The sequence below is a fragment of the Syngnathoides biaculeatus genome, chromosome 16, assembly GCF_019802595.1.
Source record: "Syngnathoides biaculeatus isolate LvHL_M chromosome 16, ASM1980259v1, whole genome shotgun sequence".
Taxonomy (NCBI): domain Eukaryota; kingdom Metazoa; phylum Chordata; class Actinopteri; order Syngnathiformes; family Syngnathidae; genus Syngnathoides; species Syngnathoides biaculeatus.
The window spans coordinates 6,811,789-7,059,844 of record NC_084655.1 but is presented as its reverse complement, the minus strand read 5'-3'; the positions used below and the strand labels follow the sequence as shown (position 1 = coordinate 7,059,844).

Below are 248,056 nucleotides of genomic sequence, written 5' to 3'. Positions count from 1 at the left end.
CACTTTCTGTTCATGGCTCTGTTGATATTTTCTTTCTTGATGGTTGATCTTTTATTTGATGTTCATCATTGTTTTTGTACGTTAATTTAATGTTCCTTATCTGTACGTTGATGTTTTCCCATCTTCGTGATGATGTGCAGGCACAGCTCAATAAATGACATTAGTGTTAAAAGCTTAATTTGGCAAGTTCCATGAGAAAAGTGAAACCATTATAGAGATGCACTACACACAAGTATGAAAGAAAGAAAGAAAGAAAGAAAGAAAGAAAGAAAGAAAGAAAGAAAGAAAGAAAGAAAGAAAGAATGAGAAAGAAAGAAAGAAGAAAGAAAGAACACATTAAGATGGATGCTTGTGTTATCTGTAAGGTTACAAAATTGCAGACGGTCTTTTGTTGTACAGCATTTTTATTTTTTAAACAATACTAAAGTCCCCAGTAGCTCCATTTGGAGGAAAAACTGAAGGTGACAAGGCTGGGGTACTAAGGGACCGTGCCTCTGTCAGCTAGCTGTTGTTTGTTTCTCAGAAGAATCAGAGAATCTTGGAAAAAGTCACTCCCAGATTACGGTTCTGCTCTAAATGTTCACCTTACAGTAGTGTTCAAAATAGTAGCAGTCCAATGTCACTAACCAGATTAATCCATGTTTTTAGTATAGAATTTTTTATTGCTACATGTCAAACAACTGAGCAGTACCGTAATTCCCGGCCTACAGAGCCCACCTGGTTATAAGCCTCGGTACACAGAAAGAGTTTAACGCTAGCACGGGGGTACTGTTAAACGCTTTCTGTGTACCGAGGTTTATAACCAGGTGCGGTAACGCTAGCACCGCATCACCGCATAAACCGCAGGATTGAAAGTGTGTGAAAAAAGAATTAATTAAATTACTTTAAGTCCAGTCAGCAATAAGATTGTCAGAAAACCAACAAGGTCCAGCATTCACGATATACACACTCTTGAGCCTGTGCAATTGGGCAATTTGTTGAAAGGGGTGTGTCCAAAACTAAAAATAGCAGTGTGGTATTCAATTAGTGAAGTCATCAATTTTGTGAAAAACCGGTGTGAATCAGGTGGCCCCTATTTAGGGTTGAAGCCAGCAACCTGTTGAAAATGTATTTCTCCTTGAAAGCCTGAGGAAAATGGGTTGCTCAACACATTGTTCAGAAGAATAGTGTACTTTGATTAAAAATTTGATTGGAGTGCGGAAACCTTATAAAGAAGTGCAAAAATGATAGGGTGTTCAGCTAAAATGATCTCTAATGTCTTAAAATGGAGAGCAAAACCAGAGACACAAGGCAGAAACTCAAAGACAACTATCAAAATAAAATTGAAGAATAACAAGAATGGCAAAGGCTCAGCAAATGACCAGCGCCAGGATGATCAAAGACAGTCTGGAGTTACCTGTAAGTACTGCGACAATGAGAAGACGTCTGTGTGAACCTAGTCCATTTACAACAATCCAAAGTCCCTCTGCTAAAAAAAAAGGGATGTGCAGAAGAGGCTACAATTTGCCAAAGAACACATCAACTGGCCTAAAGAGAAACGGACTGATAAGAGTAATTTTTTTTTTTTTTTGGGTCCGGGGGCCGCAGACAGTTTGTGAGACGACCCCAAACTCTGAAGACAGTGAAGCACGATGGTGCAAACATCATGAATAGGGCATGTTTCTCCGACTATGGTGTTGGGTCAATTTATCACATACCAGGGGTCATGGATCTGTTTGCATATGTCAAAATACTTGAAGAGGTCATGTTACCTTATGCTGAAGAGGACACGCCCTTAAATTTAATTTTTATTTGTACTCATTCACCTGAAGACGCTGAATGCACAAAGGCTCTTTTTCCTTGGCGACAAGACAAATATCTGCTACTTCATATCATTAAATGCTGCGTTATCATATATACGTTCTACTATCATGACCAAATACTGAGCTGCCCGCATTAGTCAGCGTACAACCACTTTTTTTTCCACAAGGGAGGCACTTTCATAGCTTGGCAATATGACACGAGCGTTGACGCATGTTTGAACACAAACAACGTTGGCTCTTGCTCGACATTTTTTTTTCTAGCAATGTCCGCCCCTGCCGCTCAGCAAACAGTCAGTCAGCACGCTCGTGGCCCGGAGGCCCGGCAGTGACACGGCCACGGCGATCACTTTTCACCCTCGTCGTCAGCGGTAAATCAACAAAACAGAAGAATCGCCGCTGACGCCGACACAAACGTCACAATGTGACGTTTTTGTGTCACACGGGGAGTTGGGGAAGGAAAAGGTCAGCACGGAATGGGAAAGGCTCGTTTGAGCATTTTTACTGAATACAGTCAACAACAACATACAAGCTACTTCAAAGACATTATAAGAACACATTAAATCAATCCTACACACATATATATATATATATATATATATATATATATATATATATATAATATATATATATATATATATATATATATATATATGAGTGCAACTGTTGTCTCTCTCCATGTGGCCTGCAATTGGCTGGAAACCAGTTCAGGGTGTACCACAGCTCCAATCGGGGTATTTTCTCTTTATCTTTATCCAAAGCCACTGGCTGGCCTATTCCGCCGCCTTGGAGAGATCTTTGACTGCCTGCCGATGGGCCTTCCCTTGGACTCTCATCCTTCTGAGGAGCCTGGATGTTGAGGAGGCTAGAAACCCTCTGCAGCCAACTTCCACCATACGTTCCTCTGCTCCCCCCTCCCAGGTGAGCTCCATGATGTAGACAAACTTGAGAGAGGCAGACTAAAGTACCAGATCTGGTCACATTGCGGTAGTTACAATCTCAGCTGGGAAGCAGAGCTTCTTGTCCAGGTCCCCCAGCAGCTTCCAGTCTTGTGCACTGCCCAGCTGTCCGCTGTCTGATAGCTTGTTTGTGTGGCTGGTTTGATTGGTTTAGATTTGTGGGAGAAGGCAAGGCATTATATACACCTCTGATGGTAAAGCTTGCCCTGAATGCCTCCATCTCCCACAGCTCTTTCTCGGTGATCTTCCTCTCCTCCACTCCTTCCCAGCCCAACCGCTGCCCGTGCGTGGGCGTACCTTTGTGCTTCCTCTTCCCGATGTACCTCCTGGACCACCAGCTTGCGCCGCTCAGCAGTTGTGGCCTTGCTCCACACTAGTCTAGTGGCCCCGAGCCTAAGGCCACTCCTTCCCTCCTCCTCTCGGCCAACATGTCCTTGTGCCTGAGTGCTTCCTTTGCCTGTTTGGTTGCAGCCAATGGAGTCCACTTCCTCCCCTGGCCAAGATGGGAGCAGTCTGGGATACAAGAGGATCGCTGGAATCCAGTTGCATCAATTCCACTATCACTTTGGCACACTTGTACTCCTCAGCTAGGCTGGAAATGGGCAGGTGTAACATCCCTTTAGTGTTGAGCCCAATGCTGCTGAGGCACATGGGAAGGCCAAACCACTTCTTCACAAACTAGCTGATCAGTCTCTCCAGCTTTTTTACCTTTTAGGGTGGGATCTCATAGAGGGTGAGTGGCCAAAGGAGTCAAGGAAGTAACCCGTACTGCAAACATGAGAGATTCAACTTCCCAGGAAGCAGGGTTCTGTCGATTCCTTCCAGGCCACTGGCCACCTCCTTTCTGAGCTGCTCTACTGTCTCTTTGTCCTTAAGAGAGGCTTCGTACCACCGGCCTAGGCTGTTCACAGGATTTTTGGAGACCGATGTAATTGGTTCCTTACCAATCTGAAAGGGGTGTGTTGTGCAGTTTTTTTTAATGAATACTGGAATAATTAACATAAAAAATGTTTGAAAAAAATCTAAAAGAAATATTTTTCTTAAAATAACCAATGCAGGTGGCATGCTGGGTCAGCTGTAAAGTGTTGGTCTCACAGTTCTGATTTCGAGGGTTTGATCCCCACCACGCCTGTGTGGAGTTTGCATGTTCTCCCCCGTGCCTGCGTGGGTTTCCTCCGGGCACTCCGGTTACTTCCCACAGCCCAAAAACATGCAACATTAATTGGACGGTCTAAATTGCGCCGTGTGTGATTGTGAGGGCGACTTGTTGTCTGTCCCTTTGTGCCCGGTGATTGGGAGGCAACCAGTTCAAGGTGTTCCCTGCCTCTTGCCCGTTGACAGCTGGGATAGGATCCAGCTCTCCCGCGACCCTTGTGAGAATAAGCTGCAAAGAAAATGGATGGAACCAATACATACCTACTATTAAAAAGAAGATATCCAACCATTATTCAGAGAAAAATATAACATGATTTTTAAAAAAACGTGTGCATGTAATGAGTATGATTGTCTACAAGATGGTGCTAGAGTCCTGCTAGACATCGCTGTCCTTTCAGCACCATGCTGCGATTTTCATTTTCTTCATTTCTCTGCCAATGAAGACTTTTTTTTTCAAAAACATATTCGTATCAAACATGTGAACGTTTGTTTATTCATCTTTCCCCTCAGCTTGCTCCCAGGTCCTCTCGCACTTCCAACTACAATCCAAGCAGATTTATGATGCGCAATCTCAACCCTTGGAGGGAAAGCAGAGAGCTCGAGCAAGAGATGGAGTGGCGACCCCCTCCACTCCGGCAAGGCCAGTTCATAATGTTGCTGTAACATCTTCGCATTGCACGCACGCAGGCACGCATGACCACCGGTCGTCCTCTCGAAAGCGGCGGGGGAGCTCAGGCTGCATACTGACGAGCCTCCATGTGTTCTCCATCGTGACATCTTGAAACCAAGAAGAAGAAGAAGAAGAAGAAGAGGAGGACGAGGAGGAGGTGGAGGAAGAAGAGGAGGAGGAAGAGGAGGAAGCATCCAGGCACATCCCCAGCGCTCACCAGGGTGGGGGTTGACGACAACCGACTCGTTCTGCAGGGTGGGCTTTCTGATCATCCAGCCGGAGCAGAAACAAGGAGAAGAAACGCTTGCATCACCGACTCGTCCCCCTCCTCCCGCCCGCCGCATGTCGAGTGATGGTCGGCTTAGCTGGCCGGACGCGCCCCCGCTGCCTCCGGATCCCCGCGTGGGGACCGCAGACCCCCATTCCCGGCGGAAAGAAGCCTGGACCCAACTCTAGGGCTCCATATGGAAACGGAGGACCAGAATTTTAGGAAAAAAGGGAAATTGTGTGATTGAAATTACTTTCATTTTCTCGATTCTTCAAATTATTATTTTTTTGCCTATGCAAAGAATGCATTTTTGCCCGATTGAAGTTTTTTTTTTTTAAACGTGGAAATCGGGCCTGGCAACACATGGAATTTTAGAATTTTAGAAATAGGAAAAGGGATCCAAAATTACCCTCCACGCATTGAATGCATGTCTGCTTTGATTGAGCTGTTGTTGTTTTTTTAGTTTACGCTGCGAGCGCTTGCAAGGTGCAGCATTTCAATGGTGATTTATTAGCGGCTTTGACGTGCGTGTAAGCGGACAAACAGGTTGGCAGCTTCCACAGTTTTTTTTTTAATCAAGAAAAACTTAAAAAAAAAAAAGGTGAGTTAGAGGATTTCCATCCAATTCCCGTCTTTTTTCTCGGCTAACTGGTCCTCATCCAAACGCAACCATAAGGCTCCTGGCGCCTGGTCGTCGTCCTCTTCCTCCTCTTTCTCCTCCTGGCCCCTCGTCCCTCTCCTCCCGTTTTTCCGCCTGGCTGGGGTCCCGCTTGTCGTCAAATATTTACTTCCTGTACATCAAGCGGAAAGGGGGTCCCCCTTTCATGGAATGCGGGAACATGGGCCTGTTCGAGCGCGGAGTGCAAATGCTGCTGACCACGGTGGGCGCCTTCGCGGCCTTCAGCCTGATGACCATCGCAGTGGGGACCGACTACTGGCTCTACTCGCGAGGGGTCTGCAGGAGCAAAAGCGGCAACGACAACGAGACCAGCAAGAAGAACGAGGAGGTCATGACGCACTCGGGGCTCTGGAGGACCTGCTGTCTGGAAGGTAAGAGCCAGGTTAGGTCGGTTTGGAACTTTTGGAGGGCCGCCATGTGTTTGGACTGCAGAGACACTCCAGAGCTCAAGGTTTCAAGTACTAACTGTGGATAACTGACACTCAAGTGGGCGAACTCCGTTTTGCCATTGAGCAGGCTAATTTATGAAAGTTTAATGGCAGCAATTACATCTGGGGGATTCCCATCTTGGTCAATTATATGTCAATGATTACAACCAGGTACCGGGTTTTGCAAAAAAAAAAAAAAAAAAGTGGTTGTCAGATTTTGGCATTTTGGACTTGGATCATATTGCCTGCATTTTTACCCACAGCTGAGGTATAGTCATCACCTTCAGCTTCATACATTGGATCTCTGTCGGTATCTTCTAAGTTGACTGAATGAAAACACAACAACAACAAAAAAGTTTATTGTTAAGTATAGTGCAATAACATCTTACAAATGTGTCAATATTTAATGAAAGGTGATCATGCTCACTGACACTAATATGCAGATCCAAACAAATAAAATAATTACAGTGGAACCTAGCTGACTATTTACGGGGGATTGGGACTGAGCCTTCCTGCAGCGAAAACGCACACAATTGACACTCCCTGATGATTGACGCGCCTCCCCAACCCTAAAAAAATGCAAATAAGTAGGGGATCAGGAATACACACACACACACACACACACCACACACACACACACACACACACACACACACACACACACACAAACAAGTCATGGATTGGGTAAAAAAAAAAGCAAGTTTCTGAAATAAACCGGGTTTACTTTCCTCCCCAAAGCAGCCAAAGTGACAAACTGTAAATATGCAGTCCATTTCTGAAGCTCACTTTCTGCAGGGTTGGCACTGGATCATGAAACCTCTTAGCCAATGTGGCTAAACAACACAGGTGTAACCATTCATTTGAGCAGAAATTTGATTGGTGTGATGATTGATGGTTTCTGATTGGATTTGAGGATGATTCTGTTTAATATAGAGTGAATAGAATCAACTTGATTTTCATGAAGAAATGCACACCAATTTTTATTTCTCCATTCGACCCATCACAGTAAGGGCCACAATGAAGACACTTGGTAGTGGGACACACCAGAGCAGAGGGCGGCTGCCGAAGCGTCCCAGGGAGGAGTTTGGGAATCGGTGTCTTGCTCAAGGACGCCCCACCGTGAGGCAGGGGAATGTTGGGGGTGGGTGGTCCGCAGCTGCATCCACCCTGAAGCTCCGTCAAGCTGACGTATTTTTTTCTTCTTTTATTTGACCACATTTTTTTTTTAACGAATAGTGTTTGGAAACTCCCAAGATGACAGGTGACTATTTTTATGTGGCTTTATGTGAAGTTGTGTATTTTTTATTTCCAAAACAAACGATAGTAATTCTTTTTCACTTGATTTTGAAGTTAGCACACGCAGTTGGAACTGTCAATGCCACTTTCTTCTTCGTTGCCTCTTCTTAATCCAGTCATTCTTTTCCCTAGTGCCCCTAGTGGTGAACATGACACCACAGTATGTGTCTGTGTTTTTTAAGAAAGTTTTTAGATGTCCATATGTCAGGTGGAGGGAAGGTGGCAAAAGAAGGCTCGTGAGTCATTAAGTATGCATGCATATGACATGCAGCAAATCAGCTTCAATTTGAAGCCTTTCAAGCTAGTTGGCTAAACTCGGGAGCCGCTAACAAAACAGCAAAGTACCAGGCGGGCAAACTCAAGTGGAGTACCAGTGATGATGTCAACCACTGGGTGCTAGTTTGGGCTTACATTTGTGCTACAAATAATGATCTTGTTCATTTATTTAGCTCTCCATGTATTCCTCTTCTTTTCCTTTCGGCTTGTTCCGATTAGGGGTTGCCACAGTATGTCATCTTTTCTATTCTTCCTCTCTAACACCCACAGTCTTCATGTCCTCCCTCACTCACAACATCCATCAACCTTTTTCTTTGGTCTTCCTCTCGCCCTTTTGCCTGGCAGCTCCATCCTCAGCACCCTTCTACCAATATACTCACTCTCTCGCCTCGGGACATGTCCAAACCATGAACATCTGCTCTCTCTAACCTTGTCTTCAAAACCTCTAACTTTGGCTGTCCCTCTAATGAGCTCATTTCTAATCCGATCCAACCTGCTCACTCCAAGCGAGAACCTCAACATCTTCATTTCTGCTACCTCCAGTTCTGCTTCCTGTTGGTTCTTCAGAGTCACCGGCTCTAATCTGTTCATCACCATTTTATAAACTTTGCCCTTCATCCTAGCGGAGACTCTTTTGTCACATAGAACACCAGACACCTTCCGCCAACTGGACCCGTTTCTTCACTTTCTTACCACACTCACCATTGCTCTGTATTGTTGACCCCAAGTATTTGAAGTAGTCCACCTTTGCTATCTCTTCTCCCCGAAGCTTCACTCTTCCCTCTCTGCCCCTCTCATTCACGCACATATAGTCTGTTTTACTTCAGCTAATCTTCATTCCTCTCCTTTCCAGTGTTTACCTCCATCTTTCTAATTGCTCCTCCGCCTTCTCCCTGCTTTCACTTCAGATCACAATATCATCTACGAACATCATGTTCCAAGGAGATTCCATTCTAACCTCATCTGTCAGCCTATCCATTACTACCACAAAAAGGAAGGGGCTCAGACCGGATCCCTGATGCAGTCCCACCTCCACCTTAAATTCTTCTTTCACACCTACGGCACATCTCACCGCTGTTCTGCTGCCCTCATACATGTCCAGTAGTTTTCCAACATACTTCTCTGTCACACCAGACTTACGCATGGAGTACCACAGTTCCTCTCTTGGTAACTCTGTCATAGGCTTTCTCTAGATCCACAAAGACATAATGTAGCTCCTTCTGACCATGTACCACTGTACTTTTCCACGGGCATCCTCAAGGCAAACAATGCATCTGTGGTACTCTTTCTACGCATGAAACCATACTGTTGCTCACAGATACTTACATCTGGCCTGAGTCTAGCCTCCACTACTCTTTCCCGTAAGTTAATTGTGTGGCTCATCATCTTTATTCCTCTGTAGTTTCCACAGTTCTGAATGTTAGTTCTTAAAAATGGGGACGAACACACTTTTCCTCCATTTTTCTGGCATCTCTCCCGCTAGTATTCTATTGAATCAGTTGGTCAAAAACTCCACGCCCACCTCTCCAAATTGGTTCCATACCTCCACTGGTATGTCATCAGGACCAGCTGCCTTTCCATTTTTCATCCTGTTCAATGACTTTCTAACTTCCCCCTTACTAATCATTGCCACTTCCTGATCATTTACGCTTGCGTCTTCAACTCTACCTTCTCTCCCATTCTCTTCATTCATTAACTTCTCAAAGTACTCTTTCCATCTACTTAGCACACTAGTGGCACCAGTCAACATATTTCCATCGTTATCCTTAATCACCTTTACATGCTGCACATCCTTCCAATCTCCATCCCTCTGTCTAGCTATCTATGTATTAGTAGTCCTAAAAGATTTTCCTCATGGAAACCTCACAGTGATTTTTTTTTCCCATTAATTCATATTTAGCTGTTTAGAACAGTGTCACGACCCATCGGAACGGGAGTAGGACCCAAATGCAGGACTCGGACGATGCAAGGTAGTTCGAGGAGAAACGTTTATTATTTCGTGGTCGGGGATCGGGCAGGCAGTCAGGTGCAGCAGCGGTAGTTGGGACGTTGGGCAAAGAGAGCAGGTGAGCGGGCAGGCAGGAGAACGATCAAAGCAGGCAGAAGCATCAAAGGAGTCAGGCTTACAAGGTTGGTCGGAGAACAGGCGAAGGTCGGTACACACGGCTTGTCGATCAGGGATACGGGAGTACTCGAACAGGACATGAAGCTCAACGAACTGGCGCGGACCAGTCGTCATCGAGGTCATATAAATACACCGGATAATCAGCCCGCATGAGGCGCAGCTGTGCGCCTCCCAATCAGCGCAACCGCGCAGGCAACCGGGCAGGCACCTGCACAGCCCGGGCTGGAACGGCAGGATCATGACCACAGGGATTCTCGAACTTTGGGTCCCGCTACAACATATTTTTCAAAGGACCCGTTCATAAATTCTAACACCAATTAAACACCTCTTTTCTAGGAGCAAAATGGCCCAGTAATAAAATCCTAGGTGAAATACTACAGTAAGAGGAACAGTAAATTGTCCTTTGTTTATTGCATAGCAATACATTAGCCGTTAAGCAGACTCATACTCCATTAGAAAGCACATGGAGAAAATACTAGTTAAGAGACAAAAAAGAAAAGTACTGTACATCATGAAAATCTTTATATTTAATCACCATAATTAATTTGAACTCATTACCTTACAAGAAACAAAAGGAATCTACGAAATTTCACCTTCACTGTCCAGTATGCAGTTATTCATTTCACAGTCACACTGGGTGAATTTTTGGTTAAAAAAAATTACTGAATTGCTTTCTAGCCACTGAATTGTTTTGGATCGTATAATTTGAAATGAACCAATATAGTCCGTGAATCGAATCATTCACCAAGAATTGTGGTACAAATGGAATTGTTGCCAAAACAAATTGGTACACCAGTATTTATTTATATTATTTCAGCTATGATTTGTCCTTTTCCTTGAAAGGAGAGCTTTAGTTGGTGTTGCAATTATGATGTTGGTCCTTCAAAAACTGTCTTCGCTGTAAGAAGGCCCGTGTCACTGATGGTGCAGTAGGTAGGCAAGTAGTAGGTACACTCGTCTGACTTTGGTGCAAGGAACATGGCTTCAGTTCCCACTCAATAATGGTGTGAATGTGAGTGCCAATGGCTGCCCATTTTTATACTGTATGTGGGCTGCGACTGACACGAGACCCAAAATCACCTGGGATTGGCTATATTGTCCCGCGACTCGGAACAGGAAAAGCGATGTGGAGAATAGATGGATGGGTGGATGGCTAGATGGATGGGTGGGTTGGCGTATGGGTGAATGAATGGAAGAAGGCCCAAGCTGGATCCAAAATGAGAGAATCCCTTTTCTAAATACTCAAATACTAATGGCTATAAATGAAGCACTGTGAGGTTTTCTCAAGCAAATTCCTTGAGCAATAGTATTAATAATACATTGAGAGCTAAATAAATGTACAAACCTGCTCTTTGTAGCATAAAAGGGAGTCTGACATTCCTGCTAGCGTCCTCCTTATCTGCCATCTACCAGACCGATCAACATCTTAAAGTCAAAAAGTGCAAAGAAAAATGGCACACACACATACTGTTGTCTCGTTCAACCAGTAAGGGAACTACGAAAAGGACTAACTAGATTTGGGCCGTAGAAAAGTACACAAAGAAGAAAAGAGACAACGAAGAAGCAATTAGCCTTAACAGAGGTAACTGTAGTGTGCTAACTGAAAAACCAAGCAAGGTAAAAGGAACCATAACCATAACCATGTTTTTTTAGAAAAGCAACATGTAGCCCCCGTCATACTGAATAAAGCCTGCCGTGCTTAAATCCAGTGCGTTATGTGCCACTATCAATAATGTTTAATTTGTTACCTTTTAAAACAATTTAAATCGATATATTTACATCCCAAAGGCTGACTTGTCATGCACAGATTGATCCAGGTGGATCGTAGGAATGTAAATGAATACACTGATTTAATGAATGACTCATAATTAAAACAACATAGGCATCAATCAGGGTTAGGGCTGAATGATATGGGGGGTGGGGGTGGGGGGCGTATAACCTGTGTGGACTGCATAAGTTTATCTCAGAACCAGGAACATTTGGTGGACCATTGCGTGTTTGGACCATAGGGACGATTGTTGAAATGTATTTTAGGGGTCAAAAGATGAACCTGCTTGTGTTGGATTCCAGTCAAAATCAGTAAGGTTCTTGACTGACTTTTTTTCTGAGAGGTGTGAGTGGTGTAGTCCTATGTCCTGAGGCCGTGTGTTTGATTCCCACCAGTTGCGCTGTTTTGTGCAGAGAACAAATCGATACGAACACAATGCTGCTGTGTCATCGCAAAGCAAAATGCTGCCAGCCACAGGCAAACAGTAACTAGCCACTAGTCTGGCAACTAGCATACTGACTAGTGACTGGCCTTATTTTAACAACTAGGATACAGTCTAGCCATGCCGAATAATCTCAAAACTAACCCAGACCAGCCACTAAAACGTAGAGACTTACGTATGTACTATTCTAGCTATCATCTTTGGGTGAGACACCCTGAATTGGTCACCAACCAATCGCAGGGCACAGACAAACAAACAACCATTAGTACTGGCATTCACACCTATGGGCAATTTACAGTTGTTTGTTGTTTTTGGGATGTTGGAGGAAACGGAATACTCAGAGAAAACCCATACAGGAACGGGCCGGAGATGCAAACTACACACAGGCAAAAGTACGGACTTGAACCCAGGACCTCAAAACTGCAAGGCAGATGTGCTAACCAGTCACCCACCGTTCCGCTAGTTTCACCCAGCAACATGAAATTTTGTGTGCGTATCTATCATTATTAGATCCACAAAAAGCCTTGCCCCAAATACATGCATTTGCCATTTTTGGTATGAAATGGCCATTTGGGAGTCAAAGTTGAGAGCAAGAATTGTTGAAAAATTCAGTTCTTGAAGCTAGTTTTCCCGAGCAACTGGAAATTTGGTAGGCATGCCCATCACGAGTAAGTCCACAAGACAGTCTCCAGCCTACGTTTGAAGCAGCCAGTTAGGACGATTCCCACCAATTCATCAGGTCCTTCAAAGACAAACTCTTCGAGAAATATTTCCAATTACTGCCAAATTTAAAATAGTAGTAACCAAATATAAACATCCAATGAGAACGTGTCGAAGGACCTTTCCTTCGGTGCAAAGCATCGCTGATATTTCCACTTGATTATCATTTCTCACCCGGCTGGGTTTCCTCCGCCGAGGAGCAATTGGAGACGAGCTACCCGGTAATTACTCGTCCATTGTAGCGACCGTTCGGTTGTGTGTAATCAGAGAACGGAATCGCGATGGAGAAGAGAGCCTCTAGGACACTTGAACTTGCAGCCTTTTATCAGCACGCCAATGTTTGCTCACAAAGGAAGACTTCACTGCACGAGAAACACACGAAAGTGCTAAATGTGAAAAAAAGAATACACACACAATATTGTGAAATCAGACAATCTCCGTAATGTGGTTATACACTGGTTCCTCGACTTATCGGTTGAATTGATTCCGTGACCATGCTCGTAACTCAAAATATTTGTACGGTACCACAAATAATCTTTTCCCATTGAAATGAATAGAAAAGACATTAACACATTCCAGCGCCCTCCAGAAAAGTCATGTTTGTAATGTTTTTAATGAGAAAATAATTGGCACTCATTTCAGTTACGTAGAAGAAAGAACACCCCCCCCCCAAAAAAAAAACGTGAACAAGTGGGGGATGGGGTAAAACATAAAAAACAGAAATAAGTAGGGGATTGGGGTCATAGGTGCAGCAGTGAATATGCAGGAGTCCACTGGAAAGAAGAAGACGGCCACCACTTCCCTGTCAGCGGGAGTAATATTGATGTTATATTGTTTTTCAACTTGTGTTGTTTGAAGCATTATAATCAGCGCCATATCGATGCTAATTTAGATAGCATTGTGTGTGAGGATGAAGTTAGCGGACTTTTTAAAGACTGTGTTTTCTTGAATATGTCTTATTCTCTTTGATTTGTGTTTAGTTTTATTCTAAACATTACGGGAGCAATAAACAAAAATGAATTTATGCGCCAACTGCCAAACTGCTACTTGTTGTGAAGTTCACTGCCACCTTCCAGTCACTAGAAATCATCTCAAATTTGCATCTCAAATTTTTGCTCGCAACTCATGGCAAGAATTGGCAGAGCGACGGCAATTATCTCCAAGTGCTGATAACATGCGGCACTGTTGCATATTGTTTATTCATCTCCTGAGTGTTGTTTGTTGTCGCTGTGAGAATGTTGAACATGCAGGATGTTGGTTGAACAGCATTCCTACTAGAAGTCATGCAAATCTGGGAAAGACTTGACGGCAAGAGAGGGAATCTGGGCCAATTCCGGAATTCATATGCTGGGCGAGGGGAAAGTGTTGCGAAGAAGATGATGATGTAATTTACAGTCTAGTGTGTGTGTGTGTGTGTGGGCGTGCCATGCCAGCATATTGGAACTGTGTGAGAGGATGAATTTTTAATGAGGAGCAGCGCGGCTTGCTCAGATCGCTTTCCAGGACGATGAGGCGCTCATGATCGCAGCAGCAACAGGGAGCATTTTTCACCTGGAAAAGTCCATGTGTGTGTGGATGTGACTGTGTTGATTTTCCCGCCTGGCGCTTGTGTGGAGTCAGCTTGTGACACCCCCGCACCACCACACACACACACACACACACACACACATGTGTCACAGGGGTTATATCATCATCATCACTCGGATGACACAAGCAGCCACGTACGCCGACAAAAGTATTACAGTATAAATATATACTGTATATTACCTCTGAACCTTTGTCTGCAATCCATTTTCTTCACTTTTCACTTCCAGAAGGTGTCCCAATACGTTTGTCCAACCACTTTACTCAAGTATCCCAATATTTTACTCAAAGTTAGAGGAGGTAGCAAAACTTTAACTTCACAGTCACTCACATTTGACGTGCAAATCTGCACAGTCGAGCACGAAAAATCACACGCGTAAAATTTGTTCCAAGTAGAAAAAAATAGATATTGAAAGACGTCACTTATTTTGTGTAGTCTTGACATTAATTCATGTCTTTATTTCATAAACGTTGTTAACAAAACAAACCTGGTCCTAAACTATCCTTATTCACCCGGAAACAGGAAATGCAAGTTAACCGTGCTGACTATGTTCGGAAGTTAGGCCAAAAGCGCATGTTCAGAGCTGCTTCACGTACTGCAAGCGCATTTACATCGAAAGTCATCAATGTCACGAGCCATCTCAAAGGAAATTCACCACCAGGGGTGCTCAATGCGTCGCTCGTGAGGCAGTTTTGGTTGATCGTGTGACGGCATGCTCCCCGAAAAAAAACATTAAAAAAAGATGTTACATCCATCTCGTCACTTAATTCCGGTGTGGCCAATACGTCAAGCGCACGCACATAAAGGTGCATTCTAGCAAGCCGGTCTCCTATTTATGGCTGTCGCGCCGATGCGCGGGTGCACCGCCCAACCAAATCAAAGCAAATCAGGGACCGCGTCCATGATTCTTGATCAAATCTTTTTTTTGTTTGCTTGTTTACCAAACTCTTTCAAAACGTATATGGCTTAATGGCCCTCTGAGAGAAACGGCAACTAGTGTGTGGCCCTCAATGAAAATGATTTTGACAGCTCTGACGTACATGCATTCAAAACATCCATCCATCTATCCATTATCCAAACCGCTTATCCTCACAAGGGCCGCAGGCGTGGTGGTGCCTATCCCACCTATCTTCAGGCAAGAGGCAGGGTACACCCTGAACTGGTACCCAGCCAATCACAGGACACACTGAGACAATCATTTGAAGTCACAATCACACCTAGGCACAATTTAGAGTCTCCAATTATCCCATTTTTTTTTTCCTGCAGAAAACCCACGCATCCACCGGGAGAACATGCAAACCCCACACAGGCAGAGCTGGGATTTGAACCCCAGTCCTCCTAACTGTGAGGCAGACCCTCTCACCAGTCGTCGTATGATTACCATGGCAGGGGCACAGTCTTCATGCCGCAAAAGCCAACTATTTGTGGCGGACAAAATTAATTTGTGGCGCCCCGGGGGTCCGCTGCAAATAAATGTACATGTGGGAAACACTCTTGTATGTTTCCCAATACCTTTGTCCTAAACTCCCCATTGTGTCCTGACTCCAAATACTTACTGTACATCCAAAACTCAACATTTCACCTTTCATTTCCTGTAGTTGTCTCACTACATTTGTCCACATTCCACAGTTTTTTCACTTTCACTTCTTGTATCTAAATAATTTTGTCAAAAATTGTACCTTTTACCTTCCTGCATGCTTTTGTCCAAACTCTCCATCATGTCCACATACTATATTTTATTCACTTTCACTTTCATTTCACTTCCTCATAATTTTCCCCACTTTTTACGTTGAAAGCTTAAATGTACCATGTGCATGACAAGCTTGTTTACATCTTTCTCCTGCACATTTGTCCGTTTTCCTGTAATTCTCTGCGCCTGTGACGGGATCATCAAGGCTATTTTTATGGCTTTATCCTGCTCAAATGTGGCACTGTGACCGCTTAATTGCTAATTGGTCATTAGCTGTGCAGGACCACAAGTTTTTATGAAGCTGCAACACGCGCCTTAACTCACCTGTCACATGCCGCAAGGTCACACACATACATGCACACACACGCTCCACTTGGCTCATTACTTTTAAGGACCTTGTGTGTGCTTTTATTGTCTTTGCGTAGATTATTTGTATGGACATAAGGCCTGATCCATGTTAGATGGATGTTTTTGTCTTTCTTTTTTTCAAAGTGGGGTACAAGCTTTTACACCCCACATATGTTTTCACCCGTTAAACTGTGTGCATGTGTGTGTGCGTGTGTGCCCATGCATTGTTGTCGTCTCCAAATATGAGGACGCCTTCGTGTGGGGGTACTTTTTGGCTGTTCCCCATTTAGGTGTGGGTGCATGTGCATTTTTTTCCCTAGCTTCCACATCACTCAACATGCCAGGTGTCAACTTTTAAAGCCACGTAGTTACTGCAGTGTAGAATATGGATGGTCAATCTTGGGGGTGGAGGTGATAGGAGGTGGTGGGAGGGGGTGCTTTGACGCAGCTACACTGCAACCATCGGCATTTTCTTCCTACATTAAAGATTAGCAAGAAGAAGAGGGGGGGAGAACCGCAGCGAAGCGCCACACTGAATACTGGATATGTCCCCCTAACACACACACACACACGCCGTTCATCCCTTTGACCCTAATTTCCACCACCTCCTCCTCCTCCTGCTCCAGCAGAGATCAATAACCACAAATGAGTCCGTCCTAGGAAGAATGAGGACCTTGTAAAGTGGAGTCGGGGGCTTAAAAATCAGGGGTGTCACTGGTGCATAAAGGGTAACATTCAGGTTAATGTGGAAAACTCGGCCTCACCCAGAAGTTTACATACACCCTACAAAAACACACACTTTCTTTCCTCAGTGTATGACATAAAATTGGACTTTTCTTGTTTGAAGTCAGTTCGGATTTTCCTTTTTTTTTTTACAATTTGCTAACTGCTTCATTTTTTCCAAGTTTACCACATTTAACTCCTGATCACTTCTTAGCACTCTTTGTCAGGTAGCTACCACGCTTGTTTCCACCAAGTACTTCGGTTTAGTTCACTTTGGTGTTTCCAATTCCAAAACTGATTTTAAAACCCGACTGGACCACTCTTTTCTCTTGTGAAGAGGGGTCGCGGTCAACTTTCCACCCAGATACATTGTGTTTCGTTCCATTTATATCAACAAATACTGTGAAGGGTGACAAAATATAAACTTTTTAGGGTAAATAATTGACATTGATTTGCACAATTGCCCTTTGTAAATCTGTTATAATCAAAATGTACACCAGCGTCTCATTTCCGTCAAGGAGTTCTGGTCTTTTTGGTGTCAGCTATCAGAAACATTGATGGGATTTTAGTAGCATTTCATTGCAGTTCCAAGAGGGGGTGTTGGATTGCTAAATGTTAATGCTAATCAGCCATTTATCTGGTTGATTTCCCTGACCAATTTTACCCTCTTCGGCACATGAAAGTGTTAAAAGAGCACAAGTCAATGTCAGTGAGTCTTAATCCGCAGAGGTGAAGCCGCAGCCTCAACTTTTTGTGCTGCCGTCTTTGGGCTTTGGCTGCAGTTTTTCGTACCTCAGCGAAGGCGCGGTAATTGGCAAAGATGGAGGAAGGTGACTTTGACAGCATGTCTCTTATCTGTGCTTTTTTAAATGGGGAAAGGAAGGGGGGAAAAAACGCGAGATACCCTCTGAGCGAGTCTGCAAAGTCGCTCGCTTGCTCGCCAAGTGACGTCACACGCTTCTGTTGGGTGGCGGCCAATCAGAGGACTGGAAGTGCAGGCCGGGAGTTTTGATGCTAAACCGTCATCGGCAGGACGCGGTTGTCTTTCATGACCGCCGTGTTCGTCTTTGTGCAAAGACTTTTGTTATCTCAGCCATTGAGCTTATCAGCCATGTCTGTGCCCGCGCTGAGCTCAGCACTTTTTTTCAGGAACAAGCGCACATGCTGGCAGAATCTTTTCAAACTTAACTTTGAGGCGTTTTTCAAAGATAAGAAAAAGAGTGAAAAGCAGCGCTGCACAGCTCACATGATGGAAATCTTCATTAGTCGAATAATCAGTTTTCTATTTGAATGGTTTGGAGATTGTTTAAGGCAGGGATGTCCAAAGTTTTTCCACACACAGAAATATAGAACGAAGGTGGTGGGGGTCACTTCACCTTGTGTTGTTTGAGAAGCATGTTCAAACCAATTGAAGAGAATAAGTACTTTCAATATTCAAATAATGCATGTTTTTGGGATGTGGGAGGAAAACGGACTGGCCATAGAAGGCACGAGGGGAACATGCAAACTCCACACAGGTGGGGGCAGGATTTGAACCCCAGTGCGCAGAACTGTGACGCCAACGCACTCACCCGTCACTCCACCTTGTTACATTCATCAAGACTAAATTTGTATTTGATTGGACCAGCTGGTGTACCTAATGAAGTGGCCATTGTGTGTTAAGGGACACCGTTTTGTCCTCTCTGCCTCTTTACTCTTCTTCATTTACATTTACATTGCTTTTTAATTGACTTGTGGCTCAAAGTGACTTATGCTGCTTGTTGTGTGTGTGTCTGTGTGTGAGTGTGTGTGGGGGGGGGGTTGCAGAAATGGTAGGTTAGGCACAGGTAGGCCACTCGTCATTGCTTTGAAAAAGTGGATGACCCAGGCGGCCAATAGGCCTCGGTTCATCATTAGATCTCTAAAATTGAATTCACAACGAAGGCTTAGCCCCCCTTATGAAATGGTGGGGCGAAGGAGACTTTTCTATTCCTGTTTCTGAGGTAGTAACAGGGAATGATTGACATGTGGACTGACCAGTGAAGAGGAAGCGACGGAACAAACTACAGTAGTCATATTTGGTGCGATTTGAAAAGATTTTCGAAACGCGATCGACGTAGGCTGACCAATGGAGGGGGAAGGACACACGTTTGGACGCACCAATGAAGAGAGATAACCGACCAATCAGCGGTGCTTTCCCGGCTGCCTTAATGGGACGTTATCAAGATGAATGTGGTGATTAGAACAATGAATACGTTATGATTATGAAGATGAATACGCCCATTAGGGGTGGTGTCATTGCCGGATCAAAAAGATTTGAAGCACGATGTCGACGTGCAATGGATACAGTGAACATCGTTAGCCTTTGTGTGTGTCTGTTTGCGTTCATCACATGATTGTATAGATGTGTGTGTTGTGCGGTACTATGTTTTTCTTGTGTGTTCGTGTGTGTTCTTCATGGTAATCATTTGTGTTGTTCATGTGTGTACGCATTGCATCCGTGTGCGTTGTTTAACGTGTATGTGTTGTTTGTGTGTTTTGCTTGTTCTTCTGCGTGTTGTGTGAATTTTTGTTGTCTGTATGGGTGTTTTGTTCATATACAGATATGTGTATTGTGTGCCATGTTTTTCATGATTGTTATGAAGTGTATGTATAGTTTGAGTCTGTGTGTTGCTGATGTGCGTGTGTTGTGTGTGTTGTTCTTGTGTGTGTTGTTGTTCATTTCCACTTGGTTTTTTTCGTGTGTATCTTGTCTACATGGTTTGTTCAAGACGGTTTTTTCATGTGTGTCTTGTGCAAGTGTGTGTGTGTGTTGGTTTTCTTTTTCTGTGCGTGATTCCTTTTGTTGTGTTGTGATTCGTCCTGTGTGGCAGACAATTTAAGGTTTGTTTTTTGTGTCTGCGTGCGGTTCCTCTCGTTGTGCTGTTGGGACTTGTTGTCACACTCCTGGGCGCAGATGCGATCTCCACCTCCTCTCCTAGCTGTAACCATGGCAACCGAAGCGATGTCCACATGGCAACAGCTGCTGTAGGGACTTGGTGGGGGGTGGGGGGTGAGACAGTGGACGCTGACGCATTTATTGTCCGCCTGCAAAGTTTGTAAAAATTCCGCCCACCGCCGAGCTAAAGTGAAGAGGCCCTGAATCTCTCCAACTCTTTTTTTCTCCTCCCACTCAGTGACCCCCCCTGGCCCCCACCCCCCATCACCCGCCAGCACCTTTCCCATCATGCATCTGTCGGTGTCTCATCAAGCTTTTTTGTCTGGCAATGTTTGATTGCAGCGGCAGGTTGTGTGGGCCGGGCCGCCCCGGATGTCTCCTTCCTCCATCCACACAGGATTTGCGCTCTTTTTTTTTTTTTTCATCCCACCTGCTCAAATACTGCGTGACAAACAGGAAGTCTGCTTTTGTCTGCCTCCTGTGACTCTGCTCACTTTACTTTTCCAACGCACTCCTTCTGACTTTGTATGACGGTGCGCTGCAGATTCGTCACGTCTCTGGTGGCCCGTGTTGCATAACGGTCAGGTCACAGAGGTTGCTCGGTCTTTGGAGGTAATTGGATGACGGCATAAATTAAGGGAGCCTTTTTTTTTGTATGCAGAAAGAGGATGAGAATGTAAACTCTGCAAATAATGAGTGAGTAGAAAATACATTTTACCAGAAAGGTGAAACACTTTAGGTATGAATGGACAAAAGTGTTGGGATGCAGCTTGTGCGGACATTGTGCCCCAATACTTATGTCCAAGTCCACATTTTTACCCATGACTTTTGTCTAAAATGACAATTTTTCTTCTTTTCACCTTGTGTGGGTATCCTAAAACTTTTTTTCCAAACTTGTCTTTTTTTCTTTTTCTCTTCCTGCAAGCATCCCCAAACTTGTCCCCACTACATTTTTGTCACATTTTACTTCCAGTACTTGATCCAATATTTTAGTCCCAATAACGCTAATACTTACGTCCTGTTTTCTCTGTCTGTCTCTCAACACCACTTTTTCTTCACTTTTTAATTTTCGGACGCATTCCAGTACCTTCGTCCAAACGTCATATTTCCACTTCTTGGAAGTGTCCTAATATATTTTCTTCAGTTATTACTTGTAGGTGTCACAATACTTTGCACCCATCTCTTTCCTCTCCTATAGTACTACTACACTTTCCCTTCTCATGACTGTTTGATCAAAATCTATTCTTTCTTCACTTTTCACTTCATATACTTACTTTGTATATTCATCCATCCATTCTCTACCGCTTCTCCGGGTCAGATCACGGGGGAATTAGCTTCAGCAGAGATACCCAGACTAGCCTTTCCCTGCCCACTTCTTCCAGCTCTTACGGAGGGATCCTGAGGTGTTCCCGGGCCAGCTGAGGGACATAGTCTCTCCAGTGTGTCCTGGGTAATCCCCGGGGTCTCTTTCCGCTGGGACATGCCCGGAACACCTCACCAGGGAGTTGTCCAGGAGGCATCCGGATCAGATGCCCCAGCCACCTCATCTGGCTCCTCTTAATGCGAAGGGGCAGCAGTTCGACATTGCCTTTGCCTTTCGACTTAGCTCCCTCTTTACCACAAGGGACCGATATAAAGTCCGCATCACTGCAGAAGCTGCACCGATCCGTCTGTCGATCTCCCGCTCCATTCTTCCCTCACTCATGAACAACACCCCAAGATACTCAAACTCCTCCACTTGGAGCAGGCTCTCATCCCCGACCCGGAGAGGGCACGGCACCCTTTTTCGACTGAGAACCCTAGTCTCATATTTGTAGCTGCTGATTCTCACCCCAGCCACTTCACACTCAGCTGCGAACCGCTCCATTGAGCGTTGGAGAGCACAGCTTGATGAAGCCAACAGAACCACATCATCTGCAAAGAGCAGAGATGCGATGCTGAGGCCACTAAACCGGACACTCTCTGCGCCTCGGCTGCACCTAGTAATTCTGTCCATAAAAGTTGTGAACAAAATCGGTGACAACGGGTAGCCTTGGTGGAGTCCAACTCTCACCAGAAACAAGTCCGATCTATTGCCGGCATTCCTGCCCAAACTCTGACAGCGGTCGTACAGGGACCGAACAGCCGATATCAGTGGACTCGGTACCCCATACTCCCGAAGAACCCCCACAAGACTCCCCAAGGGACACGGTCGAATGCCTTCTCCATGGCTTCACCAAACTCCTTTCACGCCCGGGTTTTTGCCTTAGTCACCACCGAAGCTGCATTCCGCTTGGCCAGCCGGTGCCTGTCAGCTGCTTCAGGAGTCCCGCAGGCTAAAAATGCCCGATAGGGCCCCTTCTTCAGCTTGACACCATCTCTCACTGTTGGTGTCCACTCCCTCTGAGGACTCCAAAAAGGGTGGGTACTCCGAACTTCCATTTGGTGCATAAGCACAAACAACAGTCAGGATCCATCCCCCCACTTGAAGGCAGAGGGAAGCTACCCTCTCATCCACTGGGGTAATCCCCAACGTACAGGCCCCAAGCAATCAATATACCCAAACCTCCTCGGCGTCTCTCACCGTGGGCGACTCCAGAGTGGAACAGACTCCAACCCCTCTCAAGAGGAGTGGTACCAGAGCCCAAGCGGTGCAAAGAGGTGAGTCTGATTATATCTAGTCGGAACTTCTCGACCTCCCGCACCAACTTGGTTTCCTTCCCTGCCAAAGAGGTGACATTCCATGTCCCTAGAGCTAGTTTCTGTAGCTGGGGATCGGATCGCCAAGGTCCCCACCTTTGTCCACCGCCCAGCTCACATTGCACCCAACCCCTATGTCCCCTCTCACAGGTGGTGAGCCCAATGGAAGGGGGACCCATGTTACCCTTTCGGGCTGTGCCCGGCCGAGCTCCATTGGTGCAGGTGGCCACCAAGTGCCCGCCTTCGAGCCCCACCTCCAGTTACTTTGTATTCCATACCTTTTTTCCATACTCTTTGTTTTTCACTTCCTGTAGGTGTCCCAACATTTTCATGCAAACTGTGGGTTTCCTGATAGAAATCCTTTCAAAGGTTGGCTGTCTTCCACATTCTGAAACTCGCATGGAAACTTTCCAGAATTTTCGGAGTTCCCCTGCTGTGTGAGGTGCAGGCGGACAGACATTCTTCTACATGTAATCCCCTCCATCATCATCATCATCATCAATCCTTTCCTCTCCTCTGTAGCGTGTGTGCGCGGGTATTTTTTTTTTTTTATGGCTGCAGGGATAAGATTGGACGTGGGGGGCAAAGGGTTAGCACATAGTTCATTCCCACTACAGTGGGGCTAGGGTGGGGGGGTGATGGATGAGCTTAGTGTTCAATATTTAATGCACACTTGAGTGGAAGCGAAGGTCCAGCAAGGAGGTCACAGGACCACTCAAATGTCTCAGATAATGTGCGTATCATTTATTTTTTTTATATGGTTGTATCTTTCTTCTTTGATTTATCAGCTGTATTCTTTCGCTATTTTATGTCATACTATTCAAAACAATCTTCAACGTTCAGTTTTTAAAATTTGTTATTCCATTATATTGTTGAAAATAACTCATTGTCTTCCATCCATTCTCTGAGTCACTTATCCTCATGAGGGTCGTGAGAGTGCTGGAGCCAATCCCAGTTGACGTCGGGTAAGAGGCAGGGTACACCCTGAACTGGTCGCCGGCACATGGAGACAGACAACAGTAGCACTCACAATGACACTGAGGGACGATTTCGACTGTCCAATTGATTGTTGGAGCCAATCCCAGCTATCATTGGGTAGGAGGCGGGGTGCACCCTGAATTGGTTGCCAGCCAATCGCAGGGCACATGGAGACAAACAGCCGCACTCACAATCAAACATAGAGGTATTTTAGCGTGTCCAATTAATGTTGCATGTTTTTGGGATGTGGGAGGAAACCTGAGTGCCCAGAGAAAACCCACCCAGGCACGGGGAGAACATGCAAACTCCACACGGGAGGGTCTGGGATTGAATCCGGGACCTCAAAACTGTTAGGTCAACTTTCCAGCTGAGCCACCGTGGCAACCTATTTGACACACATATGTATATGTTTAAATAGTTCAGGGTGTAGTTTGTCATCGCCTGGTGTTCGGCGATAGGATCCGTCACTCCTGCAACCCCTGTGAGGATAAGCAGCTCAGGAAATAGATGGATGGATTTTTATTTACATCATTCTCTCATTTATTCTTTTTTTATTTCTTTCTTCAATGTCTTTGCTCATTTTTGTTTTATGTATTTTGTATTGTATTGTCTTCTTTTTCATTTATTGTTTTATTATTTCTTATTTTTCCTCTTTTATACATTTGATTATGTTCCTATTGTTTTCTTATTTTGTTTTTGTATCTCATTCGTGCAGCAGTGTAGTTTTTGAATTTTTTTTTTCTTTTTATATTCTAAATTTATTTTTATTACTAACATATGTTATATTTTAATTATTCTTTTCTTGTGAATTTGTGAAAGTTTTTTTTCATTTTATTTTTGTAATTTTGTATTTTTATGGTTTAACTTTTTATATGGTTATTTTATTTTTTCATTATGTTACTTTCTTTTTTGTTGTATGTATTCTTTCTTTTTTTCTCATTTGTTCTTTCATGTCCATATTCTTTAATTTTTCTCATTCTTTTAGTCATTTTTATTTTGGATTTCTTCTTTCATTTATTCTCAATTTAATTTCTCTGATGCACAAATTTATTATTTATTTTCTTTCTATTTATATTCTTTATATTCTTATTTTTATTCATCCATCTTTCCATTACTTTTTTGTGCTGTTTCTAATTTTACACTAATTAATAATACTAGTAATTAATTTGAAATAGTTTTATTGTTTACCCACCTTATGTTCTGCTTTTTTTTTTTAATTCGGACAATATGTGATTTCATCGCAAATGAATGCAGAATATTCCAAGATAGTGTCAGTGACTAAAATAGAAGCTGTGTAAAAGTGCAATATTCTGCCTTGCTGTGTTTTTGTGTAAAATGTAAGCCACCATTAATCTCCAAATAGCGCTTTTCGGCAGTGATTCTCTGCTTAAACAATCACGAAATGTTTGAAAGGTGTCCACTTGAAGAGCAGTGAGAATGCAGGATTTTAGAGGACGTGCTTGAAACCTGTATGCCTGTCGAGCTGAGTGTGATTTTTTTTTCCCTTTTTTCCCCTTTCCGGCTCAGCGATTAGCGGGGCCTGAATGTGATACTCGATGTGCGCCACCTCCCACTCCCGCTTTGCTCCACCGTCATCCTGCTCTGCCCTTCAAAAACTCTCGTGATGTTCTCGCGTTCAGGCCTCCCGCCGAGCTCCAATTTGTATTGCAACACAACCTGTAGATGCAACTGTGGGCTACAATACAATCAATTTTCTGTCATTGTTTGTTTGTTTGTGAAGTTGCTTCAGTGGTGCTATTTCAAAATATAGACTAAAAAAGTAATAAAATCATGTACGCCGAACTACAAACGTTGCGTAGCTTGTTGCCAGGTGGTGATCACAGCCTTGGATTCCCCCTGCAATGTCCATGTGCTCGTCACCATGGGGGTCCCTCCTCTGTTTCCTTGCCCCGCAATCCTGTTGCCATGGCAACTAACACCCACCCTCCTCATTAGAGGACGAGTTCACCCTTTCAGACACCTTCAAGGCAAAAACGAATCCACAAAAACAAGCTAGGGGCCCAACTGATGTGAATTTTTTGGGGGCCGATGCCAAGTCTGGTTTAGGCAGAATTCAATTACGAAAAGCGATTAATCAGCCACTCAATTAAAAATAAATTAATTAATTGATAAACTGCTATTGTTTGAATTGTATTGTCTTTGTTTTATGTTGTCATGTGCCAATGTGCAAAAAAATAGAAAAGAAAAACAATGATCCATTTTATGTCTATTTGAACATTATTATCTATCTTGTGTTGTGTTTATGTGCGGGGAAAAATAGCTGGGGATAACATGCAAACCCGGGGGGCGGGATTTGAACGCCAGTCCTCAGAACTGTGAGGCCAAGGATCTCACCACATGCCCCGCTGTGCTGTTTTTCTGTTTCATTTTCATTAATTACCTCAGACCCTGGAAAGATTTGCTTGACTACATGTTTGAAGTTAATTGGTGACAACATGCAAACTATGTTGTACCAAATTGCTGTTTTTCTAAAATTTAGTTTTCTTTATTTTTTGGTGGCAGTTAAATCGGTACCACATCACACACTTTGGAGTCCAGCCCGAGTCTCCACCCACCCACTTTAGCACGTTTATTATCAGCAGCTAGCAGTAAGCTATCTAGCAATGCCAGCACCCCCCAAAAAAATATTGTATTCCCTTAGGAAATTCCACTGTTAGAGTGCCTCGTTGTCAGCCATGAGTGGGCACACCTCTCAGAGAAAGCAAGAAAGGGTGGGGGGTATACTTAAAAAACTCCAAATGACAAACTGTGAACCAGGGGTTCGGCCTATCGTGGCCTCTTTAAAGTGACACGTTGTCAGTCATGACTGGGTGGAAGCCACAGAGGGACAAAAATGGAACAGCAGGACGGGGAGGAGTGACATTTGACAGCCAGTGTGTGGACAGGAGTTGGACTCTGGCTTGTCCGCCTTTGAGCGCCTCGTTGTGGCATAGAAAAGCAATGGGATGGCCCGCTGGGATATACAATATTGTTGTATACATTTTGTGGCCTCAAGCATAAAGTTGGAAATACCCATGGGAAATATGCTAGACGAAGTAGCATCCATTTTTTAGGTTGTGGTACTGGTATTTGATCGACAGTTTCACCACATTCAGCAAACACACCCACAGCCTTTGTGGCTTGGTAGTTAACCATTTTTTTTTCATCATGATATATTTTCCAATTTTCTCAATCCCATTTTGTATTTCCAAATCCTATGAAATTCCTTATTTAAAGAACTTTTCTAATCTTTCTCCCTTTCCAGTATAAAGTCATGCATCGTATAATATCAGTGTATCATTAACAGAAAATGTAGTGATTTGACATTTTTGTGATTTTGGACAGATTCATACATTTTCCCATCATTGTGAAAGTCAATATATGGAGTTCTCGGTTTAAGACGGTCTCGACACTCGAGTCTTGTCCACCATTATGGCCCCAGTACATCGCGTTTCTGCTTAGCTCATGCATTTGGATTATCTGTGTTTGTGCGCTGGGAGTTTATTTAGCCTTTTTGTCCACCTTTTTACACATTATGCCCCGAAAGAAGAAAGATGGAGTTTTTTTGGACCGTGGAACCAAATCTTAACGTCATTAAAAAAATGGAGAAAGGATTAACATCGACGGACATGATGGACATAAAGACCTGGACTTCAGTCGGATGACCGTGGCAGTTATGATTAAGGACAAAGCCCGTATTTTAGCGTACGTGAAGGGTTTCACCCCTATGAGGGATACAGTGATCGTGAAACAACTTTTTTTGTGAAGAAAAAAAAAAAACAAAGCAACATTCTTCGATCGTTGCCGAGATGGAAAGATTACTTACGTTATGGATCAAGGATCCGAATCAACATAGGCTTAATATCAGCCTCATGTTCATAAAGGGAAAAGGCACAACCTATTTTCCTAACTTTGAAAGAGCCGAGGAGGAATTTACCGCTAGCAACGGCTACCGGCACTTGCTTCCTTAGCAATAGCTGAGCGCAGCCTCCCTTCATTCTTCGCCATCCTAGCCTCCCTTCCCTAATAGTAAGTGAAGCGTCTTATATTTTTTACATTAATGTAATTTTGTTTTTTTTAGATGAAGTACCAACACCTGTCCATTTCTGAGCCGCTTCTCCTCATGAGGGTCATGGGAATGCTGAACCCAATCCCAGCAGTCGTAAATTTTGACTTTATTGGTAAAATCCGACTTAAGTCGAAATTCGAGTTAAATCGCTACTGTGGGAACAGATCTCAGTCGTAGACCGAGTGTTCGCTGTATTGCCGTTTTATTAAACAATATTACCGTATGATGATTAATAAAATCAGGTGGCTCCTACCGTGTAGCCTTCATAAATCTTATACAGATACATGGGGAAGAAAGTCAGAGGGTGGAGGTGGGGAGTGTCGGGGGGGGACACAGCATAGGTGGAGGTGTCGGCCAAACAAGATGAGCAGTCGGTTTGGTGGCGCGCCAACTCACTGTTGTTTGAACTTTGCCACTGACTGCCCACGTGTGTGCCGTGTGAAAAGCACTGACGATGTTCATGTTCAACTCGCCATCCACGTGTGTCTTTAAAAAGTCAAACAGTTGCTTTTACAATCACTAGTACCAAGTTACCCACAAAGTAATGTAGGCTCTGGTAAAAGTCGTAAAATGCACACTGCAGAGTCAAGTTGTGGTGTTGGTGATCAGCATGCCATCTGCGTGTGTCTTTAAAAAGTCAAGCCATCGCTTTTTTTAGTTCCTAATTTTTTTTTTTTTGTAGCTTAAAAAAATAATCACTGAGCCGTTCTGTAATATGAAGCATCCAGCGGAGTGTAAACATCGTTAGCTTGGAGTTGCAAATGGGGCTTGTTATGGAAGCTAAATGCAGCTAACTCACAACTGAGCAGCACAGGAAACGACATCACTTTATATAGTCAGGAGGAAACTTGCGCTAGAACATATACGCCTGAGCCCTTTGACATTTTTGCATATGTTTTCAGCATTTATCTTCAAATATCCATCCTTTCATCCATCCATCTATTATATGAGCAGCTTATCCTCACAAGGGTCGCAGGAGTGCGGGAATCTATCTGAGCTATCTTCAGGGTACGCCTTGAACTGGTTGCCAGCCAGTCGTTGGGCACAGACAGACAACAGTCACACCCACAATCACACTTAGGGGCAATTCAGTGTCCAATTAATGTTGCATGTTTTTGGGATGTAGGAGGTAACCAGGGTTCCGGGAGAAAATTTGCGCAGGCACATGGAGAACATGCATACTACACACTAGCAGGGCCGTAATTTGAAACCTGGTCCTCGGAACTATGCTACCCTGCAGCCGTAATGAAACATTAGTCAGGCAAAAGAAATTCCTTCCTCGAATAGAACCTCAAGTATTAATCACATTCATTTTAAAACTATGATCTTAATTCTGAAGTTCGAAGTAACTTCCTGGAAAAGAAGCAACAGTGTTATGTGAGAAAAGCCAAAGAAAAAGCCACTCACAACTTTCAGTGGGCTTTGTTGTTGTTTGTTTACGTTTTTACCATTTTTTATCCCTCTTCCCGTTCCCAGGAAACTTCAAGGGCATGTGCAAACAGATCGACCACTTCCCCGAGGACACGGATTACCAAGCTGACCCGTCAGAGTACTTCCTGCGTGAGTACACGCACACACGCACACTTCCAGAATGTTCGTTTGCCGCTCTTTGGCTAGCTCCCTCACTCGCGTTCGATGCCAGGATGCTGCTCGGCCCCATATCGCTCCGCCGCCCCCGTCTCGCCAGCCGGGGCCTGCCAAGAGACGCGTGTGTGTTACACTTTCGTCAGTCAACATTGTGTCCAATGATAAGTGCACTGTGTGTGCAAACAATACACAAAGCGCTTTCAGGCAACCAATTCCTTGGCGGCGTTCGCCTTGTCTGTGTTCTGTGTGAAAGGTACACACAGCAAGGCATGTGGTTGGACGTCAGATTTTATGTGAATTAAATTTTCTCTCTCACGAGGTAGTACCAGGAGTGAGATGATTGCAGTGTGAAAGGGTATGGTGGCAATCCAAGAAACTCACTTCTCCTGCCATGTTGTGTTGAAAACAATTGTTACTATCTGTTGTTCCTGATGTCTGAAAGCAAAATTCTGTTGATGTTATCGACTTCCAATATGCATTTCCAACTAATAGTGATATCCATTAACGATTCAATTTTTGCCATCGATAGTATCTAAGAATCTGAATACAGAACGTTTCCGCATCAAACTGTGTGAATTTGCACTACAATCATGGCAGAATGTCCTGGTTTGCTGGATTCCGTGTGAAAGGCCCAGGTGGATAAATGCTGGATAAATTCTACCGCATCTCCTGCTGTCTGTCTCAGTATTTTCATCCTACTGCTGATGTCATCTGATTATCTGTATTATTATTATTATCTGTAACTATCTGTAGTATGCGCTCACACAGCCTGATGCACTAGTGTACCTCTATGCTGAGTTCCGCCTGAAAGCTACAGGTAAATAACTGTTACGCCTCTGTCATTTGATTTTACGGAATGTGCGAAATGTGCAGCAGACGCTTGGAAGCTCATCCAGTGCGTATTCACATTAGCGTCATCATCATCATCATCATCATGGAGAGGCTGTTTTGTTTGTTTGTCGTGGTCATTTTGCGCAGCACTGGAACATGTTGCCAAGGTTAGAATCCCTTTGGAGCATCAGCACTTGCCACCATAGCGAAAGTTCTGTTTTGAAACTTGCAGGATTTGTTTCGCAGCCTGTTGCTGTTGAGGTCCTGCATTTACGTCCTTGCGATGTGTTGACACAAGAAAGTCAGGGTTCATGTGGATCATCGATTAAATTCCCTGGAAACGTCTTTTCAAAATTTTGGGGACCAGGAGGCGTTTTCCAGGGAATGCCTCATTTAACTTATCCTAAATAAATGACCAACATACACCCCTAAGTTTGAACATAATTTATTCTTGTGAAGTGTTCAAAGTCTTATTTGGTCAATCACCGTAACATTTTTTTCCATAGGAAATAATGTAATTGAGTTTAATCTGTTCCAAACCTCCAAAGAGTACATTCCCATTTTCATTCCTATTTATGTAAAAACACATCCACTGTGTATTTAAACAATACTAAATGCATAAAACAATTTAAATGTGTATCATTTACCTTGTTAGTAGCTGCGTGATAGCATCAGAGGGGCTCGAGAGGGAAGGAGGACATGTTACACTGAAGTCACCCTCCATGTTTTTTTTCTCTAGTAACTTCGCTATTTCTTCTATTATCTGTGGTCTTTGCTTTGTTATAGCAGTCACTCCTTTGGCAGCACTAGCTGCCTTTTATTACATTTTTATTCTTTAGGATAGTTGAAATAGTCGACTTAGCTGTACGATACTAGTGAGCAAGAGCTGTAACAAACACCCAGCCCATTTTCGTACTTAGCGATTATCTCCTTCCCTAAATCTACTGTGGTTCGCACAACTTTTCTTTTGCTGCTGGTAGCACTGCTGTCTTTCTTTGGGCCCATGGCAAAGAAAGCACTGGAAAAATATAAAATATTGAGAAGCATTCGCGAATGTGCGTGTTCACACTACGAGTGCTGCCTTGACTCAAAGTAGGCAGCGGCTCGTCTCGGCAGCGTGACACATTCATTCGGCATTGTTCAGCTTGAACTCGGAGACGCGACCAACATGGGTTCAGCTTTGCCCGGTGTTCAGACACGAGAATTGGGGCGAACACAGAGGCTTTTTTTGCTCAGATTTTGGGGTCGAAATCCGATTTGTAAGACCGAGTCATTTGAACTCCATGGTTCCAGTTGTACGTGTATATTGAATGATACCTCTACTTACGAAATTAATTTGCCACTGAAGTTGTTTTGTAACGTGATTTTTTTTTCACAAGTAGAAGTGCTTTTTACATGTAAAAGCTTAATCTGTTCCAAGGCTCCCCCAAAATACGCATTCAAAGTACATAATGTAAAGAATAATAAAAACATTGTTCATTTACCTCTGGAGTTGGGTGACTGAGTGACAAGCAAAAGGCATCATGGGGGATGAAGGACGAGGCAAACATTTGACAGCTGAGCGAAAACATACGTACGAACATACGCACGCACACAACTTAATTCCGCTAAAGTTTCTTGTGGCCCATGGTGAAGAAAGATGAATAAACTTGCAAAAAAACATACAAAAAACTCACGAAAAAGTTGTACTTTTCCAATGTGCGCTAGCTTGTGACAAAGCATGTGAAAGCGCTAGTGTGTGATTCAGTCACACTCGAGCGTTGAAGGGAAATGAGCATCGTGGGTAAAGATTGGCGTTCCTCCTAGGCAGTGGGATGCCAGGAAGATGCTACGGCAATAGCCGATGGGAGAGCAGCTCTATCGCGCCACTTTCAAACTGAGGTAGAGGATGTTTACATTCGGTGGAATTTGGGGGCTTCGAATACCAGGTATTATATTATTATACTTATTTTTGCCTTTCGTATCTGGAATTTTCCTTTGTAACAAGAGAATATTTTTGTAAAAAGACGTTTCGTAACCTGAATTTTTATGAGAGATGTTCATAGGTAGAGGTACCACACTACTGGGATAACTGCTTTTGTCATTTTTAACTTACTACTAACTCACTATATTATTAATTTAAAAAAAAAACAGCAACATGCTTGCTAAAAAAAAAACAAAACGTGTTTTTCTAATGTTTTTAAAATGTTCAAAAAATGCTTTGGGCAACTATGCTTTTAAGGTCACAAAATGATTTGGGGATTTGAGAAACATTGTCCTCTGGAACGAATGGGTGGAGAGTGGGGGGCAATTGGAGAGTGTTGCCTGAGCTGTGCGTATGACTACGGTAGCCAAAGCACCGCCAATTAGACAGTTTGACTTTACGCTCAGAGCGATGGCCGCCCATCTGGATCTGCCAGAAGCGTATGCGCTAACGGTGCCGCTAATGATGCTAACAACAACGTCAGCGGCTGGGCTGACACTGGACGTTAACCTCTCTGACTGCGCTCTGATTGGACCAGCAGACTCCCAGTGGCTGGCCAATTAGGACACTGGCGTCCATAAATATTTCAGCCTCCTTCTTTATGTGGGTCAGGCCGCTGTCATTTTCATGACGAGACCACACCGAGTGTCATGTCGCAAGACAGACAGACTGACAGACGGCTGATAGACGGCCAGATGCCGTACTTCACTAAATGAGACGGGACATATTATTAGTGAACATAGATTAAACGTCATACTTTGTATTTCTCAAAACACACGTCATATTAAAAATGTTTTCAGAATACTGTATACTGAACATGATGTCATGCTATATGCAGTTTTATAATAAAAATCACATCATACTCTGTATCATACAGCATTTAAAATTATTTCTTACTGTACGTCATGTCTTATTAAACGTCATAGATGACATGTCGCATTAAAATGATAACCCTAACCCTACTAGTCATAATGTCATATTAAGAATGATACATACATAATTTATTAAAACTCTGTCTTCCAATAAATACATCATGTCATATTACAAATGTCATACTACACATGTCATTTAAAAAAAAACATGACAGAATATTAAAGGTTGACAGATTGTACGTGTCATAAAAAAATTGAACTGCTTCCATACATTATGTCATAATGAAAATTATATCTTATTATACATAGATCATGTCATAATAGACATGATGTTACTTTTATTTCTTTTTGCATGACGGTCAGTGTCACGGCGCCTTTGGATGGCCTACTTTATCTCCTCTCTTCCTCCTCCTCCTCTTCCTCCTCTTCCTCCTCTTCCTCTCCCATTACGTAACACCTAGCGTGTCAATCCAGGTGAAGGCTCACCCGGACGTGACGTCGCACATGCCCAAAAATGGAAGGGGCACGCCAGTGATGTCATCTCATTGCATGGGGAGTCCAAACAACATGCACGCACACAAACACACAGCACTGATATGCCGCCCCCCACTGTACCATCAAGTCAGACTCACCCTCTTTTCATCTAAATTATCCCTTACCATCGTGTTTTAAAATAGGTCATACAGTACTATACATTTCACTTTAAAGCTGACAACTTAACTGACGTCTTGTCTTATTAAGAATAAAGGGATACAATAAATCCTGTCATAAAATATGAAGTCGTGTTAGACATTATGTCATAAAACTCCTGACCAGAGGTAGGAAGGAATGCTTTACATTTATTCCATTAGTTCACTCTTTATGAATTCTACTTGTCAGAATACTTTTAATGAAACATACAGTACTTTTTATGTTTATTTGAGTATTTATGTGATGAAGAAATGTTACTTTTACTCCATTACAATAATTTACATTCTGCTCGGTACTTTTGATCAATTATTGCTTATTTATCTTTGTTTTCATGTGTAATCTGTTTCAACTACAACTTCAGGATTGGACGTTGTCTGCTCCAATAAAGAGCTCGTGCACCTACGTCACCGAAGTCACGTGACTGACCATACTGCCAGGCAAGCTAAGCATTGCTCAATGTTATGTCAGTTGGAGACGACACGGTAATGTCTTATAGCACTACGCCCTGAGTTTTGTCCGATACCGTTAAACATTTAGAAAGTGATAAATGAAGGTACGTGGAAAAATGAGAGACACTTGGCATAGAAAACCCATATTTAATGTTGAAGTCGATGTTTTCGCTGATAAGAAATTCGACTGTTAACCCGGTTCCGCTTGTGTTGGACAACTAGATATACACATGGATCTGGTGAGTTAGTCATCGAGATTTACACGGAAGAGTTTGTAAGCATTGAAAAGTCTGGACAATACAAATACTTCGTTGCTGGATCTGTTCTCAATGGGGAGACGGCTCGTGAATGTGGAAGTGTGTTCGGCTAGACGTTAACCTTTGCTATCGATCTTTTCAACTAGTATTCAATACAAATACCAATATTTAGATAAATGACTGGTTTTACATAAACTTGCATTCATTAAGTATGATTGGAAAAAAAAGAGGACAAGCGAGTCGGCTCCTCCATAGCGTTTCCCAAGAAGTATTTATAATGCTAAGTTGGCTCATTTGGGAACAATGCATTGAGAAAAAATAAGACAGCGTTGGCTCCTCCGTACATGAAGTGTGTTGAGGCCATACGTTAAACTTCAGTAAACCTCTCTGTGACAGATGCTTTTTTTTTTTTAAATATGCATTGTTCTCAAATGACTTCAATGCATATTTAACAAAAGAAAATTAACTGCTGGGATAGGCTTCAGCCCTTTACAATCTGGGTTATTTAAGAACAATGCGTTTAAAAAAAAAAAAACACAGGGAGTCGTCTCCAACGTACACGGAAGCGTGTTGCGGCCACGAGTTAACCTACGTAAACCTCTGTGTGACCTTTTTTTTAAACACACAATGGACTCATTTGAGAACAATGCATATTAAAAAAAAAAAAAAACATCTGTCAGTGAAGTGAAGTGTTTACTGAAGTTTAATGTGTGGCCGCAACATGCTTCCATGTACGCTGGAGACGACTCCCTGTGTTTTTGTTTTTTTTTATGGCATTGTTCTTAAATGAGCCAGATTAGCATTATAAATACTTCTTGGGATTTTGAGATTGAGAAGAATAATTCCTACCGGAAATGAAGTGATCGCTTGGGCACCATCCATCACGTTCAATGTCCCCCAGACTGTCGAGCAGCTCTTTTTGACCGGCAATATGGCGCCGTGAAATTGGTGACGTCACATGCACGAGCTCTGTAACCTAACTGCTCTCTAGTTCACCAATCTGTCGATTCAAGAGAATCACATGCCATCAGACGATGTATTCTCTTGGGGTTTATGAGCAAAGCTATAACCACAAGAGTTGGCGATCAACACGCCTACATCACAGCCATGTTGGGAAGGTTGTCGTTCCAATAGGAGTGCAACAGCGTGCAACTGCGTTTTTGCTGTTGATTTGGCTGCGCATTTTAGCCCAGATTAGCACTATTTTATGGTCATAAATAATTGTAAAACATGCACCTTTTGGGGTACGTGCCAATCTTGCTCATACACAGACACAATTTCTGAGTGTTCTTACCAACCTCTGCTCCTGACACATTAAAAATGATCTTACTTGTCACTCATTCATTCATTCACTCAGTCATTTTCTGAACCGCTTATCCTCACTAGGGTTGCGGGCATCCAGATATCTTTGGGTGAAAGGCGGGGGTATATCCTGAACTGGTCGCCAGCTAATTGCAGGCCACTCAGAAACATCAATTTGCACTCACATTCACACCTATGGACAATTTGAGTCTTCAGTTAACCTACCGTTCATGTTTTGGGGTAGTGGAAGGAAACCAGAGTGCCCGAAGAAAATCCATGCAGGCACGGGGAGAACATGCAAACTGCATACAGGTGAGGTCAGATTTGAACCCGGCTCCTCAGAACTGTGACGGAGGTATGTGAAACAGTTGGTCTCCGTGCTTCCTCTTAACTTGTCACGTCATATTAAAATGTCTTATGATACATCCATCCAAGGTGCATATCCTGGCAAGGTTCACAAGATTGCTTAGCCTATCCCAGGTAACTTCAGGCAAAAAGAGGACGAAATGCTTAGCTGGTCTCCAGTCAGTCGCAGAGCACATATCGACATCACGTCAATAAATATGAAGTCTTGATATGGATCACATTGAAATGATGTATTAGTTTTCATCATGCCATTTAAAAATCATGTCTAAGTATAATTCACATTACACAAATTGTTACTATCATGCCATAGTAAAGTCCTATTAATAATCTCACACTTAACATGGTGTTATACTATTCATCATGTCACAAAAACTTAAACCACACCATAGATATCATGTTACACTTAAAATTTTGTTCCTCACACACACACATGCAAGAACACACAAACAAAGAGCCTTAGCATCTTGCGTGCATGTGCATGCGTGTGTGCATGTGTGTGTGCATGTGCGTGCGTGCGTGTGTGTGTGTGTGTGTGTGTGTGTGTGTGTGTGTGAGAGAGAGAGAGAGTCCCAGTAGCGTGGCACTTTGCACATCCACCCGGGATTATATAAGGCAGCTGAGGCGCACTGAAGCGCCAGTGGGTTTTTAGATCATGCCGTGTCTGAGCTCCCATCATGCACTGCTCCGCTGGGTGCTAAGCAGCTGAGCGAGGAGGAAGAAGAGGAGGAGGAGGAAGACGAGCAAGGCAAAAAAGAAATACCCCGTTATGCAAGAAGGCCGTTTACAAAGAGAGAACGCCAATCATAGAAAGAGGAGAGGACATAGACTCGTATGATGAGCTTCAACGCTGCTGCAGGAAATGCAACTTTTGTTTTTTTATAATCAATTCTTACCCCTGGTAAGTAAACTATATACTGGACAGAAAAAGCATATGAGAACCTTTCACCAAACATGAACAAAAAAGACATCTCACAGCAACAGAGCACCTCTTTTTTGAAGCCACCCACTTTTCAAGTGAGCGAAAGTATTAGAACACATGACAGTTGGGTGTTTCTAGTTGCTCAGGCGCCTTTTCATTTGAATGCTTAAATATCATTGTGATTGGTTTTGTCTTTGGGTTACACCAGTGAAATCTGAATTTGCTGTTAAGCAAACATGAAGACCAGCAGTCTGCCTGTGGGAGAAAAGCAAACCATTTTGAAGCTGAGTGAAGAGAGAAACTCCATCTGAGCTATTGCACAAACATGGGGCATAGCCGGCACAACAATTTGGATGTTGTGAAGCGGAAAGAAAATGCTCATGTAGTGAGCAACATACATTGAACAGTTCGCTCCAGGGTATCAAAAGTTGTTGATGACAGAAGCGTCGTGAGACCTGTAAAGAAAGACTCAAAGACAACAGTCAGTGAAACATCACTGCCGACCTCCACAGGGCAGGGGTGGAGGTATCACAATCCACAGTTTGAAGACGACTTGGGGAAAAGAAATGCACAGGCCATCCCACAAGATGCAAACTTCTCATAAGCAAAAAGAATCAAAGAAAGAAAGAAAAGTATCAAATCGAGAACATGTAAAATCCACAGAGGTGGCCCCGGGATCGATGAACCCTGTCCTCAAAAGTGTGAGGCAGATGTGTTAACCATTTGTCCACTGTCCCGCCATGTCATAATTTAATCATTAAACATTGTCTTTCTATTCATGCCAAATACTGTACTTTATATCATGTTATATTAAGAAACAAAGACTTACCTCTGCTTTTGAGAAAATGATGTCCTATTAACATTTCAACAATAAACATGAAGTCACATTTATGCGTTGTTATTACCCTGCGTTGGCATTTGTTATCTTGCATATTAAAGGCTACAGCTCCTGAATAATATTCATGCTCGTCATCGTAATTAGCGGCTGCTTTTGGATGTTTTTCATTGGTGCCAGCCTCCTGTCGATGCTTGCATGAGTTCATCTGAGACAATCCACCAATATTGATGAGTGGGGCAGCAGTGTAGTGGTTGTGCTGGGGTTTGCATTGCCACCACCCTGCGGCCCCAAAGCAGACTGGCCTGATAAAATCGATGGGACGGGTCTGGGGTGCGACACGCAGGGACTGGCCTGAGGTGTGTGTGTGTGTGGTGTGTGTGTGTGTGTGTGTGTGTGTGTGTGTGTGTGTGTGCGTGTGTGTGTATGTGTGTCTGAGGTATATGATACGCTAACACTGTCCCAGTCTCCTAGGCAACAGATGGCCCGCAGACATGAGGCAGCAAATTAAAAGCCAATCTTTTTTTTTTTGTTTGTTTTTTGCTCCTGATTGACTGAACGAGTCCACACAACGATGACTCCGTGTGTCATTAATGAGGAATTTAGCAATGAACACACCTCATAAAACACGTGTGTCCTCACAGCTCAGGTGAAACAGGAAATCACACGTCCTTTATTTATTTAGCTTGCGGGCTCTCATTTTTGGGTGAAATTAAAATGAGTTTTACTGTGGCGGGCTGGAGTGGAAGTTGATCCACATGCAATTGCAAAGGAAAAGAAGCACCAGCTGGTCCTTGCTGAAGAAGAAATATGTAAACATAATAAATGTGAATGTAAACAGCAGCAAAAATATTCAGCAGTGTTGTATGTTGGAACAAATTATACAGTGTATAATCATCAATCCATTTTCTGAACAGCTTATCCTCACAGGGGTCACGGGAGTGGTTGGGTCAATCCCAGCTGTCATCTGGCAGAAGGCAAAGTACACGATGAACTGCTTGCCAGCTAATCGCAGGGCACATTGAAACCAAACAACCATTTGTACTCACAATCACACCTTGGGGCAATTTAGTGTCCAATTCATGTTGGGTAATATGTGACCCATTATCTAAACCGGAAGTCCATCGATTCACCGCTTATCCTCAAAAGGGTCGCGGGGAGTGCTGGAGCCTATCCCAGCTGTCAACGGGCAGGAGGCGGGGTAATCCCTGAACTGGTTGCCAGTCAATCGCAGGGCACATTGAGACAAACAGCCGTACTCACAATCACACCTAGGGTCAATTTAGAATGTTCAATTAATGTTGCATGTTTTGGGGATGTGGAAAGAAACCGGAGCGCCCGGAGAAAACCCACACGGGCACGGGGAGAACATGCAAACTCGGGATCGAACCCCGTACCTCAGAACTGTGAGGTCAACCCTTTCCAGCTGAACCACCGTGCCGCTTATTTAAAAATTATTTATTATTATTTAAAACCCATCAGCGTTCAACGATGTCAGATTTTGGCGCACAGAAAGTTCTCTCCACACGTAGGCCTGGTCATACTATGTCGAAGTTTTGGCACAGGGAATCTGATGCAATTTTGGTGAGGCTGATCAGTGTACATGCAAGCAGAAAGACACACAAGGTCCTCGGACTTATATGGTGGCCGAAAGATCTATTTCAACAGTGGAAATCCAGACTTCTTAATCAACGTACTAATCAAACCATTCTTATTTTCAGGATCATTATTACGTGGTTTAAAACGACAAACCTGGCTGGCACGTGGTTATAAAAGTTTGGGAATAGTTGGAAATGAACAATCGTTTAAGGGGAGAGGCACTACATCAGTGAGGTCTCTAAAAATATTTAAGTCGCCCCTGGTTATTTATCACGTATCAGTTATTTAATCACTTTGTTTTTTGCCAGACCAGCCAAGTGATAATTCTCCAGTCACATGCTCTCTATGCATGCTAGACCAACATTGCCCTCCCCACACCGCCACCTCACACACACACCAGCCCCTCCATTGATGAGCGACTGGGGGGGCATCCCACAGGCGCCCATTAAAGCCACCACCACCACTATGCAGATGCAGCAAGAATAGTCAGCAGCATTGTATGCAGAATTCATGCTACTTTCCAGCCTTATTTAAAAATTGAATACATTCTCCCCACCCCCTTTTAAAATTCTACTCACGACACCGTTTAATTAAGACATGAAACTGTCGCTTGGGAAATGTTGTTAAAATCTTTAAAAATAATAAGTGGAAAAAAAACATGTCCATTCCTGAAGTATGAAGAGGTCACACAGGTGGTAGCACCTCCCCCCACCCCAGTGTGTCACAATATAAGCCTGCAGGTCGTCACGTTTGCCATCAGCTGTGTCAATCGATACGTGGCTTGCACTATCTGCTGCCCCGCACGCACACATCCCGGCGGGCGGGCTGTGGCGAGCGGTCGCTTACTACAGGATGCGTTAGTTAGTCGAATGTGATTCCCCTCCAAGCTCCCGTAGTTTGTCTTCTGAAATGTGGGTCACCAATTGGACGCACCTCATGCTAGGAGACAAACAAGGACAGGACGCCATATTTGTTTTGTCATAGGCACAGGAAATCCTCCCGTCTGACAAGCTCATTGTCTTAGCCGGAGAAAGAAACATTGATCCAAGCGATACATAGCAAACTGTCAATCATACAAAGGCAAACAGAGACAAACCAAGAATTCTTTTGCAATAACTTCGCTCAACCTGCACTAATTTATGATTTCTGTACATGTATTATACCAGGCTGGTGCGCAGCGAGCATAACATGACCACCAAGAAATCCAGTAAAAACGTCAAGCAGAAGAGAGACTTTGACGAAAATACTTCTTGCTTTTGTACACCCTCTTAATGTAAAACAACAAGTTTGAGAAAGTGCTTTTGATGGCAACAATATCATTTATTTATAGATAGACAAGTATAAAACATGTCGTAAGTGAAGCTGACTCCCCACATGGCTTGAGTTGAACATCAGTCAGTGGCTTATTAGACTGCATTCACTCTTCTTACTATGAACTGCATCATGTTTTCACACAATGGTGACACACACTTTCTACTACCTCTCATGGCAGATACTGTCTATACCATACATATACATACTCTATTTGAGTGTGAGTTGCGTAAACTTGTCGGACTTCTAATATGTCGTCATTTCTCTCCTTCATAAAAGACAAGCCAAGATTCACTCGCAATCATTGTCATTTACTCAAAAGCTGTGCTGATCTGAAAAGCAAAGCAATGCAACAGAAGTATTATAAGGAGTTGTTAGTCATCTTAGAGGTTGACAAAGCTGAATTTCACAGGCAAGCCATTTCCACCCCTACACACTGAAAAATGCACTTGACAAATATATTCGGCAAGGGCTAGATTCCACTTGACATATATAATCGGCCATAGCTGTGAGTGAGTTCATTGGTTTGAAACACAAAATATAAAACTTGATGTCCGTTTTCATCTAGTTGGGCTTTTATCCCTTCTCCTTATGCCTTTTAAAACATATTTTTGAGATTAACGAAAGAATGACCTCTGCTCAGTCCAGCCCCACATTTCAACTTCAAATGTGGAGTCTCGCCCTTTGACCAAACTTGAACCAAACCCACCCAGTCTTAACCTAACCCTAACCCTATCCAAAAACCCAAACCCATGCAAGAAATCTTAGAATAAATTCATTCAGTAGTTATTCTACCCTGTGTGTTAAATTTGTCTATAAAAAAGAAGGAAGTATATCACATTAATTTGCACTTTAATGAGGTTCTACAGTGTCAGACTGGTTCTTGGCTCTGGGATGCAATCAAGAATTGGGCTGGCCAGTATCCTGCATTTTATAACCTTTATTATTGTCCAAATGAAGGCAAAATAACAAAATAATCATGTCATTAACACTGCCATTATATTACTTACTCTGAAAACAGACATCCTGCCTTTTTTCCCAAACATGAACATGATCTGTACATTCATCTTTGTCTAACCCTATCCTAATCCATAATCTAACCCTAACCTGACCAAGACCATAATAACCCTTATCTAGAGGAGGCAGCCATATTTGCCCTCCTTCTCCCTCCTCTTTGGCTGCAAACTGAGCCTTTTTGAGGTTTTACCTAACTTTCATGTCACCTTGATGTTTTTTTTTACAATTTTGAATCAATATTTTGCAGAAAACTAGAGGTCCAACAATAAATCGAATAATCGACTACTAATTGTTGATCAAATCAATCACCAAATTTATATAATCGATCAATCGTTCAGAGATCTTGTTTAACTTAAAATTGTTCAAAACCCCAGAATTTCAGCCTTTTAACAGTATGTATTCTGTAGTTTCTGTAGTCCCCAATGATAGGTGATTGATTGTATTTGTCTAAATTAATTTGCAACTAACTTTTTTTCTTGCATTTGAAAACAGTGATCAACATTTTTGCCCATTTCCCAACATGTAACAAACCAAACCAGCAAGTGAATTACAATCAATTTGTTTTCTGTGCATTTTCTGCACTGTATATTTGCTATAGATTGACATCTCGATATGTGAATCACAATTTTCATCTGCCGAATAAGTTAAAAACAAGGAATTTGTCTCTAGTAATTGGAGCCGTTCCAATACGACAATAGATGGACATCTTGAAAAATTCTTGTGAGATATAAAAACACACTATGGAGAGACCCTTAGCCTCTACCAACTTAATGGCAAGAGGGAAGAAGTGTTTGAAATATCTGCTGGTTTGTAGTTTGCATTGATAGATTGGGAAGGAGCTGGAAGAGATGGTGACCAGGATGTGGTAGGTTAAGAGTATTTTGCATGCTCTTGTCATAGTTCTGGCGATGTTCAAGTCCTTGAGAAAGGGTAGAGCCAGTCTTGATTGTCCTTTTTTTGTGCCAGGACCAAACCAAACTGTGGTGGATGAACACAGGGCTGATTCGATGTCTGCTGTGTGGAACTTCATTAACAGTTGTTGTTGAGTTTTTGCAGCCCATGCTTCCGCAGAAGCTGCAGGAAGGACACCCTGTGCTGGGGCTTTCTGAGGATGGAGTTGATGTTCATCTCCTGCTTTAGGTCCTAAGTGACTGTAATTTCAAGGAACTTGAAGGTTTTAACGGTTGACACTATCCAACTGCCCTGGATAGTGTGAGGGGCAGCTATGGTGAAGTATGCTTCCTGAAGTCCACGATCTTGACAGTCTTGAGTGTGTTCAGCTCCAACTGCTCCAGTTGGTCTCGATATGCGAACTAGATATGCGTCTCTGATTAGATTGTGGTGTCATCTGCAAACATCAGGAGGTTGAGAGCTGGGTGTGTTGAGGTGCAGTTGTTTGTGTAGAGAAAAAAAAACAGTGGAGAAAAGACACATCCTTGGTCCTGGTGCTGGTGGTGCGTGTAGATGAGGTAGCCTTTCCCAGGAAGCTATAAATCCAGATGGCAGGTGAGACGCTGAGCTGGGGAGCTTGGAGGATTTGGGAAAAGATGATGTTGAACGCAGAACTGAAGTCCATGAACAGGATCCTCATGCAGGTCACAGTGTCGTCGGGATGATCTTCCGCAGACTAGTTTGCTTTGTAGGGAAATGGCATGGGGTCCCTCAAGGGGACCTGTGATGCTTTTGACGTGGTCCAGTACAATATGTTCAAGGGATTTCGCTGATGTCAGGACGACAGGGCAGTAGTCATTCAGACCTGACATTGCAGGTTTCTTGTGGACTGGGATGATGGTGGAGCATTTGAAACAGGATCGTACTTCACAGGATTCTAGAGGTCTATTAAAGATCTGTAAGAAGAATGAACCAAGCTGGAAAGATGGGGAACAAGGTCTGGGCCTACCATTTTGTTGATCTTTTGTAATTTGAAGATGTGTTCCATAACCAGTTCATGAATGGCTGTGACGTTGTATTATATATATATATATATATATCGAACAAGTTTGTAACTATCAGCATGTATTGCTACTATCTGATAGGCTGGAATCATATAGTAATTTGATATATATCAATATCCAATGATATTATAATATAATATGATAATATTTAATTATATGATATATAATATATGTAATATAATTTATATATATATATATTGTAATCGTTTTACAGTAAGCAAAATTACTATATGATTCCAGCCTATCAGATAGTAGCAATACATGCTGATAGTAACAAACTCATCCGATATTTGAAGAGTTTGTTTTCAAAACGAGACATAGGCATTTTTTTTTCAGATTTACGAAATTTGCGCCAAAATTATCCATTCGGAGCTGGATAATTTTGGCGCGAGTTTCGTAAATCTGAAAAAAATGCCTATGTCTCGTTTTGAAAACAAACTCTTCATTTGATGTTGTGGTGTTGATACTGTATCAAAACGGAATGGTACGATATATCTCAATATTGATATTTGCTCCCAACCCAGTGGAAAGTAATGATATATAAGATTATAATCCAAATCATGGCCTTTCATCAGACCGTATTGATAGTTGATGCTGTGATATTACTGTATCATAACAGAGAGTGATACAGTTCATCATTTTCTTTATATATTATCCCAAACTTTTGGCAAGCAACAATAGGCTATGATACTGTAGAGTGACACATTTGGTCAATATTTGATCTTGTGCTATCAACAAGGTGTCATGCTCCTGGATTCCAGCCAGGGCTGGGCGTGGCCAGCTGATCTGAAGGTGCACACCTGCGCCTCATGACCTTTGATTAAGACCCAGTACATATAGGACCCGGGGGACGACTATTACTCTGCTAGATCGTTGCCTCTCATGCCTCGTTCCTGCACTACCGTACTCCTGACGTCTACCTCCCGTGTACCGACCAACGCCTGTCTCCCGACCTACCCCGTAAGCCTGCCGTTACTGATCTTGCTGCTTGTTTGGACTGACTCCCTGGTAACCGACATTGGAACGAATAAAGGCTTATTCCGCACTGCTTACCTCTCACCTGAGTCGTGCATTTGGGTCCACCCCCGAGTCTCGTCCGTGACACAAGGTTTCATAACAGAGAATACTGTGGTTTACCAAAATATCCATATTTGGTCCCAAACTTTTGCATCTCAACAATTTGCATTGATAGACTCATACACTTGCCTTGACTGATCAATACTGTATAGTAATAGCAATAGGTACATTGTATTATCATTGTTTTTGGACCAGACTTTTGCACACCAACAATGCACAATGATAGATTCACACACTTGGTCAATATTTGATGCTGTGGCATTGAAACTGTATCATAAATTGACTCTCAGGACAAGTTAATATTTAATCATGCCACCCCATCCGGAACCCAAAACCACACCATGCCCTCTGGGATGGAGGTGACTGACACTTTCTTCAATGTTCTCTGGCTGCAGCAAAGTGAGTAAAAGAAATGAAAGGAAAAGATATTGGAGGATGAAGGATGATGTGATATTGATTGATGGTGTGACGGATGGTGTGATACAGCACGCAAGCTACAACAGCGAGCAGACGTTAAAGCGAGGTCAGAATGGCATCGGTACCGTAACATGCTGTCAGTTCCAGACCATAAAACACACGTGAAAGCTCATACACAATATGTCCACATTAATAATGATAAGTACAATGTCATTTTGTAGTGTGCTGAACTCCTCCAATCCCTCTGACAAATCTTCATGTGGATCAATGCCAGATTGTCCAATTTAAGTGATACATTCAGAGTATCAGTGCCCACTGAAGGAGAAATATATATATATATATATATACACACACATCCATCCATCCATTTTCTGAACCACTTATCCTCACGAGGGTCGCTAGAGTGCTGGAGCCAATCCCAGTTCTCATCAGGCAGAAGGCAGGGTACACCCTGAACTTGTTGCCAGCCAATCACAGGGCACATTGAGACAGACAGCAATTTCACTCACAACCACACTGAGGGGCTGTTAAAGGGCCACTGTCATGAAATGCATGATTTTTAGTATGTTATTAATGAAAAACCGGCAGGCAACACGGACCCATGTGTTTTTTCACAACAAAACATGATTTTGACGTATAGAGCTTTTTGTAACTTTTGCCATGAAAATCCTCTCGAGGGATTTGTTTTCGAGAAGAAGCAGGAAGTGATGTACATGGCAGGATTGCCATCAAGTGGACTCGTTTGTTTCTATTAGTTTTACCTCCGGGAAGGCAGCTCATTGTTCCTTCGTGGTAGCCAAAATGCCGGCTCGTTGCATTGCTGGACATTGCTTGAACACTCGGGAGGATGGATTTACCCTTCATACGTTTGCAAGAGACACGGTTTGTCGTGAAAAATGGATTGCACGGGTGCAAATGACGAGAGCTCCTTGTCAGCCAGGGTGGCTCGTTGACGTCGGCCGCCGGCCTTGTCGGCCCGGGCGGTTTATTTTTGGCACCGAGGTGGCTTATCGTGGCACTGAGCCGGGCCGCTTTACAGCGTTGTTCATAACCGCCGCCGTCCGCGGTGAACAACACTGCCGAGCCAGGGCGATTTACGGTGTTGTTGTCGCACGCAGCTGAGTGCGGCATTGTCGGCAGAATTGTTCAGACCACTATGGCTCATCTCCAACATCGAAGTGGATCGGACGGGGAGGCGGTTTGGCCGTGATTGCATATCATCTGAATATGGCTCGAAACAATAGGGTAATATTGCCCCGGTAACTTCACTCGTTGTGTGATGTTCTCTTCTTCAAAAAGACCTTCCGTGTCAGAAAGGTCGTGTTCGTCTCCCACAGTCGGGGCCACAGGGTGTTTTCAATGGCGAATGTCTGGGGTGACGTCACGGACAGGGGATGCAGCCAATATGGCGACCAGTTGGATGTCGTCGAATGACACTTCTGCAACTTTGCGCATGGATGACCCACTCTGCGCTCATATTTATTTTTTCGTATAGACATTGAAGTGAATAATGTTTATATGTATTTTTCATTACAATATCTATTTCTATTTTAGAATGTTTATAGGGATGACACTTGACCTTTAAGAATCTCCAATAAACGCACAGTGGAGCAGCTGTGGAACATAGGCCTCACAGTTCAAATCCCGGCCCTGCCTGTGTGGAGTTTGAATGGTCTCCCCGTGCCTGCGTGGTTTTCCTCCAGGCACTCTGGTTTCCTCCATCAACCCGAAAACATGCATTCATTGGAGACTCTAATTTGCCCTTAGGTGTGATTGTGAGTGCAAGTGGTTGTTTGTTTCTATGTGCCCTGGGATTGGCTAGCAACCAATTCAGGGTGTACATCGCCTCCTGCCCGATGGTAGCTGGAATAGGCTCTGGCACTCCTGCAACCTTTGTGAGGATAGGAGACGCAAAAAATGGATGGGTGGATGGATTTTCCAAGTTTTTGTTGGCATCCGTCAGTCTCAAAACACTATGGATCAGAACCGCAGGAGTGTCCTCTCCAGGGCCCAGGCCTGGGGAATGTGTATGGAGGATTCAAAGTCACCCACGCAGCATGTCCTCTCCACATAACTGATAGGGTCCAAAGGCGAGTATTCCTTGATATCGGTGTGTAGCAGGAGCTGTTAGATTGAGGTTGAGCACAACATCAAACTGACCTATAGGACTCAGAATCCAGATTTCTTTTGGGGTTTTCTACTTTGGTTCTTCTTGTATTGGGTCTTGCCACAAGGCAGTGGAGGGTTAAGATAAGAGTTTTCCTTCTCCTTGCAGGGTCGATTCACCGGCTAATGAGTCCCATCTTACCGAAACACTGGTTTTGGGGCTCCAGTAACTCACCCTTGTCCCTTTTCCTGTCAGTAGTAAGAGTTCCGGCAGGCATCGTGTCTATGCCATACAAGAAGGCATTTTGTAGTAAGTAGGAGCTTGGCCATACTCTCACCCCTGGCTTAACAGTTTTCGAAACCTATTTTTATTTTCCCTACTATCACAAAAATATAGTTTAATTTTCTTAAAATAATGTCGGGGTGGCACCGTGGATGACCAAGTAGCTCATCTGCCTCACAGTTCTGAGGATCAGGGTCTCCAGTGATGGGGACTTTGTATCAGTCCCTTGTGGTGAAGAAGGAGCTAAGATGAAAGGGGAATCTCTCAATTCACCAGTCGATCAACATTCCTCGATCTTAGGCTACGATGCTTCCTGGACACCTCCCTGGTGAGGCTTTCCAATTCCTGGGGATGACCCAAGACACGCTGGAGAGGTGTCGCCTGTCTGGCCTCGGAACACTTTGGGATCCCCCTGGAAAAGCTAGAAAAAGTGGCTGGGAAAATTTGATGATACCAACTGATACGTTGCCAGGTTTGATTTTTGATGCTGTGGTATCATCACTAATTTAGCGCAGGAGACCTCACTGCCTCCAGGTTTGACTTGTATTAGTAATCAGCTGTTGCATTGACAATGATGATGATGTTAAAGATGATGACGTTTGAAGGACGCAGTGGCTCTTGCGCTACAGCCCGCCGGGTGTACAGTATGTGCCAAAGCCCTGTGGTGCTGTCCGCCGTCGATGCTGCCAGTGAGCCAGGAGTGCCATTACATAATGTCCACACACATAACACACATCACAGTGTTGATGGAGTGTTTCACAAGCCTGACGGGGTGTTGATTGGGGTGCTCGCACACAGTCAGCAGATGCTGAAAAGGATGCTTATGTACTTTTTGGCTACCTCCTTATACCTTTGCTGTATTTACACCTAAAGATCCAGGAACTTCTCCGAAGTTCCTTGTAATCCCTGGAACTACTGTGTCTAGTAACTCACTATACAATTACGACATTGTCACAGTGCTCCTTGGTTTACTAAACCAATGTAAAAAGCATAAAGTAGGCTAAAAAGTTAAATAGCTGTCATTAAGTAAGACACTGTCGACACTCATGAGAGCACCTGTAAATAAGTCCTACCTAGGGGATTGGGATTCTTATTTCATGGGATCTTTAAGCACGTCTTCCCTGGGTTAATGCTAACACATTATAGAAAACACCATAGACGGGCTACATTTTAGCATTAGCATTGATATTCACAGTATTGTAACCCCTGATGTTATGGAATACAAATGGTGGCGCAACACTTGAGGTAGTCAGTGTAACAATACTCGCAGGCATACTTTTAATCCTCTGCAAAACAAAAAATATTATTATTAATGTTAACTGATTATTGTACCTAGTGGCATGGTGGAAAACTGGTTATGACATATGCCTCAGTTTTGAGGACAAGGGCTCAAATCCTGGCCCTGGTTGTGTGAAGTTTGCATGGCATATTTATGCCTGTGTGGGTTTTCTCCGGGTATTATGGTTTTCTCCCACATCCGAAAAACGTGAGGCAGATTGATTGCCCATAGGTGTGAACGTGAGTGTGAATTGTTGTTTGTTTAGATGTGCCCCGTGATTGGCTGGCGACAAGTTTAGAGTCTACCGACCTCTCGCCCAAAGATAGCTGATATTAGCGTATCTTTGCACGTTGCACATCTTATAAGGAATAGCTCCAATAAACAGAAATGTCTCTTGTTCTTTGTTCTCGTTACTATGTTGTTTTTTGTTCTTTGTTCTGAATGTTGTACCAGAGCAGGACCGACTGCCGGAGAAAAATTCCTTGCATGTTTTTACACACTTGGCCATTAAAGCTGATTCTAATTCTGATCTATACTGTACTGTGAGGTATGCAAAATGTCAGATTATCCACTTTTCGGCAAATAAATACACTTTGACAGGCTCCATTCTTGATGCCATTGTTGATACCGTGGGCAATGGTGCAGTCTGTCACGGCTATCCATATGATGTCCCAAATAGCTATAATACTGCCTCAGAAACGAATTGAGACACGACATACCAAACTGTTCCAAGTTCCAGGGGAATGAAATTGTACCTAAAAATGTACCTATCGTACGTATTCGCAGGCGCGGTGCGGGCGTCCAGCATCTTCCCCATCCTCAGTGTCATCCTGCTCTTCATGGGGGGTCTGTGCATCGCCGCCAGTGAGTTCTACAGGTCCAGACACAACATCATCCTCAGCGCCGGGATCTTCTTTGTGTCTGCAGGTCAGTTTGCAATCACAAATTCAACCAAAAGACTCATATTAACCCACAAACACACTGAATGATATAGTATTGTTAGAGCTATTAGACTGAAGCAAGAGGTACCTCTTCTTATTTTGTGTTTATTAATGGCTCAAAAGGGCATTACTGTCACCAGCTGGTCTGATTGCTAGCCACAGTTCATCGCTACAAATGTTAATACCCTGAGCGATAATGATGCCATTAAACAAACCAAGGCAAATTTATTTGTGCTCTATAGCGCATTTCATATACAAGGTAACTTAATGTGCTTTACATGATTAAAAGGAATTGAATACAAAGAAACACAACATTAAAAACAGGGGGAAAAAATAAAAACTACAGCAATATATATATATATATATATATATATATATATATAAAATGAAAAATAAAAGTACAATTAAAAACAGCGTACAGTGCAAGAAATATCATTAAAAGTGGAAATACTCTAGAAAGCATGAGAAAAAAGAACCTGGAATTAAAAACATTCACACTTGGGGCTGACCTCATCTCTGTTGCCAACTTATTCCTTTTGTGTGCAGCGTTATAGCTAAATGCTGCTTCACCATGTTTGCTTTGGACTCTGCGCTCCACTATTTGACCTGAGTCAATCGATCTCAGAGCCCTCCTGGGTTTAAATTCCATTTCTGTCATGTATTCACGACCTAAACCATTTCGTGATTTATAGACCAGTAGCAGAACTTTAAAATCTTTTCTCAAGCTGACTGGAAGCCAGTGTAAGGACTTTAGAATTGGAGTGATATGCTCTGACCTCTGTGTTCTGGTAAGAACCAGAACTCAAGCATTCGGAACTAACTGCAGCTGTTTAATGGTCATTTTGGGGAGTCCGGTCAGAAGACCATTACATTATTCACGTCTACTTGAGATAAAAACATGGATGAGCTTTTCCTGGTCTGCTTGACACATGCAAGCCTTCACTTCAGATATGTTCTTCAGATGATAAAAGGCAGTTTTAGTGATCGTGTTTATATGACTGTTGAAAGCCAGGTCGGAATCTATCAGAACACCGATGTATCGGACTTGGACTTTGCTTTTTAAAGATAGTGAGTCCAGGTATTTACAGTACTCATAGAAATTCTCTTTCATTTATTTCCAAGAACAATTGAAGAGTTCAGACGCAAAAGCAGATATATCCATTTTTGTTGTTTCTATAGATGCTTTGAGTTATCAAATCAGTTCAACTGTCTCAGATTTGTTGTGGTGTAGTTGAAGAAAATTTGGACTCGTGCAGTTATCTGCTTTAGACAATGGCACAACACCTCAATTGAACTGTAATCATCTGGGGACACTGCTTAATAAAATTGTGCGTCATCTAGATAGCTATGATGGTGAAAATTAAATTTGTGGAAAAGTTGATCCAAGGGTAGCATATACAGGCTCAACAGAAGATGTCCAAGAACTGACCTTTGAGGGACTCCATAGGTCATTGCTATGGATTGAGATTGAGCACTTGTACTGGTTACAAAGTAGCTCCTTTCCTGCAGGTAGGACCTGAAGCATTTAAGGACCATTTCATTTGGTCCTACCCACATTTCCAAACCTGTTCAGCAGTATATTATGATCTACCATATCAAAAGCCGCACTGAGATCGAACAAGATCAAAATTGACACCTTTTCTGAGTCAGTATTCAACTTTGACAAGAGCAAATTCTGAACTGTGATGTGTTCAGACACCTGATTGAAAATTGTCAAAAAGTCCTTTTAAATTCAAGAAATTGCTGAGTTGATTAAAAACAACTTTTTCAACGATCTTGCCTATGAAAGGGAGATTTGAGATGAGATTTGAGATGGGTCTATACCTTCGAAGCGTCCATTTCTCTGTTTTTTTTTTTTTTTTAGAAGAGGCTAACAGAAGCCACTTTAAGAGCTTTAGGAAACTCTCCAGACTGAAGTGAGCAGTTTATTATTTGCTGTAACTCATCTAACACTGACTTCACAATAGTTTTGAAATAGTCAGATGGTATTGAGTCAAGACAGCTCGTTGATGGTGTCTTGATCATTATTGTTCTCCTCAACAGTGTTGTAGGCCGCCTCAAGATGGTCTTAGTTTTAACAGGAGCGAGAGCATTCATCGCATTTGAGATTTTCGAAGTGAAATCAACCAAATGTTCTTCAACTGTCTCAGTATTCACAGTCCGTGGCACAGCTATGGCCTCCATAAACTTATTGGCAGTACTCTTATGTATGCAACTTTTCTTAACAGATATTGAGGTTGTCTGAACTTTTGGAAGAAGAAGAAGAATCTAGAGTTTTAAAAAAATTCACAAAAATGGTCCGAAATAGCCATATCCTTAATGTCAACTGATAGAATTTCAACATCCTTAAAGATGACCAGGTCTAAAATACGATCTTGAGTGTGAATAGGACTCTTATTATGTTGAGAGTGATCAAATGTGTCTAATATGGCAAAACGTTCTTTGGATGTTTTTTCCATGTTATTGTCAACATGAATGTTAAAGTCCTCCACTATGAATAGTTGTATTCAGTACAAATAACTGACAGCAGGTCTGAAAAATCCTCCAAAAATGTTCCATTGTATCTTGGGGGTCTATAGATTATTAAAACAATAACCTTTGGGCCACCTTGAACTGAAAAACACAGATATTAAAAAGCTCTAAAATCACCCAGAAAAGTTCTTTACACTGAAATAATTTAAAAATAACAGAAATACCACCACCTTTTTCCCTGTTCAGCACTTGTTCATAAATTGAAAATGTGCTGGTGTTGTCTCATTTAAAATGATACTACAGCTACTTCCTGTTAACCACATTTCATTTAATAACAAAAAGTCCAGATTATAGTATTGTCATGATGTCATTAATCAACACTGATTTGTTACTGAGTGACCTGATATAAAAAAGAACTATTCTCACAGCGAAAAGTGGAGACAATGGTTTGACAGATTGACATTTTATTCTCACTAAGTTTGAAGTTCTACTTTTTTAATGCCATATCTCTTTGACGAACTTTCTGTCACTAGTAATTACAGGGATGAAAAAGGCCAGATCTACGTAGGGGTCTGAGTTATTCTGGAAAAAATGCGGTAAATATCAGTCAGATTTACAGATAAGATTTATCCGGGGTGGAGGAGGGTCCTTTCCCATCTTAGTGGATGGTGGTTTCAGGCGAGGGGGAATGGGAGGCGGAGCTTGGTGTGGTGTGGCCTGGAGTCCAATGTTGACAGTAGTTTTCCTCCTATCCATCAGACCTAACATTGTATTCAGGCTAGGAGAGGGGGAGTCAATATCAACTGCAGATTATTTGGTTGTCTTAGTCGTAGAGAGGAAATTATCTCTTGTTCCACCAATTGTTTGGGAACAACTGCATCCTGTAGGGGTGGAGAGATTCATTTTTGCACCAATTCTATTTGCATCATGATCAGTGGTTGCGGATTTAATTCAGAGATAATATTGGTTTATTCAGATCAGATCGAAACCATTCAGTGGCTAAAAAATTCCTTCAGTAACTTTTTAGCCCAAAATTAATTCAGTGTGACTGTGAAATAAATACCTTTACATTGCAATAGGGATTCATGGAGAAATGTCTCCATGTCTCCTGGAGCAAAAGCTTGAGAATCCCTGTTCTAAACTGTCAAATACTAATAGCGAGATACAAAGCACTGTGAGGTTTTCACAAGGAAAATCATTGAGGAATAGTGTTAATAATACATAGACAGCTACAGTAAATAGATGAATATGCCTTCTCTTTGTAGCACAAACGTGAGCCTCAAACAGCATCCAGTAGTTGACATTGTCACTGTTTCTCCTTGTTCGCCTGAGTTTCCCCTCGAGGGTACACTCCAACCGTTGTTAGCAGCTAGCAAGATAAGCTTCCCAAACCAGTTTAAAAGCCTTCAAATTGCACGGGGATTTGACTCAATTCACACACAAGTGTCCTCAATTTCTCATTTGTTCTCCACCAGATAGAAGGACGTCATAAATGCTAATACAATTGCTTAAAAAAAATAAAAAACAATAGGCACGTATACTGTTGTGCCTTCTCCAATCACTTGGGGCCACTACAAAAAGGAGTGATTTGATGTGAGGTGTAGATTAGGACATGCGGAAGAAAAGACACTAAGAAGTCATTTGGATTGTGCTAACTGGTGTGTGCCAACTTAAAAATCATACAACGTAAAAAGAATTACATGCAGGTATTTTTGAGGAAATACAACAAATGCACACTTCTATATAAACCCGACCATGCTTACATATAAGATATTTACCAGTATTGATACAGTTGAATGATTACCTTTTAAAACTATGAAAAATAATGTATTTACGTTCAGATGGCCAATTTGCTGAGCATTGATTGATCCAGTTAGAATTCAAATTGATACATCGATACAATGAATGAATCGTTGCACCTCTAGACACACATTATTTTGTCTCACCCCCTTGTACAATTGTACCTCGCCATACCAGTGACCCGAATCAGGAGTTTTTCACGTTACAGTACAAGCAGTCGCCTGGCCACTTTTGTTTTGAGTTGCGATCAAAAGTTTGAGCATCAAGTGCCTCATGGTGGTAGCGAACTTCACAACAACAGAGAACAAATAAGTTCAAGCTGTTCATTGCCAGGCGGCACGGTGGCCTCACAATTCTGAGGACCAGGGTTCAATCCTGGCCCCGCCTGTGTAGAGTTTGCATGTTCTCCCCATGCCTTTGTGGGTTCTCCTCGGACACTGTCTCCATGGGCCTCGCGATTGGCTGGCAACCAGTTCAGGACGTACCCTATCTGCTGCCTGAAGATAGCTGGGTTAGGCTCCAGCACTCCCATGACCTTTTGTGAGGGTAAGCGGAAAAGAAAATGATTAATGGATAAATTTAAAGCATTATATAAATCAAGGTACCACTCTATACAGACAGTACTAGAATAACCTTGCCAATAGAAAACTTTGGAGCCACATGCTGCTTCATCAAGTCTAGGTTTTGTACATCCGATGATGCTATTATTTCATTTCCGCAGGCCTGAGCAACATCATCGGAATCATCGTGTACATATCAGCCAACGCAGGCGACCCATCCAAGAGTGACTCCAAGAAGAACTCCTACTCATACGGCTGGTCATTCTACTTCGGGGCGTTGTCCTTCATCATGGCTGAGATGGTGGGCGTCTTGGCCGTCCACATGTTCATCGACCGACACCGGCAGCTTCGGATTGGCACCCGCGCCGCCGACTACCTCCAGGGCTCAGCAGTAGCTCGAGTCCCGAGCTACCGGTACCGCTACCGACGCCGCTCGCGTTCTTCGTCGCACTCCACGGACCCGTCACACTCACGCGACGCCTCCCCACTGGGCCTCAAGGCCTTCGGGGCCCTGCCCTCCACCGAGATCTCCATGTACACGCTGCCCCGAGACACCCTCAAGTCAGGAGCTGGGGCGCCGCCCACCAACACCACCACCTACAACTCAGAGCGGGATCACAACTTCCTGCAGGTGCACAACTGCATCCAGAAGGATGCCAAAGACTCAGCTCACGGTAATGCTGCAGCCAACCGACGCACCACCCCCGTATGAGGGGCCGCTACCCACCCCGCCATGTTCATAGGAAACGAGTTGTTTTCTGCATGACTCTTCCGAACTTCCAGAAGCTCAGAAGAGGTCAGAGCCGTCCAGACAAATGCCTCCTTTATTTTTGAACTCGTTGTTTTGCATTCAAACTGTGAATTGTTGCAGTACAGCCTGTAACATCTAGTAAAACTACTATTATTATAACTATAACTATAACCATAACATAACTATATATCTATATCTATCTATCTATATATATATATAAAACTTTTATAAAGATTCATATTAAGAATAAGCAAGACACGGACTATTTTACTGAAGCAAAAAAAAAAAAAAAACAACGAGTTAAAGTACTGTCAGTGACTTTTTCGAAACCTAAAATAATAATTAATATTTTTTTTTAATAGAACAAAAAACATGAAAATGTGAACAAATACCAGAGAGTCCAAAATTAAGTGCATGCTATTAAAACTACAGGAAAATTAAGTTAGAATCCTTGTAAAAGGGGGAAAAAAGCAATTCCTGAGTTGATGTGTATTTTATTTATTTTATTGTTTTTTTTTTTGCTTTTGTAAGCTAAACCAAACAAAAAAAATGCTTTTTTAAAACAATAGTTTGATGAATATATAAAAAAATATACATACAATGCGTAATGTCATTTATTTTTAAACCTCACACAGCCTTAGCCATTTTTTGTTAGTTTCTTTTTCATTTCTACTGTCCAAATGGAAACTGTTTAAAAAGGTGCCAAAAGCGAGAATGATCCTTCTACTTGGATGCATCAAGTACTGATGAATAAAAAAACCACCCCCAGGGGGAACAAAGCAATGTGTGTGTCTCTCATGCTAATAGGTAAGAAGCTCTTAGTTTCAATGTTAACATGCTCACGTGCTACACCACAATCTTCCTCCAGGGGCACAATGGCCGAATTTTCAGAGATGGATCAAAATAAACATAAACAAACAATTGTTTACCATACTTCTGTCACGTCCTTCTGAGTGGGGAGTGTCTCGTATATGGGGTCCATTCTGCAGGTCAACATGGGTGTGGTACCTTTTCAAGGATGGGGTGCTTTGTGACGGGTGGAGTACCAGTGAGGGTGGGATTGCTGTATGGCTTGTGGTCTCTTGTGAGGGGGTGGGTTCCTTGTGAAAGTGTGGGGGTCCCTTGTTAAGAGCAGAGGTCTTTGCCAAGGGGTGGGCTCTCATAGGCGAGTTGTCTTGTGAGGGTATGTGGTCTCTTCTGCATATGGGATCCCGTGTGTGGTGAGTGGGTTAACCTCTGAGGGATTGGGTAGCTTGTAAGGGGATGGACTCCCTTAGGTGGAATGTCTTGTCAAAAGTACCTTGTGAGGGGGGTAGTATGGGGTCACTTGTGAATGTATGGAATACCTTTTGAAAGGTGAGGTGTCTTGTGAGAATGTGGGATGCTTTGTCAACAAGTGTGTGTGGTGGTGGTGGGAGGACTTGGTAAGGTTTCTTGCGGACTTGGGTCAGTTTCACTGGTAGGGATCACCGGTCAGAAGAACGAGTTCCCATTTCCGTCAGTTTTTTGTACCGTCCGACTGATTAATTGCCGTTTTCAAATTGTCAAAACATTAATGTTTTTTTTTTTTTACACATTAACATATGAGGCAGCACGGTGGTCCAGCTGGTAAAGTTGGCCTCACAGTTCTGACGTCCCGTGTTCAATCCCGGACCCGTCTGTGTGGGGTTTGCATGTTCTTCCCGTGCCTGCGTAGGTTTTCTCCGGGCACTCCAGTTTCCTCCCACATCCCATAAACATGCACCATTAATTGGACACAGTAAATTGACCCTACGTGTGATTGTGAGTGCGGCTATTTGTCTCTATGTGCCATGAATTTGCTGGCAACCAGTTTAGGGTGTACCCCGCATCCTGCCTGTTGACAGCTGGGATTGGCTCCAGCACTGCCCGTGACCCTCGTGAGGATAAGCAGCAAATGAAAATGGATGGATGGATTAACATATGACAAGTCAAGACGAATGACAGTTAAACAATCACTTGAAAAAAATCTGCATTATTTTATCCAGCCAAATATCAATGGGGTTTTTTGCTTCAATGCTAATGTACTACACGCTACAGCATCATGCCAGTAACATTCAGCAGTATAAAATGGTAAATGTATTAGAAAACAGCCAGTTAAAAGAAAAAAACTCATACACCATTCATGAATTATCAGATTTCCCTGTTTTCCTCGCCTCTTTGAGTCCAAGACAAAAAGTAATCTTACACACGTTTACGTGTTGAACAACACGCTTCCTTACAGTGTGTACAACAACAGGTTTGCAGTGTGTAGTTATACATGTTTGGAATGATACAAATAGCAGCAGCGTCCATTCAAAGGGGAGAAAGGAGAAAGAGCAACACCTTTCAGTTTCCACCTGGTTGACCTAAAAGCTTCACAACACTTTTCGGGAGCAAGAAGCCGAGTGAGTGGGCTCGGAACACAAATGCCCGGATGAGAATCAAATCAGGGCCTTGTGGTGGGGTGACCTGGAACGCCTAACCCAAATACTTGGGGGGTTGTTGGTCCCCTGTGAGGAAACCATCGCCCTCTTCTGGCAGTGTTCACAAAGCACATGAAGATATCAAACAGTCTGTGCTTACATAAGCTGACATGAAATTGACTAATGACATTTGTGTGACCTTAGCAGACACGTTGTGCAAAACGGGCAGCATCCGGCATCCATTGGAGCCTGGGTGGGGGTGGGGTCGGGAGCGTGTCATCACCCCCACCGGACCACGTTCACATAAAATGCAAGCGGGTGGCTGCAATGGCATTTTTGTGTGTGTGTGTGTGTGTGTGTGTGTTTGCGCGTGTCATCATCACTGTGCAGCCTCAAACTCTTTTGTGTGTGTGCGTGTCGGTTGTTGTTTATGCTGACCACACAACAGTTGCTGACTGTGCTCTCACCCCGGGTTCTTCTTCTTTTTGGGTCAAGCGGAGTTGAAAGAAGGAAAAGTCAGTGGAGTGCACGCACAAACAAACACTCTGGGCCAAACCCCAAAGATATTTAATGATTAAACCGATAAACACCATAATCAAATATTTGTAAAGGCACAAATATGATATTGTCCAATTTAAAACAGCACTTCTTTACAAAACAAAGAACAATTTATTACCAATTTATCAAAAATGTTTCAAGAAAGGAGGCGTGGTGGATCAGCTGGAAAACGTTGGCCTCACAGTTCAGAGGAGCAGGGTTCAATCCTGGACCCACCTGTGCGGAGTTTGTATCTCCCTGGGCCTGTGTGGACTTTAACCAGGTACTCTGGTTTCCATGAATTAAAAAAAAAAAAAAAAAAAAAAACCACACATGGTAAATTAAGTGAAGATTAAATTGCCTGAAGGTATGAATGTGAGTGTAAATAGTCGCATGTGTCCTGCGATTGGTTGGCAGACAATTTAGGGTGTACCCCACCTCACCCTCAAAATCAGCGGGATAGGTTCCAGCACAGCTGCAACCCTAGTGAGGATAAGCGGGACAGAAATGGAAATGTGTTGTGTGGAGTTTGCATGTGCTCCCCGTGCCTGCGTGGGTTTTCTCCGGGAACTCCAGTTTCCTCCCACATCACAAAAACATGCATGAATTGGAGACTCTAAATTGCTTTTAGCTCTGGCTCCTGCACTCCTGCGACCCTCGTGAGGATAAATGGTTCAGATAATGGATGAATGGATGTGTTAGTGTTTTAAAAAAAAATACAGCCAATTTTTGCAGACTTGAAAAGGGCTAATACCTGTTCACACAGTTATCCATTTTCCTCCACGTATCCTAGGTAGGGTTGAAGGGGCAGTAGCTTAAGCAGGGGACCCCATACTTCCCACTCCCAAGAAACTTCCACCAGCTCTTCAAAGAGGGATCCTGAGGCGTCCCGAAGCAAGCTCTGAGACCAAGTTGCTCCAGCCGGTTGTCAGTCCTCCCCATGGTCTCCTCACTGTAGGACATCCCCGGAACCCCTCATCAAGGAGGTGTGAGGGAGGCCTTCAAATCAGATGCCGGAGCCACCTCATCTGTCTCCTCTCAATATGGAGGAGCATTGGGTCCGCTCTGAGCCCCTCCTGGATGACCGACCCGTGCAATCCATTTTTCACGACAAACCGGGTGTTTTGGAAAAGTGTGAAGAGTGAAACCAACCTCCCGAGTGTTCGAGCAAAATCCAGCAATACAAAAGGCCGGGATTTCGGCTAACACAATGAAAAGAACGAGTAATTTTTCGCCAGTACAATCGGTAGAAATCAATATAAATACTCAGCCCCGCTACTGCAAAAAACTTCCCTTCCTGGTTCTTCTCCAGCACAAAAGCCTCGAGAGGATTTTCATGGCGAAGATCCAAAAATCCATATACGACAACATCCTGACACGTGGTGAAAAGACGGATGGGTCAATTTCAGCTGACTTTCATTAAAAACATACTAAAAATTGTGCTTTACGTGTTAATTGACCTTTAAAGTTCTACTACTGGTCTATAAGTCACTAAAATGGTGTAGGTCCTGAACACACAAAGTCCATTTTATATTTCTTGCACTTTACACTGTTTTTAATAGTATTTATTTTCCCACTGTCATTTGTATCTTTTTTAGTTTTTAAGGTTTTCTCTGTATTCAAACGCTTTTAATCATGCAAAGCACAACTTGTGAATGAAATGCGGTATACTGTATAGATCAATTTGCTTTGCTAACCCTGGAAGGGAAGTCAATGTTGCGCTGTAATGCTTATGGTTAATTGCGCTGCCCTCTGTTGGCCGTGATCGGAGATGAAAAATGTCAGTGTGGGGGGACACCTGGTGTCAGCTCACAGGGAAAGCACGCAGAGGCCCAAAGGCCTGGAAAAATGAGGCACTGTGGAACCACAGCAAACATTTGTTTCTTTTCGTGAGCATTGATTTTTGACTCAACCAACTCACTTGAAGTACTGTAATCAGCTATGATATGGTGCTTCTTTCTCCAAGTATTTTTAATTCCGTTTGAAAATTTGATTGAGTTACATTCAAAAGCTTGATACCAATAAATCAATTTTCAAATCTAAAAATTACATCCTCAAACTACAGTCAAACATTTAGAATTTAAAGGCAGAATATACCTCCCTAAATTATTTTTGGGCACGAGTGTGCAAAAACTTTCTGAAGATAATACTTCTGTTATGGCTGAGTGAATCCATTTTTCTTTGATCAGAAATAAATTAAATCCCATATTTTATGCTGAAACTGGCTGCCAGTCCAGGATGTTTCACCGCCTCCTTCACCGGGGGTGTTATTCAAAGGTGGGTGCACCCCCTTTTGGGCATGAAACTTTTAATAAAACAGTTAAATGGTGAGCTCTGCTTACTTCTAACAATGTAAATACAGGGCAATCAGTCTTTTCCTTTCGGCTTGTCCCGTTAAGGGTCACCACAGCATGGCATCTTAGATGAACACATTTGTTTGGCAGTTTTAACAGTGGCTGGCCTTCCATACGCAACCCCTATTTTGAAAAATTAAAGTATGAATCCAAAAAACCAAAATATTTTTGCCAAACTTCAGACATAAAAATGTAGACAAATTTATATCAAATAGGCTCAAAAATGATATCATGAAATATAAGTGAGCAATAAAATAAGTGATCTACAGGGCCAGTGCTACAGATAGGCCTAATCGTATTAACAGTTGTCCATTAAATAATATTTGAGACATTAACATCCAATTTACCTTTGTCTCCTGGTTTGGATATGCTCCTGGACATTTTTTTTTTTGCTATCAGGACAAAGATTGCACAGCACTTCGCTGGGAACGTCCACTTTTTGTACATGTTCGGTTAGACATGATAGTTTTTGTCCCTATCTGTACAGTTACACTTGTTTCAAGCCAAGCCCATCTGAAACTTTTTTTATCCCAGTGGTTATCATCAACTTCCCTGGCATGATCTTTATCTTTTCACTCCAAGACTCTCTCCATACTGGCAAACAATCGATTGATTGCAGCCTCGCATCAAGCTGTACCCCCCTGCCGCCCAATTTTCACGTTTCACAAAAACGACAATTTCAGATGGGGGGAAAAAAAAATTAAAAAAAAAAAAATTCTGCGACACTATGGAGAACTCTCATCCCTGAATTAATTGGAGTCAATTTCACAAATTGAGCCTTTGGACTTTATTTTAATAATTTTGCAGACAGTGAGAACAGAGCTGACAGACTTCAGGCAGTCTCTTCCTTGATGAGGCGGTCCTTCTTGAGGGGTCCCTGTAGACAAAAGAAATACAATGTTGACAAATGTAAATACTGAACTATGTGAATGAGTGTGTGAGCACTCATGTTTCCAGAGAGTGAACAGGGAGTGAGCACAAAAGGGGCACTACTCCCCTGCCTCACTGGAGCTCAATATAGCACTGGAATGGAACCAGAGTTCACAATGAAAAGTGAACCAGGTTACGAACAGTGCACGTAAGCAAGGGTGGGGGCCACCATCTCACCATGAAGGCCTTCTTCTCCTCCGCCGTCTGGAAACGACCATGACCGAACTTGGAGGTTGTGTCGATGAATTTCAGGTCGATCTTCTCCAAAGCGCGACGATTTGTCTGCACCAGCAGGGACTGCAAAACAAATTTACTTCATTATTTAGCCAAAGATGTGTCCACATCTATTCACCAATTTGGTCAATATTTTTTCCAATTATTAGATGTCAGATTAAATGGAATGACCATTTATGGTAAACAGTTCACATTCTTCAAGACTTTCCATTGCAAAAATGTAGGTTCGTTGTAGTACATTTTAGGCTCAAGCTTAAATTTCACCTCAACACCGAATATCCCAAACTTTATGATTCATATAATTCCTGATTTGTCCTCACCTTGCGGAGGGTAAGAACTCTCTTCTTGGTTCCAACCACACATCCTTTGACCATGACAAAGTCATTAGTGACTTCTCCGTAGTGGACAAAGCCACCCTATTGGAGTTAAGAATACAATTACATGATATTTGTGACATTACTGAGATTGGCGCCAGCGCCATAAATACTGACCAGAGGGTTGATGCTCTTGTTGGAAAGATCATACTCTGTGGACGCATTGTTCTTCACCAGCTTTCCGTCCTTCTGATGGTAACCCTGACCAATCTTGTAGATCTTTAAAAAGAACACCGTTACGTTTGTGTAGCCATTCAAAAACCAGAAAACAGAAGCGGGGGTACCTTCTTGTTAATCTCTGTACGGTGGTGGTACCCTTTCTGACCAGCACGGGCCACAGAGAAGGCCACGCGGGCGGGATGCCAGGCACCGATGCAGGCCACCTTGCGCAGTCCACGATGGGTCTTGCGGGGCAGCTTCTTGGTGTGCCAACGGCTGGTTACACCTATGCATAGATGAACAACCATTTATCAAAACTGCACCACAAAGTCCACCGGGCATAAATCATAGGGTCTGATCAAACAATGGGCTACTTTTTAACCAACTCAAATCACAGGGGAAAAAGACCACATTTCAGTTCATCTGATATAACTAATGCAAAAAAAAAAAAAAAAAAAAAAACCTAGCAATCAGCACTTCTTGTAACTATTCAAAGCATGCCCCCCACCCTCAAGTTACACTTCTGAATAAATCTGCAATTTTCCTCAGTGCTTCAAATCTGATCATTGAGCCCCCCAACCCCTTCTGTTCACAGTGCCAATAAAGTCTGGTATCCCTTTCAAGCTAATCAAAGACAATTTGACCAACTTTTAAAATGACCACCCTTAGGTGCTTAAGTAGAAGTATGGAACAAATCTTGGCACCTTTGTACCCGTGTCCCTTGGTGACCCCGATGACGTCAATCATCTCATCCTGGGTAAAGACATTGGCAACCGGCACAGCCTGCTCCAGCTTCTCACGGGCCCAATCCACCTTGTCGGAGATGGAGCCTCCATTCAGCTGCACCTCCATCAGGTGAGACTTTTTCTGCTTCAGGGGCAACAGACGCATCTGCCAGCAAACAAAAGAATTTCATGAGCAATGAAGATAATTTGAAGGAGTGTGGCAGCTGCTCTGAGGAGGGCAAGTCTCAGAAGGAAGGCAGCTGGAATGTATCCTCACTGGAATAGTCAGGCGCCATGCCTGACGCAGGAGTTCCATGGTCTCGTCAGTGACAGCATTGACACTAGCCTACTTGCAATCTAAAATGGTTCGTCTGGTTTAAATATAGCATTTTTTGTAAGTAGGCCAGTGTCTGTAAAAGCAATGAGGCAAAAGATTCAACATTTTTCTAAACTCACCTGCGTGTGAGCAATGATGCGAATGATCTGGCAGTACTTCTTCATGGCGGCAAAGTCCTTCTCCAGCTGTTTCTTGCCCTCCTCGTCCTGCCACTTTTTGCTGTACTTGGTGAACGCCTTCTTCTTAGACTTGTACCTGTGAGGTAGCGGGCACAACGAGGTTGGCGACAGGCCCTTCATGACCACAGAGGGTCAGCGGAAGAACACAGCACCGGACTGGCCGCCCTGATCGTGGAGGGGCAGCACCAGCCAACAAGATTTCGGCTCATGGCGACGGCTTCTAAGCAGAACTTTCCACCGGCCAGAGGAGCCCGGAGCTCATCAGGGCACCGGGCACCTGAGCGGAGCTGCCACCAGAGGCCACCGTAACTGTTAGACTCGCTCAGTGAAGAAAAATCTCCACTGGGTTCCTAACATCTGCATTGAGCACTCAGGCAGTGGTTCTCAAATCGTGGGTCAGGACAAGTTTGCTGGGCAAATTCAGAATATGCAGTAAGTTAGCACTTAGCTCTTCATCACATTGTATTTAATCCTTGTGTGCCTTTTTACAAGTTTACTGCAATACATAAATATATTGCATGCAGGTAATGTCGGCGCCTTTGATTTTTGTTTAGCCTTCACTGTAACTCCAACAAAATGAAAAGTGTGAGTGAGTTACCAAAATTACAGCCACAAGCTGGCGGAAAAAAAGCAAACTTCGCTGCAACTATCCCTTACCACTATTGCATTGTTACAATGCATACCAGCATCTAAAGTTTAACAGATTACTTTAAGATGAGATTCAGCATCTTAGTTTACTAGACAGCAGAAACGCTCACCGAAAAATTCATAACCATGTGCACGTGTATATTTACGATTCCTTTTACCAAGTAAGTGCTTCATGAGCTGAAGCATCAGCATCGTCCATACAGACAGAGCATTTTCAGACTGGACTACGCTCAAATAAGTTCATTCTCCATTCTTAATGTGCTTTGTACAGACTCCGCTTTATATATTCAAATCTAAAATTGGAATGGGTTGGCAACAACAGAAAAACGTGTCCCGTGGTATCAACAATTGAGAACCACTGATCTAAAACTGCGGCATAGTCTCTCACCAGTTCTTGTAGAACCGCCTTTTGCACTCATCACTAATGTGCTCAGCAAAGACAGTCTTGAATGAGCGAAGGCCACGCGGGGTGCTCACGTAGCCCACCACACCAACCACAATCATGGGAGGAGTCTCCAAGATTGTGACTGCCTCCACCACCTCCTTCTTGTTCACCTCTGCAAAGGAATGCACAAAATTTAAGCTTTCGTGACTGAAACACTTTGAAATGGTCGATTTAAATCGGGGAATGCTCAGAATTCGACGTTCAGCAAGGGACTTCATTCAAGCCCATTCTGTCCGCCCGTCGAGGGTCTCATCATTGGTTTTAAAAACGTATTTTAAAATGGACTAGTTACACAACTCACTTGAACCAGGCCTGTCCACCTCGCGGACGATGTGAGTCATTCCGGCCTTGTAGCCCAGGAAGGCGGTCAAGTGAACGGGCTTGCTCGAGTCGTCCTTGGGGAAGCTCTTGGCCTTACCCCGGTGACGGCGACTCCTCTTGCGGGGCAAAAAGCCCAAGGAGCCGTGGCGCGGAGCCGAAAACTTGCGGTGGGACTACGGGATAAAAAAAAAAAAAAAAAAGTTAGCCATGAGCAGTTGCAGCTAACAAGCCATGAGGGAACCACGACGTTCGTATGGATACGTCACTTCGACTTCTCAAAACTAAATCAGAAAAGTCAATAAATACTTTGATATTCACATTAATAATCTACGTTTTAATCTTATCAAATCGATCTGGTATAAACAGCCATTGTAGGAAACGACGATTTGTTTTTCGCACAAGACTGCAAGTCTTTCTTCTCATTCGGCTGCAAAAATCTAAATTTAACATAAATATTTTAAGTCAAAGCCCCGTGTCGTAAACACTGGAAGAGCCCAAAGTCTAAGATTGCAAAGATAACGGACGGATTGCTATTTTGACAGCATGCATACGAAAACACCAACCATGATGTCTCCTATCCGATTGAAAGAGACCAACTTCCTCACGCGATGATAGTTATATGCTGTCACAACTCTCGCGGGATTCAACGAGACCTCGTTGAAGTATCGCATTTTGACCACGATGCATTTACTACTGATCTAAAAAAAATGCCTGGATAGCTCATTGGCCACCGGCGCTGAAGTCGCCGGAAGCAGATATCCGCCATCTTGATGCTCCCAAAACAACCATGCCGACCTGTGCAGCGATTAACTGTGTTAATCGCCAGTTTCGTGGCTGTGGGAAAACATTCCACAGGTAAATTAGAAAGATTTACTTTATCCTGTGAAAGTTTTTTTAAAGGGTTTTGTATTTTATGATGCGCTTCTTTCACTTGAACAAAGTTTTGTTGTTGTCCACTGTTCAATCTCTGCTTCACCTTTATAGACCGACGGTTTTTCGCAAAAAAGCAATGTAAATATTTTCCCAAACTTCATCAGTGGACATGCTGTCTGAGTGTTCAGCTGGTACAGATGAATTAGTCCACTGTATTTTGTGATTAATATATATATACATTTTCATGATAGATTCCCTCAAAGTAAGCACTTGAAGATTAAATGGATTGCAAACATGAAAAGAAGCAAGTACACACCCTCGGCAACAGCAGTATTGTGCTCGGATCACTTTGAGGAAAGTGCTTTTGACCGCACTGGCCAGACGACGCGCCTACGAAAGAATGTAGTACCCACATTATTTCAGTTTCCAGACCACCTAACAAAAAAGGTAAGACATATAGAGCTGCTACGATTTGATTATTTGATCACGTTTATTTGCTGTCGATAGTTTATTTGGCTCCTATGATGAAGACAGTAGCGTACAAGTGGTAAATCACTCACATTTGTTCATCTACTGACAACTCTTCCACATCAAGACATTAATTTTTCCAGAAACCAGTAAACTGCTTTACATGGTGATTTCCAGCAAATAGACTGATAGCAGACCCATGAGCACCAAGTCCATGAATGACTTACCAAGGCCTGGCTCATTGGGTATCTCTCAGTATCAGTTTCCGAGTTCCATATCCAGTTTATAGCGAGTGAATAAAATTATATAAATTAAGCAGAATATTGAAGTACTGAAACAGTGTGGACATACAATTGGGGGCGGGGGGGTGAATTCCATAAATCTGGTCTACCTTATTCAGTTCCTGGGGCCTCCCTGGCTTAATCAATATATATCTGTCAGAAATTTGGTCCGCACTCTTGGATGGAAAATTTGGTCCGCACTCTTGGATGGAATGCTTTTATTTCACATGGTTCTTCACAGCATATTTTGGGAAAAATTAATATGCCACGGAAATCGGGTCCAGAGTAATATGAAACGTTTCTTGACAGTCATGATGTTATATGTCTTTCCTTTGCACTTAGCCTTTTTTTGGCTTACCAAGTCGAATTAAAAATCCTTCATGTTACCAGAACTGAAAAAATGTCAAGCTCACACGACCAGTTTCAATTCAACATGCCAAATTTGATTGAGAAAAACCTCGCCATTATCCAACCTGTAAATCGTGTCTTCCACACGTTTCAGGAGTATCAATATGGCGGCCAACTGGCTTCAACCAATCGACCGCCAGATATGTATGGGCTATCCAGTCTTTTTTTTTTTTTTTTTTAGGTCGGTGGGACCACGATGTAGTTACACATAGCAGCCACTAAGGGTAGCTGTTTACCTTCACGACGTCAGAGCAGGAGAATGAAAATGTCTGGACACTCGCTGAACTCATCATACTGCTCTGTGATTGGTTAAAACAATGTCACGTGATCCATGGATGCCATGTTGTTAGCCAGTTTCGAGTCCACGTTTAATTTATGACGTTTTTAAGTAGCTTTCTTGTTGGGCAATATGGTTTGCTGTGTGGCTGTAGGCTGTTCAACTCGTTTCAAACAAGGCGTCCGCATGCATCGTTTCCCAAGAAATCCAGAAAGACGACACTTGTGGGAGATCAAAGTGAAACGAGTGGGCTGGAAGCCTCACAACAATTCTTTACTTTGCGATGTAAGTACTCGTTAGTTATGATTATTTACTCAGTTTTGTGGGGTCAAGTTATGAAAAATCCAATTGATTTTTGCATATTACACTATAACCTATCATCAATATAATACTTAAATTCAATTGAAAGGTTACTGCATCCTCTGATAGTTGTTGAAAGGTTCCCGGTGATGAGAGAATCCCGTTAGGGGCTTTTCAACCAATCAGCCCAGGAGCTTTTGAGTTCCTGGTTGCCCACGTGGTATGTGTTTCCATTGCTCTAATTAATCCAGGGTAGCTGAAGCTAATAAGGGCGATATTACTCATTACTGACGTCTATTGGATCTAAAAAGTTATTGTATTTCAAGCTTTCAATGTCTTTTACATCTTAATATAAATTGATTTTGATGGCTTTTGAACCTAACCCTTTATCCGGGAGAGACGATGGAGAACTGATTCACATTTGCAATGCCAACATGGCTGCAGACAAGTCTTTGGGGTATGGGTTTTTTTTTGTTCTTTTTGTTTTTGTTTAAATATACTGTACTGTACAAGTGTATTTCAGTAAACTGGAATGTCCATCCATTCATCCATTTTCTGAGCCGCTTATCCTCACGAGGGTCGCAGGAGTGCTGGAGCCAACCCCACCTGTCATCGGGCAGGAGGCAGGTTACACCCTGAACTGGTTGCCAGCCAGTCGCAAGGCACATGGAGACAGACAACAGTTGCACTCGCAATCACACGTAGGGGCCATTTTGGTTTATTCTGCTGTCTGCAGTCAGATTAGTATCGCAAATACATTCCTTGGATAAGGTTCAATAAAAACATGACATTCATGGTCAGTTTTTGTCTGTTTTCAAATACAACAGTGACGTATTCGGTGTCTGTAAATGTGTTTGCATTAAAATAATGAAAAAATATATATATTTTTTCTTTTGTGATTGGAAGGATGGAAGTTGTTTTTTTTCTCCAACTAAATGACTGGAAGTTTAGGGTACTTCCTGCAAAGTTTCATGCTGTGGGAAAGCCTCTATACTTATATTATTTGTGTAATAGAAATATTCCAAATGTTTTTTGTACTGTATTTCAGAAACATTTTGACCATACCCAAAGAGAGTTGAACCATCCTGAGAAACCTTTGAAATGGAACGCTGTGCCTAACATTTTTGCACACACTAAGAAAGTTGCAGCAAGACGACCCAGAAAGCAAAGAGTAGAGCCTGATCCTCCCAAATTTTGGAACGAGCTGGATCATCCGTATGCTCAAAAATATAATTGTGGGTGTGGCGCAGCTGAACTTTCAGTTTCAGGTTAGTATTGTTGAGAATGCTACAACCTCAGAAATTTTATGTGAACGTCCATTTTTTCATTCACCTATCTCACGGACCATTATTACTGAAATAATTAGCAACCCCAAATATCGTCACTATTAGGTGGAATTGTTGGATTTTCAAAATGAAAAGGTTACAAGAAATACAGAAAATAAAAACACAATTTTGGTTAAGTTACCAAATACCACATTGTTGGCATTGTACCTAGAATTGCTATGACATACATTTATGCACACACATCAACGCAACCCCACCCCAAAATTACATTCAAACTTTTTTTTTTTTTTTTGGTGCAAGTATAACAACCAAAAGAAATGCAACAGAATAAGAAACAACAAGCTGACTAACTAGTGTAAAAGCTGGGATAGCTGAGATTGGCTCCCGCACTCACGTGACCCTTGTGAGGATAAGCGTCTTGGAAAATGGAAGAATAATCTGGTCACAAATTTACATTTATGGTTGATATGCTTCCATCTGAACTTAAGCATTACAATGATCCATTTTTTTTTAAATCAAAGCAAAACTCTCCCATATTTTCAACCATGAATTATGCTGCACTGCTCCTGCACAGTAAGGAGAAAGGTGCTGTTTTACGACAGAAGAGTGTTTGAAAACTTTAAATTTATTAGTAATGCGTAAAAAAAATGTAGGAACACACCAATGCTATCTATCCAGGCATCCATTTTCTGCTTATCCTCATTGGGGTCAGAGGTGTGCTGGCGCCTATCCCAGTTGACTCTGGGCGAGAGGCCAGGTACACCCTGAACTGCTCCCCAGGCAATCGCAGGGCACATGTAGACAACCAACAACTCACATTAATACCTATGGGCAATTTAAAGTCTTCAAGTAACCTATCATGCATGTTTTGGGGATGTGGGAGGAAGCTCGAGTACACAGAGAAAACCCACAGACACGAGTTGAACATGCAAACTCCGGGGAAGGCTGAGTCCTCACAGCTGTGACCCGGATCTGCTAACCAGTAACCAAATGTGCTTCCCAATAGTATTGATTTTGGCTGGCAACCAGTTCAGGGTGCACCCCGCCTCCTGGCTGAAGATACCTGGGGTAGGCCCCAGCATGCCTCTGACACTTGTGAGGATAAGCGCCTCAGAAAAAGGATGGCTAGAAAATTTATTTGGACGGACTGTACGAGGTTTCTACTTGACAGCTATTTTAACAATACAAGCAGAACCAACGTGTTTTAAGATCTGTACATTGCAATATCTTTTTTTAATTAAGGTATTTATATACATATTTTTATCTTATTTTACTTCTTTCAGACAACAATATGGCTGATATCATTAAAGCAGAGGTAGCAGCTCAAGATGTGGTCAATCCTGTCCCTGCTGTACCTGCGCCACCCACTATAACCATTGTTCCTCTAAATCCTGATGACCAGATTCGCAAACTTCAAGCTCAAAACCTCATCTTACAAAGGAAGCTTCGGTATGAACAACGCTTAAGAAGATCAATAGCAAATGAGCGGTCTGTAATGCAGGAGAAAATGATGATGGTGTTTAACAATAACCAGCTCGAGAATATGAGTAAGAAGTCATCGTGTTCCTTCAAGTGGTCAATGGATACGTACAGAAAAGCCCTGAAGCTTAGAAATGCTTGTGGAAAAACGGGTTACGATGAACTTTTGCGTCAAGGTTACCCTCTGCCCTCGCTTCGTTCTCTGCGGCGGAAGGACGTCGTCTCCATGGAGTCTCAAATCCAAGAGGAGACGCTGAAGACCTCTTCAACAAATGACAATGAAAGAGATTGTTCCGTTGCTTTGGATGAGACTGCCATCGTAAGTGACTGTCAAAATGATAAGAGTAGTTGCAGCTTTCGTGAAGATGCTACTCCAGGTTCTAGTGCGACACTAACACAGACCGTTGTCCTTGTTGCCTCTTAAAGGCGAAGGTTTTTTTCACAATTTTTTGTAAGAACCCGCCGTGCCTGAAGTAGACCCATCAGAGACAGAAGATTTGACCACTGAGTTGTTTTCTTTGGTAAAAACTCCAATTGGAGGTACACGATTGGGCCTGAGCCCCGCTCGACAGATTTTTCTTTTATTAATGTATTGCTGTCAGGTCGTCCTGGCAGCATTAACAAAATAAAAAGTGAAACTTCCCCCTTAGGAATATGAATTGATTTAGTATTTATGTTTATAACATGTTATAACACGGCAGCACAGTGGGACGACTGGTTAGCGTCTTACAGTTCTGAGGATTGGGGTTCAAATCCCAGCCCCACTGGTGTGGAGTTTGCATGTTATCCCTGTGCCTGCATGGGTTTCTTCCGGGAACTCCGGTTTCCTCGCACATCCCAAAAAACATTAAAAAATGCTGTAATTGAAGACTCTAAATTGCCCCTAGCTGTGATTGTGAGTGTGAATGGTTGTTTGTTTCCATGTGCCCTGCAACTGGCTGGCAACCAGTTCAGGATGTACCTCGCCTCGTCCGTGAAGATAGTGATGCGGCTCAGATAATGGATGGATATAACAGCCCAACTGGCATGGTGGATGACTAATGAGCACATCTGCCTCATACGAGTTCTGAGAATCACAATCTCAAATCACAGCTCTTGATGTGTGGAGTTTGCATGTTCTCCACGTACTTGCATGGGTTTTCTGCAGATACTCTGGTTTCGTCCCACATAAAAAAAAAAACCTTTATCGTAGGTTGATTGAAGACTCTAAATTACCCTTTGGTACTAATGGTTCTTTCTTTGTGCCCTGCAATTGCCTGGTGACCTCACATCTCCTCCGAAGATAGCTGGGATTGGCTCCAGCATACCTGTGACCCGAGTGAGATTAAGTGGTACAGAAAATGGATGGATAATAGCCTATTTCTTTTTTCATTAACTTGCTATGACAATAGAGTAATTATGTATGTACAGTATTTGTGTAGTCAGGTTTTTGTAGAAAATATTCCTCTCAAGTAGTTTGTCATTCAAATGTATTCTATGTTGAATTTTGATTTAGTTGCAAGTCACCTTGCGTTTAATTTCAGTTTAAAAATGCATGATTTGAATTGTAAAATACTAAATTTTTGTGCTCAGGCAATATCTTATGGGAGTGGTGCTCAAAGTGTGGTACAAGTATCACTAGTTGGATTCTTTTAATTGAGGCTTGTCCCGTCAGGGCTCGTCTTAGCGTGTCATCTTTTTATCTTATGGCATCTTGGGCCTATGAACTGTTAAAGTGAAATGAGGTACTTAACTGAAACAAAAGTACCGCTTTGGTCTTGCGGAAATGTTGAAGTGAGTTGAGGAGCTTCATCTAAACAAAAGTAGTGCTTTGCTGGCATCTTGCGGCAAGTATGCACAATTCTTAACCTTTTTGGGTGTGCCAATTGTGGATTTTTGGTGAAATGACCAGAGCTCAGTCCCTCTCCTTACGCAAATACTGCAAGAATTTGATCCCCGAGATCCGATTTAATTTAGGCAGCAAGATGGATGCCTCACATTTCTGAGGATCCGGGTTCAAATTCGGCCTTGGCTGTGTGGCAATAGCATGTTATCCCCGTGGCTCAATTGTTTTTCTCCAGTATGTCTGGTTTCCAACCATATGAACAAAACATGCATGGTAGCTTAATTGAAGAATCAAAATTGCCCATAGATGTGAGTGTGAATGGTTGTTTATATGTAGCCTGCAATTGGCGACCAATTCTGGGTGTACCCTGCCTCTGGCCCTCAGTTAGCTGGGATAGGCCCCGGCACACAAGTGACCCGAGTGAAGATAAGCGGGAAAAAAATGTATGGATGGAAAGATTCCATCTTAAGGCAACATATTTACACTTTAGGACGCAGAGCTGTCAGATATTCCTTCAACAACTCTCTGAAAGATTTTAAGTATTTGACTCCAACCATCATGACTTAGCATGTTTTAAAATAATTTTATATAAAATGTGAGGCTGTCTCATGCTTGCATTATGATGTACACCAGAGGTTCATTTTCTTTTTTTGGATCATATCATATAATGTGGCTTTGTTGTACATATGAAAACGGAAGAGAAGTAAGCATTTCACCAGCATAATCTGACTTGCAAACAAAATGTTGAGTCCAAAACGTTTTTTCCCGGTTATGTGGAGTACTCTGAATGAATTGAGTGTCCATACATCTTCACGACAGTGCTCATTAATGGTCATGCAGTCTTTCATCATGGATTTGAGGCATTGCGTCACAGCTTCAGCCTTGTGAATGTTACTGAAATGAATCACGGATGTTGTTGATACAGTAGTTTAACCAATAACTTGTCAAGAAACAAGATGTAACCCTAATCACTGTAATACGGCTCAGAAATTTCCCCGAATTCTGGATTTGTAAAACCTGAATTGCACGTAATTAAAAAAAAAAAAAGAAAAAACAGTGGCGCAGTTTGATCATAAACTTGATCCAATTTGACAATGTCAAACATAAAAAAATCCTCCTGGGGACTTCCCAACGTCCCTTCAGGACGCCACAGGTTCACGATCATGGTTGACTTTCTGGAAGAAGGCCTTTCCGAACTCATAAGTGCTTATCATGATTGCACAGGCCGGTGCCACTTTGATCACCCTAGGCATGAAACCTGAAAAATTGAAAACGAATCTCAATTCAATATTTTTTTTTACTCATCATATTAATGCCCACATGACAGCCATTTGAAAAAGTGATGAATGTGAACAAGGCAGCGAAGCGTACCTGCAAAGAGGCCCCGATAGCCCACCTCGTTCCAGATGTCACACATGATGCGCCACGTGGACGCAGTCTTCTTTAACGGTGCTACAAGTACGAACAACAACAATCAATACAACCACAGTGACGAGTTGACGTCAATTACCACAAATTCCCGACACCAGTGAACGCACTTCCTAGCGTGTCCATCTCTCCCAGCTGGATCTGCCTGCGAGTCTTCACCACATCGAAGGGCAGTGTCAAGATGGCGGCGATCTGGTATTTTGTTGACAAGAAAAACATGCACATGTACACATGCACACACACATTTACAGAATATTCAATCACTCACACTCCCCACCCACTGTATTTTCCAGACTACAAGCCACTAATTTTTTCTGGCGCCATGAACCCTATTTTAACAATGCAGCTATATTCTTTCCGCTAGCGGCTATAAGTTTAAATGTACAACAAAAACTTGTTTGAACGTAATGATTAAAATATGGCCATCCCCCATAATGCACTCAGGTTTGGGCATGCGCAGATGCCCCCCACGTGTGGCAAAAGACGCTATCTCCAAAGTGTAGAAGAAGATGCTAACTACAGCGTAGAGGAAGACTGCGCTAGTTACAGTAGGTGTTCGAGAGGATTCTTTTTGCCAATAGAAAAAAAGCATTAAGTTTAAACGTACAACAAAAAGTTGTTAGAATGTAACGGTTAAAACATAACCGTTCCCTATAATTCACTAATTACTAGTGACTAGTGTTTTGGCATGCACAGATCTTCCGCATGTAGAAGACGCTAACTCGAAAGCGTAGATGATGACAACAAAGCGACCTACAATTTAGAAGAAGAGGGCACTAGATACAGTAGGCGTCCGGGAAGATTCTTTTCACTGGAAATAAAGCATTGCTTATTTTGGGCAGTATGAGGGCCCATATCACAGATTCTGTAAAAACAGCCAGCAAAAAATCAAACTCAAGTCAAGCTGTGAGTCCTGGAGGTACAAGAAAGTTTTTGCAGCCACTCAACATCAGTGCGAATCATCCTTTTAAAGTGGCACACCAAGGTGAGTGGGAGGATTGGATGAGCAGCGGTGAGAAATCTTTCACAAAAACTCGGATGTGAAGACCATCCTTTTCTGAGGTCTGCCAGAGGTCTGCTATGTAAGGAGATCAGCATAACTTCAGTGGTCACCCGAGATGAAAATTTCATTTAATGCGACAGAGAGACTGAAATGGTGCGTGACGGAAACATTCTGAGGCTCTTCAACTCCAATACTGAATATGACGACTTTAGTGGTTTCAGTGAACAGGAGGAGAATGAATAAAAAGAATGACTTTTCTGTTACGTTTGAGCCGTTTTACTACAGAAATATGGTCGAGCGTGGCCAATCAATGGGGGGGGGGGGGTCGTCACACAAGAATGGGTATAGTTTATGATAGGACACACGTACACATAGAGAAAATGACTTTACCGGAGTTTTCAGCAGTCCAATTCCTGTATTTTTTGCAGAATATCAGTCTATCCCTGATGTTTTTCTGTCTTGTTTCTGCCCTTCTTGAGAGCAGGCCAGCCACCAAAAGTCTTTTTCTCATTGTGCGTGCAGATACACTCACATTTTCTTGCTGCCACACCCGAGCAAGCTCTGCACTGATGGTGACCTGATCCTGCAGTTGAATGAACTTTATGATCCAATAAATGGTTGATTTAGGTGCAATCGTACTCATAGAAAATATCTTCGCTTCACTTTTTGTACATCGCAATGATGACTGTACATTTTTCCTTGCCGGTAACCATGGTTAAGAGAGGAAGAACAATGATTTCAAGGACCACCCTCCTTTTAAAGCTGTTATCCAATCAGCATTGCAATGTGATCTCACTCAATCCTTGTCCTCATGAACACACTCACTTCACCTATGTTAACAAGAGAATCACTGACATGATGTCACATAGTTCGCACACACGATTTCACTCGGGGTAAATCAGCAGACAGCATTAGCAACTCAAGCTTAGCCAATTGATGCTAAGAAGGGTTGCATAAACACCAAAGCTAGAAGGCAAGGAAGAGAGTGCTCCTTTTGGAATCAAGATGTCACCGTGACATCTTCAGTCATGGAACTGACAAATTTTGCTCCGTGCAGAGCCAATGAATTTGAATGTCAAGTTGAGAGTCCTTACAGCCCGACAGTCATCCTGTAAAATTACTTGTTCACAAGCAAATGTGGATTCAAAGTGAAGGGTGAATGTGTGTGTTGGATTCATACCGCTCCTGAGGCTGCACCTGCAGTGAAGCTTATGGCAAAGTTTGCCTGGGTGATTTGGCTTTGTCGACATAGTTGGGCTTTCACCAGCTCATAGTTGAACCAGTAAATGGCTGCATACCCAGAAAGAAAGAGGAAACATTGACCAGTGCTGTTGAACGATGTAGTATATGATGTCTTCTAAATAACAAGACAACTGTTGTGACATTTTTACTGAAAATCACATTTCTCTTGACAATAAACGTGCCCAAAAAAGACATTACCTGACTAGTTAATGATATCAGACTTGATGAATTACAGAAGCTACTTAAGATAGAAACAATGTGGAGGTTCTCACCAGAGAAGGGCACATCTCTGAGCACAGTGGGCCCCCAGCCGCGCCACAGTGACAGCAGGCCCCCTTGGGCCACGGCACTGCGAATGCAAATGCACAGCTCACCGTACGTGAGCTGGCGAGATTGCATCTTGGTTCGAATCAGCTCCAGAGGACTGATGACCGTCACGGCACCCACTGGAACACACACACACGCAGTGATATTTAAGCTCCGTCTACACATATTCCCCTCCATGCCGTCCATTAAAGGTCGCACATTTGGCTTTTTAGACCACCATAAAGTGACTAACAAGGATTTAGTGTAAAAGTGTAAATTTCATTTAGACAGACAGACAAACCCATCTTTTTTTCACCAACCAAGCAGGTTAGCAATTGACCCTTCCGTACAGGGCACTTAACCACGCCTCCTGAAGTGACGTCACGCCACGTGCGCTGACATAAGACAAACAGTAAAAATGGCAAATACAATACAATACATTCTGAACTGAGACAGACTCCATGCTTCTGATTTCATTCAAATCAATGATATATTATAGATTCTCAATACAATACATTCTTAACTGAGAGAGACGCCATGCTTCTGATTTCATTCAATCGTTCCCACGTCGCGGTGTTATGCTAGCGGAGAACGTCTCATTCATTTATATGAGACGTGTATTAAAAATCAAATTTAGGGCATATCTTCGTGCAAACAGTCTGGTTAAGCTTCGGCCGCGAGCCAGCAAGAAATCGATACGTTTGTGTAGTCCGATCATCGCTAAATATCGCTCAACAAAGAATAAGTGTGTCAATCGTTCACACGTAGCGGTGTTATGCTAGCGGAGAACGTCTCATTCATTTATAGGAGACGTGTATTAAAAATCAATTTTAGGGCATATCTTCGTGCAAACACAGTCTGGTTAAGCTTCGGCCGTGAGCCAGGAAGAAATCAATACGTTTGTGCAGTTCGATCATTGCTAAATATCACTCAACAAAGAATAAGTGTGCCAATCGTTCACACGCAGCAGTGTTATGCTAGCGAAGAACTTCGAATTCATTTATACGAGACATCTATTGAAAATCAAATATAGGGCATACCTTCGTGCAAACATATGTGTTCCGGTTGATATTAGATGGATTTAGTTGATGATGCGGTCTTCCACAAAGTTTGAGCCATCGAAGGCATTTTTCGTACTGGGTCTTCGGTTTTGGAAAGGGTACGAATCGAACTCCACCAACTAGCCTTTCAGGATACCTGTCGTCACTATTACAAAGTCCGTGACTACACCTCTTAACCATATTTTTTGTTAAATAACCCAAATACCCAATAAAACGCTAACTAAACCTATACTGGACCATGCAATGTTGTCTGAGAAAATGGCGGGAGCAAAAACGGGCTTTGGTTTATGCAGATCTCTGGCCTCTGATTGGTCAGTGATGCGGATTGCGCAATATCCACGGAGGGGTTAATTGCCCCGTACCCCTTTCTAGCCTTGTGGAGCTCTACAATTTTGTCTCTAGTGTCTTTCGACAGCTCTTTAGGCATGTTGGTATTTGGCGTTTTACTGATTGTGTGGGGTGGACAGGTTTCTTTATGCAGCTAACGATCTCAAAGTGGTAATTTTAATTTAGAATAATAGGTGGACTGTAGGCGGACTAAATAGTCTTTGAGGGACAGAATTTTTGCTGACTGGCAGGTGTTCAAATACTCACGTGTAGCAGTAACATACAAATAAATAAGTAAAAAAAAATACATATTCCCTTTTTTCCTTTTTTTTTAAGATTATGTCTCCTACAGTGGATATGCACCAAAGACATTTCAGATGCTTACATGATTTCAAAGTGGGAGACCCAAAAAAAAAAAAAAAAAAAACCGTGTCTGGGCTAGTCTTATCCATGTTTAAAAAAAAAAACACTATTGTAATTTTACAACATTTTAAATGAATGTAAAGATTTAGCAGCACTGGTTAGCTGCACCACGTCTCCCTCAGTTCTGAGGACTTAGGTTCAAATCTGGCCTTGCCTGTATGAGGTTTGCCTGTTCTCCCTGTACTTGTATGGGTTTTGTCCAGGTTCTTTGTTTATATGTCCCGTGGAATAGGCTGGCAACCTACCTCTTGCCCAGAGTCACGTGAAATAAGCTCCAGCACGACCCTAGTGAGGATAAGCGGTGTAGGAAACGGATGGATGTAAGTGTGTGTTTTCGTGGGCTTACATCTGGCGATACCCCCAGCCACGAGTGGGATGTGGTTGCCTTGAAAACCCATGGTGAAGCGCAGAAAGTCCCGCAGCTGGTCATAGCAGGTGAAGTAGATGATAGTCGCGGGAACAGCCATAACACTATTCAAATGTTGAGAAACTTTTTACATTACTTTGCAACCTCTTTTAGTCATGCTACATTTCTGTGCGGTGTATTACTTACAGTGTGGGCGGGAGTCCACTCCACAGAGACCTGAGCCCTTCATGGCGATAGATTTTTACAAAAGCATCCTGGGACGCAAATGAACATAGGATGGGTGAATCAAACACTTTATTAAGTAATAATAATAACGTCCTGCACATATGCACAGTTTGAAATTTTCTGTCTGAAATTTTCTAGCCACTTTTATTCACTAAAAATCTCGGGCAATTATTTTTGCTCTCAGGATTAAGCAGTGCAAATGTTACTTTCGGGCAATCAGTTGGAATCTTGGCGTTGCTAGTTTTAACTAGTCAATAATGTTTTATCATCTATGAGTGAGATGTACTGCTTTGCTGGAGGTCCTTAATGCATCTTGCGCAGTATCAAATGTGAAACTGAACTTTTGCTTTTGCTCCTCTCCTGATGTAGCTATGAACAGCTGTAAACGTCTAATTAGTCGCTACAATTTGGTTTTGCTTCTTTGTTACTTATGGAAATATGGTAGCTTATTTTGTTGATGAGTCTCATGTGAACTAATTTGTGTTAAATAATTTAACTAAAGTAATACAGCCGTCGATGTAAGTACTCGTGAGGATAAGCGGCAAAAAAATGGATGGATGGATGGACCCATCCATCCATTTTCTTAGCCGCACGAGGGTCATGGGAGTGCTGGAGCCTATCCCAGCTGTCAACGGGGAAGAGGCACGTTACACACAAGCAGACACGGGAAGAACATACAAACTGCACACACAGAGGTCCAGGATTGAACCCGGGTCCTCATAACTATGAGGCCAACACTTTACACCTGCTCCACCGTGTCACCTCATAAAGTATGTTGTTGCTTATACAGTACCGGCATGAGAGGCTATAGCTAAGCGGCTATTAACCAGTAATGGTTAGACGCGTGCAAATTTCCCTGGCTGATGAACGAGCCTCAACTGCGATAACCATAGCTTTATCCTGTCAGGTTGACCCCACGGGAGGTTAAAGGACAAATTTGGGTGCATTTTCTCAGTTTTGTTGCACAACACGTGGGTATCTTGGCTTAGCTAAAATGAATGGTCTGTAATGCTAAGCACCAGCGACGTCAGAGGTGGGGTCAAGGACGTTTCTTCCGGATCTGGCTGTTAAAACTGGCACATATCCAGATTTTGCTTGGATTTAAAAAATGTGGTTTATTTTCTATTTTTTTTTCAATTGATGTCCAAAGTATATGTAATAATAATATTACTTCACATTGGAGGGTTTACTCTACATGTGAATTTTAGGGACAGTCTTCTTTTAATATGTTGTGTTAACATACCAGGCACGTTCTCAGTTCTGTCATGTAACGTAACCATACCGTTCAGCCTGTTGTTGCCTCTATTCTATTTTTATTTTAAATTGTTCATCATTTAAATTTTAAATGACATGTCTGTTCTTGGTGTTGGATTTTATCAAATAAATTTCCCCAAAAAAATCAGACTCCAGTGCGACTTATTTTTTTTTTCTTGGTTTTTATGGCTGGTGCGACTTGTACCCCGGAACAACGTATCGTCTGGAAAATACGGTACTCCTTTTTGAGGATGACAATTATTTGAGGCTTTTCTTTATTTGCGTTAGGGCTCAGTCACTATCCCAATGAATAGTGGGGTTTCACTGCATTCACATTTCTTAACTCACCAAGGTGCCGCTGAAATGCGTTTGCTGCTTGTACCAGCTGGTGCAGCTGCTTCTATTCTGGCAGATGTAGATGTGATCCATCAACCCATTACAATACAGAAAGCACTTCCCTGGGCGAGAAAGAGGAAAAAGAAAGAGAGCGTTATGAGACAGGATACCTTTGACCTGGACCTTTGCAGGATATCTGACAAAAATAGCCTGAAGGCTGTCAATGACTGGCAAAGTTAACGCTTTACACATTACAGAAATTGGCACAATTGTGATGAGGCAACAACCACACACATCTGAACATGCCAACAAAGAGGAGGATTGTTTGAACATGACACACAAACACACACACACACACGTACATGCATACATACATAAAGACACACAATGCGTAGAGGTCCACAGCCACACTGAGAAGAAAATACTACACGACTAAAGCAATAACTGAGAATAGAGGTGAATTCCATCCATTCATTTTCTTAGCTGCTTATCCTCACAAGGGTTGGGGGAATGCTGGAGCCTAACTCTGAACTGATTGCCAATCAATCGCAAGGCACATGGAGACAGACAACAGTCTTTTTTTTTTTTTTTAAGGGATAAAATTTTAATAGTTAGAGAACAAAGTTGTATAGTTTCAACAAACAATTGAATATTTTTAAAAAATGGATTAAGTAACATTTTTAAGGAAAAACTTTGTGAGGATAATTATTTGAATAAAGTACTTATCCTCAAATGTTTTATTTTTAAGAATTAAGTTCCAATTTTTTAACTATGAATTTTATTTTCTTCTGAATCAATTATATTTTTTGAGCATTAAATGTTATATTTTTTTAAGAATACTTTTTTGGATCAAAGTATTTCTCGAAAATAATGCTCAATGTTTTCCAAAAATATTTTCAAAAAGTTAATAGAGTGCATTATATTTAGGTAAGGATGAAAGATAAAAAAATACTATCATATTATAGTCGAACACAGGTACATAGAGTGGTAAAAAAAGGTATACATATAAATTTCGATATCATATTTGATGTCTCAGGTTACACATTTATTTACTTTATTTACTTATTTATTTTATTTATTACGTTAATGTGCACCACCAACCTGAACTCTCACCTCCTCTGTGGGGCGGGGTGGTGGAAGCTTTGCATTTAACGATTGTTAACGTAGCATATTTGTTGCTACTGTACCAAACATCAGAAACGGCTGTGGGTGAGTTTGTTTTAACTTAAATGCAGACAAAAATTGTCGACTACAAGGGCTAGTTGTGCAGCCGCTTTTTAAAGAAATCTTTCACCACTTCGGCTGATGATGCGAGAAACCGGAAGCAAAACAATGTGAGCTGAAACTATATAGTACGATCATTTCAAGAAAAGGGATACTGCACACACTTGAAATGCTCGCTTTTTAAAAGTGTCCATTACGCTCATTTCTACGTAGTTTGAGCTTTCGCTTTGATCGTGACCTGACACTATGAAGACGAAGATTGGTTGCCAGCCAATTGCAGGACACATGGAGACAGACAACAGTAACACTCACAATTACACCTAGGGGCGATTTAGAGTCTCCAATTAGTCCATGTTTTTGGGATGTGGAAGGAATCTGGAGTGCCCAGAGAAAACCCACACAGGCATATGGATAAAATGCAAACTCCACACAGGCGGGGCTGGTTTTCGAACCCCGGTCCTCAGAACTGTGAGGGCAACGCTCTAACCAGTTCTTCCACCATGGTACGAGTTCTAATCATATGAAGAAACGGTACTTTCGTTGTGATATTCTCACTTAAATTTTTTCTTGTGATATGATGATCTTGTCCTTCCAACTGGACCTTTTCTCCGACCTTTCCCCCCTTTGATTTCATTTTTTTGTTTTGTTTTCAGTGTGGCCCTCAGACTTCCTCAGACACACAGATGTTTGAGAATTTTGTGTGAGCATGCGGCGGGCGAGGGTCTAGTACTCACACTTGGAGGGGCGGGTGACACCAGCCCACGAAGCAGGATTGATAGTTAAAGCTTTGGAAAGAAAAGCAGAGGCAGAGGAGCGTCTTGATGTTAAAATATTAATCCAAAGCCATCCACACAGCAGCTTATGTGACCACATCAACACCACAAGAGAAGAAGAAGAAGAGGAAGATGAAGAGGAAAAAGAAAAAAACTACCTTGATGGAGGGGGCTTTGCTGGGCCTGCAACCTGATCTTCACGACATCCAGAGGTGTAACTGCAAACGGTAAAAAGAATGAGCAACAAAACACCAATCTTCAGTCACACAAATACAGACAGTGGGACCTTGACTTGAGAATTTTAATTTGTTACGTGACCAAGCACGTCACTCAGTTTACAATGTTACCCCCACATAATTGTGACTTACATATTATGCTGTTATTAGCTGTTTTTGTCTAATATTGTAAGATCAATTCTATTTTTATTAAAATTTGTCTTTGCGGTATTATGTTGCACATAAATAGAGTAAGATGACAATAGAAGTGATTTCAGCCCCAACTGTGAATGCTTTTAAATCCAGGTTAAAAACTTTTTTTTCATCCTTTTTAGACTACTTCCATTTTTAAATGACATTTCTTGCTCTGTACGCTGTTTTAATTGTACTTGTATTTTTATTTTTCAATTATCTTTTTCTCAGTTTTAAATGTTTTATTTCTTTTGTCTAAAATATAGGTACTGCTTTTGGCACAATCTGGTGGCATTTTGGTACAAAGGAACACAGTTGAAGTGAGATGAGGGCCTTAGTTTGCATTTAATAACAGAAACATTGTCATAATTGTAACATGGGTTCATGTTGGTACTTTATGATCTTCTCTGTTTTAAGTGCTTGCCCCCCATCCTCTGATAACGTAAGGCAATTATAAACCTTTTTAGTTGGCATCAATTGCCTGCTAAATTTTGCTTTTCGTGGTAGGGCTTGATTCGTAGGGGTACCCTGTACTCCTATACCAGATCAATTTTCCCAATTAAATTGAAAACCAATCTGTACCAGGCCCCCTAAAAGACTTTAAAAACTCGTTTTTCAGTTAGGAAATGAAAGACAAATTAAATCAACTTGATGTGTGCCTTTAAATGGGTGTGGCCGAATGAGTAATGACGGGAGCTGTAGTCTGGTTGGCTGCTCTTTCTGTGTGAGTGTCAGAATGTGAGTTGTGAGTTGTGTCTGACTGTTTGTATCGCAACTGTGGCTCTCCTTGCCCACATGCAACCCCCTCTTACCCTCTCAATTTCAGCTTGCAACAGAAAATGAAAATAGACCAAGAGATAACTCTTAATTGAAATGAAAGGGGGTCTCGTATGTCAGGGTACCACTGTCTTCTTCACTTAAATATCTCACCAAAAACGGACGTGAGGAGGGCTCCAGTGCCAGAAGCCAGCATCTGCTGCACTGGAGAGATGGCGGCCGAGGCGCCATCGGTGGCCCGTTCCGGCATCGTTCCCACCTGTACCCCCAAACACAGAACATTGAACGCCACGGAGGGGTTTACTGACCCCCTAGCGTCAAGTACAAATACAACTATGTTTTTCCACGTCTGCTCGTTCTGTAAGCAAAGTGTTGCAGCGACAACCATATTGGTGTTCTAAATCTGTGGTGATCAAACTGGGGTCCACAAACCATTCAGCATGAACCCAGCTTCATACCTACATTTTGGGACTATCTCAACAATAAAATAAAGATATTAAACCAATTATTCCTCCCTACCTTAGCTTTTGGCTAATTAAAAGCTCTGACTTCATTGTGCTGTATCTCACATAAATTGAATATCCCTGCTTGCATAAATTTTATTTTTCTTACATAAAAAGCATAATTACAGGAATAAAGCTCCATTTTTGTTTTGATAAATAATATTATCCTGACCATAACATTTTTACTTTTTTAAAATCTAAAAATAAAACCCTCTTTTTATTAAACTATGAATTTCTACTCTCAAAAATAGGCAACTTTTTAAATATTTTGGAATTTAGTGGTACATGTTGTTAGCCTAACAACAACTGCTTTAGTCATTTTTAAATTACTGTCAATTTTTTATGAAATTATAACAATTGGCTTGCTAAAATGTTTACTTTTTTTCTTTCTATGTAGAATCTACATTGTTGATTATCCAATTCATGGTTGTCTACAAATGTTGAATCTAGGCAACAGGATTCTTACAGTTGGTCCAATTTTGTTAATGTTTTCAAAAACTGTTCAAAAATGGCCTGTGCAACTCCGCTATTAAGTTAACAACATGCTAGTTCTGTTTAATTGCTGTTAGAATTATGAGACAGTCCTTGCAAAATCTATATTCTTCCCCTGTTAAGAGTTCCTGTTTGAAAACCGTTGCTTTTGAGGCCTAAAAGCTTCCTCTGTAGATTTGTTTAAGCATATTGTTGTGACATAATATATAAGTCAGGGACACGCAAAAGCTCATTAAGCCAAGGTGGAGCCGAATATTGGGAGTATGGCGATAGCTTATCAATGCTGTGCATATGTCCAATGTTGACATGCAGCGTTGCTCACAACTTAACGTATTATCACAATTAAGGCTGATTGATTAATTGTATATATTGATTAATTTGGAGTCATTTTATGTGATAATTTTCAATTATTTTGTGAATTTCCGACTTTAAATCTTTGACAGGGGCATGAGCACAATAGCCATCATATGGCCAGGCATGAATGGGCACATTTTAGGTTTAATTGTAGAAAATATTAGTGGTTTTGTCAACATATACATTTTGCCAAAAAGGACAGAGGGGTAAACACTTTTTCACATTATCTGTAAATTTATGTAGGAGTTGATCTCAATATAAGCAGTTTCAAAACATTTTTGGTGACAGGCAAAATAAACAATATAGAAATAATGCAGGTCGAACAAACATACCCTTTTTTTCCAATAATCTCATTGACATTTGATATTTTTGTTGTGATGGAGAAAAACAGTAAGAAATCGAGTTTTCATTTTAATGCCATATGGCCGAGCATTACTTCACACATTAATCATTACTGTTTGAGTAAGCATCGACTTTAGGGCTAACGAAGTACACAAGTAAATACATCTATTGCAAAACTAGTGAATGCGATTAAATAACAGCATATGTTCCCAGTAGTAAAAGTCAAACGTAGGTCTCAAAAAGGATAAAGACCATTTGTGACAGAAAGCAAAACACGTCAACTTGAACGCTATGTGCAGTCGCGTCATTTAGATCAATTCGACTAAAGGGTGAAAAAAAAACATTTTAGAAAACAGAACATGAGATATTCTAGGTACAAACTCATAGAGGGCAGAAAGGCTTTTTGCGTCCTTTCCTCTCCTCGTGCTGATATGACTAACTCATTGTCATCAATCAAGAACAATATCCTCACATTATACATCATAAAGCGTGGTAACATAACACCGGGATAAACAAGATAAACAATATTGTTCTTAATCGAACCGCATTTACCGCTAGCATTTACAAGCTAGGGTAACACTCGAGCGATTTAAGCTAGCCAGCTAGCAAATTTGCAACTGCACTGTTTTGTACTCACCTTTTCTTTCACTGTAACCTCACCCCCCTTCGCCAAGCAGCTTCACGAAAAGCTACGAAAGCATTTTTTTCCATAGGAGTCCCCTATCGTCAACTGTCCTCGTCCATTGTGTTTGACCTGGTAAGTCTTATTACGCTAGAGGCGTTCATGAAAGGAGTCAACATAAACCTCCCCGATCTGTATAACATGTGTTACTAGCTGTCATTCTGCTTAGTGAAGTGGGCGTGGGTCCATCCATACGAATTATACATCAGGGCTAAAACAGCGCCATCCACAACGTTGTTGTTTCCCTTCTCTCTCGAATGTAGGGAGCGCTGCAAACAGCAGTACATAAACCAATGATATAAACAATTTAATTCAAAAGAGAATGGGGAAGTTTTGAAGCTAGGGCGGGGAAAAAAATTTAAAGGTGAAAGTTTGAAGCTGCATGTATTCAACCAAGGTTTTGGAGGAGTTCCAGAAATTAGAAAACGGGGTTTTTTGAAATTGTTCATCATACGGTATTATAAACAAACATTCGTTATTAGTCCATCAATGTATATAGTTGGCGCATTTTGTAGTAGCATATATTGTCGTGCCTGTCAGTTTGATTTTTAAAGAGGAAACTACAGCACTTGATTTAAATCTTATTTGTGTACAAACCCCATGAAGTTGAAAAACACAATACTGTATCTATTCAATCATTTGCAACTTTGTTTTTATTTATATTCAACTAAATACACTACAGAAATAAGTTTTTTTTTAAATGTTTCAAATTGATGAATGCCATAATTTTTGTTGTTGTTGTTTGCAACAATTCTATCATTGTTTAGTTTGATACCTGCAACACATTCCCAAAAAGCTTGGACGGAGGGGAAAAAAAGACTAGAAAAGAATGCCCCCAAAAGTTTGGACTAGTTGAAATTGAGAATCCCTAGAAAGCTTCTTTTGTAAAATAGGATAGGGTTAGGTTGCCAGTTTGTTAATAATTGCACGATAAACATTCCAGCAGTTAAAGAATAGCCTTTCTCAAGATTTCAAAGAATTAAGGGATTTCGTTATCCACAGTCCATAATATCCTCAAACAAGTCAAAGAACCTGGAGAAAATTTCCTCAGGTGTCTTTCTTTTGGCTTGTCCCTTTCGGGGTCACCACAGCGTGTCATCTCAGATAAACGCTCATATATGTTTGGCACAATTTTTACACCGGATGCCCTTCCTGACGCAACCCTTCTCAGGGAGTGGAGGCCCCAGTGGGACACGAACCCACAACCCCTGGTTTACCAAACCAGTGCTCTAACCACTGAGCTACGGGGCCAAGAAAATTTCCTCAGGTAACGCTCCAAAAATAAGTGCCATCACTGTTTAAAGGATTAAACCATTATTGGCAGTAAATTACTAAATCGTTCGCGGTACTGTTGTTGTCACTTACCAAAGTTTGTCGCGACGTTTACAAATGGAAGTTACAACTCTACCATGCAAGGCAAAAGCCGTACGTATATTGACAACACCCAGAAATGCCAGCACTCATCTGAGATGGACTGACGCAGGGTGGAAAGGTGTGCTGTGGTATGACGAGTCTACACTTCAAATTGTTTTTGAAAATCATAGCCGCCGTGTCCTCCAGGACAAAGAGAAAAAGCTCCATCCAGATTGATATCAGCGCATAGTTCAAAAGCCAGCATCTGTAATGTTCTGGGGGTTTTCTTAGTGCCCACATGGCATGGGTAACTTGTACATCTGTGGAAGTGTACAGTAATGCTAAAAAGTTCCTACAATTATTCGAGCAATTTATGTTGCTCTCTAAGCAACATCTGTTTTCAGAGATGTCCCTCCTTATTTCAGCGAGACAATTCCGAGCCACTTTCTGCACGAGGTGGAACAGTGTGGCTTCGGAGTAAAATAGTACGCTACTGGACTGGCCTGCCAGCAATCCAGACATGTCTCCTATTGAAAATGTGGAGCATATTGTGAAGTGAAAAATATGACAAGGGAGACCCCGGACGGGTGAGCAACTGAAGTTATACATCGAGCAAGAATAGGGGGGGAAAATCCACCTTGAAAGTTTCAACAATCAAGTCTCCATGGTTTCCATGCACTTATTGACTTTTTGTAAAAGGAAAGCGACTGTAAAGTAAGTTTCTTTCGGCTTGTCCCTTTCGGGGTCGCCACAGCGTGTCATCTCAGATGAACGCACATATGTTTGGCACAATTTTTACGCCGGATGCCCTTCCTGACGCAACCCTTCTCAGGGAGTGGAGGCCCCAGTGGGATACGAACCCACAACCCCTGGTTTATCAAACCAGTGCTCTAACCACTGAGCTACGGGGCCAAAAGGAAAGCGACTGTAACGCAGTGGTAAACATGTCATGAGTGAATATTTGCATTTAGCAGTTTCTTGTCTTGTCTTGTAGTGTATTCAATTGACCCCTCCGTAGAATTTGCGTGGGCCGCGTCGCTGACCAATCAGAGGCCAGAGATGTGCCTAAACCACACCCCTTGTTGTCGTCCGCCATAACCTCAGACAAACTAAGGTCAAAGTCGAATGGTTCAGTAGAGCTTTTGTTTCCGTTTTATCACGTCTTAGGGATCCTTAACAATAGATATGGTTAAGAGGTGTAGTCACGGACTTTGTAATAGTGACGACAGGTATCCTGAAAGGCTAGTTGGTGGAGTTCGATTCGTACCCTTTCCAAAACCGAAGACCCAGTACGAAAAATGCCTTTGATGGATCAAACTTTGTGGAAGACCGCATCATCAACTAAATCCATCTAATATCATCCGGAACACATATGTTTGCACGAAGGTATGCCCTATATTTGATTTTCAATACATGTCTCGTATAAATGAATTAGCAGTTCTTCGCTTGCATAACATAGCTATGTGTGAATGATTGACACACTTGATCTGTGTTGAGCGATACTTTGCGAGGACCTGACTGCACAAACGTGTCTCTTTGTTGGCGGCTAGCAAGCTAAGCTAAACCGGAATAGCAAGTCCTAAAAGCCTTCGACGTGCACGAGACACCAAGACTGAAGGAAGGATGTTTGAGGACACTAAAGTAGTGATTGTCGTACTCGGTCGGGACTTACGTAGGTTCGGCACTAATTCAAGAATAATTATTGAGGGGAGCGCGTGACGTTACACAAAGAAAACGAGAGAAACAACTCGTAAATCAAGCCTCGCCTTCTTCTTTTCCTTCATACGGCGGTTCACAAACGGCTATACAGATACACATTATACAGATTCTGCACACAAGTGTGATAGGTAACACAAAAATAGGAAACTGTCAATGACGAATTCGTCTTTGGGTTATATTAAGATATATTAACGTACGGTTAATTGTTTTCCACAAATGTGTAATATGCAAAATATAACAAATGCACTGCAGATGCAATATATATGGCTTCTCGGTCTTCCTCTGACTCCGAAAAAATCTCGTGCTAATATCAATGGTTTCTCCGTCGATATGCATGGAAATACCATTGAAATACCCCACGCTGAAATACTTGAAGCCCTGCTGTCTGCTCTTCAACGATATTTCACTATTCGGTAAGAATGCGAGTGAAAAATCAGCTGGTAAATCGGACAATTTCGCTCTCGACTTTTCTTCATGCGACGCCATTTTGTCTAATGTTTGAGGTTAGCAACAGTGGGGTGACGTGATTTCAGGAGGCGTGGTTAAGTGCCCTGTACGGAGGGGTCAATTGACAATACGTTGAAGAGGATTTCAAATTCTATTTTTATTTACATTTTACACAGCATACCAACTTCAGTTGGATTGGTTTTTGTATTTATTAACTCCCTAATGTGTTGTTGACACGAGATATTGGTGTCATGTGTTTGCATTTTTAGCATATAGAGATAAATTGTACATGTAAATTAAAATCTAGCAGCATTTTTAATAAGGATTTCATTTAAAATATTTTTTTAAATATTTTTTTTACATAATACTGTATGGTTTTTTTTGCTGTCACGCAGTAAAACAAAGGAAGACAAGAAATTGAATTCCATAGTTGATTGAATGTAATAATTGTTTGTACAATTATATATTTTTAAATTTCATTAATGTTGTTAATACAGAGTTCTTATTGATTTATGACTGTAGACATTTATCCAGACGTGTACTTTTAATAGTAAAGAGTTCTGATTTGTTTCATGCCTTGGACAGAAATGTGTTTTTGAAAAGGGAAACGACAGAAGGATGGCTTCACTGGACTATGACTGTAAATGGGCGTGTCCAAAGCAGAACTTTGCAGGAAGCACTTTTGACACTACACTCTTCTCTACTCACAAACGCTTCACAGTCAAGGTGAGAGCTGCACTAATCTGTTTGTATTTGATTTATGACAAGGCTTAATGTGTGCCACATGACTACTGTGAATGTGTTCAAATACTGTGAATATGAAGCATTGTATGACATATGGGTTAGGGTTAGTTAATATACAGTTAATATTACAGATGCAGAGTCTGACTGTGTTCTGGTGTGCCATGCTCCTTCTGGTTGAGGGCCCACTTGGAGGGACATGTGAAGACATAGGACCTGCCAGCAGCTTTGAATGTGGTCCCTCTGACCAGGTGATATCCCGTTAAACCACAAATATGAATTCCAAAACGCGTTCAGAATCAACAGAGGCAATTGTACGGCAAAGCTTTCACTTTCTTTTTTTTTTCGGAATAGCTTGCAAAGGACCTACTGACACATTTAGAAGTACAGTAGAGAGAGAGTAGAAGTCACTCTTAAAAGATTGCCTTTAAAGCGTTACCAATACTTCCGCAGTCTGCGTGTTGGGTTTTGTTTATTTGTAATGTATGAAATATTTTTGGGACGTTTCAAACTTTCAGATCCTTTATGACCATTCACTCTTACAAGAGATTTTTTTTACTTCAATGAGCATTCAGCTCATACTGATATTGTTACAACTTTTAAATGAAGACTATCTTACAAGATTTATTTTTCTTGTAATATACCTTTTTTGTCATGAAGTGACAACGTTTTTTGAACAAGTTAGACTTTTAAATTGAGTTTTTACAATAATGCAATTTTTTTTCTTATAAACATTTTTAGTCAATTGTGACTTTTCTGTTCATAGCAAGGATTCTTTTTGTTTAATAAAATTATAATTTTTCAAATAAGGACTTTTGTTGTAGTAAAAGTTTTTTCAGATAATATTTTTTATCATAAATTATTACATTTTCTCACAAACTGACTTTATGTGAATATTACAAATTCGTAAATTATAAATTCTGGTATATCACATTTTTTTGTGTCTTAAATTCAGATGTTTTAAAATGTATTTTGTTGTGAAATGAATACTTTTTTCAAATGTGTTATTTCAATGCATTTTTGATTGCTATGTTCGAGTCGCACTTCTCATATTTGGATCTAAAAATGTTAATTATTTAGAAACTGCTTGTTCCTGTTTAAAATTGTAAAGTGTCAAACTTGCTGAAATAGAAAGAGAACCCATGACCAATAGTGTGAATGGTCTTGTAAATTTGCTGAGCACTGTACATTCATTATAAACAAGCATAGAAAAATGTATGGTTTATAGAAAGTCATTAAGAATGAAATGTTAAAAAAGGAAATAATACAATTACTTTTATCATAGAACCACGAGAAAGGACTGTTACCATTTTCAAGGACATTTTTTAACATTGTTGTGTATTGCTTCTATTCCTCGTGTATTAGCCATCTGCAAGCTGGGGCACACTGTTTTTTTTTTTTTTACTTATCCTCAATACCAGGAATTTATTATTTGCCTCTGTAAAATGTTATCTCAAAAAGGTCCATTGTTCATTCGCATACTGTGCATGGAAACAAATAAAAAGATACAGTAGATACCTTGATTCATCCTAAGAGGGAAATTAAGGGAACAGTAACAATATTTACACATAAACATTCCAACCAACCAACAAAGTAAAAATAAATAGCATCATGAAGAAGCAATTAAAATACATGTAAATCTAATCTAGATTAAAAAAACAGGATTAAGATACTGTATACTGTGTACATGATGGTATCTTGCGTGTGGTAAATAAAAGAGATACAAGTGATCTAATTAATGAGCTTTACGATATGCGAGCTGTTGTCCGACTGATTTATTTAAAAATATATATATTATTAAATTTGCAAAAGAAGTGCTTTATAGTGGTAGTGAATTCCAGTCGCATTACATCATACAACAGTTTGGGTGACAGTGCACAATTTTTTTAGAGGGTTCAAGTTGTTCGTTCTCACTGCCAGTTAATGCATATGTTCTTCATTCTTTGTGAAAAACTATTACTGCAGCTTACTGAGTCAGTTGGACATTCTTGTAAATTCTACAGTTATTTACCACATACCTTACAGTCAAATACGTTGATGATTTCACAATAATTAACTACAGTTTCCACTGCATCATGGGATTTTTGTGGATGTCACGCAGAAAGTTACTGTATTTTGCATGTAGCACAATTATTAGCCGTGTACGTCCAGCATGCATTGCGCCACAAACTGTTGAATTCTTGCCAAAATAAAGATGTTAATGCTGAATGTCCAAGCATGATAAAGATTAACATAACATTGATCATATGTGTTTACGTGTCCCACAGTTAGTTAATTATGTGTCTTACAGTATGTAACTCTCACGTCACATTTATAGTGCACTATTTTTTTTTTTTCATGAGACTCTGACTGGGGATTGTATGCAGCCGGTCAGTTCTGCTTGATACTAAGTGAGCATTACCTAGCCTAGTTCGTGTGCAAGCCAAAAGAGCTCCTGTTTACTTTGTAATTCATCACTACCACAATGAATTTATTTGGCACTGTTGTCAGCAAGTTACAATAATTTAAGTTTACAATAGCTTACTGGGAACACTGTTGCCAGTAAGTTGCAGTGGGTTAGTAACAAGTAACAGTGCACTTGGAAGAGTTTTGAAACGCTTCTTTTCTTTCTGCCAGACTATATTTTGTGGTGTGGTCAAGTCGTGCACACCAGGAAGAGCCACATTGAAGTAATTATGATGCACAAACCATTTAATTATTTAGTTCAAGATTCTTTGAGATCTGTTTTAAGCCACGAGTATGGCCATGGAACGAATTGAACTTATATCTCGAGGCACCACTGTATTCTAAATACCTGTATGCTGCAGCACATTAAAATACAATTATGAAAAATATAAAGTAAAATTAAAATGTTATCGGGGCTGAGCCCTACTACGAATAGCGAAAATCCACAAGGAATGATATCCCCTCCAGAAAGGTTTATAATTTCTTCTAAATGCCACAAGATGGTAGCAACGCACTACTAGCGAATAAATGACGTGCCTCAACTCACTTCAACAAAAGTTCCTTGGCAACAAGATGCCACAATATGGTGGAAAAGCACTGCCTTTCTACTACCTTTACATTCAGTTCAACGTCATGCCTTGGCACTAAGATTCCACAAAATAACGCCAAATTAACAATTTTATTGCTTTGACTTAAAGCATAAAAGCAGCAAATAGGTGAGTTTTCAGTGACTAACTGTGGTTGGTTCTCCACCCAAAGATTTGCAAATGCTGAACTGCTGTATTCCAAATTACAGAATATAATATTATTGACAGTGATGTCAAGTTTTTGGGAAGAATGGATTATAATAAAACCAATACAGTATTTGCTGTCCATAAAACATGCTTTAAATTTAAAAAATAGAAATAGTGTACTAACAATATAATCAAATCTGTAGTCCTAGTTGAACAATGATGTAATATGAGTGAACTTGGAATTTCCCAACAGGGACTGGCCTGCGCTGACGGGAAGCGTTGCTGTCGGGAAGGTCACCGCTGCAGTGCCGACAGCCTCTGGTGCTTCACGCCAGGTTTCTTTAACTCTTCTTGTACTATGCAAACATTTTTGAAACGTTATCTTCACCTGTATTTTATCCTGAGCAGAGTCGGTGGTGTTGTGCGGCGACAGTGTGTCTGAGTGTCCTGACGACACCACTTGTTGCAAGACCCTGCAGGCCACCTGGGGATGCTGCCCGCTGCCAAAGGTACAATCGGCCCATGTCACGCTGATGATACAAAAATACACATTCTTTTCAGACAGACTGCTTTTGCAGCTTCGATAGCTGATTCATAAGGGGCAAGAGCTGGTGAAAATTCCTTTTGACACAAAAAGCAAACTGTGAGTCTCGGGTGTAAAATTTCGAACTCTTGTTTGCAGCAGCATTCCGGCTCTGGTTCTGCGTCGAAAGCTGGCAAATTTAAACTCATAGACTTAAACACCTCATCCATAAATGAGGGGCCTGGGCCTTTTCTGTCACTGGTCCCATGTGAAGGAATAACCTTTCTCTGCACATTAGAGAAACCCCCTTACCGTCCATTTTTAAAATCCATTCATCTATTTTCTTCACCGCTTATCCTCACGAGGGTTACAGGGAGTGCCAAAGCCTATCCCAGCTATCAACGGGCAGGAGGCGGGGTACACCCTGAACTGGTTGCCAGCCAATCGCAGGGCACATTGAGACAAATAGCCGCACTCACAATCACACCTAGGGGTAATTAGAGTGTCCAATTAATGTTGCATCTTTTTGGGATGTGGGAGGAAACCGGAGTGCCTGGAGGAAACCCATGCAGGCACAGGGACAACTCCACACAGGTGGGTCCAGGATTGAACCCGGGACCTCAGAACTGTGAGGCCAACGCTTTACCAGCTGACCACCGTGCCGCCTAGAACTATATCAGAAATGTTACAATTCCCCCAGTAGACTGCTCGTGGTAGTAACAGCTACTTTTGGCACAAAAAGTAGATGGCTTGTGAGGGCTGGGTTTTACATTTCAAATTACGTATGCAGCTGACAGCATTCAGCTACTGGTACTACACACAAGCCAGCAAGATGGTAAAAAAGTGAAAAAAGCTTCTAAGGTGGCCACTGTGTAAGTGTCTCATGCCAGCAACAGCAGCTTTCGACACAAAAAGGGTCATAGGCAGGGACCAACCTACCAATCTCGACTTCTGTTTTGCTTATGTTCCCTCCTCTGTTGTTCCAATTGGTGATGTTCTGCTTCTGTTGTTATGTCGGAACTCATAAAATTTCCCAGTTGCACATGGGGCAACGATACAGTAAAGTACTATTGCCTTTGAGATAAAGGTACGTGGCTAATGAGTAACAAGTCTTCAACCCCAGATTCTGGTTGTCGTTGAGAGAGTTAACTTACCATGGTCAACTTTAAACCTCGCATCCTGCATCAGTACTTTTCACACAGGACAGTGAGATGGACGGCTTGGATGGCCAAAGCGAAAGGGGCTGGGCCCAGTGACAATTGCTTTTAACACAAACTCTAGTCAAAGCTGGTGTTTTGCCTTCTCTACTACTAAAGTCAAGTTTATTTATACTGAAGAGCACTTTAAAAATAGCCACAATTGAAAAAAATGCTGTAAGCCCGCATTAAGGACAACTGCTTTTGAAACAAAGGGGTTGCCACCATGTCATTCACTCATTATACTGCAACGTGGAAGTCCCATTAACATTCGTGTCATACAATGCCAAATAACAATAAATTGCTGTCCAAACAGGCTGTGTGCTGCGAAGACAAAATCCACTGCTGCCCAGCAGGCAGCCAGTGCGACATTCAACAATCCATGTGCGTCTCCCTAGAGGACGGCAAGGTGACACCGATGTGGGACAAGCTTCCTGCCAGGAGGAGGGCTGACTGGGAGAACCAGCAAGGTCAGTTATTTCCCCCTTATTCAGAAGAGCGGTTTCGTCAGAACGGAGAAACTGCTAACGATGCTTTCTGTTGATTAAAAGCTGTATACTTCCTCCTGTAGAGATGAGAAGTATGTGGGTGGAACTAATAACTTTACCCATCTATGTTATCTTGGGCTCATTATGTAGTATAATAAGCAGTGGAGGCATGGTTTGTGGTTATAACAAATGTGACATAACAGAATGAAAATGTTATGTTGGTCATAAGATCAACATAACATAACGTGCTCACTACCTACAACAGTTCCACTGAGAATGGGGACTGTCAGATAATGTGAGAACAATAATAGATTTTTGTCTTTGGCATGTTTGACACCATGAACCTCGACCCTTTTTATTAAGCCCAAGAAAAAGCTCTAAACCCAAAGAACATCTGTGGTGAATATCAAATGTTTTGGTGTCATATTTGTGTTGATTTTGTGCATATTCTAATGCAGTTGGGGTTTGCATACAGTATTTCTAAACCAAATATCAAAAAGAAGAATACATCCCTTTGAGGTGGGTGTGTCAAAGCATGTAGCCACACGTTACATCTTGTCATTCAGGTCTTTCTAGTCAGATGTTTGTGTTTGTTCTGATGGATTTAGAATGTTTTTTTTTCTTACATATGACACGGGGCCGTATAATCACTTACCACTTATTTTTGTTTTTTAATCATTCTGCTGTTTTTCCAGCTAATATCGCCTGTGATGACAAAGTCCATTGCAAAGCTGGCACCACATGCTGTAAAAACACAAGAGGCAGTTGGTCCTGCTGCCCTCTACCAGAAGTAATCCAATGGCCGAAAATTCACCTTTAAAGGGTTTTCCCTGATGATTATTTTTTGTCTTTCTGGATTCTGTTCCCAGGCGATTTGCTGCAGTGATTTGAAACACTGCTGCCCTAAAGGTCATACATGTAACCTGGCCGCTCAGACTTGCGATTTGGAATGGCACTCTGTGCCCTGGTTGGAGAAAGAGGCTGCGACTCCAAGGCAGCAGGAAGAGGGTGTGAAATGTGACAGCACGCACACTTGTGCTGACAGCTCGACCTGCTGTAGGACCAAAACAGGAGAATGGGGATGCTGTCCGTTGCCTCAGGTGAAGACAGCACTTGTTCTGGACGTCTCCATTTTAGTTAACACTCACATCTTGATTTAACCATGTGTCCAGTCCTGTTTTCATTGTCTTCTCTTCTGATTCACCAGACTGTGTTCACCAATCACTGCTCAGTCCCTTTAGCATTGCTCTTTAGGTACGCTAAACCAGATCAGTATTAACACCAATCAATATGGTGTTCTGTGTCAAAATAATCAACAAACCTAATGTAGACTGTCTTCTTTCACTAGGGAAAAAAATGTTTTCCTCTACTGCTTTCTGTTATTTAGTAATCAAAAGAACATCTGTTGGTTTCACTAAAACACCAGATTCAGGCCAAAAAACGGGGAAAACAAGCTTTTGTTGCAAAAAACATGTTAAACAGAAGAGTGTCCTTGAAGCTAATATTTTTGCTTTTGTGGGACCTCAAACATCAGTCAAAAAAACCTAACAATAACCTACCCAAAAAAGAGAGAAAGGGCTTTTGATGGCAAACACAAATACAAAACTAAAAAATATGCTATGGGTGAAGCCAACTAAAAGAATGACTCGAGTTGAATGGTGTTCACCAATCACTCCATGAACTGTGTCATCTTTTTGACATGCACTTTCAACTACCTATTGCGATACATATTCTGTTTAAATACAGTACATACAAATACAGTCTGCTTGAGTGAGGTGCCTAAACCTGTCGCTGTGACCAAATTAGAGTAACCTTTTAATCTTTATCTTCTCCACAAAAGCTGTGCTAATTTGAAACCCAAAGTGAAGAAACCCCACTATCTACTGGGATCTGTTTATCATTTCAGTGGCTTACAAACCTGAATGTCACAAACAAGCTGGGTGAGACTGTCTTCCACGCCTGCCTGCTGAAAAATGTATTTGACGAATAGATTATTCCACTTTACAAATATAAGCGTCTAAGGGAGTGAGCGAGGTAACAAACCCAGCCAACCAACCAGCTATTCCATTAACTGCCTGAAACATTAAATTACTAGCTAACCAACAAGAAGTAACCATCCTACAGTCAAATAGCCCCACCAACCGAAACAGCTTTTCACTTCGTGCTTGTTGTGCTTTGCAGAAGTAATAAAGTAAATGTGTAAGAACAACATAGTCACAATACATCTTGCGGAGAAATTAAAAAATGTCAGAAATTATGCACACAGATATACAGTACACTGCTTAATATGGTTCTCATTTTTCTTGTCCAGGCAAGTGAAAGTGTTCCCCACTGTTACATTCACATTTTGTTTGCACCAAGCCTACTTAGACCAAATCTGGGTTTTTTTCCACATCATTGCGTGTGAAAGCAGAAGTGAGAACTCCGTCTGTCCTATGTGACGGACTAAAGTATCATTACCTCCCTGACAGGCCGTGTGCTGTGCTGATGGGAACCACTGCTGCCCCACAGACTACATCTGTGATGAACAGGAGTATCGGTGTGTGAAAAAGGACATGCCGGTACCTTGGTATTTCAAATTTCCATCTAGTGCATCTTCCGCGGTCCTGCAGCAGACCCTCATCAACCCCAGGAAGCCAAGGTTCGTGCAGTGTGATGACGAGAGCGAGTGCAAGGACGGAGAGACCTGCTGCAAGATTTCATCCACGGACTGGGGATGCTGTCCTTTTACTGATGTATGAATTTTATCTGTTAATCTATGTAGTTTCAAAACGGAGGTGGGCAAAGTACATATTTGACCCACTCTGTTATTTAGTTTACATTATCAAGAGTGCTGTTGGATTTGATTAGTGCCTGAAATTCAAGTGTCTTTATTAATTTTTAAGAATTTATCACGTGAAATAACTTATGTAAATCAAAAATAATTATGTTAAAAAACAAATAATTTACCTTTTTTGACAATAGTTTTAGTTAAATTATTGAAAATGAAAATATTAGGAAAATAGTTACAAAAACATACACAAGATTCAAAATTGTTCAATTTTAATTTAAAAATGCTTTTGGTTTTAATAAATACATACTAGAAAAGTAAGTTTCTTTCGGCTTGTCCCTTTCGGGGTCGCCACAGCGTGTCATCTCAGATGAACGCACATATGTTTGGCACAATTTTTACGCCGGATGCCCTTCCTGACGCAACCCTTCTCAGGGAGTGGAAGCCCCAGCTAACAAACAAAAAATATCATCATTAAACATTTTAAATGTAACTGATATTTTTTTAACGTTTTTTTCCATTTTTATTAAAATTCAATGTATTTTGTCAGTTAGAAATAAAAATAACAAAATAACATTTTACGTATAAGTTAACATCTTCATTTACATATATATGATTTAATATTAAAAATGACAACTAAACTTAAACAATATTTTAAAAAATACATATATAGGAGTTAAATATTTTAGTAGTATATTTTATTAAATAATTACAAATAATAAAAATATTAGTATGAACTTTTTACACAATTTATGATCCATCCATCCATTTTCCATCTCATTATTCTCACTTTGCGAGGATTGTGGGCGTGCTGTAGCTTATTCCAGGTGACTCTGGGCAAGAGGTGGGGTATACCCTGAACTAGTCACTAGACAAACTCATACTCATGGAATCTATAGACCAACAACGATTCGTATTCACACCTATGGGCAATTTACAGTCTTCAATTAATTGGACTTGGGAAACTGGAGTACCCAGAGAAAACCAGCACAGGCACAGGGAGTAAATCAAACTCCATACACCTGATTAAAATGCTCATAAAACAAAAGATTTCTCAATCATTTCTCATTTTCTCACAGGCGGTCTGCTGCCCTGACATGAAGCACTGCTGTATGGCCGGCTACACGTGCACTGGGAGTGGCCAGTGCATTCTGGTTGAGCTTCCCTAACAACAAGGAACAGCCGCACAACATTGCGTGAAAGACTGATCTTCATTTTTACTACAAGCAACACCTGTTTGTAGTAGTCACCGATGAACTGTGGTTGATGTCCTGATTGTTGTCTGATCCGAAAAGATGGAACATGACTCCACCCTCTAACTTCTCTACTGTGTGTAATCTTCCCTTTACACGTTAACACCAGCAAATGAGACAGAAATGACCAAAACAAATTGATTAAACACAAATCATCCATCTATTCATTTTTTTGTACGACTTATCCTCGCAAGGGTCTCTGGTGTGCTGGAGCCTATTCCAGGTATCTTCATACAGGAGGCACTAAACACAAATCATAGGTATCTATTCAAAATTACTGTACGTACGGTAAAAGAACGCCCCCAAGTGGCTGCAACCAGTATCAAAACAATAATGTGCTGCCCAATGGGCTGCAGATTATCATAAAGAAGCAATCAAATAAAGAAAGTCACCACAAAAGATACACAATTGACATACTACCTACTCGATGTTAAAGTTAAGGTCAAATTAAAGCAATCACAATAAACACAGTCAGCACATTAGGTACACAAATCACATACTACTTGTGTTATAAATATAAAGGATATGGCGATTTAAAGGATAGGTGGATGGAGGGGATTCAAACCTCAATGGACCTCCCTAGTAGTTCAAAGTTAAGTTGATTGATGTTTGGTCCTCTTGTATTCTCTACGTAGGCAAAATGTTAGTGTGCTAGGCTAACTTGGGCCGAGCAGCTTCAACACGAACGATAAGGCACCAATTTGGGTACTAGGATAAGACTTGTTAAATTCCCTATGTCCTCACGGGCCTCGTCGTATAAGTTATGAAGTTACTCACGTTCGATGTTTCTTTAACATCCACGAATTGATCACAAACGAATTGATCACAAACGAATTGATCACAAACGCCTCTCGTTGTTAACAAGCTAAGTTAAGGAGTAAAAGGCCGATAAGCAAGTTTAAGTTGCCATTTCCACTCGCCCAACTTCTTATTGGTACTCACTATCCTCATTGTATACGATATGTAGGTTAGAGAGTAATAAGTAATAATAATGATAAGTAGTAAGATGGGCCTTGGCATGTGCTGGATTAACCAAGGGAACCTTCCATGCTATGCATGATTTCAAACCATGACGTCTTAGTGTATTACCAACAGTCACCTTGAAAACGGTGGTCCCAGCTCTTTTCAGGTCATTGACCAAGTCCTGTCATATAGTCCTGGGCTGATTCCTCACCTTTCTAAGGATCATTGAGACCCCACAAGGTGATATCTTGCATGGGGCTCCACTCCGATTGAGATTGACAGTCATGTTTCGCTTCTTCCATTTTCTAATGATTGGTCCAACAGAGGACCTTTTTTCACCAAACTGCCTGGCAATTTCTCCATCGCCTTTTCCAGCCATGTGGAGTTGTATAATTTTGTCTCTGGTGTCTTTGGACAGCACTTTGCTCTTGGCAATGTTACAAGTTTGAGTCTTACTGATTGTATGGGGTGGATAGGTGTCTTTATGCAGCTAACAACCTCACTGAGGTGCATCTGATTCAGGATAATACATGAAGTGAAGGTGAACTTTTAAAGGCGGACTAACAGGTCTTTGAGGGTCACAATTCTAGCTGATAGACAGGTGTTCAAATACATATTGCAGCTGTATGACACAAATAAATTGTTAAAAAAGTCATACATTGTGATTTCTGGATTTTTCTTTTTAGATTATCTCTCACACTGGACATGCACCTACAATGAAAATTTCAGACCCCCTCCATGATTTCTGAGAACTTACAATATAGCAGGGTGTTCAAATATTTATTTTCTTCACTGTAAGTACTCACCTGTATGTAGGTATTAAGTAGATTAAGCAGTAATCAGAAGAGCCTATGGCATTGTGGGGAATGGCACAGTATGCGTTATTTCCTGTAGTGTATCAGTGGTCCTAAATGTTATTTTCCCTCATAGGACAGTCGATGTGCTACTTGTATTTGGGAGTTCGTGGTTGAGTTTAGCTTTGTTAAAGTCTCGGAGACTAATGAGGGGTGAGTCTGGGAGTTTTTTCTCAATTTCATTTACTTTTTCGCCGAGCATTAGCATTAGCATGCATGTTCATGTTATCTTGTGGCGGAATGTACACGCCTCCGGGAATAAAGGAGGCAAACTCATACGGAGAATAGAACAGTTTATAGTTCAAGAACAGCGACTCTAAAAGCTTGCTGCAGTGTCTGCTGAGTTGTGTGATATCTGTGCAATGTTTTTCATTGATATAGCAGCATATCCAACGACCTTTTGTTTTCCCCGAGAACCATGCAGATGCGCTCCGCTATGTGAAGTTCATAGCCAGGGAGCAGAACGGCTCTGGCGGGTACAGTTGGACAAAATCAAGTCTCCGTGAAGCACATTGCGGAGGAACAACTGAAGTCTTTACTGGTCTTTATCAGAAGATGAACCTCTGTCTTTGTCTCTCTAGACGTGTTTGCACTCTTACGTATAAAGTGACTATTTTAATTAGTTGCTCTACCCTTTTAGGTATAATTCATTGCATCTTAATTAATATAGTTGTTGAGCCTTGGCAGATTGAAATAATCATACACAGAGGTGGGATTGGGTGCTGCTAATTTTTGACTGCCCAATGCAAATGTGTCTGCTTTAGTGGCCTAATCATCCGGCTAACAACCAACAAATGGCCATCAAAACACAATGTTACGTGTTGCTTTGCTTTTATTGTTTGTTCGGTAATAAATCAAAACTATTTAGGACGGGTACAGTGGAGGACTGGTTAGCACATATGAGGACTGGGTTACAAATCCTGGCCCCACCTGTGTGCATGTTCTCTCCGTGCCTGCGTGGGTTTTCTCCGGGCACTCTGGTTTCCTCCCACATCCCAAAAACATGCAACATTAATTGTACACTCTCAATAGGTGTGATTGTGAGTGCAGCTGTTGGTCTCTATGTGCCCTGGGATTGGCTGGCAACCAGTTCAGGGTGTACTCCGTTACCTGTCTGTTGACAGCTGGGATAGGCTCCAGCACTCCCCACGACCCTCGTGAGGATAAGCGGCACAGAAAATAGATGGATGGATGGAAATTTATGTTGCTTGTGAAAATCTAAAAATTGCAAATTGTCTCCACTTTTAATTACATAGAAATTTGGAGATATTTTTTTCTTACCAATTCCCATTTTGAAATCTTATTTTCGGAGGCTTCTTTTTTCAAAAGTAGTCAATTTCTTGTGCGTGGTATTATATGAGTTAATAACGAATTTGTAGTGGTTCCGTTCTTCATGGGAGATCAGGCGAGGCCAAGAATAACAAAAATCTGTGTAGTATTGACACCCACTAGAAGCACACTGAGAGAAAGAGAGAGAAAAACATACAAACAAAAGGAGAAAAAAATTACAACAAAAAACTATTGAATATGTGGGAATGATCCTAAAAAAATCATTATCAAAATTGGTTCCTCAGAAAAACAGGATAATCAATAAGAAAAGCAGAGAAAAAAAGAGAGAAATATATTCTATTTGACAAAAAAAAATAATGAAATGGGGGAAAAATAGAAATAAAATTGGAATCAGTGGATACTGAACCAGGAGTTTCGTCTGGGGTAAATCCGAGTTACAATGTGTCGTGTGACAGAAATGAGTTTGACTATCCTGCAGTGGTTACACATTTCTGCCATTTAATAGGGATGAGCTAAACGTTTTGCTATGGTTGTACGCTTGATAGTGTGCGTCACTCCCAATATATTATCTATTTATTCGATTTAATGCTGTTAATGCTACGGATATCATTTCCGGATATCCTGTGATTGGCTGACGCGTTGTTAGGAATTCACTCTTGTTCTCGGCAGGAAGCGCCCTGCATAAAAATTACTGGCTGCAAGACAGGCACCTGTGCGTTTTGATTGGCTGTTGTATCCACATGAGGACACGCCCTAATGCTTCCACATCGGAAAATATGTGGCCTCAATGTGGTGACGTTCATATGCACTGTATCTCAGGAGCACTTCCTAAACCTAACTCCAACTAGTGATTGTTTTTATTTTGTACAAAAGTGTTACATAATTGAACGTCGTGTCGTTACTTCGCCAAAGCCTGCTCTTCCTGTATTTCAAGATCCAATCATGTTGCAGGAGAGCAAGTTCTGCCTAGAACACAAGTGGCATTCATAAAAACACCGCTGTGACGTATGTTTCATTCTGCATCAAGATGGCGATACACCTGTTTCCATAACGGCGATCAGATCTGTTTCCCAACCGCCAGTTAGCCAATTAAAACTGTTAAACCGAGTGACAGTTGTTATTAGGGGTGACTATGTCCACGGAGGAGCTGTCGGCCTCGGACAGCGAGGCCGCGTTGGCTGGCGCCGGCGAGCGCTGGGCGCCGGTTGGCGCCGTGGCTAGCCCCGAAGAGGAGCGCGCGAGCGACGGCCACTCGAGGCGGAAAGGCTTGGTCGGCGGAGACAATGTCCACGAGGAAACGGCCGGGCGGCTGAGGAAGCTGGAGGAGGAGCAGGAGCTGCTCAATTCTTCCCTGCTGGCCCTCACGTCGCACTTTGCCCAGGTGCAGTTTCGACTCAAGCAGATAGTCCACGCGCAGAGCGACGAGAAGGAGAAGATGCTGACCGAGTTGGAGGAGTTCGCCTTCCGGGGCTGCCCGCATGTGTTGGGTTGCGGGCCCCGGGGCGCCCAACACCTCCACAACACGGTAAGCAGAGTATTAAAGTCTAATACAGTAGTCACGAGAGTCTTAGTTGGTTGTGTTTACTTTCCCACGTATCGGTTTGCCTTACAATAATATCGAAGTACAACTCATTCCACTTTATTCTTGATGTGGCCAAAACTTTATCCAATAACTGCGACGTCGAATTGGAAAAAAGTTGGGAAAACGACGACAATTTATTTTCATCAGCCATCTAACCTCAGATGCCAGGCAACTATGCCCCCCCTGGTGGCTGTTAGCAGCCAAGGTATGACGTAGTAACAAGCAAAGGGATTGGAAAGTGTTTGGAAGCCATTCCAACAATCCAATCACTTAATTAATTTACTGGCATAATTGTTTTTATTCGTCACCTGGAATTCAAACGTTTACCACCAACAAATAAACTTCTCGAACACGTTTTCAACAGGTAAGTGTGGAAGAGGGTCTCGCCAAGCTTGTCAATGAAATTCCCATTTTTAATGATTATCAGATGCTCAAGTGGCGGGCCGGGTCACATCGCTTTGGATATGAGATCAGGACATCTTTTGAGTCGAAGAAACTAATAAAGGAGCGCACGTTTGTCTCGTTGATTATGAGAGAGAGATATGCGAACACGTTGGAAATCGGGAGTGTTTTGGCAACTTACAGGCAGCATGAATATATGTTTTTAAAAAAAAAACGCCGCAGCCAATAGTTACCTTATTTGATGAAAGCTGATGTGTACTCAGTCAGTGTTTACAGTTCTAGTTCTTGTTCTTCATGTCTTAATTTGTCACCTTCATACATGCTTCCCCTGCAGGAGGACCTGGTGAGTAAGACAACACGTTTGTCTACATTTGAACTTGAATTATTCTTTTTTTTTTTTTTGAATGTTCAAACACATCAATCAGCATTAAATACATATGCATATACAAGACTGTATAACTGTTTTTTTTAAAAGTTTTTACAAAGATAATAATGCTTAATTTTGCTTGTTAGAGTTTTGATGTTTAACAAAGTTTATTATTGCATTTTTAATAACTGCCCTGCGTCATACTAAGAGCTGTTTTTAATAATTTGACCCCATGGTGACCAACCGTATCATTATTATCCAATGCAATTGTCTTCTCTTGAAATGTCTTTCTAAAGACAGAAATAATATTTCATCCAATGGTGCTTTGACTTATACATTTTATTAATTCAATACCATATTTGTAATTCAAAACAAGGGCTGAGTATTCTTAAGAACCTCACAATTTTATTCGATTTTGATTCTTTAGGTTGCGATCCGATTCAATATTGATTCTTTATTGTTGCATTTTGATTTGATTGGATACAGATTTAAATGTTCCAATATCGATTCACGTAGAAGTCCATCCATCCATTTTCTGAGCCGCTTATCCTCACAAGAGTCGCAGGAGTGCTGGAGAGTATCCTAGCTATCTTGGGGTAGGAAGCAGGGTACACCCTGAATTTGTTCCCAACCAATTGCAGAGCACATAGAGATGAACAGCAGCACTCACAATCACACCTAGGGGCAATTTGGAGTGTCCAATTTATGTTAAATGTTTTTGGGATGTGGGGGGAAACCGGGGTTCCCAGAGAAAACCCACACAGGCACGGGGAAAACATGCAAACTCCACACAGGGAGGGCTGGGATTGAAGCCAGGTCCTCAGAACTGTGAGGCCAACACTTTCCAGCTGCGTCACCGTGTCGCCCACTTAGAAGTCCAAATACGTAAATAAGATAAGATAATTTGACAGTTTTTAGATATCTATTTTGGATGCTATATGAAACATCCCATTTTTTAAAGTGCATTTTAACTTGAATGTTTCCTTCCTCTTGGGAATTGTAAAGTTTAAACAAAAAACATAACTAATAATAGATTAATCAAACATTTCAAGACAAAAAAATCTCTTGAAATACATACATAAATAAGTTATGTATCCAAAATATTTTACTATGAATATGAGGTTTGTAACAAGTAGTGATTGATTAAACAGGTTATATTTATTATTCTATCTATTGTTGTTCTGATCAGTTAGTGTATACAGGGATGGACATGAGTTGCAGATTGGACACTTATTTCATGTTAGATCTTTGAAAATTCTAACATCATTTGCGTTCAGAGCGAGCGGGAGAAGCGGGAGCGTTTGGAGGCTCAGCGGGAGAAGCAGAAAGATCTCATCTTCCAGCTCAAGACACAACTGGATGATCTGGAGCACTTCGCCTACCAGGAGGGCAGCTACGACTCGCTGCCGCAGTCTGTTGTCATGGAGCGGCAGAAGGTAGGAATGCTGCCGAGTGGCTGAATTTAATTACTCAGTGGTGATTTGAACTGACTCACAAATTGGTTTTGGGAAAAAAAAGAAGATCCTGAAACATAAAATCTGCAGTCCTGCAAAGCAGCATTGACTTCCGGTGTTTTTGGCCACCGCCATTATGAATCACTGCGCCTGTGTTTATGCACAGTTAAAGCAAAGCAAATTCATTTGTATACTACATTTCATACACATGATAACTCAATGTGCTTTACATAGTTAAAAGCATTCAAATACAAAGAAATAAAAACATTTGAAAATAAAAGTACAGTTAAAATAGTTTTGAGTGCAAGAAATATTGAAACTCTGAAGTACAGTGTTACCCTGTAATTCGTGAGGTTGCCTTCCTTACACCCTCATGAATAACGAAAATCTGTGAATTATGCATACAGTATACAGTCTGCATGCACGCCAGGATGTGTTTTGGCATCTATGTAAGACACCATATAATGGCGCTCACGAGGCAGTGAGGAATAACTGCATTTCACATCTGTAAGCAGAAGAAGGTTACATGGCCCCACAAACTGCCTGTGTAGTTAGGTAATTACTGATGACGTACACCCTCACAGTGTCACATTGAAACTAAAATTATCACACCATAGCAAACAGAATAGCATGTCTCGTAAATAATAAAACGGATAAAAGAATGACTCACAAAATAATTGTCAAAACATGCACTTTTAACAGTATTTATATCCTCCAAGATCATTTGTGATGCTCCCAGCATACTCTGCGGCACGAAGGACCTCCGTAGTGCCGCAAAGCATGCTGGGAGCCTGACCCACAGAAAATTTGAAAATTGGTGTTGGAGCACCAGATTTAGACAGGGAATATAATATTACTGACAGGTATTTATTCTTTAACCTGTATGAAGATGACTAATCCTGCAGCTCATTGAAAAGCTGTGACTCTGTCTCTGTATTTTTGTAAGTTTAGATTGTACTCTCCCCAGGTGGCAAAGTCACACGTCAGAAAGAGCGGGACAACCATGATTAACCCCCAAAGAACCCAAGACATCTCAATCCTCTTTTAAAATTTTACGGACTAACTAAATTAATCAATAAGCATCAAAGGAACAGAAAAACATCACATTTGGAAAAATTTACTAAATTACTTGCGGTTTGGGTGGCACGGTGGTCCAGCTGGTAAAAGCGGTGGCCTCACAGTTCTGAGGTCCCGGGTTCAAATCCCAGTTTGCATGTTCTCCACGTGCCTGCGTGGGTTTTCTCCGGGCACTCCGGTTTCCTCCCACATTCCAAAAACATGCAACATTAATTGGACATTCTAAATTGCCCCTCGGTGTGATTGTCAGTACGGCTGTTTGTCTCAATGTGCCCTGCGATTGACTGTCAACCAGTTCAGGGTGTACCCCGCCTCCTGCCCGTTGAGAGTTGGGATAGGCTCCAGCACTCCCCGCGACCCTCGTGAGGGTAAGCGGTGAATCGATGGACTTCCGGTTTAGATAATGGGTCACATATGACCCAGTGGGCCTTATCTACCAAAAAAACAATTCATTTAATGCACATGCATGTGAGACGTGGGGGTTCAAGGGTAAAAAGAGTAACTGTGGTGCATTGTGTTTCTACAGTGGGCCCTTGATTACACTGGGTCATATGTGACCCCATGGGTTCTCTAGGGTTAAATAATGATGCACAATTGGATTGCTATGTTTTTATAACAAACAATGTGATAAGTGCCATTTTCCAAGCCCCTTATCTTCACTAGGGTCACGGCCGCCGTGGAGCTTATCTCCGCTATCTTTGGGTGAGAAGCGGAGGGTACACCCTCAATTGGTTGCCAGTCAATCCCAGGGCACATACTGTATAAACAAACAAGCATTTGCAGTCACATTCACATCTATGGGAATTTGAAGTTCTCAATTTATCTACCATGTATGATTTTGGAGTGTGGGAGAAAAGTGGAGTCCCTGGAGAAAAAACATGCAGGGATGGTGAGAGCATGCAATCTCCACACGGGCAAAGCCGGATTTGAACTCCTCCGACTTGTGAGCCAGATGTGCAGATATGCTACCGCTATCCAGTGTTTCACTGATGCTATTTTCCCAATTTTTAGTTATTTTTTTTTCTTGTTATATTTTTTGAGAGGCTGAAACAGATGAATTGCATTTCCATTCATGTCAGAGGGTAAAAAGGATTTGCAATACAAATGTTTTGATGTACGATGGTGGTCACGGAACAAATTAAACTTGCATCTCAGGCACGGCTCTACGCTACTTTCTTTTTTTAACCTAGCTGCGTTCCTCAGGTGATTATCGACGAACTCATCAAGAAGTTGGACGTAAACCTGAACGAGGACATCGGCAACCTGTCGCCTGAGGAGCTCCGACGGCGAGTGGACGTCGCCATTGCGCAGATCGTTAACCCAGCACGGGTCAAGGAGCAGCTGGTGGAGCAGCTCAAGACGCAGATTAGAGACCTGGAGATGTTCATCAACTTCATCCAGGGTATGCAATGGACTTGCATCTTGGAACATTTTGTCACATTTATGCTCTAAATGTGTTGTTCTCCTGCCAGATGAGGTGGGCAACCCTCTATTGTGTGACGGAACGCACAGTCAGCAGCCCCTAGCTGCTTCTGCCAAGGCCAGAACCCCCAGAGGGAAGAGGACAGGTGAATCGCCTTTGAGAAAACTTTCTTCTGCAAATGGATGCTTGTGAGCATCCACGGTAGAAATAAGAGAGACAACAAATAACCCACAGTCAAAAAAGTCCATGCATGGTCAATCTTTTTTTTATATATTTATTCCGATTGCACCTTGTGTGTTACACTTGATAATTACCACCTTGCACAAGAGAAATAATTAGATTAGATTAGAAATGATCTATACATTAAAAATAAGTCCATAGCTTCAATATAAAGGGCTTCAATATAAATAAATCAACAGCACACTCGGTCATGCAATTTGATGTCATTAAAGCACAATAGCAATAAACAACTCGTGAACCAACAGGGTATGCTGAGAAAGAGAATGTTTGGCAAAATAGTTATTGAATACACATGTATCTGTCCATAAACTGCAGACCATTCTAGCTTAGTTCCTCGATTCCAGATACTCTGATTTCCTTCACCATTCCAAAAACATGCACGTTACCTTCAAAATGGATGCTTCCAGACACAAACGATGGATTATGATTGGCTCATTGCCGTTGTATTTCCTCAGTAGACCCGGAGCAGGCGCAGAGGATGCGTGAGACAGGGCTACAGCTGATCCAGAAGGCGCTGGCCGTGCTTCAGATATTCGCCGCCAGCCAATTCGGCTGCTCGGCCGGCCAGGTGCCATCAGGCGTGTGGCCCCAAGAGTCGGCACAGCGTGACTACGGTCCTTTATTACGCCGTCTGGAGGTGGTCGTAGACAAGGTTCGTGTGCTAGGCTCAGGCCGCCAACCAAGCCAGGAGCACGTGGTCAACTACACCGGGAACTCAGCTGTGGGACTGCGTGATGATCTTACTACGTGCGTACGCAAAGAGCTGGCCCTGGTTCTCAAGGACTTGTTGGCGCACGGTCTGGTGTCACCATCCCAGACCGTGAGCTTGGTTCTGGCGCCAATATCCTGCTTGCTGCCCCACGGGACCACGACAACCCAAACCATGCACCCCTGGGAGCTTTTCGTCAAGTACTACCACTCCAAAAATGGCAAGGCCTTCGCAGAGTCGCCTGCCCGTCAGCTCTCACAGTCCTTTAGCCTGCCAGTAGCGGGCGGCCCTGTTACCATCACCCCCAAACAGTCCCTGCTGTGGGCCATCCACACAGTTTTGAAGGAGCACGGGCGCTACAAGCGAGGCCCTGACACCGAGTTCAAGGCACTGGTGTGCATGGCGCTCAACGAGCAGCGGCTGGTCTCCTGGCTCAACCTGCTGTGCAAGGCAGGCACGGTGGTACACCCACACTACCTGGCGTGGAGCTACATGGCACAGACCGGCTTCGAGGGCGCCCTGCGGATTCTCGGACGCATCAGCCACCTCAAGTTCGAGTTACCCGTCGACCTGGCTGTGCGGCAGCTCAAGAACATCAAAGACGCTTTCTGAGAACACCAAACTGAGACGCAACGAGGGGAATGAGTCAAGGTGTGGACAAAATATTTTGGAGCACAGTCCAGAAGCAGCCATTTAGCAAGAATCCTGTAATATTTTTGCAACCATTTATTTTATTTTCTTGATTGTCATTGTCGCATTTCAATTTTTTTTTTCTAAAAAGGGTTAGTTAAAATGTATTTATTCTAAACATTTTTTAAAATGAATGTGTCTCATAACGTAACTAGTTATTTGTGTGATTGTAAATAAAACGAAAGCACACGTACACATTTAACAGTTTTGTTTCCTTCATCAAATAACTATAAATACAATTAAAGAGAATGAGATATGAATTTCACAAAATATACAACAGTGCAGTTTATGTAATTGGTTCATTGATTTATTGTAAACAAAATATTAGCTTGATTTTAAATAATTGGTTGAGTGTAGTTAAATTATAAATAGCACAATGCTTGTAAGGAAATATTGGTTGTGGCAACTTGCAAGTATCTTCTCCCTGAATGTAAACGCCATAGTTGCTATTAAAGTGCTCTCTAAACGTGGAGTATGGTTAAAAGTGCTGACAATTGTACCAGCAACAGATCAGGCTAGTAATACCACATGTCGTTTTTGTCCTACTATATTATTTATATACAGAAGAATTTATTCATTGGACTGTGTCGGCACACTTGTAAAGTGGCTGTCAGGATGAATTCTACATATGTAGCTATTTGTTTTTCCCCCTCTTTATCCTGAACAATAATATATTATGTATATTACGTTTGTTTTAACTCCTTCCCGTCATGTTTCATGCAGAGAACAGTTATAAACATTAAATGTGATAAAACTACTGAGCTTCTGGTGGGTTTTCTTCTTTTCTGCAGGTATTACACTAAATACATTACATGAAAAGCAAAATCTGCCTTCCAATAATGAGTTATAATTTTGCACATATATAATTGCAATTATAATTAACAACAATTAACGAATTCCTACAGCGAAAATACTGTACAGTATAGTGTAGACGGAATGTGATTGCGGAAGGGATGTCACAAAGTTTGCAAAAGTACGCACGTAAATATATAAATATTCCTATAAATATGCAGAATAAAAATTTGTTGTCTAAGCACAAAAAAGTCAACAAAATGCCTGCGTTCACGAAAAATATTTCCGGATGTGATGTCATAACACATGGGTCAAAGTTCGTAAAAGTCTCCTCCACTTCCTTTCCTAGCAGCGGAGGCCGTAGATACAATACCAGTGAGTTAACATTCTTCGGGAAAATCTTCAAACATCGCGTCCAATTTGACCTGTTTGAATGTTTTATCGCAGCGGACGTGAAGTACACCTTCAATTGCCCTTAACGTGACGATTATGTCCACGAATATACGTTTGATAAATCGTTCAAATGATTGTTTATGGTTGGGTTACGAGTCCGGGGTTGATTCCAACATGGCAGTCGCCAGGTCCTTTACGAACCTACTTGACACTTTTCAACATTACCTGTGGTTTAATTGGACTGTACATAAACCTTTCCCCCTTTTGTATCTTACAAGGCGTTAACGTGGCATGGAAATCAATTTGTTAGCCACTCAGAAGCTAATGCTAACTAAGCCTAATTGACGCTATTGCATGTGGCTATTTCGCATTCCCTATGAGTTTTTCTTTCACTAATGTGTTAATACCTGGTTGATGAGGCCGTCTTGGTTGTGCAGGAATGGGCAAATTTATGAAGCCTGGGAAGGTGGTGATGGTCCTCGCTGGCCGTTACGCTGGCCGCAAAGCTGTCATTGTTAAGGTAAAGATCCATACAAAGATGGAAAATTCTACTTCATACATCAAGACAACTTAAGCAGTGGTATTTTGTGAAGGAGCTTCCTGTTTACTTAAATCATGAAGATGCATTTAATGGGATAAACGGGAAGACTTGTAAAAATTGAAATTGGGAATTGTGTTTATCACTTATTTTGCAAGAGCAAATACTTTTTATATTATCTGTAATTCTGATCTTCTGTGGTGTCTCACACACAAAAAAGGCTTGTGGGAAACACTCATGAAGTTGAGCTTGTAAGAAGGGAATCTCTGTACTGTTTATGGTCTTGGGTACTTTTTAGTGGTGGGGCATGGTAAAATGAAACACTCAATCCTATAGGACTCATAGACCTACGTAAAATCATGTGACATTGCCATATTGCCGGTCAAACAGAGCATTGTTGCAAGTTAATTTCGTTGAGACAAAAGGAAAATGTCTTGTAACACAACATCCAGAGTTTTGTCCGATCCCGTTAAACATTTAGAAGGTGATAATAATCGAAGGCAAATAGAAAAATGAGATACACTTGGCATAGAGGACCCATATTTAATGCCAGAGTCGATGTTTTTGATGATAAGAACATGGACTGTTAATTCGCTTCAGCTTGTCTTGGACAACTGGATAAACACACGTATTTGGTGAGTAAGTTGTCGAGATTTACACAGAAAAGTTCAAAAGCGTATAAAAGTGTGAACACATACAAAAAAAATTTAGGGCAAGGAGTTGTCTCATCCGTACAGGAAAGCATATTGGCCACACGTTAACCTCCGTAAACCTCTTTGCAACAGACTTTTTTTGAATTTTTTATTTTTTCTTAAATACACATTGTTCTCAAACGAGTCAACTTGGCATGATAAATATTTCTTGGTTATTTGAGATTGACAAAAATAATTCCTACCTGAAATGAAATGATTGCTACACAGGCGTGTGTATTTCGTTGGGCACCATCCATCCCGTTTAATTGCCGAAATCCATCGGTCTTTTCAGCTGGTATTCCATAGAATGATCTCTCCGAAGAACTGTCTCTTCTATTGTGACAACCAACAGCACAACAGGTCTTGGGGAATTTGACAAATCTGCTCTGGTTCAACGGCTCCCACAGTGCAGAGCAGCTAGTTTTGACTGGCAATATGGCGCCGTGTAAACTGTGATGTCACATGCAGTAGCGCTACAGATACACCTTGAGGTGAAGTCTCATAAGATTTCTCAGTCATCTTTTGATCTGAAACCCCAATGCAGTCACTCACATTTGAATAATGTACAGGTGTGGTCAGTCATGCCTGCAGATATAAAATTGTGGGTGTGATTAGGGATGGAATCTCAATACCTTAAATTAATTTACTGAGTTGTTATAACTGAGTAGGTAGTTGTTACCTAATACCATAATCATAATTTATTGCCAGTGCACAGAGTGAGACAGACATTTTTAAAGAGGCCAATAGACATCCAATTTCAAAACTAAATATTTATATAATCAAATCATTTTATTTCATCATGATGTATTTATATAATCTTGAGTCATTTACGCTGGTACCTATTGTCAATCCATTGATGAAAGCTAGCAGTAGATGATATATCTTCCTAAAGCATGTAAAGGGGAAAAGTTTTCAACTTCAAGTTAGTGGGGTACCACGGGTGAAAATGACTGTTCGTATTTAGATATATGGACAGACTAGTTTAATGTTATAACTTAGATTAAATCAAAGTAAATCACAATCTAATACTTATCATAGATACTGAAACATTACCTGTGTTATATCCGAGAAATGTTTTCAATGTAACTCAATGGTGCCCGGATTTTTTCCTCCCAAAGATCTACTTTTAAAGCAGCCAGCCTCTCACGACATATCGGCGAGGTGGAGGTGCGGGTGCACGCGCGCATCGCTACAGCTGCCGTAAATAGGAGGCTGGCTTGCTAGAACGCAACTTTATGTGCGTGCGCTCGACGTATTGGCCACACCTGAATCAAGCGACGAGGTGGATGATAGCCTAACTTCTTCTAGGCGGGGGCACACTGTCACGCGATCAACCAAAACTGCCTTGCGATCGATGCATGCACCCCTGATGTAACTGAATTTCCTTTGACGTGGCTCATGATGTTGATGACTTTCGACGTAAATTCGTGACGTGACGTGAAGCAGCTCTGAACGTGTGCTTTTGACATCACTTCCGAACATGCTCAGTACGGTTAAATTGCATTTCCTGTTTCCGGGTGAATACTGATTGTTTAGGAGCATGCTTGTTTTGTGAACAATGTTTATGAAATAAATTGTCAAGACAACACAAAATAAGCACTGTCTTTCAATAGCTATTTTTTGTACTCGTAACAAATTTTACACACGTGATTTTTCGTTCTCGACTGTGCAGATTTGCATGTGCGATAGCTGCTGGCACAAATGTGCTCGTCAAATGTGAGTGACTGCAAATGTCTTGCATATACAACACAAGCAAAACGATTTGACCCTGCTGTTTCGATACTTTGAAGAGACTGTATACCTATTTTTCTTCCCCCTGCTGGCGTACACACCAGTAAAAGCAGGACAATGACAATTTAAGGGAAATTTCCCCCCACAAATGTTTCCGTTTTAATTGTTAATACTGTTTTTTGATTTTTTTTTAATAAGTGCAATATTTTAGTGTTGTTTTTCAAGTTAAGAGACCATTAGAAAGTGTTTCCTTAGAGCTGGGGTGAGAAGCTCGGTCATCCTGGAAGGGCTCAGTGTCGAAGCAGCAAACACGTCGAACAAAAACATTGCAATTTGCTTCACTGGGTAAACTTTTGTTTTATGGTTAGGTCAGGGTTAGGTTATAACGTATGTTAGCTCCCTTTATGTAGAAGGGGAACTATGAGACCGGGAGATTTCCCAGTAAGCATCTACTACGTACCCAGAGTTCCCCCGTTAGTAACGTATGCGCATTCATCGCAAGGAGACTTTTCAGCACGGGGGATCGTCACACCAGTCATCCTAACGAGTCATCAACTGCCGTCATCTAACTATATTTCATGAAAAGGTCTCGCATGAATCCTGTTTTGTTTGCGTTTTGTCTTTCAGAATATCGACGACGGCACAGCCGACCGGCCTTATAGCCACGCACTGGTGGCTGGCATCGACCGCTACCCTCGCAAGGTAACCGCCTCCATGGGCAAAAAGAAGATCGCCAAGAGGTCCAAAATCAAGGCCTTCGTCAAAGTCTACAACTACAACCACCTCATGCCCACAAGGTCTGCTTACGTGTGCTTCCATTCCTCACCGTGGTGTTGGGTGGTTTGGGCAGGAATTCTGAGGTCTAAAATGTGTTTTTATTGTGTAGATACTCTGTAGACATCCCTTTGGACAAAACGGTGGTGAACAAAGATGTCTTCAGGGATCCCGCTCTCAAAAGCAAAGCCAGACGTGAGGCCAAGATGAAGTTTGAAGAGAGGTGAGTTTACATTGTAGAAAGTTCTGAGTTGAGATTACTAATTATATCCATTATGTTTTGTAGGTACAAGACAGGCAAGAACAAGTGGTTCTTCCAGAAGCTCAGATTCTAAATTCACCTGATTTAACTAATAAACACAAAAAAAAGTGTTATGCGGTTTGTGTCGGGCACAGTAATCGTATGTTGTAGTTTTTGTTTTTACATAAATATGGGTAAATATATTGTTGATCTCTTGAAATTTACTTGATTAGTTGTATAGCGATCATGCACCTACGTCAGAAAATCGTGATTTTTTGTTTACGTCACCTTATTGCCAGTCAAACAAAGCATTGTTGAAAATTATTTCCGTTGAGACAAAACGAAAATCTCTTATAAAATCACTGTGATTTGACAGGCCCGTATGAGCGCCATCACGCTCGCAAATCTGCAGTCGAGCATGAAAAACCCACGCACATAAAATTCGTTGCGAGTAGAAATGCATGGATATTGAAAAAACGTCGCTTATTTTAGTCTTGACCTAGGTTGCTTCTAAGGTGCGCCACTGCGCAATTGTCACACACTCAGCGCACATGAAAACTGATCCAGCGCAGTGAACCACAGCTTGACATATTTTTTTTAAATGGAACAACATCATCTCTAACAACAAGCTGCTGCTCAGCCTACCTCTATTTCCTAGTTTACGTGACACCGCCCTCCTCCTCTTAAAGGGGTACACTCGTAATTACAAACACCGCCCACCACCAGCGCTTTATTTAGCAACACAGTCTGGGTAAGGTAGAGTAAAGAGTTAGACATGCTGCTTATGCTTACTCTAGATGATAATGGTAAAAGTAAAAAAAAAATGCTGTTGCTTTAACGGGGTATGTGAATAATAGAAGAAAAAGTGGTGAAACTGGATGAGACTTTCTTGAGTAAAAAAAAAAAAAAAAGTCTGGTCTGAAGCCAAAGTAGAAAGTGCAGGATGAGATGGTGTCAAATGTCAAAATTCCACCTTAGCACAGCCTGATCGAGAATGAAAGCACAGGACATGCAAGTTAACTGTACTGAGCATGTTTAGAAGTGATGCCAAAAGCACATGTTCGAAGCTTCTTCACGCACTGCAAGCGCATTTACGTCGAAAGTCATCAACATCATGGGCCATGTCAAAGGAAATTCAGTTACACAGAAAAAAATTCTGGTATATGACAGGTAATGTTTCATTAACTATAATAAGTATGAGTTTGTGATTTACTTTGACATGATCTAAGTTCTTATGTTATATCCAAATGTGAGCGGTCATTTTCTCCGTGGTACCGTGTTATCTTGAAGTTGAAAACTTTTCCCTTCTACATGCTTTTGGAAGGTACATTGTCTGTACTTTTCCACGAGCATCCTCAAGGCAAATGATGCCTTTGTGGTACTCTTTCTAGGCATAAAACCATGCTGTTGCTCGCAGATACTTGCTTCTGTCCTAAGTCTAGCCTCCACTACTCTTTCCCATAACTTCATACTGTGGCTCACCATCTTTATTCGTCTATAGTTTCCACACTTTTCCACACTTTTCTGCCATTCTTTTGGCATCTACTCTCCTGCTAGTATTCTATTGAATAAGTTGGTCAAAAACTCCACAGCCACCTCTCCAAATTGCTGTCATCAGGACTAAGTCCCTTTCCATTTTTCATTCGGTTCAGTGCCTTTCTAACTTCCCCCTTACTAATCGTTGCCACTTCCTGGTCATTCACGCTTGCCTCTTCAACTCTACCTTCTCTCCCATTCTCTTCATTTATTAACTTCTCAAAGTACTCTTTCCATCTACTTATCACACTACTGGCACCAGTAATCATATTTCCATCGCTATCCTTAATTACCTTTACATGCTGTACATCCTTCCCATCTCTATCCCTCTGTCTGACCAACCTCTATAGATCCTTTTCTCCCTCTTTCGTATCCAACCTGGTGTACATGTCGGTTTGCACACAATGCAGGAGGGATTTTGGCCCACTCCTCCACACAGATCTCTCGATCAGACAGGTTTGTCACTGAGAAACAGTTTCAACTCCCTCCTAAAATTGTCTATTGGGTTTAGGTCTGGAGACTGACTAGGCCACGCCAGAACCTTGATATGATTCTTAAAGAGCCACTCCTTGGTTTTCCTGGCTGTGTGCTTCGGGTCATTGTCATGTTGAAAGACTCAGCCACCACTCATCTTCAATGCTCTGACTGAGGGAAGGAGGTTGTTCCCCAAAATCTTACATGCCCGCGCTCATCCTCTAATACAGTGCAGTCGTTCTGTTCCATGTACAAATAAACACCCCCAACGCATGATGCTACCACACATTGCTTCACAGTAGGGGTGGTGTTATTGGATTGGAACTCTTCATTCATCTTCCTCCAAATACGGTTAGTGGAATTATGACCAAAAAGTAAAATTTTGGTCTCATCTGGCCACAAAACCTTCTCCCATGACTCCTCGGTATCATCCAAATGGTCAATGGCAAACTTAAGACGGGACTTGACATTTGCTGGTTTAAGCAGGGGAACCTTCCGTGCCATGCGTGCTTTCAAACCATGACGTATTAGTGTACTACCAACAGTCACATTGGAAACGGTGGTCCCAGCTCTTTTCAGGTCATTGACCAAGTCCTGTCGTGTAGTCCTGGGCTAATTCCTCATCTTTCTAAGGATCATTGAGACCCCACAAGGTGATATCTTGCATGGGGCTCCACTCCGATTGAAATTGACTGTCATGTTGAGCTTCTTCCATTTTCTAATGATTGCGCCAACAGTGGACCTTTTTTCACCAAGCTGCTTGGCAATTTCTCCGTAGTCCTTTCCAGCCATGTGGAGTTGTACAATTTTGTCTGTGGTGTCTTTGGACAGTTCTTTGGTCTTGACCATGTTACAAGTTTGAGTCTTAAAGATTGTATGGAGTGGAGAGGTGTCTTTATGCAGCTAACGACCTCACGGAGGTGCATCTGATTCAGGATAATACATGGAGTGGGGGTGGACTTTGTTGAAAGGCGGACTAACAGGTCTTTGAGGGTCAGAATTGTTACTGATGGACAGGTGTTCAAATACGTATTTGCAGCTGTATCACACAAATCGGCAAAAAATTATACATTGTGATTTCTGGATTTTTCCTTTTAATCTCTCTCACAGTGGACATGAACCTGCGATGAAAATTTCAGACCCCTTCATGATTTCTAAGTGGGAGAACTTGCAATATAGCACAGTGTTCAAATACTTATTTTCTTCACTGTATAGATCTACTGCTAGCTTTCATCAATGGATTGACAATAGATAACACCGTAAATTACGCTACATCATAACAATACGTCATGATGAACTAAAAGGATTTGATTATATGAATATTTATTTTTGAAATTGAATGTCTATTGACCTCTTTGAAAATGTCTGCGTGGTGTCAATAAATTATGATTATGGTATTAGGTATCAAATACATACTCTGGTGTAGCAACTCAAGTTATTTTAAGGTCTTGAGGTTCCATCCCTTTACACCCTTAACTTTATATCTGTGGGCATGACTGACCACACCTGTACGTTTTTCAAATGTGAGTGACTGCTTATCGCACGACATCCAGAGTTTTGTCCGATACCGTTAAACATTTAGAAGGTGATAATAAACGAAGGTACATGGAAAAATGAGAGACACGTGGCATAATGCCGGATTCGATGTCTTTGCTGATAAGAAAGTGTACTGTTAATTTGCTTCCACTTGTCTTGTACAACTGGATCTACACATGTATCTGGTGAATAAGTTGCCGAGATTTACACAGAAGAGTTTCAAAGCGTATAAAAGTCTGGACGCATACATATACGTTGTTGCTGAATCTGTTCTCAATCAGGATTAAATCCTACATAGTGATGGACACACTCAGATTTTTTTCAATACAAATACCAATATCTAAATTAAAAAAAAAAACTGGTTTTACACAAACTCACATTTAGATTGAAAAAAAAAAAATAGGACAGGGAGTCATCCCCTCCATACACAGAAGTGTATTGGTGCCACATGTTAAACTTTGGAAAACTTCTACGTGAAAAAACGGTTTATACTTTTTTTATTTTTTTTTAAATACTCATTGTTCTCAAATGAGTCAACTTGGCCTTATAAATACTTCTTGGGAATTTGAGATTTTGAAGAATAATTCCTACCTGGAATGAAGTGATCGCTACACAGTGGTGTGTATTCATTGGGCACCATCCATCATGTTTAATTGCTGAAATCCATTTTTTTTCTGGTCTTTTCAGTTGGTATTCCATAGAATGATCTCTGTCTTGTCGATTATGACAACCAACAGCACAACAGGTCTCGGGATTGTGTATATTCTGCTCCGGTTCAATGACCCCCACACTGTCGAGCAGCTCTTTTTGACCGGCAATATGGCACCGTAAAAACGGTGGAGTCACGTGCGCCATCTCTATATCAGTCATTTAAATCGTAAAATCCAAAATTCCAACTGTCAGAATCAACCCATTTGTGGGCAGCATCCCATTTTTTGGGACATCATGATTTGCACGCATTATATCTGTCAGTATATCAAAATATTTAAGTGTTTTAATCTGAAGCCATAATTTGGTATCTAAGAAAACCTAAGTACCCTCTCGTGGGCAGCATCCCATTTTTGGGACGAGATTATAGATTATTAAAATTATCATGACTTAACCATAAACGTAAAAGAAGTGTTATTTCACTGATTGTGGCCTGTTAAGAGACTTATCTCAATAAGGCAAAAAATGGCCACCCTGCCCATGAAATAATTAAAATTTCCTTTGGTCAAATGTGAAATCCTTTTTAGATGTTCCGTTTTTTTCGTGTAATCTTATGAAAGTGAATCTATCTATTTTTAAATTGTTCTTTTTGTGGAAAAAAACTGTCGTGAAAAGTTACATTTTAAAATTTTGTAAATTGTGTATTTTAGTTAGATTGTCAAAAACTGTTCTCTTATATATATATATATATATATATATATATATATATATATATATATATTGTTCTCTATATTGATTGTTCTCTATTTTAAGACTAGATTTGGATTCAATGTTTTTTTTTATTTTAATAAAACAAGTAAGAATTTTACTTTTCAGTGGTTAATACAATTTAATGAAATTTTTTCGCTTTGTGTGTGAACAGTTTGGATAGGATTAGAAACTAACTCATTAGCGGGACAGCCAAAGTTGGATGTTTTGGAGACAAGGTTAGAGAGAGCAGACTTCGGTGGTATGGACATGTCCAGAGGTGAAAGACTGAGTATATTGGTAGAAGGGTGCTGAGGATGGAGCGAAGACCAAAGAGGAGGTTGATGGATGTTGTGAGGGAAGACATGAGGGCAGTTGGTGTTAGAGAGGAAGATGCAGGAGATAGGCATAGATGGGAAAAGATGACACACTGTGGCCACGCCAAATGGGACAAGCCGAAAGGAAAAGAAGTGGTTAATACAATTTAGAAAAAAATGACACCTGTACTGTACATTACATGTACTGTAGATTTTTACATTAGATGTTTGAATAAATTACACAATACCTCATTACTTTAAATTAAAAAAAATAATAAAATAAAGGTACATACACATTTGAACCTGATGTGTCTGTTAGTGTAATAAAAATCAGAGAAGACCACATGGACTCAAATGGGCTTTAATGTAAAAATATTGCGACTAGACGTAAACAGCACATACAAAAAGAGAAAAGGGACATTTCATTTCATGGAGAATAATAGGCAGAAGATGCGCTGACCAACCAGTGGTGGTCAGCAGGCACTTGACCAGGGCACACTGAAGACCGTTTAACTCCCTTCAGACAATCAATCATTTAAAAACATGAAAACGAGATACAAAGCAATGCAGGCGGCCATCATTTGCTCAAACTAATTTCCATTTGGGCCTTTTTCTGTGTAGCCGCTTGTCCGACCAGGCTTTGAGTGCAAAATGGCCCCTTTCATCCACCCATAGAGAAAGTTAAAAAAAAGACCCGCACCCTGCAACGCAGCTCATCAGTGAGCTACAACTACCATGTTTAGAAGGATAAACATTGTGCTATATACTATATTTATATATGACAGTCTATTCATAAAGTTGAGCTGTGTTGTTGGATACAGTTCATATTCCAAGACCACTGGCTACAGTCTCTTTGTGGAGTGGCAGGAGTGCATTAGTGGTTTTAGATATGTACGATGAGAGAGAGGGAAGAGGGGGATTACTGGTGGTCCAAAGTGGAATTATGGGATGTAACTTTATTCTACTGGCTTGTGCAAAAAAATTTTTTAGGCCACCACAGGCGCCCATTCACTGGCCTTGCGTCCATACTGTGAAAAGACAAGACGGGAATTCAATGTTTGGTGATCGCAACTGCACAAATTTAACATCCATCAACTCAAACAATGAAGTAATGCAAATATTTCTTTACAGATATTGTAAAAGTACATCTCACAAAAATGGCATTAGAGTCAGAACATGCAAATACAGTCCTGAATGAATAAATATTTCCAATGACTGGCAATTAAAGCTCCCATATTTTGTCTGATCTCCATTACAGTGACTGTAACATGGACTTGGTATAAGAGCCAATTTCATTTAAAAAAAAAAAAAAAAGACTAAACTACCCTGTGAGTTTGCAAATGTTCAGTAACTTTGACCTTTGTGATGACCTACTACAATTTGGCTCCTTTCTTGTCATGAGCAAAACAAAAAGGTGAATATAATTCCACTTCATTTTCTAAAACAGTAGAGCACTTTGAATATTTGCAAAATTCTGTGACCAAGTTGTCAACACTGACACTGCTTTTGTAAACCAGCTCCTTTGTGCTTGCATCCATGTTGTTAGTGTAAACGGTGCACATTGGCGAAGCCATGGACTTCTGTTCTGTCACTCACCTGAATATCGGTGAGTTCTTTGTAGAATCTCTTGGCCAAGTCGGGTCCATTCTGCATGGTTGGGATGTCGTACATCTGAGAAGGTAGGGAGAGGTCAGTGTTTATTTTTGGGACAAGAGAGCACCCAAAAAAAAAAAAAAGAAAAGAAAAAAAAAAAACACACCTGGCCCTTGTAGAGGAGGCTCCCCACGGGACACACCACGCAGGCAGTGCCGGCACCAAACACCTCCAGAACCCGGCCGGTGTCCAGAGCTCCCAACAGCTCCTTCATGCTCATCGTGCGCTCCGTCACTTGGAACTCGTTCTGTATGCGTGTCACAATTTAGGGCTTGTTTCATTGTCATTTTAACATTACACATTGAATTATAATTCATTCGACAAGTGTTGCAACAAACATGTACTGTATACAGTGTTCTATCATTATTTGCGTGGGTTATGTCGCCCACTGCGAATGCTGAAAATCTGCAAGTAATTGATGCACTTTTAAGACGCTGATACATATATATGTACCATATTTTCGTGACCATAAGGCACCTTTAGAAGTCTTTTCTCCAAAACGGACGGTGCGCCTTATAATATGACACAATTTATGTGTGCACCAAGGTCCATAATGTGTTCAACTTACAACCAAACACGCTGGTTACACAGATGGCATACATGCAAACTAGTTTATTTTAGCATGCATGCTACCACATGGTGGCGCTCACGAGGCAGTGAGGAACATTTGCCATCAGAATCAGATTTAATTACCAAGTAGTTAACAAAATACGAGGAATTTTGTCTTCTGCATTGATCGATTCATCTTTCTTTCGTCATTGTTTTGTTTTATTATTTGCTAGTTATGCTATTCTGTTTGCTGTGATGTGATCATTTTAGTTTCGATATGATGCCATGAGTGTGAACAACATAGTGACTAATGACTTGCCTGCACTGTCACTGTGTGGGGGAATGTATGCTTCTTCTATCAATCAATCATCTACCACTTTTCTGGGTCAGGTCACTGGGGAAGTAGCTTTACCAAGGATACCCAGACTTCCCTTTCCCAACTCACTTCATCCAGCTCTTCGGGGGGGATCCCGAGACGTTCCCAGGCCAGCCGAGAGAAGTAATCTCTCCAGCATGTCCTGGGTTGTCCCCCGGGGTCTCTTTCCGGTTGAACGTGCCCAGAACACCTCACCAGGGAGGCGTCCGGATCAGATGCCCCAGCCACCTCATCTGGCTCCTCTCAATGCGTAGGAGTAGCGGCTCGACACTGAGCCCCTCCCGGATGACCGAGCTTCTCATCCTATCTCTAATGGAGAGCCCGGAGACCCTGTGGAGGAAACTCATTTTGGGCGCTTGTATTCGTGCTCTTGTACTTTCGGTCATGAACCACAGCTCGTACATATAGGTGAGGGTAGAAATGTAGATTAACTGGTAAATTGAAAACTTTGCCTTTCGACTTAGCTCTCTCTTTACCACAACAGGTCGATAGAAAGTCCGCATCCCCGCAGACCCGGCATCGATCCATCTGTCTATCTCTCGCTCCATTCTTCCCTCACTCGTGAACAAGAAAAAGATATTTGAACTCCTCCAGTTGAAGAAGGATCTCATCCCCGACCTGGAAAGGCCACACCACCCTTTTCCGACTGAGGACTACGGTCTCAGATTTGGAGACGTTGATTCTCTTCATACTCAGTTGCAAGACGCTACAGTGAGCATTGGAGATCACAGCTTGATGAAGCCAACAGAACCACATCATCTGCAAAGAACAGAGATGCAATTCTGAGACGAGCGAATCGGCTCACGCTCCGGCAGCACCTAGAGATTCTGTCCTTAAAAGTCATGACCAAAATCAGTGACAACGGGAATGAATCCAGCCAGTCTGCCAGCCGTTCCCAGCAGACCTCCACAAAACGTTTGGGCCTGCCACATCGGACCGGCATCTTCCCCCACCATCGGAGCCAACTCAACACCAGGTCGTGATCAGTTGACAGCTTCGCCCCTCTCTTCACCTGAGTGTCCAAGGCATGCGGCTGCAAGTCATGTGACCTACCCTCAAAGTCGATCATTGAGCTGCGATCTACGGTGTCCTGGTGCCAGGTGTACATGTGGACACCCTTCTGCCTGAACATGGTTTTTGTAAGCTTCTTCTGTTTCCATATGTAAAACTGCAATTGTTTCTCACTGCCTTGTGAGCGCCATCATGCGGTAGCTTGCATGCATGCTAACAATGCAATGTGCCTGTGTTTGGTCAGGGATTCGAACCCTGGTCCTCAGAACTGTGAGCCCAACGCTCTAACCACTCACTCAACTGTTCCTCTGTATACATACGCGAGTAATATTTTATTTAAACTCACCCAGGTTCGGGCCAGATCCAGCAGAGAGTGTCTGGTGACTCCGGGAAGGATGATGCCATCCAGAGGCGGCGTCACCAACTCTCTCTCTACATACAAACATATATGATATTTTTTTTTAAACATAAACACGATATCGGAATTTTTAAAAAGTCCACTAAAAATCCCTACAGGCACTCAGAAACATTTATCATTCCCTAATCACTATCGAGGAACTTTTATATGAAGAGAACCATGCTTGCTAAGAATATTAATGTAATATTTATGAACTACATGTGCAGGCGGTTTGTTTGGGTTGAATAACTGAACTAATGAATACAGTCGTTTATGTAACACGGGTTCTTAATTGTGTACATGCAACATGTATGGTGTTGATGCTTTATGATCCTTTCCGTTCTTGTCTCATCTTGTAATGTTCTTTGGTCTTCACTATTTGCGACAGGGCTCAGTCCCCATCCTCAGCCAATCGCAGACATTGAAAATACCGTAATTTCCGGCCTATAACCCGGTACTTTTTCCCACATGCTTTCAACTCTGCGGCTTATGCAGTGATGCTGCTGTTTTGTGCATTTTTGCTAACGGCCGCAGGGGGGCTCTCAAGCGGAAAAGGTCAGAATGAGACGGTGGAATTAATGTGGCGAGGAAGTGACTTTTACCGGTATGTTGTTTTTTTTTTTAACCGGCCCGGTTAGCGGTGCACTAGTGTTAGCACTGCGCTAGTGTTAGCGTTGTGCTAGCGTGTTGCTGTGTCCCAGATTTTCACCATCTTGTTGCTGTGTTACTGCCGTGTCTCAGTGATTTTTACTGGTATGTTTTTTTTTTTCCAAAATGGCCCTGTTAGCGCCACGTTAGCTTGTTGCTGCCATGTCTCAGTGATTTAGGTACTTTTTTTTTTTTTTTTTTTTTTTTTTTTTTTTTACACACCAGCCCTGCGGTGCTGTGTTGCTACTGTTTTTTTTACCGGTATGTTTTTTTTTTTTTTTAACAGCCCTGTTCGTGCTACCATGTTGTTGCTATGTTAAGCTAAGATAAGGTATTAAAACTTTGAAAACTCTTTCTGTGTACCGTCTTTCTTTGTAAATATCTCGTGTTTCAATGTGGGCACTTGCAGCTTTTACACAGCTGTGGCGCATGCATGTACCACATGGTATTTCCTTTACAAATGTACTGGGTGAGGCTTATAAGCAGGTGTGCTCTGTAGGCCAGAAATTACAGTAGTGGTTGAACTGTCTGCTGTCGTGTCATACCTCCATTTTGGTTGGTCCAGTAGATGAAGAGGTTCATGGTGCCGACCTCGGTGATCTCCTCATCGTCGCCGTAGAGCCACAGAACCTGCTGGCAGCCGCGCTCAACTGCCTCATTCTGAACTGCGATGGTTGGACCGTAGTTTCTGAATGACACACACATGAAAAAAGCAACAAAAAAAAAATTTCAACTCTTGAAAATATTATTTGCCACTCAAACTGAATTGTGCCATGAGAATGTTCCCATTGCTGTGTTGAGATTCATTGTTGGCACCGTGCTCTACAGCAGATTTTTCACCATTCCTTTTGGATGTTTTTTTTTTGCAGAACAAAAGAACATTCACTCTGAGTTTAGAGTTGCATGCCTTCAGTATCGTAACATATTGTGTCCTCGTTTTCTATATTTTGCTGCTCCATGTGTGTTAAAGTAGCTGTGGTCTGAAAGTTTAGAATTACCCTTACATCTATTCTAATTTCCCTTAAATGATGTATGTCTATGTCCATTTTCCAATATACTGTATGTTAGCATTGATCAACCTGACTTTCGTAATTATATCGTTTGGCGGAGCATTTCAGTCTTTAAACAGACATTGTTTTAATTGTATTTTCTTTAACGAGCTAGTTTTACAGTTAACTTCAACTGTAACAAATAAACGGCTTGAAGCAAGCATGCTTTACCCCTATTTATAGCACTTTTTATCAAACCAATGTTATGCAATAATCGCCCATTTCTTGACTCAAATACACTGCATAATTGTAGTTTGGATTTGTGTTCGCAATATTTTTTTTATTTTGCAAAGAAAAGCAAATCTGTACGGTGCATTTCATACGCACCGTAAACTCAATGGACGTTACATGATTAAGAAAGAAATATCACTGAAAAGTGGAAGTACTCTTAAAATCTGGATTTGAAAACACTTGGGGCTGACGTGACCTCTGTTGGCAACTTATTCCATTTTTTTGCAGCATAACAGCAAATTGCTGCTTTTGGGGTGGAACTTTTTTTTTTTAAGAAATCCCCACAATATTATGTTCAAATCAGCTATAATGAGTGTTGATTTCACTCATATGTTTGCAATTCATGATTTGGGCTGGTCCCTGTCCTCTCTGAATAGTGGTTTTCCATAGTACTATGTAAAATGCATTTTATGAAGTTTGAAAGTGTTTTAAGTATGCTGGACGGTAAAACTACCCAAAAATGTTTTAAGATGGTAACACTAACATTTTCATCTCTCGCTGCTGTGGCTGGAACTTCACAACTGCGATAAAGAGGCAGATCACAATATTGACATTTAAAGACAGAGAAGTACGACTAATGTTTTGTTTCTAAATATAATAATAATAATAATAATTTCCGGCCTATAACCCGCGACTTTTTTCACTCGCTTTCAACCCTGCCGTTTATGCGGTGATGCGTCTAATTTGTGCATTTTTTCTAACGGCCGCAAGAGGGCACTCGAGCGAAAAAGGTAAGAGTGAGACCGGTGGAATATAAGTGCTGAAGAAGTGACGTTTATCGGTCCAGCCCTGTTAGGCAGTGCTAGGATTAGCCCGGCGCTAGCATTAGCGCAGCACATGGCACTAGCGTTATCGGGGCGGCGCTAGCATTAAACTCTCTGTGTACGTCTTTCTTTATAAATGTGGGTTTCAATGTGGGGACAATCGGCTTTTACACAGCTGTAGCATATGTATGTACCAAATGGTATTTCCTTTACAAATGAACTGGGTGAGAGTTATCACCAGGTGTGCTCTGTAGGCCTGGAATTACGGTAGATACAGTGAAGAAAATAAGCATATGAACACCCTGCTATATTGCAAGTTCTCCCACTTTGAAATCACGGAGGGGTTTGAAATTTTCATCGTAGGTGCATGTCCACTGTGAGAAAGAAAGAAAAATCCAGAAATCACAACATGTGATTTTTTTAACAATTTATTTGTGTGATACAGCCACAAATAAGTATTTCAACACCTGTCTATCAGCTACAATTCTGACCCTCGAAGAACTGTTAGTCCACCTTTAAATGTCCACCTCCACTCCATGTATTATCCTGAATCAGATGCATCTGTGTGAGGTCGTTAGCTGCATAAAGACACCTGTCCACCCCATACAATCAGTAACACTCAAACTTGGAACATGGCCAAGACCAAAGAGCTGTCCAAAGACACCAGAAACAAAATTGGACAACTCAGCACGCCTGGAAAGAGGTACGGATAAATTGTCAAACAGGTTGGTGAAAAAAATCATTAGAAAATTGAAGAAGCTAAACATGAATGGTCAATCTCAATGGGAGTGGAGCACCATGCAAGATATCAACTCGTGGGGTCTCAATGATCCTTTAAAGTTGAGGAATCAGCCCAGGACTACACGACAGGACTTGGTCAATGACCTGAAAAGACCTGGGACCACTGTTACCAAGGTGACTGTTGGTAATACACTAATACGTCATGGTTTGAAAGCACGCATGGCACGGAAGGTTCCCCTGGTTAAACCAGCACATGTCAAGGCCCATCTTAAGCTTAAGTTTGCCAATGACCATTTGGATGATACAGAGGAGTTATGGGAGAAAGTTTTTTTTGGTCAGATGAGACCAAAATGGAACTTTTTGGTCATAATTCCACTAACTGTGTTTGGAGGCAGACGAATGATGGGTTCCATCCAAGAACACCATCCCTACTGTGAAGCATGGGGGTGGTAGCATCATGTTTTGGGAGGTGTTTTTCTGCACATGGGACAGGACGACTGGACTGTATTAAGGAGAGGATGGCCATCTGTATTGTGAGATTTTGGGGAAACAACCTCTTTCCCTCAGTCAAGAGCATTGAAGATGGGCCGTGGCTTGGTCTTTCAATATGAGAATGACCCAAGGCACACAGCCAGGAAAACCAAGGAGTGGCTTCGTAAGAATCATATCAAGGATCTGGCGTGGCCTAGCCAGTCTCCAGACCTAAACCCAATAGAACAATTTTGGAGGGAGCTAAAACTCTGTGTTTCTCAGCGACAGCCCAGAAACCTGTCTGATCTGTGTGGAGGAGTGAGCTAAAATCGCTCCTGCAGTATGTGCAAACCAAACCTGGTGAACAACTACAGGAAACGTTTGACCTCTGTAAATGCAAACAAAGGCTACTGCACCAATTATTAACATCGGTTTTCTCAGGTGTTCAAATACTTATTTGCAGCTGTATCACACAAAATATTTAAAAAAAATCATACATTGTGATTTCTGGATTTTTCTTTTTAGATTATCTCTCTCACAGTGGACATGCACACACGATGAAAATTTCAGTGGGAGAACTTGCAATATAGCAGGGTGTTCAAATACTTAATTTCTTCAGTGTAACTTTGAAGAAAGGTGTTGCAATGTGCAAAGACTAAAACGTATAGTTGTAAAATGTTGTGTCTTAAAACTTTAATTCTACTTTTCATCATCTCAGTGGTCCAGATTTTTTGGGTTGGCAAAAATGATAAACAGCACGAGTTGCATCTCCCCCTTTATATCAAAACCAAGCGCCCATTTTTACATGCCACGGTCATTAGGCATTGTTGCCACTTCATTACTCAAAAGAACTTAGCCCCGTTCTATCAGTACAGAGTGCAGCTACCCGTTAAACTATTCCCACAACTCGAAAAAGTTTACAAGACATTTTTTGGTGACTTTGAGGGCGAGGGGGACTTTAAGCCAAGTTGTGCCCCAAAACAAAACGGGACTCACCCTCCCATCTTGTAGGCGCCGACTCCTCCCTTCCAGGCACGCACGAACGACGGGTCGGCCAGCAGCGACACTGGGTTGAAGGAGCCCGTGGCGAAGTACGGTCCCACCGGGCCCACGATTACGTACAGCAAAGCTTGGCTGGCCCGAGTCACACCCAATGACGGCTGCAATCAGATTGGCAGTCACGTGATGAATTATATACAGGAATAGGACCCTGAGTGACTTACTTCGGTACCGATGAAGGTGGGGCGGATGTAGAGGCTGGCATCCTGGGAGTATGGAACCCATTCCTTGTCCAACTCCACCAGCTTCTTGATGCACTCCAGCAGTTCACCTTTGTCAAAGGTCTGAGGGGGTGTGGGGGTCCGTCAAACAGACACACTGGTGTGCAGAACGCCACGCCGACGGCAACTGGTTAGAACTCACGGGCAGGCAGCTGCGGGCAGCGCTGCGATGCATGCGTTCCATGTTGAGCATTGGCCGGAAGAGACGCACGCGGTCATCCACGCCCCGGAACGCCTTCATGCCTTCAAACAGCTGACATTGCGAAAACAACAACACAGCACCGTAACATCCCAAGCAAAGACAATAGAAGCTTCTTTATGGAATTGACGGAACATTCAGTGTTGCTTCTTTCACTCGCGTCATTTTTGTGCATCAGTTGACAGACTTTTTCCAAGACATCGGAGGTCTATTTTGAATCTGTTCTTATGTGTCTATTAAAAAAAAAAAAAAAAAAACTATTTTAAAAACATTTCATCTGAATGTTTATGAAGAAATAGTTCCAAAATTAGCCAAGGTCATTTTTGTGTTTTCAGAATTTTTGAAAAAGATAATTGATTTACATTAAAAAAGGGCCAATTTTCACTTTAAATTTATGTTTATTTATTTTAAATGTTTTTAGGTGAATGTTACTTACTTTTTGTTTTGACCTTACCTGTTTAATTAGGCAGTGGGACTCAGTGGAGCGCAGAGGCCAAAGCAGACAGTGAAGCGGCGCAAATGGAATGAGTTGCCAACACAAGTGAGGTTAAAAACTCTTATTTTAAACTATTTCCATCTTTTAAATATTTCTTGCACTATACTATGATTGTACTTTTTTTCCTTGTTAAAATCATGTTAAGCACATTGCATTACCTTGTGTATGAACTGTGCTGTGCAAATGAAGTGGCTTTGCTTAATAAAATTGAAATATTTGTTTAATTTATAACAAATTATTAGAAATGAACCAGTTTATTTGTATTTTTTAAATAACTTTTAAAATGGAAAATGAAGTAAATTATTTTTAAAGGAAAATGTAATTTAAATACAATTGAGTTGAATATTTTTTATTAGAAACAAAATGCAAATTCATTCCACTTGAGGTTCATTATATTGTTTTAATATTGTAATTACAAAGCTACATTTAAAAAAAAAAAAGGTAAATTAGTATTTTTGTGTACTAAATAAAAATATTAAAAGAACATTTGAAGTAAAAACCAAAGGCAGACCTTTTATTTTTTAACATTTGAGGCAAATTTAACATTTGTATTAAAAACCTAATGGTTCATTATGTTTGAGGTTAATTTTAATTTTGAAAGAAAACCATTTTAATTTGAGGAATATTTTGGGGCTTTTTCAGCTGTTGTATACTCACAATTGTCTAACACTTATTTTAATGCAAAAAAAAAGTGATAAATGGTATTAAAATAAAAAGGTGCGAGGCTACATATTTAGAAAAAGAAAAAAATGTAATTGCCACACTGATGGTGTAATAGTACACACGCCTGACTTTGGTCTGGACATTGTCAAATCAAATCCTGCTCAGTGATTTTGTCGATATGTGCCTGCGACTGACTGGCGACCACTTCAGGGTGCAGTCTGCCGTTGGCCTGAAGTCAGCGACCATTGTGACGATAAGCAGCTTTGAACGTTTTCCACGGTTATTGGCAATAGCCTGACTGACCTCAATGGAGTAGTGCAGAGCAGAGCTGGCCGGATGCAGCGAAAGGTTCTGGAAGGGTTTGATACAGGGCGCCTCCCAGCCGGCGTCAGCCGACCAGCATACGGTCAGCATGTGGTCCGAGAACTGCTTCCCGAACACCAGCGTGGACGGGTCGGGCTTGGGCGAGCATTTTGGGTTGCGCTCGATGTTGAGGTCGACGGCCTGCGGCGGCGCACCGTCACCGGAACCATAACAACAGTGATTGATTGGAAAACCAGCATGCTTGGATCTTTTTTTTTTTCCCCCAGACAATTATGCCACACGACAAAAAGTACAAGGGCTACACAGGAAATTAATATAACTACACTACAAGATTAAAAGTTTTAATATTACAAGAAAAAATGTCCCTATTCTGTTGAAAAAAAGATAGCCCATTTTCAAGAAAAAAATAACTTAATTGAAAAAAAAAAATTATATTTTCGGAAAAAGTCCACAAAAATTTTTCGGGGGAAGAAAATGTACATTTGAGACGATAAGGGTGTCTGATATTTTCATGAAAAGGTTAAATTCTCAAGAATAATCGGCATATATTTACAATACAAGGGTCTAAATATTTGAGAATTTTTTTTTTTTCCCCTCCGAAGAAGTTACCATTATTTTGTATAATTCTGTGATTGGCTGCTAACCTCTCCACTGAAAATGGGCATCAGCATGCCTGCGACCCGAGAAAAATCTAGAAACTAGCCCACAAATTCGGGTGGGAGGTCGGACAGTTTCAACCAAATGTAACATTACATCAAGAAAGAAAAATTCCATTCAGTTTCATTTTTCTAGAGAAATCTCATTGAAAAAAAGTTCATAGTCATTCAGTGAAAAAGTTGCATTTTTAAACAATATTATTTTTCCTCCCGAAATATACAACTTTTTATCCGAAAACCCTTTTCCTCGTAACATTCTTGTACAGTACAACATAGCCCGCCCCCAACAAAGACAAAGTTCAACTTTACTATGCTAAAATTCCAACTTTAATCTTCTGGTGCCTTTTCTTTTCTTTTCCAGTGTAGCCCGAATACTGTGTCACACATCATAAAGACACGTGCTTCAATTATGAAGAATTAAACAAGAGAGGAGAGAGCGTGAGGAAAAGCACAATGTCAGATTACACAAGGACACAGCAAATGTTCCCGTGATACTTCGCTGCACGTTACCTTGAAGGAGCTGGTGAGGCGGCGCGGCGCCAAGGCCACAGGAAGTGTTTGACGCAATCTTCTTTGGGCCACCTGAACCGCACACAAAAGTCATCAGAGGTGAGTTTGCTCCGTGCGGCGCGCTTGATCAATCAGCTTCCAGGGTGTCACACTTACGCAAATAGAAACCTGACATCATCATGAAATCATCACGTGTGTGTGTAAATATGATCAACTGACATCAATCAACATTGTCAGCTGATTTGACTTGTTGACTCAAAAAAAAAAACTTGAGCATGAAATTAATTTCACTCAACACTTCTAAATGTATACATTTTACAGAAAACTGTTATAATGTCATGACAATAAAGTAACATTCTTTTAAGAAAATAGTTGCAATCCTTACATAAAACAAGACATATGGAAAATCACTTATTTTCATAATGTTTTGTTTTTCTAAAGAAAAGTGGTATTAGTATTATATTATTAAGGTCATAGTTCAACAAGCAGGCAAAGATATATTTGAAGAAGCGTACTTCAAAACAAAAACTTTATTCTTTTAATATTAAGTTGATTTGGTACAAAAAAATATAACTATTCCCCCCTTTCATTGTGGAATAAAAAACAAAATTTATTTTGTATTACCGTAATTTCCAGCCTACAAGCCATGACTTTTTTCACACGCTTTCAACCCTGCGGTTTATGTGGTGGTGCGGCGCTCAACAGTCTGGGGTCTCCACTGTCATATTTTACACTTCATTACACACCACAAGTTTTATCCATATTAATATTGGTTTTTTATTAAATGCTGCCTGAGGGATCAAAGGTCATGGCATTCAATATTGGTTTTTGGCCTTGTCGCTTATATCCAGTGATCTCTCGAGATTCTTTGAAGCTTTTGATATTTTGGACCATAGATGATGAAATTCCCAAATTCTTTGACATTGTATGTTAAGGAACATTAAACTGTTTGACTAGTTTTCTCACACACTTGTTTACAAAGAGGTGAACCTCGCCCAATCGTTGCTAGTGAATGTTGCTTGTGAATGACACAGCAATTCAGGGACACTCCTTTTATACCCAATCATGGCATCAACTCAACTTTCTTTTTAGCCACCTGTCCTGGCTTTTTTGGAACGTGTTGGAGCCATAAAATTCCAAGTTCATGATTATTTGCTAAAAAAAAAAAGTTGATCCATTTGTCTTTGCAGCGTATTCAATTAAATATAGGTTGCACATGATTTGCAAATCATTGTATTCTGGATCTACTTATGTTTAACACAACCTTTGAATTTCATTAGAAAATTTTAGTAAGTTAGAAAGGGTTTGTAAAGCTTGTATGCAAATGAGCGTGTCACACTTGTTTTCAACCGCAATGTTGTATGTGGATGATGCAATTTGGATTAACGTTGTAGTCATTGTTGCAGGGTGACGTCGTTACAGAACGTTTTTATGAAGAAAATTAATAGATTTTCTATTAGTCGAAATCGCCGAGAGCAACCGCTGCTCGCCTAACAGTTAACTTGAAACTGGCTGTTTATTCATCTTTCGTGATATTCCAGAATATTTTCACAACCACAATTGTGTAAAAAAAAAGAACAAAAACTGAAAATTACCTCACTAAATAATAAGACATTTGATTCTTAAAAACGGATTAGGGACTCGATGTATTAGTATAGATTAACGTCTCTCTTTTACTTGACTAAATCAATGGAATGTACTGTGGGTTGCGCAGCGTCGGCTCGCTTTAAAAGGACATTCCATCACTGTGTCTGAAGATATAAAGATTGTTAAGCACGCCGAATTGAAGAAGGAACAATGACTATTCTCAGGCACGGTTTCTTTCGCATCGCCGAGTCTTCACTTTTGTGCTTTTGGGCAGAATCTCGAAAATTCTCGAATTTACGACTGGGATTCCGACCAATGTCACTTGTTTTCTACCTCGGCGGTGCTGTGGTAGGACTCAGAAGCTCAAGCAAGGGTTTTTAAACCTTATCTTTATTTGCTAGCTATCGGCGACCTTAAAAGTGAAGCATTAACTCAACGAGGTCAATAGATAATGACGACATTGTTCGCCTTTGGACTCACCGACCGGAAGGCTGCCATCTCCGCGCTGTTGCTGTGTGCTCACTGATTATTTACTCGTGTGGAACCAAATACGTAATAGTTCCGCTTTTCATAGTCACATCTTCAGACGCTTGATGGCAATGAATAAACACCTTCTATCATACAAGATAATGAAAAACATTTGAATTTTAACTTTGAATAAAGTGCTTCGAGTGTGTAATGAGATTTGAGATTATAAAAATACAGATTGTTGTTTTTCCAAATTGTATTGAAAATTGCAACGAAGGAGTGTCTCGGGCATCACTTCTGATTGGATTCAGCAGTTTAAGAGCTGACACCTGATTGGCTGTTGGAGGGGAGGGTGCTGACTGTCAGATAAGAATCCCGATGAAAGACCTCCACCCCCCTAACTTTAAACAAATCTTTCGTTAAATCATTACAGCCATACAGTATTTTAATGCATTTTTAAAGTTGGCAATAGAGTTCATATTTTAGATACCTGCCCTAAAATAACACAAGGTGAAACTTGTCAAATACTATAAAATCAATGGTGAATTTAAAGTGCCACTGTCATGAAATGGTTAATTTTTAGTATGGTATTAATGAAAAAACGGCGGCTGACATGGACCCATGCGTTTTTCCACCACAAAACATGTTTTTGACGTATACAGCTTTTTGTAACTCCCGCCATGAAAATCCTCTTGGGGAATTTGTTTTCGAGAAGAAGCAGGAAGTGACGTAAAGGACAGACCTCAAGTGGACTCGTTTGTTTCCATTAGTTTTCCATCCGGGAAGGTAGCTCGTTGTTCCTACGTGTTAGCCAAAATGCCAGCTCGTTGCATTGCTGGACATTGCTTGAACACTCGGGAGGATGGATTTCCCCTTCATGAGTTTGCAAGAGACTGGTTCGTCGTGAAAAATTGATCGCACGGGTCCAGAGGATGAGAGCTTCATGGGTTCCAAATGACAGGTAGGTGTGTATACAGCTACTAAAAAAATATAATAGTTTGGGGCGGACCACGTAATCCGTCTCTCGTAACGTAACAAAAGATCCACGTATTAAATGTGTCGATGTGCGCGTCGGATTGCTGCATCGCTTCGCCAGCGAAGCACACAGGCTCCTGGACGGTGCCAGCTCTGAAGAACGCTGCCACAATGCAGCACTCAGCCACGTGCGACGACAACGCAATAGAGGGCCCCGGCTCGACGGTGTTGTTCATCATGTACTGCGGCGTCTATGAACAGTTTTGTGGTGAAAAAACGCATGGGCCCATATTGGCTGCCGTTTTTTTCATTAATAACTTACTAAAAATCATCCATTTCATGACAGTGGCCCTTTAAAGCTCAACCAACATGCCTGTATACATTTTAAAATAGGTATTGTTATGAAAATTACATATGATATTATTCACTTCAATGTCTATTAAAAAAAAAAAAGAAGGGGGGGGGGACACTCCGACCTGCAAGACAGTACAATAAATAAATCCTACTAAATTTGGACCGAATGTAGTGAATACTCGACATGGGACGCCCCTGGTGACGACTCCTGTGGACTAAAGCCATCATCTGTGTAATCTTAGTACCCAAATTGGAGCCGTATTCGTTCGAGTTGAAGCTGCACGGCCTAGCCTAGCCTAACCTTGCTCGATAACATCAAGCAACCTATGTAATCGAATATTTGCTGAGGAGGTAATCATCAAACATTAGTACTTACACGACCGGCAAAACCTTTGCTTCGTTTACAATGAGGACCGGGAGTACTGAGTAGGAAGTTGGCAGGTAGAAACGTCAACTTAAAGTGGGACTGTCATCCCTATAAACATTCTAAAATAGATATTGTAATGAAAAATACATATAACAGCATTCACTTCAATGTCTATACGAAAAAATATATGTGAGCGGATCGTGCGTCATCCATGCCCAAAGTTGGGCAATTGAGTGTCCCTCGACATCCAAGTAGTCGCCATATTAGTCGCGTCATCTGTCCTTGACGTCACCGTCACTTCCGCTGTTGAAAACGCGCAGTGCCTGCTACTATGGAAGGCAAACAACATAGATATTCGGATTTTTCCGACACCCCTTCTGACACCGAAGCTCTTTTCGAAAAGGACAACACCATACAACGGAGTGAAATTACCGGGGCAATATTGCAATATTGTTTTGAGCCCTCAGGGCAATATTACACTATTGTTTCAAGCCATATTCAGATGATATGCGATCACGGCCAAACCGCATCCCCGTCCGATCCACTTCCGCGGCGGAGATGAGCCATCGCGGCTCATCGCAGCCGGCCGGTATGGCTTATGACAGAGCCGAGCGGTGCTGCTTTAGGGGGGTGCTCACAGACGCCGCAGTACTGAGCAACACAGTCGAGCCGGGGTGCTTTATGCGCGCACGTGACTGAGTAACGCATTCTCGGCTGGGTTCTTCAGAGCCGCCCCCGTAGCAAAGCCCGACGCGCAGCCTTCGCAGAAGCTGTGACCGCCGTGGTGGCATATAATGGAGCCGTGCTGCTTTTAGGGGATGTTCAAAGCCGCCGCAGTACGTGATGAACAATATCGAGACGAGGCTGAGAGAGACATTGTTGGCTGGGCGACGCGCACTTCGACACATTTCATACGCGGATCTTTTGTTACGTTATGAGAGAGACCGATTACGTGGTCCGCCCCAAACTATTATTTTTTTTAGTAGCTGTATACACACCTACCTGTTATTTGGAACCCACGAAGCTCTCGTCCTCTGCACCCATACAATCCATTTTTCACAACGAACAGGGTCTCTTTCAAACTTATAAAAGGTAATTCCATTCTCCCGAGTGTTCAAGCAATATCCAGCAATGCAATGAGTCGGCATTTTGGCTAACACGAAGGAACAACGAGCTACCTTCCCAGAGGTAAAACTAATGGAAACAAACGAGTCCACTAGGGTGTGCCACTGTCCTTTACGTCACTTCCTGCTTCTTCTCGAAAACAAATTCCCTGAAAGGATTTTCATGGCGGGAGTTACAAAAACCTGTATACGTCAAAATCATGTTTTGTGGTGAAAAAACACATGGGACCATGTTGGCTGTGGGTTTTTCATTAACAATATACCAAAAATCATCCATTTAATGACAGGACCACTTTAAACTTGCTTATAGGCCCAGGCCACCTTAGCTTAGCTGGCTAACAATGAGACGGGTTTGTGGTCAAACCGTGCTGCTGAAAAACATCAAATGTGACCAAGTTCATAACTTGTACGACGAGGGGCGTGAGGACTTAGTCTTACCTTAGTACATCTTAGTACCCAAATTGGTGCCATATCGTTTGCATTGAAGCTGCTCGGCCCAAGTTAGCCTAGCACGCTAACAACATTACATATGTAGAGTATATAACGAGGACCAAACATCAAACGTGGACTCAATCTTCAACTACTAGAGTGAGGGCCATTGTCGTTCGAATCCCTTCCATCCACATATCCTTTAAATTGACATATCCTTGAAATTTTCACACAGGTACCATGTGATTTGTGTACCTTATGTGTTGACTGTGTCTATTTGATTGCTTTTATCTGACTTTAACTTTAACATAGATTAGGTAGTATGTGAATTGTGTATCTTATGTGCTGACTTTGTTTACTTGATTGCTTAATTTTGACTGTCTACAGCCCGAAGGGGACACAATTCCTGTGCGTCCAGTTGGCAGGTCCCAAACCCGGTAAAATGGAGAGGGTTGCGGCAGGAAGGGTATCCGGCGTAAAACTGTGCCAAACATATGAGTGTTCATCGAACGAATTCCATTACGGATAGGTCGTGGCCCGGGCTAGCTACGCCTGCCCCCGGCACTGTTAATCTGCAAGGTGTATGTAGAAATTCAGACAATGTAGGTCGTAGACAAAAAAGAGGAGGAAAGCGGCTTTGTCGGCAGAAAAAGAAGAGGCATGTACAGACCCTACAACTGTGTGTAGGGCCTTTGATTGTTGGAACTATGAAAAAAATCTCAGAAGTTAGTTGACATGATGATTAGGAGAAAGGTTGATGTATTGTGCATCCAAGAGAGCAAGTGGAAAGGGACTAAGGCTAGAAGTTTAGGTGCAGGGTTTCAATTATTTTACCATGGAGTAGATGGCAAGAGAAATGGAGTAAGGCTTATTTTGAAGGAAGAGGTGCCTAACAATTTCTTATATTAAGAAGACAAAGGTGGAGCAGAGAATCAGGTGGTGGAAGTTGAGAAAGGAAGAATGTTGTGTGGCCTTTCGGAAAGAGTTGAGACAGGCTCTAGATGCAAAGGAGAGCTCCCGGAAGACTGGAATATTAGTGCCAAGGTACTCAGAGAGGCAGGCAGGAGAGTACTTGGGGTGGCTTCTGGTAGGAAAGGGGAGAAGAGACTTGGTGGTGGAACCCCAAAATACAGGAAGTCATACAAGGAAAGAGATTAGCGAAGAAGAAGTGGGATACTGAGAGGACTGAGGAGAGGCGAAAGCAGTACATCGAGATGCGACGTAGGGCAAAGGTAGAGGTGGCAAAAGCAAAGAAGGAGAAAAGGATCTCTAAAGGTTGGCCAGACACAGGGATAGAGATGTGAAGGATGTGCAGCAGGTAAGGGTGATTAAGGATAGAGATGGAAATGTGTTGACTGGTGCCGGTAGTGTGCTAAATAGATGGAAAGAATACTTTGAGAAGTTGATGAATGAAGAAAATGAGAGAGAAGGAAGAGTTGAAGTGGCAAGTGTGAAGGACCAGGAAGTGGCAATGATTACTAAGGGGGAAGTCAGAAAGGCACTACAAAGGATGAAAAATGGAAAGGCAGTTGGTCCTGATGACATATCGGTAGAGGTATGGAAGCAATTTGGAGAGATGGCTGTGGAGTTTTTGACCAACTTATTCAACAGAATACTAGCGGGCGAAAAGATGCCTGAAGAATGGAGGAAAAGTGTTCTAGTTCCCATTTTTTAAGAACAAAGGGGATGTTTAGAGCTATGGTAACTATAGGGGAATAAAGGTGATGAGCCACACAATGAAGTTATGGGAAAGAGTAGTGGAGGCTAGACTCAGGACAGAAGTAAGTATCTGCGAGCAACAGTACGGTTTCATGCCTAGAAAGAGTACCACAGATGCATTATTTGCCTTGAGGATGCTCGTGGAAAAGTACAGAGAAGGTCAGAAGGAGCTACATTGTGTTTTTGTGGATCTAGAGAAAGCCTATGACAGAGTACCAAGAGAGGAACTTTCGTACTGCATGCGCAAGTCTGGTGTGGTGGAGAAATATGTTAGAATAGTACGGGACATGTATGAGGAGAGCAGAACAGCGGTGAGATCTGGCATAGGTGTGTCAGAAGAATTTAAGGTGGAGGTGGGACTGCATCAGGGATTCGCACTGAGCCCCTACCTGTTTGCGGAAGTAATGGATAGGGTGACAGATGAGGTTAGACTGGAATCTCCTTGGATTATGATGTCCGCAGATGATATTGTGCTCTGCAGTGAAAACGGGGAGCAGGCGGAGAAACAATTAAAAAGATGGAGGCATGCACTGGAAAGAAGAGGAATGAAGATTAGCCAAAGTAAAACAGAATATATGTGCATTAATGTGAGGGACAGAGGAGAAACAGTGAAGTTCCAGGGAGAAGAGATAGCGAGGGTGGATCACTTCAAATACTTGAGGTCAACAATCTCGAGCAATGGAGAGTGTGGTAAGGAAGTCAAGAAACAGGTCCAAGGGGGTTGGATCAACTGGCGGAAGGTGTCTGGTGTTCTATGTGACAGAAGAGTCTCTCCGCTAGGATGAAGGGCAAAGTTTATAAAACGGTGGTGAGGCCTGCCATGATGTACAGATAAGAGACGGTGGCACTGAATAGACAACAGGAAGCAGAACTGGAGGTGACAGACATGAAGATTTTGAGGTTCTCGCTTGGAGTGAACAGGTTGGATAGGATTAGAAATTAGCTCATTAGAGTTGGATGTTTTGGAGACAAGCGTCAAGAGAGCAGACTTTGATGGTTTAGACATGTTCAGAGGCGAGAGAGTGAGTATATTGGTAGAAAGGTGCTAAGGATGGAGCTGCCAGGCAAAAGAGCGAGAGGAAGACCAAAGAAAATGTTGATGGATGTTGTGAGGGAGGACATGAGGACAGTGGGTGTTAGAGAGGAAGATGCAGGAGATGGGCTTAGCTGGAAAAAGATGACACGCTGTGGTGACCCCTAATGGGACAAGCTGAAAGAAAAAGAAGTCTATATGAAAAAATAAATATGACCGGAGAGTGTGTCATCCATATGCAAATTTGCGGAAGTCTCACTCGACATCCAAGTGGTAGCCATATTGCCTGCTACGTCATTTACAGCTGTCACACTGGGACAGTCGCACTATTTCACCTGCTATGGGAGACGAACAAAAGAGATTTACGGATTTTTTCCGATGCCCCTTCTGAGACGGTAGCTCTTTTCGAAGAAGGGAACATCTCACAATCGAGTGAAGGGACCATAGCAATATTACCCTATCATTTTGAGCCATAGATGATATGCGGATCACTTCTAACAACAGAATCCCTGACAGTATGTATGACCGTATATAGCGTACTCAGGAGGACCCATGCTGGGCGAAGTCATGGATAGGTTTCCAATGACATCACACAGTCCCAGGATTCCCTTAGACCTTCTTTTTCTTTTCCTTTCGGCTTGTCCCGTTAGGGGTTGCCACAGCGTGTCATCTTAGATGAACACATATGTATTTGGCGCAGTTTTACACCAGATGCCCTTCCTGATGCAACCCCTCTGCATTTAGCCGGCAAGAGAAGCTTACAGCACCTGGTATTCCCAAGTGGAGTCCCATTCAAGTCCTAACCAGGGCCAAACCCACTCAGCTTCCGAGAACTGACGAGATCGGGCATTCTCAGGGTAGCATGACCGTAAGCCCCAGGATTCCCTTAGACCAATTAGATGAATTAACGATGGAAAAAAACTTCACGCTTCACCTTTCACCTGTGTTCTCTATGACACACAAGATGGCATAATTGGAAACCTATCCATTGACCATGGGGGGGGGTCTCCTTTCTCCTCCCGCACACGGCAAAACTAGCTCCCCGCCTGATCCACCTCTGGAGTGGCATAGTTCCATGCCGCTACGGCCCCGAGCGACAACAATGTCGCCGCAGCCGCTCACTTTGACATATTTAGCACCCCTGACTTACGCACTTTATTAAGTTATTATGACATGGATCTTTTGTAAACTTGTGAGAGGATTACGTCGTCCCTCCCAACTATTACTTTTTTTAATAGCTTTATACACACCTACCTGTCATTTTAAACTCATGAAGCTCTCGTCCTTTGCACCTGTGCAATCCATTTTTCACGACAAACCCTGTCTTTCTGAAAATTGTGAAGAGTGAATCCATCCTCCCGAGTGTTCGAGCAATATCCAGCAATACAACGAGATGGCATTTTAGCTAAAGGCTTCGTCACACCATGACGTTCTGGTCAACGTCCTCTGAACATTTCAATTGTTCTATTTTTCAGCGTTCTCAAACGCGGATGACACGTGGCATGTGATTAACGTGTGTCTACCGCATGACTTAACGTGTGTCTAACGCACGAAAAGCGTGTAACAGCGACCAAATAAGATACCCCTAATCATTAGCGTGTGCAAACGCGTCATTGGGGCACGACGAGCGATTTGTCAACGTAAGACGAGTGTGTTGAGCGTGTGACCAATGGGTGAATAACGACAGAAAAGCGTTTTGCTGGCGTGTAATTTTTACAGTGGAACTGACACTAAAACATTGGAAAGTTCATAGTCACTTCAGTTGTTGTCGTGAGTAAGAACATTGAGCATCATGCCGCCGAGAAGAAAAAAGTTAGGGCGCGGACTTCAGCAACTAGCGCTGCTAGTAAGAAAGCTAACCCTCTTTCATCACGAGCAATGTATTTGGAGGAAAAACAACAGCAGGAGGAAGAGCACGTCCGCGAAGTCACACACCACGTGACACCCCCTGGGGACCCTAAACACCTTGCAAACCCCAGTGAGGACGGTCCGACAAAGAGATAAAAGAGAAAGGATTGCAGGATCCTGGACCGGGCTGTTGAGGATAGTCTGGTAGAGTTTTTCCGTGAAACGAACTGCTGCTTTCTGGATCTTCCATAGTAGGTGCTCTCTACTCTAGCTTAATATTAAATGGACCTTGCTTTTACAAAGCATCGGTTTATATACCCATATCCATGGAAGTTCGGGAAACGCTCGAATGACGCTCAATGGACACCAAACAACGTTCGTTTCACTTTGGTTACACGGTGTGTGCGCTAGGGGATTGTTCACTGGGCGTTGACAGGTTGCCAGTGAGTCGTTCACTGCGAAGCAAACGATTAAGTAACAACCAAGTAAAGCTAGAGTTACGACTGACTAACGATAGGCAAACACGTGCAACGCTCGACGAACCTTAGTAAAACATTCACGGATGTTCTTGAACCCTCTGCAGCGTTTAAAATTAAATGTTGATGAACGCTGGTCTCAGTGAGAACTTTTGTGCATGTTCAAAACTTTTTTTCCGGACCGGCGTTCTCCGCCGATTCCCAGCGATCATTGACGTTCACTGGCGTGGAAACAACGCTACTCTGGTGCTATCCTGGCGACCATGGGCGACTACCAACGTTTCCTCAAACGCTATAGGACGCTGGCCAGAACGTCATGGTGTGACGGGGCCATAACACACAGGAAAAAACATCTACTTTCCCGCCGGTAAAACTGATATAAACACACAAACCCGCCAGTGTGGACGTCTGGAATTAACGTCCTGCTTCTTTTCCAAAACGAATGCCTCGAGAGGATTTTCAAAAATCCATATACAACAACATCATGACCTGTGGTGAAAAAAGGGATGGGTTCATTCCGGCAGCCTTTTTTTTTTTTTTTTTAAATTAAAGACATATTAAAACATGCCATACGTGTCGGTAGACCTTTAAGAAACTGAATATAATAACAATACATCATACGTGGGTTGGATTTAAAGGTAGAATTTGAAATAAAAGGCAGGTGAAGGTGTTGTGCTACACGCCAGCCTTTGGCCATCCTAGAAAATGGACGGATGGGTTTTAAGTAAATGTTTTATGGTTTTCAACTTGGGTCAGAGTTTCAAACAAGTGTTCAGAATCAGCTTTATTGCCAAGGAATTTGTATCAAGTAGTTGGAGCTGCTCTAGTTAAACAAGACAACAGCCATTATGACAATATAAGCTGCCAATTTTGTCTCGAGTTTGGTGTCACATCTGTGAGAGGCCAGTTATGTAGTACATTATTGGCACTCACTGTAGTAGTCTTGCCATTCTGCAACATTTGTGTATCTGTGCTGTCAACCTGTGCTTGAGAAGTACTGTATCTGCACTATTTGCACAATTACCACTTTTCCAGATTAGGGCACTACGAGTCACTTTAAATTGCGTACATTTCTTGAAGCACCATTTGTACAATGTACCAGACTTTTGCTCCATTAGTTATGTCAAAAGGTCTGCATTGCGAAGGCACTCTGCACCGTGTGCACATTTGTTTGGGGGAAAAAAATCATATTGGCATTACCACATTACCAGTAACCTTTTATTGCTTAGTGACTTTCTGTATTCTGTTTTTATGTCTGAATTTTTTTTCTTTCAAATAGCTGTCTGTTGTCATACTAGAGCAGTTCCAACTACCAGAGACCGGAGATTCCTTGTGTTTTTGACATACTTGCCAAGTAAAACTAATTCTCATTGTGTAACCCCATTTCATTTGATTGACTTTATTTAAACTTTAATAAACCAGATTAATAAAATGGTTAAAATGTTTTTTTTTTTTTTTTTTTTTGCAATGGTGACCTGGCCAAGATGGCAACAAGTTAAACATCAAGTCCCAGGTTGGTTTCAGCCTTCGAAATAGGAAAGAGTTTCTTTAAGTCAAATCTGAATGTCGCTTTTCACATTCACACTGACACATCACCATCAATTCACTTGCTATTCACCAAAAAGGCTTTGCTTTCACAAATTTGTCAGTTTTAAAGCATCAAGGCCCAGGTCAACATTCAAGGACACATTAATGTCAAACACAAAAAGTCAATTACCACACATATTTCATCGAGTCATTACCAAACTTGGCAGCTGTATCATGGATAGATACCTTTTTTTTTTTTTTAAACAAGTGGCATAATCTTCAATAGCTGGTCCTAATGTTTACCTGTTAAAATGTTGGTAATTATGCTGTTAAAATGTGCTGGTACGATGTTAGAATTTCCCCAAAAATGAGTTTGTTAGTTTATGCTTGAAAAATAAAGAAGGTTGTGTGCGAAACACTTTTTTTCCGGCTGGTTATGAATTATCGCAGTGCTGAAAGGTTTTACTTGTTGTATTAGAATAAAAATGCAAACCTTAATTAAGGCCGTATAAACAAAGCAAATAAGAAGTCAAGTTGACTTCATATCACTGTACTGTAGGAATTGTCCCCCTCTAACGGATTAATTTTGAACTACACGAGTTCTCCCGAATGACGTCACTCCGAAAATTGAATCAAGTTTGAGGCAAAAAGTGCACCGGATGATTATAAAGTATTATAAAATAATATGAATAAATACTTTGAATACTAATAGCAATGTATTTTTACCACCAAGAATTTTAAAATCAACCAATAATTTATTTGATCTATATTTAATTGGTGTTCAACAACTGTTGTCCACTTTCATGCACTCTTGTCGTTGTTCACTTGGAAACAAAAACAACAAATCAAACGAAATCATGAAAAAATTAAATACAGTAAAAGCAACTTTTAAACGATAGTATAGACAGAATTAGTTTAAAAAAAACTCAAAAAGCAAGTAAATAAATACAATACATTTTGAATAAGTTAATGCAATAATTTTACATTAATTTTAATGTATTTGAAATTAGTTCATAGTTAAGACTGAGACATCATTCTCCAATGGAAGAAAATTACACAGAAACAGGAAAAAAATCATGAACATGCTTTGTGCCTGTGTGAGGGGCAGGTGGGGGTGGAGGTGGTGGTAGCTATCTCTAGGGGGCAAAGGAGGCAAAGAGCCAGTGGTGGCGTTGGCCTTTGGAGACGCTGGAAGATTAAATTTCTGCCTGACAGCATTTCCTTTCGACACTGAGGGCATACGGAGAAAGAAAGAGGGAGGAGTGTGTGGGGGTGAGGTCGTCCCCATCGAGTGACCCCCAAACACGCTGAACGATCGCAGATTAATGCCAGGTACTTCCACCACCTTGATGAGTACAGGAGAGCAAGGAACAACAGCGTGGACATCATCAGCATGTTTGAGGGGATGGTGGATCCACTAAAGAGGGACGGGTGAGCTGAGGGCACCCTGATGAGGCGGTGGTCATGGGGGTGACACTCGTTATTCGAATCCACAGGAATCACTGAGGTAAGACTTATTTCCTGCACCCGAGAGCAGTGATTCTCAGACTGGGGCTCCTGGACTCCCCGGGTCCACGAGCCCTAGCTCAGGGTGGGTCGGTGGGCGGTTAGAGCGAATGCAAAAATTATTATCCATAAATCATAATCTCACATCAATTTAAATAAGTGCAGACGTGCATATCGGGAGTGGAACCCAACAAGACACACATAGTGAAACAATTAGTGTTGCTCCAATTCGAAGGGGGATCGGGACAGACCCTTGCCATGAATGGTGAAAAGTTACAAGCAGTTGAGGCACCACCCCTTCAAGCTTTTCCATGGCTTACAAATGCAAAGCACTGTTTGTCTAAATGAAAGTCTTCAATTCACGTTAACATAATTTCTTGGCACCAAGATGCCACCAAAGAAATGCTTTATTAGTTGGGGTTTTCAGTGAATGATGCAAAATTAGTTTCAAAAAAGAAGGAAGAAGAAAAGAAGAAAATTTGCAAATGCTGAAAAAAGAATATGTGAGGGGGTGACTGTATAAAATTACATCGTTTTAGATTTCATAGTAATATATGTCCTCTAACGGAAAACACAACTACAATATAACCCATGAGCACAATGAGTTTGAGCCATCTAGTTAAGAAAACCAAATAAGTTGGTTTTGAGTCTTGAAAAGTGGTCTTGTACTCATTTAAGGTTGAAAAATGGCAAGCCCAGACAAGAATGGTGGCAGCAAATACAAGCATACGTCTGAAGAGGAGGAAAAATGGGCCAAAGATGAACACAATAAGCAGGAGAAGGAGAGTGGGAAGGTGGTGGCGCCGCCCTTGTGTGGGGACATCAAGGGGGACAAGAGGCGCAACCAGTGCAGGAGCGGCTGGGCCCTGACCGAGCGTTTGGCCATCAACGTGTCGGGAATGCGTTATGAGACCCAGCTGCGCACGGTCGCCCAGTTCCCTAAGTCCCTACTGGGAGACCCCCGTAAGCGGCTGCGCTACTTTGACCCTGTGCGGAAGGAGATATTCTTGGACCGCAGTCGGGTGTGCTTCGAGGCTATCCTGCACTTTTACCAGTCGGGCGGTAGACTGCGGCGGCCCGCCAACGTGCCGCTCGATGTGTTCGTGGAGGAGCTGCGCTTCTACCAGCTGGGCGAGGACATCCTGGAACGTTTTAAGGAGGACGAGGGTTTCCCCAAGGAGGAGGAGCGACCTCTCCCCAGCGGGGAGCTACGACGCCGGCTCTGGATGCTCTTCGAGTACCCTGAGTCATCCAGTGCTGCCCGCATCATCGCCATCGTCAGCGTGTTGGTCATCATCATCTCCATCCTCATCTTCTGCCTGGAGACCCTGCCTGAGTTCAGGAACGAGAGGGAGCAGCGGGAGGTATGTGGCGACGCTAACACATTTCTCTGTATTGTCTCCTTGTCTTCTCAATTGAACACAAAACCAGCGAGAAGCTGAGTTGATGTTTTATTAGCGAGACTGTGGCGATAGTTGACATCAAGTTAACATGGCTTCTGTGGCGATGTGACCGGTGACGTTAGATGTCGTAGTTATTGCCATTTTGTTTTTCCCAATTTTATATAAAACAAAATCTCCAACTTGAAATTAAATAAGATTCAGATCTCCCTCCATGATACAGTGCTTGCTTCATGAGGCGGCCTAAGCACTCCGTGTCATACAATACTGGTGGGTTGTCAGGTCGTAACTAAATCTATTTTAGCTGACGACAAATCAATCCATGTGATCAAGTCAGGTTGTAATACACTCTCCACTTGGATAAACTTAATCTCAAAGATCAAATACGTATACATTTGGTTCATGAAAGACTGACTTGTTGGTAGACCTGGTAGATGTGTCCTGTTTTGTGGGTGACAGGTGATGAAACTAGTTTGTAATTCACACCAAGGTCGACTGGGACGGAGTCCTGCTTTGTCCTTTCATCCAAAAACGTATGCCAGGTTCATGTGAAAGACGTATTGGGATTATTGGCCAGAAATCCGTAGATCTTGTAGCTATGTCATGTCCTATGATTGACAGGCGATCGGTCCACCCCAATTCACTCCAGAGTCCACTGTGATAAATTACATGTTCGATGCATGGAATTAAAGATGTTTGATGCTTTTCCTGTGATTCACAGGTGAATAGTCAAGGTTTTAGTCAGCCCCAAGTTTCGCATGTTTAGACTCCAGCTTCCCCGGGACCCTAAAAGTAGCCTTTGGTATAGAAAATAGCTGGGGAACTGGATGGGCATTCCCAAGGCTGGATATGTGTAGAGTTACCAGGGAGGCTAGGTGACAGGGTGCAAAGAAGGTGGTAATGAGGTGATCATGGGGGCAATGTTGGGTGGTGACAGGTGTCCCCTTTCCAAGCAAAAATTGTGGAGAGACATTTGTGAGGGATTGGGAATCAGGAGAGACAAAAGTGAGTCAAGCTTGAGATAAACGCCATTCTGGTAAAAAGTAGAGTCAAAAAGGGAAAATGAGCAAAATTGGTGATGTTTTTCTCGAGTATCTATGAACCGGAAAATGAAGCCTAAAGAGATTCAGATGGAGACGATATTCCAAAAGACGAGTTAGAGCCAAGTGCATAAAGGCAAGGAAAGCAGATGAGGCATTCTCGCGTTACCTCTTTGAGATGTAGACCCCTAAATATAGATGAAGGGTAAGCCATCCAGATGAGACAATGTGTATTAATAACCTCTTACACACTGAATACACCACCTGGACAAGACAATCTATAAGGATGGTGACCAAAGCATATCAGTCTTGAGTAATTTCATTTGAATATGGGTTGAGTTTGGAGTTAAGGATTAGGGTTTGGTTTAGGGGTCGGATTTAGAATTTTGATTTTGTTTCGGGCTTGAGGAAGAGAAGGGTTAGGGTTCTGACAAGGACTTGAATTATGGTTCAACCCTAGCCCTAACCCTAACCGAAGTCGGGGAATGACTCTGAAGTAAGTCGAAGGGTACCGACAGCATGGAGTGGCACATCGAAGTCCGGCCAAATCCTACTTATCCAGGGCCACTCTGGCCCAGAATGTTGACATTTACCCAGTGCTGTATTTGAAGATGCATGCAAAATGAAGTATGGACAGTCAGGACTGACATAGCAATGCATGAAAAATACAAAAATAAATTGAGCGCTGCGATAACCAAGGGAAACGTGAACCAGCTCCTTAGTGCCAAGTTCTGTAAAGTCGTACACTTGCCAGAAAAGCGAGTCTGTATTGGTATGAAACTCAAGTCCATCGTTTTAAATATAGACCTAGAAATTAAAGTCTGGGTGGAAAATGAATGCGGACCAAGTGTAAGCAGGGGAGTGGTACACATTAGCGTCATTGTCAAATTCTCCTAATGTGCTGAAGAACCACTTCCATCTTTGTGTTGTCACACATGACCATGTCGCAATGGCAATACTTGTACTTGGGTTCAACTTTCAGATCAGTGGCCAATAAATGGAGCAAACTGGATTATAGTGTGCCAAAAAAAGATGGGCAGCGAGGCTATTTCTGAAATTGTACTGCTGGAAATACTGAAAAAGATTGTACTCAACTCAACCAAACTGTACTGGAGTACGAAGGTTGTAGGTGCAATTCTGAGACCCTAGTGACCACATTGAAGTATCAATCAGTAGGTTAGTGATGAGGTGTCACTGTTAAATCATGAAGTGCACCTTATATTCAAACAATGACAATTACTGGTAGTTTTGATATCTAAGTATCGCAGTACCCTATCAGAGTCCATTTAAACTGGAAATGTAATTGCATGAATTCTGAAAGCATATTTTAATATTATTCTGCTGTTAATTATCCTTCCACTACTTGCACACTTTTCATCTGATTCACACCTTTTTCCACTTCAACATTCAACAATTCATGTGAAGGGTGCCTCCAACTTTTTCATTCAAAAAGAATCCCACATTTCCCACAATTCCCCATTTTACACACAAAATTTCCACTTTATTCCCAATGAGACATTCCAAAAAATAGTTCCATTGCACATCCAAAACATTGAGCTCATTCACAACTTCTTCAAAACGTATTCCCCCAATTGCCAAATTTTCACTCACTTATCACATCCCACATGAGGAACTTTTGAGTCCCTCCTCCTCCAAAATTCTCAACAGCTTCAAATGGTTTCAACTACAAAATATTTTCCACATTCAAGTACCAAAACCGTTCCCCATATTTAGTTTTATCCTGACGACACGGCTCTACACCTGTAGAGCTTTGGCCTCACAGTTCTGAGGACCGGGGTTCAAATCCTGGCCCCGCCTTTGTGGAGTTTGCATGTTCTCCCAGTCCCTGTGCTGGTTGTCTCCAGGCACTCCGGTTTCCTTCCACATCCCAAAAACATGCGTTAAATAGACACTCTAAATTGCCCCTTGGTCTCATTGTGAGTACAACTGCTGTCTGTTTCTAAGTGCCGTGCGATTGACAACCACTTCAAGGTACAGCCTGCCAACTGCCCAATTGGCTCTAGCACTCCCACGACCCTTGTGAAGATAAGCGGTGCTGGAGCCAATCTCAACTATCATCGGGCAGGAGGCGGCGGACACCCTGAAATGGCTGCCAGCCAATCGAAGGCCACATACGAGTCGCGCTCACAGTCATATGACATGCAAACTCCACACCGGCGGGGACGAGATTGAACCCCGGTCCTCAGAAGTGTGATGCCAACCCTCAACAGCTGCGCCACCGCGCCACCCAGTGCTATAATAAACAACCTTTTTTTTTCAGAAAATATACATAAACATTACTATTTTTTTCCAACTACAAAATATTGACCACATTCCCAAAAATTCCAGTTTTCATCCACATTATGACGTGTCCTCCATTATTCCGTCCTCCTTCAACATTTCAACTGGTCCAACTTCAAAATGTTCTGATCATTAAAGCCATTTAATTATTTCCATCAAAATAGGTCAAAAATTCCAATAAAAAAAAATCCTCCACTTTTCTCATTTTTTGTTCAGCTCCTTCTACATAATTTCATATTTCAAATCAATATGTTTCATTTATCATTTCAGCACTCACACACAATTTCTCCAGAAATTACAATGTCTATGTTAGTTTTATTATTATGTATGTGAAAGCGTTAGTATAGCTAACTAACGCAAGTCCAGATACTGAGTGCAAAGTAGCTAATCTGCAAATATTCTATAGAGTACGTCCAAATATACCTGTATCTTGGTAAAGTTGAGTAGTGACTTAACTCAACATAGGCTAATGAAAATGAGTGGAGACTGGACTTGAATCACATTATATTTTCCAGAATTACTTACAAGTTTGAAGATTATGAGTTGAGACTTTTTATTTCAATGACTTACACATGACTTACTCCCACATTTGATAACCAGATTCTTTGTCTTTCAGAGGTTCACTAGTGTCCTTCACTCCGCTGTAAGCAACGACAGCCTCCAAACCTCGGCAGTGTTTGCCCCCTTCCAGGATCCCTTCTTCATCGTGGAGACCATCTGTATCTGCTGGTTCTCCTTTGAGCTCATTATGCGCTTCAGTTGCTCCCCCAGCAAGACCCACTTCTTCAAGGACGTCATGAACACCATCGACTTCTTCGCTATCATTCCTTACTTTGTCACACTGGGCACGGAGCTGGCCAGGGACAAAGGGGCCCAGCCTTCTGTGTCATTAGCCCTGATCAGGGTCATTCGGCTAGTGAGGGTCTTCAGGATCTTCAAGTTGTCTCGACACTCCAAAGGTCTCCAGATTCTGGGACAGACGCTGAAAGCCAGTCTGCGAGAACTTGCCCTCCTCTTCTTCTTTCTCTTCATCGGCGTCATCCTTTTTTCCAGTGCCGTTTATTTTGCAGAGGTGGACCGTCCGGACACAGCCTTCACCAGCATCCCCGAAGCCTTCTGGTGGGCTGTGGTTTCCATGACGACAGTGGGCTACGGCGACATGTATCCCAATACGGTTGGCGGCAAGTTGGTGGGCTCCATGTGCGTCATTGCAGGTGTGCTCACCATCTCACTGCCGGTGCCTGTCATCGTGTCCAACTTCAGCTACTTCTACCACCGCGAGATGGAACGGGACGACACAAACGTGTACCAACACGTGTCCACGTCCCTCTGGGAAGATGACGACGAAGAAAATAAGGAAGATATGGAAGAAGGGCCTGAGGACACAGGGGAAAGCACACCACTCTATGGAAGGAACTGCAAAGCAGATGGAGATCTTGGTGGGGTAAACTTTCTTCTCAGAGAACCTCTGGTCACTCAGGTGTGAAAGAACCACAGATGAGTGGGTGAGCATTAGTAGTACTTTGGGAAATTTAAAGGAGACATGGGCAAGGGAGAACCTGCAATTAATCTCATTCAGGTCCGTTGACTTTTTGCTTAACCAGATCCCAGAAATGCAGATGAATATCAGTTTGACAGGTACCCAACAGGGCTCTATTGAAGTTATTGACATATTTGAAGATTTTTAAGTTTGCAACTAATGTTCATGCTGCTGGTGTGCCAACTAAATCAATAAGGGGAAATCCTGATTAGAGCATTTGTTTAGGCCTGAGTTTTGCTTTATAATGATTGTCACAGTCAATCTCGATATTGAAACAGTGGGTAGACTTAAAATATTGCTTGCGCTTCCATCAAAAAGATGTCTGGGAGACATCTCCAGACAACGTGTCAACCAATTCACCTGCAAGTCACTAATATAGGCCTATATACATTCTATCATATATTTACAATATTTTCTACACATATATATACCTAAAAGAAATCCAAGTTAAAAGTAACATTGTTGTTTAATATACATTATGTGTCTGTATGCGTGTGCTGTGTGGCTCTGTGTGGGCCACGGAGCGGTCACTGGGACAGTCTTCTAATGAGGAAGATGCTTTTAACCTCCATTAAATCCAAAATATTGGGGCGATCACTCTTGAGTTTGCAGAGGTTGAAGTGGGAATAGGAAGCGCTTCCCTTATAGATTTTGATGATGATTGCTTGCATTTTTGTGACATTAAACAAAGTCGAACTTCTACAGAAAATGAAATCCTTTTTGTCTGACATCTATAAAATCCCAAATAATTGGATGATCATTCAGATATTTTCTAAGGTTGAAGTGGGCATGAGTAGATTTGTCCATATCAATTTTGATGAGGATAGCTCTCAGATTTGTGAGATTAAGCTCTGGAAAGGTTTTTCTCTATACCTGTAAGGAGCAGACACAGGAGTTGTCAAAAGGTCTCCAGTGAAATAGAACATGTTCGATATCACTGTAACTTTTTGTTAATTTAGCTGCTCTACAGAAGATGTCACAAAGATCTCTCTGGAACCAGCGGTGACTCGCGCTGCCATCAGGTCATCAACTAGTCTCCAGGCAAGTGAGATAGTGGTCTTAGTGTCTTGAGTTGTCTTGACTTGAGCTTGTGTCATTTTTTTGTTGTTGCCAGATTCAGCAACTGTAACTGAGGGAGGTGGGTCTAGATGAAAGGTGTAATTTCTTTGGCTAAATATCCTGTTCAATTGTAAGAAGTGCAAGCAATTGTGTGATCATTAGTGTCAATAAATTTCCATGCTTGGATGCGACTGCTGACTTTCACTGTGTCGTGTTTATTGAGGGTTGTGAGGGTTAAGTTGAAGTGGTTGGAATAAAAAGACTTCCACCCATTCCATATTCTTCTCCTCACTAGGGGGGTGGCGGGCATGCTGGAGCCTATCCTAGTTATCTTTGGGTGAGAGTGAACTGCCAGCCAATCGCAGGTCATATAGAAACAAGCAACCATTCACACCCAATTCAAACCTGCGGGGAATTTAGAGACTTCATTTAACCTACTATGGATGTTTTTTTGCATGCGGGAGGAAACTGAAGTACCCAGCAAGTGCACGGGGAGAACATGCAAAACCCACACAAGCATGGATTTGGACTGTGGTCATCAGAACTGTAAGGCAGATGTGCTATCCAGAAACTCACGGTGCCACCTAAAAGAGATTTCACTATGTAAAATTGATGTGTAGCCATTCAACCTCTAGGGGTCACAGTGAGCCAGGCTGGTCCAGCTGGTGCTGTTTATCTGCAAGGGAATATGTCAACAAACATCAACATTCATCTTGAAATAATCACCATGGTAATGTACGCCACATGGGCCACATGGTTCTTTGATTTGTTTTGTTTTGATGAGAAAGCTCACGATTGGGCCAAGAATCCCATTAAGGACACTTTATTAGTTGTATGCTCCTTTTTGATCAGCACTAATTTAAAAATGCCTACTCTGGTGGTTCCAATACACCTGTTTAAAATCTTAAGGTGACTTCAAATAGCAACAAGAGATCTCATACTTCATATCCATAGACATATATTTCATTAATAATGAATATGTTCATATATATGTCTTTTGAATCATTTGACTCAAACATGTTGAAGTATATGAAAGTTGACCTGAGGACAGTTGCTAACATGCACGTGGCAGCAGGTGTCGCTATTGCTCAGCATGAATGGCTTGCACAGGGTTGGTTGAAGTGAAGTACAGAAAGTTATGTACGCCTTGCATTACAGTATTTTCATTTCATATTTGGTCTCTATCGACTGTATATACCTCCCTACAGGCCTACATGTATTTCTACTATGCCAAAAAAATATACACATCTGCAGAACCTACCTACAATTCGATATGCCTACCAACCCACCTACAATCTACACATCTGTGCTCCAACATCCCATTTATCTACATATCAATGAGCAAATCAATCAATAGAATAGCTGTACCTATGTACCATTTTTCATTGTATCAATCAATATACCCACCCACGCATCCACAGTACCGAGCGACCTAATGACTCATCCATCTACTCACCCATCACCCTTACACGTCTACCAACCTACATACCCACCAATTTTGATATGCCAATTGATTTTAAAACATTCGCATCAACGGTATCAATCTACCAGCCTATAAATACTTACCAACCCAAGTATGAACTTAACTAGTGTACCTAGCAATCTATCAATATACAATATATACAGTGAAGGAAAAAGGTATTTGAACACCCTGCTATATTGTAAGTTCTCCCAATTAGAAATCATGGAGGGGTCTGAAATTTTCATCATAGGTGTATGTCCACTGTAGAGAGGTTAGGGTTGGGTTAGGAGAGAAAAAAAAGAGAAAAATCCAGAAATCACAATGCATGTTTTTTTTAACAATTTATTTGTGTGATACAGCTGCAAATAATTATTTGAACACCTGAGAAAACCAATAGTAATATTTGGTACAGTAGTCATTGTTGGCAATTACAGAGGTCAAACATTTCCAGTAGTTGTTCACCAGGCTTGCACACACTGCAGGAGGAACATTGGCCCACTCCTCTACACAGATCTTCTCTAGATCAGACAGGTTTCTGAGCTGTTACTGAGAAAGACGGAGTTTCAGCTCCCACCAAAGATTTTCTATTGGGTTTAGGTCTGGAGACTGGCTAGGCCACGCCAGAACCATGATATGCTTCTTACGGAGCCACTCCTTGGTTTTCCTGGCTGTGTGCTTCGGGTCATTGTCATGTTGACAGACCAAGCCACCACCCATCTTCAATGCTCTGACTGAGGGAAAGAGGTTGTTCCCCAAAATCTCGTAATATATGGCCGCCGGGGTCATCCTCTCCTTAATACAGTGCAGTCGTCCTGTCCCATGTACAGAAAAACACCCCCAAAGCATGATGCTACCTCCTCCGTGCTTCACAGTAGGGATGGTGTTCTTGGATTGGAACTCTTCATTCATCTTCCTCCAAACACAGTTAGTGGAATTATGACTCAAAAGTTTCATTTTGATCTCACAAAACCTTCTCCCATGACTCCTCGGTATCATCCAAATGGTCATTGGCAAACTTAAGACGGGCCTTGACATCTGCTGGTTTAAGCAGGGGAACCTTCCGTGCCATGGATGATTTCAAACCATGACGTCTTTGTGTTTTACCAACAGTCACCTTGGAAATGGTGGTCCCAACTCTTTTCAGGTCATTAACCAAGTCCTGTCGTGTAGTTCTGGGCTGATTCCTCACCTTTCTAAGGATCATTGAGACCCCACGAGGTGATATCATGGGGCTCCACTTCGATTGACTGTCATGTTTAGCTTCTTCTATTTTCTAATGATTGCTCCAACAGTGGACCTTTTTTCACCAAGCTGCTTGTCAATTTCTCCGTAGCTCTTTCCAGCCATGTGGAGTTGTTGAATTTTGTCTCTGGTGTCTTTGGACAGCTCTTTGGTCTTAGCCATGGTACAAGTTTGAGTCTTAAAGATTGTATGGGGTGGACAGGTGCCTTTATGCAGCTAACGAACTCACACTGGTGCATCTGATTCAGGATAATACATGGAATGGAGGTGGACTTTTAAAGGCAGACTAACAGGTCTTTGATGGTCTGAATTCTAGCTGAACAGGTGTTCAAATACTTATTTGCAGCTGTATCACACAAATAAATCATTAAAAAATCATACATTGTGATTTCTGGATTTTTTTTACACTCTCACAGTGGATATACACCTACGATGAAAATTTCAGACCCCTCCATGATTTCTAAGTGGGAGAACTTGCGATATAGCAGGGTGTTCAAATACTCATTTTCTTCACTTTACATATTCATCGACCATATTACCTACAACAATCTTCCTCTTACCTTCCAACCATCTACTATTACTATTCATTGGTTTCACCTTTCTTTTTCCTGTTATTTTCTAAATGACAATGAGAGCAGTAAAAGACACACACAAATACACACACACACAAATACACACACAAAAGGCCGAATTATCCACCACTTTCTGTTGTGTGTCCTCATGTTGACGTGCTACGTGCCAGATTAGAGCCTCAATGCGCTAAGATTGACTGATATGCGTCAGAACATCGTCAAAGTTTCACCTACACAATACTTGACCAGACACACACAGATGCATACACACACACCAAGCCTGCAACGCAATCATCCAGCGCTCCTGTCTGGGAAGAATGAAAAGGATTGACGTCTTTCTGGCCATCTGCCGCTGCCCCCTCCCCCACCATCCCTCCATCTTCTTTGAGAGGATTAAGTGTGTTGATATGTGTATCTTTGTCTCATCAATGGTGTGCATGCCTACGTGTCTGCGTGCCATCCAATAATTTCTTTGTCATTTTTTTTTTGTCTTTAACTGTGACGTGTGACCCCCTTTTGCACAGCAAATCCTCCCACATAAGGTAAAAGAAAACACTGCTCTTAAAGGAACTCTTGGAGGGGGTTTTATTGTACACACACATGCACCGGCACACGCGCGCACACACACACACACACACACACACACACACACACACACACACAGACCTGCCATGTCGAAAAAAAGACATTCAAGCGGAGTCGGGAAGTGGGAGGTGCACGGCTGTGTATTCCAGGTGAAACAAGATAAAATCAGAATAAAAGTCAACACAAAACCAGTGACAAAAAAAAAAAGTGTGTGATGTGTGCGTTTCAGCAACTATGAGTCATCAAGCAAGAACATCACATAAAGAAAAATTACAAAGTGCCGAGAGACGGTAGGAGAAACCGGGAGCGACGGCGTGTTTCAACCAAGTGGTATTGTCCACTTGAAGGTGACAAAATGAAGGAGATTATTTGGCATACCACTTTTGGTAGGCCAAGGTTCAGGGTGCACAAAAACTGGTCCAGTATGAACAACCTTTCCCCATACTGTATCCAACTGGACCCAATCGTGATGCCTGGCAAAAACAAGGCTTTCATGAGGGGAGCGTTTCTCTGTTGAAAATGATGAACCAAGACAGTGAGAGATAATTTAATAATTTTACCATCATATGAGAGGTACTTTGATTTTAACATGGATTGAACCAAATGGACATGAGATGTTTTCAAGGTAGGTCGCACGGCAGGATGGCGTGCCGCCGGTCGTAAGCGGTGTCGTCGCTCTCCTCGCCGTCGCTGGCCTCGCCGAGGACACGCTCTCGTTCTTCGTCCTCCTCCGTCTCGCTCTCTCGGTGCGGATGGTCGCGGTAGCAGTGAGGCAGGGCAGGGAGCTGAGGGACCACACACACATCATTGCAGACCCAAGATATTAAAGGAATGCTCCGCTCATTGCTTACCTCGACGAAATGACAATTATCTTGTGAATCCATTATAAATATTAGCATATCCAGAAAAAATCTAGTAAAAAAATTGGAAATAACTTTAATGCGCTCTTTTATCCAAGTATTCACATTTTTGTATGGATGCCACCATTTTGACTATTTTCACTAGATCACATGACTTAAAAACAGGAAGTGACGTATCATGCGTGTAAACAAAGGCTTGGTTACAGATCAATTCCTACACAATCACAGCGCTGATTTCTTGGATTTATCCCCATCTGATGAAGAATTACCAGCATTGGTTTATCGGGACAACGGAGGAACGCGTCCATATAGATTTGAACCTGTGGCAGTTCCGGCCAACAGGGTGGCTGGGGTCCAAGTGATAATGAAGTGATCTTTCGCTCGGTGGAAGTCGGGAGTGTTGACAAGATGATTGGGAAGGCATAAAATTTTTTTAGTATTGTGCAACTTATTTATGTATAATGTGTTGAACCACTTCTAGTTGCAATGCTTGCATACGCATAGCATATTGCAAAGCTCGCTTTGCACTTGAACTACTACTATTACATGCACAACTGGTATCGCTGACTGGTGTGCTTCAATATATGAAGCCACACAGCTGAGCCAGGCAGCTCCAGCGGTTCCCACAATGGGCCACGTAACTCAGCACTCATTCACCCAAAAGTGTTCTATAGGGTTGAGATCAGTATTGTGCAGGCCAGTCAAGTTCATCCACATCTAACCCTCTATTCAGTTATGATTTCTGATCAGAAAATAATTGTAAGATTTTTTTAAAGACAATCGTCTTTTTCTTTCAGCTTGTCCCGTTAGGGTTTGCCACAGCACGTCATCTTTTTCCATCTATCCCTATCTCGTGCATCCTCCTCTCTAACACCCACTGTCCTCATGTCTTCCCTCACAACATCCACCAACCTTTTCTTTGATCTTCCTCTCGCTATTTTGCCTGGCAGCTCCATCCTCAGCACCCTTCTACCAACATACTCACTCTCTCACCTTTGAACATGTTCAAACCATCTAAGTGTGCTCCCACTAACCTTGTCTCCAAAACATCCAACTTTGGGTCTCCCTCTAATGAGCTCATTTCTAATCCGATCCAACCTGTTCACTCCAAGCGAGAAGCTCAACATCTTCATGTCTGACACCTCCAGGTCTGCTTCCTGTTGTCTTTTCAGAGCCACCGTCTCTCATCCGTACATCATGGCTGGCCTCACCACACTTTTATAAACTTTGCCCTTCATCCTGCCGGAGACTCTTCTATCACATAGAACAGCAGGCACCTTCCGTCAACTGTTCCACCCCGCTTGGACCCATTTCTTCACTTCCTTACCACCCTCTCCATTGCTCTGTATTGTTGACCCCAAGTGTTTGAAGTCATCCACCTTCGCTATCTCTTATCCCTGGAGCTTCACTGTTCCTCCTCCGCCCCTCTCATTCACGCACATATATTCTGTTTTACTTCGTCTTATCTTCATTCCTCTCCTTTCCAGTGTGTACCTCCATCTCTCTAACTGTTCCTCCGCCTGTTCCCTGCTTTCACTGCAGATCACAATATCATCTGCGAACATCATGGTCCAAGGGGAGTCCAGTCTAACCTCATCTGTCAGTCTATCCATTACTACCATAAACAGGAATGGGCTCAGTGCGGAACCCTAATGCAGTCTAAACTCCACCTTAAATTCTTCTGACACACCAATGGCACATGTCACTGCTCTTCTGCTGCCCTCATACATGTCTCTTGGTACTCTGTCATGGGCCTTTTTTTAAAGACAATAATGACTGAAAATAGTGAGGTTAAATAAATGGGTTTAGGCTTTTTTTTGTTGGAATTGATGACTGAACTATTCCTTGTAAAGTCCAGCCACCTTTTAAAGTGATTATTCCCACCTGCATTCAGAAGGTTTGTGAGTTATTTCTTCAGTTAATTGCATTGGTCATCTTTGTTCATACTATTTAATCAGGCTTGGACAATCGAAAAAACGTTTTTAGATGACTTTAGACAGGTGTTCAGTTTTGTGTTATATAAATGGTCTTTCCTATGGTCATGGAGGTGGGTTGATCGTGACACATACAGTATTTGCACAGCATGGGGACTCTTATATGCAAGGCCGAAGTTCGATGTGCATGGATAGTCATCGCCCCATGTTTGTGCCATTTTTGCGATTTAATATAATTTATGTGGTCCCATAGAGACTGTTTGTACCAATATGGGGAGCACAAAGCATGATCATACCTGGTGTTCGTGGCTGGGCAGGGCGCTGTAGCCCGGCTCCGTCCTGCAGAGGAGGCGAGGTGAGTGGGCACGGAAAGGCCGAGGGGAGTGAGAGTGGGAGCACACGGAACGTGGAGAGGGCGAACGGATAGAGCGCGGTGAAGGGGAACGGATAGAACGGGATGGCGAGTAGTTGATAGAGTGGGACTGGGACAGGACGTGGCCATGATGGTTCTGCTTGGGAGGACGGGGCGAACGGGGGGGCAGCTCAGGCGGCTTGAGCGGGTCCACCAGGTCCATTTCAGTCAGGATGGGTGGCGGGGGGATGAAATCCAGTTCCTCCTCCACCGGGAGAATTTGCATTTCGGCTGCGTCTATTTCCTGGAGCTCTGCTTTGGACAAGTGGTCTACGATGCCGGCCCCGAAAGAGTCACCCACAACATTGATGGAGGTCCGCATCCGGTCGCTAAGTGGTAGAAGATGTAAGTCATGAGCAAGTTTCAAGTTTTAACCTTCAAGTTTCAAACTACTCTCAAGGTACTGTGGCAAAAAGCAAGCAAGTCAAGTTGAGTTCCCAGTAAATGTTTAGTTGAATGACGTTATGACAGTTTAAGCAAATTTTTAAGTCATACAATACTGCTCAGTCGCAACATAAATTTATACATGAGCCACTTTGCACAAAGTATCTGTACTTGTGCTCCTTGGCAAAATCCTTCTCCACATGCCAAATGACAAACCAATGGAAAGCAGTGTGTTAAATTAGCAAACCACCGGATACAAATTCCTTGTGTGTTGTTGGCCAATAAAGCTGATTCTGATGTTACACGATCCAATCATACTCGGGCATAACGCACAACATATCACTGTCACTGTACTAACTGATTCCAAACCACTAACACGGAGCTTAGTTCATGTTTGTTGAGCCATCAAGCAAGCTAAACTATGAAATTAGAGCAGCTTACCTGTCTCTGTGGGTTTCACAGTGACAGACGGAGATACCATAGTTGCGTCATAGTATCCTAATTAATTAGACATCAGTTAGTTGTGTCTCTTATATTGTTGCAATGCTAGCATGCTGTCGTTTTCTATTTCCACAATTTTATCAGAAATCCCTCGATAATGCAGTACATGTATAACTTGGCAAGAGTTGCCGAATTGTGTTGTTCAAGTCTAAGTGAAGTCTCACAAATACCAAGTCCAACTCTTTCATAAGCTTTAGCCAAGGAAGTCTGTAGTCCTTAAAATGGTTTCTCAAGTCTCGGCTCATGTCCGTAATTTGAGTCCCCAATGTCGCTTGAGTGGACAAACGGATTAATCCATCCACTCAATCCCTCTCAGCGGACACCTGACTCACAGCAGCCAGTCAACAGCGATGAGCAGACTGATGTCCTGTGTGGGTAGGCCCACGGCTGTCAAGATCAGTAGCATGGTGACCAATCCGGCACTTGGAATGCTGGCTGCTCCCACGCTGGCCAGGGTGGCTGTCATGCTAGGATGAGTAAAGAGAAATACTGTATGTCAAAGCCCTGTGGCTACAACTGCACCAACGGTTAGTTTTTAGACCCTGAGAAACTTTGTTAACTACCGTGATTTGGGACTTTTTTCTTGAGCTCATTTTGGAAGCGACCAATCTTTTGGTCACTCTCTTCAGGTACTTTACCTATCTGCTAGGTAACTCATCTGAACGTTGCAAAAAAAACAAATATAATTTTATATATATATATATAATATATATATATATATATATAATATATATATATATATATATATGGATCATACCCCTCCATATATCCTCAACTTGACCCTGAAAAGGATATTTTTGAGAGGTGAAGAAATCTTTGACGATTGGTTCAAATAATTTAAAACTACTATGTAGTTACAGGAATTACATGTAATGTGTTTTTTTTCTAGATGTGCGGTTTATTGCTACAAAAAGACAATATCTATCCATTATCTGAGTCGCTTATCCTCACGAGGGTCGCGGGAGTGCTGGAGCCTATTCCATCTGTCAACGGGCAGGAGGCGGGGTACACCCTGAACTGGTTGCCAGCCAATCGCAGGGCACAAGTAGACAGAGAACAGTTGCACTCACAATCAAACTCAAGGGCAACTTAAGAGTCTCCAGTTAACACATTTTTTTGGAATGTGGGAGGAAACCGGAGTGGCTGGAGAAAGCCCACGCAGGCACGGGAAAAACATGAAAACTCCACACAAGCTGGCCGGGATTGAACCCGGGTCCTCAGAATTGTGAGGGTAATGCTTTACAGCTGCGTCACAGTGCCGCATATACTGTATATATATATATGGCGCCTCATGAGCACCATTATATGATAGCTTATATACACACTAAAACATATTCTTGCATGCATGCTAACGGTGTAACCAGAATGTTTAACAGTGTAACCAGTATGTTTAAGTGGTCTTCAATGGACAAGTCACGCAGCAACATTTGCAAATGTTGGAACTCAGTGTGAACTTAAGGTGCACCACATCTAATGGAGTACCTTGTCTATTCAGAAGTGAATTTAAGACCTCTACAATTGTGAAAATACGGTACATCTAAAAAAAAAAATTAAAAAAAATGAGAGAGCGCAAAATCGGGGAATATGCAGGCCTGCGAATGGGTAAGGGCACACTGTGTAGGCATTGAAAAGCTTATAGATGAAGTAACATCTGTTTTTATAGACCAGAGTACTGTTATCTGATTGACAGTTGGCAAGTGCGCAGGGCATGTTTTCGGTGCATTCACTGCATTCACGCCCACTGCATCTGACAATGGGGACTATAGCTTAATTTTCCAATATGTTGAAGCTTCATTTTACACACTTGCCATTTTTTCCCCAATCATTTTAAATATGTAAAGGTTGAAAATTATTGACCTTTCTTTCTCCAGTGTCTGCGAACACATTTGTAGACAAGCAGGATGCTACATTATATCTGTGATGTCTATTGTCAGCAACGGGTCGCATATTTTTGGCAATGTCTTGGCCACAAGAGACAATACAGTAATTAGAGGTTAGACTCTAGTGGTCACATTGCTGTTGATCAAACACATGCAGACACACTGAGAAAGAATCATTTGTCTGAGCAACTGCGAATGTTTGCCATCGCTGTCTCACCACACGAGTGAGGAATTAACAAGGTAACTAACCGGTTATCTGTTCATCTTCATACTACAAACCTCACAGAGCAGATGATGCTGTTTTCCCAAAGGACTAGACTGAGTCAATATGACCTACCGCCATCGTCACGATTTGAACTTTAGTGACATGAAAGCGGGGCTGGTTTAAAAAGGAACTTAACTGCAGACAGATGCGGCAGCCAGTAAAATGTTGGTATTATTACACCATGCGAGACCGACAAACCGCAGAAAACAAAGCACACACAGAGAAGAAAAGCTTGTCAGCGAGAGCAAGTCTGCTGGAACGGCCAAGACCTCTGCCAGGAATATATTATATGCAAATGTTAGGCACACACACACAGTATCCAAACAGCGCTGCTAGGATCATGGGGAATACAAGAACAAACACTTTGGATAATTGAATTTGGTACATTTCTACAGTACTTTGAAATGTATTATTTCTACCAGGGATCTTAGATTATCAGGGCCACAGCTTTGTTTTGTGCAATTTTTTAATATGAATGATGGATTTTCTGTGACAGGGCTAATGTTCCCATTAAAAGAATTTACACATTCATTTATTTATTATCATTTAAGGACAATCAGGTCATTAAATATTTGTTTTTGCAGTTTTATACACAAGACAACTGTAACAATACACATAATTACTATGAATGTTTTTACTTTCATTTAATACTTAGTTTTATTCACTTTAATTGGATTACATTTTATTTTATGGATTGCTTATATTATTTAGTTATTTTACTTGATGTACAGTGAAAAAAATAAGTCTTTGAACACCCTTAATATGTTGCAAGTTCTCCCCCTTAGAAATCATGGAGGGGTCTGAAATTTTCATCGCAGGTGCATGTCCACTGTGAGAGAGATAATCTAAAAAGAAAAATCCAGAAAACACAAGGTATGATTTTTTTTCACGATTTATTCGTGTGATACAGCTGTAAAAAGTATTTGCACACCTATCAGCTAGAATTCTAACCCTCAAAGACATGTTAGTCCGCCTTTAAAAGTCCACCTCCACTCCATGTATTATCCTTAATCAGATGCACCGGTGTGAGGTCGTTAGCTGCATAACGACACCTGTCCACCCAATACAATCAGTAAGACTCAAACTTGTAACATGGCCAAGACCGAGCTATCCAAAAGACACCAGAGACAAATTTGTACATCTCCACACGGCTGGAAAGGGCTGATGAGAAATTGCCTAGCAAATTGGTAAAAAAAGCAATCATTAGAAAATGGAAGAAGCTGAATATGACGGTCTATCTCAATCAGAGCGGAGCCCCATGCAAGATATCACCTCGTGGGGTCTCAGTGATCCTTAGAATGGTGAGGAATCAGCCCAGCGCTACACGACATAACTTCGTCAATGACCTGAGAAGAGGTGAGACCACCGTTTCTAAGTTGACTGTTGGTAATACACAAAGACGTCATGGTTTGAAATCATGGATGGCACGGAAGGTTCCCCTACTTAAACCAGCATGTAAAGGCCCATCTGAGGTTTGCCAATGACCATTTGGATGATACAGAGGAGTCATGGGAGAAAGTTTTGTGGTTAGATGAGACCAAAATTGAACTTGTTGGTCATAATTCCACTAACCGTGTTTGGAGGAAGACGAATGATGAGTTCCATCCCAAGAACACCGTCCCTACTGTGAAGGATGGGGGTGGTAGCATCATGCTTTCGGGGTATTTTTCTGCACATGGGACAGGACGAATGCACTGTATCAAGGAGAGGATGAGCGCAGCCATGTATTGTGATATTTTGGGGAACAACCCCTTTCCCTCAGTCAGAGCAGTGAAGATGGGTGGTGGCTAGGTCTTTCAACATGACAATGACCCGAAGCACACAGCCAGGAAAACCGACGAGCGGCTCCGTAAGAAGCATATCAAGGCTCTGGCGTGGCCAAGACAGTCTACAGACCTAAACCCAATGGAAAATCTTTGAAGGGAGCTGAAACTCCGTCTTTCTCAGCGACAGCCCAGAAACGTGTCTAATCTGGAGAAGATCTCTGTGGATGAGTGGGACAAAATCCCTCCTGCAGTGGGTGCAAACCTGATGAACAACTACTGGAAATGTTTAACCTGTGTAATTGCAAACCAAGGCTACTGTACGAAATATTAACATTGTTTTTCTCAGGTGTTCAAATACTTATTTGCAGCTGTATCACACAAATCTTTAAAAAAATCATACATTGTGATATCTGGATTTTTATTTTTAGATTATTGCTCCGCGCTGAGCACCTTCCTGTTTGCGGAAGTAATGGATAGGCTGAAAGATGAGGTTAGCCTGGAATCCCCTTGGACTATGATGTTCGCAGATTATATTGTGCTCTGCAGTGAAAGCAGAGAGGAGGCGGAGGAACAATTAGAAAGGTGGAGGCACGCACTGGAAAGGAGAGGAATGAAGATTAGCCAAAGTAAAACAGAATATATGTCCATGAATGTGAGGGGCGGAGGAGGAAGAGTGAAGCTCCAGGGAGAGGAAATAGCGAGGGTGGACGACTTCAAATACTTGGGGTCAACAATACAGAGCAATGGAGAGCGTGGTAAGGAAGTAAAGAAACGGGTCCAAGCGGGGTGGAACAGTTGGCGGAAGGTGTCTGGTGTTCTATGTGACAGAAAAGTCTCCGCTAGGATGAAGGGCAAAGTTTACAAAACAGTGGTGAGGCCGGCCATGATGTACGGTTTAGAGACAGTGGCACTGAAGAAACAACATGAAGCAGAACTGGAGGTGGCAGAAATGAAGATGTTGAGGCTCTCGCTTGGAGTGAGCATGTTGGATAGGATTAGAAATGAGCTCATTAGAGGGACAGCCAAAGTTGGATGTTTTGGAGACAAGATTCGAGAGAGCAGACTTTGATGGTTTGGACATGTTCAGAGGCGAGAGAGTGAGTATATTTGTAGAAGGAGAGTACTTGGGGTGCCTTCTGGTAGGAAAGGGGAGAAGGAGACTTGGTGGTGGAACCCCAAAATACAGGAAGTCATCCAAGGAAAGAGATTACCGAAGAAGAAGTGGGACTTCGAGAGGACTGAGGGGAGGCGGAAGGAAGAGATTGAGATGCGACGTAGGGCAAAGTAGAGGGGACGAGGGCTAAAAAAGAGGCATATGACGACATGTACACCACGTTGGATACGAAAGAAGGAGAAAAGGATCTCTACAGGTTGGCCAGACAGAGGGATAGAGATGGGAAGGATGTGCAGCAAGTCAAGGTGATTAAGGATAGCGATGGAAATATGTTGACGAGTGCCAGTGGTGTGCTAAGTAGATGGAAATAGTACTTTGAGAACTCAATGAATGAAGAAAATTAGAGAGAAGGAAGAGTTGAAGAGGCAAGTGTGAAGGACCAGGAAGTGGCAATGATTAGTAAGGGGGAAGCCAGAAAGGCACTAAACAGAATGAAAAATGGAAAGACAGTTGGTCCTGATGAGATACCAGTGGAGGTATGGAAGCAATTTGGAGAGGTGGCTGTGGAAGTTTTGACCAACTTATTCAACAGAATACTAGTGGGGGAGAAGATGCCAGAAGAATGTAGGAAAAGTGTGCTAGTCCCCATTTTTAAGAACAAAGGCTGTGTTCAGAGCTGTGGAAACTATTGAAGAATAAAGATGATGAGCCACACAATGAAGGTATGGGAAAGAGTAGTGGAGGCTAGACTGAGTACCGAAGTAAGTATCTGTGAGCAACAGCATTGTTTCATGCCTAGAAAGAGTATCACAGACGCATTATTTGCCTTGAGGATGCTTGTGCAAAAGTACAAAGAAGGTCAGAAGGAGCTACATTATTTTTTTGTAGACCTAGAGAAAGCCTATGACAGAGTACCAAGAGAGGAACTCTGGTACTGCATGCGTAAGTCTGGTTGGCAGAGAAGTATGTTAAAATAGTACAGGACATGTATGATGGCAGCAGAACAATGGTGAGGTGTGCCTTAGGTGTGACAGAGGAATTTAAGGTGGAGGTGGGACTGCATCGGGGATCCGCGCTGAGCCCCTTCCTGTTTACGGAAGTAATGGATAGGCTGACAGATGAGGTTAGACTGGAATCCATTTGTACTTTGTTCGCAGATGATATTGTGCTCTGCAGAGAAAGCAGGGAGCAGGCGGAGGAACAATTAGAAAGGAGAGGAATGAAGATTAGCCGAAGTAAAACAGAATATGCATTCCATGTGCATGAATGTGAGGGGCAGAGGAGGAAGAGTGAAGCTCCAAGGAGAGGAGATAGCGAGGGTGGATGACTTCAAATACTTGGGGTCAACAATACAGAGCAATGGAGAGTGTGGTAAGGAAGTGAAGAAACAGGTCCAAGCGGGGTGGAAGAGTTGGCGCAAGGTGTCTGGTGTTCTATGTGACAGAAGAGTCTCCGCTAGGATGAAGGGCAAAGTTTATAAAACAGTGGTGAGGCCGGGCATGATGTATTGATTAGAAACGGTGGCACTCAAGAAACAACAGGAAGCATAACTGGAGGTAGCAGAAATGAAGATGTTGAGCTTCTCGCTTGGAGTAAACAGGTTGGCTACGATTAGAAATGAGAAAATCATTAGAGGAACAGCCAAAGATGGATGTTTCGGAGACAAGGTTAGAGAGTGCAGACTTAGATGATTTGGACATATTCAGAGGCGAGGGAGTGAGTGTATTGGTAGAAGGGTGCTGAGGATGGAGCTTCCAGGCAAAAGAGCCTGACGAAGACCAAAGAAAAGTTTGATGGATGGAAATGAGGACAGAGGGTGTTACAGAGGAGGATGCACGAGATAGGCATTTATGGAAAAAGATAACACGCTGTGGTGACCCCTAACGGGACGAGCCGAAAGGAAAAGATTATACATATTTCAGTAGTTTAAATGTGAAAAACGTTTCATTTAATAATTACATATTTATATGCCATTGTTTTATTTGACTTAAATTATTATATTTTTAAGTATTGTCATTATTTTATTGTGCAACATTTAATTTTTCATTTATAGAAATATTATGATTCATCACATGATTTTATTTTATTATTTCAATTAACATATAGCCATGGAAAAACTGTTAGAGCTTTTGTTTGCTTCAATTTCTTGTTCATTTTCATAATTTTTCCTGCATTTTATAACTACATAAATCAAAATAATATACAGTGCAGATCATCATCCATCTTCCAAGCCACTTATCCCCCCTAGGGTCACAGGAGTGCCAGCGGCTATCCCAGTTAACTTTCAGGCACGAGGCAGACTACATCTTGAACTGGTCGCCAGTCAGTCAACACAATCACTGAGCAGGAATTGAACCCACGCTACCGACATCAGAATCAGGCGTGTGTACCACTACATCATTAGTTACTGTAGCTCAGAACAGCATGGCAAACATGCTCGGCTCAAGAGACACACCTTGCAATATACTCAAAGAATACTAAGCTCCAATATGGTACAGATATGGTTGCCTGATCTTGAGACTGTCATGTACTCTTTGAATCAAAGTTCGTAGGATACACCAAGGGAATCAACTCCATTATTATCTTATATAGTACAGTACCAACCATTAAAAGAAGGGTTATTCGTGTTGATCCATTGTAACAATACGATACATTCTTCCTCTTAGAATGTTGTACAACATCTTGCCGGCTACTTGGGAGAGCCAAACTCAAACAACGTGATTCCACTTACAAGTTATGTTTACCGTGTCAATATGTCTGACCTGTATTTTTTTACTTAATACCCTGACCAAATGGAATGAGTTTTTAAAAAATATGTGTTAGAGTATAGTTTTTCAGTATTTTTATTGTCGCATTTGTACACGTAATAGACTGGTGATAGGGCTGTCACATCATTTAATGTAGATATAAATAATATAATGTAAAGAGCCGTATAAGTACGTGGAGTTTCAGGCTGAGACAATTATACTGTCACATTTTCTTTCTTTCTTGTACTGCATGTTTTAAATTTAAAAAAAAAAATACTTTTAACTTTTCAAACACTTAACATCTTTGTTTGCACCCCAACCTGACGGTGACGATCTGGCCGCCATCCAATGTAATGTCGTTCATCTGTGCGATGAAGATGGCCGCCACGGCCTCATAGAGTGCTGTGCCGTCCATGTTGATGGTGGCGCCGATGGGCAGTACGAAGCGGGTGACGCGCTTGTCGATCTTCAGGTTTTCCTCCAGGCAACGAAACGTCACCGGCAAGGTCCCAGCGCTACATATTGAGACGTCGGACATAAAATAGGCAGGCAGGTGGTGACATGCAAAGGTGGGAAGGAGAGGAGGTTGGCATGGAAACAAAATAATGCAGAAATGTGAGCGGCAGCAAAACCTTCTCCCGACAGCTGGCCCGCGTGTATTAGAGGAATTTGATTCCTGAGGTCGGGCTAAGCTGGATTCGTAATATAATTAGAGGAAACCTTGATAGGATTTCCCATTTGGACTCAAGTCGTGCGTCTAAATAACAGTTACAGCGCATTTGGAACTTATTGGACTCCTCTGCTTGTTGGAGTTTGTAAACAGAAAGATCTAGTTTTGCTAAATGAATGAATGAATAAATAAATAAAATGACAATATGGCTAAAATATTATTTGGCTAATGCATACCAATGCATATAACCTATGAATATTGTCATTATAAATAATATTGAATTAGCTCATTATAAATTAAAGTCAACATATACTGGTTATTTTACAAATATTTCATCCTTCTTACCTACTGGCCGTGCCCAGTGCCGTGATCCACGCCTGGAAGATGCCTGAGTAGAAGGTGAAGGGGCTCTTGCGTGTGATGCCGAAGAAGATGGCGGGAAGGATGAGACCCCCGTGTATCACCAGGCCAACGATGACGGTCACCATGTACATGCCCAGCTGCCGCGCCACCACCTCAAGGTCCCCGATGGCTGCGATCTTGCCTGCAATTAGCGAGGCGATGCCAACCGGAGAGTACCTGAGAAAGACAGCAATTTTGACTTTGTTGGTACATCTCTAGAACCGAATCCATCAGCTCATAGTCAAGTAGTTTTTTGGGCCTGCACAAAGCAAGAGTGTCGATAAATTTAAAAGAGGCTCCTCGACTCTTCATTAGCAAGGTACGTTTGTGTCCATTTTGGTCACAAGCTTCGCTTTTTCATCCACAGGCAAATTATGTGATGAGTATAGTTAAGTGTTGAGGTAAAATACAATATTTGATGCTTCATATCAAGAAAAGATAATTGTTATTCCCGTCTTTTGCATGTTCTGTATTATTTATTATTTATTTATTACTTTTTGTAGTTACATTCTGATTGCATTGGGGCCAAGCATGCAGTGACCCACCAAATCTTGGAGATGGAGCTATGCTAGCTAAATGCAACCTACGGGTATGATGGGCCACATATCTGATTGTTTGTGAGACCATGGTGGAGATCAGAGTTCATTCTAACACAAACACATTTGTATTCGGAATGGTGTTGAATCAATCTTCATTTCAACGACCATCTCAGATTCCAGTCCAGTTGCTTCTTCTCTCAAGCAGCGTCACCCCCGACAAGTCAGATGCATTCCGATGTCGGGGTCCAGTCTCTTGTTGTTTTTCTGAAGCGTGCCGCGTGCACGCTGATGGATGTCTTCCTCGTAGGATGCGTGTTTTTGTATACAGTGGCCTCTGTGTTTAGCTGCTGGCTAATGTGTTTACACAGCACGAGTGATGCGATCATGCACGCTTCCTCTGGTGACCAGCTGCATATGGACGTTTTTTTTTTTTTTTTTTTAATTCACCGCCTACTCTAGTTGGGCCACTCCACTTCCTGCTGCTCCTATGTCACCAAATGATTTGCAATAGTGGGTAATAAGCAAGTATAATGCAGTGGTACCTTAATTTGCGAATTTATGAACATGACCAAGGTCATAACTTTTAATTTATTTAATAGTGTTTGTTCTCCTGCACATTCCTGATTTGCAACGAGCTGATTTATGTATTTTTAGGGGCAACCTATTATCCATCTTTCTTTTTAAAACTCACTTTTTCAGTGCTCGGGCCAAAGCCCTGTTTCTAATAATAGTATTTGTGGCAGTTAACAGTGTTGAGGAGCATCATGTTGTGATTTGTTGGCATTATCACCATGTAGAGGCAATTATAAAGCAAAAAAAGAAAAAAATTATGTTTTTAATATAGTAAACATCACTATATTTTATTTAAAAAAACAGAATTTAAAGAATATATGGTTGGCCGATTATTTCTGGGTAGGCATCTACGAGTGAGCAGTGGCCTACAGCAGCTCCTTGTGAGTGTTTCTTTTGTGTTTTTGAATTCATAAAATGGCTAAAAGTGCATCGGCAACTGTCGCTCTCCAGTACAAGCGTATGAGAAAAGATGAACATTATTTGGGGTTTATTACTTTAAATGGTAGCCACTATGTGTGTCTTCCTATATAACATATTTAAATGTCATTGTGTCCTTCTGAACACAGCCACATATCCAGTTATAAGATGGGCACACTTGTGCATTCACATTTTTTCAGTTCTTTATTTTTACTTCCACCTTATTTAAAAAAAAATTCAATTTACTTGCGCAGATCACATTATTGGGGGAACAAACCTTGAAATTATTTATAGTTCTTTTATATTACAAAGACCTGGCATTTGTGTGACTTTTTATATGCACTGTAACTGTGAGTTAAAATTCCCGTTTATTTTTGTGCATTTCAGTCTGAACTTTTTTAAAATTTTCACTTAAAAGCCAAGTGTCATCCCTATAAATATTCTAAAATAGATATTGTAATGAAAAATACATAGAACATTATTCACTTAAATGTCTATATGAAAAAATAAATGTGAGGGGAGAGGGCGTTATCCATGCACAAAGTTGCAGAAGTGTCATTCTACGACCATTTTGGCTGCATCTTTTTTCCGTGACATCACGCGGACATTTGCCAATGAAAACACGCGGTGGACCCTATTATGGGAGATGAACACGCCCCCTCTGACACTGAAGCTATTTTCGAAAAGGAGAACACCACACAACTGAGTGAAGTTACCGGGGCAATATTACACTATTGTTCTGAGCCAAATTGAGATGATACGCCTCCCCGTCCGATCTACTTCCGTGGTGGAGATGAGCCAACGCGGCTCATCGCAGCCGGCCGGTGTGCCTCATTTTCGGCGCCGAGGTGGCTTATCACGGAGCCAAGCTGTGCTGCTTTAGGGGGTTGTTCATAGCCGCCGCAGTACGCGAAGCGACGCAACAGCCCAACAACCGTCCAACGCACACAGACACATTTCGTACGCGGATCTTTTGTTACGTTATGAGAGACCGGTTACCTGGTCCGCCCCAAACTATTATTTTTTTTTTTAGTAGCTGGATACAGACCTACCTGTCGTTTGGAACCCACGAAGCTCTCGTCTTCTGCACCCATGCAATTCATTATTCACGACGAACCAGGTCTCTTGCAAACTTATGAAGGGTAAATCCATCCACCAGAGTGTTCAAGCAATGTCCAGCAATGCAACGAGCCGGCATTTTGGCTAACATGAAGGAACAACGAGCTACCTTCCCGGAGGTAAAACTAATGTAAACAAACCTTTACATCACTTCCTGCTTCTTCTCGAAAACAAATCCCTTGAGAGGATTTTCATGGCGGGAGTTACAAAAAGCTCTATACGTCAAAATCATGTTTTGTGGTAAAAAACACATGGGCCCCTATTGGCTGCTGTTTTTTCATTAATAACATACTAAAAATCATCCATTTCATGACAGTGGCCTTTTAAGTAAAGGAGTTGAATGAGTACTTCTACTTTTACCAGAGTCGTGTATTGCCCAAGTATCTGTACCTCCCCTTAAGTACAGGGAGTACTTTTGCAACCACTGCTGGGTCATTACTTTGTAGAGATGTTCCACTTGGTCCCCTGTGGTAGAAGCCAACATTGTTCTTACTCCCCCAGCATTTGTGCATACCACAGAGTCCAGGATCCCATCTGTTCATGTCCTTCACAATGGCAACCCCCCCGATGCTAGGTTCCCACAGCACGTCTAGTTGCGAGTCTTCCCTCGCCTTCTCTGTCACTGTCAGTGTCGGCCATGTGCACTTTCTCCGACATGCCACAATAAAATGCACACACTGACACAATTGAGCAAAAGCAGAGATGCATATTTTGTACAAGTGGCTAAGGGATTAACTATGTGGGAAAATAATCCGAGTTTTTTTCATTTTATTTCTCACCATATATAGTCAATCGGGGCTGAGTTGCAAATAGACAATGTTTCTGCAGGACATAATAAAAACCTCTAAAAATTAACTTTCAGCTTTACCCACCAATCTAGGCTTTTAACACTGGATTCCAAAGTTGGCTTCCAACTTCAACTTTTAATGTGAGCTCTAATAGTAGAACAAAGGAAAACCAATGTTAGCATCTGACAGCTCCAAAGTTAGCCTCAAGATTTGCTTCCATCATTAGCCTCCGATAGTAGCTTTCGATGTTCGTTTCTGAAGTTACCTTCCAACTCAAATGTTAGTGCGAAGAAAGACTAACGTTATGGCCTGACATTACTTCCAAAGTTAGCTTCAAATATTAGCCTCTTCTAATGTTAGCTGTAATGTAAGGAAGACCAACGTTAACATCCTACATTATATCCAACAATACCTTCCAACTGCCAATCAGAATCATATTTATTTACCATGTATGTCAAAAACACACAAGGAATTGGTCTCTGGTCGATAGAGCTGACTTTAATTGGAGACTCTCAATTGCCCTTCAAGTGTGACTGTGAGTGTGAATGTTGTCTATTTCAATGAGCTCTGCAATTGGCTGGTAACCAACTCAGCGTGTACCCTGGCCCCTGCCCAATGGCAGCTGGGATAAGCTCCAGTACTTCCATGCCCCTTGTGTGGATAAGCGGCTCAGAAAATGGATGGATGGAAAGATAGAGCTGTTCCAGAAGAACAACAGTCAATTGACAGAATACTTTTGAGACGTTACAGAGCAATAAAAGTTTAGCAATAATGTGTTAATGGTGGGACTTTTTTTTTTAGACTGTTGGAAATTAATAATCGAACAATAGTCCGGTGCAATGACCATTGTGAAAAGGGCCCAGAGACTCCAAGAAATCTATGCAATTTAAAGTGACTAATAGTGCGGTAATCTGGGGCAATGTCAATTTTGCAAATGTTGCAGATGTGACTCAGGCACATGAATGGCCAGTATTGCTCAACAACAGATATGTAAAAAGTGCAGCATGGTGAGACTACTAAAGTGAGTGAATGTGCAGTGTATAATTAGACTGCAAGTATTGGGCGAATATTTTCATAAAATAAATAAAGGCGGCACACGTATAGAGCGTAGGCCTCACAGTTCTGAGGACCGGGGTTCAAATCCCGGCCCTGCCTGTGTGGAGTTTGCATGTTCCCCCTGTGCCTGCGTGGGTTTTTCTCCGGGCACTTCGGTTTCCTCCCACATCCCAAAAACATACATTGATTCAAGACTCTTAATTATGCCCGTTGGTTGGCTGGCAACTTGTTCAGGGTGTACTCTGCCTCTTGCCCGATGACAACTGGGATAGGCTCCAGGACTCCCATGACTCTTTTGAGAATAAGCGGCTCAGAAAATGGATGGATGGAATAATAATACAATATTCAGGTTAAAAAAAATAACAAGAGCTAACATTGGGCAGCTAAAATGGTTTGCAATAAGTAGAAGTAATTTCATATAATTTTGGGGCTCAACACAGATGTTTCAGCAACATGCTGGCAAGTGTATTTTTTATCCTGTTTGTCAAAGAAGGGTGGAAGTCGCAGGAGGTCTCAGATGTTGAAAGAAGTAGCCCTGCATGACACCTGATGAAATGAAAACAAGTCAGGCCCTTGATAACACCAGCAAGACTACCTGCATCACCCATTCTCAATTAGTGCTTGCCACCAACAGCCAGATGGGGCGTGGGCGTAGTCTAAATGTAAGAACTACGAGGGTGAGGCTCTCTTTTCCCCTCTCTACTAGTGACAGGACTTTCGGACATGGTATGGCCTGGAATTCTGTGTGTGCGTGTGTGGTGTGTGTGTGTCTGATAACTTGGTCTCATACTATTTGGACATAAATACGTGACAAATTGCAACAAGTGTGAGTTTGTGTTCAGCTGTCATTCATTAGAAAAGCAACAAATGGAGCAGGAGTAGTGGCGATAGTTGTTCAATAAGCATAAAGAATATATGCACACTTCCAAAATACTACCTGAAGGAATGCCTAGAAGAGGTTGTGACCAGAATGTGGAGGGTCCAAGAGAATTTTGCATGCGCTTGTCTTAGTTCTGGCGGCGTACAATTTCTCAAGGGTGGGTACCGACAATCTTTTCAAAAGTTTTAATTATCCAGTGGAGTCAGAGTTTGTCCTTTTCCTAGCAGCACTAAAAGAGAATGTGATGGAAGAACACAGGATTGATTGTACTGCTGTGTAGAACTTCCCCACCAGCTCCTGTGGCAGGTTGTGCTTTCTCAGGAGCCACAAGACGTACATCCTCTGCTGCGCCTTTTTGAAGATGGAATTGATGTTGAGTTTCCACTTCAGGTCATGAGAGACTCATTCCTGGGAACTTGAAGGTCTTGACGGGGGAACTGTAATACCTACCAGAGGGCGGCAGGTTAAAAAGGTGGTGACCAGGTTGGGAAGAGTCTGAGCAATGTTAGTAGCACTGGTATGGTAGCAAGAGCTGGTAATCTCCTCTAGAGGGAGCAGAGAGGAGCCAATGATATTCTGGGCGCTGTTAATCACTCTTTGCAGAGCTCTCATGTCCACTCTTGTACACCCAGCATATCTCACTGATGCAGCATGCAAAATGCTCTCCACAGTGGTTCTGTAGAAAGCGAGCAGCATCTTACCTTCTAGAGTGTTCTTCCTGACCACACACAGGAAGTGGAGTCGCCGCTGGGCCTTTCTCACCAACACCGTGATAGTTACGGTGCAGGTGTGTTTGTCTGATATGTGGGCTCCCAGAAATGTAAAAGAGTGGACCCCCTTCACACACTCCCCATTGATGAACAGTGGGGTTGGGTCCATGCCGAAGTTCTGGACTTCCTTCATTTTGGGGGTGTTTAGTGTGATGTTGTTTACTAAACACCACTTTGTCAGTTTTGGAATGTCATCTCTGTACTGTAAGCAGACCCATTGAGTTGAGTTGACTTGAGTTGAATGAGGGAGGGAGTGAGACCCTTATGTGATGTTCACCCAGCCTCTCAAAGCAATCCATGATCAGAGATGTGAGTGGGCCTGTCATAATTCAGACAGTCAATGCGTGCCTTTCTGGGGACATGATACTTATCGCAGATTTCAGGGAGGATGGGATGATTGATTGTTTCAGGGGAAAGGTAATGATTTTTGTGAAAACACAGGTCTGCTGATCAGCACAGGCTTTCAGTACCTTAAGCGGGCAGCCTTCCTGGTGTCCTGAGCACATGTCTCACTTTGTGTTCCTAAAGCGTCAGTGTACTGCTGATGGGATGTGGTTGTGGTGAGACTGAATCTGATCTATCAGTCTCAAGCAGGCAAAGAAATGGTTTAGATGCTCTCCCAGCGAGTCGTCCATTTTGGCACACATCTGGTTATTTTTGTTGTAGTTTGTGATCCCTCACACATCTTTTTTGACTGACTTTATGTGAAGCAATCCTAAAAGTTCCTTTTGTAGGCCGGCTTGGCCTCTTTGCTGCCTCATTTTAAGTCAGCTCTGGCAGTGCTGTGGTGTGCCTTGTCCCCTGACCTGAAGGCGCTGTTACAGCGTCTCAGGAGTACCTGAGTCTCCCTGGTGATCCAGGGTAAGTGATCGGGAAAAACCCAGATCCATCTGTGACAGATACAGTGTCCATGGAGTTTTAGATATAGGAAAGAACACTATGTGTGTATTTATGGATGGTCTGGTGTTCAAGTAATTCCCATACAGTGAGTGAAAAACAGTTCTGCAGCCGAGAGAGATCATTCTCAGGCCATGTTGTAATTGTCTTTGTTTGTGGCTTTGTTCATTTTAGTAAGGTGATGTATGTGGGGTGATGGAAATGCAATCGTGATCAGATCCAGCAAGCTGTGAATGGGGGTGGCACTGTCTGCTTGTTTAATGTAGGAGTAGACATGGTCCAAGGTTTTATCTCCTCTAGTGGGACACTTCACATCATGGACGAATTTCTGGAAAACACTCTTAAACATTCTTGATTGAAGTCACCAGCAACAATAAACACTCCATTGGGATGGGCGAGCTGCTGTTTGTTTGTTTAGAGTTGAAAGCAGAGAGCTAAGTGCTGTGCTAACGTTATCATCCGATGGGATGTAAAAATCTACCACAATGACAACAGTTAGCTGACTTGGTAGATTAAAAAGGTCTGTATGAGACGACAAGAACCCCTAAATCAGGAGAGCATTGGGTGTCGAGGATCCTGTGGTTGCATTACCAGCCATTGTGCACAAAAACACAAAGTTCCCTTTCTCTGCTCTTACCGGAAACTTTGATTCTGTCCTGTCGGTGTAGCATTGGGAATTCATGAATGTAGCCACATCTCTGTGAAGAAAATAACTGCAGTTCCAGACAAACCTGTTTGTGGCCAGTTGCAACTCCAATTTGTCCATTTTGTTGCATGCATTACTCAGAAAGATGCTTGGTAGTAGTTGTCTGTGACGTTGTTTCTTTAGTGTGGCAGCCAGGCCTGACTAGCAGCCTTGCTTTTGCTTTCACTCCGTCTGCCATCTCTGTCGCTTGCTGGGTAGACCGACTATCCACGGAGATGTCCTCTGGAATAGTGTTTTTTGCTCTATAGTCAAGTAGTGATTGATAGATTATACTTCAGTCCCAGATTAATCAGATCCTGGAAACCATAGATTGTGTTTTTGCAAAAATCTACAAATGACACCAAAATAATTAAAAAGTAAAAGCACCATACTGGAGTGCTAAGAGGTGCTGCACCCATGTGTGTCTATCTTGCATAGATAAATAATTCATGACCACTGATATCAGGGTTTGCAGGTTTCTTGGGGACTAGGATGATGGTGGAGCATTTGAAACAGGATGCTACATCACACAGTTCCAGGGATCTATTGAAGATATTTATGAAGACTGGAGCATGCTAGTCTCTGCAGGCTTTGAGGGAGGATAGGGACAGAAGCTCTGGGCTAGCTACTATGTTAATCTTTTGTTGTTTGAAGATACTGTATGTCTCACATCCTGTTCGTGGATCAAGTCAAATCAAGTCAAGTCAAGATGGTTTTCAGTGGTGTGGCTGGGTGTGAAAATGTTCTTTTCAAATCCACAGTCGAAGGTCTTCATGTCCAGTCTTTTATTCCTCTCAGCTTGGGGGGTTGATCGCTTGTAATTAGTTAGCAATCGTAATGCATGCCAGACTGATTTAGTCATTAGTGGGAATTATTTTTCTAACTTTACTGCATGGTTTCTCTTTGCAATGTTAAGTTCTTCACATTAGAAACCAGTCAGCTGGTTTCTCGTGCGATTATACAGTGCTTGATCCCCACTTTGATATGTGTCCACTTTAGACTGGCGAAGTTCGCTTAAGTTTGGCAGAGAACAGCAGCTTCTTGTTATTGAAGGTGTTAAATGACTTTGTTGGTACACACACCTCTTCACAAAAATGTATGTTAAATGTGACAGTGTCCATATATTCATCCAGCCTGCCATCTGAATTTTCAAACACATTCCAGTCTGTGCAGTTTAGACAGCTTAAAGATTCCATCATTGCTTCATTGGTCGACTTTTTCACTGTCTTCACCATAGGTTTCACGCATTTCAGTCCTTGCCTGTATGTTAGGATTGGCTCAATTAAGCAGTGTTCAGACGAGCCCAGGGCTGCACGAGATATGGCATGATATGCGTTACTTAGCGTAGTATAGCTGTGGTCCGAAATGTTATTTTCCCTTGTACTGCTTGCATTTAGGGAGTTAGTGGATGAGATTAGCTTTGTTAATATCCCCAAGAATAATGAGGGTTAAGTCTGGGTGTTTTTTATCCATTTTGTTTACTTGTTTAGTGAACGTTAGCATTGCAGTGTTCATTTTAGCTTGAGGAGGAATGTAAACACCAGCGAGAATGAAGGATGCAAACTCATGAGGCGAGTAGAATGGCTTATAGTTAAAAAACAGGGACTCTAAATCTGGGCTGCAGTGAGTGCTGAGCTCCCTTAACGTCAGTACACCATTTTACGTTGATATGGAAGCATATCCCAGCACCTTTTGTTTTCCCCGATAACTCAGTGACGCATTCTGCCCGGTTTAGATGGAAACCCGGAAACATTAGGGCCCCATCGGAGATGCATTCACAAAGCCAAGTCTCCATAAAGCATAGGGCGGTGGAACATCCAAAGCCTTCCTTTACTGGTCTTTGTCAGAAGATGTAGCTCGTCCATTTTGTTAGGTGGGGAATGTAGATTCACAAGGTAGATCAACAGAAACGGCAATCTGTTCACCTTTCGTCATCGCGTCGCCCTACACCACAAATGGTAGACCACCTCTCCCGGTGAGTAACCCGGAGGCGGGGGGTGGGGGTGAATAGCAGAGATTTTAAAACTTTTGTGAAAGAAAGTACAGGGTGGACTCCCTAATGTTTGGCAAGTCTTCCTTTGTATAAGTGAGTAGCATCATGTCTCCAAATGTTACCTCCAAAATTAGCTTCCAATGGTATCTTCCAAAATTAGTTTGCAATGTTACCTCTAAGGTTGGCGCTGAAGAAGACTAAGACAAGACCGGACAGTCACATAAAAATAACAGGTGCCGACACACCCCCACACACTGAGCGACTGTATGGATGACCTCACGAGAGAACCTGTATTGGCATGTATATATTGGACTTCATCACATTAGTTCAGGAGGAAGTGGGTAGCTAAAGCGAGAGAACATAGGTGAGGATTAAAGAGAGAGCAGATATATCATTTTGGGGCGTTCAATGTCCTGTTCACTTAAAATCCGGAAATATAGTTTTTGAGTTAGTTGAACCCTCTGTACAATTTGATTGGCCATAAAATGTAACACTGCATCAGTATGCACTGGCAATCCAAATTTTAAATCGCGGGCATAAACAAGCAAATCCAATTTGTCTCTATGTGCCCTGCGATTGGCTGGCAACCAGTTCAGGTGTACCCTGCCTCCTGCCTGTTGACAGCTACAATAGGCTCCAGCACTCCCCACGACCCTCGTAAGGATAAGCGGCAAAAGAAAATGGATGAATGTTTTATCATACTCCATGTCAAGACTACCACAAATTGAATAATTCATTGGGTACTAGAGAGGGGTAAAAGGAATGTACTGACCACATGATCATGGACACCATGGTCATGATGATCTCGTTGAGGATGTTGAAGAAGTCGCACATGATTTTGCTGCGCTCGCCCATTCTGCCCATACAGATGCCAAAGGTGATGAAAAAGCCGATTAAGCCTGAAGAGACAGACCAACACAATCAAGACTTATTATATAATTATTGAAAAAATGTCTGTTTAAAAAGATAAGGAGTCAGTTGAGAAAAACATAAAACAAAAAAAAAACAAGCAGGCTTAGTTAAGCATGTATACATAAATTATGTGGCGTTGCATTGCAAAATCAAAAGGCATTGGAATATGCTTCTATATCAATTAGAAATGGTGCACGGTACAAACTGCAACCTGCTTTCTGAGTCATTGTTCTTGAAATGTAAGCCATTTTACTCGCCGCGTAAGTTCGCCTCTTCATTCTCGTAGGTGTTTACATTTCGCCCCAAGCTAGCATGAACGCAGCACTGCTAACGCTAACCAAGCAGGTAAACGAGGTTGAGAAAAAACACCCAGAATCACCCCTCATTATCCTAGGATATTTTAACACAGCTAAACTCAACCCCAAACTCCCTTAATATAAGCAGCATGTCAAAAACACTTCAGATCATAGCGATACCACAATTAATCTGTCTGCTCATTGGTTGCTTCCCAATGTATGTATAATATCTGTGGCTTCCTCACTGCACTTGACAGCATACATCAGTTTACTTTTCTGCGTATGTGGTGTGTGGTCTTTGGGATGTACCACCCATTGTCTAGGTATCTTGCCAGATTTGAATTATACCAAAATGTTGTCTTGTTGAAAATCCTTTGCAGTTTCTAGAGACAGACGGAATGACATCTACCACTTTTTGACATCCACCTTGCTCCTCTCTCTTCTGTCATCTCCAAAGTGGAAATGCGTTCCAAAAAAGATGACTTATTGCCTGACATCCTCACGTGAGCTTCATGTTATTGTCCGTTGATTTTTTGTACTCCGTGAAGGCCTACACTTCTTGGCTTTTGATTTTAACCCATGTGGCATCCACATACCTGTACCAATGACTTGGAGTTGATCCTTTAAAGGATTTCAGAGCTCTTCTTTCCATATCATCCACATACAGGTTTGCTACAATGGGGGATACTGGGGAGCCTGTAGCACAAGCTGAGCAACCAAAAAGGTTCTCATGAATGGAAAATAGGATTGGAAAAAGTTCAAGCAAGTCGCATATGTTGTCAGGAACTGATTGTGGGGTTGGACCCAAAATGCACAACTCCGGAGAGCAGGTACAGTTCTGGGACGGTTTTTATTCGGTCCAAGGTTGATACACGGGGAGGTAGTCCAGACAGGCAGCAGCGTCAGAATCACAAGGTGAAGCGACAAGGTCGTCAACGAAACAGAGTTTGGCACACAAGAAATCAGAGACATGAACGAGGAACTTTGGGAACGTGATATCAAAATTCAACGATTTGGCAAAGTACAAGGTAAAACATGCGGCAAATGCAAGTACCTTGTCATGGTAGTCTGCTGTGCCAAGATTACTGTGAATCTCCTCTCATCTGCTCGCAAAACTGTGATGTTTTCATCGTGGCCAGTGATGCCAATGCTTTTCTTTTCTCTAGGGAGAGGTTGGAGTTTTGGCGTTCAAAAGTCCTGTAAACACTTACCCTTAGTTTTTCCCCTTCAGTTGCAGTTTGTTATTCCTAATAGCTAATTTGATCGCTGTGATGATATTAACTATTGGAAGTTGTGGTGTCAGGGTAACATTCTGATTGACTAGTGAAGTTGTCTCATGGACAAGTTTTTTACCCAGGAAATCTGTACTTCCTTATTAGTTAAGTTCCCATCTCTTTTTTTTGCTTCCATGTGAACAACTGTAAAGTGAAAGTGTTATGTTTTGCTTGTAATTTCTGAAACTTTCTTGTTGTGTTGCTTTGGTTTTGTTATGCTCATCCCAGCTTGTTCTTCTCTTATCCTGAGTAGATCCTGTAGTATATACAGTAGATGATATAAATGTTAGTTGAAAGTTAAGCTACAGACGTCTGATTTTTAAGGATTAATCATGGTTTTATTGGGTCTGTCTATTTCCAGCCAAACTGACTGCAGTCTTATAATGATTAGTCAAGACATACCGAATATATGTTGGTATACAGTACAAGGAAATTAAACATATCAATCTCACCCAGAACATTCATGCCCCATTTGTATTCCAGTTTCTTCCTGTTGACTACAATTGGTTCCGTTTGGTTTGTGGCCGCCACTACCACCTGTTTCAGCACCGTCTGGACCTTTAGTCAAAATAAACCAACCACACAATGACACAGTTTACCAAAAGTTAATGCATCACAAGAAAGGCAAAGACACCCATTAAACGAACTACCTGTTGGAAGCACGCCTGCACCAAGTTCTCCGGGAAGAGGTTGCGGATAAGGTCGAGGAAGGCGTCTAGACTGTTGACTTCCTGGGTCCTAGGGGGAGCAGAGGCAGAGGAGCCCCCCTTGAGCTTTGGGTTACCAGGGTGAATGCTGATCACCAGAATGACGCCCAGGATGGCGGCGATGATGGTCGTGCTCATGTAGTACACCATAGCTCTGCTGCCCATCCTGCCACTGGAACGAGCATCCAGACCTGCCAAACCTGAAACGTACAAAGGTGGACAATTTATTATTTGAAGTTTTTCCCTGCAACTAAAATCTGTAGGTCAGACATGTCCAAAGTCCGGCCCCCGGGCCAATTGCGGCCCGTGGACAAATTTTTACCGGCCCGCGGCCTCTATCATGAAATCAATAATATGCGGCCTGCCAGCACTGTTGACCACAGTATAAAATACATGTGTACAAAAAGCTATTTTTCATATTTTTCATTTCACCAGAAGATGGCAGTAGCCCTGTGGCCGCACTCTGGCCGCCGTGACCCTTGACCTTGCGTGATTGTTTCAGCCCAGCCCATTTCTAACATGGCGTCTGTAAACAAAAAAAGGAAAGTTGACCGCGAGGGCCGCCGCTTCCAGGACAAGTGGAAATTTGAGTATTTTTTCACTGAAATACGAAATAACTGTGTCTGCCTAATTTTCCAAGAGACTGTGGCTGTTTTCAAGGAATTCAACATCAAGAGGCACTACCAGACGAAACATGCTAGCTATGACAAGCTAACTGGGAACAAACGCGGTGAAAAAGTGAAGCAACTGGAAGCTGTTTTAAGCTTTTTCACAAGAGTCCGTGAGTCAAATGAAAATGCCACAAAGGCAAGCTACGAAGTGGCAACGCTGATTGCAAAGCACTGCAAACCTTTCACTGAGGGTGAATTTATTAAAGACTGTGTAATGAAAATGGTTGAGAAAATTTGTCCCGCGAAGAAGCAAGAGTTTGCCAATATTTGCCTGGCTCGTAATACTGTGGTACGGAGAATTGAAGACGTTTCATTAGATATTAAGAGACAGTTAGAGGCAAAAGGAACTGAGTTTGACTTTTTCTCGTTAGCGTGCGATGAAAGCACGGATGCGTCCGACACCGCTCAGTTACTGATCTTTTTAAGAGGAGTGGACAATGACATGAACGTGAGTGAAGAGCTTCTGGACCTCCAGAGTCTGAAGGGCCAAACAAGAGGAACGGATTTATTTGTTTCTGTTTGTTCCACCGTAGATGACATGAAACTACAGTGGAATAAAGTCACCGGGATTATTACGGACGGCGCACCTCCCATGGCTGGCGATTATCAAGCCTTGTCTGTAACAAAGTCAGCGAAGAAGGAGGCAGCGCTATTAAACTCCACTGTATTATTCATCAAGAAGTTCTCTGTGCCAAATATATGAATATGATAATGTTATGAAACCGGTGATAAAGACTATTAATTATATTCGCTCCAAAGCGCTGTGCCACCGCCAGTTTCAACAGTTTCTTCTCGACATCCAGGCTGAATACGGAGATGTTTTGTATCACACCGATGTAAGGTGGCTCAGTCGGGGGTCTGCGCTGCAGCGCTTCTTCTCTCTCAGGGAGGAAATTGGACAATTCTTGACTAAAAAGGGACAACCCATGCCACAATTAAATGATCCTGTTTGGCTGGCTGATTTGGGATTTTTAGTTGACATAACGCGACATCTGAATGCGCTGAACACAAGCCTTCAAGGGCAAAATGCAGTGGTAAGCCAACTGTATTCACACATCAAAGCCTTTCGGACCAAGCTGCTACTTTTCCAAAGACACCTGTCACAGGCGCAGCCCAATACCGCACATTTCCCGTCGCTGCAGGAAATTGTGACCAGTTTCCCACAGATCAATATCAGTGCGCAAATGACAAAGTATGCAGCAGACATCTCATCTCTGGTTGAGGAGTTTCAGCAGCGCTTTCGGGACTTTGCAGCTATTGAAAAGGAGATCACGCTTTTTTCCTCTCCTTTCTCCGTGGACCCTGATAACGCTCCAGACCACCTGCAACTGGAGCTTATTGAGCTGCAGTGTGACGCCGAGCATCGCAGTCGGCACCAACAGCTCCCTCTTGTCAACTTCTACCGCCATCTGGATGAAGGCAGGTTCCAAGCAATTCGGACATTTGCTAAGAAAATGCTGAGCTTGTTTGGCTCCACATACATGTGCGAGAAGACATTCTCCGTTATGAACATTAACAAGAGCCGCATGAGGACGAGACTGAGTGACTCTCACCTGCGTGACGTCTTGCGCATCAAAACCACTGCTCTTGAGCCAGACATGGACTACATACTGCAGTCAAGATCCCAGTATCACCCTTCACATTAGTGCAGGCAAGACCTTTGTTAAGTCCTCTGAGTTGAATAAATTCTTAAATCTCAGTTAATTAATTTTTTTGTGATGGTCAAAATCACAGTTTGAATATGCAGTGATCATTGTTTTGTTTTCAGCACTTTTCCTACAGTGAGCATATAATAGTGAATAATATGTAATGTTTCACATGAACTTAGATATCCTTTATAGTTTTCTTAATTTTTTGTGGTTTGTGATTTCGGTAAAAACCTAAATGTAAAAAAAAATGTAAAAGTAAAAGTATGCCATTTGTAATTAAATTAAAAAAAATCCCAAAAAGTTAATTTGTATTTAATGTTAATGGTTCAAAGAATGTCAGGCTAAATAGTCGGCCCCCACACATTTTCACCTTACCAAATCTGGCCCTCTTTGCAAAAAGTTTGGACACCCCTGCTGTAGGTTGTCATCTTCACTTAATTTCAGATACTATCCAGCTTTAAACCTCTGAAATTGTTTTACGATTCAAACAAAGTTGCACTAAGTTGGGTGTAATTTCTAACTTCAATTGTAACAACGATGTGGTCACTGAGGCAAAAACTCGGACATGGGAGGAGTTTGCTGAGGCCATAGAGAAGGAGGACTTCCGGATTGGTTAGAGGAATTTCTGGTCCACCATCCAACGACTCAGGAGGGGAAAGCAGTGCACCATCAACATTGGGTAAAGTGAGTTTGGGAAACTGCTGATCTCAATTGGGAAGATGTGAGTCGGTGGGGAGAATAACTCGAAGATTTATTCAATTCCACTGACATGCCTTCAAATAAGGAAGGAGAGTCTGGGGTCATTTAGGCGGGCTAGGGCCGATCTACGTCCCTACCATTACCTAAGGTCATGAGCTGTGGATCATCACTGAAATGAATTTCATCCATAGGGACCAGTATTGTCCTTAAAGATAGGGTGAGATGCTTCATCCAGGAGGGGCTCAGAATAGAGCCACTGCTGCCATCTGATTAGGCTGCCACTCTGGTGAGATGTTCCAGGTACGTCCCGCTGGATGGAGACCACGGGCATGACTCAGGACATGATGGAGAGACTACATCTATCGGTTGGGCTGGGAATGACTTGGGATCCCTTTGAAAGAGCTGGATTAAGTGGGTGGGGAGAGGGAAGTCTGCGCTTCCCTGCTAAAGTTATTGCCCCCGCAACCTGACCGAGAATAAGCAGAAGAAAATGGATGGACGAATGGATGTAAGAAAGCATAACTAGATCTTGGATTTTTAACCAATCTTTCTTATAATGAATTTGTACAATAAACAAGCAAATCCAAATTATGAGTCATGAGCCTTCAGTGTAGTACCATTTTATGCTACAACAATTCTGGGCAGCATTGAGTTCAACTGGAAGAGATGTACGATCATTCTCATTGACCACAGAGAATATACAGCATCATTCGGCTCACGGCATGATTGCCTCAGTCTTTTTAACTTTCTGTTTCAATATCAATGAAAAATACCAATATGTTTCCTAAAAAGTATCAATTTTGATTGTTTTCCAAAAATATTCAAATATGGCTTAGGCAACGAGGCTATCATGCTGATGATATCCCTGGGAATTTTGTTGGATGGTCATTTCTGTTGCTGCTGCGTGCGTTTTAAAGTAACAGCTGTTTAAGCTTTCTAATTTCAGTCATGTCTATGCTAATTTACCATCTGTTATCTTTCTCATTGTACAGTATGTTAGCCATTAAGCTCGCAATTACTTGGTCACTATGGTTTGGTTGAACACTGGTGTTTAAATACATATTGATTAATTAGCTTTTGTTTGATGTGTCAGTTTTACAGTATATTTCTACTTAGAGAGACAAACAAACTGCTTTATTAGGAGAACTGTCCCAGTGTGCTATCCTTTCATTTCCTCAAAGTGATGTTTATCAATAATATAATGTAATAATAATAATATTTATATTATTTAATAATAATAATATTTTATCTATAATAATATTCAATTTATTGACAGTGAGAAAAATTTGCTCAGGAATACGTGGAAAATGTGTTTTGATAAGTTTAAGTGTGCTTGAATACAATGGGTTTTTTTCAATTTGTTTTTTCATACGGCAGATTTTCAGCCATTACAGATGGGTGTAAAACGTATCCCCCTCGATGAAAGGAATTTTGGGGTTCCTGTATTTTGATTTTGTAATTTTGTGTAATGAATTAAGAAAATGAAAATAGTAAAAAAAAAAATACCATGAATATAAATACTTAAAAAAAATTTGCTTTTTGCTGGCCCATGACCTGAGTGGTACAATCACTGCCTCAATTTGAGTTGTAAAAAATACAGTTTATGATTTTAAAAACAACATCCAAGCAGAAGAGGAGGCTCAGTGTCACCTGTGATTAGGCTGGAAATAATGAGAGGCAGGATGAGCATCTTAAGCATCCTCATGAGAATCTCTCCAGGGAAGGAGACCATGGTGAGGGTCGAGCTATCTGTCACCTTCATGTAGCGCAGCAGCATGCCCAACACCGCTCCCATCACCACACCTAAAACATGATTACAACATCTTATTAGTAGTATTATCACTATCTCACACATTGCAACAGACACATATATTGGGACACAGCTAACTTATTTAATTTTCATTAAATAAATAGAAGCAGTTGATTACAAATAATGAACAGTGGGCCACACGGTGAAGCAACTGGTAAGGGCATTGGCTTCACAGTTCTGAGAATGAGGGTTCAAATCCCGGCCCAGCCTCTGCAGAATTTGCATGTTCTCCCTGTGCGTGCGTGGGTTGTCTCCAGGCACTCCGGTTTCCTCCCACATCTCCAAAACATGCATTAATTGGAGACTCTAAATTGTCCCTAGGTGTGATTGTGAGTGTGATAGTTGCTTGTCTCGATGAGCCCTGCAATTGGCCGGCAACCAGCTCCTTCCCAATGAAGGTTAGAATAGGCTCCAGCACTCCTGTGACCCTTGTGAGCACTTGTCATCTCTAAAGTTAATGCCATTTTAACTTGTTATTCCTAATGGACAAGATTTTAAATTAATGTAAATACCGGAAATTTGAAACACCCATCCATTTTCTGGGCCACTTATCTCCACAAGGGTTCGCGGGAGTGCTGGAGCTCATTCCAGCTACAGTATCTTCAAGTAGTAGGTGGGGTACAGCCTGAATTGATTGGCAAACCAATTGCAGGGCACATAGAGACTGACAACAGTCGGATTCACAATCACACCTAGGGGCTCCAATCAATGAATGTTTTTGGGAGGTGGGAGGAAACCAGAGTGCCTGGAGAAAACCCACGCAGGCATACGGAGAACAAGCAAATTCTTCACAGGGGGCCTGGGATTTCAACCCCAGTCTTCAGAACTGTGAGGCCAACGCTCTAAGCAGTTGCACCATCGTGCCGCCTAATATTAAAACTATTGAGCAATTTTTTTTTAAAATCTAAAAACATCGGTTGATAATACATACATCCGCTTCCTGTACAACTGATCTTCAGTAGGGTCGCAAATGTCCTGATTCCTATCTCAGCTGACTCTGAGCGAGAGGCAGGGTACACCCTGAACTGGTTGCCATCTAATCTCAGGGTGCATTAATAAAAGCACATAGCCTAAAACCCTTCTAAATAATTGTTATTCCTGAAGATTAAGTAATCAGTTTTTTAATTATTTTTATTGTCCATTATTTTATTTTTCTATTTCATTAAAATTTAACTTAATTCAAAATAGTTGGCCCTCAATTTAACTTTTTCAATTTAAATCTCAATCCTTTTTAATGGGATGCATTGAGCACTGATTGATGAGAACTATCTAAACCAAATCACATATGAACATACACTATCTCAATGCTTTCGTTCCAAGTTCGATTTCCAAGTGACAAACAGGTGCACTGTAGGGAGTATATGTTTATTTGCAAACAGCTCAGTGAGGTGTATTCCTTCAACTACCAAGAAAAACATGAAATCCTGAAAATAGCGCATACCCATAACGGTGAGACCCAACAGGAGGTTGTGGGTGTTGCGGCTGCAGTGGCCGGCATCTTTGTAGCCGACGTCCGTGCTGTCATCCTGCCGAGTTTCATCTCCTGCCTTGGGCTTGTTGGCATTGGACTTGTTGACTGTGGTCTGGTTTGTCATCCTGCCTGTGGACAAGGGGGGGAAAAATGAAGCAAAAGATTAAGGCCATGTACGGGGTATACCTTAGCATCAGTGTGTTGTAGGGCTGCTAGATTACAGCCAAAATAGTAATCACAAATATTTCGAAAAATACTCTTATCCCAATTATTAATCCTAATTATTCCTGATGTTAGAGAAGAATCCATCTATCCATCCATTTTCTTAGCCGCTTATCCTCACAAGGGTCGCGGGAATGCCAGAGCCTATCTCAGCTGTCAAAGGGCAGGAGGCAGGGTACACCCTGAACTGGTTGCCAGCCAATCGCAGGGCACATAGAAACAATCACTCGCACTCACAATCACACCTAAGGGCAATTTAGAGTGTCCAATGAATGTATGTTTTTGGGATGTGGGAGGAAACCGGAGTGCACGGAGAAAACCCACACAGGCACGGTGAGAACATGCAAACTCCACACAGGTGGGGCTGGGATTTAAACCCTGGTCCTCAGAAATGTGAGGCCAACGCTGTACAGCTGATCTACCGTTCTGCCGTTAAAAAGCTATTAAAAAAAAAAAAAGAAAACAGCCTGCACGACCACTTTCACTGAAGGAAACGACCAAAATTGAACAAGATCTCGGTCATTCTGGTATAGTGTAGAACATTTCTCCTTTGACTACTTTTTTTTTTCCTGTTCGTCTGTTAGGTCAAGCAGAATCATGGGTTTGTATCCTTTTTATGCCAGAACATTTTTACAGTCACACAGTGTAGTTTTTAAGATGAGGTACCGGGTTAAATCTCGGACCCGCCTGTATGGAGTTTGCATGTTCTCCCCGTGCCTGCACGGGTTTCCTCCCACATCCCAAAAACATGCATTCATTGGACACTCTAAATTGCCCTTAAGTGTGATTGTGAGTGCGACTGTTTGTCTCAATGTGCCCTTTGATTGGCTGGCAACCAGTTCAGGGTGTAACCTGCCTGCTTCCCGTTGACAGCTGGGATAGGCTCCAGCATTCCCGCGACCATCGTGAGGATAAGCAGCAAAGAAAATGGATATATATATATATATATATATATTTACACACACACACCAGTTTGCAGTACAAAAATGTTAGTGAACCCTTTTATAGGCCATTTAATTGGTCATCTGCAAGCATTTCTTTTTGACCAACTTACTTCAATTCCCGTGGTTCAACACTGGATTGTTACGGAACACATTTCCCTCCCAACATTCACATGGTCTCCAACGCAACAAAAGCTCTGATTGTAAGCGCATCCGCTGTCTACAATTCAGACTCCCACCATCTCATGTAAACACATCTGGAGAGCAGCAACGTGAGCCAAGTGTACGTCATCGCTATGACTTTGCCCTTTCCAAACTGAGTATAATCCATCAGACAGGACGATTTCTGACACAAAAACAGCATTACCTGTCGACCTCAAACTCTCATCCTCCGAACCCTTTCGGAGTGATGTCCGATGATGAGACAGAGAACCTCCTGGCCAGTTTAATATCGGGAATGTAATCCTCCCGTTAAATGTGAGGCCAGGAGAGGAGTGTGGAGGGGGAGGCTCCTCTGTTGTAGTCTTCACAAATCCTCTTTTCCATCCTTATGTCATTCTTCGGTGCAATATTGTTTGCTGAACAGTGCAGTTACAAAGATGTGGCACAGGAGAAAGATGATAATCTAACATCACTACTACTTGTACTTTTTAGACAAAACTGTGTTAATCTATTACAGAGGCGAACGTATCAGGTTTATCGCCACAATGTAAACAAATAGTGTATCTCAGCCTCTACCTAGTAGACAACAGTTATTGGTATACTTGTGGCAGTATGTTAAACTCAACTGCAGTAGCATTGAGCAAACGTGAAAATTACTGTAATAAAGAGTTTTGCCAAATACAGTGGCATCTTGCAGTATGAGTTTAATGAATTCTGTGACTACACTTATAATAACACCATTAGAATGTAAAGAATTTAAGTTTGTCCTTCACGATGATGTCACGTCCCATCGGAAACGAGAGTAGGACCCAAATGCAGGAACTCGGAAGACGCAAAGTAGTTCAAGAAGAGACACGTTTATTGTATGCAGAGGTCGGGGATCGAGCAGGCAGTCCGGTGCAGCAGCGGTAGTTGTGACGTCGGGCGAAGAGAACAGATGAGCGGACAGGCAGGAGTCGGTACACGGGGAACAATCAACGCAGGCAGAAGTATCGAAGGAGTCAGGCTTACGGGGTTGGTCGGAGAACGGACGAAGGTCGGTACACACAGGTTCAATCAGGAATACGAGAGTGCTGTAACGGGACATAAAGCTCAACGAACTGGCGGAGGACCAGTCGTCTCCGGGTCCTATATATACGGGGGATGATCAGCCCGCATGAGGCACATTTGTGTGCCTCCCAATTAGTGCAGCCGCACGGGCACCCGCACAGCTTGTGCTGAAGCGGCAGGATCATGACAGATGAATTCATTGCAGCTCTCCGTAGACAAAGTTTCACAACAATTGAAGGTGACTCAGTATGTTGCAGTGAAAATGGTCGTTTTGCGCTTTTTTTGGTCCTTTTTTTAGCTGTTAGGTCAAACAGAATGGAGGATCTGTATCCCTTTTCTTTTGGAACAGTGCTATTGTGTTACATTGGCATTTTTGTGATTTTTCTTTTTTTTTAATATTATAAATGATTTTTATTGAGACTTGATCACTCAAACAGAACAAGGTTTCCAGAGGAGCAAGAAAACAAAGACAAAGAACACGGCAAAAAAAGAGAATAAGGGGGGGGGGGACATCATTACATACAGTATCAACAAGAAAGCAACATTAAATGTAGATATTGCCTGGGGGTGTAGCGGGACAACCTTTGAGGGAAAGAAAAGGAAAGGACAGGGACATGAAAAGAAGCTTGCAGGACAAGGCTCCTGAATCTGGCTGTATCACTGAAATTTGTTATATTGAACTAGGTAAGCCTATAGAACATGATTTTGAGGGAATGCTGTGCTGATGTTTGCATACAAAGGCACATGACAGTAATTTGAGGCATAAACCTAACTTGAACGATACAGTGTTTGGTAAGTCAAGTAAATGGTGTTTTTAAAATTTCCTGAAAAGTTGGGAATTTGGAGATGTGAGGATTCTGCCAAACAGCAAAGAAATTTAATTTATGCAATCAGGGAACACACCTGTGCAATATAACACATTCCAATACTTTTAGGTGGGTTGCAACAGAAGCTATTATCTTGCAAGTAGTGTATCATATCCAGATGTCCAGTGAATGTCCTTGAATAAAAGCTGAAATGTTTATCTCTTTTCTCATATTCATCTTTTGATGTAAAAAACAAATGTTTTCAATATGAAAATAAACTGTTGTCACTGTTCCAACACAACTCAAGGTTTGTTCTAATGTTGGAGAACAAAAGAAGAATCCAGACAAAGTGGAGGAGGGAGTTATTGAATATTAAACTACAAGGACATGTTAAAAGACGTCAGTCTGTGTAGCAAATATTTTGGTTCTGCCAGAAGGCAAATTATTTGCCCCTCCAGGAAATGTCGGAGCAGTTTCAAGGTGAAGCCTCACCAGTCTCCAAGGAACCCGGAAAGCCTGCTGTCCACCCTTTTTTTGCCGGAAAAGTACTTAACTATACATTATGGGACCACGGGAAACAGATGCTGACCAGGGGATAAGAGTAACAGGAGAACGAGGCCTGGCCCGGCATAGCACTGGCCTCGTTGCATCACGTTACAGCTTAGCAGAGCTAATAAAAAACAGGAGCCACGGCAGTCAGAGGGTTCAGAGACCCGTTGGACCGGGCATCTTACAGAAAATATTGGATTTTAGTGCAAAAATCACACAGGTGGTTATCGTCATCTGCTAGGTGGACCAGTGGGAAATCCCTTAAAGGACACATTCGTGGAGTCTGGGGAGACTGCTTAGGGACAATGAAACAAGATGAGATCATATCTTAGCGGAGACGTATTAACCTGAATTTGTGCCTTCAATCGGTACATTTGCGTGGAATTTTTAAGTTGGTCTGGGTGAAAGTGAACTGTTTAGATGTGGAGTAGTGTTAAAGATAAACGCAGTCCAGTGTGACTAACCAGATTAATCCACATTTTCAGTGCAGTACTTTATTGCTACATGTCAAAAATTTACCAGAAGGTGCAGTAGATTCTCAGAAGAGTCAGAAGTCATAATATACACATTCTTAAGGCTGTGCAATGGGGGAATTTGTTGAAACGGGTGCGTTAAAAAAATAGCAGTCTGCCGTTGACTACAACTGCAAAACAATTTTGTTCAAACATTTTGGTTTCAAGGATTTACCAGTCCTTTGAATCACTAATCTAATATTTAGTTGTATGACTGCAGTTTTTACAACTGTTATATATATATATATGTTTATATCTGTGAGGCATAGAGTCAACCAACATGTGGCACCTCTCAGCTGTTATTTCACTCCAAGATTCCTTAGTGACCATTCCAAAATTCATTTATTTCTTGGTTTTGGTTCAGAAACAGCATTTTTCTTTACGTCACCCCGCAAGTTCTTCATTGGATTAAGGTCCGGGGATTGGATTTGCCACTCCATGACATTACCCTCGTTGGTTTGGAACCAAGACTTTGCATGTTTACTAGTGTGTTTGGAGTCATTGTCTTGTTGAAACACCCATTTCAAGGGCATCACCATAAGGCAACATGACCTCTTCTGCCATATGCAAACCGATCCACGATCCCTGGGATGCGATAAATGGGCCCAACACCATAGTAGGAGAAACATGTCCATATCATGTGTGCACCACCGTGTGTCAATGTCTTCACTGTGTACAGTGGCTTGAATTCAGAGTTTGGGGGTCGTCTCACAAAATGTCTGCGGCCCCTTGACCAAAAAAAAAAAAAAAAATACTCTTATCAGCAGAGCAGTTCTCTTATCAAAACTGGTCATTTTTTTGACATGGAGCGATAAAAATATATTGAAAACATGGATTAATTTGGTTTGTCACATTGAACTTCTATAATTTTAAACACTACTGTAAACACAATATGACAAAAGACTGGGAGGAAGAGTCTAGGACTAAGATTCTGAATGGGGGTACAGTAGTGGCACAGTAAATGACGGGAGGATGGTAGTTGGAGCAGGTGTGGAATTTTGTGTGGTGTATGTTTCAAGTGTAAATGGTAGCAGTAATTAGTAGTGTTAAATTAAATTTTACCTTCTGCTGAAAAAAAGTCATCTTCGGGTTACCTTCTATTATATGTGACCTTCTACTTCTTAAAACTAACCTTATACTTGGTAAACTACTAGAAAAGTCACTTCCATTGGATATTCCACTAGTATACATTCGCTCCTACAAGGTAAATAACTAGTAAACATCAGCCTCTACTGGGTCAACAAGTCATCTTTCCAGGGATATTTTTTTTTCTTTTTACCTTCTACTGGCTCAAGAACTCAAACTTCCCAGGCTACCAGTTAAACTTTTAGTCCTATTAAACCTTCTGCAAAGTACACATACTTAACCTTCTATTGGATAACCCATTAGCAAATGAAATCTTCTATCGAGTCAACTACTAACAACATTCAACCTTTAATGCACAGTATAAACCTCAAATTTGACCAGGTTAATTATGAGTACACTGGACATTCTATTCAGTAAACCACTATTAAACTTAACCTTCCACTCAGTAAACCACTTTCACTTTCTACCAAGTAAATTATACTAGATTACACCTTCTATTAGGTAAACCACTATTAAACCTAACCATCTACCATGCAAACTAGTAGTAAAATTCAAATTTTATTTGGTAAACGTCACCTTCTACCAGGTAAACTATTTGTAGACTTCACCTTCTATTAAGTAAACCACTATTAATCTTACAGTTATACCAAGCAAACTACAGGTAAATTTCACATTTAACCAAATAAACTACTAGCAAGTTTCACCTTTTAGTGGATGAAGTAACGTAAAACTTTGCCTTGTATGAGGTAGAATATCAGTAGACTACTCGTAAACTTTACTTTCTACTGATACAGTAACAGGAAACTTTACTTTCTATCAGGTAAACTACTAGTCAATGCCTTCTTCTGCCAGGCTGAAATTGTAAATCTTACGTTCTACCCTGGAAATTTCACCTCCTAATTAGAGAATTACTAGACGTCGTCACATTTTAATTGATAAATCACAAGTAACATTGACCTATTTCCTAAGATACTCACAAATGTCAGTTCTACTGACTAAACTTGTCATTTCACCTTCTACCAGGTAAACCACAAGTAAATATCACCTACCTCTGGACACAACACTTGTAAATTTTACCTTCAGCAGAGTAAACTATGAGTATGATTCACCTTCTCCAGCACATGGCAAACTACTAGTAAATGTTGCTTTCTCAGTCAGTTATAGTAGAATTCACATTTCCCAAGTAAACCACTTGGAAAAGTCACTTTTTACCACACAAACCAATAGTAAAGTTCACCTTGTACCACGCAAAATAGTTGTAAACTGTTCACAAACTTCACTTATCATGTAGAAGGCAAATAAATTCCATGTCCTACTAGGTAAATGACTGGCAAATCTTACCTTCTACCAAGTAAGATATGACTGAATGTCACCTTCTACTGGGTAAAACAGCAAACTTTATCTTCGACTGAGTAACCCTGAATAGTAAATGTCACCATCGACTTGGCAAACCACTTGCAAGCCCGATATTCCACTGAGCAAGCTACTAGAAATACAATATTCACCTTCTACTTGGTAAACCGCTAGCAAGCATTACCTTCTATCTAGAGCTGCTGGTGGCGACGTGAGAACTCCAGAGGATCGTCAACTCATCCATGAAATCGTGACAATGGGTCACAATTTCGGTTTGGAGATGGACACCGATGATGTTGAGGACCTGGTGGAGGAGTATCGTGTGGAGCTCACTACCGAAGAACTCCTGCACGTTCAGGAGGAGCAGAAGAAGATGTTGGAGGAGGAGATGTCATCCGATAACGCTGAAGGCAAGAAGGATGTCCCAAGTGCTGACATCAAAGCCATCTGTGCCAAATGGAACAAAATCCACAATTTTGTCAAACTTCATCACCCCAATAAATTGAATGTAGCAGACCACCCCAACATTTTAATGATGTCATGATGACCCACTTCAGAAATGGTCTTAAGAGACGGCAGAAACAAATTACATTAGATTTGTTTTTTGTTAAAAGGGGGCGAGTCACCACCCCCGAAGACATTTGATACCTACAGTTGTTGAAGCATTTCTACATTTTTGGTTTGTTTGTTAACTCGAGTTACAAATGTTTTTGTGTGTTACTTTTTGTAAAAATAAATTTAAAAAAATATGCTTTTTTTCCCCCCTCATTATTGTATGCTTAAAGTTATTCTGCACTTTTGTCAATAAAAAAAAGTTTACAAGGCTGGGGGCCAAGTCGCTACAGATACGGCAATGCACTCCCAGCCTAGCGTACTCTACTACTAAAGCATACATTTCAAGCAAAAAATAAATATATTTTTTAAATGATTTTATTATACAAAGTATTTAAACTATACATGTATTTCTAGTATGCAGGTTATTATCAGGAAGAGCGAAAAAAAATGCTTTAAAAAGCCCAATTTTTTAGGCTTAGAACACATTATTTCTTTTTCCATTCATTGTGATGGGAAACAGATTCGGTTTTTGAACAATTCACTTTTCGAATAGTTTTCTGGAACGTATTGTGGTCGAGAACCGAGGCATCATTGTACTAGTGAATATCACTCTCCATTGTGTGAGCCACTAGTAAACTTCACCTTCAGCAGCGTAAACGTTGGACAGGAAGCACCTTCTACAGCACATGGTAAACTACTAGTAAATGTTAGAGGAAAAAAATATCATAGGAACCTTTAAAACAAAAAGAAAAATATAATCAAATATAACTACAATTAAAACAGAATACAGTACAAGAAATATAATTTAAAAGTGGAAATGCTTTAAAAAACGGGAGGGAAAAAAAAATATTTTTCATGCTGGGGACTGAGGTCACTGCTAGTGGCAACTTACTTCATTTGTGTGCAGCATAATATTTAATTGATCCACGAGCATGTTTGCGCTGGGCTCTGCTCCACTATTTGACCTGTCTCTGTGGATGTCAGAGCCCTATTCTATTCACATTTATTTAATGTATTCAGGAGCTAAACCATTTAGTGATTTATAGACCAGTGGCAAACTTTAAAATCCAGTCTAAAGATGATTTGAAGCCAGTGTAAACGCATTAGAATTGGAGTTATATGCGCTGACGTCTTTGTTCTGGTCAGAACCAGAGCTGAAACATTCTGAACTAACTGGAGCTGTTTAATGCTCTTTTTGGGAGGGTCCAGTCGGTAGACGATTACAATAGTCAAGTCTACTTGAGACAAAAGCATGGATATGTTTCTCCTGGTCTGCTTGGAACATGCAAGCCTTCACTCTGGATCTGCTCTTCTGGTGGTAGAAGGCAGTTTTAGTGAGTCACTTGATATGACTGTTGAAAGTCAGGTCGGAATCTATCACTACACCAAGGTTTCGGACTTGGTCTTGGGTTTTCAAAGAGTCACTCCAGGAATTAAAAAAAAGCAACTGTTTTTGCATTATTGCAAAAAATTTGTTACCTTAGTTTTGTTTTGGTTTAAGTGAATAGAAAATTGGCCCATCCATTTTTTGTTGTTGTTGCTGTTTTAGTCAGTGACACATCTCAATTGAACTCATTTGGAGAGAGTGCGAGATATGACTGGATAATCTGTATCACTATGCTACTGAAAATTCAAATTCTGCAGAATTTGACCCAAGAGTAGCATAGACAAGATGAACAGGAAGGGTCCAAGAACTGAAGCTTAAGGGACTCTATAGGTCAATGCGATTGAACACTTCTAATGGTGACAAAACACTCTTCTTCCAGGTAAGACTTGGACAATTAAAGCACTATTCCATTTAGTCCTACCCATGTTTGTAAACCTAATGCTGTATCAATAGAAGATCCACAAAGACCAGAATTGACCTACTGGGTCAATATTCAACCTTTTATCATTCAGGACTTTGACTGGAGAGGTCACAGTCAATTAATAAATGCCACCTTCTAACATGTAAACTACTTGTTCCACCTTCTAGCAAACTTTGCCTTCTACCAAATAAACTACAAACTTTTATCAGATAAACGAATATTGACTTCTACCAGATAAATACTAGTATACTACACTTAAACCTCCCCTTCTACCAGTTAAAGCGCTACTAATTTTCACCTTCCAACTACGAGAAAACTTTGCATGGTAAAAGACTAGAGAACCCAAAATATACAGCATCTACCTCCAAAAAAGCTCGAGGAAAATTATCCAAAGGTTTAACAAGGATCACCTCCTATCTCTACGTAAAACTCCCATGCGTGACGATGGTAGCAGCGATGGCAAGTGGGAGGGCCAAGCGTGACAAGCGTCACAATCTCCATCTGGGGTGGACGTTTTACTTAGGACAGAGTTTGTTAATCACTGACGTTTCCATGACAACGAGTGATGACAGCCCAGGATTATCCCTCACCACAGCGGCCTTTGATTACTGTAATCGAGCTCTAGCAACCAATGAAGATGACGTCAGACCGGGACGCTACTTCCAACCCATATGACAAAAAGTCAACTTTAACTTTTTACTACTATTGTAGTAAACTTGAGTGAATTTCTTGTAAACGTTACCTTTCTTAGAGTTTGAGATCTCTTACAATCCTCCTACATCCTACAATCCTTAGCTTCTACCAAGTAAACCAAAAGAAAATGTTGCTTACTACCAGGCAAACTACTATAGTAGTAAACTTCTCTTTTTACCAATTAAGCAATAGTAAATTAACTTTTCTCAGAGTGGGATGGCACTCATGATGCTCACTACAAAAAGTTGACTTGTATTGAGTACACTAACAGTATCATTTGACTTCTAGCCAGTAAGTAAATAGTTAAGTTTGCCTTTCACCAGGTAAACCATTTGTAAATTTGCCTTCTACCAGCTAAACTCAGTGATATGCCCCTCACAACACATACTACAAATAATGAACCTTAACTTATATCAGCTAAAGTACAAGGTAAACTACTAGTACACTTCATCTTCAAATGGATCAAGTACTAGTAACTTTCATCTTTGACCAGGTAAACTGGTAGTCAACTTCAACTTTCTCTGACCATGATACCACACAATGCATACTATAAACAGTAAACTTTACCTTCACCCAGGTAAACTACTACATAGTAAACTTCAGCTTCTACTCGGTAAACGTCTGTTCAGGGGGGTGCGAGTAAAGCTTCACCTTTCTGAGACTGGAACCCCACTTGCAACACATATTACAAATAGTTAACCTTCTAGCCAGTAAACTACAAGTCATCTTTAGTTTCAGCTGTTGATATAACCAGTAAACCTCATCTTTTACCAGGTGAACAACTAGTACACATTACCATACACAGTCAACTATAAACAAACTGTCTTCTGTCGGCTAAACTGATAATACACTTTAACTGGGGAAATATCACTTTCCATTCTGTAAATAATTAGTAAACCTGATCACCAATTGTGTAAGATACACCTTCTAGCGAGTAAACTATAAATTTCTACCGGCCTAACTCCAGCCAACCACTGCTGTCAACTGGCACCAGACATTCTATTCTGTTCTCTTGTGATGAAAACACAATCATTATTGAAGGTACTGTATTTTTTCACAAAACAGTGACTGCGGCCATCTTGGGTAACCATATTGATTTGGAATTGCTTTGTTACATCTGCAAAAGCTGTAAAGCTTTCATCTGCATGGTTTATCCATGGAACAAGATACATTTCCAAAAATATCAACCATTTGCATAGATTTATATTGATGACACCCTTATGATGTCATAGTAACCAATGAAAATCAGATTTGTAAAGCCTGGGTGACAGTGTCATAAGTTCACGTCAGGCGGCCACTCCACACATGAATGGAACGACAAATGAGGATTGTGTAAATACATATTTGAATCACTACACTATAGTAGTGTGTGTGTGCGTGTATGTGGTGAGTGTTTGGTGTCTGTGTGTCCAAGGGGATTACTTGCAACAGTTGATTGTTTGGTGTGAGCTTTGCAAAGGGATGGACATATAATCCAAACCCACCACAACCCCCCACCACCACCATCACCCTATGCCACTGTGCCGTCCTCCCCCCATGGAGGCAAATGCAGTACAAAACTTGCTAACGTCTCCCAGCTGACATTACATACCGTAGAGATGAAAGTGGACTTTCGTGAAAATTCCTGAAAATACAACAAATGTGAGCACTTGGGGTGGTCCGGGGGCATGCCCCCCGTGAAAGTTTTGAAAAAATGGATGCCTGTGGTGCATTCTGGCCCTATTTGTGAACAAAATTCAGACAAAAACTGAAAGTAAAATTTCCAAGTCCTGACCAAGCCCAGAATTCTTTTGCCCCCCCATCCCCTATCACTGGATAGCACAAAATCACATTTGTCATTAAAATATGCCATCTTATCCCAAGACAAATGAATTAAGTGAACTATTCAGTAAAAAGACGTCTAAAATTGTCCTTTTCCCCACATTATAGATATTATAGTATAGATAAAGAATATATACGAAAATATATCCTAGAATTTCTACACCGTACAGCAAAATATGTTGAAGAAGTTGATCTGTAGTAATTACTATTAACATTTAAGTCTCAAACTTCTTACGTCGCGTTGTACTTATACACTCGACGACATTGCTCAATATCTTAGATATAGAGCTAGTAATACTAATAGTATAATCAGTTGCCTTTAATATTTTGAGATACGCAGTCACTCACATTTGAAAAAATGTACGGGTCTGGTCAGTCATGCTCGCAGACAAAGTTGCGTGTTTGATTAGGGATGGCCTTAAAATAACTTACTGGATTAACATAACTGTAAATTAAAAATAAAATAAACGAATACATAACTAAAATAGAAAACTAAAATTTAAAACTGCCTCGCGATCGACGCAATGAGAACCCCTGGTGTAACTGAATTTCCTTTGACATGGCTCATGATGTTGATGACTTTTGACGTGAATGCGCCCGCATTACGTGACGCAGTTCTGAACATGCACTTTTGTACATGCTCCGTACATGCTCAGTATGGTTAACTTATTTGTATTATTTCCTGTTTCCGGGTGAATAGTGGTTATTTTGGAGCAGGCTTGTTTAGTTAACAACATTTATGAAATTAACACCTAAATTAATGTCAAGACCACACAAAATAACCGACGTCTTGAGAGAATGTGAGGGGAGGGGCCTTACTGTTACTAGTGTTAGTGCCTCAACGTGGCTACGCTCGTGAAAGGAAAAAAACGAACTCATACGTATGTTCGTTCAACATTGTCAACTACTATCCGGATTAATTTTAGGCAATTTTCCGTAACAATTTTCATGAAAATTTAAAAATCTGGAATTCCGGGAAAATCCAGAGGACTTTCATCACCGACACAGCCTGCACTCCATTAAAATAATAACTTTGTACATTGTTTGTTTTAGTAGTAGATTTTTTGGGGCACAACAGAGCCCAGACAGGGCACATCATTAGATGGAGTAGCTACGAGAGCGACATATGCAAGAGTTATAATTTTGCTGTTGGTAGACAGCCCTCAGTGTTTCTTCACCTGACATTTTTCCTTAAAATTGAAGGATAAATTAATTACACCAGCCCTAAATGTAATTCAACTGTTAAAATAAATAAAATGTGCTTGTAAAAGTGATTTAATTTTTTTTTTGTCATACAATGGGACATTAGTAGTGCTTTAAACACACAGTTTACTGTGATGGAAAAAAATTTCCAAATATTCCTTTGAATACATTTTCATGAAGCAAATTTTTAGTATATATTTTTTCCACATGATTTTTAAATTTGTTATTTTTAATTGGATTTATACTCCCAAATATTCTAAATTTATTCATTATATTTCATTTATATTAAACAATAGTAAAACATTATGAACACTGTCAGAAGAATTAATTTGACGAACTTGGTTTGGTCAAATTGTCCTGTTTTTGAAGTTGAAAATAAATAAAAATAAATGCTAAATTTAGAAATAAAACATGAAAACTTACATTATGTTTAATTTACTCGGTAAAAACAAATAAAAAGGGGGCAGAAATGTCTGATACAATCCCATAACATTTCATGTACATTTTTATGAACAAAATAACTGAGTGATTCTGGTAGTTGCAGTAAATATTGATGCAATAACAATAACTAGGAGTTAGTATACTTGACTTGTGAATGTTTTATTAACAAAACAGAAGGGTTAAAGGGTAGGGCTGACCCAGAGTCAACTAGAACAAAACGCACTGTATTACGTGGTATACAGCAGAAAAATCAGGATTCACTGCCCAACGTTAGGATATACAATGACAAGTCCGACACAAGAGTTCAAAAGGATATTGTGAGCTTCTCTACTTATCAAAAAACAATAACATGATGCAAGTCAAAAGGTTTGTAAATATATTTCTTTAAAGGGAAAATTCTCCACTTTGCTTATTTAAGGATCGTCCAATTGTAGTTTCTACTCAGTCCTGCTAACAAAAAGCTAAAGAACAAATGCTGCTTGGCAGAGAAGATTATGGCGACCAGTCAATACATTATTTGACGGGAATGGTGACAAAAACTACAATATAGAACAAGAAAAATATGAGTTTGTTATCCTGACACTTCATCTCTACATTAATGTGTGTGTGTGTGCGCGCGCGCGCGCGTGTGTGTGTCCGTGTGTGTACAGCCCTTCCCCTTCCCTCCCCACGCGGGATGATAATCTGTGTGCATTAATCTGTTGTTTGAACTCCTTAAGAACAGTTTGTCAATCACATCTGCTCTCGTCACCCTTGCAAAGATCTGACATTTGTAAACCCGCTTTTCACTTTTGATTTTATTTTCGCTGTCCCCTCATACACACACACACACACACACACACACACACACACACAGAATCTGATTTCATGCAGATCACTATAAATCCTCATTTGGCGACTCCTTGATCTCAAATGTGTTTATGTCAGATTGCATGCATTTAGTCAACATCACCTTTCACGGCGTAAACTACTTGTAAAATGGACTTTTTACTGAGTAAACTATTTGTAAACTTTTACCAGGTAAATTAGAAGTAAGTACATTTGATTATTTACCCAGTAGCTACAAGTAATGTTTACCTTCTACTACATCAGCTATAGTAATCTATAAACCTTATCGGTATACTGCTCGGAGAATTAAATTTTAGATTCAGTGATGTGACTATGAGTAAACTTGACCAAAAACAAGCTGAAACTTTAAACTGAAAAACTTCAACTTCTGTACATCTTATAAATGTAACCTTTGACCAGGTAAAATGCAAGTTAACTTCACCCTCTACCCACTAACCTGGTGTGAAGCTTCATCTTCTACAAGGTAAACCATTCATTAACTTCTGACTGTACCTTATTCTGTTTTAAATGCTAGTAAACTTCATTTACTGGATAAATCACTATTAAAAACACATTCATCTAGCAAAGCTATTCATCAATTTTACGTTCCACTGATCTCCCTACTACAAAATGCAAATCCATCGACAGATTTAACTACTACTAACTTTTACCTTCTATCCAGCTGATTGTCATCTTTTTACAAGATTTTTACAACCTTTTTTACAAGGTTTTTGAAAACTTCCACTTCTACTTGTCAAACTACTAGTAAATAATGCCTTCTTACTGGTAAACTTCACCTTCTACCTAATAAAGCAAAAATAAACTTTACTTCTTAAACTATTATTAAAAGCTACCGATATACACCCCTCGTAAATGTGCCATGTACCTGGTAAACCATTTGTGAACTCAACCTTTTACCAGTTAAAGGACTAAATAAGTACACCATTAATTAGGTAAAGTACTTGCAAACTTCATCTTGTACTTCGAAAACTGCAAACTTCACATTCTACCGCATCAAACAGTCAGAAATTACTTTTCCACTGGGTAGAAAATTATATCATATTATTAGTAAATATAGACATTCTACCAGGGAAGGTACTGGTAAACTTTGATTTTCTACTATGTAAACAGTGTAAAATTTTTCATTTAAAAAGTTGAAAAACAGAAAACAGAACCGGACATTGAAAGACTAAACCTCGAAAATGCTTACAATTACATTTCTCAAAACAATACAGCGCGGTGGAACCAGTTTGTCTTAAAATGGGAAGGATGGTTAAGGACAGGTGGGGCGGCCCCAAATCCGGAAGCTTACCTGCTGAGCGTCGCCGTCTCCCGTCCGACAAGAGCGAGGCATTGGGAGATGAAGAGAGCGGGATGTGGCGATGACGAAAAGAAGCAAAGTCACAGTCTTTGCGTCATCTGAGGAAATTTGCAGATTATACACAATGACAGCTTGGTCCGTGGGAGTAAACCCCATCACCAAGTACCAAGCTCCCCCCTCCTCTTCCCCCATCACCACAATCCCTCCGACAGTCACTCACCTCCTCCCTACCACAGGTCACATCGTGGATCCTGATCAGGGAAAAGATTCCTTGAGATGCATGTAAAAAAAGAAAGGACTTTAAAGGGTGTCAAAAGTGCATTTGTACTCCTGTCCACAGAGGGACAGTGTGACTTTGCAGCTTCACTTTGTCAGGTTCTCTCATAATTCCCCACACTAGTTCTTCCACATTTATTTTAATGAGATAGTTTTCCTTACCGAAAATACCTATAAGAGTAATTTTCATCAAACTTGATCAATATCAGTAAGGTTGAATTGACTAAAATCAGTCTTTTTCATGTCATTTTTCACTATTACCAATTTAAAAGTCTAATCCCAAATGCACCCTCCAGGAAAATATGAAGTAAATTATTTTTTTTATTGGGGGCTATTTCTGACTTTGAACTTAGTTCATTCTGTGTTGTGAGACAACCCCTAAAATTGCTCCACTGATTAATAGATTTAACATTAACATCCGTAAAGTAATTAGATAATTACTCAAGGACAGAGTGAGTAGTGATGAATTTTTCAATTTGAATAAAAAAAAAGGTTTCTGGAATGTACTTTAAGTGGTAAGTGATAAGTGGGCTGAAATATCCACATTTGGGCACATAATGCCATATGATTACAATAATACACAATAGCAGTTGTTTTTGTTCATCTGAATGTAAACACGAGTAGCACGCTGTTCCCTTCATGTAACAACAATCTTTCCAAAATGGCCACCTTGTAGGTATTCCAATCAGCTGGGTTGGTGTATGTAGTTTTAACACCTAAGGCCGGGAAACCCAATTGAAGACATTGTGTGAGGTCATTGTTATGGTTAGGGTGAACTGGATTGACGCAAACTGCGCCCAATGTGGAAGTCAAAGTCTCTGGACAATTGTCATTAAGATTAAAGGTTAAGTTATATAAGGAGCGGCCTTAATTTGAACACAGCGCAGACAGCTTTATAGCAGAGATGACAATTTTGGTGACATTTCAATACATTTTTATTGCTGTGATCGTAATGCTAGGGCTACCAAGTCAAAGTCAACTCAAGTCTCAAGTATTTGGCAAGCTGGTTGCAAATCATAAAACTGGCGACTTGAGTCGACTCGAGTCCCCATTTTTCTGGTACCTTACAAACAGTACAGCAATCCAGGAAAATGTCAGGTTATGATTGATATTCTCTGAAAGCAGAAAGTTGCATCAATTCCTACCCTCAAAGGCAGCAAATAACCGTGTGGAAAAGTTGCAATTTGACTTTTTATTGCCTTATACCTCATCAGAAAAGTCAGTAAGAAAGGAAAAAAAGTCATAGTAGATGGGCAATGTGAAAGGGACTTGATGCCTATCAAAGCAGAAAATTGCAGGATTTAATTTAGCTCTGAAGGTGGAAAACAGACTTTTCCTATTATCTATTTCCTTTTATCGCGCATAACATATCAGTATTAAGAACAGAACAGCAAGCCAGGAATATGTCTGGTTGGATTGTGTGTGAAAGGGACTTCATCCTATTTCCAATGGCACAAAAAAATACTGGGTGAGCTTCCACACCTCCATCTAGCATCGGTACCTTAATATAACCTCAGAATGCAGACAATCGTCTGGTCAACTTTGTCCCATCACGCTAACCCCACGTCTCATATTGGTACACTACACACAAGACAGCCAGTCAGATGCCGTAAATTGGCAGGCCAAAATTGCCTTGATACCAGATCCAAAGGCAGAACGTTGCCAGGTCAACTTCATTCCTCAATTCTGTTTCAATGCTTCATTTAGCTTTGTAAAAAGCTGAGGTAGTGACAACTTTTACAGGCTAACAGATGGAGATGGCAAGAATATGAACAAACGGGGCACACTGACTCCATTGTAGCGCTGAAAAATAAGCAGCTGCGAAATGACCGAGCCTTTCCAACACAAAAACTGTAGGTGAAACCCAATTCGGCCGGATGTTGTACAGTAAGTAAAGTGTAGAACCAGCGTGTAACATTGTACCTTTGGTGAGACAAGAGGTGAAGGCGGCGGGTAAGTGGGTGGGTGGGGGGGTTGCATACACCAGAAGGAGGTGATAAGCTTGCAACCACATGATTAACTAGCGAAACATGCCAGTGAAAACCGTCTGGGTGGATGCCGTCTTGCAACATGACACCTATGGGGATTGGCGGTGGTAGCGAGGTGGCCTGAAAGAGGAGAGGGTCTCAAACCATGTAAACAAGACCAGCATTGCCCGATGGCGCTCGGTAGCACTCGCCAGTCTGCTCCCGCCAATGCCTGCTTCTCATTAAGCCAATTAGCAAACTTTGAGTTATCCCTAACCAGGCCTCTGCTGAGCCAAATGCTCCATTTCCCGCCCGGGTCTCTTTTGCTGAAGGTGAACATTCTCAAGCACTAATTCCAGCTTCACATAGGACCAACTTGTGTTGTTTGTCGGAGTCTGTTTTTGTGGGTGTGTGGGTGCTTATTGCTCTTGTGTGCCAGCCCTCCCTTTTTCCTTTTTATAAGTTCTCAAACTCAAAATACTGCTTTTGTATGATACTTTGCCAATAATACTGGTAATGTGCGATAATGGATATATTTGAAGAAAAACAACCATGATACATTACAATATCATATACAGTACAGTATATGACATGGAAAAGCAACTGGTATAGTGTATGTTTTTAGGTAAGCACTGTTTCTAACCTTGACCGTCCGTCTGATGAGCTCGTTTCTAATTTTGGCCAATTTGCTCACTCCTAGAGATATCCTCAACATCTTCATTTCCACCACCTCCAACAAGTTTTACTTCATGTTGACTCTCCAGTGCCACTCACTCTAAGCTGTCCATCATGGCTGGCCTTACTACTATCTCGTAAACTTTGCCTTTCATCGTTCTGTCTCATTACATTCCTTACGCCAAGACACAATGAAACTCCTTTTGACCTTCTCTGTACTTCTCCATCAACACCCTCAAAGCAAATAATGGATCTGTGGTATTCTTTCTAGGCATGAAACCATATTGTTGGTCACAAATATTAATTTCTGTCCTGAGTCTAGCATCCAAAACTCTTTCGCATAACTTAATTGTATGACTCATCAACTTTATTCGATAGTTCCTATAGGTCTGCACATCACATTGTTCTTAAAAATGGGCACATCACACTTTGCTTCCATTTCCCAGGCATCTTCTCACCTACTAGAATCTTGTTGAACAAGTTGCTCAAAAACTCCAGAGCCATCTCTCCTAGATGCTTCAATACTTCCACAGGAATGTCATCGGGGCCAATTGCCCTTGCACTTTCATCCTTTTCTGTGCTTTGGTATTTTCCCCCTTACTAATCATTGCTACTTCCTGGTCCATTGCAGTTGCCTTTTCTATTCTTTCTTCTGTCATTTATCAACTCCTCAAAGTATTCTTCCAAAGAACCCGCTTTCCACCTCTCCTTCACCTTCAACACAGTAGATGAATCTCCACCAGTGCCCATGTTGGTAAATGCCGCAATCTGGTAGTGAATTCTTTGGATGAACACAAAATTTCAAGCTGGATGCCTGTCCTGACGCAACCCCGTCCATTTATCTAGACTTGCACTGGGATTTACCTCTCATTACAATAGTATGCAATTCATCTTTGTCCTTATTGGTAGCTTCACAACATATTAAAAGTTCAATATCATGATAAAGTACAGTACTTTCTTGGCTGTAGTACTGAACCCTTAGTCCTGGTTCCAATCGGTTATCAATGCCCAACCCAAGTCATAGAGGATCACGATCAAAGGGAGAACCTTCAGGTTGGGAGATGACCACTTTACCAACCAAGCTGTGCTCCTCTCTTTAGTTTGGTACAAAATTAAAGAGAGTAATTTATTTTTTAGGCACCTCTATGGGGGCCCAAACCAGTGCAATCTGTAGGCCGGTCCCAAGCCCAGATAAATGCAAAGGGTTGCGTCAGGAAGGGCATCCGGCGTAAAAACTGTGCAAAACAAATATGAGCGTTCATCTAAAGAATCTCATACCGGATTGGTGGTGGCCCGGGTTAACAACGCCCGCCCCCGGCACTGCTAACCTGCAGGGCGTCGGTGGAAATTCAGCTACTGTGGGTCGAAGACAAAGAAGAGGAGGAAACCGGATCCGTCGTCAGAAGAAAAAGAGGAATGCACAGAGCCTACAACTGAGTGTAGGGACTTTGAATGTTGGGAGTATGACAGGAAAAGATCAGGAGTTGGTTGACATGATTAGGAGAAAGGTTGATATACTGTGCATCCAAGAGAGCAGGTGGAAAGGTAGTAAGGCTAGAAGTTTTGGAGCAGGGTTTAAATTATTCTACCAGAGAGTAGATGGGAAGAGAAATGGAGTAGGGGTTATTTTAAAAGGAAGAGCTGGCTAAGAATGTCTTGGAGGTGAAAAGAGTATCAGATCGAGTGATGAGACTAAAATTTGAAATTGAGGGTGTTCTGTATAATGTGGTTAGCGGCTATGCCCCACAGGTAGGATGCGACCTAGAGTTGAGAAGAAAGAAGTTGAGAGAAATTCTGGAAGGAACTAGATGAAGTAGTTCTGAGCATCCCAGACAGCGAGAGAGTTGTGATTGGTGCAGATTGTAATGGACATATTGGTAAAGGAAAAAGGGGTGATGAAGAACTGATGGGTAAGTACGGCATCCAGGAAAGGAACTTTGAGGGACAGATGGTGGTGGACTTTGCCAAAAGGATAGAAATGGCTGTAGTGAACACTTATTTCCAGAAGAGGGAGGAACATACAGTGACCCACAAGAGCGGAGGTAGAAGCACGCAGGTGGATTATATTTTGTGCAGACTATGTAATCTGAAGGCGATTACTAACTGTAAAGTAGCGGTAGGGGAGAGTGTAGCTCGACAGCATAGGATGGTGGTGTGTAGGATGACTCTGGTGGTGGGTAGGAAGATTAAGAAGACAAAGATAGAGCAGAGAACCATGTGGTGGAAGCTGAGAAAGGAAGAATATTGTGTGGCCTTTCGGAAAGAGGTGAGACAGGCTCTCGATGGACAGCAGAAGCTCCCGGAAGACTGGACTACGACAGCCAAGGTAATCAGAGAGACAGGCAGGAGAGTACTTGGTGTGTGTCTTCTGGTAGGAAAGGGGAGAAGGAGACTTGGTAGTGGAACCCCAAAATACAGGGAGTCATACAAGGAAAGAGATTAGCGAAGAAGAAGTGGGACACTGAGAGGACCGAGGCGAAAGGAGTACAGCGAGATGCGACGTAGGGCAAAGGCTAAACAAGAGGCATGTGAAGACATGTCCACCAGGTTGGACACGAAGGAAGGAGAAAAGGATCTCTATAGGTTGGCCAGACAGAGGGATAGAGATGGGAAGGATGTGCAGCAGGTATGGGTTATTAAGGATAGAGATGGAAATGTGTTGACTGGTGCCAGTAGTGTGCTAAATAGATGGAAAGAATACTTTGAGAAGTTGATGAATGAAGAAAATGAGAGAAGGAAGAGTTGAAGAGACAAGTGTGAAGGACCAGGAAGTGGCAATGATTAGTAAGGGGGAAGTCAGAAAGGCACTACAAAGGATGAAAAATGGAAAGGCAGGTGGTCCTGATGACATACCGGTGGAGGTATGGCTGTGGAGTTTTTGACCAACTTATTCAACAGAATAGTTGCGGGCGAAAAGATGCCTGAAGAATGGAGGAAAAGTATTCTAGTTCCCATTTTTAAGAACAAAGGTGATGTTCAGAGCTGTGGGAATTATAGAGGAATAAAGTTGATGAGCCACACAATGAAGTTATGGGAAAGAGTAGTGGAGGCTAGACTCAGGACAGAAGTAAGTATCTGCAAGCAACAGTATGGTTTCATGCCTAGAAAGAGTACCACAGATGCATTATTTGCCTTGAGGATGCTAGTGGAAAAGTACAGACAAGGTCGGAAGGAGCTACATTGTGTCTTTGTGGATCTAGAGAAAGTCTATGACAGAGTACCAAGAGAGGAACTGTGGTACTGCATGTGTAAGTCTGGTGTGGCAGAGAAGTATGTTAAAATAGTACAGGACATGTATGATGGCAGCAGAACAATGGTGAGGTGTGCCTTAGGTGTGACAGAGGAATTTAAGGTGGAGGTGGGACTGCATCAGGGATCAGCTCTGAGCCCCTTCCTGTTTGCAGTGGTAATGGATAGGCTGACAGATGAGGTTAGACTGGAATCCCCTTGGACCATGATGTTCGCAGATGATATTGTCATATGCAGTGAAAGCAGGGAGCATGCAGAGGAACAATTGGAAAGATGGAGACATGCACTGGAAAGGAGAGGAATGAAGATTAGCCGAAGTAAAACAGAATATATGTGCGTGAATGAGAGGGGTGGGGGAAGAGTGAAGCTCCAGAGAGAAGAGATAGCGAGGGTGGATCACTTCAAATACTTGGGGTCAACAATCCCGAGCAATGGAGAGTGTGGTAAGGAAGTGAAGAAACAGGTCCAAGCAGGTTGGAACAGCTGTCGGAAGGTGTCTGGTGTGTTATGTGACAGAAGAGTGTCTGCTAGGATGAAGGGCAAAGTTTACAAAACAGTGGTGAGGCCGGCCATGATGTACGGACTAGAGGCAGTGGGACTGAAGAAACAACAAGAAGCAGAACAGGAGGTAGCAGAAATGAAGATGTTGAGGTTCTCGCTCGGAGTGAGCAGGTTGGATAGGATTAGAGGGACAACCAAAGTTGGATGTTTTGGAGACAAGATTCGAGAGACCAGACTTCGATGGTTTGGAAATGTTCAAAGGCGACAAAGTGAGTATATTGGTGGAAGAGTGCTGAGAATGGACCTGCCTGGCAAAAGAGCGAGAGGAAGACCAAAGAGAAGGTTTATGGATGTGGTGAGGGAAGACATGAGGACAGTTGGGGTTAGAGCGGAAGATGCAGGAGATAGGCTAAGATCGAAAAAGATGACACGGTGTGGCGACCCCTAACGGGACAAGCCGAAAGGAAAATAATTTCTTTTTCAGGCAAGAATTTTTTTTTTGGTAATATTTAACCCGAGAGAATGCACGGGGTCACATATTTAAAAGAGGATTTGCATGTCTTGGGTTTTCTAGGGTTCAGTAGACTTACATGCATGCGTATGTTTAATGTACTGGGTCATAACGATATTTTCATCGCTTGTTCAGGAGAATACCGAGATTCATGTCATACTATAAGGTATAATGAATCATAGAGTACAGCAATTGCATGGTACTTTGGCAACAATATCCCCATCATAATCGAGCTTTTCAGCATACCTACTTTAGAGTGGAAGAAGTAAAGAAAGCCTACCATAAGACTAAGGCAAAGTTAGAAAAATGGCTTGGTTTTCATTTGATCCTTTTTCTTTACCGGTCTGATTAGAATTTTTGAAGTGTCAGTCAAAAAGATGTTACGTTAGGTAAGCTGCGTGGAAGTTAAAACCAATGTTGGCCATGATTTCCATTTCAAGGGGTACATTAGGACATGATCAGGGCAACCTATGATCATTTAAGTTTGGCTACTTAATGGACTTTTCAATTGGTCGGAATAATGGAACAGATATCTATATTCTCTCTAAACAACGCATGTCCCCAATTGCGCACCCGTGTTACAGTCTCCACGCATAGACACAAATCCTACCTGAAATAAAAATAAAATAACTATTCAGTCTCTGGTGGCATGGTGGTGCAGGTGTAGAGCGTTGGGCTTAGAGTTCTGGGGACTGGAGTTCAAATCCCTGCCCCACCTGTCTGGAGTCTGCATGTTCTCTCCCATGCTTGCGTGGCTTTTCTTCGGGTTTGCTTCCACATTTAAAAAACGTGCATTAATTGGAGGGTGTAAATTGCCCCTAGGTGTGATCGTGAATGTGACTGTTGTCTTTCTCCATGTGCCCTGCAAATGGCTAGCAACCAGTTCAAGGTGTACTTTGTCGCATGCCTGATGACAGCTGGTATTGGCTTCAGTACTCCCGCAACTCTCGTGAGGATAAGCAGCTCAGAAAACGGATGGATATTCAGTCGCTGCTATTTTGGAATGTGATTCAATGAGTGAGGGGGGACTGGTTGCTCCAGCCAATGATCTGATTCGCACTGAATCAACTTGATTGACAATGCCAACATCATTATGCGGGACCCACCACATGTTTTTCGCTAACGAAACAATGATGTATGTGGTGTAATGTATAGGGAAGAAGATGTGAGATACTCTGCTTTTGTTTAACCCATTGTATTAATGGCAAAATACACCTCTTGAAACCAAAGTTAAAAAGAAATGCAATTATTTTAAGATGGAATGGGTACCTGAGTTTGTGCAAACAAAAGAACAATTTGTTTTTTTTTTTTTTTTCCAAGTGCAAAAGGTCTGCTCGGCAAAACATGTGAAGCCAAAGTAGCCAGCGAGTTTACGGAAGGAAAACTGTGGACGAAATGGAAGCTGGACTACCTCAAGCGTCACATTCAGTCGAAAAGTCATTTGGAAGCGGTTGAAATTGTACGCAGACGTAAGATGCAAATGAGGAAGTTAAAGCAAAAGCTGAAATGTAAAAAAAAAAAAAAAAAAACACCACTCACCTCGTGGATATTTGTGATACATTTCAAGCATCCAGTGCAGATTGTGAAAAAGGCTTTAGTTGAATGAATTGTATCAAAATAGCATTCAGAAATCTTCTTGGAGTGGATCATCTGATCAACATCAAGTCAAAGCTGTAAGCAGATGAGGCCATCAACATGAAGAACGTGTATAAACTGGAGAGATGAGAAAAACAGGTGGGAAAATTAAGGTGAATACAGTGGAACATCTACTTAGGAAATTAACCTATCCGGAAGTCCTTTCTTAATGTGAATTTTTCATAAGTAAAAGCGTATTTCCCATGTAAATATACTCATCCGTTCCAAGTCCCCCCACCCGCCAAAAATAAGCATTCAAAGAACATAATGAAAAATTATAAAAATTATGTTCATTTATCTTTGACATTGGGCGACTATGCAAAAAAAAAGGATGAGTGACAAGCAGCGTCAGGTGCAGCAGCGGTAGTTGGGACGTCGGGCGAAGAGAGCAGGTGAGCGGGCAGGCAGGAGTTGGTACACGGGATAAAGATCAAAGCAGAAAGAAGTGTCAAAGGAGTCAGGCTTACGGGGTTGGTCGGAGAACAGGCGAAGGTCAGTACACCCGGGTTGTCGATCAGTGATACGGGAGTACTCGAACGGGACATGAAGCTCAGCGATCTGGCGCGGACCAGTCGTCATCGGGGTCATATAAATAACCAGGATAATCAGCCCGCATGAGGCGCAGGTGTGCGCCTCCCAATCAGCGCAACAGCGCGGGCACCTGCACAACCCGGGCTGGAGCGGCAGGATCATGACACATACTGCGATTGGGTGGTGACTAGTTAAGTGTATACCCCGCTTCTCGCCCAAAGATAGCTGGGATAGGCTCCAGCATGCCTGCGACGCTAGAGAGGATAACCAGTACACAAAATAGATGGATAATCCACTCATATAACAAATAATTGTTGGGTAAAAAAAACAAAAATCATCACCTGACCTAGTTTTGCGAAATACCTTCTGCACATTTTAAAGCAGGGGTCTCAAACTCAATTTAACTTGGGGCTGCTGGAGGGTGAGTCTGGCTGAGGCGGGGCCGAAGCCTCAGTGCACATAGACTTATGTGGAATTAAAATCAGAAATTAAAAACAATTTCATCTTCTCAAACATCTCTTTTTAAACACAAAATAAGATGAAGGACGCTGGTGTTTTTTTGTGTTTTGGTGTGTGTAAAACTTGTAAAAAATTTTTTGTTTTCAAAAACTCTCCTTGGCAACGCTGCTGTAACTTTGTCATTGAAAATTGTTTCTCTCCTTGCATCAAGACCGGTCGATGTCACACGCCCATCTACCACACTGTGATTGGTCTGCTCCGCACACAACACTGTAAAAGTGCCATCCATATAAAACTCAAGGGCCGCACGCCCATTATACTTTCATATTAAGGCGGGGGCCGCAAAATATCACCTCGCGGGCCACATGTTTGAGACCCCTGTTTTGAAGAAACACATTTTTTAGAAAAAGGCACCTCCAGAAAGAGTTAAGTGCTCCCCAGAAGCCCATCCGAGAAAGGTGGGTTTTAAAGAAGCCTGGTCAGTAGCAAGCACTCCCTTGACGGCCAGTTCTATTTTTTTCTCCTCCTAGTTTTTCTATCAGTCACAGCATGCCATGTGCACAATTACATATGAGAACGAGTTGCTTTAAGCGGCCTCACCAGTAGCCAAGACATTGTTAAAACTCTGTTTGATTTTTTTTTACAATAATTTTTTTCCGCCCTGCTCGTCCCTACGCTGCCTCAGCCAAATCACACTCCATAATGTAGCGCTTTTCCCCCCTTCTTCTGTGAGGCGCTTTAAAAGTGCCCCCACAAGCAGTGGAGTCCCAGTCAAAGCACTGGTCTTTTTTTTCTTTCCTAATCGATAAGTGAAAATCATCAGGCAACCAAAGAAAACATTTCTAGGAATTGAATTACCAGGAACCACTCCTCAATAAGAACTAGTTTGTATTCCCTAACCAGGATATTGTACAGCTAAAATACATTATCTATATGTGAGACATTTGTATCAATATTGCACCTGTGCTGAACATGTGACAAGCAGCAACAGGTTTACTGAGTGATGGCTGTCACACAGCCAGACCTTTGGTGTCCACCATCCCCCACCCAAAAACACACTGGCATACATACAAGTAGTCACCTTTGAACCTTTACCTCTTTGCCACCGCGTCGAGAGCTGGGACATTTCCAGCTGACTCGGGTTAATTGGGTCAGATTGCAAGGAGCGGTGCATTAACCCTGAAATTGGAACCATGTGGGGCTTTACATCACTTTATGTGTGCATGTGTGTGCGTGGATATGTGTGGTAAAGGTCAATTGGCAAGGTCCATTGATTGAAGAAAGGATGTCAGCCAACAACCAAAACAGCCAACAAATCAGACTGGAAGAGGATGGAATGGTGGTTCAACCCCCAACATCATCCCCCGTCCCCTCGCTATATGGAGCTAGTATATAGCACAGCGCGTTATGGCAGTGAGGTCCCCATAATTGATAAGTGACGTCTGCCACACTTTGGCCGCCTAGACGAGCTCAGCCATTTGCCATAATTGAAATAATAGCTTGTTTCCAATTACAGTTTCCATTGAAGGAAGATGTCCAAAAGTAACAGTGGACGTGTAATTATGTCATGCTAGGTGTGCGTGTGTGAGTGACATCTGGACACAAGCAGGACTTGGGTTCTGGGACTACGGTCCCAAGTGCAGGGTGGGATAGCGCCACAGCCGAGTTCATGTACAAGGCAGGAGGAGAGCTGCGTAAATCGGATCAGGTTTGTATTTAAGGGGGATTTAACGACAGAATGAAAATCTGCTTGGGTTCATGAAAACGTTGTTTGTCCCAAAACACAAATCCCCCCCCCAAAAACCAAAAATGAGGAAGTGGGTTGTTAGATTGCTCTGTCATGTTTGAACACATTTCTTTGTCCACGTGCAAACTAAAATTTTTCTTTTTCATGCAGGTAGAACATTATAAAAAATTTCTTCAATGTTTCTTTTAATCAATTATGTGATTATGAGTGCAAATGGTTGTTTTTTTTTTTCTATGTACGTGGGTGTACCCCATCCCTTGTCCGATGATGGCTGGGATAGGCTCCAGCACTCCTGTGACTCTTGTTGGGATATCCGGCTCGGATAATAGATGGATGGATGTTATATTTGCTGCATTGACATTTTTTCAAAGTCAGTTTGCTTTTTTACCCCTTTTAGATTTTCTATTAGTTAATTGTTTTTCATTCCATTTTTAAAATAGCTGCTTTCACACATCAATTCAGCGCTCATTATTTGTGGTTATTTAATGGGAATTCGTATTAATGGTTTGCCTTTTTTTTATCATACATCCATCCATTTTCTTTCAGTTCGGGTCATTTGGGCAGCAGCTTCAAAAGTGAAGCCCAGCCTTCCCTCTCCACAGTCACTTCGTCTAGCTCTACTGGGGGGATTCCGAGGCGTTCCCAGGACAGGCCGGCCAGCTTGGCTCTCCAACGTGTCCTGGGTTGTCCTCGAGGCCTTCGCTTGGTGGGACGTGCATGGGACACCACACCAGTGAAGCATCCAGAAGGCATCCTCACCAGATGCCCGACCCACTTCATCTGGCTCAACTCAATGCGCAGAAGGACCGGTTCGACTCTGAGGCCCTCCCGGATGACTGAGCTCTAATAGAGCGCCCAGTCACCCAGCGGAAGAAGCTCATTTTGGCCACTTGTATCAGTGATCTTGTATTTTCCGTCACGGCCTACTGCCCGTAACCATAGGTGAGGGGAGGAAGGTAGATCAACCTGGAAATAGAGAGCTTTGGCCTCAGCTCTTTCTTCACCATGAATGATTGATAGAGACTGTCGATACAGAGATCGTCACTGCAGACGCTGCACCGATCAACCTGATGATCTTCCGCTCCATTCTTCACACAGTTTAGAATAAGACTCAGAGATACTTGAACTCCTCCACCTAGGGTAGCCTCAACAGCTCCTGTGGGATGCAGTGCTTCCTCAGAAACTGCAGGATGGAGTTGATGGTGATCTCCCACTTCAGGTCCTGAGAGACCGTAATGCCCGGGAACTTGAAGGTCTCAAAGATTAACACAGGGCAGTTGGACACCATGAGGGGCAGCTATGGTGAAGTATCCCTCCGGAATGCCATGATCCTCTCAACTGTCTTGAGGGTATTTAGCTCCAGGCTGTGTCAGCCACACCACGGCTCCAGCCGATCCACTTCCTGTCGCTATGCAGACTCATCACCATCTTTAATGAGGCTGATTACCGTGGTGTCATTTGAAATTTTCACAAGCTTGGTACAGTCATTCATGTAGGGAGAGAAGAGCAGTTGAGAGAGGAAACAACCTTGGGGTGTCCTGGTGCTGATGGTACGTGTAGATGAAGTGGTGTCTCCCTGGCTCACCTTTAGTGTCCTTGCAATGTAGAGCTGAAGTCCACAAACAGGATCCTCATGTAGGTCCCCGCACTGTCGCGTTGTTCTAAGATCAAGTGCAGTGCCATGTTGACTGGGTCATCCAGAAGAACTGTTTGCCCGGTACCCAAACTACAAGGCAGGGTGGAGACACAAGGTCAGAGCCTCCTACTTTGTTGATATTTTGTTGTTTGAAGATGCATCTCACCTTCTGTTCGTGGATGCTCAAGGAAAGAGAGGGAGTCAGAGGTGTGATGGTGGTAAGTGATGCAGGTGGATGGGTGTGGGGTGTCAAAGTGTCCCTTTTCAAATCTTCAATAGGAGGTGTTCAAGTCGTTGGCCATTCCCTTATCATTCTCAAATCTATGGGATAGTCGCTTTTTAAGACATTGGGAAGGTGTGTCGGTAGAATTGAGGAGGTATTGATACCACCAACTCCCAACATCCCGAGCTTAGGTCAGGAGCGCCCCATCCCCATGAGGGACATTGTTGATAGTGTACTACTTTCCCCACCACAGATGCCATGTGGGGGCCAGAATTCCATCAAAGCTGTTTAGAAGTCATTCTCCATTCATTGTTATTTCACTATTTTTTCTTAGAATTTGCAAATTTTACATGTAGTTCTTTCCATAAATACCTTTTTTCTTACTTGTAGCTATATTCTGTCAATAATATAATATTGTTTTTGTCATGGTCTGTATTTTGTTTTGGATTGTGTTTAGTTTTGTTTCCCTTTCTTCCTATATCCCATGTTTTTCACATCTTCTGCGCTCATTTCGTTATTTGCCCTCTCTTCCAATCAACTTTCTACATTGTCGACCAATCAGCTCCCCCCAGCACTTGTGTTTTGTCCAAGTGTTCTTGTTGTCTTCTGTGTATTTAGTTTCCTGCTTTCTTTCAGTCCTTGTTTGTTCGTTGTCATTGTCACTGTGTCACATTGTAGTCGCCTATAGTTTTGTTTTGATTTCGAGTTTTTCTGTTACTTTTATTATCAGTGTTGGGCCTTCGTGTGTTAGCTTTTTCCATAATATTTGCCAATGATTTGGAATTAAACATGATTTTTGTGACTTTTGTGAGGGAATTACCTTCCTGCACTTAGGTGCTCTGTATTTTGCCTTGCCTCCTCCAAAACCCCCTAAAGTGACCTGAGTAAACCAACCAGAATTGGATCCAGAAGAAAGCACATTCCGTTGACCTGCACACCGCCTGCCTGGTTCCCTGCAGTTGTAGCAGGTTCCAGTTCCTGCTCTTTGGCAGCTGCAACACCCTCTTATTCCTGCTCTTTGGCAGGTTCACATCCCTGCTTCTCGGCAATTGCGGCAGGCTCCGGCGGATCTCTTCCAGCGGATGACACCTGACCCTGCTCTGGTGGCACTTGTCCAGCAGCCGCCATCCATCCTTGCTCTGGTGGTACTCGTCCAGCCACCACCATCTGTCTTTGCTCTGCAGTCGCTTGTTGGGTGGCCACTCCTCATCCCTGCTCCACCAGCGCCTGTCAAGCGGCCGCCACCCGACCCGGCTCTGACAGCAACCGTACAGCAGCGGCTACTCGACCCTCTTTCCTAGCCCCTGCATTGCCACTGACTTTGAGATCACGACCGCCCAACTGAACGACCCAGTCAAGCACATGACATCTGGTGGCTTGGATGGCCACCAGACTGACTCGAAGCGGCGGATTCTCAACCCGCCTCCAGGCCCTCTTCCATCCACCCTGTTTTGGTAACTTTTTCTTTGTTCGTGGCTTTTGGGAACGTCTGGGATCCTTTCTTTAAGGAGAAGTATTGCAAACTTCTGGTTTGTTTTGGATTGTATTTGGCTTTGTTTGTTTCCCTGTGTGCCATGTTTTTCATATCTTGTGTGCTCATTTGGTTATTGTGTCCACTTGGTCTTGTCGATCAATCAGCTCCCAACAGCCACTTGTCTTGTCCAGGTGTTGTTTGTTGTCTAGTCAATTTGTGTGTATTTAGTTCCCTGGCTTCTTTCAATGCTTGTCTGTTGACTTTCATTGTCTGACATGACTTGTCTTCAGTTTGAGGTTTATTCAGGTGTTTCTTTGTTACTTTATCATTTGGGTTATTTTATATAGCACATCTCATACACAAGGTAACTCAATTAGCTTTACATGATTGAAATAATTTGAATACAAAGGGATAGACCATTTGAAACGGGGAAAAAAATAAAATCACAACAAAATACATATATTAATAAAATGGAAAAACGTTATAAACATCTTAAGTACTTTTCTTTATTCCTTTTAATGTGAAAAAGTGAGTGACTGGTTACCACATTTGCTTCACAGTTCTAAGGACCAGGGTTCAAATCCCAGCCTCACCTGTGTGGAGTTTTCCCCGTGCGTGCGTGGACTTTCTTTGGGTATGCCAGTTTCCTCCCACATCCCAAAATCCTGTCTGAGAGGTTGACTGAAGATTCTAAATTGCAAATGGTTGTTTGAGTGTGCCCTGCGATTGACTGGGGACCAGTTTCAGGTGTACCCATGAAGATAGCTGAGATCAGCTCCAGCACACCTGTGACCCTTGTGAGGATAAGTGGTACAGAAAATGAATGAAATTCTGCGTGTATGATAGGTTACTGTGACTTTTCTGGAAATTACTTTCTTCATGCTTCTTATTGGCTAAAATCATCAGTTCAGTGTTATATGTTGCCTTGGCACACACCTGACACCATCCAAATGTGAGTTTTTAATTAGATTCAATTCAATTCAAGGTTCAATATATATAGTGCCAAATTGCAACAGCAGTTGTCTCAGGGCTTTTTGTAATGGAGCAGTTCTAAGAGTACACTCCTCACTTATGAAAAGATAAATTGAACCCCAGAGTTTGTATTTGAATTTACCTTGATCCCACCCTTTTGACTCTGGTGCTTCGACAAAAAAAAAAAAAAAAAAAAGTTTTAAAAATAGTGGCATGGGCGTTGACAGTAAAGTGGGTAATATCCCAGAGGTGACGACACCAGGACGAGCAGGAGGAGAAGGACTGGCGCCCTTTTGGCTCGACACCTTTGTTTGCCCGCGCTCACAACTTTCTCTCTGCAAACTCTGGCTGACGTGACCCCCTCCAGGCACAAAATATCTGCCAGCACGCAGGGCAAGTCCGGGCAAAGACTACGATGCAGAGAACTGCGGATGGCTTTTATTGGCTTTCGAGTGAGTGACACAATACGCCGCCGAGGAGTAGGAATGCCATGAGGGAGACAGACGAGGAGAGTGGGAGTGTGTGTTGAAGGTGAAGATCCCACTCATTTGGGAAAACTCAATTTAATGGCGCTACTGTGCATCCTTGAAGGGGGCCTCTGCTGTCAAACACTAATTCTCATTAAAACCTTTTCACAGGACTTGAAAAGAGGGAAAACAGCTCAACTATAGTACAGTACAGTCAACAATAGCAGATCAAACCTCGAATTGCAAACATTCAAAATAATAAACTTTAAAAATCTTTTGAATTGCTGACATTTATCAGTGGAAGGACTAAGTACGTGAACCCTTTGTAATTTCATAAATTTCTGAATAAATTGGTTATTGAATTTATCTGATCATCATCAGATCATTACCATGTTCGCAAGACTAAATAAACAGGGTCTGCCTGAACTAATACCAAACAAATAATCCTGTGTTCTCATATTTACAATATATAGAGTTAAAACATGTTTATAAACATTCACAGGTCTGAGGAAAGTAAATTTACCCTTGGATTTAATAAGTGGTTGACCTTCCTTTGGCAGCACTAACCTCAACCAAAGGTTTCCTGTAGCTGCAGATCAGATGCGCAAAATGATTTCAATGAATTTAGGACCATTCCTTGCGACAAAACTGTTGCTTCATGGAGATTGCTGGGATGGGAATAGCTCTCTTGATGTCATTCTGCACCACCTGAATCAGGTTGAGGTCAGGACTTTGACAGGGCCATTCCAGAATTTGCGTTTTCTTCTTCCGAAGCCATTCTGTTGTTGATTTGCTTGTGTTTTAACTCATTGTCCTGTTTCAACATCCATCGTCTTACGAGCTCTTGTCATTTTTCTTTTTGTGCCTTAAGTATCATAAGTAATACTTCATAAGTATCCAATAAATTGAAATAAGGCAAGTAATGACCCACTGCCATTATATGGCATCAGTACTTTCCTGTCCCTAGTTTCAACTCTTAATATCTTCTTCTTTTGGCTTGTAAACAATTATAATCATTTTTAGAGGGGCATCAAATAGTTGCATGCTTTGCTATTCTTGGCAGGGGTCACGCCACATCAATTACTGTACACATAGTATCACAGGCACACACATAAAATTGGCACAAATCAGGATTTATTTGGTTACTTTTCAATTTCCTGCTACGTTGTGTGTAAAACTAAACAGTGCATGATTTCCTGCTGTTAGAATTGTGTCCTTATCTGATTCATGCAAATTTGAGACCAAATGTAAGTTCATTGGGACACGGTTGATATAAAAAGTCGATACATCCAACGTTTAAATACCAGGTTTTGGTGGTATAAGAAAATTAGACCTAGATAAATCACTTCAAAACCATTCCCACCATTAATATGTTGGGAAATCAGAGGAGCTCAACTTCATTGGCGTTACTCAGAGGTACTTGAAATGGTGGCAGATGTATGGTGACCATCATTTAGCAAGCGTTTGAATTGATTTTGTTAGTGACTGGGTAACTCTGAAATCAGCGAAATCCTCACTTATATTGGGGGGGACACTTGTGCAACCACATTATCCGAGTTGTTTGGTTCTGAGTTGAACAGCTTGTATGTCACATTAATAATGGAAATGTTTAGCAATCATTTACCTGTGAAGGGGTGTAGACAATTTATATTTATTGTAAAGGTGTCTTTATACCCTGACAACACCTGCATTGCATCAGGTGACCAAAGCATTGACCAGAGTGGTGCATCAGTGAACATCCACACAGCAAATATTGTTTCTGCATGTAAAATGCCGCAGAGATCACCTCTTGTGATTGGTCTTTTTTAGTCACATGCTGCGATGACGTACTCACTGTTCCTCTCTGTTCCACATACCACCTATGTCAACGCCTTCTTGATCAATTTTGCACCACAATTAAACATATCAACTGGTTAATACCAGCGATGGCGGTACACGTGACATGAAAGGAAACTGCAGTAAATTTTCAAACTGCGATGTGGGTTGCGCTTCAGTATAAAGGCAAAGTACATGCAGGATAGCCGCAGTTACGCCAGCTTGGTCACCGCTCCAGCAAGTATAAAGAAGGCTCAAGTCTCACTAAACTCCCAATTAAACTTTATAATGATCTGATCGGCTTGATTGTTATCGGCCGATAGTTAGCATTCTATTCTAATTGGCTGATCAGCTTTGTCAGAATTCGCCAATCTGATCAATGATGTGTTTAATGATGACATTGATCAACTCACCAAACGAGATTTACTCCACATTGGCATAATGCACAATGTATTTGAATCCAAAAGCTAGTTTATTTTTAGCCTTGTTGCGTGTCTTTTGATGTTGTACTGTAAATATCTGACCACCAATAAAGTTAAAAAAATGTTGTGGGTGTGGGACAGAAAACACTTAAACATGTTGACATTATGTCATATTATGCTCTAAAGTTTCAGTGTGTGTATAGTAATTTAATTACAATAAAGTAATTTAACTACATTGAGTTATTACCCATGTATTGAACTAAAAGTGATTAGATGAAATAGGACAATAACAATATTTAATGTGACTGCTTTAAGATCAAGGTTTGAGTTTGAATTGAGTCCACAGGTGAGCCGTTTTAGCATCGGGGCTTCATGCCAAATGTCTTTTGACGACGGGCCGTCTCCCTGTTGGTTTCTGTGTCTTCTCCCATCCTCAAAGGCTTTCATGAGCTTTCTCCGAGGGCCATCCCGGTAACACGAACCTACCAGTCTTTTGTGCCCATTCTTCTGCTTATCCTTTCATCTCTATAAAGAGCGAGAGGCTAGCCGAGATGGAAACCACCATCCACTCATTGAACAGAGTGGAGGGCGGCATTGGGGTTTGTGATGGGGGGAGGTTTTTGGCTCATCCCGCAATTTATGACTGTGCTATTCAACAAGGTCCTTTCAAGGTGGAGAGGCCCAGTGGTCAAAAGTGCTGAACCCCGACACCCTATCCCCCACTACAACCCAGCCACCCCCCTCTGGTGTCTGCATGTGAAGGGTTCACTTATCTGAGGCAAGGACGTGGAGAACTGTCTGGGTGTCAGCCATTGTGTCTGCAAAACTCATATCCATGCCTGCGCTGAAAACACACACACAAATGTCAATACAGATTAAACCCCACACCAATGTTCAGTTCAAATTTTTATGTCTGAGCAAACACACTAAGCCCCTGAGCGATCTCTTTGACCGCTGTGAGCAACATAAGACAGTGTGTACTGTAATCAAGTAAGTGTCATCCATTTATGTTATATGTCTTATTAAAAGAATCAGATTACAGCATTTACAGTCCATCAGAACAGTTTTACTATGAGCAATTTTATTTAAGTGTTTATACAAAAACAACCGCCCTCCTCGAGCCGCCACCGTATTATGGTGGAGGGATTTGTGTGTCCTGATGATCCAAGGAGCTAAGTTGTCTAGGGCTTCACACCTCTGGTAGGGTCAGCCATGGCCAAAAAAAAAAAAAAAAAAAAAAAAAAAAAAATCCTAGGTGAGGGACCTGACAAAGTACTTCTTAACCCCCTATGACGAATACAAATATTGGATCTTGGATTACCTATTTTTCCGGACACAGGTCACCAGGGCCCCCTTTTGGTGACGGGTCCTCCTTCTCATGGGCTCACCACCTGTGAGAGGGGCCATCGAGGTCGGGTATCATGTGCGCCGGGCAGTAGGCGATGGCGGGGACCTTGGCGATATGATCCCTAGCTACAGAAACTAGCTCTAGGGACATGGAATGTCACCTCTCTGGCAGGGAAGGAGCCCAAGCTGGTGCGTGAGGTCGACAAGTTCCGACTGGATATAATCAGACTCACCTCTACGCACCGCTTGGGCTCTGGTACCAGGTGTGGGTATACTTATAACCCGCGACTCGGCGCCTGGACATCGGGGTTCACTCCGGTTGAATGAGAGGGTAGCCTACCTCTGCCTTCAGGAGGGGGAACAGGTCCTGATTGTTGTTTATGCCCATGCATCAAATAGAAGTTCAGAGTACCAACCCTTTTTGGAGTCCTTAGAGGGAGTGCTCTCCAGCACTCCCTCTGGGGATTCCATCATTCTGCTGGAGGACTTCAATGCATACGTCGGCAATGGCAGTGAGATCTGAAGGGGCGTGAGTGGGAAGAACGGCCTCCCCAATCAGAACCCGAGTGGTATTCTGTTACTGGACTTCTGTGCTAATCACGGATTGTCCATAACAAACACCATTTTCAGGCATTAGAGTGTCCACATGTGCACCTGGCACCAGGACACACTAGGTCACAGTTCGATGATCGAGTGTGTGGCCGTGTCATCGGACTTGCGACCGCATGTCTTGGATACTCGAGTGAAGAGAGGGGTGGAGCTGTTAAGTGATCATCACCTGGTTGACTCCGATGATGGGGGAAGATGCCGGTCCAATGTGCCAGGTCCAAACGTATTGTGAGGGTCTGCTGTGAATGTCTGGCAGATTCCCGTCAGAAGGAATTTCAACTCCCACCTCCGAAAGAACTCTGCTCATATTCCGGGAGAGGGACATTGAGTCTGAGTGGACGGCGTTACGCAACTCCATTGCTCAGGTGGCTAACTGGAGCTCTGGCCGTAAGGTGGTCAGTGCCTGTCGTGGCAGCAACCCCCGAACACATTGGTGGACACCAAGAGTGAGTGATGCAGTCAAGCTGAAGAAGGAGTCCTTTAGGAATTTCCTGTGAGACTCCTAAGGCAGCTGATAGGTACCGGCCAGCCAAGCAGAATGCAGCTTCGGTAGTTACTGATCCAAAAACAAGTGCGTGGGAGGAGTTTCGTGAGGCTATTGAGAACGAATTTAAGACTCCTTTGAGGAAATTCTGGTCCACCGTCCAGCGTCTCAGGAGTGGGAAGCAGTGCAACGTCAACACTGTGTATAGTGAAGGTTATTGCTGACCTCAATTAGGGATGTTGTGAGTCGGTGGGGAGAATACTTCAAAGACCCCCTCAATTCCACCGACACGCCTTCCCATGAGGAAGCAGTATCTGGAATCTCTGAGGTGGGTTCCTCTAAAAGCTCCTTGGTGGCCTAAAGGATCTGGATATTGTGGGGCTGGTTGACACGCCTCCGCAACATTGCGTGGACATCGGGGACAGTGCCTCTGGATTGGCTAACTGGGGTGGTGGTCCCCCTTTTAAGAAGTGATTTTTATTTTTTTTTGGTGGTGTCCTGAGAGATTTTTTCAATTGTATTATAGGTGCTTTTGCACCATGTAGATTGGAAATTACTGCTCTAGTTATGTCAAACCAACAGTACAACATGACAGAAATAATTGGAGCTAACTTACTGTAATTGATTTTTTTGGGCAATTAAATTACTTCACACCCGCCAAAAGTTGAAACCATTATTCAAAGTAAAGCCGGCACGTTTACCCACAACCGTTAGCATTAGCACTAGCTTGCTAGGCTACATAACATTTGCGACCTGTGCGCCATATGATATTAAAAGTATGTGAACATACTTCAAGCAAGCCTTTGATGAACCCAAACTCCAACCACTGGTAACCACCAGCAGACATTATTTCCCATTTTGTTCATATAAAAAATGCGTTGTGATGTCATCGCCATGATAACGAGTGTATCCGGTCGCTTTTGAGTTGACAATAAAAAGCCCAGTGACATTAAAAGATGGGGTGTGATCATATCGGAATCCAAGATTTTATTGGAGTTGTCTGATTTAGTGAAATTGGGAAAGAGCAAATGTAGCAGCCAATCAATGACAATGACATCATTGATCAGATCACCGAATTATGGCATTAAAGCCAATCATCATAAAATCCTAATTGTCCACCAATACTGATCAGGCCGATCAGATTGGTGTAAAACAAAATCAGTTTTTAAGAAGAAAAAAAGTCAGATTTGAGCGGAAAAAAAAGTCACATTTTTGTGTAAAAGGTCTGAGTCCTATTTTTGGAAGGGATGGGCGGGGTTGTACAGATATAAAAAGTATTTGTTAGAAATGGAATTTTTGTTTTTTTTCCAAAACTTTTTGTTTTAAAGTTTGTTTTGTGGAATAAAGCTATTCAAATCATTTTTTCTTATAGAAAAATATACATTGAGGAAAAAAATACAGGAAGGGGAAAGGACAACCTTTTTTTTCAGTCTTTTTTGTTTATTTTTAGAACAAGTTTTGTACACCAATTAATCTTCATGGTGATGAACAAAATTATAGCATATATTCAAATTCTGCAATATGGAAAATTATTCGCACTATGTACGTGGCAAAAAAAAAACCCGCACAGATAATGCAATAGGTGAACTGCAAAATAGCGAGGGAAATTTTTATCCTTAGGGGGAAGAAAAGAAAAAAAAAACACTGCACACATGTAGGTCGCATGTGTGAAACATCTGAGTGCACGCAGGGCAAGTCGAAACAAGGTGGATTTTATGCTGGAAGATAACACATGCCTTGTCTTCTTGGATCACTGCAAAGACTTGAATGCTCCAACTTTTCATGAATATTTGTGTCTACAAATAACACACCATGCCATGGTATCGAGTTCAATATTCCAATGTGATGATGCAATATCAGAAAAAGAAGCCCTGGAAAGAGATCAATGGCTCGGTCACACTCCGCCTGGGGCTCCATCCGTCAATCCTACGAGAATAACGAATAGCGAACGCCCAACGAGATTGTTGTTGACTGTCACACGCGCTTGTAGAATGTAAATCTTCCTTCATGGAACTGCATTTCTTCCCGACGGCAATACAGTCCCCAAAAACCAGCAAGCTCCCTTATGATCGGCGACTGTCTGGCCTCCAGTTGGAGGACATGAGCCACTCGGAAGTTGAGGCACCATCAAAGTCACTTGAAAACCTTATGAGTTACCCTTAGGATTCAGAAAATGGAGTCAAAAATAGGAAGGAAAGGTTTTGGGGATCACAATAGGATTTAAAGGGGAATGTGAAAAGTTGGGAAGATGTTAAAACTCTCTGCTCTATCCATCAACCCATCTACAGTAGATGCCAGATTTTTGTGATACACAAAAAGGAGACCAAGAAATAATTTCCAAACTTTTTCTACAATCGTTGCAGCCTTCAAACTGTATAACTCAGTTCAAAAACATTTTTAAGCTTTTCAAGATGAAAAGTACAAGGAAACAAAAATGTAGTTGCAAAAGTTTGGACACCCTGTTAAAACTGGTGATATGCTCTGAATTATACATCCATCCACCCATCCGTCCATCAATTTTCTTCACCGTTTATCCTCACGAGGGTCGCAGGGAGTGCTGGAGCCTATCCCAGCTGTCAACAGGCAGGAGGCAGGGTACACCCTGAACTGGTTGCCAGCCAATCCCAGGGCACATAGAGACAAAGAGCTGCACTCACTATCACACCTAGGGGCAATTTAGAGTGTCCAATTAATGTTGCATGTTTTTGGAATTTTGGGGGAAACCGGAGTGCCTGGAGGAAACCCACGCAGGAACGGAGAGAGCATGCAATCTCCACACAGGCGGGTCCGGGATTGAACCCAGCACCTCAGAACTGTGAGGCCAACCCTTTACCAGCTGATCCACCGTGCCGCCTTGCTCTGAAGTAGACTGTGAAATTCAAACTCGTGTTAAAGACACCTGCCACCACTTAAAGTGCCTCTGACTCACAACAAATAAGTATTTTCTTGATACCAGTTTTTAGCTTCCTAGCAGAGCCTGATGGCTTTTTGGTAATATTGACTGGTATTTTGAACTGTTCATAATTCTCTCCACTTTGTCCCAGTTCCAGCTGAAGAAAAACAGCCCTAAAACTATGAGACAGTCGAATTTTATTTGGGGTTAATCTAGCGTACTTTAATTGGTCACAGGTGTGTGCTGCCTCCTGTTTAACATGAGTTTGAATGTTTTCACAAAATAAATTATAGGGCTGTGACCGGCTGGAAACCAGTTCAGGATGTACCCCACCTCTTGCCTGAAGAAAGCTGGGATAGGCTCCAGCATGCCTGTGACTATAGTGAGGATAAGCGTAACGAATGTTAAATGAATGTTAATTGTAAGGGAAACCAGTGAAAATAATCCTGAGAGGATTTTTTTTCACCTTATCGAAGGATTTTTTTTTTGCAAATGAGTTGACAAAATGCCACTGAGTGTGCACTTGCCTTATTTCAAAATCATTAGACCAAATTGCTATTGATTACCTTTAGAGGCTTAATCAGACTTTAAGACATAAGGTCTACAATGCATTTTTTGAGTGTTCCCAGAAGCCTTAATAAGATCTGCGTGCCATGCTTTTGTCAAAATAGCCATGCAAGAACGCTAAAACTTTTTTTCCACCATATTCTTTGCCAAGGTGAAATTGGTCCATTTTAGGGGTTAATCTTGAGCATTTTTGACACATGGATTCATTTCCAAACACAAATGCCCTTGATCTCCACCCTGCCAAAAACATTCACAGTCGTTCATCAGAAGCTAACACTGTTATCTGACTGAAAGAGACCACCCATCAGAATCTGAATAAGAATCAGCTTTTTCACAAAACCACCAAATTATACTCACCAATTAGAATTGTAACACAAATATGCCCCAAACCACATATTGACATCGAGGCTGAAAAAATTATACCACTTTATCTCAAGCTAACACTGGGAAAGCCAATCTGTGTTTATACTGCAGCTCTGCTTACTTTTTGCCTTGACATGATCGTATTTCAAGTATCCAGCCTGGTTGGTCATGTCATTGGCTGAGAGACTCATTGTAGGAGTGGTTACGTTAAAGGTCAAGTGTCATCAAACGGATGATTTTTGGTATATGATTAATGAAAAACCCACAGCCAATATGGTCCCATGTGTTTTTTCACCACAAAACATGATTTTGACGTATACAGCTTTTTGTAAGTCCCGCCATGAAAATCCTCTCCGGGATTTGTTTTCGAGAAGAAGCAGGAAGTGCCGTAAAGGACAACAGCGCCCCCTCGTGGACTCATTTGTTTCCATTAGTTTTACCTCGGGGAAGGTAGCTCGTTGTTCCTTCGTGTTAGCCAAAATGCCGGCTCATTGCATTGCTGGACATTGCTTGAACACTCAGGAGAATGGAATTACCCTTCATAAGTTTTAAAGAGACCCTGTTCTGAAAAATGGATTGCACGGGTGCAGAGGACGAGAGCTTCATGGGTTCCAAATAACTGGTAGGTGTGTATGCAGCTCCAAAAAAAAAAAAAAAAAAAAAAAACATAATCGGTCTCTCTCATAACATAGCAAAAGATCCGCCTATGAAATGTGTCAATGTGCGCGTCACCCAGCCAACAATGTCTCGATAGTGTTCATCGTGGCTTTGAACATACCCCTAAAAGCAACATAGCTCGGCTCCACCTGGGCACTGAAACTCAGCCACACCGGCTGAGGCGCTGCGTTCGGCAGTCACAGCTTCTGCAAAGGCTGCGCGTCGGGCTTTGCGATGGGGGCGGCTGTGAAGAACCCAGCCGAGAATGCGTTACTCAGACGCGTGCGTGCATAAAGCGCCCCGGCTCGACTGCGAGCACCCCCCTAAAGCAGCACCGCTCGGCTCTGTCATAAGCCATACCGGCCGGCTGGGATGAGCCGCGATGGCTCATCTCCGCCGCGGGAGTGGTTCGGACGGGATGCGGTTTGGCCGTGATCGGATATCATCTGAATATGGCTCGAAACAATAGTGTAATATTGCCCTCAGGGCCCAAAACAATAGTATAATATTGCCCTGGTAACTTCACTCGGTTGTGTGGTGTTGTCCTTTTCGAAAAGAGCTTCGGTGTCAGAAGGGGAATCAGAAAAATACGAATATCTCTGTTGTTCGGCTTCCATAGTAGCAGGCACTGCGCGTTTCCAACGGCAGAAGTGACGATGACGTCAACGACAGAAGGCGCGACTAATATGGCGACCACTTGGATGTCGAGGGACACTCAATTGCGCAACTTTGTGCATGGATGACGTGCTCTCCGCTCACTTTTTTTTTTCGTATAGACATTTACGTGACTACTGTTATATGTATTTTTCATTACAATATCTATTTTAGAATGTTTATAGGGATGTCAGTCCCACTTTAATGAGCTATACTGGTGCTGATTGTTTATCTCATAAATAAATTTGTAAATAAATAAAAAACCGATTAATTCTTAAAATTGACTTGGCTGTTTCATTTCCGACATGATAGGTGGGCAGGCACAACAGACGCAATGAACATATAAAACACTAAAACATTGGTGTCAAACTAAAGGCTTGGGGCCAGATCCGGCCCGCCACATGATTTTATGTGGCCCGCGAAGGCAAATCATATGTATCATCTTCCATGATTCTTGTTAAAATATGTATCAAAATTTAAAATTGTCACATCACAAATGATAACGTTGAAATCTTGAAAATATCTTTGTGTTACCAAACGTCAACAATAGTTGGAAAAACCCATTTCCCTTGATTTCTGATTTTAAAGAAAGTGGTTAATAGATTTCATGTGTAATTATGATGAGGCGATTAATGATTTTTATGGTTTCACAGTCCCAACGGCCCTCTGAAGGAAACCGTAGCTACAATATAGCCCATGACAAAAATGAGATTGACACCCCCTGCTCAAAAATGTCTATCGGTGTGGACGAGGGTGTGAATGGTTGTTTTTTATATTGGATGGAGACCAGTTCAGGGTGTACGCCACCTCTAGCCAGCAGTTAGCTGGGGTAGACTCAAGCATACCTGTGGCCTTGATGAGGATAAACGATTTAGAAAATAGATGGATAGACGTCTCCTTCAAGACAGTAACTGCCGTTGTTTTCAGGCAATACATTGCTACTTGATTCCATTGGACTTCCAACTGTTATTTTCCTTCCTTTTTTTTGGAGGGAGTCTGAACAAACAATGTGTATGTTATAATGTAGCTCACTGAGAAAGAAACAGGTAAAGTTGCTCTGATAAATTGAGCCTACGTAGCATTGACGTCACTCTCTACAACGGATTTTGCTGTTACCAACTTGTACAAAAAAAAACAAAAAACACTCACCTGGATACAGGCCAACATCGCTGCTGCTATTTCATTTAATTGTTTTCTTATAAAACTGTGGGTGGAGAGGAAATCACCTAGGCGGCCTAAGGGGGGTGTTGAAAAAAAAAAGAAGAGATAAACTATTTCAGCCACGCAAATATGTGCTTGTTAAAATATTTTAGCTACTATCAAACAGAATGAGGCGACTATTATTCAGAGAAAATGTATCCTAAAAATACACCTACTCTTTCACTCTTTTATATGAGTAACTTGTAGACTTTTGTCCAGGGTGGTTTTCAATAAGTAACTTGTTCAAAACGTCGTCTTTTATCAAACCGGAGGGGGATCACACAGCCAAAAGTTGCTACATCAAGCTAGCGAATTTAAAAACAGGAAATGACTCAAATAAAAGCTATGCTAAAATGATAGCTTTTTTCGTACTTTGTGGACTTAGATTTATCCAACCGTTTGCATTCATGGGAAAATGAAATGGGCACAGAAACGTTTAACGCTGGTCGTGTCTTTGAATAGCTTTTGTTTTTGAGAGCCCTACCAGGATGTTAGATCCTGCTGTCAAATTAGCTTGACGACTCCCGACTTGACTTTTTTTTTGCGCCTCGCTTGCAGACAGGAGGAGTTGCGGAGGTTCTTGGTTGCAGCGTTTGGGTCAACTTGTTCACCTCACCACCACGCATGCTTCAACCTGGGAATGTGTTCATGTTTGGCCTTCTTTGGAGAGGCATTCAGGCGCCGGATTTCCGTCATGCCGTGTTGGATTCGCCTTGCTTGTCGGGGCTAATTGAGCACTTTGGGTGCGTGCGCTCCTTGGTCAGCAGACGGACTTCTTTTAAACTTTCTTTTTCCCAGTGACATCACATTGGATTTTTTTTTTCGAGAGGGGGGATTGTCGTGAGATGTCATGGACTTTTTAAAAGTACAGAGACCTGTGCGTTTTTGACTCCCCCCACTACAATCAGTTGAGCGACTGAACGGGGCCAGGACTTGGGAATCAATGCGGTGTCAGCTGGAAGGACGTGGGGTCCGGATCTCACCTCAACGGTATGGAAAAATAACAATAATTCAAATAAATAAAATTATATCAAAAAACACCCAAATGAATGCCTTGACGTGATTGAAACAAAATACATAAAATAGAGCAAATTTCGATATGATATGGATTAAAAGTCTGCTGTATTGGGAAAATATGGTATATGCAACCTTAACACTTGATTCATTTATTGCAGTTTTTTAAAAACTGAATGTTAGACGCATGTTGCAACTATTAGCACAGATCAAAGCACATCGGAATAGACAGAGCGATCTGTAGAAGTCCAAATATGTCCTAAGCATAAGAATAACAGAATGACATGTCATTTCAATTTTATTGTTATTTTTGGTCCTTTCTGTTTCTGTGACTTTGTGAGTGTATTTTTTTTTTTTTTGGGGGGGGGGGGGGTTGACGGGGGAGTAGAACTTTGTGACATTTTCTGCCTAAACACCGAAATTCCTAGCGTGCTATTTTTGGGGTGTTTGAGCAAGCAAACGTGTGTGGCGGGAAAGTGTAAAAGTTGTTCGTTCCATGGCAGATGATGTTCTTCTGGTGAGGTGTCAAGCATATATGGGATTTATTCATTAGGCACAGCGAGTGCAGCGATTTATTTATTTATTTGTTTGTTTGTTTATTTATTTATTTTTGATGCGTGACATTGTCATCTGCCACTTTTTAAAATATTTAGAGGGTAAATATGCCTCTGGAGCCATCACGCAAGATTTCACAAGAGAGAGAGGATTTCCCCTTCACTGTGGTGAATCCTTGAAACGATCAAATATGACATTGTGTTCTGCCCACATCAGATGGTGTGGACGATAAATCAATCAATACATAAAGCTTCCCATTGCAGCGTCGGCGATCTGTCAAGGATACCTGCTTCCCATTTGGGTAACTACCCGAGTAAAATTTGATCAAAGTCCGATCCCTGGAATTCTACCGAAGGTGGCTGTGTCAGACCAAAATGGTTGACTGCTACTTCAATTTCTGACATTTTTTAAATTTACTGAACTCTCGTAATTGGGACAAAAATGGCTACTATAAACCAAAATAGTCAACCAGCTTTTGAACTTTCGGTGTGGGTTCTTGAGACTTTTTCATGTGTCCTGTAACGTTGGAAATTCACTCAATTTTGCATCGATTGGTGAAAGGGGGCGGGGGTTAATTAATTGAATTCAAATTTACGCAACTGGCCAAATAAATCGAGAAATAACTACAACAGACCAAATCTGCTAACTTCCTGTTCGGTTTCAGTCAAGGGTTTCCCCATGTGTCCTGTCATAACAAATGTCTGGACCCCTAAAATAGTATTTTTAAGCATCCATCCATCCATTTTCTGAGCTGCTATCGGGTGAGTATTTCGTAAGCATTCAGTGATGCATAGACCAGTAGCTGAACTTAAAAATCTATTCTAAAACTGACTGGAAGCCAGTCTAAGGACTTTAGAATTGGAGTGATATGCTCTGACCACTTTGTTCTGGTCAGAACGCGAGCTGCAGCATTCTGAATGAGCTGCAGCTGTTTATTACTCTTTTTGGGGAGTCCAGTCAGAAGACCATTACAGTAGTCAGGTCCTTTTGAGATAAAAGCATGGATGAGCTTCTCCTGGTCTGTTTGACACACGCAAGCCATCACTAGATGTTTTCCTCAGATGGTAAAAGGCAGCTTTTGTGATTGATTTGATATGACTGTTGAAAGTCGGGTCAGAATCAATCAGAACAGCAAGGTTTCGGACTTGGTCTTTGGTTTTTAAAGATGGAGTCCAGGTGTTTCCAAACAGCAATCCTTTTTTCTTTATTGCCAGAAACAATTGTCTTGGTCTTGTTGTGGTTTAGTTGAAGAAAATTTTGGCTCATCCAAAGACGTGTTAAAGCTTCCAAAAAGGTGACATAATGATTCCAAAGTCTTCAATATCATGCTTGCACTTGGCAAAAGCTCTGTTCAGCGAGCAGATTGTAGGTCAGATTTTTTTGTTGTTGTTGTTGTCTCAATGTGACATGATTTTCTTTAGGTCAATGGTGAACAGTACATTTCAGATTTTTTTTTTTTCCCACATCTGACGCAGGCCTCTTTCATAAATGGGATATGTATTCCAAAGCGAGCGCAGCGTAGACACTCACGGGATGGACATCCGACCCATGAATCAAACGACAAAATTGTTCGAAAAAATTAGCCATCACGCCCCGGAGTCAGAATGTCGCCTTAAGTTAACTGAAGTTGGTTGGTCAGGAATTTACCATTTTGACCCAGATTTTCAGGGATAATCTACTTCTAGTGACTCTAAAGTCCAAAAGAAGAAGCTGTGGAGAGAAGAAGCTTGTGACTAAAGTTTACCACCACCTGAGGTCATCATGTGAAAAGCAGGAAGATTACCCAACGACGCTTGGCTTTTTCTTGTTTTTCTTGTGGATTACCATGCATCACATCCACGTCCTCTCTTCTTCTCCAAGTTAAGCTTATAATTGTTGTTCCCTTGTACAGTACTTCTTGCCACAACCTTTACGAGAGCTTAAAAAGATATACTATTCAAATATGCATTACACACATATTAAAGCAAAGGTATGAATGTTGTATTAATTATTTTACAATCTAGAATTTACAACTTCTTTTTCAACTAACAAATTTAAACCAAGTTTAACAAAGTTAAAATGTTCTCACCCTGGGAAGAACAGAACGGGAATTCGACAGGCGGATCGGTGCAGCGTCTGTAGTGATGCGGAATTTGTATCCGTCCATTGTGGTGAAGAAGGAGCTAACCGGTAAGGTGACGCTCACAATTTACCAGTCGATCTACGTTCGTATCCTCACTTCCGGTCTCGAGATGTGGGTCGTGACCGAAAGAACAAGATCCCGGATAAAAGCGGCCGAAATGAGTTTCCTTCGCTCTCCCTTAGAGATAGGGTGAGATGCTTGGTCATCTGGGAAGGGGTTAGAGTCCAGTCGCTGTTCTCCCCATTGAGAGGAGGCAGATGGTGGCTGGGGCATCTGATTTGGATGCCTCCTGTACGCCTCTCTGCTGAGGTGTTGCGGGCACGTCCCATCCAAATGAGACCCCGGGGGCGACCCAGGACACGCTGCAGAAACTAGGTCTCTCGACTGGCCTGGGAACCCCTCGGGATCCCATCAGAAGAGCTGGGGAGAGTGAAGTCTGGGCTGAGATGAGATGTAACTGCATTTGCTATCATTCTGGAGAATTACCAGCCCCCGCCCCGGCGCCCCAATTTTACCAGAATCCAAATCACTTTTTCGCACGTGACTCAACAAGGGAGTGGCACCCAAGTGCCAGTCATCGACATGTCACGTAAATTGTGCCACCCTGTGCAGCCCCACATTTTGACAAGCCAGAAGCCGCCATTGGATGTTTACGTTGCTTCAATTGGAGGTTTCAGCTCTTCCTGTGTGGGCTTTGTGTGTTTTTTTTCTGTGCTTGCGTGGTTTTTCTTAACTGCCCCCAGGTTTCTCCAGATGAAAGCGTGTGGATTACTGTAGGACAATGGAACTCATCAGCTGTCAGATGGTTTGCCATTTTGGATGAAAAGACTAGCAGGCTAATGGCACACTATTTGCCGCCACGTGTGGTCCCGCTTAGTGGCATCCTGGGTTGGGGTGGTGGGGGTGAGGGTCTCGCAGGCCCCTTCTTCGATACCGATTCCCAACACGCGTCACCGTCAGAGTGCAAAATTGCATCTCATACGGCCGATGGGTTTTGCCTTTGAAGGTGGGGGGATGGTGACGCCACCCGCTTTTTACAGGGTTCCATGGAATCCACTTTAATAAATGCCTCCCCCTCTCCCTGTCCCCCCCATAAGGCTCATGTGGGAGGCTTTCATTTCAGATGGGTTGTTTTCGAAACGACGACCGCGTCATTAGATGCCCCATTGAAAATATCTGCCTTTGAAAAGATAATACTGACTTTAAATGTCTTGAGATTAGTTATTTTTCATTTTGTTTTTGACTGCATTCGATTGAGCAGGTGTGCCAAATGTAGTGTCCGGTGAGAATGTCGGTACTCATAAAGAATGCACACAGCGTGCTAAACAATAGCTCAATAGTGACATTTAGGACACTATAAGGGAACAAGAAAATAACTCAACAAAATCACACCCAAATTGTAAATTGCATTTTTGTAACTGTAGCAGAAAGTTGACATTTTCTTTCAGCACATTTTTTTTTAAAAAAACACATTAATTATTAGATATGTTCGAGCCCAGTGACAAAGGCCTGTTCAATGTTGCTTGTATTATTATTATGAATAATAATAACAACAATAGTAGTAGTATTACTAGTAGTATTTGTAGCAGTGGTAATATATTTTTATATATTATTTAGCTAACCTTTTAGAGGTGTACCTAATTTTCTGTCCAATGAAAATACATTCATTCAGTAGATCAAATGGCACACAAAAATTAGTACTCCAAATTCACAACGAAAATTTGTAAATTATTTTTTTTCCTTTTTCTTTTTATTTACTTGTATTTATATATTATATATATATATATATATATATATATAATTATGTATTTTCATCTTTTCTTTTTTCTCTTTTTTTATACGAAATAAAAATTTAATTTTTTTAAATTTTTGTCCATTTATGAGATTCTAACCAATGTCCTTTTTAGACAGTCTTTTAAGTTTTATGCGTTCGGGCCTACTGACAGGTGACAAGAGCCTGTTCAATGAAGTTTTAATCATTGATTTTTAACTAAAAAGTTAGCATTTTTACTGTAACAAATTTGGTTTAAACACTTCATTAATATGAAGTTAATATAATTAGGAGTTATGAGCTCAATCAATGTGAAGTAAGAGAAGCAGCTTTTTAAAAATAGATTTAAAAATGCATTGTGGGAATTCACAGAATCGAGTTCATAGGTCAGTCTGTTTGCCGTTTTTTTTTTAAACGTGATGAGAGGGAGGGCTGCCTATTTCTGTTTGTTTGTACTCCATTTGAAAGCATGTTAGCGGTAGTGCACACACCCACACACACGCGAGGTGGAGGGTCTTTGTTGAGACCTGTGCCAGCCGAGCGTGTGACAGGAGCAAATGGAGCGCGTTATCGTCAAGGCTTGCACAAGGTGCAAAAACACTTAGTGTGACACACACACACACACACACACACACACACACACGGACGCACACAGTGGAAGAGGTGTAATTAGACCCCGTGGATGCGAGGGGCGTGTTAATTGCCCGGATTAACCTTCACCTATCCCATCATTACACAAAACACACCTGACTACCACACAGACACACACACACAGTATCCTCCAATATTGATTGACTGATTTATCATTTGTGTCCAAGAGGTTTTGTTGTGCATGAGTCTCATTTACAAAAAAACAAAAAAAAAAACCAACCTCAAATAAATTCTGGCAGCCCATGGACATGTTTAGAAAGAACAAAGAACATTTTTTATGTAGTAAAATAAATGCATTTGGTCTTGAGTGCCCAGCATATGTTTTTTGTGAACATCAAACATGATAGTGTAAAATTCTCAAGACATGCAATTTTTTGTAAATGTCATAAGTGATTATAAAAAAATGCAAAGAACATGAAATCTCATCTCTGATCTACAGTGACTGTCATGTTTTTTGATAGTTATTTTCATCCCCAATGAGAATCATTTGCATTTTGCAAACATCAAAGACGACATAGACTCCTCATGTACATAGACATGTTCTTGTAAACCAAGTCATTTATTGTTGTTTGTCATAATCAACATCAAAGACAATTTATTGTCCTCTCAAAAAATATTCTTTTTTTTGGTCTTAAATTAAAGTAATACGTCTTTGTCAACATCATAGATAATCTAGTGCTCTTGAAAAACATTTGTGTATATAAGATAACATCTTCGATCGAAACTTTACAGAATTATCATATTGACTATTCCCTCCCAACCCCTGCAAATGAGCGTTTTTTTTTTTTTTTTTTTTTCACTTCCACCCATGTCCCTCAGTAGGCTGTTATGTCTTTTAAAGTCATACACACGTCAAAGTCACAGATACTACATGCCAACGTAAGGATCACGGTGGATGACTCGTTAGCACATCTGCCTCATACAGTTCTGAGGAGTGGGGTTCAAATTCTGGTCCCACCTATATGGAGTTTGTTTGTTCTGCGCCTGGCCTGCGTGGGTTTTCTCCAGGTAATTTGGTTTCCTCCCAAATCCCCAAAACATGCATGGTAGGCTAATTGAAGATGCTACATTGTCCATGGGTATGAATGTGAGTGTCAACAGTTTTGGTTGTATTGTGTGTGCTGTGCGCCAATAATATCAACACAACACCAGACACAAAGATCGTGTTCAACCGCCGATCTCGATATCTTGCGTGATCACATGTGACCTCCCCCCAAAAAACAAAAAACAAACAAGCAGCACTTCTGAATGCGCACTAATGTTTCCCAAACATTCCCGAAGGTTTCCATAGCTGGGAGTCTTGTAAAATGTATGTCAAATCAATGTCCCCAAAAAACTGTTTGCTTTGGAAAATACATTTTGCCATTTAGGGGTCCCACTTTTTTACAAAATGAATAAACATCAGACAAGACATGCTGGTTTTTATTTACAGTCGTTTCCGTTTGTGGATTGGCTATATTCTGGTCCTTGTCCCAGTTCACCACGTCATGACTTGGAGGAAATCACCTCTTCCCGATACACATTAAGACCTTAGGTCGTAAATATTGAACAGGTCCATAATTAAAGATTATTGTGCCTGACCTGTTTTGGACCCTAAAATCTGGACAAATCCACTATTGACACGCCTCAGACCTGAAGATTGTCTTCCATTAGATGATAAGAAATAAGATTGTCTGGTTTTTGACGTGCTTGGTCCTGAGGGGGTAAAATGGCCACAAAAAGAGGCCAATTGTCTTTAATGCGTGGACTGGGCCTCAATGGAACTGCTGAGATTTCTTGGAGTGCCCATCCCTAGGCCAGCACACAGGAAGTCAACGCTATGTTTCATCAGCAGGGTGTGGTTCATGTAAGACTTTTCAAATCCTGGCAAAGTGCTGACTTTTGTTCTGTCACTGACTGACAAACATTTGTGTACACATATGCGTTTCCAAACAAGATCCACTCTTTGACACATACAAGTTTTCTTTTGAGGAGCGTCGCCAACAAGTGTGCATCACTGACATTCCTGTCATTCCGCCGAGTTATTATTTTTTTTAACTCTTTCCCATGAGCTGGCCTCCTAGGAGGAAGGAGCAGCGGGTGTCATCCTCGCGTGCTTTCACGCTGACTCGGGCACACGCTCACGTTGGCATCTTGACTCATGACTTTATCCCTCTGATGTCAAAGGTGTTGGGAGGGAGTGTCTTTTTTTTCTTTTCAACGTCGTGTGGCTGTGAGCGTGTTTGTGTGTGTGTGCGTGCTCTTGTCAGTCCTCCGTGATGTAACACATCAAATGTGCTTGGAGGACGTCTTCTTTGTCGAGACGTTTGCGAGCGTGTGTGAGAGTGCGTGGATGTGTCTGAGGAAATATTTGAGTGAGTCTGCGCGTGTTTGAGCAGCTGGGATAGGTTCCGGCACTCCTGCGACCCTCGTGAGGATAAGCGGCTCAGAAAATGGATAAATGGATGGATGTTATTACTTCTGAGTAATGATATGATTCTGAAGTTATTCATTACTGTTAATCTTACAAATTAATTTGTAATTTGTGAGAATGTGTTAGCGTCAGTTTGAGGAAAGTGTGTGAAAATTAGTATATGTGTGAGAAAGTGAGAGACAGTGTGAGTGTGTGTGTGTGTGTCACTGAGAATGGAAGTGTGCGCGTGTGCGTGCGAGCTTGTACGACCACCATTTTGAGGAAGGAGAAGGCGACTTGACGTTACTTGGTTGGGTTTTTTTCCACAGGTCGTGCCAAGATTTTAAGGCCCATTCTAGCTCGAGCTCATAAAGCCGCAGCCCTCTCGTAAAATCTCCCCTTTTTACATCTTAATTGAGCCACTTAGCGTAATGGCATCAAGCACATTCCCAAAGTAACGCTCTCTCTCTCTCTCTCTCTCTGTCTCTCTCTCTCTCTCTGTCTCTCTCTCTCTCTCTCCCTCTCTCATTCTCGTTTACCCAGCTGATACGTCCTGGGAGTGATGCACTGGCTTCCCCTGGTTGCCATGGTGATCGCCTCGGCCCTGCCCTTCCCTCACAAGCCTGTATCCAGGATAGCCTACGCCGCCAGTGTGGACGACGACCCGCGTCGGCTCCCGCTGGACTACAACTCCCAAGGAAATGCCTTGCAAAAGGACTACAAAACGGCTGCACTTGAGAACTGCACCAAGAACTCCCCCGAAAGGAGCGGCAGTCGACCAGACCACACCAGGGTGGATGGCGGTTTTCTGGACTCGACAAATGGACCCACGCAAGTCTCTGAAGTGGAAACCCAGATAATCCAAAGTCCTGCATCTGCCGGTCCGAGGACTCGGAGAGGATCTACGACGACCTTTCCCAGAGAGCAGCTCAGGAACACGACAAGGAGGGGCCCCACTCTGGTGGGGGCGACACCAACCCCAGCCAGCGGCATGGTCAATGGAACCCCAGAGGCAGGAATGAGCATCGTGGAAGGTCTCCTAGAAGGGGATGAGATGTTTCTGGATACTCACCCTCGGGTCCTGTTCTCCTCATCAGCTTCGCCTCCAGACCACCCGCCCCTCCTGGTCATGCTGGAAGGCGGCCTTTTGGAGGACGAGAGAGTGGAATTGGAGGACACCCATGTGGAGGGCCACGGGGATCAGAGCCTCAGTTGGGTCAACGCGTCTGGATTTGCATCCGACGTGGGCCGCCCCCTCAGGAGGGAAAAACGCTCGCATTTGATGGACCGGCGTCGAGGTGAGAAGTCAGTGTGCGAGGCGGAGAGTGTATGGGTGACGGACAAGAAGACAGCCATTGACTCGCGGGGCCAGACGGTCACCGTCTTGCAGGACATCCAAACACTGACTGGTTCGCTCAAGCAGTTCTTCTATGAGACTCGTTGCCGCCAGGCTGAGCAGCAAAAGAGCCACAACCCTGCCACCAGGGGGGCATCCCAGCCCACTGGGGTGGCGGGTGCCGGTTGCTTGGGTGTGGACAAGAAACAGTGGGTGAGCGAGTGCAAAGCCAAGAAGTCGTACGTGCGCGCCCTCACCAAGGACGCCAACAACCGGACAGGGTGGAGGTGGATCCGAATCGACTCCTCCTGCGTTTGCGTGTTGCTCTCCCGAGCCAATCAGATCCTGGCCCGCGAGGCGCTTGCCAGGAGGGGGCGGGGATAACCATACGACACAACTCAAAGACCTCACAGGAGAACATATGTTTTTCTACGATTTACCTTTCATAGCCTAAGTTATTAGTACGTAAGCATGTGTTTGACTTTGATATTAATATATTCCTACATCTGTCTGTATACCTGCGGTGCTTAACAAATGGATAACTGTATTCAAATACTTAATTTTCAGTCAGAAATTAATCAAGCACAACATTCAACCAGTCTTTTTTTTTTAATCACTCCAGAATCCAAGGAAATTACAATTATTTATGGGGTTGGGGGTGTAATTATATGACTTTTTTTTCAAGAGATGTCATTGGTTTATGTGGAAAATGCTAAACATTTAGTAGAATAAAATTTGGAAGGAAAAAAACAGGGTCCTAATTTACAAGGTAGAAGAACTGTTCAGAAAAAATGGTCCCCTTACATTTTTTAATTCGGAATTTTGCAAGATGGAAAATCATCCATCTATCTATTTTCTAAGCCACTCATCCTCACAAGGGTCACAGGAGTGCCAAAACTTTCTTTGCACGGGAGACGGGGTACACCCTGAATTGGTTGCCAGCCAATGGACCTTTCCGACTGGCGATCTTGAGCTCCACCCCCCATAGCTACATTTGCTATGTCCCACGAGCTGCCAAAATGGCGACTGAACAGAACAGCTTTGAAGTGGATTCTCTATCGTGTATTCGAGATAATATTGCGGTATGTTTTTTGCCAAATGTGTCAGACTTGTCCAAGAGAGTTCTACAGAGAGGTCTTAAATATTTCACGCAAGGATTTGTACACGGAATTAAGATTTTGAACAGAGCAGGACGCAATATCAGAGTTACAGCGAAATGTTGGCGATCGATGCAAAAAGGTTTGACGCCTCACAAACTTCATATTAAAATCCAACAGGATAAAATAGTGGAATTGTACTGCGCATGTAAAGCAGGGAGAGTACTTTTTACTTGGAAAGATCACAAGTAACATTATTGTGGTCTTTATTAGTGAGTGGGTGTATTCATTTGACTTGGCTTGTAATGGAACCCAGTGCTCTGTTTTAAAAGTCCGATGTGATACAAATGTGCAAAAGACATTTCTCTTGCATGACGTGCCGCATTTACGTATCTCTCACCCGACTCTCATGACACACTTCATTCAGCAGGTCAGTGCTACACGAACAAAGTGAAAGTTGTTCTCCTGCAATGTATAAAGCACTGATAATAATTCAATCAAACTCTGATAAGTTACTTTTCCATCACTTACCTTCGAACATACAGCCTTGTGTTTGTTGATATTATCCACACTTAGTTGTATGTGCTTCGCAAGTCTTAATCCATCGGAGACACATCCTCAACTGTGTTTTAGGCTTTGGAAAATGAATCAACCAGCCCCCTTGTAACCTAGCAGGATATCTTTCATCAGAATTGCACCTTCCCCAGGCGCATCTAAGGACAATTTTCTTTGTAACATTAACTTTTCCAAGCGCACGCGGCTGACAACAAGCATTGCTTGTGGGACAATATGCTGAGAGGGGCGTGTCAAGCCAGGGGTTAAGACAATGCAGTTATCTGATTGGCTATTATTGTATGAGTGATTGACAGGTCAGAAAGGGCCATTGCGAATGTAAAATTCATACGAACAGAAAAAGGTGGGGGGAAAAAATTTAATTATACCATAAAAAATTTGGTGTTTTAAAAATAATTTCAAAAATATAGGAATATTTTATTGAATGTTACACAAATTCTAATTTACTATAAAAAAAAAGTTTATTTGAAAAATTGTCATTTTATAAGAAAAACATTTGTAAAATTAAGTGGGGAAAAAATTTTTTTTTACACATTTTGAGTGTATTTTACTGTATGATCTTTTTGAGATTTTTTTCTTTTTAAAACAACCAGAAACGGGTCAAAATTTTATGCAAATAAAGCTCGGAATTTTACCCCCAAAATTTTGACTACATTGAAAATGCTGAACATCTACTGTAAAAAGGTAAAATTATAAAAGCAATTATTTTACTATTATTAGATATGGTTTAGAGAAAAGAGGGTTGTTTTACAAGCAAGCAAAGTAGTTTGTAAGCAAGAGGTAAAATGTAAATCTACCAGAATTTTTTTTTTTTTAAAAACAAATGTGTAATTGTACTTTTACATAGAAGTAGTTTTTTAAAATTGTTTTTAAAAAGCATTTGTCAGGAAAATTGTCATTTTACATTGATTAGGTTGTAATGCAATCATAAAAGTAACAATTTTCAACAGACGCGTCATATTCACCGTATGTCCATTTTATATGTTTAATATGGGAAGATTTTATCTTTTTTATATAATATATAAATATATTTATATGTATATATATTATAAATATAAAAATATATTTTTTTATAATTTAATTTTTACAAATTGCAATTCGTATAATTCGAAAAAAATCCCAATCTGATGAGGATAAATGACAATTCCAAGAGTTTTCTGTCATTCAGGAGACATTTCACTTCGTAATCTTTTGGGGGGGGTTCCCTTTTTTTTTTTCTTCATGCAGCTGTGGACGAAACCTTCAATTTGCATCCATTTGTTAAGCACTGTACAGTATCTATGTTAGTATGTATGGGGCTTGTATATTTATAGGAGAGCGGAAGTACAAGACCATGCTTGTCCATGGAAGAAGTGGCGTCCCATTTGGAGGTTTTGTGTGAATGTTGGACCAGACGGGACCATCTTTTCAATAAATGACAGCGCTTCATGAATGCAGTCAAGTGTTTGTTCACTGATTGACACCCTTGCCTGCATACGGCTAACAAAAGTATAAATTACAGCATGGGTTTGAGACTTTTTTTTTTTGTCCTGTCCTGATAAACACATTCTATCACAATGGACAAACTGTCTTCTTCTTTTCCTTTCGGCTTGTCCCGTTAGGGGTCGCCACAGCGTGTCATCTTTTGCCATCTTAGCCTATCTCCTGCATCTTCCTCTCTAACCCCAACTGCCCTCATGTCTTCCCTCACCACATCCATAAACCTTCTCTTTGTCTTCCTCTCGCTCTTTTGCCTGGGAGCTCATCCTCAGTATCCTTCTACCAATATACTCACTCTCTCGCCTCTGAACATGTCCAAACCATCGAAGTCTGCTCTCTCGAATCTTGTCTCCAAAACATCCAGCTTTGGCTGTCCCTCTAATGAGCTCATTTCTAATCCTATCCAACCTGGTCACTCCGAGCGAGAACCTCAACATCTTCATTTTCTGCCACCTCCAGTTCAGATTCCTGTTGTTTCTTCAGTGCCACTGTCTCTAATCCGTACATCATGGCCGGCCTCACCACTGTTTTGTAAACTTTGCCCTTCATCCTAGCAGACACTCTTCTGTCACATAACACACCAGACACCTTTCGCCAGCTGTTCCAACCTGCTTGGGCCCGTTTCTTCACTTCCTGACCACACTCTCCATTGCTCTGTATTGTTGACCCCAAGTATTTGAAGTCGTCCACCCTCGCTATCTCTTCTCCTGTAGCCTCACTCTTCCCCCTCTACTTTTCTCATTCACGCACATATATTCTGTTTTTTACTTCGGCTAATCTTCATTCCTCTCCTTTCCAGTGTGCATGTCTCCATCTTTCCAATTGTTCCTCTGCATGCTCCCTGCTTTCACTGCATATGACAATATCATCTGCGAACATCATGGTCCAAGGGGATTCCAGTCTAACCTCATCTGTCAGCCTATCCATTACCACTGCAAACAGGAAGGGGCTCAGAGCTGATCCCTGATGCAGTCCCACCTCCACCTTAAATTCCTCTGTCACACCTAAGGCACACCTCAGCATTGTTCTGCTGCCATCGTACATGTCCTGTACTATTTTAACATACTTCTCTGCCACACCAGACTTACGCATGCAGTACCACAGTTCCTCTCTTGGTACTCTGTCATAGGCTTTCTCTAGATCCACAAAGACACAATGTAGCTCCTTCTGACCTCTCTGTACTTTTCCACGAGCATCCTCAAGGCAAATAATGCATCTGTGGTACTCTTTCCAGGCATGAAACCATACTGTTGCTTGCAGATACTTACTTCTGTCCTGAGTCTAGCCTCCACTACTCTTTCCCATAACTTCATTGTGTGGCGCATCAACTTTATTCCTCTATAGTTCCCACAGCTCTGAACATCCCCTTTGTTCTTAAAAATGGGAACTAGAACACTTTTCCTCCATTCTTCAGGCATCTTTTCGCCCGCTAGTATTCTGTTGAATAAGTGGTCAAAAACTCCACAGCCATCTCTCCAAATTGCTTCATACCTCTACCGGTATGTCATCAGGACCAACTGCCTTTCCATTTTTCATCCTTTGTAGTGCCTTTCTGACTCCCACTTAGTAATCATTTCCACTTCCTGGTCCTTCACTCTTGCCTCTTCAACTCTTCCTTCTCTCTCATTTTCTTCATTCATCAACTTCTCAAAGTATTCTTTCCATCTATTTAGCACACTACCGGCACCAGTCAACACATTTCCATCTCTATCCTTAATCACCCTAACCTTCTGCACATCCTTCCCATCTCTATCCCTCTGTCTGGCCAACCTGTAGAGATCCTTTTCTCCTTCTTTCGTGTCCAACCTGGTGTACCTGTCTTCATATGCCTCTTGTTTAACCTTTGCCACCTCTACCTTTGCCCTACGTCGCATCTCGATGTACTCCTTTAGCCTCTCCTCCGTCCTCTCAGTTTCCCACTTCTTCTTCACTTATGTCTTTCCTTGTATGACTCCCTGTATTTTGGGGTTCCACCACCATGTCTCCTTCTCCCCTTTCCTACCAGATGACACACCAAGTACTCTCCTGCCTGTCTCTCTGATCACCTTGGCTGTCGTCGTCCAGTCTTCCGGGAGCTTCGGTTGTCCATCGAGGGCCTGTCTCACCTCTTTCCGGAAGGTCGCACAACATTCTTCCTTTCTCAGCTTCCACCACATGGTTCTCTGCTCTACCTTTGTCTTCTTAATCTTCCTACCCACCACCAGAATCATCCTACATACTACCATCCTATGCTGTCGAGCTACACTCTCCCCTACCACTACTTTACAGTCAGTAACCTCCTTCAGATTACATCGTCTGCACAAAATATAATCTACCTGCGTGGTTCTACCTCCGCTCTTGTAGGTCACTATATGTTTCTCCCTCTTCTGGAAATAAGTGTTCACTACAGCCATCTCCATCCTTTTTGCAAAGTCCACCACCATCTGCCCTTCAAAGTTCCTTTCCTGGATGCCGTACTTACCCATCACTTCTTCATCGCCCCTGTTTCCTTTACCAATATGTCCATTACAATCTGCAGCAATCACAACTCTCTCGCTGTCTGGGATGCTCAGAACTACTTCATCTAGTTCCTTCCAGAATTTCTCTTTCAACTCTAGGTCACATCCTACCTGTGGTGCATAGCCGCTAACCACATTATACATAACACCCTCAATTTCAAATTTTAGTCTCATCACTCGATCTGATACTCTTTTCACCTCCAAGACATTCTTAGCCAGCTCTTCCTTTAAAATAACCCCTACTCCATTTCTCTTTCCATCTACTCCGTGGTAGAATAATTTAAACCCTGCTCCCAAACTTCTAGCCTTACTACCTTTCCACCTGCTCTCTTGGATGCACAGAATATCAACCTTTCTCCTAATCATCAT

General features: G+C 42.0%; 12 protein-coding genes and 3 non-coding genes across 34 annotated transcripts; 8 read left to right on the top strand and 7 right to left on the bottom strand.

Annotated features, from left to right (window-relative positions):
- Nucleotides 1–5,675: 5,675 nt before the first annotated feature.
- On the top strand, nt 5,676–55,379 carry cacng2a (calcium channel, voltage-dependent, gamma subunit 2a). Of its 2 annotated transcripts, none has more exons than XM_061846579.1 (4): nt 5,676–5,901; nt 29,051–29,134; nt 49,476–49,616; nt 54,624–55,379. In XM_061846579.1, the coding sequence occupies exons 1-4, from the start codon at nt 5,676–5,678 to the stop codon at nt 55,172–55,174; spliced, it is 1,002 nt and encodes a 333-aa protein (XP_061702563.1). In that variant the 3' UTR covers nt 55,175–55,379. The 2 variants fall into 2 exon arrangements, with proteins under 2 accessions (XP_061702563.1, XP_061702564.1); XM_061846580.1 differs by having other exon boundaries at nt 5,691–5,912; nt 29,062–29,134.
- Nucleotides 55,380–61,299: 5,920 nt separating this feature from the next.
- rpl3 (ribosomal protein L3) lies at nt 61,300–65,565 on the bottom strand. The gene is made up of 10 exons (XM_061845293.1): nt 65,443–65,565; nt 64,860–65,052; nt 64,502–64,670; nt 63,406–63,541; nt 62,929–63,115; nt 62,350–62,510; nt 62,183–62,284; nt 62,012–62,107; nt 61,635–61,754; nt 61,300–61,404 (listed from the first exon to the last, which is right to left on the bottom strand). Exons 1-10 carry the CDS (start codon nt 65,548–65,550, stop codon nt 61,360–61,362), a joined length of 1,317 nt encoding a protein of 438 aa, XP_061701277.1. The 5' UTR covers nt 65,551–65,565; the 3' UTR covers nt 61,300–61,359.
- On the bottom strand, nt 61,473–61,605 carry LOC133515161 (small nucleolar RNA SNORA54). Its single transcript, XR_009798977.1, has one exon. It is a non-coding gene; the product is annotated as a small nucleolar RNA SNORA54 (small nucleolar RNA).
- LOC133515163 (small nucleolar RNA U83B) lies at nt 63,188–63,283 on the bottom strand. Its single transcript, XR_009798979.1, has one exon. It is a non-coding gene; the product is annotated as a small nucleolar RNA U83B (small nucleolar RNA).
- A 14-nt stretch (nt 65,566–65,579) lies between the features above and the next one.
- LOC133514048 (uncharacterized) lies at nt 65,580–70,893 on the top strand. Of its 3 annotated transcripts, none has more exons than XM_061845296.1 (4): nt 65,580–65,734; nt 66,004–66,199; nt 68,535–68,754; nt 70,056–70,893. In XM_061845296.1, the coding sequence occupies exons 1-4, from the start codon at nt 65,667–65,669 to the stop codon at nt 70,673–70,675; spliced, it is 1,104 nt and encodes a 367-aa protein (XP_061701280.1). In that variant the 5' UTR covers nt 65,580–65,666; the 3' UTR covers nt 70,676–70,893. The 3 variants fall into 3 exon arrangements, with proteins under 3 accessions (XP_061701280.1, XP_061701281.1, XP_061701279.1); XM_061845295.1 differs by lacking the exons at nt 65,580–65,734; nt 66,004–66,199 and adding exons at nt 67,517–67,943; nt 68,010–68,187; XM_061845297.1 differs by lacking the exons at nt 65,580–65,734; nt 66,004–66,199 and adding an exon at nt 67,115–67,471.
- Nucleotides 70,894–72,385: 1,492 nt separating this feature from the next.
- slc25a39 (solute carrier family 25 member 39) lies at nt 72,386–85,697 on the bottom strand. 2 transcript variants are annotated; one of them, XM_061845298.1, is made up of 12 exons: nt 85,558–85,697; nt 83,383–83,488; nt 82,204–82,263; nt 82,007–82,057; nt 80,061–80,170; nt 78,420–78,487; nt 78,213–78,337; nt 76,022–76,195; nt 75,688–75,797; nt 73,615–73,696; nt 73,448–73,528; nt 72,386–73,334 (listed from the first exon to the last, which is right to left on the bottom strand). In XM_061845298.1, the coding sequence occupies exons 2-12, from the start codon at nt 83,477–83,479 to the stop codon at nt 73,216–73,218; spliced, it is 1,077 nt and encodes a 358-aa protein (XP_061701282.1). In that variant the 5' UTR covers nt 83,480–83,488; nt 85,558–85,697; the 3' UTR covers nt 72,386–73,215. The 2 variants fall into 2 exon arrangements, with proteins under 2 accessions (XP_061701282.1, XP_061701283.1); XM_061845299.1 differs by lacking the exon at nt 82,007–82,057.
- grna (granulin a) lies at nt 85,561–99,434 on the top strand. The gene is made up of 10 exons (XM_061845294.1): nt 85,561–85,677; nt 89,725–89,847; nt 89,997–90,113; nt 93,295–93,376; nt 93,450–93,550; nt 95,077–95,230; nt 95,944–96,038; nt 96,118–96,348; nt 97,720–97,983; nt 99,098–99,434. The coding sequence occupies exons 2-10, from the start codon at nt 89,740–89,742 to the stop codon at nt 99,185–99,187; spliced, it is 1,242 nt and encodes a 413-aa protein (XP_061701278.1). The 5' UTR covers nt 85,561–85,677; nt 89,725–89,739; the 3' UTR covers nt 99,188–99,434.
- Nucleotides 87,795–87,867, bottom strand: trnai-gau (transfer RNA isoleucine (anticodon GAU)). The gene has a single exon. It is a non-coding gene; the product is annotated as a tRNA-Ile (tRNA).
- A 3,688-nt stretch (nt 99,435–103,122) lies between the features above and the next one.
- On the top strand, nt 103,123–111,083 carry rundc1 (RUN domain containing 1). 2 transcript variants are annotated; one of them, XM_061846222.1, is made up of 5 exons: nt 103,123–103,903; nt 106,007–106,165; nt 108,464–108,662; nt 108,733–108,828; nt 109,379–111,083. In XM_061846222.1, exons 1-5 carry the CDS (start codon nt 103,511–103,513, stop codon nt 110,242–110,244), a joined length of 1,713 nt encoding a protein of 570 aa, XP_061702206.1. In that variant the 5' UTR covers nt 103,123–103,510; the 3' UTR covers nt 110,245–111,083. The 2 variants fall into 2 exon arrangements, with proteins under 2 accessions (XP_061702206.1, XP_061702207.1); XM_061846223.1 differs by having other exon boundaries at nt 103,124–103,903; nt 109,382–111,083.
- Nucleotides 111,084–111,414: 331 nt separating this feature from the next.
- Nucleotides 111,415–115,613, top strand: rpl27 (ribosomal protein L27). The gene is made up of 5 exons (XM_061846224.1): nt 111,415–111,489; nt 111,945–112,027; nt 115,096–115,265; nt 115,355–115,465; nt 115,529–115,613. The coding sequence occupies exons 2-5, from the start codon at nt 111,947–111,949 to the stop codon at nt 115,575–115,577; spliced, it is 411 nt and encodes a 136-aa protein (XP_061702208.1). The 5' UTR covers nt 111,415–111,489; nt 111,945–111,946; the 3' UTR covers nt 115,578–115,613.
- Nucleotides 115,614–121,086: 5,473 nt separating this feature from the next.
- Nucleotides 121,087–135,022, bottom strand: bcat2 (branched chain amino-acid transaminase 2, mitochondrial). 4 transcript variants are annotated; one of them, XM_061847023.1, is made up of 11 exons: nt 134,827–134,989; nt 132,760–132,831; nt 131,573–131,773; nt 130,054–130,164; nt 129,855–129,974; nt 129,628–129,791; nt 125,921–126,063; nt 124,677–124,762; nt 122,501–122,641; nt 122,338–122,412; nt 121,087–121,769 (listed from the first exon to the last, which is right to left on the bottom strand). In XM_061847023.1, the coding sequence occupies exons 1-11, from the start codon at nt 134,842–134,844 to the stop codon at nt 121,728–121,730; spliced, it is 1,173 nt and encodes a 390-aa protein (XP_061703007.1). In that variant the 5' UTR covers nt 134,845–134,989; the 3' UTR covers nt 121,087–121,727. The 4 variants fall into 4 exon arrangements, 2 of the variants coding, with proteins under 2 accessions (XP_061703007.1, XP_061703008.1); XR_009798893.1 differs by lacking the exons at nt 121,087–121,769; nt 122,338–122,412 and adding exons at nt 123,389–123,649; nt 123,796–124,078 and having other exon boundaries at nt 122,502–122,641; nt 134,827–135,022; XR_009798894.1 differs by lacking the exons at nt 121,087–121,769; nt 122,338–122,412 and adding exons at nt 123,389–123,649; nt 123,938–124,078 and having other exon boundaries at nt 122,502–122,641; nt 134,827–135,019.
- On the top strand, nt 132,723–153,586 carry LOC133514916 (potassium voltage-gated channel subfamily A member 7-like). Of its 2 annotated transcripts, XM_061847022.1 has the most exons (4): nt 132,723–132,858; nt 145,882–146,173; nt 146,851–147,536; nt 151,530–153,586. In XM_061847022.1, the coding sequence occupies exons 3-4, from the start codon at nt 146,859–146,861 to the stop codon at nt 152,397–152,399; spliced, it is 1,548 nt and encodes a 515-aa protein (XP_061703006.1). In that variant the 5' UTR covers nt 132,723–132,858; nt 145,882–146,173; nt 146,851–146,858; the 3' UTR covers nt 152,400–153,586. The 2 variants fall into 2 exon arrangements, with proteins under 2 accessions (XP_061703006.1, XP_061703005.1); XM_061847021.1 differs by lacking the exon at nt 145,882–146,173 and having other exon boundaries at nt 132,726–132,858.
- A 3,811-nt stretch (nt 153,587–157,397) lies between these two features.
- Nucleotides 157,398–232,823, bottom strand: slc1a9 (solute carrier family 1 member 9). 11 transcript variants are annotated; one of them, XM_061847011.1, is made up of 17 exons: nt 232,376–232,641; nt 232,149–232,234; nt 214,147–224,269; nt 213,584–213,757; nt 205,086–205,135; nt 204,857–204,963; nt 196,380–196,642; nt 189,485–189,643; nt 187,884–188,036; nt 183,158–183,414; nt 182,960–183,065; nt 180,798–180,924; nt 170,252–170,485; nt 169,557–169,751; nt 161,797–161,931; nt 160,464–160,908; nt 157,400–158,158 (listed from the first exon to the last, which is right to left on the bottom strand). In XM_061847011.1, exons 8-17 carry the CDS (start codon nt 189,636–189,638, stop codon nt 157,994–157,996), a joined length of 1,971 nt encoding a protein of 656 aa, XP_061702995.1. In that variant the 5' UTR covers nt 189,639–189,643; nt 196,380–196,642; nt 204,857–204,963; nt 205,086–205,135; nt 213,584–213,757; nt 214,147–224,269; nt 232,149–232,234; nt 232,376–232,641; the 3' UTR covers nt 157,400–157,993. The 11 variants fall into 11 exon arrangements, 10 of the variants coding, with proteins under 10 accessions (XP_061703003.1, XP_061703004.1, XP_061702995.1 ...); XM_061847014.1 differs by having other exon boundaries at nt 213,584–213,715; XM_061847013.1 differs by having other exon boundaries at nt 220,343–224,269.
- On the top strand, nt 183,755–186,013 carry LOC133514920 (general transcription factor II-I repeat domain-containing protein 2B-like). Its single transcript, XM_061847026.1, has 2 exons — nt 183,755–184,333; nt 184,419–186,013. Exon 2 carries the CDS (start codon nt 184,602–184,604, stop codon nt 185,529–185,531), a length of 930 nt encoding a protein of 309 aa, XP_061703010.1. The 5' UTR covers nt 183,755–184,333; nt 184,419–184,601; the 3' UTR covers nt 185,532–186,013.
- A 226-nt stretch (nt 232,824–233,049) lies between the features above and the next one.
- LOC133514919 (uncharacterized) lies at nt 233,050–245,128 on the top strand. Its single transcript, XM_061847025.1, has 2 exons — nt 233,050–233,189; nt 241,248–245,128. Exon 2 carries the CDS (start codon nt 241,267–241,269, stop codon nt 242,422–242,424), a length of 1,158 nt encoding a protein of 385 aa, XP_061703009.1. The 5' UTR covers nt 233,050–233,189; nt 241,248–241,266; the 3' UTR covers nt 242,425–245,128.
- The last annotated feature ends 2,928 nt before the right edge of the window (nt 245,129–248,056 follow it).

What these genes read in the sequence shown, in the direction of transcription:
- slc1a9 (XM_061847010.1), bottom strand. Translation starts at nt 189,638, where the DNA reads ATGACAAACCAGACCACAGTCAACAAGTCCAATGCCAACAAGCCCAAG. An exon ending in GTTGGGTCTCACCGTTATGG is followed by an intron (nt 188,037 to 189,484) that starts GTATGCGCTATT and finishes ATCATGTTTTAG; the next exon opens with GTGTGGTGATGGGAGCGGTG. An exon ending in ATCGCTGTTGACTGGCTGCT is followed by an intron (nt 160,909 to 161,796) that starts GTGAGTCAGGTG and finishes TCTACCACTTAG; the next exon opens with CGACCGGATGCGGACCTCCA.
- rundc1 (XM_061846222.1), top strand. Translation starts at nt 103,511, where the DNA reads ATGTCCACGGAGGAGCTGTCGGCCTCGGACAGCGAGGCCGCGTTGGCT. An exon ending in CCCAACACCTCCACAACACG is followed by an intron (nt 103,904 to 106,006) that starts GTAAGCAGAGTA and finishes ATTTGCGTTCAG; the next exon opens with AGCGAGCGGGAGAAGCGGGA. An exon ending in GTTCATCAACTTCATCCAGG is followed by an intron (nt 108,663 to 108,732) that starts GTATGCAATGGA and finishes TTCTCCTGCCAG; the next exon opens with ATGAGGTGGGCAACCCTCTA.
- rpl27 (XM_061846224.1), top strand. Translation starts at nt 111,947, where the DNA reads ATGGGCAAATTTATGAAGCCTGGGAAGGTGGTGATGGTCCTCGCTGGC. An exon ending in GCAAAGCTGTCATTGTTAAG is followed by an intron (nt 112,028 to 115,095) that starts GTAAAGATCCAT and finishes TTTGTCTTTCAG; the next exon opens with AATATCGACGACGGCACAGC. An exon ending in AAGATGAAGTTTGAAGAGAG is followed by an intron (nt 115,466 to 115,528) that starts GTGAGTTTACAT and finishes TATGTTTTGTAG; the next exon opens with GTACAAGACAGGCAAGAACA.
- LOC133514916 (XM_061847022.1), top strand. Translation starts at nt 146,859, where the DNA reads ATGGCAAGCCCAGACAAGAATGGTGGCAGCAAATACAAGCATACGTCT. An exon ending in ACGAGAGGGAGCAGCGGGAG is followed by an intron (nt 147,537 to 151,529) that starts GTATGTGGCGAC and finishes TTTGTCTTTCAG; the next exon opens with AGGTTCACTAGTGTCCTTCA.
- grna (XM_061845294.1), top strand. Translation starts at nt 89,740, where the DNA reads ATGGCTTCACTGGACTATGACTGTAAATGGGCGTGTCCAAAGCAGAAC. An exon ending in ACAAACGCTTCACAGTCAAG is followed by an intron (nt 89,848 to 89,996) that starts GTGAGAGCTGCA and finishes TTAATATTACAG; the next exon opens with ATGCAGAGTCTGACTGTGTT. An exon ending in AATGTGGTCCCTCTGACCAG is followed by an intron (nt 90,114 to 93,294) that starts GTGATATCCCGT and finishes ATTTCCCAACAG; the next exon opens with GGACTGGCCTGCGCTGACGG.
- slc25a39 (XM_061845298.1), bottom strand. Translation starts at nt 83,479, where the DNA reads ATGCCGGAACGGGCCACCGATGGCGCCTCGGCCGCCATCTCTCCAGTG. An exon ending in TGTCACCCGCCCCTCCAAGT is followed by an intron (nt 80,171 to 82,006) that starts GTGAGTACTAGA and finishes TTTCTCGCCCAG; the next exon opens with GGAAGTGCTTTCTGTATTGT. An exon ending in CTATCGGGGCCTCTTTGCAG is followed by an intron (nt 73,335 to 73,447) that starts GTACGCTTCGCT and finishes TCAATTTTTCAG; the next exon opens with GTTTCATGCCTAGGGTGATC.
- cacng2a (XM_061846579.1), top strand. Translation starts at nt 5,676, where the DNA reads ATGGAATGCGGGAACATGGGCCTGTTCGAGCGCGGAGTGCAAATGCTG. An exon ending in GAGGACCTGCTGTCTGGAAG is followed by an intron (nt 5,902 to 29,050) that starts GTAAGAGCCAGG and finishes TCCCGTTCCCAG; the next exon opens with GAAACTTCAAGGGCATGTGC. An exon ending in CCCGTCAGAGTACTTCCTGC is followed by an intron (nt 29,135 to 49,475) that starts GTGAGTACACGC and finishes ACGTATTCGCAG; the next exon opens with GCGCGGTGCGGGCGTCCAGC.
- bcat2 (XM_061847023.1), bottom strand. An exon ending in TGGATCTGGCCCGAACCTGG is followed by an intron (nt 122,642 to 124,676) that starts GTGAGTTTAAAT and finishes ACACGCATACAG; the next exon opens with AACGAGTTCCAAGTGACGGA. An exon ending in AAGAACTCACCGATATTCAG is followed by an intron (nt 121,770 to 122,337) that starts GTGAGTGACAGA and finishes GTCTTTTCACAG; the next exon opens with TATGGACGCAAGGCCAGTGA.
- LOC133514919 (XM_061847025.1), top strand. Translation starts at nt 241,267, where the DNA reads ATGCACTGGCTTCCCCTGGTTGCCATGGTGATCGCCTCGGCCCTGCCC.
- rpl3 (XM_061845293.1), bottom strand. Translation starts at nt 65,550, where the DNA reads ATGCGATACTTCAACGAGGTCTCGTTGAATCCCGCGAGAGTTGTGACA. An exon ending in ATCGGATAGGAGACATCATG is followed by an intron (nt 65,053 to 65,442) that starts GTTGGTGTTTTC and finishes TTTATCCCGTAG; the next exon opens with TCCCACCGCAAGTTTTCGGC. An exon ending in CAAGGGACACGGGTACAAAG is followed by an intron (nt 62,511 to 62,928) that starts GTGCCAAGATTT and finishes ATCTATGCATAG; the next exon opens with GTGTAACCAGCCGTTGGCAC.
- LOC133514920 (XM_061847026.1), top strand. Translation starts at nt 184,602, where the DNA reads ATGAAACCGGTGATAAAGACTATTAATTATATTCGCTCCAAAGCGCTG.
- LOC133514048 (XM_061845295.1), top strand. Translation starts at nt 67,852, where the DNA reads ATGGCTTTTGAACCTAACCCTTTATCCGGGAGAGACGATGGAGAACTG. An exon ending in AGTTGCACTCGCAATCACAC is followed by an intron (nt 68,188 to 68,534) that starts GTAGGGGCCATT and finishes ACTGTATTTCAG; the next exon opens with AAACATTTTGACCATACCCA. An exon ending in AGCTGAACTTTCAGTTTCAG is followed by an intron (nt 68,755 to 70,055) that starts GTTAGTATTGTT and finishes TACTTCTTTCAG; the next exon opens with ACAACAATATGGCTGATATC.